This window comes from Dromaius novaehollandiae, chromosome 4, assembly GCF_036370855.1.
Source record: "Dromaius novaehollandiae isolate bDroNov1 chromosome 4, bDroNov1.hap1, whole genome shotgun sequence".
In the NCBI taxonomy this organism is placed as follows: Eukaryota; Metazoa; Chordata; class Aves; order Casuariiformes; family Dromaiidae; genus Dromaius; species Dromaius novaehollandiae.
Genome location: NC_088101.1, coordinates 18,673,127 through 18,961,484, shown reverse-complemented (window position 1 = coordinate 18,961,484; position 288,358 = coordinate 18,673,127). Strand labels below are relative to the sequence as shown.

At 39.5% G+C, this 288,358-nt stretch overlaps 1 protein-coding gene across 8 annotated transcripts; it reads left to right on the top strand.

Moving 5' to 3' along the window:
• The first annotated feature begins 72,099 nt into the window (after nt 1-72,099).
• On the top strand, nt 72,100-279,505 carry PPP3CA (protein phosphatase 3 catalytic subunit alpha). 8 transcript variants are annotated; one of them, XM_064510521.1, is made up of 15 exons: nt 72,101-72,798; nt 74,306-74,342; nt 75,253-75,275; nt 159,597-159,797; nt 218,354-218,478; nt 227,810-227,921; nt 228,974-229,119; nt 231,325-231,464; nt 245,063-245,140; nt 247,623-247,717; nt 257,187-257,312; nt 259,697-259,771; nt 268,600-268,684; nt 271,679-271,776; nt 277,757-279,505. In XM_064510521.1, the coding sequence occupies exons 4-15, from the start codon at nt 159,689-159,691 to the stop codon at nt 277,948-277,950; spliced, it is 1,383 nt and encodes a 460-aa protein (XP_064366591.1). In that variant the 5' UTR covers nt 72,101-72,798; nt 74,306-74,342; nt 75,253-75,275; nt 159,597-159,688; the 3' UTR covers nt 277,951-279,505. The 8 variants fall into 8 exon arrangements, with proteins under 8 accessions (XP_064366590.1, XP_064366591.1, XP_064366594.1 ...); XM_064510524.1 differs by lacking the exon at nt 75,253-75,275; XM_064510520.1 differs by lacking the exons at nt 74,306-74,342; nt 75,253-75,275; nt 277,757-279,505 and adding an exon at nt 274,520-274,689 and having other exon boundaries at nt 72,100-72,798.
• The last annotated feature ends 8,853 nt before the right edge of the window (nt 279,506-288,358 follow it).

Here is a 288,358-nt window from a genome sequence, read left to right as displayed (position 1 = left end):
CACTCCTGTACTAAATTAAGCTTGACTAGTTAGCTGTTTACTATCCCCTCTTGTATATGATAACTGCAATTTTTTTCAATGTCTTCATTCACTTTGCCTTTGCATATTTTACTATCTTCTCCAGACTGAAGCAGTAAACTAACATGACAGTAAGCCAGGTTTCTATGTAAAAAGTTCCTGTAAAATCTGATAAAGACTTCGCTTGTTATCTTTAGTCCCTATATAAATGCCTAACCGTTTTTTCCTTTGTCAATCTTACAGTCTTTCTGCAATTTCTGAAGCTGTGCAGGCTCCCTCTGGTGGCTAGCTATCACTGGCAAATCTCCAGTTTTCACTAAAAGAGAGGTAGAGCATAGGAGTTTGAAAGAGAGATTAGTTCATATATGCTGCCTTTTATTTGTCATTAGCAATATAAATTTACTTATCATCAACAATATAAATTACTATAAACATAGAAATATAGTAAGATGTTACATGTCAATATGCATAAATATAAAAATATAAAATAAATGTTGTGGTGATATTCTAACATTCTCCTAAATGAAGACTCCTATTTCATTTAGAAATATTTTAATATCTTAGTTGTTAACCTGCAAGCCAAGCACAGTTTCTTCCTTTCTAAGATTGCAAGGCCAAGAAAGTTCATTTTAATGGTCTTAATCAGTAGACACTGATATGAGGGCTAAAAGGAAACAACCATCTCACCATTGTTCTTTGTTTCTATCTTTCCAGATGTTGTTGTCACCTCTTTTCCATTTCCTACTATGCCTTGCAAAGTTGGAAAGTTTTGTTAGTTTAGCCATTTAGACTTCATATCAGCAGATTTGGGCCCTTGTCTTTTCTGCTGCACAGCAGCCCTGTGGACTACATGCGAGCCTTTTCAGCCCAACCCCTCGGTGTGGGCTGAGAGTGGGAACCAGGGTGACCCCTCGCTTGTTTACAAGTACAGTTTACTGTACAGATAAGACGTCCTTTTTAAAACAGAGCATGGCAGTGCTGACCATTTACCAGGATAAAGATATCAGACTTTGTTTATTAAATAAAGGGCATCATGAATGCTTTCATTTCCACAAGGCATTTTCTAATATTTTGTTATTCCTGTCTTGTGTTTTGTATGTTTTAACAGCGTGGTGCAAAGACTGAATGTGAACTATGAATCATTTCTTATGTTATGTTTTCAGGCTAATCCAGTGCCTGCTAAAATCAATGGAAGCCTTTTCACTGACTTCATCAGAGGTATATCATGCCCTTAGTTTACTTATATTAAGAAAAGAAAAGAAAAGAAAAGATCACTTCCTTTCATGTTTTTACAATTGCAGAATAGGTTCTTACTTTTTCTTACCTTAATTTACTTTCACTCTTTATATGTAGTGGAATGAATGCCAATAATATTTCAGGCCCTGCACCGTATTGGATTGTATCAATGGATACCTTCATAGTAACTATAAATGCTGTGTTGGCAATTGTAACAGAAAGGAAATTCAGTCTTAACAGCAAAAGATACATACTAACAACTCATCTAAAACCACCAGGAGTCCAAGAAAAGCAATTTAATCTGGTGGAAGACATTTTGGAGGTTTTTTTTTTTTTTTTAATTTCTGTAAAACTGATGGTGCTACCCCAGTGTCCTACCAAGCACATGCTTTTGTTTCCCTTGCTGTCGGCAGCGCGGCCTGTGGAAGGAGGTGTGCTGCGGCCCACAGCTAGGAAGGGGCGCTCAGCCTGCCAGGGGAGGTCCAGGAGGGAACTGACTTAAGACACCATGCAGACACTAGCGGAAAACTGCACTCTGGTGCTGACTGGCCTCAGCTCTTTCACACCAGCACAAGCTTTATGATTTTTTGTCCCTGGGGAAAGAACATGCCCATATTCAATGGAAAGCACCCCACCCGTTATCTGCCACCCGGGATCAGCAGCCCGAAGCCTGCCAGGTGGCTGTGTGCATATGCTTCTGCCTTTGGAGGTGCCAGGGGAGCTCACAGTGCTCAGCCACCTTTGCCATTACAGCTGGCCCTCCCCTCTCTCCTGCCCTGCCACATGTGCAGGGAATGGCACAGGGAAGGATGAGTAACAGCTGCTTGCTGACAGCAAAAGTATTTCTTCTGCAGCAGCTTGCCCTTGCCTTGCCCCCTCCCTCTGACCTCTTTCCCACTATGAGGAACAGTTCAGAATACATTTTGGGGTAACTGCATATATTTTTTCCGGAAAGGAAGGAAAAAGGGAAAAATGAAGTTGACTTGGAGGGGCTAAACTATGCATCTGCAGCTCTGCCTGATCCCAGCAACTCGTCCTGCGTTTCCCACTGAAAGCCATGTCTGCTTCTGCCAGTTGGCCCTCCTTCCCTCTGTCTCTCAACCCAGCCCCTGTAGAGACTTGGGCCAGGGATAAATGAGTTATTTTACAGCAAGAAGTTGAATTAACTATAGCAGTAGCAGGAAGGTAGGGCTGTATTGGTTACATGAGAAAGCAAGACTGAATTAATCGTTTAACAAGCCTGAGCAGGGAAAGTGAACCTCAAAACAGACCTTCCTGCACAAATGATGTGGTTGATGGGCCCCCATGTGACATAGTAACAGCTGTGGCTAAGCCATGGAGCTAGGTGTGCAGGGACTGGGTGAAGAGAACAAGGCCAGCCACATGCCTTCTCCACAACATCCCAGGTTCAAAGCAAGAGCTGTGTTATTCACCTCACTTTCCTGTTTGCAGCATGTTGCAAAGCCAGCTTATGTCTTCAGCAGCAGGCCATACAGTCAAAAACACTGCAGCCACAGCTGCAAGCTTGTGGTGCCAAACAGGTCGCACACACTCCGGCCATTTGCTGTGGATTTTGGTGGCACGTGTCTGCCACTGGTGAGCGTATGGCGGAGCAGGGCTGTGACACCTCACTTCGTTCTGCAGTAGCCCAAGGGGAGAACAGTCAGAGCCATCCACCACTGTCTGAGACCACCGTTACAAGGAAATAGTGGGTCCTGTGCAGACTCCCAGTATGCTGGGAGCCAGCTGGGGTCAAGCGCTAAGAATCATTGCAACACCTCAGCAACTGGGCCATCATTTACATGTGTGATCAGGGACTTAGGGCTTAGAAGCACCAAGGTAGAAAGATTTCTTCCATGCTACATCCCTTTCACATAAATATACTTGGCAGACAAGGACATCTGAAGTACCTCTCTGTGGATTTGGCACAGCTTGGCCTTACAGCCAGAAGAGAAATTGTCTTTTGCACTGTAGAGGATAGCAGCACACTGTTTGGGAAGGGAAATCCTGCTGACTTTACACATAATCCCACTGGTTTGACAGCTGTGTCCCTTAGGCAGGAGATAAGAATGAAGGAGACACTACATCTCTCATCCAGAAAAGCAAAAAGCAAAAAAAACCAATTGCCTCTTTTGTCTATTATGTAGAAGACTGAAAATAACTCTTAATTTGTTACATTGTATCATGTGAGTGATCTGAAAGCACATTCTGCCTTGGTGTGCACTGATAAAACTTCCGTAAGTCCATTGGTGAAGCTAGGCCAAAATTCTGGTTCTGATTAATCAAATCAAGGTAAGAACCAGCCATAGACCAGATCGAGCGATCCTGAAGTTTTCTGAAACATTCATGAAAAGAAATCCTAGAAAAAATACCTGATAAAGTATATGTTACATTTTCCTTGAGTCTTTTGGTGTCTATGCCTAGATATGTTTTATGAGAATTCTAATTAGTTCCTGAACTCTGTTTTGAATTAAACAGAATTAAACAAGTAGATGTAGAAGCGTACTCTTTTTAAAACTCTGATTCATGTTTAAGCATGGGAAATTACTCTTGGGTTTACAAGGATGAGACACAAATGTTGCTAATGATTTTAGAGTGTATGGGCAGAGAAATTTCTGTTTCTGAGCAAGTTAAAAGACCTCTGGTCATTTCCCTGACTACTTTGGAAAAGGATGATTCTCTGAAGCCAGTAAGGCTCCAGCCTATCCAGCTATGTCCAAAATAAAGGAAAAACATTCAAACTCCTTCATTCCTTTAGATTAAGGAGGCAACAATTGTGTGTGGCAAAGGATTATTTTTGGTGACATTCATCGACATGTTCCAACTCCCATGTGAAGTCCAATCTACATGTCAGTAAAATCATTCAGACTTCTGCCAGTTTCAGTAGTTCTGGATGGATGCTCAGCTTTCTGAGTGAGATTTACATTTTCACACCAACAGATCCACAGACATTTAAAAGTCTGTTGGGAGGTAAAATCTCACATACTTACTTCACTTTTCAAGAGGTTTGAAGAAACAGGCTGTGAACTCTTTGAAACTGTTTAACTAGGGACCACCTGTGGTTCTGTTTGTAGCTTCTAGGTCCACAAAGCTTCAGCCCATAGGAAAATGAGCTGGTTCACCACAGCAAAACTATAGGAATCTGAATACAGTCCACAGATCTTAATCAGTTCAAAAGTGAACATTTCCAGTAAACTTTAAAATCTCTTCTCTTGCCAGCAGGAAAAAAGGATTACTGTGAAGGATTGTATCCAATTCATACTGTTCATGAGAGTGAGTGCTATCAGCTGCAGCTCAGCTAGGCACAGTAACTTATTTTACTGCAATTGTGACTAAAATCAAATTCAAACCAGAGTCCAGGTAGGCTGGGCATGTCTTCTTTGATAATCTAACATACAAGTAATCTCAATGGAGATTAAAAAACCCATATACAATTTATACAGAAGGAAAACTCTTATCTAGACTATGTAACCCCCCCTTTTTATGGAAACCCTGTGTGTGGCCACAGCTATTCCCTCTGAGAACAGAGATGTAGAAAGAAGAAAGCAGAGGAATTCACATCAAAAGCATCAGGAACAGCAGGAGAACTGAGACAGTTTTGAAACTAGTTTCATACACTCATTTATTTTTTAATTGCTTTGATCTTTTGAAAGAGGAGTGCTCTATCTTGGAAGATAGAGCACTCACATTACTGCGTTTAGCAGCTGCACTTGGAGATGGAATACATAAACACATTTCTTTGTGTAGACTTTATTAGCAGAAGAGCAAGAAACAGTGAATTTTAATCTATTTTCATTAAAACATTGGGCTTTGCATTTTATGCTGCCTCATAGAAGATGGTTTTCCTGACCCTAGCCTTCTCATGAGTTAGGAATATGGGCTGTTTGGAGATGTAAGAGCAGGGATGAGAAGGGGCTATAAATGCTATGCTGGGCTGGTCCACTAGTACTTAGTGTAACATAACAGCATCAGCTGATCACAGTAACTGGCATGGGGAGACGCACTCCTGAGTGCTGCATGGCATCTGGAGTGGCATAGGAGAACACCTGATTGAGCAGCATGGTTGAAGGTATTTCTGTGGAGGGACTGAGCTGGTGTGTGGAAACTCCAGAGTTACATCACTTACCAAAAATAACTGCTATCAGAGTGTTTTATTGCTTGTTTGCTCTGCCCTCTGCTCTGTCCAGAACTTTATCCTTCCCTGAATGAGCATTGTATGATAGGAAGGAAAAGGTGCCACCTAGTAGGTAGGGCACTGTTTATTATAGGGAAAGGAGAGGCAGACTGGGGCTCTAGTCCGTATACCCAGAACTCTGTATTATCTAGTAACTGTTTTCTGGAAAACTGCAGAATCAGTCCTTCAAGCAGGGACTGAGACCTGCAACTGCTGCAGGATCGTGTTTGTTCTGTGTTCTCCTTCTCTCCCTGATATTTTGGGGATGTGGCATCACGCAGAAAGCATTGAACAGCACAAGTGCCAGATGCCTAAGCTGCCAATAGCATGGTGGTCAGAGCACTCCCAGGAGAGGGGGGAATCTGACGAGCCTTTTAGGCATGTTCTGATAATGCTTATGTTAGAAAACATAGGTGGGAATCACTTAATTTCTGAATCACAATGAGACAAAGACAGGAGAGAAGGCTGAACAAGTATGTAGCTGTCAGTAATGAAGGACCTCAGCATATTCATAAAATAGAGCTTTTGGCACTGACAGCACTGAAGGGTCACAAGCCATGGAGTTTGGTGACAGACAGCTAGGTTTCAGGACTACAGTTTTGGTCTCATGCTCCTAAATTCTGCTTACATTCATCTGAGACAACCAAATCTTGCTCTTTTTTTTGTATATATAACCCTTATATAACCCTTATAACCCTTATTTGTTTTGTCTTTCAGCTTCCTGTCATATCTTCCCCTCTCCCTCCATCCTGAAAGAGATGCTTTGAGGATGTGAGTGCTCACTGCTTGGAAAGCACTCAGACATGACAGCAAGGACAGTAAGTATCCTGATAGTTGTAAAGTAAGGTAAAATTAAAGCTCTCTGATTATGACAGCTCTATGCACGCAGTAGGCAGTTTAATTTTTTAAGTGATGTGCCCAGGAGTGTATTGTTTTAAGCAACGGGCTTGCAGTGATGTCAATAAAAGCCTAGAATTTTGAGCAGAAGTATCAGGCAGACAGTATTTTGTCAGAACTCATCATCATACACGTACAGTGCAGTTCTTACAGAAATTAATAATCATTATTGAAAATCTTTACCTCACTCAACTGATGCAAGACATTTCTGCATGAGCTGAAAAACTCTTGTTTTCAAATGCTAAGCACCAACTGAAAGAATACAAACATTCAAAAATTTTCAGGCTGTTGTAGGGACCAGTAAATCACAGCTGACACGTCATGTGGATTTCTTACTACAATCGCAACCTTTTCACTTCATAAAATTCCTCCAACTACATGGTTCCTGGCCAAGACCATAGAAAGCGTGTAAGCCAGGCTTAACAAGCAGAAGTTATAAAGAATCTTGTTTCTTTTTTAGGAAATAAATGAATAAGCCAAGAAGACAACTCAGCAGGTCACAGGAGAGCACATCCTGCAAGGGGGGATATCACCTGTCTACAGATGTTGTGGCTCCCAGTGTAGCTTATGTGCAAGATCAACATTGGTAAGCTAGTCTGAAGACTCTATCATTTTCCATCAGCAATTAAATCACCTGATTAGCATAATTAATTTAACAAGAGTACTTAAAGGGATTAAGAAAACTGTTAGAGGAGCCTTGGATTAGGAGAAAAAAAAAGCAAAGCAAGAAGGTGATTTTATGTGGCTTATGAATGAAATACTAAAAGCATGTTAGCCTGCAAGGGGCAGGCTAGAGGTACACTCACCCTGCAGGCCAAACAAGTTGTGTAAAGGGAACAGTCCCACAGGAAGCAGATGCTTTCCTCCAGAGGACTAATGAGAAGGTAAGGACAAAACAAGGTTGCTAAAGTGATGTAATATAGCTTTCTTATGAAGTAATAGAACCAAACATCTAACTAAGACATCTTGGGTTGATGTATAAATCTATAAAGCTTCCCACAGATCATATAAGAGGCAGTAGCATGAGCTACAAAAGGAAAAGAAGCTTTTTCTATGAAAAGGATACTTCCTGGGGTATGTGCAACCTCTTTAAACTGGCAGCCATAAGTGGTGTTACTGATAACACCACTGCCTCCTGCATGTGAGGAAGAGGTTTGTAGGGCTGGTTATCTCAGTATTGCTTTGTTAAGGCATCCTTTTCTTTTTCATGTTTGACTGGTGTGGGATTGACTACAGGACCTTCTCCTTGGGCTTGTGCTAGCAATGTTTTAGAGCAGGGAATAAGCTGTCTTCGTTAGCTCAAGCTTTGGGAGGGCTTTACTATTTTGTTGGTGCTTTGGGGCCCCTTTTCTCTCCCCCAAATATGCCAGGCCCTGGCAAAGGTGCTTAGGTCAAACTGTATTGAGTTTCATTCAAAGATGTGTTGTGTGGAGGGTTGTGTAGACAGGCCATTTCTCCCCTAGATGGGGGGGTGGGAGAAGACCCCCTTCTGCCTCAAGGAGGTGGAGAACTGGAGTTTGGGCTCCTGATGTCCGGCACAGAGGTGCTCCTACCTTTTCCTGAGCATGTGTATGAAGAGCAGCTTCTGGGACATAGAGAAAGGTTGTGGAAGGTACAGATTATAGAGGGATAACATATGTATGTTAAGGTTATTCATTCAGGATAACTTTTTGCTGAGAACACTAGCAGTTACGTTTCCACGTTTGCCAAGTTAATTAAAACTGCAGCCAAGCTAGGCCTCTGTCCCCTTGTCTTCTAGCTCTGCTTGGCACAATGAGATCTGTAATGCTAACTTTTTCCAAACATGCCAAATGTGCTTTGCTTCTTATACAACTGGGCACTTCCTGAATGGCTGAAGGTACTGCGCCTTCAACTTCCTTGCAGCAGTAATGTATGAGATGTTCAGTGATAACTGGGTAACAGGTAGCCTGTTAGGGCTCACTGCTATATATTTTCCATGCACTGCAGTAATTTGCTAAAATATATGAAGTCTTGCATTGCTTTACGTAGACTAGATGTAATTCACATCTCCAACCTGGAATGGACAGAAAAGAATAGTTCCTTAAATACAACTTTAAATATTTTGGTTAATATCTCACAAAAAGAGGAAAGATACGAGGCAAGACTAAATTAAATTGTGGAGAACTTTGTCCTATTCCCTTAATAAAATGGAAAAATTAAAAAGCATACCTTCTATGAACTGGCAAAATTATATGGTAATTTACCATTCATCATTAGCCTGCAAAACAACTTGTATTATAATAAACTTCATAAAGTAGTCCTACTGGAATTCTGCTACTGTTTTAATTAACAAACTCATCATACATTTTGGTCATTTATGTCTGTTTTATGTATCAGGAAAAATGGTTTTCATATCAAGTTGCATAACTGATGGTGGCTGTGTGTAATGATTTGTAGTTTAAAAAAAAAAGTAGCAAGTAGCTGCAGTCTGTTATTACTGTAAATCAAATTATTTCATCCTGCATACTTATGGGTTTGATCTTGATGTCTGTATTTGGGCTGAGTTCCTTTGTTCAAAATAAAATCCAAGCCTTAAAAACAAACACCCCTGCACACAAAACAAAACCACACCTCAAACAAAAAAACCCCATCTGCTTACACTTACAAACTATTGTCATTAAACCTAAAGGAGAAATTTAAGTTAAGCACTAACTGCAGTTTGCAAAATCAGGACAAGAATTCTTAAGCATATTCAAAAAATGCCTGATTCAATACTTTGAATTCATAAATATATCCTGCTCCAAGGTTGTGATATTTGCTGACAGAGGTTACCCAAAATCTGCAATGTTAGGACTATTTTTGGTTTGTGTTCTGCAAGTACCTGTTAGCAGTAGGCATTGTAAATAACCCCAGTAGTGCTTATGTAATAGTAAAGAATAAAAAAAATCACTTACTCTAGCTCTATTATAACATGCAGATAAAATTTAGACTCATATGAAGAGGCAATTATGCACATGAAGAAACAAGATGCAAAGCAGAGCCCTGATCTTGCAAAGGATTTGGTCATGCTAAACAGCTGGTGTGGAGAAAATGCTGACATAAGCAGATGGACCTCTGAGTGTGATAGTTTCTTGCAGGCTTGAACCTGACTCATTGCAATCTCACAGCATAAAACTGAGACTAGCTGATGCTAGTGGAAGGTTAGAGTTTTTTAAATGACAGTGTTTCCAGAACTGGTGAAACTTGCAGTAAAAAGCAGACTTCCAAGAGTGGTGGTCTGGGTGCATAAGGTTTCTTAGGAAGGCCATTTCCCTTTTTACCTTACAAGTTTCTTCTACCTCCCTCAATGCATTGGCTCTTACACAGGCCTTTTTGATTGGAATGGCTAAGAAGCCAGAGCACAGCTAACCCTTCCTGAATCAGGCTAGCATGAGTGTGCTGACACAAGGAATTAGACTGTATGTATTTGTTGTATGTCTGTGTTCAAAAATAAGTGTGGTGATGCAATGACAGATAGAAAACAGGTATATCTACTAGCACAGCCTTTAAGGAAAGGCAGTATCTCTGGAAGTGTGAGACAAAATTGCACTGTTATTCAGAGTCCTAGGCAAATTGACTTGATCATGATATATATTTTTTTTCTTTAATTGCAGCTAAAGGGGTATTGAAATACTGAATATGAAGAGAAGATGGTTTCCCCAGCAACTGTGCCTCTGGAGAAAGGTTTCAGCTCTTTCCCCTGCTAGAGATTTTTTTACTGCATGTAACAAAATGATATCACTGGCAGGAAACAGATACCTAGCCCAGTGATCTACAGTGTCAGTCCTGCTGGCGTTAGCAGCTGTGGGAGTTCAGAAGGCAAAGCCAAAAGCTCTGGTGGAAGTTCTGATGCCAGCTCAGCTGAGGTTGGTGCAAAATGACTGCATGAGCCAAGGAGCGTGATCCACTAAAGACTGATCTTCCATTTCCTTCAGACCCCAGAGAACACTGTCCTCGACACTCACAAGCGCCTAGCATTGCCCACCAAGAACAACAGTCAGAGTTGAAGGTGAAGAAAATAAAAGCTCTAATGCTTTTTCTTCCTTTTTCTTTCCTTTTTTTCTTTCCTTTTTTCCCTCCTCCTCTCCCATTGGCCATGGAAGTCATCAGTCTTAGTATTTTGTTTTAAATTAAGGAAACTTTTCTTGTACTAGCACTGTGACACAATCTAGGAGATGGAAACCCTAAAGCATTTTGGTTTTGAGTTAAATACTTGGGGCAAACGTGAGCATGCACTGAAATATTGAATGTCTATTAAGCCAAAGAGAATGAACTGAGGTTTATTTAAATAATACTTAGTTGTATTGATCTAGATTACTGAGTTAACAGCCCGGGTAGAATTCTGACTTTGAAGGTTTGGTGTATTTCTAGATTAAAGTGTTAAATTAGGATGAAAGAAACCATGCACTCTGTAACTGCAAATTGACTAAGGGCAAGCTATTGCAAACAAATTGCAGGTTATGTCACTCTTCCCAACTACTCAGGTGAGGAGCTTTATCTTCAAAGGATGTACTGTGACTCTGCATACACAGAGTTAGTAAGGACCTGTCAGTAGTTGTAAATAAAAACACTTTCTTCAATCTCTTAAACTAGTTCTTTCAAACACAGTTTTAATAAATATTTTTAGCACTTAGGCTAGGGCACTGGTTTCTAGTCATATGACTACACTATCCTAGGAATAAAGCTTTCAGAACTTAAAAAGTCATGCCATATCTGGAAGATTATTTATTACCAGGCATGTTGATTTGGGGTTCTGATTTTCAGCTTAACTGCAGACAATGAAATTTAAGATCTTATTATTAATCTTTTTACCTGCTGTGTCCAGGGTGTCTCACATTGCCTCTAGCCCTGACATCAGAAAGGACAGAATTCACTGGTAAAGTGAAATAGGGGTGTTTTGAGGGAGGAAGAGGGTTTCTGCAAAAGACATGATAGAATCCTGTACAGCCTTCAGGAAAAATGTTTGGACTCTAACAACAATCTCCTTAAAAATGAGCTGTAATGAAGAGGAAAGGTAGAGGAAAAATATAGTTTTGGGGAAAATGTTCCAAGTGCAGCCACCTATTTGTTACTAAAAAGGGGAGGAGTCCCTATGTAGTGCAGCTGATCTGATCAGAATTCTAACAGGTCCAGTCTGCCACCACAGGAAACCACTTCAAATACCTGAAAGTTCAGGTAATGTGTATTTTCAGATACATAAACCAAGGCATCCTCTGCAGTTTTATACATTCTGGGTATTCAAGACACCTGTGCAAGATGACAAATATGATACAAATCCCACAAGGGCTTTGAACCTTTCTGAAGGTTCATTTATTCAGTACTAAAAAAGAGAAAGCTTCACTGAATTAACCAACTAGGTGAACATAGAATTTCTTGTTACTTGTTTTGGATAATGTTTTTCTGGTGCTTCCCCCCCTTCCCCCCCCCCCCCCCTTTTTTTAGGTTAGCTGTGCCAAATTGCATTTGCAGAGCTGCCAGGGAAAAATGGCTGTTTGGAAAAGCTGATGGCCTTTCCTTGGCTCATTGTTAGAATGAAAGGTGGCAAGGTCTTTCATCTCAGAGATAGTTTAACACTCTGCAGATAATCATTTCTGAACCTCTTGCCACTTAATGTATATACACCAAAAGTACATGGGAAAGACAGGGCCACTATGAGAAATATGTTCTGCTTTGCTTCCTTGAGAAAATATTTCCACCATTCCCTTTCCTGTGCTTAATCGAGAAGAGAGCAGGGCAGAAGTGAATGGTGGGATTGAGCTCACCAGTCTCCATTGCTATGAAATCTATTCTCTCAGAAAAATCAGAGTTCTCCTCTCAAGTTTTAATTTCATCAAGGTGCAGTTAACTACTCTCAGGTGGTTATCCTCATCCTTATTCCTCCTGCAGGTCCAAGCAAATGAAAGCCTTTTTCAAGGCAGAGATCTAATTTCAAGGGGTAATTCTGTACTAAGGAGGAAAATATCTGGTAAAATTAACATCTGTTAAATTGTCGGATGTTCAGGGCTCTGATTATGTAAAATTCAAGTTGCTTAATTGCCACTTGATTTGTATGGAATAGACAGCTTGGTCTCTGGAAACCTTTAGAGTATAGACTAAAGTGTAGTAAAGGGTGTTGTGTATGCTCTCTTTTCCTTTCAGTTAAGCATACGTTACGAGTGTCATCCTTTGCATTTACTGTTTTTGTTGGTCATAGACTTAACACAATTATTGACACTTTTAGGGCTCTGAATCAGAATCCAAAGGCATAGCCTTTGCTCATTGTGTAGTCCAGTTAACATCTATTGGTCATTTTTTCTGTTCTATTCTTGAAACTTTAACAGAGTTAATCATGTATGTCTGACTGAATCCATCTCATTTCAGGTTAAATGCAACTAATATCACATGACGGAACCGATTAATGTCTATAGTGGAAGAAAAAGATGAGAAATTCAGCTCTTTAACAGAATTACTCTCTAATATACTGAAATTCAAGTTACATTTGAACAGATCTTTTTCTCTGTATCTGTAGGTGAGTTTCTTATAAGAACTGCACGTTTATTTATCCTGTTTTAAAAAAAAAAAACCTAATTTTAACAAGGCAGGCATTTATACTTCACTGGCCTACTAAGTGCTATTGTCTTGCAGTTCAGTGACTTTCAGATGTACATTACTCTAGGACACTTAATAGTAGGTTTTTGTTCAATGAACTGACACAGCCCTTTATAAAACTTGCATAGAAGTCCTGATAACTGCCTTACATCACACACATCAAGGAAAGTTGGAACAGTGTTGCCTGAAATGTGTATCACATACACCTGTGGTGTTCTGCAAGAATGGCCATGAGTAATTACCATGTCTGTAATTATTACTCAAGTGTCTGTGGCCAGACACATAAAATGGCTATCCCGTCATATTTGTTTTGACACTCTAATCTTTCTACGTGCTCTGCTAGCTGCTTGTGCCTGTAGTCTGAAGATGGCCTTAAAGTGCATGCTGGTGTGTATGCCCTGTATAGGCTATGTCTATATTTAGCATTCCTGAGACTGCTCTCTGGCACAGAGGCCAGGTCATGCAGGACAGATTGGAGTAAAACTCTCTTTTTGCTAATAGAGGTGGAAGCATCTAAATTTCTCACTGGGAATGGCTCTGGGCCTGTGTTAAGACCTCAAGCATCCCTGGAAGTACTTAGGAGAGCACTAGTTGGCACAGGCTAAATTCATGCCAGGGACAGCTTTAGCAACTTAGCTGTACAAATGAGTGCCATGCCTGGAAACATACCCTGGCACTGCTTAGTTTATTGATATAGACCTAATCTGTGACTTTCTCATTGGTCTGGCAGGAGGATTATGGAATCATTCTAACACCCTCCCACCCCTGCAAAAAAAAAATTCGGCCTTGTCTACCAGCTTATGGCTGGATTCAGAGCATGGAGGGGAATGTGTCCCGATCTATTCCTCATTCTTCTTTATCTTTTTTTATTTCATTTGATTGACTTACTGAATGAACTGTTTGTGTATGTGTTACACATGGAATGAAGTAACTAGTTAATATGAAAAGGTAAGGTTCAACAACACCTGCAAGAGTTAGTGATATCTTCTACTATTCAAGGCATGAGTCAGAGCTTATTTTTTCCAAATAGGCCAAGCCATGCAGAGAACTTAGTACATTTATGCTTGAGGAGGTCCTGGAAAGAACCAAAATGCTAGGTATTGGGGGGGTTTGGAATGGTCCCTTGGAATTTCTGCAAAGAAAGGAAAACTACTTCTGCCCTGTAGGATATTCATGTTTAAGCATAACCTGCTCTTCCTCTTAACCTTTTTAATAAGTTACTGTGCAGAGTTGACATAACAAGCCCATAACTTTTAGCTAAGTTATTAAAACTTTTTATCAACAATCTGGATAATTCATATCCAGATAATGTCATTTGTGTTATAATGTCTTTTCTATTTTCATTGCCATCTTTCTGTGAATCAGAAGGTATTACTATATTTCTTTTCCTTCGCATTCTGAATTGATTTTTGCTATCTTAGTAAAGATAGACAATCTAACAGAGAAACAGAAATGGAAGACAAAGCTTCTTGAGCTATTTCTAAAAGTTATTAGTACACAGCTGTAAGAAAGTAAAGCAGCTAGTTAAATACAGTTTCACTTATTTATCAGATGTTTAAAGAGTTCATAAAACTTTGGAGTAGTTAAGGATTTGATGCTTAAATATATTAAGTAACAAATACAACTACTAGTAGTCTATTTATTTGCAAAGTGCATACCAAGTAGCTTGCCCTAACACTTTAGGGGGAAAATAAATAAAAATGTTATAATTCTCACTGAACAAACTCACAAGAGTCTAATAGTAGTAGCTTAACCATTTGCCTACTAGGGCTCTATTAAAAATTCTGGTCAATTTCTCCCTGAAGTAATATCATTAAAATGTTTTTTGTCTATTATAGTTCCCTCATTATCTCTGTTCCTAGTGTTCCCTCGACCATACTCTTTCTTTTTTTCCTTACAACAGAAGCTACACTTTTATTGATGTACCGAAAGTAGATCTAAAACCTGTCCCTGATATAAATACTAATTGCGTTATTTTTTGTTGTTGATTGTTTCCTTTGTCTTCAGTTGTGTACAATATTTTCCATGCTTCTTCCCGTAACAGGATGTTTGACTTGATCACCAGAAGCCTGGGATTTCTCTCCTTTCTCATTTCCAAGCAATGTAGAGAAAGGAGTAATGAAGCAAATCTAAGGTTTGCAGCTCACATGGGAAAGCTGGGCAATAACATAAGCTTGCTTCCTTGTAACAGGTAGCAGGTCTGAAGGGTTACAGTGCATTTATCCAGTACAGACAGATGGATAGTGCCAGGCTCTTTCGGGGATTCTTCATTCGCTACACTATAGAGCCATGTATCTGTCTTATTCCCCTCTCTGCTCTCTGTTCTCTCCCTTCCAGAGTTATTTGCCCTTTGCTCATAGATCTGAGGTTGAAAGCTGAAGTGTTACAGTACCAACTGTGGTGTTAGATTTTCACAAGGATGTGAAACAGATGTAGGGATCTTTGCTTCAGACCTCTACTGGTTTTCAGAGACAAAAGCAGCCCAGAAAACAGAAACTTCTCTACAACGTGGAGTTGATCTCACATAACTTCTGCACCCCAGGGAGTGAAATACAGTGGGAGGTCCACAGTTGTGCTGCATGAACTGTATAAATGACCCCATGCAGGTTACAAAACAATTGTGAAAAATACAAGCTGTACTCTGCACATACACTTCATCCATCACATGGTATTTAAACAGTAACTAAAGGAGAGGTACATGAAAGCCCCTGGAAGAATCCAGTCTCCTGGTAGTTCCAGTTCTGTTTTATAGTCTTTCAGATAAAGTTATGATAAGCATCCATGCAGTTGGCTCCTGTGACAAAGAATGAAAAGAAGTATTTTGCAATGCCATTGATTGTAGTTCTCCTATAATTACCACTCTTTCTAAATTTTTCTGTAACTTACGTCTGGGTCAGGATCGTTTTGTGCTTTACTTACAGGATGAGTAAAGAAGGCTTTTTATTCCAAACCTTCTAAAATGTATTTAAATCACATTTTTATGTCTTTAGCTGGTTAGCAAACTGCAAGAATCTGAGAATCTCAGAAATGGCAAGACTATGAAGGATGACATTGTATCCTGTTAGCCAAGGGTTACCCAGATACATTGACAATGACTGAAAATGGGTTCCTAAAGCAAAGGTTGAAATCCAGCCACCTTTACCTATATAGTTCCAACACAGCTGGGCCATTTATGTGAAGAGAAACTACTCATTTGAGGAAGGCTGACAAAATCTGGCCTGTGATGATTATATTCAAAATTACAACCAGCTCATCAAAGGCAGGTTGCATCCTGATCCCACCACACTTCTCAAAGATGTGCTCAACTTGGGGAACTGCATGCAGGCCTTGGAATCTGGCCCAGAGGAATTCTTAATTTGTGTGATAAAAGGAAAAGTTGTTAATAATATCTGAGAAAGGTGCCATGTTTGGGAAGTTTAACTTTTTTTTTCAGGAGGTAAAACTTTTTTTCATCTAAGCTTTACCTAGAATTCAGCACCTGTTTAATCAAATCATAGGATTTCATATGACCTTTAGGTTTTCTTATCCACAGACCAACTTGGAAAACAATCCAGTTAAGAGAGCAGCTAGCCTCTTGAAGTAGTCCAGTCATATCCAGAAATCCCTTCTTGGGAATTTAAGCTGAGAGATGCTCTCTATTCTGATTCTTTGGCCACATTTTAACATAATCTGTAAAATGCCTGAATTTCCAACTTAAGAGTTACTGGAATAGATGGCTCATAGCTGAGGTAACTTATTTCTTAAGATCTTCAGGTGGAAAATCTAAAGCGTAAATTAATTGTATTGCCAGTAGAGCTAGTCCTTGTCAGTGAGCACAGCCTTTCAGTTTCTCTTTGCCTCTAAACCACTAATGAACCCTTTCTAGCTAGAGAAAAAGAACAAACATTGTGGTCCCTTGTTCATACTTTTGGCAGTTCCTAATATATCAGTGTCAGCACTGTCAGATCCTGCTTCAGATCAGATGGCCACAGGTCTGGCACTGAGACAAGTATGTTTAAATCTCGCACAGCCCAAAGAAGTGGGGAAGTCTCTCCAGGTTTGGGTATGAATGCAACCCTTTCTTCAGCTGGGTGTTTTGGAATTAGATTTCCCTAAAATTACTGGCATCATTCCTGCTGCAAATAGTCTCCAGTTCCTCTCTGTACCGGTAAGGTGCTGCTCCCAGTGTATAAACAAATGGTGATTCATTAGCACAATGACATAGAACAACAGATGACCTTGCATATTATGAATGGGTTATTCTTCTACTTCAGTTGTGGTAATGAATCATTTCCCTCTTGTGCTCCTCCCTTCGCTTGTGCTTGAATACATTTCTTACTGTTCAGAATTTTCTTCTGGAAAGAACAGTTGTCCTTAGAGGCAGAGGGGGGAAGGACCCTTACTTGTGGAAAACATGGAGGATTGCTACTCTACTGAGTTAACAGGCAGCCTTTGGGTTACCAGTGGCTTTATTTACTGTTTTACATTGGGCCATACTTACCTGTTAATGCTTTGTGTATCCTTCAGACATGCTTGTACATGTAAACCACACCTAGTAAGCTGTATGTGAAAATTATTATTCCTTGCGTAGAGTTCTTGTTGAAGTTGGGAGGCTGGGTAGATGCTTGGTAAAAACTTCAAGATTGTTCATTGGGAAATCCATTACAATAAATCTCTTTTGTCAATATTTAGAAAGCAGTAAACATGCTTCAATTTTTTTTTTTTTTTTTTTTTTTCCCCCTCCAACCTCCTTGAATACAAAGAAGCCTTGTTCTGGACTTGCTATCCTTACAAGTTCTTGGTGTTTCTTAAAAGCCTTCAATATGCGAATTTCCTGAAAGGCTTCCACAAACTGGCACTTAGTCTCTGGATGTTATTTCTGCAACTTTCTTGCAGGTTGTAGGTAAATCTCATAACCTCAGTCTCACATTTAAATAGTCCTTTTGGGACTATGCCATGTGTCCCAGCTGCATATCAGCGGTAAACAGCTGAGTTGGCAGACTTCTAAATTCAAAAATATTGTATTCTAGCTGGAGCTGTTAGTGAAAAGACTGCAGAAAAGACTGTTGGTGGAAGTTGGCAATTGCAACAGTCCTGTTCCTAGAAGTACAATGTCTGAGATTAACAATGGCTTTATAGTCTGAACACTCCCTTTGGCAAAGCGTGCTGTGTACTACCCAGCTGAGTCACTTCTGAAACATGGGTTTACACACCTAAACTGTTTACATACTGTTTAAACTTGAAAAGAGTGAGGGGAGACTCACTGATGCTTTTCTAATATTTAATGACTTGCTGCAAAGGAAAGAGACTATTTCTGTGTCCATGGTGGATAAGAGAAAAGTAACAGGCTTAAATTGTAGTAAAGGAGGTTTAAGCTAGGAGGAAAAAAAAAAATACTTCCTAATGATAAGGATGAATTAAACACAGAAACAGGCTGCCTAGAGGTTTTAGAGTCCCAGTCACTGAATGCTTTTAAGAGCAGTTAGACAAACCTTGGCAGAAACACAGCTGATCCTGCCTCAGGGCAGATAGATGGACTTAATGACCTTGTGAGCTCTATGCTCTGCGATTCCACTGTTGCTCCAAGTCACACCAGAACTGTGTGGCAAAACAGCAAACTGCACCTGGTGCACTAGCTCCTAGTACCATTGCAACTAGTCATCCTTGCTCTCTCAGGAACAGCTTGGAAAGCCTGAATGTATTTATTCACTTCGATCAAGATACTATGTTATTGCTTGCTCTCCTTGTGCTTGTATTTCACCTGGGCTGAAAGTGACTTTTTTAGTGCAAAAGGCCAGCATAATGTGTTGCTTATATGCTGCATAGCGCCTTTGCAGCAGGAGTCGTAAATAGTGCATCTGCATGAGTAAAGGTTGGCAAAGTTGATGGCCAGAATATGCCAGAGCTATGAGCTGCAATGGCAATAGGCAGAGAAAATCATGATCTGTGCTTCTGCAGATACAGCAGCCCTAATACCTCATAGAAGTGGGGAACATAGTCAGTTGTCTGTTCCGCAGAAGAAATAATGGCCAGGTGGCCATGCAGGTCAGCACCTTATTCTATGCTGGCAGTATGGATTTGGTCACTGTATCTCTTATATAGGCTTCCCAATCAGTGAGGACATGTGAATTGTCATCAAGCCAACTTAAAAATCTTTAGACTCTAACAAGTAAGTCAATATAACTTATAATACATAAATATCATAATATTAGCTAGTTGACTCTTTTCTCTATAATCTCATGAGAGTAGCTTAAAAAAAGAATTTTTAAAAATAATGAAGCACAGAAGCACATAATAACATGGAGGTACAAAACGAGTTCTGTAAGATTTGACTGTGCTGCAGCCATGCACAGGCTTCTCTGACACAGGATCCAGCCAAGAGTTTGCTCTGAGTTATTCACTCATTCCCATTTATACTTTTACTTTTCTATTTACTTCATATTGATTTTATGATACTGCAACTGCAAGTATGTAGCCTCTGAGAAGCATGAAGTGCATCTGAAATGAAATACACTGCTGCTTTATTTTAATTGCTGATAATAAAAATTATAATGATTTGTTGTAACTGTGGGTGAGTATCTGTCTATAAAAGATCATAATTGCCAAATATAATGCAAAAATGAGAAGAAAAAAGTAGTTTGTCTTTACTACATTTCATAAGCCTAAAGTAAAGGTTATGGATTTATGTTGTACATATTGAAAACATTATTCCAGAGTACCATGATAGCACTCTAAGCAGTATAAACATGTGGCTGTATAAATCTATGAAATTCTTCAGAGAGGAGGTTTGAAAAATAAAAAGTTCTTTCTTATAATCTCATGTACCTATGATCTTCCAAGCAAAAGAATCAGTTTAAATCAAGGGGACTTCTCACGTTACAAGATTGCCCCGGAGAGAGGTGTTTTAAAAACCTGAGCAGAACAGACTAAGCGAAGATTACTTCTATTGGCAGGATAAGATCCAAATTCATGTTGTAATGGTTTTGTCATCATTTAAAGGTTTCTATGATCGTATGAAGAGCCTCTAGGCAGCTGCCAAACTTGAGATGTGTGACAAAGATTTGGACAAATGGGTGGCTCAGTCAGAAGAGTCTTTTTCTGATATTATGCATAGTTTCCCAAAATATCTGCATCACAGTATAGAGTCAACAAAACTGTAAGAGAGAAATCCTTATGCATTCAGTTAAACAGAATAAAGCAGATGATTTGTCCTAATGACATCTCAGAATGATCAGTAAAATGCAGCCTCTCACCCTGCCATTCATTTGTTCTTTTTTTTTTTCAAGAAGAGGAATTGAAGAAGAAAGTTACAGATAGGACTGAAAGTATTGACACCACCATTATTTTCTGCAAAGTCATATCCACAGATATCTGAAGGAAGAGGAGAATGAATAGAAAAATGAATATGAGAGAAGTGCTGTAGATGACGTGACTGGATAATATAACACAAAAGTATGAAAAGAACACAGAGATCTCAAATTCTGCTTTTACTTGTACCGTGAAAAGCAAATTGATTTAGTTGACCATGAGTGGCAGGTTTGCCCTTAGAAATAAAATTTATTTTAGCACAGAAAAATACATTTAAAATACTATGTAAGCATTCAAGAAAAAATAGGAAGGGTTTTTTTTTTAAATCTTCCCTTTGGTGCTCTATAGCATAAGGGTTCTTTCAGAACAGGAATGTGGTCTAACAAGCATGGAATCAATTTAAAAATGAACTTGAGTCATAGCTTCAGTTTTAATGGAGTTCTCATTTAAAATCATTTGACACTTGCTGTGTTTTCAGATGAAATATAAATCTAAAATATTATGAGATGCAAAAGAAGGTTGGCCATAGGTGCCTCAACCTGATCTGCCACATTTTGGAGGTTTCACAGTGCTTGCCCAGCTCTTGGTTGCCATTAACTAGCACTTACAACATGCATTCCTTAAAGTAACTTGTTCAAAATTCGAATTCCCCTTTTGGTTTTCAAAAGCTCTGTATTCAGACTTCCTCCAACTTCTAGGATCTACTCCAGCAATTCCCAAGCCTGTGTTTTCATCTCTTTTGTACTTGCACTTTCATCAGTTGCTTTTGTGGATCAGCTGTTCACCTCTCTCTTGTCACATGAGGAGTCCACTACTGCTAGGATCAGTAGAGGATGGCCAACTCCAAATGCTGAACATGGTTCAAGGAAATTGAAAAGCCTCAGGAAGTACCCATGACTTTGAGTAGGTGACAACTGGAGAGGATGCTGGTTAGGAAAATATCATGGCAGAGCAATGGCCAGCAGATCCACCCTCTTTCATTTCTCCCATGCAGGAATACGAGAACTTAAATTTCAGAAGAGGTTCTGGTCATATAGAATATTTTAGGTGCTACCAAACTTCTAGGAACATAATCCCTGATGATCATACGACCAGTGCTTTGCAGACCAAGCATTAATGTAGGAAAGTGAAATGCATGAAGAAGAGTTCATTAGTGTGACAAAATAATTGGAAAAATTGAAAGTAGATAAATATAGACTCAGTGCTGCAATGGAATAATAGGTGTCATTCTAGGATGATGAACAGCTACTCAGGGTGCTGCTTAAGATCAGAAAAAATAGAAGAATCTTGGGTTGTGTTTGTCATATCCAAGAAGATATCAAAGTGTATGCTTGGCTGTGATCCAATCAGCAATAAAATGATTACATTTCTCTTTCAAGCAAAGCCAGTCAGTATGTCGATCATACATATTAACACTCCTACGACAGCAGATGACAAAGATGCAATTGATGAGTTCTATCAACAGCTTGAAGAGACACTCATTAAAGAATCAAGAAAAGCTATCACCCTTTCAACCGGGAACCTAACTGTGAAAGTTTGGAAGTAGGATGTATAAGCTCTCCAAAATAAGTAATGGGAAATAACTACTCGTCTTCGTTTACTGAATGGAAGAGGCATTCGGTTGAACTTTGTTGCTTTAATGTTCATTCATTCTTTGTTTAACATCTAAATTTAATGTCTGAGATCTTTATACAAACAGGTATGACATCACAACTAAGAGCCAGGCAATATGGAAGGGTGAGCATTCAGCGAGCAAAGATCACCCTGAGTCGAAGATCAATAATTGGCTCTTAGGACTTAAAAAGATAGATATTCAGTACTCCATTGCTTCTTGTCCAGATGTCTATCCAGAACAGGTTTGTGGTATTGGCATGGAGAAATAGGAAGTTAACCCAAATGGGCTATGGAATGAAACTGCAAAGTGCAAGCTAACAACAAACACATCCTGGTAAGTCAGCGTTGGGCTGTGAACAGCTGTGAACAGCAGCAAGCAACTGTCAGTAGTTTTTTTCATTAGACAGCATGTGAAACAGGAACATATGTTGCCCAGAATTTTGCAACATATATGGAGAATTTACTATGAGACAAGCTCTGAAAGGACGTGCAAACTAAAAAGGAATGGTGTGTCCCCACTGGGGAACAAATCAGATGTGCTAATGAAATAACAGGGCACACTGCAATCATAGATAATAGGCAGCAAATGCTGGAGTTAGTGAAAACCATGAGCAGAGACTAAGGACCCTACTGTGGGAGCGAATGAAATGCCTTTACAGTGACTGACTTACTGAAGAAAGGATGCAAGCAAACATTGCCTAGTGATCAACTGCAACAGATAAATTCAGTTATCTAGAAACCTTTATATCTAACCTCACAGTTATTCTAAGGGAAGTGGACACAGAATTCTCATTCAGCTATATCTTCTCCCAGAGAAAAACACGAGAAATTCTAGAAAAATTCAGAAACGTACAAAGGTTCTACCGGTGAAAAGCTTAATTTTTTACGTACTGGCCTGTAGAAGCAAATTATAGGAAATTAAGTCTGATTACAGAAAGAGAGTTGAGATATGAGAAGTAGGCCTTATGCATACTGTAGATAGAAAAGAATAGAAATGCTTATTTTAGAATTATTAAAAGATAGAAGTGGTCCCTTGTAAGAAATCAGCAGGAGCAAACTTGGGTATCTTGGTGCTTAAGACATGAAGAAGAGAGTTTGAGAGATTTACAAAGGAAGGAATGACTGTACTTTGCAGCAGATGGGGAAAAGCAGGATGATATGGAAAGATGGGATGTGCTGTACTGTATTCTGCACTTAAAAAATGCAGTCTCTCAAGAAGGCTTCTAAAAATTCTGTTAGAAATGTTCCCAACCAAATTCATTGTTTTTTCCTTAACTGTCTGATCAGACTTGACCAGTCTGAAATTCTCTTGCGTTTCTTGTGAGCCCCTGAGTGGCTTACTTTAAATGCCACCTTAAAAACTGCTGTTTATGTATGGCTTTTCTTTGAAGGAGACACTTCGTAAAATAGACCATATTGTATTTTGTAAGCCAATGAATTTAAGAAAAGCAACTTTTTACAACTTCAGTTTGTTGGAACTATGAAAGGTTAGTGATTGCTCTATTTAAGAATTTTTTCAACACATTTTAAAAATCTAAGTTAATAAAGATAAAGACAAACAGAAAAAGGCTTATTCTTTACTCTTTCCTTTGTATGTGGATCAATGCTTTGTAATCTTAGCCTGTGTTCCAGACATATCTTCTACAATCAGCAAAAGTACTGCCACCAGCAATATCTGCACATAATTTATGTAGATCTCATTCCAAATTGCTTCGGCTGGAACTAGAAGGAAGTATTAATATTATCAGTGTGCAATATCCACCTTTTGGCAACTGTCCTCCCTAAGAAGATCAGTTTTGTTATATGCTACATGACTCTAATGAAGTAGTGCTGAGAGTCAAACAGTAGTTAGCCTTAATATGGATGAACCTTCTGTAATTTTAGCCCTTTGAAATCCAGTTATTCTGTACTTTTTAGCTCACTGCTTTCACAGCCTTTCTATATTGCTCACTTGTATTTTTCTGTGAGTCATGACTACAGTAACTGAAAACTAGTTTTGCCTATTTGATGGCAAATCTAGGCAGATTGAAACAGAGCACATTGCGTCTCTGTTGCTCTTATGTCCAGACTTTGAACAACAGCCATGCAGTTTATCATGCTCATTACTTTTTATTATATCTACTGCCATGCAGTTCTTTTCTTCAAAACTACTGCTTTAGAAAAAAGTAGAGGTTTCCTAACAGTTTCCTGGATCATTTGCAAATACTAGTTTGCAAAATACCACATATAAATGCAAGGAACCAGAGAGATCTCTGCACTGAGAACAACCGATTCCATAGGTTACCTGGATTTTTTAGCAATTTCCAATCCTTTTTTTTTTTAAATAACCCCCCTGAGCCACCTGTCTTTCTTCTGGCTCCTGCAGTATCTCCCTTTCTCTTTTTTGTATATTTAATTGTACTGTTTCCCCCCTTTTGCTGCACAGAAGGATCAAATTAAATTGGTCAGTATGGAATCAAGATAGTGTTGGATTCTGTTCCATATGTTTCAGGTACTGTTGACCTCAAATGCATTGCCTATCATCAGATTTAGATTATTACAGTTTTTTTTCTTTAATACAAACCTTGTTTTCATGCTGAGAGGAAGAAATCTGGAGATCTGTATTCTCCATTCCAATCCCTGTTTTCTACATTCTAAATTTCAGGTTTTGTGCTGGTATGACATCAATGGTCAGAAAATGGTCAGAGAAGGCTTAATGGTTCTAGGACCCAAAGCAGAAGAGTCGTCCTCTGCACTTGCTTCTCCCGCATGCAATTTTTGTATTCTGTGAAATGCAGTGCTGCTTTGCTGTCATGATGATGCTATTCACCCTCCCCTCTTGTATGTTTTCTGGAAAAAAAAAGTTTTCTGGATTTATTTGTGAACAGTCAAGAACAGAGTAAGACCAGACAAGGGAAAAATGATTGTGTTTGACGAGCAGACCAAATGCACAAAACGGTAATTCAGGGTTTATCCAAAGGACTTTTTCTTTCACCCAGACATGCCTTTTTCTCCTTGTTGCTGTCATGATTGATTAGTGAAGCACCAAACAATCCATGTAATTATTCATCAACTGCAGACCATCTGGAGTTAGGAATTTGCAGTCTTTCTAGAAATGTATCTTCACTGGGTTTGCTGTATGCTTATGAGCCTAGTACTTAATCACCACATGTGGGAGGTGTTAACTAGGGAATTGCCTTTCCAGTCTAACTACATTATCATTTATGTTGTGCTGTAAATGTCTATAGCATTTAAGATGCTTTACAAAGGGTTAGAAGTGCAACACACAAAACAGCTCCTACCCCAAAGAGCATGGAGTTGAAGTATGCAAGTGGGCACAATAAAATAAAAGGCAAATGCTGAGGGGAGAGTGGCTGCTAGGAACAGATGTCAGAAATTTCTTGGAGGAGGAGGTGAGTGAGGAGGAGGGAAGCTGTTCCCATGTGAAAGATGATCTAAAATGGGGAGTGGGCGAAGGAAACAATTTGGAGTTTCTTACAAGTATGTCTGCTGTCCTATCAAGAAGCGTTTGCGCTTTTGAAAGCAAAGCTGAATTTGACAGGAAAAATATAACCTTTAAAGCATACTAGTGTAAAAAGAAACTTAAAAACCCTGCCCATTGCATGTTCTAGACATAGTATGCATTACAAATTAACTCTGTCCCCAAAGTAATGCAAGGACTTACAATCGGTATTTCTCCAAAGACTTGTAATTCCAACATAAACCACATCTCTCCTCCAAAGACCAGGCAAAATGACTCAGTGTGGAGAAGGACCTAAAGGTCAGCAACTTTGACTTGAAGGTCAACAGCCTGGCTTTGGAGACATGAGGCAGGAATGCAGGAGGTTTTTTCCTTAGCTGGGGATAAAACAGTGAAAGTGCCAGATTTCTGGTCATCTTGTGGTTAAATCAGGGGCTGTTCATGTCCATGTTTTTTGCCGTGGTACTTCACATTTACCTAGTGATGACTGGGCCTGACACACCTTAGTGATTCTGTCTTTTTGGTTGAGACTTTAGAAATGTATTGTTTCAAGATCCAGCAAAGACAGCTCTGTCATTACTGTTGAAGCTACAAATAATTGCTCGTAAGGAATCATTAAGTGAAAAGACATCTGAGTCTGGGATAATGTCTTCTGGCTGGGGGAACATCCACACTGCTTCATGTACTAGTCGGTTTCTGCAGAGATGGTTTCTACAGCTCTCGTGAAACCTATAATGGCACTGTAGTCTGTATAGTCTGAAGTAACAAACCCCAAATCGTTTGTCATTATTTCTGTATGGTACCTGGTCTTCTTCCAGGACACAACCACAACTTTTCTTTATTTTAAAAAGAGGGGAAATTAATAGATTGTTTCATATGCAATTCTCTTCCAAAAAGGTGCAACCCACAAACATACGGGCTGCATCTCTCTATACTAATAAAATTTATAATGCCAGGACCTGTTCTCTTACAGCGGCATGGCAGAGCTCGTACCTATATGACTAAGGACTTTCCCATACTGTAATCTCTCTTTGCTACTTACAGAAAATGCCCCTTGTGCTACCCCTGAGCCATGCTGTGGCAATTAAACAATACCTATGGTTATGATGTAGTGCTTAAGCCCATGCCCTCTTTGGACATACAGTACACTTGTGCAGACATGGCAATAGCATTTTGCTAATTAAGAAGCATTTTTAGAGAGCAGATAATGACTAGGAAGCCTCCCTAACACACCTGACTCTCTCTATTCTGAGTGGGTTTCTCATAAACTGTACCTGATGTGCCACCGAGCAGGCTGCCATGCTCCAGGACCCGTATTTGGATGTCAGCTACTACCCAGATCCTTCCCTACTGATTCCATCTAGTTTTCCCCCTTTCTTTCAGATTGTGATGCAGTTTAATCTTATCCCTAAATCATTTGTTATCCCTTCCCAGCTTATAACATCTTGAGTTTGCTCAGCACAATTTCCATCCTATGGCAAATTAATTAAAATTAGTTGTTAATATTAATCTCAGAACAGGTCTCTGTGGAATCACTCGTGATGTTGGGCCACAGATAGTTGCTCAGAGAGTTGATTTTTGTAACCAGTTGCGTATGGTGAATGAAGGGGCAGGAAAATTAGGTGAGGGATGATTCTCTCAACTGATTCTGTAATTAAGAAAAGGTGAGAAGCAGTAAATATCACCAAAGTTGTCATATAGACTTAGCAATGTTTTACATTCTATCACACTTATTCCCATTCTGTCTCTCTGAGCAGGCAGCTGCTAGACTTATCTACAGTAAGATAATGTCAGAAAACAGAAGCAAAATATTTTGATCTGGGGACTGCAGAGCTGTGGGTGGTGTAAACCATGGCCTGCTTGTAGATCAGAGACAAACCAGGAAGAACTTCTAGAAGAGTGAAAAACTAAACTATGCTGTTAGCAAATTAACGTACTGTCCTTATTTAAGTTAACGGATGCTTTATCATAGATGCCAGTGGAGCTAGAATTTCCCTCTTAGTACTTAAAATTCTACCTGGTTAACAGAAAAAGACTCAGAAAATCACTTGCTGTACATTTTTGGAGACTACATATCTATAGGTTATGTATTCCAGGTAGTCACATCCCAGCTGCGTATTGGGATAAGACTCAAGCATTCATTAGCTCCTCCACTCCTTGGTGCCTTGATTTTTACTAAGAGGGCTTGCAGGGTGGATGGAAGTCCTGATCTGCTCTGAGCTTCTCTCTAGTCTGGATGATCACAGGACACCTGAGTACATCATGGTACATAGCCACACATCACATTAGATGCAGGCCAAGAAAATCTCTGTCCTCAAGATGAAAGAGGTAGATACTAGTACAAGAAATCGTCCACATACTATCACTCCCAGTAACAGCCAGTCTTTTTAGCTGGAGAAACTGCTGTTCCATAAATAGGCTAATATATATTCATTGTCTTAGAAGTCAGAGGAAGATATTCAGCACACTAGGAATGTGACTTAACCAGGCTGAAGTGTGAACAGTAGGATGAAGGGCAATAGGAAAGTAGTGGGAACTATCTGGTAATACCTTGTCTGATTCAGGCTATTCTTCCTTTGTAATTCATACTATTTTTCCATTCAATTAACACAGGTCCAGAGCAAAAAGGAAAGAGAAGGGGTAAAGGAAGGAGAAGAAGGTCTGTTGCCTTGGTGTGCCAGGTAAGAGGAGTCACACCTCCATCACTGTCTTCAGGATGTACCTTTCCTATAGCATTTACAAGTCACATATTCCAGGGAAACAGACCTCTGTTGGTGCCTTGTGTTATGTGTCTGCCAAGTTGTGAGAAAACGAATTTTATAACTGGCCCTATGGAATACTTCTTTTAGAGGAGGCTGAGATAAACCTCCCTCACAAGCAAATGAGGTAATGATAGGGAAATGCCCTCAGGTTTTCCAGAAACAATCAGCGCAGTCCTTAAAGCAGGTCCGATAGCTTGATCTGACTCAAATTCATAAAGGAGAACTTTCCTTCCCAGGACACAGTTGTATCCCTGGGAAGAAAGAAGAGTTCATAAACTGACCTTGAGTCAGTCATCTAGGCTGCCCATTTTGTCCACCTAGTGAGCTATAAGGTCACCCTTGGCAGAACATGAAGCTTTAGAACCACTGAGGTTTTGTCTGTGCAGTCTCTATGGAAGTCTGTAATTTTCTCTGTCCTGCTGGTCCAGACACATCTGAGATTATGTCAAGAATGAAGAGGCAAGGAAAGTAAGAGGGTTTTTAAATTGGGACATTTTCCTGCTACAGACTGGACCAAGAGCAGTTATCAAATTAATTCATAAACCCCACCAGCCACTGACAGTTCTTTGCTCCTTCCAGATTAAACAGAATTCAGACAAGTGATCAAGAGGCAAAGGGTCTCTCGCTCATTAACAAGCCCCTGAGCCATCAAGTTCCCAAGAGCACCAAGTTTTATAGGAATCTCAGGAAACAGGCAATAGTCGTGGTATGGAGTATGCTTAAAAAGTTAATGACCTTTCTAGCTTAAATGTCTTTGAGCTACTGTAATTAGACAGCAGAAGAGTTTTTAAAGATGCTTTCCTGGAGCAACTTATGCACTGTTTCCATTACACGTCATTCATCAAAGACAGCATCTAAAGTACATATCAGCAGTGTAGCATCTAAGCACTGTTTAGCTTACCCCAGACTTCAGTGTAGCAACCTTCCCTGAATTTAATAAGGCTGCATTAGAATGAGTAGTGCCCAGGGTAACCTGAGTCAATAAAAAGCAATTTAATTTAGTTTATGGAAGAGGCACATTGTGTCTCTCCCTTTTCCCACCCCAAATGTAGATTAAATGAAGATCTTTCATACATATTGAATGAATGCTTTCTAGGGTTGTGTATCATACTGTGATCTGTAAAAAATCCTGTGTAAATTCATATATTTGGGTCAGTGTGTATTTGGTCTGAGATACAAAGATGAGCTGAACAGAAATGAATACACTTCTCTAAACATACATAAAGATAACTAATTCACTAAGATCAAAAAATAGGATCAAACTAGCTGAAGCACAACTAGTACAAGAAGGGTGGCTATGCTAATCTATGTGTATATGCATTACTTGCTTTTATTCTTCAGAGTTCAGTAGCACCTCCAATGCCATGTATACAGGGCACACACTGGAAAATCCACTCACTACTCCGCAGTGTTTGGTTCTTTGGTGACATGGCCCAGTGAAATACATCAGGGCTGGTGTCCAAAAATACAAAAGGGATAAGCCCTGTGCAATGTGCTAGTTTGAATCTCACACTGATGCCAAGGGCCAGTGTTTGTGATAAGTTATGTTGGTAATGTAGAAAATGACAACATCCCAGAGATACCCTCATCTCTCAAGCCAAAGAGTGACCTCATTAGGCCACAGAGAAAATCTTTGAAAATATACCTGCGACCAGGATCAGAGTCAGGATAGGTGCATGACACATTATGTCTGTGGAGGAGTCTCTTTCCACTGATCATAGAAGGAGTCTTGGGGGGGGGGAGAGAGAGAGAGAGAGAGAGAGAGAGAGAGAGAGAGAGAGAGAGAGAGAGAGAGAGAGAGAGAGAGAAATTATATGCTGAAGGAGTTAAGTGCCTGATGTTAGCCAGTGTCAATATCTCTCAGTGCACCTCAATAAGCTCCCCAGATATAAAAATGGCAGAATGCGCCTTGACCACGGTAATTTTGTTTCTTGTTTTGTTTCAGTCCAAAATAATGTGGCCATAGGGAGGACAGGTTGATATATACTGCAGGTATCAGTTATACCTTATGATTGCCTGCAGTGTGCTTTTCTTTGTACTTTAGCATAACAGTAAATGCTGCCCTTTCAATACTCTGCATTAATCAAGACAACCAAGCGTGGGATTGTGTAGCAGCATACAAGCATCTGGTACAGCAGAGATTAGTGTTCACAGCAGAGGTCACAAAAGAAACTACCAGAAGCTGTGTGTTTTAATGTCTTTTGAACTATAAATATTCAGAAATAACACCATGATGCATGTTGCACTTTTATTTCATGTTTGTATTTGATTTCATCTTTCATGTTTATTTCATATATTCTGTTTTTCATTTTAAGGCTTCTACTAGCAGTTTGAATCTTTTTGAGGCATAGATGTTAAAATTAAATGCCTCATTGGGGAGGTCAGCATTCATTATTGTCCACTTTGAAATGTGTGTGTTAACATCTAGAAGCAGAACTTAAGTGTTCAGGATGCTGCAATATTAAGAGTTTTAGTTTTTCTGGCCTAGAGGGCATCTGTACTTCATTTTTTGCTACCAAGGCAACAGTTTAGCTTCAGGCAACAACTCATAAAGTAACTGTATATGCTAATAAGAGATCAAGATTCTTCAGAACATAAAAATATGTCACCCTTTGATTAGTTGTATAAATGAATTAATACCAGAACTGCAAAGCTAAACATAATCTCTGTAACACCAAATTTACTTTTATCTCTAATAAACCGAAGTCTAGGTTTGAGAGACAAATTAAAAGTGAACAAGCTTAACTTCTTTTGTAATGGAGAAAAGGTCAGGAAGAAAGTGAGATTTATTCAGACAGATGCCCACACTTTTCCTACAAGTAGACTTAGAGGGACAATATATCACTACTATATTCAAAGTTTGCTCATCAGAAATTATCTCCCAATTAAGAAAACATAATTCCAGATGTTTTTAACATCTGCACATCCTATAAACGTCGAGTGTATAGTTTAACAATACCTTCTGCTATTCTGAATTGTTATGACTTGAATTTGATCAGCCATTTTGGAGGGCATATAAGTTTCATGCATCAGATATATCCAGTATGATTCTCCGTTCTTCTGTGAAATTCACAGATAGAAAATAGGAAAATACTGTATAATGTGCTGGGAAAAGGTAAGTAAGTTAAATAAGAAATAGTGGGCTGGCATACTGCACCGTGTCTATGCATGAAAAAGATAACAGTACTTATCTGGGGAAACAAATCCCAGTAAATGCAGCCTGATGAAATTGGTTTGTGACTCAGTCAGAGCTGTTATTGTTAGCATGCCATACAGCCACAATGCTCATGCATCTCCATTTTTTTTTTCATTTTGCTGGCAAAGATGACCTTCCAAACCAGTCCTGCGTGTCCTGTACAGCTGGTGAGCAGTGTTGGAGAGTTGCTGTGGGCAGCACTCAGGGCAGCCTGAGGAGCAGTGGGCAGTGCAGCAGTGGGGCGTTCAGTGGCGGTACGAGGCTGCTCGATGTGGGACGTGGAAGGATCCTGGTGCAGCGACAGAGCCCCAGGCAGCATGGTAGTGGGGAGTATGAGCTGGTGCTCTGCTCCGGGCGGATCCTGGGGAGAGGATCCTGGATGGCCAGGGCACAGCATGGCTGTGAGCCGTGCAGGATCCTGGTGTAATATGGGGAGCTGTAGGGAGCACTGGGAGACTGGATTACAGGCAGTGGGGAAATAAGACTGAGCTGTAGCTTCATGGTTGGTCTGAAGAAAGGTACTTGAAAATCCTGTTTGGTCCCCAGTAAGGAAAATGTTCCCCAACCGTGCTTTAATGAGTGAATTTCCATGATTAGACAGAAGCATTATGAAGAGTTTGCAGATTTCCAAAGCCTAGTTATGTCACTTTAATAGCCACCAAGGGTTATATTAGCACTTATTTTGTGTGAAGAAGCAATTCTGAGTAAAAGATGGCCATAGTACAAAACAAGCACGTATCCACCCCAGATTATACATGAGCAGAGCAGTGATGTCCTCTTAGCATTAACAAGTACCTCAAAGGTGGAAAATATCTTGGGAGTGTAGGTTTGGTAGAGCTTCCTATAAAAATGGCCTTTAACGACTGCTAAGTGTGATGGTACAGTCATTTTCTAAGTCAATGACTCTCTGATTTCTTTCACACAAATGACAGTGCTGCTGCCTTCTCCTTGCTTACCCCAGTTGCTGCTTCCTTATTCTTGCCCACTTTCAGCCTGCTTTTTCCATGGAAGAAGGTCTTTGTGACTTTTATTTTTCAGATGCTTTTCCGGTTAAAGCTAATGCAAAGACAGCAGACATAAAATGAAATAACATTGCTGTATATACGTATGTACATACATAAAAAATTGTTTTCTTTTTAGAACCTCTGTGTCAGGTTACAGTAGTCTAGAGCTAATCTTTAGTTCAACTGCTGCCTCCTCTCTTACCTTTGCACCACATCTCCTGTGATGAAAAAGTATATTCTTCCAGAGACAAGCAGTATTCCCATCAATAAAACAATTGGGACCACTCTTCAGTATCCCCAATTCTTATTCTGGTTTGCTGACCAGTAGAAAAAAAAAAAAACATAAAGACAGTTCTGGGTCATTCTCTTTGGAGCTCATTTTCCATCCTGTTTTATCTGGGAAACCTGAATAGAACTTTGTACAAGAAGGTAGACAAATATAATAAAACTCAATAGCGCAGGTACAACAGGGAGAGATGATGCAGAGTGTGGGCTGATTGTTCATGCTCTCTTTCTTCTTTGCAGGAAAATCTTCTGCAGTCACCAAATAGTAGAAAAGTACTAAGGAAGTTCAACAACAAAAGAGAGAAAGCCAACTTTGCAAAATATGCTTGAAATTTGGAATTATATTTAACTAGCATCTCAGGATACATACTCATCCGGGGAGCCCTATCAGAGTACTTTCTGAGTAATCACCCATCTCAGCTTGACCTTTACTGAAGGATCCAGAACCCTTCCCTCTGCATTAGAATCTGTGCTGATGTTTTCAGCATGATGCTTATATAAGAACAGCTGTATAGAAAAGCCACGGCTCTCATCAGCTGTGATTTCCCATGCAGAAGCTTCTTTATCCAATTCAACTTACAAAGATATTTTCCAACTCTGTATCAGAAGCCTATCCTAATTTGATGAGATTTATGTTTCCTTCTGGTCAAAAAACAGTCCTGGGAGAGTAAAGGCTCCTTGACAGCAAATACTGTCTCCATTCCATCAGACACAAATCTGTGGACTATAACATATATCCATAAGAGTTTTTCATTCAGCTGTTCTTCTGATCTTTCCTTCTTTTGCAAGCAGGTTTGATATCAGAGTTTAAGGACACCATTCATAAGTACTCCATGGAGTACCAGATGCTCTCAGTGTTCTAATGTACACAGTAAGTACTCCACTCTTTAGTCCTGGAATTGAATGCAGCATCACCTCAGACAGCGTTTTACCTGATTTACCAGGCCAAAAAAAGATGTGAAGGGTCTTCTGCTTCATGGACTTTCATCACTTCTGGAAGTACTATTTCCTGTGAAAACATAAAGTGGATTTCAGCTAAATATGCAAGGAATCCAGGCCCACTCTAAAAGTGCTTTCACTGCAAGTGCTCATTCTGTGCACAACAAGGAGGAAAAAAAAGAAGAAAAAAAGCTAGGAAGCTGTTTCTTCTAATTTATTTCTACCATTTTCTGCAATCCTGTTTTTAGCCTTTATTAAAATATATTATTTTAGGTACTAGCTTGTGATTCCCTTTTAGAAAAGGCAGTTTTACGATTTTTAAGGCCTGGAAAATCATACATAATTGACAGCACTGGTTGATCTATGCATTGTAGATAATTTCTTAAAAATTAAAGCACTATTTAGAGAGGCAAATCATTTCCAAGTTAACTCTGATTATTCCTTGAGTGTTTGTCTGTGGTATTCAGGCAGCTTAAGTGAATAATTTTCAGCACAGGTTTATGACACATTTGTTTTGGTCATTTCTTATGCTTTGTATAACTGACAGCTGGTACCAAAACCTGGATGCTTAGATAGTTCAACTCAAATCTTTGTCACATAGGAGCAAATGATAAGAGGCTTTCATGAATCTTAGAGTTCATTCTTCTAAAAATTCTCATAATCCCATTATCATCCTGTGTTCTACAAAAAATTTTAACAGGAAGTATGTGACTAGTACAATTTGTGCTGCCCTTTAGTCATGGAACCACAGAATAGCTGGGGTTGTAAGGCATCTCTGGGGATCATCTAGCCCAACCCTTCTGCTCAAGCAAGGCCAGCTAGAGCTGGTTGCCCAGGACTGTGTCCAGTCGGGTTTTGAGTATCTCCAAGGATGGAGACTCCACAGCCTCATCTAGCTTGTACTTCACCTGGTTGTCTGTGAGGATGTTATGGGAGACCATGTCAGAGGCCTTACTATAGTCAAGGAAACAACATCCAGTGCTCTGCCCCCATCTACCAAACTAGTCATCTTGTCTTAGAAGGCTATCAGGTTGGCTAAGCACAGTTTCCCCATTTTCCCCTTCGTAAATCCATGGTGACTACTCCCAGTCACCTTGCTGTTCTTCCTATGTCTGGAAATAGCATCCAGGATTAGTTGCTCCATCACCTTCCCAGGGATCAACGTGAGGCTGCCCAGCCTGTAGTTCCCTGAATCTTCCTTCCTGCCCTTCTTAAGGATAGAGGTGATATTTGCTTTCTTCCAGCCCTCAGGAACCTCTCCCAATTGCCATGATCTTCCAAAGGCTTGGGATTCCTGAAGGCCGGTCTTACCAGTAAAGACTGAGACAACAAAGACATTCAGTACTTCTGCCTTTTCTGTAGCTTTTGTCACCAGGGCCCTTGGTGTCATTGTCAAAAAAAGGGACTACAGTGGAGACAACATCAAAACATTTGCCCATGTACTTTCTACCGTTTTACCCCAAAGTAACTAGATTAAGGGAATTTGTCATTCTTGTTAGATCCATCTCTACAGCCCAATCAGTTATTCCAGATGGAACCACTCTGAGGATCATAAGCAATGATTCAATCAACCTTCCTTTGAAAAGTTTGTTGGTAGCATTAGAGATTAATCTATAACAGCTAAATTAGCATTTCTCTTCATCCTGTTCCAGTTTTGACTTCTAATGGGTCAGAAGTGGCTCTCCTAAAATAAACCTATGGATTCTGGATGAAGAAAATAGCAAAAGTATTTATTTTTCCTCCTTTGGGGAAATATATATTTCATCCACTTCTGACTGCAAACCCTTTGCAAAAGAAAATCATGTTTTCTCTTCAGTAGGAGGAAGAAGATACTTCAAAGAGGGGGACATAAGGTGAATGCCAGAACAAAGCTACTAAAAGATTAAAAAAAGAAAAGGTTCTCATTCAGAAGCCAAGGTTTGTTTTAATAGGTTCTATTGAGTAGGCTTGGCTTGGGGTTTTTTTGGCTGTTTTTTCTGTCTTGATCCAAAGACTCTGAGCAATGTGTTTATGATCTTCCTCATTTGATTCTTTATGTTTATATTGCTCTTAATATATGACCTTTTGTGACGTATATCTCACATCCCTATTTTTGTTCTTTTCAAGCATTTAAATTTCCCTTGATGTTAAACAAGTGTATTGGTCTTTTCTGCTCATCATCTGGTTCAGAATGGGATGGACAATGAGATGCCTTGTTTAGAGCTGAGAAGAGTATTGGATTTGGGGCATGAGGATTTAGTAATCTCACTTGTTACTGTTTTACATGCAGAGATGAGATTACTAGAAAAATGAAGACTTGACATTCATAACCTCATATAAACAGAATGATTTATCTTCTAAATCAAAGTAACCTACTTTGGTTACTTTAAAGTCTCTTGTCAGTTTCTTCAGCATCTGATTGAGATTTTTTTTTTCTGGCAAAGACATTTTAAGTTCAATAAGGTCAAATTTGCCCAGTCTTCACTTTAGAAACTGAAATTTCTGCCTGGAAAGTGATATTTTTGAAAATAAGGTTGACTGCCAGTAGAAAGCATGGGTAAATCTGAACAGGTGGCAGTACATGGTGCAAATTTATGAAATTCCTGCCCTTGACTGTACATACAGCATATTCTGCATAGTTGGTGGGATCTGTGCAATTTAGTATGAATATGTATTCTATGAGATTAGTTCTGCCTAAATGGAAGACCTTGTGTGGCCTGACATGGTGATGCAAATGAAGGTTTTCTTACATGTGTCTGAACCTTGGATAAAATTCCATTAAGCATGATATTCAATACAAGCGGTGTAAGTATACAATTCTTCCTGACATGGCCCTAGAGATAGGGGCTGACATATCTCTGAGATGATTCATGTACACATGTACATGATCTGAGCCTGTTGCAAAGGTCATTTATGCTGAGATCTATATACAGATGGACAGAAGCATCTGTGGAAAATTTGGTCAACAAGAGAGCAAGCAAAGACCAGGGGATAATTTGGTACTGAGTTATCTGCCCTTTTTAAAGAATGTGACTTGTTCCGTACTGCTAGGATTCTGCAATGTTCTGTGTCCCCAGCGAGAGGTTGGGAGAGTGTAAGATTAGTTTATGTGACTCCTGAAAAGATTCTTTTGCAACATCTCCGCTACCTGCTTCATTGGCAAGTTCCTGCTCTACAGGTATTGTGGCCATAGACCAGAACGACTGTGTTTCACTCTCTTTTGTTCCTTGGGAATGATTCCTGGCTGGCTGTGGAGAGATTTGGGTCTGATTTGCCAGGCTGAAAAATAATCCATCCTGAACTCCAGAGAAATCATGGGTGGATTTTCAGAATATTCCCAATTCAACAGAGCCAAGTGTGGCAAACTTTTTTGCTTAGTGAAATATAAGCAAGCACTGAATGTAGAAAAAACAGATGTAAGTTGAAAATGGCATGAAAATTCTTACGTGTACAGGGGACAAAAGGCTTCAAGCGTTTAAGTAACACCCTACACACACACACACACACACACACACGCACACACACACACAATAGTTGCTGACTAGCATAAAAAAGTTAATTACAGCTTGCTCTCCTGTAAGTAAGAGCTTTTTAATACCTGTGGGTGTCCAGTAGATTCATTTGTATCAGCTAGCCACAAGGGGTAACATGATCTTCTACCATGTCATTTTGTGTGGAATTATACATAGTTTGTTAGGTAGTAGAGAGGATGAATGGTTAGATCTATATTGAAAAGTAAATGAACTTGGAACTGAAATCACTTTCAACTTTTCGGAAGTTCAAACTGGGCTCTGTCAGGGCTCTAATCTGCCTTTGAACCCAAACTGAAACTTTCAATCTGAACCACTTTGTATGTTTGGATTGTTTCTTTTCAGCTGAGTTTCAGCCTCATCCTCTCAGAAATCCCCATGCCCCATTGCTGTCTGCCTGGCAAGGTCAGGCACCAGATCCTTACTGCCAGATAAAGCAATCAACCTTTTCCTGGCAGCACTCAGTAAAAGCTGGCTACCAGCTGTTTCCTATGACTGAACGAAACCAGTGCTTGCTGCTGCTTTCTTTTTGGCTTTAATGCCTTTTATCAAGAGTTTTCTTTTTATTAAAAAGACTATTATAGCAGCACACATAAAAAATTCAGAAAGCTTTCAGTAAGGAAGAGACTTCAAATGTTCAGTGTCTCAGTGTCGTAATGAGGACAACAACAGCCAATGCACTCAAAGGCTACTCTGAGGTAATGCTATTGGTGGTCTGCTTATGCGCCCATTAAATCATTTGCAGGGCACTGCATTCCCTCTGCTGTATCCTCACTTACGCTTTTGGAGAAAGGAGGGGTTGGTTGAAAGAGGCCCTCCTCCCACTCAGTTAAACTTTTTACGCTCGGATACCTCTGAACTACTTTTCTCTTGTAGACATTTCTGACCACAGGAAACTATTCCTGGATCTTCAGATCTCAAATGTTCTAGAAAATGGGTTAATAGCACCAATTAAAATGCTACCAACACACTTTGTTTCAAATATATATTCAAATATAGCATTGTTAAATTGGACTATAAGACTCAGTTTGAGAGTTTTCTATCAGCAAATGGCTTGATGTAGAAATCATGGACCTAAAAGCTACAGAAAGTAATTTTATCAATCATTAAGCACTTTTAGGAAGTGGTCAGATGATAGAAAATCTTAGTAATGCTAGGATTGCCATCCTACATAACAGTGTGGAAAAATATTAGATTTCTTCCTTATTAAAAGCACAAACTGAATGCCAGAAGGAGAGGTGCTTTTTACCTTGTGGGTCTGAAATCCCTTCTGTATTGATTTTTGGACTTCTGTTATTTTGAAAAGACAGCTGGGGTTTCTCCATGATGTATATGCTGAAATACAGATGCTTGCAGAAGCACTTCTTAAAATATAACATCTTATTTAATTAATAAGCCAGACTGATTTACACCTGACCAATGCTCTACATATACATATAGCCATTGTGAAATGCTTCAATAAAAATGGCATCAGTGCTCGAAACCCCAAGTACATTCTCTGTATTGACCTAAATAGCTGCCATGAAAAATTTCTAGAGAAGTCTTTATTTCCCATCTAGACCAGTCCATCTGCACCTTTTAGCCAGTTACACTCTTGTCTGCTAATACAAAGGGCTTTTTATTATTCATGTTAGTACTCAGAGAGAGGGATCAAATTGCTTCTTATCCTTTTCCACAGTAAGCAAAATAGACTAAACTTTTATAGTCTCTTACTGGTACAGGACTTGTTGCAATCCTTATGCATTCTCATGGGTCTTCTCTACATTTTTTTTCACCGTTTTCATCATCCTCCTTAAATTGTCAACAACAGAATTGAAGATAATTGTCCCATAACAGCAGCAGGAATGCCAAATGAGGGAGTGATGTGAGCTTTCCATTCCTACTAGGTTCTCCTTTTTATGCATCCATTATTTTACTTCTGGTGGTGCCTTAGGACAGAAGGAGATTAGAGTTAGGAAGCTCCATATTTCTGTTTTTCAGCCATACTGAAAGCTCTCAAGGTGCCTGAGCCACTATTGCATACATTGCACTGTTACTTTGCTCATAAAAAGAGACAGAAAGTCACAGAGGCTTTTGCAGGTGGAAGCTACCAACACAGGAGGACCTAGTTCTGGCATGTGATAAATAAGCAGTTTTTTTAAGGACTGATGATTCATCTTTTTCTTTTCCCCTTAAAAAGCCTGACAACAAATATCTATTAGGTGGATCTGATGGAGCTTTGATACACTTTCATAACAGACAATGCATTGGAATAATGTGAAAGGTTGAACTTGAAAGCAGAGAGTGAAGAGCAAACGCTGGAGCCGGCCTCGGTTCACCCCACTGTGCTGGGGGCAGCCGGCCAGGCATGCCAGACATGAACACCCCCGTGCCCACTGCGTAAGGAGCTGGCCGCTAGACGCGTCGTGGGGTCGGCGGGGGTTGCCTTTCAGCCCCAACCAGACATATGTCTTTGGAGATTAGAAGTCAAACATGGATTCCTAAACATGCATCTCACGTGCACAAGCTTGCAGGCCAGTAATGCTAATGAAAAGTCAACAGCTGTTAGCTAAACAGATAAACCTCACACATTTAGAAACAAGGGTAACAAATCTATGCTGTGCACTGCTATGTTATAGTAATTAGTCTTGGAGATGGGCTATGCTATTATCCTGGAACAGCATATATCCCGGTCCGTTTCAAATTGTGCTGATGCTCTGTGAATTTGGAGCTTTTGGAAACATCCATGAAGCTGGAGCAGAGCCTGTGGTTTGAAAGGAAGCAGTGGGAAACTAAACAAAATACGGAATAAAGAAGTAGACTTCTTTGGTTCAGTTGGCTGGTTTATTTATTTTTGTTTGTTCGTTGGTTCAGCCTTTTTTCTCCAGGCTTTTTGCCTTAGTTACTTTTTTATACCTCCTACAGTGTGAATCTTCATAAACATAAGAGAAATTGTTACATATAAATAATTTTTGCTGATTACACAGAAATATTACACGACAGCATAGATATCAGATGAGACATAGGAATTAAAAACTACAGTTTCTTTTACTCTTCTCTTTTCTGCTGTTTAGCATTACATCTGTCTGACATGCACCGTGCTAACTTCTCATTTTGCAGCACATATGTGCATGTCTGCAAACAAGGGATACGCATATATACACACATATAAATATATATATAATGTGTATGTATATATATGTGTGTGTAAATATATATATGGTTTTAAACAAGTTCCACAGCCTTACTTTTAACTTGTCTTTTATCATTTTCTGTAGGAGCATGATTGATTTAACAATTTTTGGAAAATGTTAGCATGTGGTATTTGGGAAGAAGCCATGAAAATAAGCTGATACATCTAGAGCACAAATAGGAAGTCCAGGACTTCTCTGAAGCTAAACTGGGGTGACGTGAGGTTCAGAGAAAAAGAGTTAAAAAAAATTGAGATATAATAGGACATCTAATCCTACAGTAAAAGTGAATAACATTAAGTTTGGGGAATAAGGCTGAAATAAAAATCAGAAGGTAGATTCAGTCTGCTAGGAGGATAGTACTCAGGAGTCAAAATTAATTCAAATAAACTGATCAGGTGGGAATTAATTAAAAAGAAGCAGAGATATAGATCATAATTAAAGAGGGTTATAGCTGTATAAGCAATTTAGAAGTTTTTATTTCTCTTTTTCTCTAGAGAGGGGATGGGTGAAACTGGCAAGAGAATTGCTAGAATGAAGCCATTTGGAAAGGGAAAGATACAAAAATCATTCTGCAGCCTTTATCACAGAAGTTGGCATAAAGTATGGGAAAGTGCATTGTTGTAAAAAACCTGAAAGCACCGAAGTAGATTGTTTTCCTTATGGGTTTATGGATTTCAGAATTTCCCTTCATCCTTTCTGTTCCTGGTCACCCCATAACCGTTCTGGTTTCTGGTTTCCCTATGATGACATTCTTACTGCAGCCTCGAAGTAGATTTTATTAATCTGTTTTCTCTTGAATTTTGTGAAGATTTTCTTTGAAGTGAGATTTTTTTTCCAAAAAAATGGCAATGTAGGTGTCTGACTGCAGAAAATGAAAGGAAGAATAATATGAGAGAGGCATATGCACACAGAGGAAGCATGTGGAGCAATCACCCTCCCCTTTGCCATTCCAATATTAATCAGCCTTTTAAGAAAGTTTTTGCTAAGAATAAATCTCATTCCCTTTTCCACATCCACAGCAAAAAAACTATGTGTTTATATTCGGCTCACTTGCACCTGTGTGTTTAATATGTCCAAATGAGCATTACTATACTACTGTGTAACTTTGGGGGCTCTGGCTGTAAATACAGGCCTTCACATTTTACATTTTAAAGACAACTGGGGTGTGAATTTAGGCGGAGGCAAGTTCTGTCCGCACAGAGCAGAGGCAGGCTCTGCAAAGGTGGCCATAGGGAAAGGCCAAAGCAGCTACTGCTGCTGCTGCAGAAATCTTGAGGTGATCCATGTGCATTGGATTCAAGCCATCCTGGAAGGGCTCCCAGTTCATCCTGCTCACTGGCTATGGAGGAGGGCTCCTTGGCCTCTCTTGCCAACGTGGAAATCCTACTGGACTTAGCATTGAGTACTCTGCTCTCAGCTTTAATTACAAAGTCCCTATGAAACAAAAATGCAGCCAGTGAAAGGCACAAAGCTCCCTAAATAACTCCATCATGTTAATTTTGTATTTTGTTCCAGTTCAAATAGCAGAAAAAAGCTGTTCACATTTTTTTCTTTAAAGCTGCTTGTTGGTTTTTGCAAAATGAGTTGACATCAGCAGAAAACTACCCACACCCATAAAACCCGGCAGCACAGCTATCTCCTGTAGGTGCCTTATTTGCAACCTCAGTGAACAGCAGAGTTGCTGTCTCAGTCTGACCATGGTTCTTCCACGGATGTTGTCTGAGCTGCTTGTGTTGTACCCGCTTGATGGACTGCATTCTCCGATACTTTCAAACTAACCTCTGCCAAAAGCAGTATGTCCTTGTCTAAAAATTACATGGAATTAAACACAATCAAATTCCAACACTGTACAAAATATACTCTCTCACAATCACAGCACAAACAGTTCCAGATGTATGTAAAGTTTGATTTTAATTGGCTATAACTTCAAGAAAGTCGATATGGTTTGGTTGGGTTTGTTATGTTATTTTAGAAAACAAATGTAAAATGTTTATTTAACTTTAAGTGGCTCTAGGACATACCTACTATAACCCATAATCCTCTGATATTTTTAGATAAATGCTTCTAGACAGACACTATGAATGCTGCAGACTCCACATAGCCTTCTGTGGTTTCTTAGCATAAAAATAATCTAGAAATAAACAAACATTTAAAAAAATCCAAAAGACAACTATTTCTACAGCATAAAGAATGGTGTCATGTCTTTAAAAAAAGTTGCTGCTTTCATTTTTATTCATCATATGAAACTCTTCCTAGCTAGGATCTTCTAACATAAGCAGAACTTATATGCCATCTTGCCTGTATGATTTAAAATACCCCTGGGTAGCTAAGTAATCTCTTTGCACAGCGATTCACATAAAAATAAATGGATACTTTATCCAACTTACTTTAAAAAGAGACTGGACTTGTTTCCTGGAATAGCAAGAATATCTAACAAAACCGGACAAAAACTTATGAAAACACTGTCACTGCCTATAATGCCAAGAGTCTGAAGAGTCCATCAATAACTCTGCCATCACTGATGGATTAATCAGCTATTCAGAATATTAAAAGATACCTTTTATAAATCTCTGGACATGAGTCTCCTGTGCGCTCTTATCTCTTCTTCCTTTCTTGAAGCTATTTGTTCTTTTTCCCCCTGGTTTGCAGCTCTCAGAAATCATCTGGTCACCATGACGTGCATCTTTTTTTTTCAAAAGACTGCAATTCTACCACAAGTGTCCTGGATCCGTGTATCCATATGATTAGCTGAAAGTCTCATCTTTCGTTTGGGAAAACAGAATACTTTTTCTGCTCATTATGGTTGCTAAAAACATCTTGAGAATATGAATCCTAAAGGCTATGATTCCAAAAAGAATATTAAAACAAAATCAAAAGTTACTTCAAGAATTGTAATGATTTTAAACAAATCTTGTGATGTTGGGCACCTTTTACGCATGTGTTTTGAATGTTGATACTTAGTAGTACTGCACTCAGCAAGTTAGAGTTTATCAGAGGAGCAGCACTGCGAATAGATGGTAAAAAATGCAATGCAGAGACATATGACTAGAGTCATATCTTCCCTGGGACCTGGAATAGGGTTTCATTTTTTCCACGGGTTTCTGTTTGGAAATCTCCATCTTCCAGGAAAAACAGGTGTAGAAACAGAAGGTAGTCTACTGAGAAAAAATTGCTTTCTAATCTAATACAGCTATTTATTTTCAGTGGATTTAAGTGCTACCAGAGATATGGATGAAGAAATACTACTCCGAAAGGAAATCCAATAAATGCATGCTCCAGAAGGGGTGGGGCTGGGGAGTGGAAAGCTTTCCTTTGAAAGCAGGAAGTATGAATGACTATATCAAATATATAGGCTGAGGGATTGTTTAATTAGTGTCCCATCACATCATGGCGGCATGGCTAATATGCATCTATAAATGACAACACCTATGTGATGTGTCCCTACTTATGTCAAAATTTCCCTGGAACAGCCACACAATTTCTTGTCTCTTCGACTTCACTGTCCAAATCATACATAATTTCATCTTTCAGTAACATTAACAGTAAACATACGTTTTGGGTATAAAATGGACCTAAAGTACCTCTTCCATGCATGGAAGCAGAATCCAATTACAGAGTTCAGATCTATCACAAGAAGTAGAGTGAAAATTTTTTATTTCAATTAAGGGATATGGGAATAGAATACCTAAAGCAATTGTCAATTAGGTATAAATGCAAATTAAAGGTATATGAGATATCTTATGTAGTCTGATCACACGGTAGCATGTTCCAATGTTTACATGAATATAAAATTTTCAAAGTGAAGATAGGAAAAACATGCAACGTACTAGCTGATTAACTTGCAAATGTTTTACATCAGTACAGTGTTATGCATCTCAAAGGACTGTAAGATACTTTACAAGCTACTAAGATAGAAAAACCCTGTGAAATACTCTCACCCTTGGCAAAACAGAAGGCAATGAATGGTCATACAGCACAGGCACAACAGCTGAAGGAAGCAAAATTTTGGCTAAGGTGGCAGGGGAATATATTCTTACACAGAAGCACTGGAGAGTCTTTCATTTTCTTAGAGTGATCAGAGTCTCCATTTCTAGGAACTTCTGTAAAAGATTCCAGAAGATGAATGGTTCGGCTGACTCTGCTGGGATTTGTTTATGTATTATGATGTGTTTATGCACAGGGTATTGTATATATCTTAGCAACACTGAGCCCCTTTAATGCACGTATCTGTAAGTTGAGGTACTTCTTGTGTAGCAGGGAATGATTGTTATCAATGACTGAATGAGGAGATTTAAAGAGCCATTATACTAAAGATGGTGTTGTAGAATTGCTGTGTGCGACCCATCAGAAATTTTAAATGGATTAAATTAAGAAATAATAGACAAGGAACCATAATAAACTAGTGCAAAGTTGAAGCTGGTGGACTATGCCTCGAGGGACTGGACTGTTTTTGTTCTAGGAAGGAGTCAAGCATTGTCGGAGTTGATGTTAATATAAAATTGGCCTATTTTAGTGGAGATGAGATGTGATGGCAAATAACTTCTGTAGTATAGACTGCATCTGACCCTGCAAGGGTGCAGTATTCAGAGAAATGACTTGGAAGAAACTTTCTGCCTTGTGCAAACTACATAAAGGCTCTGTGCTTTTGCAGGATGGAGACTTGCTCATTCTCTTGTTTTGGTTGCTGTCAGCTGCTGTCTCCACTTCCTTCACTCATCTTCCCTTACTGGCTGAACTTTAAAAGGCAATAATTCAATATCTCTCCTGACTCTGTGGAGCAATCTCGTCCTCATTAGAGGTCAAATTTTCTAAGGCGGCCAAATCTCATCACCACTTTTACATGACAAATATTGCATGGCTAGATTTTATCTCATTTCTTATTCCAGTGCTTACAATACTGTGCACAAAGGCAAATGGACTTGATTCTGATTTCCATGGCACAGTTATTTCTCCTCATAATTAACTTCGTTGGCTATTTAAAAGTTTAGCTTGATTTACTCTGGCACAGAACCAGGTGCAACACAGATTTGACTGAAAAAGTACTCCCTTGGTTACCCATCTGGATTACAACAGCGTAAAACGCCAGCTGAATATGGATCAATACCATACCCAAATCCATTCTGAGCCCCAGCCTGACGACATGATGTATTGATTGAACAGAAAACATAGTCAAAATAAAGCAATTCATCAGTTTATCTTGGGATAAAATTCCCAATGTCTTTTCTCTCATCACTCTCAGCCAACTCACTTGAGCTTCTTGTCTGTGGTGTAGACTAGATTTTCCAAAGTGTTTAGGTGCTAAAGTCATCATGAAAAAAACCAGTGGGGCTCTGATCCCTCCCATGCTCAAACATTTACATGTATAATCTTAGACACCCAAATAAAGTATTTCTAATATTCATATTTGATTACCCCTACCTGAAAGTGTACCACTGTAAGTCTGATCTGCAGAACCAAAGTTCAGTTCTTGTCAGGTTAGCTTTTGATTTACTAATTATTTTTTCAGCAAAGTGTTCACATCAAGTTCTTAGAATGGTTTTAAGTAGTAGAAGAGCAACTGCAGTGTACTCTGGAAGACCAGTGAAGCACAGAATGTCGTTAATAATGCGGTTACACTGATGCAATGTATTATACTTAAATTCAAAAGATATATAAAAATTTGTAAGTTAGTCTATTTAATATGAAATCACTTGTTGAGAAAGCATCTGATCATATCATTTCTTAACCTAGTTTTTTCTTCACTGATCATGGGATTTACAGTCTTTGAGTTTGAAATGGCACACAAAATTGTCCCAAAGTATTTAATGCAGCTTCTAAGACTGGGAAAAGAAAAAACTAGATACTTCACATAACACTATTGTTATGTGCTTGTTTTTAATACTTGTGTGTCTTCTAAGAAACAGGGAAAAATATAATCACAATTTGGAGAGGGTGTGTAGGCAGTATCCAGCGCCATTATCTCTTAAGATTTGACCCAACATTTCTAGTTCTACTAGTGCTACTTGTCTTTGGCTGTTTTGGGTTCAAAGAGCAGGCTAGCTCCAAGACATGTCCCACAGTCCTGCCTCCATCCCCAAGCTCCCTTTGCAGCTCCCTTGGAGTTCCCTTTCCCCACTCCTTGCACCTAGATTTTCTCCACAGGTAGTCAGGGTGTGAGGGGCTGGGAGTATGGTGCAAGCCTGAGTATCATATTTGGTCCAATCATTATTTGGCCTTGCATGTGGAGGATTTTCTAGAGGAAAACGGACATGTGAGCAATCCAGCCCTAATGCTAATAGCAAGAGTGTGAAAGTAGGTTTTGCGGCCTACCGGTAAGGTTACTAGAGGGCATGCAATGTGGTGAGAAACTGTCCTTGGAACGAGAAAAACAACTCCCAGAAGTTCAGTGAGAAACTTACGGGCTTAGGGGAGTTTCTTTGCCTCCTCGGAGACAGTAAATGCTATCCAATCATATACTGTTTAGATGCACATGCTAAATGAACATGTGCCAATCACTGTATAGTTTGATTCACGGGATCACTGTTAAGGCATATAAAAGACGCTATTCAGGCTTAATAAAGTGTCAGCATTTAATCATATTGATTGGCGTGCTGTCCGTTTATCTCCCGCACTTGCAGACCTGGTAGCTGGGAAATACTCTGGGTCCAATAGTAGAGAGAGAGATTTTAGTCCATTCATGCAAAGGCTGGCCTTTGCATCACATTATGAAGGAGAGGGAGGCAGAGGTAGTAAGAATCAAGCAGTGAATGAATTACCAATAAACCATTAAGAAAGGATGGCAATTAAAACCATTAGATTTTCCTTTATTATGGAGAGATTATAATAGCCTAAAGACAAAGATGAAAAAAAAATGTTTGCAGACATCTTCTTATGGTATGATGGCTATTTCACTGCATAGATCTTACTGACTGTAGTAGGAGTCAGGCAGCTGTGGGCTGTGGAGCTCTTTGAAGCAGTATTTTACAATCCCTCTTGAAATAGGCATAAAGCCTATAAAGAAATCTTGTTATTTTTGCTATATCATTTCAGTGTTAAAATTTAGCAGTTACTCTTCTTCTGAATGCAATGCAACTGTTTGCTCTTTGATGCCTACACCCATCAGACACACCAGCGCACTCAGATGCATTGCATGAAGAATTTCTTGGCCACAGACACTTCTGAAATTACTGCCCTTTTCACCCTGCTGTAAAATGAGACTGTGCACACCTGTCTGACACGTGAACCATACACAATATTCTTTGACTTTTCTAAGCCCTGATGAAAGGCAGGCACATACTGCTACTGTTCCCATATCTAATGGAGTAATGAGGTTATTTAATAAGTGGTTATGATTGATTTGGAAAAGTAGCATAAAGACATCTCCTTATTTTGCATGAATCAGGGTAGGGCAGGAGTCTTGCTTGCATTTGTAGATAATATTTTTATTCAGTTAGGACTTTTCTTTCATTTGGAAATATACTGACATAATAAGAAGAAAAAGGAAAAATCTGATCTCATTAACAGCAGTAGTGTGGGGTTGCCTTCATTTTGAAAAGGAGATGACTAAGGGAGATATGACAGAGGTCTCTAAAACTATAGATGGTTCAGAGAAAGCAGGTAGGCAGTGATTACTCACTATTTATTACTGTACAAGACTTATGGCACACTCACACTACCAAGCAGGTTCAAAACAAACAAAAGGAAATAGTTTTTCAGATGATGCATAGTGAACTGGTGGAACTTGTTAATTCAGGGTGAGACGAAGAACTAAGAGTGTCAAAGAAAGGATTAGACATTCCTATGGAAGACAAGTCAATCAGTGGCTATTGAAAGTTATTTGAATCTTCAGCTCCAAAGTTCTTAAACAACTGATTAGGAAGGTGGGTGAGTATTTCAAGGAAAGGATCATTTCATAACTGTTCACCTTGTTGTATTTTTTCCCTAAATACCTGCTAATGGCCACTGGAAAAGACAGGTTATTAGAGTTAGAGGAATTTATAGTTTGGTCAAATGTAGCTGGTTTTATATCCTTTTTTCCTAACTTCGTGATTTTCCATAACATAAACTGCTCATAATACTGTAAAATTATTATTTTTCATTGTATTTTCTTGTCTTATACCAGCTAATATGATTCTCATTTTGCCCAGCATATGGGTTCTCATTTTGCCCAAGCAATGGCATTTGCAGGTCACTTCTAATCCAGGAAGGATTTCAAGACGCCTTCCTTTAAAAGTGAACCTCTAGTGACAGATACATTTTCTAGTGCTATAACTATGTTGCTAGAGTGGGTGGATTTTTTTCCCACTTCTAAGGACAGCTCCATTTGCAGCTTACAGAACCCTTTCAAAATGAACTGAATCACTTGGTAGTTAATAATAGCTTGGCATTAGGTAGCTTTTAGAATGAGCAATGGCAGAAAAAACTGAAGGGGAACTTGTTTTCACCTATAGGGCTTCTGCTCCATGCCTTTAGGTACAGTAAATTAAATGCTGGCTGGGGTAGGCAGGAACAGCCTATGAAAATGTAAGATACAAGCTAAATTTGGGTGCCAGCTGGACAGAAGTGTGTTAAGTGTCTACTTCCAGGAAAGTCAATTTTTAGAAAGTATGCATGCTTAAGTATAAGAGTTAATTCTTCCTCAATTTCATACACTTTAATGTGTGGCTGACCTTCCTCGTGTCTCCAAAAGCAGCTCTGCGTAGGTTTATCAGGTGTAACTTCCCCCGACTTCAGGGTTTAATGTGATCCCAGCAAATGATAAATCAGTGTAGTTAGATCAGTTTTGCATGGCTATTAACCATTAAATGGATAAAAGTGACTATAACTCATTTGCTACCCAATTTATACACCCTGTGTACAAAATCTTTTACTGCATTTATGTCACCACTGAATTTCTCCAGCTTGTGCTTGTATTTCACTGATTTCAACAAAACACCAATAGAGCACAGCAGAGTGGAATTCTATTTGGTACCATGCCTGAAAGAGTCTGAAGACAGTGTATGTTAGAAAGCCGTGGAAGAAAATCAATGCTATGATCAGTAAACATATACTATAGATTAACTGAGGCCAGAGGCAAGGGATTAACACAGCACAGTCCTTTATGCAGTTTAGAGATTCTGACTGCAAGCGCAGTTGTAAGCAGACTTCCCTAAGAATGCTTGAAGTTGAAGGTCATAGTGTATGGCATTGGCAAGGCTTTTTTCCCCAGATTTTCAGATAGGACTCTGACTTCCTTAGCAGTCTCTGTATATAACAAGGTACTTCAGGAGACTGGGGCCGTGTGAATGAAGCCTTTAACACTCCCTGTGTTGCTGTGACATGGAGTGCCATATATAATTTGTTTGGTCATTTTCTCCACATTGGCAATAGCATTTTAGATTTTTTTCCCAGATTTATATCATGACAAATCATTGTTATCAATGCACAGTTTCCTTATGAAGGAACCTTTACCAGCTGCAATATGTTCTACATTATTACTTGTGTATGTGACTTTCCACGATAATCAGAGGAATAGTTCTAATTAAGTAGTACCAAAAATGACAGAGGCATAGATTTGATTCTGCCTTGGACTGTAATCAACATTATCTTTCCTTTTACATCCTACATGGAATCTCCTACTCCCATCTTGTTGCTCAGATGTGGCAAAACTACCTGCAGTGTTATAGTTCAAAAGTCGGTAATATTTTTAGCTAACCTAGCAAACTTAGGTGAGAAGTTTTTTTTCTTTTTCATAAAAAAGACAGGTGAAGACTCTTCTCCTCACAACTTCTTGCCAGAAAGAGTCCCTTCGAAGCAATGCTCAGTTGGGAGAGCAGCCATCACTAGATTAAGAAAAAACATATACGGTGAGAACCTGATCCAATGAATGAAAATTCTGATAGAGCAAGTAAAATCCCAGCCTCAAGCACATGGCAAAACCTTCAATTACTGACCCAAACATCTTCATTGCATGGAAGACACCAACTGCTGCAAATCCAGTTGATGATGGTTATGGCAAATAAAGTGCATAACGGCATCTATTGTTATAATCCCAATTAGGATTAACTCCTCTGTGGTGGTGTATGTACATAACGTTACATTCAATGTCACACTGAAAATGATGCATCTCAAAGCAAATACAGTTCCTTACAGCTTGATATGTGGCTTTCCAGAAGTGTCTGCTTTGGTGAGGATTTTTGATGCTCTTGGAACCAAGACCTCTGATTTGCAGGACTTTCAACATCAGCACATCACTGTGCAACTTCAGCACATTGCTCATCCTCTATATAAAAGTAGAAGCACTTCTGTCTTTACACATCCCACATCTACTCTAACTTCAGAATGTCTCCCACCTCCAATTTGCAGAGTTTTGGTGGCGATTACTCTTTGCATGATTACTCTTTGTACAATGTTTCACAGGTCAAACTGTTCTTTTAAAATAATTAGTTAGCTGTATTTTGGTTAAACAATTATTCGTGACCTAGTCTCAGCTTCCGCTGATTTTTTTTCACTATTTGTAATACTTATCCAAATATCCCTGCTAAAAAACTATGTTTTTAAATTACTCATCTTAGCTATATGTTTTTATTTGTTATCATAGCTCATCACCTAAATCACATGGGATTATTTTTATTTCCTGATTATGTGGCTGACATTTTTTAAGCAAGGCTTTCATGAATGAGCTCTACTGTGAAAGATGGGGATATAATTATGTTTCTGTAAGTATGGGGAGGCTAATATTCACAAGCATTTAATTAGCATCCAGAAGTAGCTTGAATCCTTCAAAATAATAAGTAATTATTGCATAGATTACTCCAAACAGATTTCATTCTTTTGTTAAAACTGCATTAGCAAATCAGGATTAGATTTTTGCTCCTTGCAAAAAGGGTTGTCAGTCAGACCTGTGCCAGATACTGGTATCATAACATTACTGTGTTGTCCAGTGATGTCTGAGGACAACACAGAGAGTACAGAACAAAGTGTACCTGCAGCACAGAAGGTGCCAGAAACCTCTCTCAACATAGCTGAGTGCATAAAACCAGAAATTCTTGAATATACAGGAAAGGAGCAGCATAAATAAAATGTTATTTCCTCAGAGAGAAAGTGGATTGCATCAAACAGACCCAGAGCGAGAACAAAATAATCATACTGCAGGATCTCCTGGGAAAAGAAAGGGAATTTAGCTTCCCAAGATTGTTCCAGTATATAGTGTTGTTGAACTTTCATTATGGTTCATTGCTGCACCCAGTTCTGTTCACAAGTGAAGCCGCTCTCTAGCTTCTCAAGATCCAATTTGACTGATCCAGAAATTCCCGTCTCTCATGCTCTCTCTTTTTTAATTACACAGCCACTTGGCAGCAGGCACCTTTGTGTACAATAGCTCACTGGGGCTCAAGCACCATTCTCATCCCTCCATGATTTGATTCCTGGAGTTTGTGTCTGTCACTCAGGTTATGTAGATTTTCCTGGCACTTCTGCAGTTTTGTCAGGCTGCGACTCCAAGAGCTCACTCGCCTCTTAGCCCCTTTGCCTTTTGTATCTCTGCCTACTAAGAAGTCTCTGCACTTCACAATGAACTTGGCTGCACCCTTTTGAAAATAATTATTTTAGCAATCTTGTAATATTTTACCGAGTCTATTTACAGCTGACGTAGAAGGAGCCCTTTAGCCACTTGGTGATCATGTCCCTGAGAGCTTTTGTTGTTTTGTTTGTTTAAGTCTTGATTGTAAAGTCGTCATGTTGGGCTATGCAGATGGTGCAGGACAGCTCGGGGCAGTGCTGGGGCAGCAGCGTGCAGAGCCTGTGCTAGCCTGAGGCTGTGTGCCCTTTGCAGCCAGGGAGCACAGCCTTCTCCTGGGCCTGTCCCCAGCCCCGTAACCAGTGTGTGCCTGGTATCTCTGCATACGGCTTAAGGGGCATGTGCTCTTCCTAGCAGGGTACAGGGCCTTATTATGCTATGGAAAACAGATTTTGCAATATTAGGGACTTGTCAGAAATGTAAGAATGAGACCTGATGTGCCTGTTCACCTACATAAATGTACATACATTTTCTACTTGCATGTATAATAATGCATACAATAAAGTTAAAGCTATTTAATGGCTTCCTTTGGAAGGTACAATCTGCCTCAATGCACTATTTAACATTCAGGACTCTATTTATAAACAGAAAGAGGTGTAGACTTCAAAGCTGGATTTGCTCATCCCAGCAGTATGGCCACCTCACAAGCTATATATATATTTAACATGATACAAATCTACAGACCAAGCCCTGTATGCCTAAGTGAAGGAACAGAATGTGAACGTGAAGGATTAGACACCCTCCTCCCCAAGCTTAAACTAGAAGCAATCAGTGGGCGACAGTTCTACTTTCATTAAATAATCTCTAGCAAGTGAAAATATATTAGGGAAATAGAAATTGCATAACTGCTTTGCTATGATACAGATGTATTCATAAATAGATACTGCAAAAGACCTAGTATATTGATCTGACAGGTTTGCTTCAGTCTTGCCACTTAGAAGTGCTCTTTACTGGTCAATAAATAAAATTGTCTGTCCACGAAGTGTCTGCATATATGGTATTTGGATTTGATCCAATTTCTGCCTAAGGCAAGTAGCTGAAGTCAGGCATGTAAAGGCGTAAAGGAGCAGTCCAGAGAGGTTTGTGGCTATCTAGCTGAGCTATCCAAGAGAGCACAAGCTAGGCCTGTGGAGCAAAGCAAGCCAGGGTTTGACTGTTTTACTTTGGTGGCAAGAGCGAAAGCCTCTTGCGGTTAAAGCCAATACTTATCAGTTAAGTAGTTGTATTTTGGTATTATGTCTTTGTATTCAAATGATAAATTGTTCTGTGAAGCAAGGGCCTCTAAAGGACACAGTCCTTGTGTTTGCTCCCCTACCTTGGGAAACAGCCTGCAAGATTACAACGTGTTACAAAAGTAAAAGGCAGGTTAACATATCCACTGGAATCACTAGCAAATTCTTTCTTTTTTTTTCAGATAATAATAATGATTATGATTTCTCAGAATACTCATGTTTTTTTCTATGCTAGCTTTGAATTGGGAAACATCAACTACAAATTCATATTTCAAATATATTCCAAAGAAAAATGAGTAACTTTTAAGATTGGATTACAAGTGTTGAATCTTTCATAACCATGCTTTCATGGTTGCCAGGAGTAAGATCTCCATTCCTCTGCCTGCAGCATTGATTTCAACCATCTTTAGTCAGACACAACTCCTGGATCCATATGAAAGGTTTAAGTATTCTTTGTTATGAATTCAAATGGGTTGCAGATGTGAAAAAGACCTTTTTTATGCACTCCCGCAAATAAACTTCAGCTAAAATCTGAGTGCAAACAAATACAATACTTTCTGTGATAGAGAAAAGGAAAGCACAAGTACCCAAAGTGTAAATGGGTTTATTTTCAGAACTTACGTTTGACATTCTGGGCTGACAATGAAAAGTCATTTTGACATTTCACATTGAAAGGCTACATTCACTTCCTGCCATGGTTGGCTTGCACTGCCCTCAACGTGTACTGCATTTTCCCTCAGGAGGCAAGGTACAGTGCAGACCTTCTGCTCCAAACCTCCCTCTCATTAGACCCATGAACACCTTTATTTGGATTCTGGAAAGGAAATGACATAGAACTTCTTTCTTAAAATACTACATTTTGATGGGTGTTTCATCAAAAATGAATATCGCGTGGGTGTTTAATCAAATGTTTAAAAGGGGAGGGAGGAGAAGGCTATAAACTTACTCATGTGTGTGCTTGTTGTTTTGAATGTCATTGGATTGCAAACCAGAGTTGAACAGATCTGCATTTCTAGGAGTTCAGATATTGGGTATTTGACAGCATAATAAGGCAGAACTTCGTTAAGATGAGGTAGCCTCTCCACACTGCCTGTACTCTGTCTGTCCTGACTGAGCCGTGATATCTGACCACAAAAACATACTGTCATAAAAGTTAATTCTTTCAGCATGTAAGGTGTGTATCTTAAAGACAATTGTGACATCCTGATTAAATACTATAAAATTACTAATCGCAAAGCTAATTGCCACTAATCTACAAGATAGAAATAATTGTAACCTGAAACGCTTCAGAATTTACTTTCCATACATTTGATAGCATGGATTATTTATGTATCTCCTATTTTTTATGCCAGAATTGTGTATATGTGTATGAATATAGGTAGGTACTTACCTGTTTATGAGGCATAAGTTATTTATTGATGCTAAGATATATATAACTAAAGATGAGATTTCTGCTCAAGATGAGATCTCTGCTCAGTGGCTTTATCCTCCAAGGTTTTGAATGCATCTTGTTGCAAGAGATGCTGCATGTCTCAAAGTTCCTCCCATTGAATCACAGAGAAGAGATTTTTTCCTACCTAAGAATTTGCCCAGGATGTTGCAGACCCTAATGGCCAAACACATTAAGATCCATGCAGTTCCGCAGCTGTATTAAGCTTGTAGATACACTGGCTGCGGAATAAACATTTGCACAGGTAGTTTTTTGTTTGTCTGGTAGTAGATGTTAGTGAGACAAGGTGGGTGATTGACTGGATTATTGCCAATAATCTTTGAGGCAAACTTGAGTCTGGAAGAGACAACTGGATATAGAAATTGAGCTTGCTTTTTTGGAAGAACATCCTGCATAATGTACAAAATTTTGAGAAGGGGCATTCAAATGCTATTTTACTGAAAGAAATAAAAAGCAATGAAGAAAATGTTTGTATTCTGGCAAGACATTTGCACTGCCTTTTCCTTGCTATAATTAGAACTAGCAGAGAGGCAGAATATTTACACTTGAAACATTTACACTAGAGGGAAAACAGAGATATGGATATATAATTAAAAAAAAAAGACTTGTCTAGAGAATGCAGATAAAAAAACTTCAATTCACCTGGCCAGTGGGTGAGCAGGGTTCATTGTAACTGAACAATTGTAAATGCTAAACTGACGGAAAGACTGTTCTTTCCATATTAATATTTAGACTATTGGATTTAGTAGCCGAAGCTACATTTGGGGTGAGCTTCTTTATCTGGGTGCAAAAGAGAATCTAGTGACGTAAATAGAAAACAAACATATTCAGAGTTCTCATATTTAAATGCACAGGAAGTACATAGCAAACTCTCAAGCTTCAGAGAGCAAATGAATTTAAATAATTAGATTTTAGGAGGAAATTTTCTCTGGAGACATGTTGTCTCATAAATTGTCCACTGTATTCTCTTTGTCTGTATTCATGGCAAATGGACAACTGTATGTCTTGATTTTTATTGGCCGTATGTTTTAAAGTAGAAGGAACTATTAGTAATAGCTCTAATGTAGTTCTAATGTAGTTTTAATGTAGTTTTAATATTTTTAAGTACGTGGGAGCCTAAGACTCTAGTGAGATTTTCCAAAAGTGCCTGAGAGTCCACTTAAAACCCAAATTAACAAACAGCAGTGACTATGCTCTCACAAAGTGATTGTTTCCTGCAGGTCTTAACATTATGCCTCTGTCTGGAATACCTAAAACTGGACTGAGAGCTGATGTAAGTTACCTAAATGCTCTAATTTGTCCACGATTCCTGCTAGAGCTTATTTTGTCATGGTCTCATCATATCCAGACTTAGGCCAAAGGTATCCACATCCATACAAAAATCGTGTGCCATTTTACTTGATTCAGCCCTTTTCAAATGCTGCATGAAATCTTTTCCCTTTTCTGAAGCCCAGAGAAATCATCTGAAACCAGTAAACAAGGAATTTATCCAGTTGCTTAGTACAAGACTGGTAATGAATGTATGATTTCTATTAAAAAAAATACATAACCTTACCATGGAGGGCACTTCATTCATCTCACCTGTAAACTTAAACCACGCATTATCAGCTGAACTTCCTGGGCAGAAAGCTCAGTTTTCCTAGGGTAGAAGGAAGAAATTTTTGGTTACCCAGATAAAACTTTGAGCATTTAAATAATTAGTCTGTGCTTTAGGCACTGTGTTAATGCTGTGGTCTTCTCCAGTGTTGGAAGTGCCATATCCAGGGTGAGCTCCTGCTCTCCTCTAGCCTTAGACATGTGCGCACAGGCACAGGTATCACATGTAGGTAGAGATACATGCAAAAGCTTTTGTATGATTTGTTGATATATCTGGCCTTTTCTCTTTTAAGTAAATGCTGCGTGCTTGATCATGAAGCAGATGTTATAAAAAATTTATGGTTCTGAATAATGATGAGCCCATCTCAGTTCCACAGTGATTACACTTTTAGTGTCTATGTATACAAAGCATGTATAACTTCCACAATCACTTCTCCTTGCACCCACAGCCATCCTTTTTTCAGGTTGTGGAAGTTGGGTAGCATGACAGAACACCACCAACCTATTCTTACCCTTTACACAATAGTTTAAAATGAGGACTAACAAGGAATTCCATGTACAAAGAGAACTGGAGTAGAGATTTAGACCTGAAACACAATCAGAATAATGGATAAGTCTGGCCACCTATAATTTCTCATCCTGTAATGAAATTCACTTGTTAGTTCAGTTTGACATAATAGGCTCAATCTTGCCTTCCTTGTTTATCCCACAGATGTGGAATGTGACATCTGAGTAGGAATGCATAGAGAAAGGATCAAGTTCAAGGTGAGTTATGGTATAGTGTTTCAGTCCATCCTCATCTGAAGGAAATTGTCACGGACCCTCCATGGAATAACGTAGATTTATTATTATGCATACTCTGTGCTTGGATTTATAAACTTATTCATGTATTTGTGAACCATATGAACCATATTAATTAATAACCATACTGATGAACCATATTAATTGATAAAAACATTTCCTTAGGACTATATCGTTTACTGTAGCAAGTAATATGTTCAACTCTTGTCCATGGTTTCCTTGATCAGTTGGCAGTCACTAGCCTCAGACTATACTGGAACAGATGCACATTTAGTCCAGTTTTACAGCTGAATGCTCTTCGGTACACAATTGGTGAATCTCCATTAAAAACTCCTGATTGCTAAAGTTGTAATACCATCTGATCTTGACAATTATTTTTGCAAACACTGGCCCTTGAAGCCAGTCAGCCTCCTCTGTCCTCTCCTTTCTGGCTGCCAAGTCCCTGTTCTTTACAAAATTGTTGACAAAACACTGGAGCTACTGAGTGTCTATTTAATTTCTGACTGATTTTCCTCCTGCATGAGATCACTGGCAACTGCCAGAACACACTCTTGCGTTCCCAAACTTTGTGTTTATTTCCCTTAAGATCTTGCCATCTGCTGTGCTCAGCTGCCCAAATAAGTAAAATTTTCCATGTCTTACAATTTTTTTCCTGAAAACATTATCTGTTCCCTCCATCTTTCCAGCTTTCATCAGGTTCTCTATGATCAGTACATCTCTAAATAACATGTATCATAACGTGCCATGTTACCACGAAGAGAAGTATTGACTTTGGCAATAAAACTAAGGTTACTGAAACAACGTTCATTAAGTAGCATTCCAGATACCATTTAGAGGTCAGCCAGCGTGGACAACAGAATCATATATGATGCTCTTTGTGCAGTGTATTTTTTCTTGGCCTTAGCATTTACACCTCATTTGTTCCAGCTTGCTCACTGTTGCCAATTCCAAGTGTTCAAAATCATGAAATTGGCTTGAAAGTACTAATGCTTTAAGCAATAATACATGTAGAGGCTCTTATGATTTTTTAACCTGGAGTGCTTGCATTTTCAAACCTTTTTTCCTGTAGTAAGCAGGAAGCATGCTTTCTTGTGACAGCTGATATTCACACAAAATATTGTGACCTCCTCTGAGAAAAACATCAGATATTTCACTTGTGAGAACTCCTTTATACTGGCTGAATAGCTGAGTTGCTCTTGATTTAAACCAGCTTGAGTGAAAGTAATGACGGTGTGCAACAAAATCCATGCGTGTGTTCACCTGTTGGAACTTACACGATTGCTGCCCATCTCTACCACTTCCCTATTGTTTTTGTTTAAGAATCCGGGAAACAAAATCTCTTGGAGCTGGAAGGGCATGGTGTGCAATTAGAGAACTGAAGCAGTGAAGACATTCATGCTGCCAGACTGGTTAGTTTTCATGTTAATGTGCTTATGGCTGTATTTACCACTTTGCGATATCGCAAGATCAGTCTGAGCATAGCTTGGGTCATTCTGAGCCTTGCTAAAAGCGATTGCATTAACAAATAGCAACTGGACTTGATTGCGTGAAAGTACTCTCTTCCTTTGCCTTAGAATGTGTTCAAAAATAGAAATGTGGCAAGGCAAAAAAAACCCCCAAAGCTTGAATACCTCACAATCAGCTGCTTTAAAACTAGACCAGGGACACAGAGCACAGATGCCTCGTGAATTTTAACTCCAAACCCGTTGATCTATTGCTCTAGCAAGTGAGCTCTTCACGTTCTTATACCCCAGTCCTCATTTATTTTTCTCTCTTAGGTGATTTCTAGGGGGATGAGAGCGGGACGTTGAGGGAAAGCGCAGAATAAAGAGTGAGCGTTGCTTGCATGTGGATTCCTGGGGACTCCCATAAAATTTAAAAAAGCAGCAGTGGAGGAGGATGTGGCTGGCTGCTCAAATGCTCTGTGCGCTACATCCTGCCTGTGGCTAGGCCAGCACTTTCACACCCTTTTTTGTTTGTTTTTGTGAAATACGCAGGTGCTGGAGTTGAAATGTGCTAGGTCCACAAACAGCGCTTGCTGCAGTGGGGCAGGTATCTAACGTAAAAACTTCAGAGAGACAATGCCTTGGCACCACATACTTACTGTAGACATAGACACACAGTGCACACTTGGTCTGTTAATTAACTGCTTTATACAGATAGGAAGCTAATGTGAAACAGCATGATGTTACAAGGAAGGACACTCCCGTGGGAACCACGTTAGGGTTTTTGTCTCCAGCGCAATCTGAATTTTTGTCCCATAGTGCAATATTTTTCCCCAGCTATGTAAAACTTTTCTGAAATGTCTTTATCTCACTTCATGTAGTTCAGCAGAGTGTAAAATAACCTCTTGGCATTTGCTTTAGTTTTGTCATATTCTGTTTACAAATTCAAAAGGACCTAACATAAATAGCTGTCAACACTTACATATTACTGTGATTCACTGGCTTCACCACAAGAATTCTGGTGCAGCGGCAGAAAGAGCATCAGAATAAAAATCTTATCTCGAAAGCCATTGCAGTACTTCATCTCTTTTTCACCGAATCTAATTGTGCTACTTAAGATACAATTACAGTTGCCAGAAGAGGACATCAAAATGACACTTCTGTATTAGCTTGTGGTCCTGAACCAACTATAGGAAAGGGCTTTCTTTTTCTTTTACAGCTGCAATAGGTACTGCTTTGATCATCTAGATTTAAAAACTCATGTAGACAGAGGAAAAAAGGAAAAGGACAAAGTAAAAAAGAGAAGAAATCAGTAAAAGCAAAGAATGTATGTGTTCTGTAAATTTTGACCATACTTAGGTAAAAAAAATCCTAAAATTGTGGCGAGTTTTTGAGGGCAAGATGAATTTTGACAGAACCCTACTATGCAATTTCCAGGCCTAAGGAGTTCAGCTTTCAGGAAAGACTATTCGAGGTCTCTTTTGTGTTATAGCTATCTGATGTCTAGCCATATACTAGGAAAAACTTGCAGCACTGGTAGCTAGCTAACTAGCTGTGATTCTGTGGTCTATGGCATCTCAAACCTTTCATCTGAAGAGCCATTGACGCACAGCAAACATTGCAGACCAGGATTTAAATTATGGCTGTTGTGCCATGGGAAAGGAAAAGCAGGGAGACTTGTTGATCCACTCTTACATAACCATGGGGTGGACAAATAGGCTCCTGGCATGTATTACATTTTGAAAAGCACTGAGCTCTGGGCTTTGCTTCTTAATTCTGGAAATCCAAAGTTCAGGAACACTGAGGGAAAATTTGTGATTCAAAATGGCAAACAACTATCTCATTTGTTGCCATAGGAGGTCTGTGCAGGCAAGACTGTGATGTCCCCAGCTGGTTCAGCTTATTGTCTGGAAATGTACTCTGTAGGCTCCCAGGGGACCTCAGTCTGACATCTCATCCAAAAGGCCTGTTTTTTCTGGGACCACCACATTACCTCACTGTGGTGCTGGCTCAGGGGGCTCTGAATTGCACAATGAATATTCTGGGAATTAAAAAGATGCTAGGAGACATTTTTAGCTCTTGTGGAAGCTTGTGGAGCTTCACTGATATAAATGGACTAAATTGAGGAGTAAGGTAAAACCACAGGCTGAATGGACTCAGTCTTCTCCCTCCCCCCCCACCTTTTTTTTTTTTTCATAACGCTCCAAACAAGGTGTGTTTTAACTACCAGTTATGGCTAAAATGTTCCATGTGGCTAGATCAAATTCACCTGGCAGTCAAATGCACAACTGGCAAAAATTAAGCAAAGTAGCAATGGTCTATGAGCAATAACTTGGACTAGTATCACTAGAGAGATGTCCCATTGTGTCAGTGCCATGAAACAGTCAGGTAAAAGACTTTGTCTCCGACTTTCTATGAAAAGCAGTCCTGTGTTTTCATGCATGTCGTGTTTTGCTTGCCTGCAGGTACTACATGTGGAGTAGTTAGGAAAAAGATTCACGTAGTCAGCAGGCTGGATTGATAGATTTGCTGGCATCAAATGCCATAGAGAACTCTTTGAATTAGAGGTGGCAATTAAGATACAGGACATCCAGCGTTCAAATATACGATTCTCAGGAATGAGAAGCTGTTGTGGATTCCAGCTCTTTCTATATATACAAGCCAAAATCTTAAGCAAAGCAACATGGCATGAGCTGCAGAAAGTACTTCATTACTTTCTTGCTGCCTGTTTTGGGTGACCTGTGCTCCAAGGGAAAGTTTCATTAGGGGGACTGAAGTTTCCTTCTGGCAATGGTTGGTAAGAGCTGAGTGGCGTTTTTCTCCTTCACTCTCTCCTAAAAGATTTTGTTTTGGAGGGGGCTCTGTCTGACAGGACTGTAATTACACTCAGGTTTACTATGGCTCATACAAAGTAAATTGTGAAGACATCCAGATGTGTCAGAAGTAATCCAGGCAACAGTGTCGCAGGAGCCTCGGCAGCTCGTTCTTGGTCAATGCAAGAGCTAAGTGGTTTGACTTTGGTGAGCTGCTACCCTTTTGTTCTCTTGCTGTTGCCCTTCAGTATATTATTTTTACTGGAGTACAGTTCATCATCATTTTCAGGCTATTAAAGAGAACTGCTAAAATATGAATACATGAATAAAATGTGCAAACACGGCGTCCATGTTTTACGGGAATTTTGCTTTTGTTGCACTTGTAGCTCTGTTCCAATTGTACACATTCTGTTGTATGCGTCATATATTCCAGTCTGACTAGTGCAAATACCCACAGAAAGCTCATTTTAAGTTTGGTTGCTTAAAATATTCAGAAAAAGTGAATTCATAAATAGTGTACATTACCAGCATTTGTGCAAATTGTGTTTTACCCTTGAACATATTTCTATGTAGATTTCCTAGCCCCTAAAGTCTTCAGGATTATCTAGGCTAACATTCTGCATAACAAGGCCAGTGGTGCCCGTACTGAGTCCACTATCTTGCAATTGAAGTAGACAGCATCTTTTTATAGACATCCAGACTTGATTTAAAAGCACCAAGTGTCATGGCATATTCCGGGGCAAGCAATTCCAATGGCTAATTACGCACACTGTTAAAAATGTGTGTCTTGTCTCCAGTTTGAATTTTGCTGATTTCAGCTTCCAGGCACTGCATCTCTGAATATGAAATGTGAAACTCCCTTGTTGTTGATTACTTACGTAGCTAACCCGAGGAGGGAAAGGAAACCATTCTCTGCGGTTGGTGAGTAGGGGAGGCAGAAAGGTGTTAGTGTGCCTGCCTTTCTGCACGAGCAATTATGACGGATGCCAAGCAGTGCCTTTTAAAGCACTAAAGGGAAAAGCCCTACCAGCAAGTGGCAGGGACAATAGGAGAGGGCCTGATTTAAAATAAATATATACTTTCAGTCTAACATAAAGTAACTGAAAGGCTAGAAAGCATGTGTTTATTGCTAAATTCCAGGAAATTATAAACCTTCTCTCCTCTTCCTCTCTCATTTAGGAACTCAGGATAATCTTAGGAGAAAGTCCACATGATTTCTTAGCATAAATTCATATAATATGAGTTTCTCTATATGATCTTCATATAACATGAATATTATATATCAATTATATATATATAATATGAATATATTCGTATCATATAGATGAGTATGTCTCCTCTGGTGACCTACAAAATATGTAGAACTTCAGAATAAAAAGGCTGGTGCCTGCTCCTGGTGGGTCGGCAGCTTCTTCCTCTCATTTTTGTGCTAATATTTATTTTACTGGCCTGCCAGACTATCCCATGTTGCTGCTGTGTCTCCCCACCTATTTTTTGATTATTGCCAAGGCTTAGCAGTTATAGGAGTGATATTGTACAGCTTGTCTGGGAAATCTCAATGCAGATGGAAGCTGGCTGCTATGTGTGTTACTGTTGGCAGTGACTATATATTTAGAACAATATTATAAATTTCATTTTTTTAATCTGGGAAAAATAGATTTATTAAGCTTCACCTCTGTCATGAGCTACAGTCAGATTTTACCTGTGAATGTATTTAATTAGCTACTTCAAAGGCAGTGGCCAGACAAAGCTGAAAACATCCGAAGTGCCTATTCTGATGGGGAGAAATTAGAGATCACTTCCAATAATGGAGTTTAAGATTAAGAAATTCCAGAATACTTTGAAAAGTGCCTGTGGGCACTGTGAGCATATGTTCTGGGAACACTGTGAATGGCACCATCCTGGGAAAGAATCGCTGGGAAATGTCACATCAGGGCCTTCTCCACCCCTCTCTATTGCCACCTACCATGGGCTGTAACAGAGCTAAGGAAATGATGGGAAAGAGAAAGAGAGAAAGAGAAAGAAAAAGAGAAAGAAAGAAAGAAGGAGAAAGAGAAGGAGAAAGAGGAAGAGGAAGGCAAAGGCAATGGGAATGGGAACGGGAAAGGCAAAGGCAGGTACTACAAAAAAGATTCTTCCAGAAGAAAGGGAATGCATATGGTGCTGCAAGGTGCAGTCCACATTATTAAAAGGAAACATGCTGTTATATAACTTTTCTGAAATATTGTTCCGGGTACTTCAGAAATGAGGGAGAGGGAAATTAAAAAACCTGAATAAAAGGAGAGAAAGGAAGAAAGGAAGACAAAGGAGGAAAATTCTGAGGACACAAAAATAGAAGGACTTGGATCAGGGTAGGAAGAATCGTTCCCCACTGCATATTCTCCAGCTGAGAATGAATATGCAAGTGAATATCTGAGCAAACATTATTACTGACACAGATTCCCTTCCACAGCATATTTTTGTTGCCATGCATATGAATAATTGCACTAGTAAGGCAGTAAGTCTGGTTCCCGTATTTTACATGCATCTATATTTTATCTGTGGCCACACTTTGCACTCTAATTACATGGTGCTGGAAACATCCATTTGTCTTGTTTCTTTCCAGTACAAACAAGACCTTTTTTCCAGCTGACCCAACGCCTAAAAGAAATTGGAGCAAGAATAAAAGGCATCAAGCTAAGTCTGGACAGGACGGGACAAAAGGAAAATACTTTAGTGAACTGACCAAGGTCATGATCCATTGCTCAGCTCATCTGCCACATGGAAGGGTCTCAGGGTATTGACTGTACGGCAGCATTCACTTTCTTCTCTCTCATCTCTTGCCCTTTTCTCTGTGATGCAAGCCTGGCTAACTGAGCCGAAAATGGGTGGATACATAAACAAGATAACACAGCTACATCCTCTGGCGTCCTGCTTCCTGCCTGGGGAGGACAAGACATGAGCACGTGGTGCTAGCACTCTACGTGGCTCTCACATTCGGCACCAGCCACAGCATCAGCGCTGCTCCTGACTTGCAAGTCTCTAGGGACTGACTTACTGCAACAACATCCTTTCTCCAGCCCCCTTTCTAGGATAGTTGTGATCACCTCTCTGCCAGCTGAAATATTTAAGTGGAAAATTCTTGAGAATCTGGCCGAGTGTGTGTCTCCTGATCTCTTCTGGATTTTGGAAGTCTCACCTATCCCACTTTGAGGTCAGAATAAGCCCTTGCTCATTTTTTACTCAGGGCAAATGGATCTTTGCAGATGTTTTATAACAAGGATGAATTCACTACCGAGCAGAAGGCCAGCTCTCTGGTACTTAAACATCACTTAAGCCTTATCTCAAGACTTAAATGAGACTTATTTGGTATATGATCTTGGCCTGGCCTCGGCACAAGGGTGATTTTCACCCGAGATGAACTACTGAGGGGCTGACAACATCCTTTGGAAGTTAACCAGCAAGAAGTCATTACTCTTGGGATAGCTGTGAACTCCAGGAGAGTCAGAGAAATATTTCCTTCTTAGGCAGAAAGCAGTGTCATATAAAGCGACTAATACAAGTGCTAGGTTTATGGACAACGTTAAGATAGTGAGAATAACTGAAAGATATTTTGCTTACACTCAATAAGCAACATCTTCACAGTTTTGAATAATGTTAATGTCTGCTCCTTACTTATGGCTTAAATTATTTTCACAAACCATTAAAGTCAAAATGATGAAACTGCACCATCCTGTAGGGCACATCTATTTATAGAATGGATGTGCCCTCTACCAATAAGGATATTTTAAAAGGAAAATATATTATCTAAGTGTTTTTCGGCTGTGTTCTGCAGTCCTGTGCACTTGATCGTAATCATATACAGCTATACCAGCCTCTGGGTAACATTTTTTAGCAATATGGAAAAGATTTATGTGTGTGTTGCTGTGCTGAATGCCATTCTTTGAGTAAGCACAGAGCACTGAAACTTTCTTTTGAGGAGTGAGGGAGGGGGAGGAAAATGAGAGCAGCTCATGTGATTCTTATGTAAAACTTCAGAAACTGAAAAGCAATTTGATTAAAATTTGATTGAAAGGATGTTCTCTGGCATGCCTGAAGTTGATGTTTTAAAATGATATAGGTGCATGGAGGGGAGACGGGAGTTTGGTTGTTGTTTTTCTGTTGCTTTTTTAAGGATATTAATACCTGCTCCTGCAAGCTGCCCTGCAGGAAGCCTTCTGTGGCTGGCAGGGGACTGTTACAGTGAGGGAGTCCCTTTGCAGCTGTTTGTTGAGACTGCAGCCTTGAATTCGCAATGTTGGTTGAGAATGTTTCTAGTCATTTAGAGACCTGGTTCTTCCGTACATTAGGGCTGTTCTTCATCACCTTGGGAATATAAAATGGATTTCAAGTGAGCTTAAGTGTAACTTATGACCATTATAAAGCACCTTTGTATCCTACAGCAATTTAAAGCCTTGGGGTAAGTGAGAATCTGGATCCTCAATGTATAAATTATGGCCAATCTGACTGAAAATTAATTGAAGCTTTTTTTACTGTATAATGCTACCACTAAACCAACCTGAATAAGTTGGTTATGTTCAGTTCAATATAGCAATTATATTCATTAGAGCTCCTTAAACTCTATGGTAATCTCCAGGTTTCAATGTTTTGCTTTGTAAATATTTGAGCATTTTAGAGACACACTTTCAGAGATCAGGTTGTTCTGTCCATTTCACCATTACAAAGTTCCTGGGAAAAGACTTAGCACAGGAGATCAGCACAGAAAATACGTTCTAGTCCATTGTTCCGTTTCATATTCACTCTACTACTTTAAATAATACATCACAGGACACTTTATAGTCAGAGTTTTTGGCAATCAAATTAAACTTTTCAGTGTTTGTTCCTTAGGTATTAACTTATTTTGACTAATCATCTCACCCCTAATGCCAGTTATGGTCTGTTTGTTACCACTGAGCCCTCAGTTGGCACTGATGGCACTTGAATAAATCATTTCTTCCAGGCTGTGTTCCACGCATGTTATCTTTAAAGTAGCAGGGATTTAATCTATACTCCTTTCTGGCTATAAAGGCAGCAAAAATACATAATAATTCATGGCTTCTTTATGAAAACAAAAAAGGCTCCACTCTTGCAAAAACAATTGCATATGTTTCTCTTTCTTTGTTCTTGTGTCTCTGACAACAGCATTGCTCCTAAAAAAGGAGTCAGAAAAGCATTCTGGATATGAAACATATTGAGTATCCCATTTTACTTCAGAATCTCTTCAGCTGCTCCTATCACTAGTAGTTTTTAATACTACATCAGAGTTAATTTAGCCATATAGTAAATACTTACAATACAAAATCAACATGTAATTTCTTATTTTGCTATTCTTATTTCCTTCCAATATTGTTCCTTTCTCTCTGAACAGGCATCTGTGTGTCATAGTGATTGCTACTGAGAGAACATCTTAAAAGAGGAAAGTTTTTCTCCCGTTGCTTTCTTGATTTATATTTGCTGAAAGATTTTAATATTCACTGGGATAATATCGTAAAGCCCATTGTGAAATCCTGTATTCTGTAGTCTCCCATTAAGAGCAGTGTCTAATTAAGAACCAAAGCCTGCAGGATGAACTCTCTGGGAGCAAATGACTAATTCTTCATAGCAGGACTGTGGTTTTAAGCCACTGCCAGCATCTTGAGAACGGGTCGATGTTGGAAGCTGCTCCCAGGGGTCCTTCCGTGCTGTTTCACAGACTACAGGCATGGGCGAAGCAGAGTAGGCAGATGCTCCTAGTCACTGTGGCGGAGAGGCTTGCGGATGTGCAGGCCAGTAGGGGGAGATGAGGGGATGTCTTTCCACTTTTGAGAACCCTTGGCACTGCTGCCCGCCTTAAATACATCTATTCCTTCTGCACTAAGGCCTCTCGACTGCACAGACTTGCAGTGTTTAATTAAAGCTATCATTCTAAATGCTTTTAGGCAAACCAGTGCAGTGCTCTACCAGATACATAGGCTAAATTAAACCTGCAGCTTGCAGTTAATTTATAGGGACAAGCTACTCCTGCAGGTCCACTTTTAAACTGATACAAATCTGTCCACACTGCTGGCCTTTGCCTGGGCTGCTGGCCCTGCAGCTGGATGCAATAGGGCTCCTTGGCAACTGGGGTCGTGGCCCAGCTGTGCAGCAGCTAGGGCTTGGCTAATTTCCTCTAATAGCAGATGTGTCAGGCAACACCACCAGTTGCTCTTGGCAGCCTGCTTTGCCATTTGGCTGTAGTTTTGCTTCTCTCTCTTGCTTTTCATTCTTGTTTGCTTAGTCTTGATCTCTGGATCCTGTCTCCTTTGTGTTAGGTTCCTGTACCTCACCTCGTTCCAGCCCTGACTCACCTTATAAAGGGGGCTCTTTGGTTTGCAAACTTTTGCCTCCATGGCTTTCTGACTGTGCTTTTCAGTTTGATATGACTGTGCAGCTCTGGTGTCTTGACTTCTGTTGGCTTCAGTACTTGGCTTCAAACTTAATTCTAACCTGCCCGTCACCTTTAGGCCTAGTAGGGTAGTTAGTTTGGTGAAAGTACTTGTCTCTAAGGAGATCTGAAACTGCAGTGTGGGAAACCCACAGTGCCTGATTTCTCAGCAGTATTGGAAAGGGAGCAGGTGTGGAAGCCCCTTGCATGTTTGCTCGTGAGTCTGCATGCTCCTTGGGATTACAGACATGAGTCATGGATCAGTTTTGTACCAGTGTCTTAATCTGAATGCAGATATTCACGCGCAGCCTTAGGTGGCCACAGTTATGCTTCTTTTGTACTGAAACTTATTGTAAGCAGGCCAGTCTTTTTGCAGGGGGTATAATTTTTTCTAAGGTGCAAGGTTTTTTTCTTTCACTTGTGCACTTTTCAAGTACTATCTCTCTGTTGACTCTTTTTAAATGTTGGTCAAGCTCTGTATTATTGCGCATGGCACCATTTGTTACTGTTTCCATATTGAGTCAAGATCTGGGAATTTGGAGTTAAGCTGCATTTCCTCTCCGGCATTCCTGATGCCATTGCTTTCATTTTATTCTAACACAATCCATTTTGGTATCATCCTCCCCATGACTCTCTTCAGAATTATCTGTTTTTCTTTGTTTTCTAAACCGGGCACAGTATCATTAACAGTATATATAAATTCTGCTAAAAGCTTCAGGATCAAATCCAGAACCTATATAAATAGCTAAGCCAAATGCCAAACAGATGCGAACAAGTGGAAAACATGCAAAACTCTAGAGAGGCTGACCGTGCAACAGGTTAAGTACCTGCAGCAGATGCATGAAGACCTCATACGGGGAAGCGAGAGAACACATTTGGTGATGGATTATGTCGCTATATTTTCCCATTTGAACTTTCTATCCCATTGCAAGTGTAGGCAGAAAGTGCTCAAATGATGCAAGGAATTGTTATTTGCTACAGGCTCTTTATCTAGCTCCCTCTTGTGTACTGAGGTAGAATAAGTGCGGGAAACTTTTTGTCAGGAAAATCCTCAGATGATGCCCCTTGACCCTTTCAAGGGCAATTTAAATTGGTGTATGGTCCTTTGCATAGGCTCTCTACACTGGAGCAAATTTCCACTCTTAGGCTCTGGATATGATGGAGCCAAATGGCATGTGCAGAACTGATAAATTGTTTGGCTTTCCGATATTAGTATACAGCACTCTTGATGATTCAATGAGCTGTTCTCAATTCTGTTTGCCTTCACTTGCTATCAGATTTATTTTTGTCTCATGTAGATGAATTTAGATCTTCTGGAAGTTTCAGGTGCCTGTGGTCAGCACTGCAAATTTCAGTCTTGGGCTGTAATAGAGTATTTATTCTATTACTGAGCATCTCCTGAAGAAGCACTCTTGACACAGGATAATACATTTTAATCTTGTAGACAGTTTTAATCTTGTAGACAACTATGTTATAGACATTATGGCCTATGCAGTAGACTTAGATACACAGATGTTAAGAAACCCCTTTAACTTTTGTTTTGAAATGAAGTAAACTGAAACAATTACAAGTCTCTCTTTAAAGAAAAATTGGGGAAATAATCAGCTAAGACAGCACCAATATCCAGACTAACCTCGTTGCATGTATGCAGCCATCATAATACTCAAGAGCACTCTCAAACTCACCTTTACTTCCAAGATACTGTCAAGCTGACATTCATTTTATGTGAAGCCAGAACTTCCAGGGGCTGAAAGCACGCAGGACAGACTCCCTGTAGTTATAGCAATTTTTCCTCTAATAATAATGATTAAAAATTAAAATGCTATTTCTTATAATCAATACTTCTAAACAGTATTTAATTGGTTGAGCCAGTGTGCAAACATATGGTTACATTTCTAGAGAATAATCTTAATCTTGCTGCTGAAATGAAGTCCAGACAACTTGATCACTATTTTTTCATGGGACCTATGGTAAAGCTTGGAATCTGTTAGTCTGCACGTCTTTAGGAAGTTCTGGCTTAAAATGACTGTCTTCTCATTGTACGAGCATTTATTCTTCCTTCCATTTCAGCTGAATGCTCTTGCTTTCTGGAGTTGCTGTGTGCTTAAAAGAATTGTCATATTTTAGCTAAAATGGAAAACAGTCACTCATCTGAAGCAAAGAGGTAGGTAGGGAGTGACTGACTTCAGACTTGAAACAATTCTCTCACCTCCCCCTTAAGCCCCCATCTCTCATAGGCCCTGTCTCCAAAATCTGTGATGAGAAGTGACTGCTCTTCAGAAGATCAGAGCTTCCAATTTATCATGCAGGGCACATGTTCTACCAGGAGATGAAATGACTAATGATGCTACTAAGGGTTTGTGATTCAGGAAGTCAAACGTGTTAGAATTTTCCCAGAAATCCATAGACTGTGTTCTTTCCATTCAAAGACGTGATCTTCATGTTCTCCTCCTACTGTTCAGTGAGAAAAGGAATCTAACAGGACTCAGATCCCATGCAAAAGAAATCGCTCTATGGGAAAAGGAGGTTCCCCTCTATGGGAAAAAGTGAGAAAAAGCTGTTGGGCCACTTGTGCAGATGGGGGGAAAGGACAGATTTAAGTAATACGGAATAGTTATTACACAACCTTTACTACTAACATATATCTGAAATAAAGAATTTTTCTACTCTATCGTCATTACAAGAAACAAAGGAGGAGGAAGTCTACGATACTTCTCTTCATCCTTTCCCCTTCTTACAGCAAGGATAAGGAATTTGCAAATGCTTCTGAAACAAATCACAAGGTTAAGATTGCACCACACCATGTCAGAGCAGTCATGAGGTCTTATACCTGTGATCTGAATCTTGGCCATATCATATCTTGCCAAAGTGGGATGATATTTGGCATTTGTACTCACCTTTGTCTTAAGAAAAGATAATTTGAAAACTTTTAAAGAAAAAATTACCTGAAATGGGGATTCTACCTTGGAAAGGAAAACGAAATGCATAATCAAGGCCCCCCCTAGGAAAAAATGAAAGAACTACCTAACCTGGTTAGCGTTTATGATTAAAAATCTAGAAGCAAAGGAAGATGGTTTATAAAAATGTCCTAAGGGATAACTTTCAGAATTACTACAAACATGCTGCAGTTATGACACTGAATATCCTTATATAGCAGCAGCAATAATCATTCTTTCTTGCTAAAAAGTCAGAGCTAAAGTCTTGTCCTGTGACTAATGGGGGAGCAAGTGTAAGCTCGAGAGACCCAGAGTCTCTATTATTGCAGCCTATCAAGAATCCAAATGACTCATGCAAACAGCCTGCAGTCACAGAAGAACGGATCCAAACTGGTCCTCCGCGTCTCATGAAGCTGTGGCCCACAATGTGCTCGCAATACCTGAATTGACTGGCCATGCCGCATTCCTAACGTGCTGCTTTTCCTTCCCTGTCCGAGCACCAAGTGCCGCTAAACAGTGCTTCCCAGCAACAGCGATGAAGGGTATGTCTGTCCTGACTCTTCTGTGCACTTGCTGCTTCGGTTAACGATTCCTAACATATAGGGAGTCTTCTGCACACTTGTCCTGGGCTCCAGAATTTATTTGGGCATATGTAAAACACCTTGTTTGAGCACCAGCTTTCTTTTATATTTTTGTGTTGCCATCATGCGTAGGCATCTCAGTTAGGAAGTCAAGTTTGCTGCCCAGCTAGTTTATGCTCATGGGACAAAAGGATGGTCGCACCACGCTGCATGAGCTGGAAACTCGTGCTGTTGTACTGAATGGCAGTCTCATAAAATGTCTTCTCATGTTCAGGGACAATACCACAAGGACAGCCAACAAAAAGTCCCTTAAAAATGTCAGGCAAATCAAAGCAGGGAGCGTGTGTCATAACTGCCGTATTATTGTTTTACAAACCCATAAAGAAAATAATATCTGCACAACAAGGAATTCGTCCATCACCCTGGAGGGAAATGGGGAACCAGGCTAGGTGTCTTGATTCTTGGCTTGTCTACACAGAAATTATTCAACAGCAACTCTATAAACATCTCCCTTCCAGAATAGGTGTGCCCTATTCCTCCTTAATTAAACTCACAGAGTGTTAAACTAAACCGGAACAGCTCAGCCTTATTCTGGAAATTAGTCATGAAATTAGTCAGGAATAGCTCCTCCTGAACAACTGCATGTATAAACAAGCCCGAAACAATATTTACGCTGCCTGGGAGGACGGGGGGACACTGTCACGGATGTAATTTGCTTTCCCGTCCCCAAAGAGACACCACGCACAGCTCTCGCCTTGCAGCTGGGGGCACCGCGCGCTTCACCCCGCGCGCCTGACCACCGCGATGGTCCGCGCCGGGGGACAACGGCGGGCCGGGGGCTACGCCAGGCTGCGGCAGCCGGGCCGGGGGCTGCCCGTGTGCGTGTGCGTGTGCGTGTGCGTGTGCGTGTGTGTGTGTGCGTGTGCGCGCGCGTGTGCGTGTGTGCGCGCGCCCCCCCCCCCCCCACCGCGGCAGCTCGGCGCCGGGCGGGCCCCGCCGCCAGGGGAGCCCCGGGGGCGGCCCGCGGGGCCCCGCGGCGCACCTGGGCGGCGCTGGGGCGGGCGGGAGGCCGCTACCTGACAGTGATTGGCAGCTCGGCGCCAGCCAATGGCGTCGCGGGGGGGGAGCGGGGAGCCTGGAGGGCGGGGCTGGGCGGGGCTGGGCGGTGCGGAGCGGCGCGGCGGGGTGGGGGCTGCGCCGCGGAGCGTGTGCAGCGCGGCGGGGCCGGTGCCGGTGCCGGTGCGAGTGAGGGGAGAGACCCTGCGGGGGGAGGGGGGACGGAGACTAGGGCCAGCGCGGCGGCGGCCGGCGGCGGCAGCGGCAGGAGGAGCCGGAGCCGGAGCCGGAGCCGCCAGCGCTGCGCTGTGGAGGAAGGAAGCGCAGGGCTGCTGCGTTTGCAACCTGGTTGTTACTGCTTTTCGTTTTAATTTTGGGGGGTTTTTTTGCCGCCGCTTTTTGACAGTTGTTTGTCGCCGTTGTTATTGTTATTATTTTTTTTTATTGCGGGGGAAAAAACCGAGCAATCTGAAACAACCGCGAGGCGTGATTGAAAGCAAGAAATAATTAACTGGAGGAGGAAGAGGAGGAGGAGGAGGAGGACGGGGGTGGAGGAAGACGAAGGAGGAAAGCAGAGCGCGGCAGAGCGGCGCAGAGCAAGCGGCAGCGGGACGCGGTAACTTTGGCCACAGCGGAGGAGCCGGAGCCCCGGACTGCAGCAGCGGCCGCCGCCTCAGCCCCGTGCCTGCTCTGCGCGAGGGAGAGCCCTGCCGCCTCCCCGGCCGCCGGACATGTCGGAGCATAAGGCCATTGATCCCAAGTTATCGACGACGGACCGGGTGGTGAAAGGTGGGTGCCGTGCCGCGCTGGCCCCCGACCCCCGCGGCGCCGCGTCGTGCCGCCGCGTCCCGTGCGGTGCCCGCGTCCCCTTCCCCCGCCCCGGCAGGTACCGCCGGGCTGTGGGGTTCCCGGCGGCCGTTGGCGGCGGCTCGCGCCGCGGCGGTTGGAAGCGCGGGGCCGTTGGCGGCGGCTCGCGCCGCGGCGGTTGGAAGCGCGGGGCCGTTGGCGGCGGCTCGGCGCGGGGGCTTGCGCCGAAACCCCGGCGGGCGGTTTGCTCCTTCCCTCGCCGCCTTCCCTCCCTGCCCGGTGCTACATTGCAGCATTTCCCCCCCCCCCCCGCCGCCTCCCCCCTCTCCGCCTTCAAGGCGCTGCACAGGGCTCGCTTGAGAGAGAGGGGGAGCCCCAGCTTCCTCGCTCGCCCGAGTGCCTGAGGGAGAGGGGGGCAGGGCTCGGCCCCCTCCCCCAGCCTAGCTGCGCCTCCGGGCATCCCCCCTTCCTCCTCCTCCTCCGGACTGCGCTCCCCCGAGCCATCCCCCGCGCCCCCACACGCCCGCCCGCAGGCTGCGCCGCCGCTTGTCACTGCCTTCCGGCTCCCCGCATGCACCAGGATGCCTGGAAACCTCCCCGCGCCGCCAGCCGGGGCTCCCCTGCGCTGCGCTCCGCTGCCCCCGGCCCCGCCGCGCGGCGCTGCCCCAGCCGCCCGCGGTGCCCAGACGCGGCGGGGCTGCCGGGGCCGCGGCTGCGGAGCCGGGGGGCCGTGGCCGTGGGCAGGAGCCGGGCACGCGTGTGCCTGGCGCCGCGCGGCGTCCTGCGCGACCAGCGCTGAGCAAGGCGGCGAGCGCCGCTTCCTCCGCCCTCGCCGCCTTGTACTTGCGGTTTGGCCTGGTTGGATGTGAAGTTATCCGGCGGGCATGCTGTGTGCCTGCCGTGTGTGTGTGCGCGCAGATGTGCGGGGCTGGGGCGTGGGGGTGCTGGGCACAAAGCCGTATCATCTCCCTGATTTGGCTCTGTTTAAAAGGTATGTGTGTGTTGTGAGCTTCAGTCATGTAAACAAATTTTAGCTGAGATTAACAACACATTGTGCCCTGCGGTAGAGACCCAGGTCTTATTTATTTGGGTAATGTCTGATTTAAATTGTACGTGAATGTTTCTCAGTACATAGGAGGTATGTATATTTAGTGGGCTTTTTTCTTCTGTACTCGCCATACAGCCTGATACGCTTAGATACAAGGTATTTCATCGAGTTAGCTTGTAACCAGTATACAAATACAGATTTTTATGGTGGAAGACACACGTCCCAGATGCAGTATGTGTCCTTCCAGAATCCAGGAAACTGGAAATAAAAATGGCCTTGGAATATGTACGCTTTTGTGTCTACGTGAGCATATGCCAAAACTAAACACTCAATGTATATATTATTCAGAAAAGCCTATTATTTATATTTGTGTTTATATTTACATTTGCCTTCGTTTGCCTTCCCCCTTCTTTATTTTTTTCTTTCCGAATGAAATTGCAGATCTTCAGATGTTGTAAGAAATGCAGTTACAAGCCAAGTAAGTTTTTTTTTTTTTTTTTTTTTTTTAATGACTTAGGAATTTGCTTGTGTAACTTCTACTATCTGGAATATTTATTGCTCATTTAAGTAGTCAGCCTGTTACATCTCACTAAGAGTAGGCTTCAGAAGCCTGAACAGCTGAACAGCTGAGTTTAGATGATGCTTGTCTTCTGCAGGTATAAAAATGACCATTGTATTGAAAAGATTTTCTTGTGATCATGAGTTGGGTGACTTTCTTGGTCTGACCTCGTCCTAAAACATGACCAAATGGCCTGATCTTTGCTGTGGCAAAACTTCCTTTGATTTAGGTAGATGTTCTGCCTGACTAAGAACTGCTGCAGAAGTTGACCTATTATCTCTAGTTACAAAACCTTTGGTGGTTTCAGTGCATCTTAATGCACTTTATCAGTAATTGCTTGTGTGCTAATATATAATCTCGAAACACCATTTCTAAGAAATTTTAATGATATGTGTAGTTAGATGTTTTTATAATGTAATTAAAACAGAAATCAACTTTCTTAGACTGAGTTAAATTATTGAAGGAAAGAACAAGTCATGCCATACATGTTGCTTAGGTGTCTGTTTATTCAGCTCACCTAGTCACTGTTCACTCTTTTTATGAGTGCTTCACAGAAAACATGAAGATTTATTTAACCAGTTCATTGTTTTCTTCAATATTGAAATTCTGTTAAGGTCTTTAAAATAGCACCTGTAGAGAGTAATGCACAGTAAATTGATTCTTAATAGGACTATTTACTGTATTGTAGGCACTTTTACATTGCCTTCCCATATATGCTTTTTTACTGTTCAGAAACCCAACAAGAAAACAATTGGTAATAGTAACAGAGATAGAAAAGGTTGTGTTCTGAGTTCATTCATTAACCAGAACTGTTGTTTTTTCTCTGTAGGACATTATTCGTATCTTCTTGAGGTGAGCAACTGAAATAGACTTGCAATTTTAAAAATAAAATTTTAAAAAAGTCAACACTCTGTAAGCACTTATGGAAATAGCTGGTGAGCCTTGATATTTCAGAGAGGAAAACCAAAGGTTCTGAATTTGGGGAGCCGTAACCTGTGAAAATAACTTTTTATTTTTTAAGTTAAAATTTCATATGGAACTATATTTGGAGAGGAAATAATACTTTTAGCATATGGATGTAGGCTCTGGATTTAAATAATAATTATTTTACTGTTTGAGAGCTTTTTTTTTTTTTTTAACTGCAGAGCTAGTTGTATGTATCAGTCTAAACCAAACAAAAAAACCCTTAAACCCGGTCGGTTTGCTGGTGCATGACAGGAGATGTCTCCTTCTAACAACAACTGTGGGCTGGCTCTGAACATCCTTGCTAAGCACTGTTATGTAACTATTAGTGCAATGGGTTTGGGGAGGTTACAGTCCTAGCAGTTTCATGAAGATTGCTTATGACTCTAAGCAGCCTGTTAGGTGGGTTGTTGTGGGCTTTTTTTTTTTTTTTTTTTTAACGTTTGAAAGAATCAAATATACCACAAAGTGGGATATTTCTACAGATGAGAACTTTTCCTACTGCTTATTGAATCTTCTGAATTGTGCTCGAGTTGATTTGAATCAAAAGTAACACGTCCTTTTCAGAGGAGAAGAGAAAAATGTCTTGGGGGCCCCTTAATGCTTATAAGGTCTTGGCCTTCTCCCGCCTCTGTTATGTAACTCTTGCATATTTACATTCGGTAGCTTATTGAGTGAAATTTAAATCAGCTCTGAAATTGTCGTGCAATGAACGAGCAGCATAAAGAAGAAATTCAAGTCCGTGTGTAATGTCACTTCTTTAGAAGCTAATTAACTCCTGGTAAAGTTGACAACACTGTATTTTTTTTGGAGTTACAGGGAAAGAAGATCCTGTATGTGAATCCAAAGGATGCAGTTCCAGCTTGAGCAGTACCTTTCTGATTTGCTTTTGTTCTGTCCTTAAGGTAGTACGCATGTTATGATGCAAATTAGATGATTCACCTTTAGTCTGTGGATGTTGATCCTGTAGAGGGACAATGATGTGAATAGTTCTGTTGACTGAAAATAAGATAACCTGTATGTTTGAAGAGTTGCAGGATCAAGGCTCAGGTCAACCTAATGTTTCAGAAAATGCTGACTTAACAGATTTACATAATGAAATTTCCTTGCTCTGTTGTCAGTGGTATGATGCAGCCTTAACCTGGACAGGCACCTTCATTTTACTCTACTTATGAGGTCTTGTTGTCCTTCAAGATGGAGAAGGTTACTTCTTATTCACACTACTCTTAACTCCTGAGACTTGACAGCCACAGTGTGGGTTTGGTTGTTCTTGTGAAGGTGGGGATACCTGTCCAGGAAAAACTGGACTGAGAATACAGACAGCTGTTCTGTGACCTCTGAGGAATGAGCTTGATGTCAACACCTTTTGGTCACTACTGACATTAGCAAGATTTGAACCCCACTGACCTGGAGGGGAAAGCTCTGTATCATATTACTTGACCTCCTCAAAGTATTCAGTGTTGCATTACTGCCTTCTAGAAATACTGTTCTAAAGCACAGTAATCCTATATAAAAACTGCAGAAGTGAACTGTAGTAGTCATACAAAGAAGTAAAGGCAGTGTTTATTGGATATCTTACTGTTAGCTTGATACAATGATTATTTTGATCCTTTTATGCTGGTCAGATGGTTATGTACTTTTGAGGATTTTTTGCTCTTTTTCTTTTGGAGGAAAGTAGAGTTCTAATGGGAAACCCTATATCTCAGCTCTTTAGATGGGTTTCTGTCATGGCTTTTGATTCTTGGTGTTGGTAATTGCCTTTTGTGCATTGCATGTTTAGGTGTGCACAGTTGGATCAAGAGCTGACAACACCAAAAAACTAGACACCAGTCTAATACGTAATTCATATCTCTGAATTTCATGCTGTGTCGTCATTAATGATCTTTCAATGTGTAGTCTGTCAGTTGTTTGTAATATAATATGAATGTCAGTTTGCAATCAGTATGTTAGTGATCAGTATTGATTTCAGATTCCTGAAAGGTAAAACTGGTGTCTCTTGTTGTCCATAGTGGGAATAAGCAATGAAGTTCAGAGTTTTCATCTAGAGTCCAGGGAGATCTATATCCTCATGGGAGGCTTCTGCTTCAGACTGGAATCCAATGAGCCAGCATAAATGTGTTGCAGAAGCCTGCCTCTACCTTACAGTGAACCAAATGTTAATTCTTTTTGGCATAGATGTATCCTGCCTGTGCTAGGCTGGCTGTTTTTTGTGGTTTTCAGGTAGTTGTGTGATGACCTAAATGTTAGTAATGTTGGTGAATGTGGTATATATTTTGGTGTCGTTTTAAGAATTGGGAAATAAGGACCAATGTTGCTTGGATAGTTATAGCTGTGTAATGAGAGTAGATTAAACAGTTACATGCTTCTCTTCTGAGGATGCTGAGAATTCAGTATCTGATGCTCATAACAGTAAGGAAGGAGCTGCTTAGTAGCTGCTCCTGTTGTCATAGGAAAGCTGATGCTATTTATTTTTGTTTTAATTAATTAAATTTATCCTTATAATACTTAGGAATTTATTCACTTGCTCTGAGGAAGCTTGCCTCTGTGTTTTAAGGGATGTTAAAGTGATGTTAGCTGAAGGGAAGCCACCTTCTGCTATGTCAGGGAAGTAGCACCGGTACAGCTGCGGCTTATCTGCCCTTATCCACTTCTGACTTCATTTGGATGGATGGATGTTCCTCCACCTCAGCTTTGTAATGAAGAAATCAAAGATCCCCTGGTACGGTCACAAAGCAAGCCATGTAAAGCTGTAGCTCAGGGCAGAAAAAAAAAGCTTGAATGTACTGGGATAGTATTCATGTTGTTACTTAAGAAAAAATGAGGTTGGCTTGCTGTTTTCTTGTATGTAACTGCTTTGTTCTTGTATCTCATGGTCAAAGCCAAGTTAATACCTGTAAAAACCAATGGATTCTATCGGTTAGATGCTGCTTTGGTATCATAAGTAGTCTTTGTATGTTTCTTGCACTGTATGAATTTGTATATGTGTGACTCGCATACAGCATTTGTTGTGAATGAAGTAATGAGAAACTTGAACAAAACTACTGTACAGTGCTTGATAGTTATGCTTGTATAGTAAAGCTAGTGATTTATTTTGGTTTGTGAACTCACTGAACCTCTTACTCATGGAGATTGTTTTGTAAATAAGGCCTTGAGTCAAATAAATCTTTTGCTGTTTAGGCATAGGGGAAAAAAAACATGCGCAGTGAAGGATACCTTTCTTGTGTAATTAGTACTGCACTGTGTAGATGGGAGACTTTTCTCATGCTCTCTGTTATGGAGTGGCTTGCTGAATGTGCTGAGTCTCAGGATTGATAAAAGGTGAGGGAAGACACTGCCTTATCTGTGTATTTAAAGCCTTTTGTATATTTTGAATTCCACATTGACTAAAGCTGTCTTCTGTTACGTGCTCTTTTTGGCTCAGCCTAGCAAGAGAGCTTGCGCTTTTGATACCATTGGTGGTGGTGAGAAGCTTGAAAGAGGAGTTCATGCTGGATGTTATCAGCATTTAACTTAAGTGGAAAATGTGAGCCAGTTGAGGTTATTTTCCATAGGGGAATGTTGTACAGAGCAGTTGTTTCCAATCTTCTGTCCATTCCCAGATTGAATGGTATCTACTTCCATTGTCTTGTCCTACTCAGAGATGATAGATGCTGCATGGCTATGCTTACTTTTCTCTGAATGTCATGACAGGAAGATCAAATGCAACATGTACTTTCTCTTACTACATACTTTGATATTTTTAATAATTTTTGTAGTTCCTTGACTTCCCTAGTTCCTGGAATCCTTCCCTTTTGGCACTTCTAAAGGGAATTTTTGTCAAAAGTGATTTTGGGTAAGGTTAACAAATGAGTACCTGTAGCTTTTATATACTCCAGTCTTATTGTTTGTTTTTAGTTTCTTCTATTTTGCTGGGTGGCTCCTACTTAAAGTACAAAGCAGAACTGTAGTTTGGATTTGGTGCTCCATTTGTATTCAAATATTCTTCCAAGGCTTTCCAGCAATGTTCAAGCAGCATGTTGTGGGAGATGGTTCCTTCTTCACAGCTTTAAAGGATGTGAGTGAAAATTCTTCCGTAAGAGTATTTTAAGATGCAAATATACTGTTTTAGGCTTTTTTATTTTATCAAGTGTGTCATAGAAGAAGCCACAAGTTTCTGAAGTAAAAGCCACTTCAAATAATCTTCATGAAAAGGTGCCTTCTTATATTCTTTTATATGTGGTTTCATGAGTCAAGTGCACGTTGTAATTGCATATCGTTTCAGTTTTTCAGCTGAACACTAAAATCGTTTCCTGTTCCGATAATCAGTCTTCTACCTTGACTTTCCCCCCTAAGAGACCATTTTATGGCTTTTCAGTCAGTATTGGTGAAATTTATCATTCCTGTCCTGAAAAATACTTTGGCATATGTGCAGCCTAGTTCATGCAAGTGTGTGGCTCATTAAGTAATATGCCTTTCAGGTTGTTGATTCAGTTGTACTATGGCTGGAGATTGTACCTGATTTAGGTTCTTGGTTTTCTTATAATTATTGAATAGAGGAAAAGATGGAAGATCGTATGTGGAGAAACGTGGAGACAATAAATGCTATGATGGTAAATTTATCTTTAAAAGATAAAAATCTGAACTACTTATTTCTACCCGACTTACTCCTCCACCAGAAAGTTGATACCATTGAAATAACACCTCCAGAGTAGTAGCTCCTTGACAGTCATTTACATGTATTTTAAACTGACTATGATATCTATTTTTATAAGCAAGGTTAGGCATGTTAACGTTGGCATGGCAACACTGCTGTATGAGGAGAACATGACTATCTTATTTAAGATGTAATTAGAATGCCAACACAAGTTCCAAGTAGTTCCATTTATATGTGGAATTGAAGAGGGGAAGGAGTAGAGTAGAAAGGCACTAAAAATGAAAAATGAAGCCGATGTTTTATTTAGAAGTTAATTCCTGGGTGTTTGTGGATGAGGTGTGTGTGTTGCATGTGCTTAAGTCAAAAGGCATAGATGGCATTCTTTCCTTCTATACTGTATTACATGAAGTTTTTGAAAACATCTAGTTTGAGGATTATCTAACAGCTAAACCTCTTTCTACTCAGAAATAAATCTGTGTTATACTGGATTTCTGTAGCAGCCTCCTTTTGTTGTTAGTGAGTTTTTTAATATATTTTTCTCCTCTTATATATCAATATGCTCTATCTTTTGCTGTTGATGTTTCATTTCTACACTTTCCCACGTGTTTTGTGCCTTATTGTTAAGTATGTTGAGCAGCCCAAGGGCAGACTGGAAGTTGTGATCTGGATGTATGTACCCAAGAACACCAGAGGCTCATTGAACCCAATGTCTTTCCTTTGACAGTGGACCGCTTCAGGTGCCCAGGGAAGCATGTGAGAATAAAGGAAGTATATTTGTTATGACTCTTCCTGAGGCTTGTGTTATTATTCTGCAGCCAGCTGCTGACTCGGTAGCTTTCTTTTCAGTGAATAGCTCCGCTACTAGTGTGCTGCTCAAGTTCTTCCCAGCTTGTCACAGAAGGATGTCTCAATTCTGCTGTTCTGTTGCTGCTTGCAGGTTGCTTAGCAGTAATGCTGAAAACTCACAGCATGACTGTCAGTTTTGACTCATTTAGCCTGCAGAAAGCTCAGAAGACCCGGATAGATGGTGATGGTTTTTGGTTAACTTGAGAAGACAAACTTGAGAGGCAGTATAAACACTTGTGCTTCCGTGTCTTTGCAAACGGACACAGAAGTTAATTAGCAAGGGAAGACTACATTTAGTGAAGTTGATGATATTTGCTTGAAAAAAACTGAAGTTCACCACAGATGAGCAATTTTTAAAACCTCCACCTTAAACTTCTAAGGATAAAAAGTGAGGAACCTAGTCTGTGTAGAGATTACACAAATGCTTTGTGGCAAAGAATGCTAAAAATACAGTTGCATACATCTTAGCAATAGTAGTAGCTATTTTTCCATGATTCAAATAGGCATATATGGATTAATAAAATACTTAGTTTGATGCATTGTGGGGATTTCAGAAAGAGAAGTTCTGTACTGTGATAAATTGCTGATTAATGCAAACAGGTATAGGTGTAATAATGCTAGTATTTTACTTGTATTCTTTTTCTCCATCCCATCTTTTGGAGGCATGCAGCTCGGGCATTTTATTGCACCATAGCTGTGCTGGCCAAAATGCTTTTCTTAGTTGTACAATGTAAAGTGACTGAGTGGAGCAGAAAAGGCCATGGGTTTGCCTAGAAAATTAAGTTAAAAGCCTAAGGTAAAGTTAGCTGACTATGTTGGTTGAAATCTCATGGAAAAAATTGTACAACTAACCTGCAGTGGAGCAAATTCTGCTGTAATATTGGCCCTGATACTTGCTAATTATATATAAAAAAAAAAAAAATCAAGCCTGCACAGTGTTGCCACAAAAAAGGAAATGCCCTTTGAACTTCTGATTGGAATAGTGAAAATAGCATGTTAATAATGGGTTATACAGATGTGATGTTGCAGACAGTCTTTAACATTCACTCTGGGCCTTGTTCAGTAGACTTAATAGAATCCCAAGCTATGTTTTTTGGCCTAATGTAGTGTGTGACTAGGATTTAATCATTATTTTAAGCTTTTTGAGTGGTCTGGTGAAAGTAGGCTGTAAAACTATGTTTTACTTGGTGGTAGTGACAGTTAAGTAATTGTGTGGCCGGATATAATAAAGTTTCTGAATTGTTCATGTTTTGAAGTACCCATCACTTGGAAAGAAATCCTTTGTGGTCCAGATAAATGGCCCAAAATCATCTTCTGACATATTTAACATTGCTACATTTGGTTATAAGAACACATTTAATTATTTCTCCCTTGATTGGGGTAGGGATATGTTTTTCCCTTGTGTTGCAAACCAATGATGTGTCAGCTTATGGGACAGTTTTATTTTGTTTATTTAGTGCTTTTAGCTTCAGCATTCAAAGCTTTCGGAATACCTCTCTCTTTTTCAGGGCTGCATCTGATTTTGCTGTCCCTGGCTGTTTTCTTAGACCTCTGATACATATGGCTGCAATTCTGTTATAAAACCTTCTTGTTTTTTAGTTACAGCTTTTTGTCTACTTCTTGATTTTCTTGTTCTTTAGCCACAGTGAAAGAATGGTAAAAGGCTCTATTTGTTGCTTGTCATCAGTTCCCAGCTTGGCTCCTATGAAGATGGGTGCATGTTATGTATGACTGTGGTGGTCCTTCTGAGGTGTTTTGAATTCTTCAGAGAGTGTTACTTCTATGCTGAGGTGGAGAAACTGGTAAACTGTATGCTATTTTTTTAAAGAAGTTAGTGATTTTCTTAACTACTAAGAAAAATGGTACAGAAGCTCGTGACTTGTTTTTGGTCTATAGTTCTTTGTCTATAATTTTTGGAGGGGAGGAACACAGCTAAAGAAGAATACATACTAGTGTGTTTTCTTTAAAAATCAAACAAAATGGCTTGGAATAGTACATTCCAGATTTAGTGGAGATTTTCTGTGGGCATACTACTTTCCTGTCGTTTTTTCTCCAGCTGTCAAGGAATAAAGCTCTAGTAGAGAGAGTTGTATTTGAAAATTCTCTGTTTCTGTATATGTGGGTTTTTCTCACCTTCACCTTTTCTTTGCATTTGTATATTTGAATCTTTATGAAAAATCTGATTTAGTTCATGCAGAGTACCATTCAGAAAACAGTTAAAAGCTTCTATATGGGGAAAGCCATAAACTTGTCAACTTGGGGAAAAAGCTGTTTTATCATCCACATCTGACTTGAGATGTTGTTCTACTCAGAATACTTTTTTGAACAAATCTAGAGTTTCTTGGCCAACTTCTGCTTTTATTACTGTAAGGGCAATTTTAATAATTTAATACTTCTCATCTACCATCTTTTTTTAAGGAGTTGAGTATAATGGAGGGCTTGAATGTAGAACCATTGAAATAAAAATCTCTTCCTATCCCCCAACACAAAAAACAACCCACCAAAAGAACTAAAAAAAAAAAAAATCAAGCACGACAATTTAAATAAATTCTTAGTCTTTTTCTACAAAGGTTGCCAAGTTTCAGTTTGATGTGGATTACAATGGCCATACTGTGTCACATTTTCTGAAAAAGTGCAACTGGTCGTTAGCTACAGTGATGAACAGCTGTACTATTTTATGATAACAGCTGGGAAAAATCTAGTTTTCTTCAATATTTTTTATTTATTGTTTCTTTCATGCCATTTTAAAATGAGAAAGCAAGATTATTGTATTTGTTCTATATCTTACATTAGGGATTTCTTCACAGACAATGGTGGCAATTAGGTATCAAAATATTGCATTGCTGTTTGTGACTTGGACTGTTTCCCTTTTCAGGACCTTTTTTCATAACCCCCTGAATTCTGTGGGAGTTGGAATGTCTTCATCAGCTTGAATAAACTATGAATCAAGTATTCATCCTATGACTTATAGTTTGGCCTTCCTTTTCAACACATGATTTTGTGTGTGTTAAACCACTTTGTTATAGCTGATCTTAGTGGCTTAGGACAGTGGTATCTCTTATTTTTAATACTGAGCAAAGTGCACTTTGTTATGCTTTCATTTAACAAGTGAGAACCAACTAGTCTGTTTGTATGTGGCTGTTTTTTCCAAGAAATACTATGCTATTCTATTGCTGTGTCTTGAGCTATTTAGTCTAAAATGTTTTCCATACATGTATGTTTGTTTTCTAGCACTGAAAAAACAAGTAGCATCCTTTCTCTTCTATAAATATCTTTTTCCATGAGCTGCTCCCATATAAATGAATTTTCCTCAATAATGAACACAGCTGAGTTGCCTTAAATACAAGACACTGCTTTTGTTAACCTATCTTCTGGTGAAATGGAGAAAGTCTTCGTATTAAAATCACACCAGTTGTACTAAAGATGTATAGAGCATATCTCTATAAAAGTATATTTTATTCCTTGAGAAACTTGCTTTCTGTATACACTTGGTTAATGGAAAAGAGGGAAACAAGGTGGTGATGGCTGGTGGTAAACAGAGCTGTATGTCGGCCCTTACTAGAAGGGAGCTTAATGGCCAAACAAGGTATATTGGACAGAGAGGGAGATTGGAAGGAAGATATGAAGGGCATAATGGGCAAGGGTGTGCATTTTCAGTGTTACGTAGGGAATTTTATATCAAATTTAGAAATCAAAAGCACAGTAGCTGCATTTGGTGTACTTAGCCTGATGAGTTGTATTGGCTTCAGTGAATATCTTAGATTTTAGAGAGGTCTTTTGGTGAAATTAGCTACAAGGGAGCTTGACTTTTTCAACAAGTAGAGCACTGGCAAAGGCAGTTGGTGAAACTTTTAGTTGCTCATATACTTTGTGTGCAGAACACTAAATTGGGTTTTGATTGTCTATGTTCTTTTTTTAAAGAGAAGTTTCCTAAGATAAAATGCTTATAGTTTCTGTTAACTGTAACAACTTTTAAACTGTTTCTTTACATTCTCGAGAGTAAAGAGGAGAAAGGACTACAAGATGCTGTTTCGAGCATACTAGATGAGGTTTCTTTTGAAAGAGAAAAAGGAAGAGTAAACTAAAAACCCAAATATTTCTGCTACAAATGGGGATGAACCTGTTTTTGCTTCACTTGAGAGATTAACGTTAGCTTCTGGGTAGCTGACTACCTTAACCAGGTATGTTTTCTCTTTGTCGTTTAACCTTACTTCTCCCCGCTTCACTGGAGGAGTAACATATCCGTGATCTTTATGAATGATGTATCAAAGTACCCTTTTCAGTGACTATAAACTTAAAAAGTGATTGTGAGCTCTGCCAATGTAAACAGGAATAGATTATTTGACTTTTGTTTTTAATTTGAAGGCTTTCTTTGAATAGTCAAAACAGGCACAGTTTCTGTGTGAAATCTAAAGGTAAATGCAAAAGTTAATTTTTACATGTAAAGAGCTTGCACATTAGGGAATAGCACATCCCTATTCTCTTTAACAAGGTACTGCTACTTCCCTTGAGCCCTGCATCTCAGGTGGCACCTCTAATGTGTAAATAGTGTTTGCTGTTTACCACATAGAAGACAAAGGATATTGCTGTCATTAAAGTCTTAAGCGTATGTAACTTTTTGTGCAGTGTTAACTTCTTATCTTATATCGTACTTTCACAGACAATACTTTGCTGCAGGATATTGTTTGTTTAAGCTAGGCTAATCTTAGAAGTACTGCTAGTCAGAAAGCTACTCTATAGATACCTTTTTGGTTATAATCCAGTTGCCATGGTTTCTGAACGTGCATTAGAGTTCCCTATTTTTTTCCCCCTCCTGGCTTCGTGGGAGTTGAAGTAGAAAAGGTTTTTATAGGTGATCTTAGTGAATTCTGTGATCATCTTTTACTGAACTCTTGGAAATGCTGTTTATCAAGTTCAAAGGCCTTTCAACCGAATATGAAATACAGAAATCTTTCTCCCTTTAAAATTGAAGGGCTGTGTCTGCCAGTAAGGTGTTCCACAGGGAGAATGGTTTGTGTGATTATGAAGCTCCACCATGAAAATACTCATTCTGAAGTAGCACCAAGATTTGTTACAATGGGAAATTATTTTTTTAATTGATATACCCTTATGTAGATCATAGTATTGCTGGCAAAACATTTGCATGGATTCCTCTTGATGAGTGTCAGAACTTTGAGCCATGTGTAGCTCCAGAATTTGGTGCACCTTGATTGCAGGGAGAGAAAGTATGGCCATTTTACTTTGCTTTGGCCAACTGTAAAAACAGTGGAAATGGCTTTTGTATGCATCTTTGATAGACATTACCAGGGCTTCTGACATGACCATCAGAAAGGTCCAATTTCTAATTACTGGAAGGAAGTGGTTATTTTCTACTAGCCCTTGGTTCATCTGATCTTTTCATGAAGATTAAAACTCCGAGTGATGGTAATCAGTTAAAAAGCTTTGAAATTTGTAGTGATGACAATTGGCTTTGTCTTTCAGCTCTTAATGCTCTCTGGCATATTGTTTTCTCTGTCTGCTGCTTTCTCATGCTCTTTTTTATTTCCCTCTAAAGGTGCCCATTGCCGTGCAAGGTGGGCTGGAAAACACCTGAATGTTGCATATGTAAAAGCGAAATCAAATTGCAATGAGAGAATCTCTTGATATGGGTGATAGGGAATAAAAATAAGCATTTGTAAGAGTCTGAATGTGACACAAGTATGCTGATTGTTTCAGAAGAGTTAGTAGAACTACCAGTCTTGAGCAAGTTCTGTAGCTTGAGATCACCTTCATGGATAAATAATCTGGATAATTGAGATAAATTTTTGCAGTGAAAATGCAGCTTTCTGGGTTGCTTAGTTGACTAAGTACATTTGAGGAAAATGGTAGGCAGATACTGTAATTTGATGTGTGAATTGCCTAGTTGCTCATATAGATAATACTGTATAATAAGAGCTGGACAACCTGCATCCTATAAAAGAATATTAAATCCATTTACTGTCTTTGCAACATTCTGAAAAACAGCTGGGAGAATGACTTGCTAGTTCAGCTAAAATTTTTTGGCCTAACTATTTGTAATTAGAAAGGTGCATGTCAAAAGACCCCTTGTTACGGAGGACTTCTGGTTACAAAAAGACAAGTGGGCTGTTAGAGTTTCATTTAAAAATGCTTGCCCCCTTTCCCCCTTAAAAAAATAAAAACAAAAAAGACTCTGGTTCAACACAGGTACTACAACCTGAAAAGATGATCTTAGCAACAGAACATGTGAAAAGAGCTGGAGAGGTAGATGCTTCAGATAGTTGGGAATAAAGAGCAAGACAGAAAGCTCCTTAAACTGCAGGTTCTATTAATGACAGATTCATCTACTCAAAGCAAGGGTGGATATTCCAGGAACATCTCCTCTAGATATGCTGCATGGCATTTTCTACATAAATTGATTTGACGGCTATGTCATCATCTTTTGTTCAGGTGCAGGCCATGCGAAAGAGGCTTTTTAGTACAGTGGGCGCTAGTTGTGGTTAGTCGCAAGTCAGTCGCCAGAGGAAATTGTTTGTATGGATTATAATAGTGAAAAACTTCTTTAGAGTGACTATGGAGGAAACGTTATCATACAACTGCTAAATATGGCTTTATTTGTAAGGGAATATGTTTTTGATTTTTCATTTTTTTCAGCATTGATTTGGAAGATTCTTTTCTTGTTCTGATGTTATTGGGAAGCTACTGTACCCTGATACTCTCTGAGACACTGGGTGAGAGTAAAAGCTGACTTGAATTTATGATATGTTTTATCTGAAAGTATGATGCAAGACACTTCTAACAAATGATTTTATTAGCATACCTGAAAAAATAACGAAGATTTTGTGTGGCTTCTAAAATTTTTGGATGAAGTCTTACTGTAAAACTCTGCAAAATCAAACCCTTGTTCTATAATGATTCTGTGAAAATAAAGGGCTATGTGAGGGCAGAGGATTCTTCCTGTGCATGTCCTGATACAGGACTATAATTTTAATAGCCTCTGTAAAGGTTTAGCCAAAAGACTTTTGGCTTCAAAAACACAAATGTTATCCTTTTTTTTTTTTTTTTTTTTTCCTAAAAAAAAAAAAAAATTGATGGCATTAATAATGCTGCTTCCCCCTTCCCTTAATGTGCACAACAGCCAAGTCAACTTTTAGAGTCAGTGAGAGCAGATGGCCTGTCAAGCCAGACAAGGCTACAAAAAGCTATTGTGACTATGCTTTTAACTACTGTTAAATGCATGAATTACTTTAGCCTGCATTTATCTCAATCCAGTATGTTGCTTTACTTTGGTGAAGACCATTCCTTTTGAGATGTCCCCCTTTCCCTGTTCCCCACCACCACCTCTGCAATTGGTCTTCTGGAAAAGCTGCCTATTTTTAAAAACATATGTTCATAAACAGGAGTCTGTAAATATGAGAATAAGCTCATCTAGTGTAAGGATTGTAGCAGGCCCTTCTTTAAATCTGTCACTGAATAGTTTTTATGCTATCCCTTCAGGCAGCCATTATATTCTCAGAGTCATTATTGAAAGAAGTGCATTTTGCACCTTCTGGACGTGCACAATTGTCTCTGTGGATGAGCATCTGTCAAGATTTGTCAGACTTATTTGCAGTAAGATAAGTTTTCTGAAAGTTTCAGTATGGTAGGGATCTAGGGAAGGGCAGGCTGGATTAGTTCTGAAACTTTCTGTATTTTGGGATGCTAAGAAAGAACAGGCTGAACTGATTATTGCTGCAGTATGCAACAGTAGTCAGAAGGCGTGCTGCTCAGAGCTAGGGAGAAACACAAGTGGAGCGTGAACTACCTTTTTCTTAACCAGAATCTATATGAAGGTTATCATTATCCCTTCCATGTGTTTTGTTGCCACGCCAATAACAATGCAAATGTTTTCTACAAAACTAGGATACTTTTTTTTTTTTTTTTTTTTTTTAAAGTTACTCTTCTACAAGTCTGCCCTGGAACACTCTAGTTTGGAACTGCGTTATTTAGAGAAACTTTACCATTAAGTAATTCGAAGGAGAAATCTTTTCATTTGATATTAACCTTCACTAGCAAAGAGTGCTGAGCATGAGTGTCATAGACAAAAACAGGGTCACCGGGAAGATAAATGCACCAAAGAAGATAGTTATTTATTCATGTTTTTGTGTTCGTTTGCCTTGTAGAAGTCTCTGAGTGGCTGGGTTTTTTGAAAGATAACAAAGAAAAAAACAGATCAATATTGGTGATGTGCTTATACACAGAAATGCTGTAATAAAATATGAATTTGTTATTAATATAAACAGGTGCTTCAGACCTTTATTTGAGTGCTGGAAATAGGAACAGGTTGGATGTTCACTATTGAACTGTGAATACAGGCATGTTACTAGTTTGCTTCTGATAGAGCAGCATCCTCAGTGCACGTGCACTTCCATTTTATTGGTACTGTAACAAAGAGAGGCAGTGTTCTAACCAGAACCAAATCACTGTATGGCGGAAAGGTAACTGTTAAAAGCTTTCTACTCAAAGCCCCAACAAGTCCTTTTTCAGTCTTTAACTTCTGGTTTAGATGGGGAAATATGTCAGTAATCATGTGGCCAGGCAGGTCTTGCATTAGGCAATAGCATTAATATTTTGTGCTGTATACTGATTCAATTTTAACTTTAACCTTTTCCAAAACTCTTGCCGCCCCCCCCCCCCTCCAACCCCCCGAAAAGGCTCAGGTCTCAGATGGTGGCTAAATCTTTCTTGAAATAAATTAATTTGTTCCTGAGTTAAACCGAATGAATGCCCTTTGATTTCTTAAAAAAAAAAAAAAAAAAGAAAAGAAAAAGAAAAGAAAAAGAAAACCTTGTACACCTGTAATTTAATGGTTTTTTTTTTCTTCTTCATATGCAAACCTGAACTTTTCAAGAAAAGGAGGATGTTTTTCTGCCTTGGTGATCTGTCTCTTATAAAGCCTACATTAATGTGGCCTGTCTAATGTTATCCTCCTCTTCCGTACCAAGAAAACAGTGATGACTGGAATGCATGTCATCAACTTCTGTAATCATGGTACTTGAAATATTTAGTGTTGTGATTACTATAAAACTATAGTATTTTTATATAGTTTTGCCTTTCAAGTTTACTTCCTGTGTGTTCTCTCTGTCTCTCTTTTTTTCTTTTTCTTTTTTCCTTTCAACAACTTAACCTCTTGGCTGAAGTTTGCCATGCAGACACTTACAAAATACCTTGTTGAACTAGGCAGGAGGAAAGAACAACTATGCCAAGTTTGCTGAAGCTTTTTCACAGGCCCAAAAGTGTCTGCTGAAGCTGCCAAATTCTGCATCAGGGAGTTGTCAAGAGTCACAAACCTTTTCATTGATCCAGAGAATGGAATCAAGCAGCAAGGGAACAAATTCTATTTTGCTGAAAAGGACTCTGTGGAAGGCCTTCTCAATTGGCTGGGACCAACTTATCAATAACCACCAACCCGTAGCCCACCTGCATTACTTTCAGCAGGCTGGAGATGGGGAGTAATTTCAGTGCAAGGCTCGGCAGTCTGATATGTTTCCTTCCTCTTGCACGTAAGAACTGTGAACAGTTGGTGCCACGCTTGATTGAAAAAGCCAGCACTTCGTTTACAGAAGCGATGACTACTTCTTGCTGCAAACCCTGATAATCCAAGAAGAAATAAATAGGTGGCCCAAAAGTACTAGAGTTGTAATCTTTCTGGCCCGCAGGGCAAAGATCATAAACTTTCTAAACCCTGACTGCAGACTCATTTAACTGAATCTCATATTTTAGCTGGACAGGATTTGGTGGCACTGATAAATGATCTTCTCCTGTACCTGGATTGTGAGGCATCTGTTTTCTACCCAAGAGGAGGCAGTGTGAAAGAATGTGCACACCCAGTGACAGGCAAAAGGAACTTCACTCCTAGACTGCTCCATGCTGGGAATCCTTTAGAAGTTGCTGGAGCCTAGAGCTCAAAAATGAGGCTCCTTATGGGTGATTTTGCTCCTCTGGTGCAAAAGATACCTTTAGCAAGAGGAGATAAATCTTCCTTTTTTGATAGGCTGAAACTGAAATAAACTCCCTCTCTTCCACAGAAGTTAAGGATGGTCCTAGATTTTATGCCTTCTGTAACTCTGTATAAGAAACACTTTTCTTTGACCTCTTCTTCTGTGTAATCTAGCAATTGTCTGTTAAAGTCCAAGTGGATTGCTGTAAATCCTAGCAAAATGAAGAACTCTGTGGAAAGGCATAGACCTCATTTCAGAGATGCTAATTATGTTGTTTAATTCAGCTCAGGTTCTATGGCAAGATGACATATGAACAACAAGTGAAAAGATATATTTACAGAAACACATCATGCCTGCATGTGTGATGATCTGGCTTTTGACTTCCTTCAGAGTTCAGGGATTCTCTATGCTGCCTGGCTGGGAAGTCTTATCTTCTCTAATATCTCACCTCTGAGAGTTTTCCATTTTCCAGTCTTTTTAGGAGTCCACTGTCCTCCCCCCAAAGTTGTCTCTTGTATGTTGATGTATATAAACTACCTCAAGGTTTTCTTAAAAAGAATAGTGGAAGCAAGCCCACTAGTCCTCCCAAGAGGAAAACTCAGTGAGGTCAGTCGTATTCCTTTTGCTTCCCTTTTGGTTTTGTTCCTTGCTACGCCTTGCAAAACAGCCAGAAGGATTAGTCCTAAATAACTTTTAATTTCCTTTTTGTGCGGAATATGATCCAATATGGACTTCTATTTTTCTTACAGTAGATTTACCAGAAATTGTTTCAAGGGTTAAAACAAAACAACAAAAAAGGGTGTTACAAACATACATCTTGTTACTTCCCTTAGACCACCTCATTATCTGTCTCTTACTTTTTTGATCTCCATGTAGCTAACGCTTATTGACTTATGGGATGCATAACCGAGGCTCACCTTACATGTTTAGCTATTGCTTATTTTAACCAGTGTTTCTATTTGGGGGAAAAATATTTACATGATTGTTGTAAATATATTTCTTCATATCCCTCTGTGGATCGTTATTCAGGTTTTTAGATGTTTGAGGATTTTATTGAGTAGAGGGGCATGAGATTAGCAGAAGTCCTGCAGGGAGGGATAGACTTAAGGAAAGGAAGAAGAGTGGGAAGAAGGGACAATAGGATATTCTAGTCCCTGCTGATATATTGTTATTTCCTGTCAGGTTTCATTTTAACCTCTGCCAAGGAAGAAAAGGAATGTTACGTTTTTCTGTTTCTAGCTACTGTTGCGTGTTGGCATCCTCCTCCTGTTCTCAATGCAGGCTACCCAGAGGGAGGAATGGATCAGGTGGCCCTGGTGGAAGTTAACACATATACTGAGATCCGTTGTGAATTTTCTCTCTGAAAATGCACTGTAAATTCTTGGAGTTTGTTGTATGATGTTACATGTCAAAGTGAATGAGAAAAAGGTGGTATTTTGTTGTGCTGATACTCTTGCTAATATGCAAGTTGTGTTTTTTGTTCTTTGAGATAGAACTTAACTTCCCTTTCTGTGTCCACACATGCTCAGCAGCTTGCCCGTGGTCATGTAGGAAACAAGCAGCAGTCAGGAATAGCATTTTAGCCTCCTGATTTGCAGTCTTACAGTCCCAACCTGTTAAATCAGTCCTGCTCTCAAAATAGTGCCACCTGGTGCTACCTGTGTGATAAAACTGTTCAGTGTGACATACACAGCTGTGCTCTCATTGTACGGCTTTGCCTTTTGCTGAAGTTAAAGCATGTGTTGCATCCCCTAGGTATGTGATACGTCTCCCCACAACTGAGATTCCAGAACAGAAGCAAGGATTAATATTTAAATGAGAATATGAACAATTACCGTGAAGCCAGAGCTTTAGCTATATTCAGCTGTCTTTGTGTTTTCAGTAGCAAATCTCTTCTCTGTCTTCCCCATAGTGGTCATAGCTTCTGCTTTTCCTCTCATTTTTCTAAATGGAATATTTGCTGCCTTTTAATATCTTTACTTGAAATGTTATGACTGGAAAGTGGTCAAGCTGCTCACAGCACAATATTTAAACGTTTGAACTGTGTATTTGAACCTGTTACTTTTTGTCTCAGCAACTTTTGGTCTCAATTCTATTCTCTGTGTAAGTCAATTTCCTAACTTGGTCAAAATCCAGAGTCTCTGTAGCACAGGGAATTAGACATGAAAGGCTGAAATGTCTCATTTGTACAACACCTCAGGTGTACAGTCTAAAGTCCTTGCTGTATCTTAAAACAGTGTGTGCATCATTGTGGCATATCCTCAGACCTTGAGTATGTTCTCAGGCGCTCAGCCAAATGTAGAATATCACAACATTTGAAAACTGGTTGGATCCCAATATAGTATGCAGTCCTTTGTGGTTATTTTGTTTTTATATAGCAATGACTAATTATTCACAAGACAAATGCCCTTTGAAAAGCCTCTTAAAAATTCTGAGAGAAAAGGTGTGTTTTTTCTCAAATATATAATTTTTTTAAGACAAAGTGATAACTCTAAAATCTGAATCTCCTATATAGATTCCCGCCCCGTGTGCTTCTCCCTCCCCCCACCCCCCCCCCCAAAAAAAAAAAAAAACTACATGGAATGCATGGAAGAGCTGTGCCTGGAAAATGTATTGGTGTTTGCCTCTCTGAGGGAGAAAATACTGTTGTGAGTTGAAAGAGTAACAAATTTACAGCATTAGAGAAGACAACTAGTAAGCAAATTTTGATGTTTTACCTAGGGGGATGTAGCAACAATTAAGAAAGCAGTTTTGCAATTCAAGCAAAAGTTGGAATTGCTTTTCATAATGGTCTGTGACTTGTGCATCTAATGAAAAGAAGGACTAAGATGATTTGTCATGTCTGTTTGCAGAACAGATCATTCTGTGTGTTAGAGATTCTGCCTTACAGGAGGAGTTTCATTGCCCAGCAAAGAAACCCCCTCCTATTTTATCTATCCTTACACTTTCTCTCTTGCCTCTTTTTTAACTGAACTGTGGTGATTTGTGACCAAGACAATGAAAACGACGTGCATTGACAGGTTGGCATTGATTGAGGTCTGGTGCCAGAAAGCTTTTTGGAAATTCAAACGTACAAAAAGTCAGATCAAACCTTATGTGTGAGACTTCTTTCATAGAAATGAATTCTTTTCTTACATCAGAATTCTGACTGAGATGGACTGTTAGTAGTATTGTCCTTTTTTAACATTTGTCCACCAAAGTAAAAAAGTTAGACTGCGTAATCTTAGGATAGGGTTTTTTTTATGTAGTGCACTTAAAAAGCTGTGATTATTTCATATGTAAACTAACAATCATCTAAAAGTAAGCTGAAAGGGATATTTTTGGATATTTGTCTAAATCACTCCTAGTTCTGTAGAAGTTTTTCAGTATTTCATACAGGAAATATATTTCTAAGACTTAAGATATTGGATTGGCCATGAGGGGAGGTGGATTCATCTCTTCAGTCTTCTCTAATAACGTTAAAGCACTTGCTTTAGCTGTACAGAGATGGTGTTTTCCATTTAATTCAGCTAACGTAATAGCTGATGAAAGCTATCAGATGGATAGCCATGCAAAAAGAAATGGTCTGGTTGCTGAGCATGAACAGAATGGTGGTTGCTAGGTAAGGTGGCTTAACGCAGTCCCAGCAATTCACATATACTTGTTGCAGGAAAACCTCTTCACAGCAGGATGACAAGTTCACGGTTGAGCCTGCTCAATTCATGGCTTGTTATCAAGTCAGCTTATTTAAGAGATAGCTGCAGCCATTTTTCTGTTATTCACTAATGCTGATTTCCAGAACTGGCTAAAGAACCAGTTCCTTTAAACATGTACCAGTAGAGTTAGCTGTATTACTCCCTATATCAGCAGTCACTCCTCTCTTAATGTATCAGATAAGCATAACAGTTTATAGAGGGTTGAGGAAATTCACTTAAGGACTGGTAAATATTGTTTGCCTTATCTCTGTTAACCTAAACAATTTCTCTAAATGGCTCATGGTAAATGATCTTGAATAAGTTCTATGAAAATAAAGTATTTGATTAAATTAGTTTGAAGCCAGCCAGGGTTTACTTGGTGGTGATGGCAAGTTCTCAAATAAATTATGAAAACATGTATGATTATCTTGAGATGGGCTAATTAACTATGTTAGGAATCTTGAACTGAATTTAAAATAGCAGGACTTCTCTTTCTTTCTTTCTTTTTTTTTTTTTTTTTTTTTTTTTTTTTGTTCTTAAAAGGTTAGTTATCTTTCTGGAAGTATGTGATCTGGTGTCTCACAGAAGTTGTTATCAGAGATTGTGAGAGAGTTTCATCATCCCCTCAGGACGATTACAAGAAAAATGTAGGCCTAGTGCTTTTGCAAGCATCTGCAAGATGTTAAAGTTTATTGCATTGTCATGTAGAAGCAGGGATGGATCAAAAAGCTTTTTCTGGCTGACACCTCTTTTGTTGCTCTTTGGTCAGCTGAAAGGATAATGAGGTGGTTGGTGTCTGAGCTATGAGGGAGGTATAAACAGTTACATATTCTTGCAAAGGCTGGAAGATGACCTGTTTTTCAGGGTCTTGCCTAAAGCCAAGTACAAAGCTTGTACAGCAACTTCATGATACAATTTTGATAGTGTTGCCAAGCCTTGTTCAGCTCATGGCATCTTGCTGATTAGTATAAAACAGAGTTAAAGGTTTTTTATTTTTTGATCCTCTTGATTTACATTTGTGGTATGAAATATTAAGAGCGTCTCTAAAGTCTATTTTTTCTTCTTACTCTGCTTGACTTGTGAAATCCTTTTGCTATTATAATAATTTATTAAAAGTTTACAAGTATGTTTCCAACAAATTCTGCTGCCACCTGTCTTGGAGGGGATGGAGGATGGCTGTTCAGTGTTGCTGAATGACTAAATGCTAGTCACCTGTGTTTGCAGCTGGTCCAGTGAAGATGTCTTGGGTTGCTGTTGATGACTCCACGTGAAAGGAGGAGATATTGCTGGTGGCCTGCTCCCTTTGTGGTTGCCTGCCATTTGGAACAGCTTCAGCATTTCTGGTGCTGTTGCCACCATCTTTGTTACCTAATGTGAATTAGGTGAATTCTCATCTAACAGTGAGCATTGCTAGTAATCCTGTGTATTTATATATTTATTTCTATAATATTCTTGGAATATGTTGTGTCAGTAAAAAAACCTCTTTTCTAGAGCAAGAAGAAAAGAGAAGATGAGTCTTTTGATCCTGTTTTTGTTAAAAATTCAACTCACTCTTTTTGCTTGAGGTACTAAAGAATCCTTGTTTTCCTTCCTCCGTGAAAAAGATCATTAGCTGATTGTTACAACTTACAGCAGTTTCATCCATAATGCAAGGCAAAAATCACAATGACTAATAGTTTTGTTTCAGGCTGTCAAATATCTGTTCTAAAATGAAGAATTATAAGACCACTTTATGGAACATCTGAGATCACATCTGGTGGTGATAAAGTAGAGACTTTAGGCTGTGGATGTGTTACTTTTCTTGCTCCTTTTTAGTGCCTTTCTATATATTTAAAAATTGCAGTAACTTCATTTAAAAAAAAAAAAAAATTAGGTTCAACATATCAGCTTCTTAAATGACCAAACACAGTATAGGAACTATAGTACTCTCCAAAGATTGAGTATAAAAAAGGTTGTAAGCATTTTCTAAAACCAGTAAAGAAAAAGCAAACTTGTTATAACCTAGATTTGCCGTTCAAGTCTAATTTTCTATATATTTTTTTTGTATTCTTATGGAAATTTCTCTTGTGTTAGACTGTCCTGGAGTGACTGCTTATGGATGCAATGGTGAAGATGAGGGTTTGGAAATAAATCCAAATTGTGGGTGGTGGCGGCAATGGCAAGCCTGCCACTGTCAATGATCAGCTCAATTTCACCTGTTTGGAAATCCCAGTGCTGTTCTCTGTTTATGGCAGAGAAAGCTGATCCCCTGGCTAGACTGCTACCTTTTGAACTTTCACGGTAGTTTCCACCTTCCCACTGGAAGTCTTTCCTGCTTGTTAAGGGCTGAAGGATTTGGTCCCTTTGTTCATAGGCATCTTCTACAGTCCTGAAGACCCTGGTTTAGAAGTGAAGAGTAGAAGTTTCCTTTCTGCCTTAACTTACCTTCTCATCTGCTGTTTTGCTAGGGCAGAAAAAGAGAAAAAGGTTAAAACTTTTCATTTGGACATTAAAAATATAAATAAGTTTGGAAGTTTGATGTCAGAAGTTTGTATGTTTGACAAATGCAAGTTTTGTTCCTGAAGTTATCTTCCTGCAAATTGCAGGTGGAAAACGCAGCAGTGCTTAAGAATCTGGCCCTGTGAGGAGTCAGCAGAATGGGCAGGGACTAAAGCCAACCAGCCAGCCTCCTAGTAAAAAAACTGAAAAATCTGAAGAAAACATCCTCAACCAAAACAGTTTTTATCTGCATGTGAAGCAGTAGCATGTGCAGATTTTTAAATAAAGTTCTGCTATTTTTGTTTCAAGACTACAGACCTATGCTTCCAAGTTGAACTTTTTTGCTTCGAACACTCTTCTTTGGGACCTAGTTAGCTCACTGGCTGCACAAAAGTTACAGCAGATGTAATGGTTTGTGCCTCATTAGAATTAATCTTTTTATACAGGGGCATGTAACTTGTCTGTTGGAACTACATTGAGGGGCATTGTAGAACTCATGTGTGGAAGAAACAAAAATGAATATATTTAACTAGTCACAAAATACTTGACCAAAAATACTATTTTCTCCTGAAATTACACTACTGGGAAAACTTCACATATTCTTCATTCGTAGTCACTAACTTTACTTCCTCTGAAGTACAGAAATAATAATGATAGAACTTGTATATCTATAAATGCAGTATGAATACATGGTCTGTAATATTCTTAAATTTGCTACGTTTTCAGTAGTAACATGCCAAAGGGTTTTGTTTTGTTTTTTTTGACACTATTATACAAAACAAATCAACAGCTGATTGATAGAGCGAGCGAACCTGATGGATAAAATGCCTTATTCCTTTACCTATTTCTGTATCTAATTCTTTAATTCTTTGAGGTGTGATAACAGCAAAATAAAAACATATATATTTATCCCCCAGGCTAATGTTGTATTAGTTAAATATACAATATATTTCAATCTTTCAGAGCAGTACAAAAAAATGTTACTTCTGTTCATTTCAGCCTGCCTAGCAATAGTGTGCAAGGAAAAGAACATCCTGTAAAAGGGCTCGTTGCCTCCGTGGCTCCGACAGGGTAATTTGCACAGTAATTTTGGCAGTCAGATTGATGAGATTTTGTCATTCATCAGAGAGCAGGGATGCTGGGAGCAGCACTAGCAGTGTGGAGTGACCAGTCCGTGGCTCTTGAGTGCATGCTGCTCCGAAGTGATTTGAGGACAAGTGGCAGGCCTGAGGCTCTGGCGTGGGACACTCCCTCCCCGCCAGTCCTGCAGTGGCACAAGAGGCTTTTTTGGGGACAGTGGATTGGCTGTCTTGCACCACCAAGCTGCTCCCAGGAGTCTCCTGCCCTTCTCTGGAGGCTGGTGTGTAGCTGTGGCACTTAGCCAGATGTTTATTTGGGCTCATGAAGTCAGATCAGAAGGGTAGGGAGCAGTTTTTCCCACACCTGGGCGTGGATTATGCTTTTGATCAGTAGATTTCCTTGTTCATTTTTCTTTCAAATGTAGAGATGAAGTGAATTTGCCAAGGTCAGAGTTGAGGCTAAAACGTGTCTCTCAATACACAGCCCCATGTTTTCTCAAACTGTGACATGTTTCATACTGGTTTATGTTATAATATAGAAGCAATAATAAGGGAGGAGAGTTGGTGCCCAAATGCGGTATAAGGTAGCATACTGATCATCAGCTTTGCCAATAAGATACTTGCCTTCGGTATTTTTGGAGTGCTGCCAGGAGGCATAAAACTGAAGGTTGTACTCCCGTGGGGGAGGGACCAGAAGAATGAATGAACTCTTACTGTCATGTATAACTCTGCAGACAGCACAGTGTGAGGCTATTACTGCTGTTAAGGAGCTTTTTGGTTACCTGATCTGTTAAACACTTTGTCTTTCAGCCTCTCAGATTAATACAGATACTAACCTGTACTCTTAAACAGAACAGTTTGGGTTTTTATTGGTCTCATCTGCTTGATAAATATTGACTACATGTGTTTCACAATTGTGGTGTACAGATCAGGCCCTGACAGTGACATCCTGGGGGAGCATTTGCATGACGCATACAATGAATGAAAAACTGGGCTTGATCCAAAAGGTGGGGGTTGCATTTCTTTTGGAATCTCTTTTGTTGTTCAGTCTGCATAAATATCAGCTCTCACCTTTACTCTGCTCAGCAAAAACTGAATAATTCATGCGTTTCTAATCTGTGGTTGACAAGACAAAGAAGCTGTGCTCTCATAGTTGTTGTAATGGGTAAGGTGGTTACTTGCTAAGTATTAAAATGAAGTTCTTAAAAACCAAGACCAGAAGAATTTTCAACTGGAAGCATGCTGTTACTAGACTTTTTTGCAAGTAGACTTACAAATGTTGTTAAACAGAAGTGTACTGATAAGAAATAGAAACTATTGAAAAGGAAGACAGCATTCATGTGTTTCCTGTTTTATCATTATTTTATGTTTAACTTAGTTTGGCAGTGGCAAGATTCACATGACCTAAAACATCCTTTTGAAACAAATTTGCCAACTTAGGCTGTGTTTATCTTGCATTTTGAGGCGATCCTGAGTAAACTCATTAAAAGCAGCTTACTTTCATTATAAGGCAATATATTGTGATTGTATCAAATATTCTGTTGTTCTAGCTCATTGTATGGGAAATTAAGTATGGATAACCTTAAATTTCTTAGTAATAGGTATTCCTGGTACTTTTTAGTGTTTAACTCAAGAAAAACAAATGTATGAACTGAGTATAGGAAAAGTACATTTTTGTTTCTGTATGAAAAAAACAACAAGGTTGTAATTGCTGCCATGAGGTGTAGGATTTAGTTTAGAAAAGTACCACTCTTTTTAGAGTGTAACAGATTATTATTTTCCTCCTTCCCTCACTCTCACATGTAACAGGAAAAAATGTGCAAAGCTTTCCTTAAAACTATAAAACAGCTATATTGTGTAAAAGTTGTCAAAAGCACTGGTGTGACTTGTAAGCTTAGATTTTTTATGTTGAAAACAACGTTTTGAAAAGCCTTTAGTTTCTCAAAGATGCTTCGGTCTCAAACTGTGGAGAAGGTCTAGTGGTGAGGTAGAAGAAAGATGAATTGCACTGGGACTCTGCCCAAGCCATGGGACCCAAGCCAGCTTCCAGGTCCAGGTGCATGTCTCAGTTACACCACGACTGTCTCAGGATGAGACATGGTGCCTAGCACCCTTTGCCTTTCTGTTGCACTTTCCAGGGTGAAGAAACTTCTGTGTGTGGTGTTTGGTAGGATGCCTGGGTGGTGTGCAGCCTTGTCCTGGGGGTGCCATTGAATGAGAGGGGCCCAACTTGCATGCTGTGTGGCAGTGCAGGAAATGAAGGCTGTGAGGGGGTTTCCAGGTGACTTACTGAGCTGGCTTAAGGGGCATAGTTCATCTTGTTCTTGTTTTAAACCCAGAACCAAATCTGTAGGGCTGTAGAGGTAGGAAGTTGTAACAAAGCAGTCATTGAGAAGAAGAGCTGAGCGTTCATGTGCAGAATACAGCAGCAGGAAGATATGCTTAGCTTCTGAAAAGGCTGGCATTTGTCCTACTTAAGTGATCTGTATAATGTTACAGTAGACTGCTGACACTACAGAATTTTGATAGATTAAGCTACAGTTTGTTTATATAGATTTTTTTCCTCTAAAGTTCAGTAATTCTACTTGAAGGTGTAGGTCTTTAATTAAATAAAAACTTTCTACATCTCTGTTTACAAAGCTTGTGCGCTGTTTGGGCTGAAGATGGTTGCTATTTTGGGATTTAAACAGTAAGTTGTTTGGCAGATAACTTTGCAAATATGAAAAAGCTCCACAGTTGAGTGAAGAGTCTTCTAATCTAAATAGATGTGTTCCTGCTTTAGTTAAGGTACATGGATCATTGAACATAATTCTATTATCTGGGTCTTATATGTGCATGGGAAGAGCCCCCCCCCGGCCTCCTACTCTCAGAGAGCACATGGTTTCAGGAGAGTTAGCTTACATCTAAAACCTTGGCTAGGACTCTGCAACTCATAGTTAGTCCCATTCCTGAATAGTGACTTCTCCTCCAGAAGTCTTTTCTGGTTCCTGCTTAATTATTGACTTTTGGCAGTGAGAATGTTATTTAGGACAGTATATAGGTATATGGGTTTAAGAACAGGCCCTGTTCAAACTCTGACCACTGAAGTAAATGTTAGGTTAGGAGTCTGTGAACAAACTCGGTGAGGAAAGAGATGTTCCGAATCACTAGATGAAATTAGCTTGGTAAAGCACATGCTGAGGAAGTGATTTTTTTCCATTGCCTGGATGATGACAGGCACCACTGCAGTCCAGGGAGAAATCAGACTGAAATGTTGAGGTAGACTCGCTAGTATGCTATCAGACTATTAAGTCCTGAAGGAGGCTGGCTCAAGTTGTTTATTAGTCGCTGTTCTCATTATTTATCACCTGTTTGTTGCTGTCAAAGAGGATAATTTGAGTGGTTTTGGAAGACAAAGCTGGGAGGGATTACAAACAGTTAGAAGGACAGAATTAGAATTTAAAGTGATGAATTGGGAAAATGATCTGGAATCGATGAGATGAAATTTAATAAAGACAACTGTAAAGTGTTACACTTAGGAGAAATCAAATGCACAAATATAAATAGACTAGGCAGCATTCTGGCCAAGAAAGAACTGGGAATTGCAGCGGATCACAAAATGGCTTTGACAGGGATGGGGTGCGTAACAGTGAGATTTCATTAGGGCTGCATAGGTGGTGAAACATGTTAGACAAATAGCAGAGGAGATAATTATTCTACTCTGCTTAGCACTGTGTGTTTAGTCTCTGCTTTAGACAAGTTATTAAAGAAGGATGTGGTAGATATGGCATCAGCAAGGATATGAGTCTGCCTTTGGGGGAAAATCTGAAGGCTTTCAGCTTCTTAACCTAGAAAAGAGAGAAGGCTTGGGGAATGCCTTAATCTTCAGTGATGCAAAAAGCTAGTCAAAGGAAGATAGGGATGAATTATTCTTCATCTTCTGTTGAGGTGAAGACTAAAATAAGTTAATTTGCAGAGAACATTTAGATTACACAGAATGGAAATTTTCCAGCACTGAGCACATTTAAGGACTGAAAGAACGTCTTCAGAGACTTAACAGAGATAGATTAAGCATTGGCACTGCTGCAAAGATATCCATGTAACCGCTAGTCTGAGTAGGTAATGTTCCCTTTCTCTCCCCCCAGCCCCCACCCATGGTGCAGCATAGGAAAGGAGATCCTAGCTGGGCCCCAAAAGCAACAGAGTGGTGAGTTAACCCTGCTCCTAGCCTGGCACCTGAGCCTTAAGAGCTGCACTGATATAGCTGGGAACATCTGCTGCTGTTCATGTGGCTGCCTTGGATGCTTTTGCAGAGGGCCTTCTGTGTGTTACAGATGTGTCTTAAAGATGCCAAAGTCTGTCCTGGGGCCAGGGATTGGGTAGTCAGGGTTTCTCACCTTTTCCAGTCTGCATCCAGCTCTTCCTATTATGAATTCCTTGTCTTGCTATAATATGTGGCTCCTGGAATGGGGAGGGGTCTTAGTACTCGTTTGTTTTCTGTAATGTTTCAATGGTGAGATATACCTTGCAAGTCCGGAAGGACAGGCTTAGATCATCTCCAGAGGCCCTTTTTGTGCTCTGGGTTTCTGTCATTCTGTGTTAAAATGATCAACTGCGGTCTCTTCTTTATATAATTCAAGACTATTTACAGTTGACTGAGTTTCAAACCATATACCTATCTTCAATTTTTTGTCTCTGTACACTAACTTCTTTTAAAACAAAGTCTTTCAACCATTTAATATTAGCATCAGTAATAATACTTTTAAGATGTTATTAACATTTATTACAGTCTTGTATACAAAGATAATTATGTTCACTTTCACTCCAGTGCCCTTTGAACTGTGTTTGGTAAGCTAATGTGATACATACTTAGATAGCTCTCTGCTCCTTGAGGACAGTCTTGTTCTGAAGTTACTCAGGAAAAAATGTCCTTCAGAAATTTTGCTTTTTTTTTTTTTTTTCTTTGTAGTTATCTATATTCTTTTGGGATTTAAGTTGGTTGGGATTTGTGTCATCTTAGCTTTGGTAAAGCTCTGTACAGCTATTCAAAGAAATGAAGTTCTGTAATGAGTGGTAGTTTTATTGCTTCCCTTTTTATTTCTGAAAAGTACAGCATGTACTTCTGGATTTTGTGTATGTGTGAAAGCTTTAAGGATCATTTTCATGTTCTCTAAATAGTACTGAGTGATTATTTTTTGGATGTTTGTAGTTTTACCTAAAGGTGAATTTCAAAGTTAGGAAAATGAACATAGGAGTAGCTTGTGGCTTTAAAACAAGCCTTGAGTTCATGGGAAGCGTTTCATTTACTAGACTCAAGAGCAGGCAAAATAGCAGAGTAGGCTGTAGCGTATGCATCTGAGTCAACGCAGGGTTAGCTTCTCAGCCAGGTAAATTTGCTTTCATGAGACTCTGCTACAATGTCTAGATCATTTCTTGGACCTGACCTAGCATGCTTAGAATTGGCTTGGTGTCCCTACAGTGTTGACCTATCTGAGTCTCAGGCATGTTCCTAGGCCCCGTAGTCACGGTACAGAGAAAAGCAGTCTTTTGTTTGGTCTGCATTTGGCAGGATTACTTCTGATTTTTGAGCCAGCTTAACTCTGTTAGCTAGGATGTTTTGAGAGTTAGGTGGTAGCTGGAGTCAAAATGTTACTGTCCTCCTGCCCAGATCTATCCAGCTGCAAAATACTGGTCTCAAATAAACTGTTTACTCACTTTTTGTTGTGACTTGTACTAGGAGCTGCTTGTACTGATGAGTAAGAGGTGACTTTTTTTTTCTAAACAGGCCTTAAACAACGGAGCAACAGATTAAAAAAAGCATTTTGTTTCAACATCACAGAAAAATAAAATGCCTGATTACAGATCCAGATTATCTTTTTGCTTTTTAAATATGCTGGCCACTTTTGAAACTAGTGTCTTGACTCTTTTACAAAAGGGAGGATGACCTCTTTTCATGGAAGAGGGAATGAGCAGTTGTATAGAAGTTGCGTAACTCTAGTCTGACAGTGAAGGATATAGGTTTTAATTTTCGTTGTACCAGAGATGTACTTTAGATCTTAGTGAAGTCACTTTTCACTTAAGTGCCTTTTGCAAAATGAGAAAAATGCTTACTTTGGTAGGTGAAGGGAAGCTTATAATCTGAGCCTTCTGAAGTGATTTTATATCCTTGATGATAGAGGAAAGTGCATACAAGTGAAATGATGATACTCTTTAAACTCATTCAGACAACAGATTGCCTTTTTAACTCTGTGTAGTTTGCAGAGGTTAAGATTCTGACACTGGTATTCATGTAAATTTGTTGCTTTAAGGGTCTCATTTTGAAATGTTCCAAATATGAAATTTGGGGCTTTCTATGTTGTCTTTTCATGGCTGAGTGAAAGCAAGGATGTACAAAATCGAAACACTGACTTGCAGCATTGTGAGGCCATTTTTATCAGTCTGAGGAAAGTCAAGTTAAAATGTCACATACAGATATGATATGACATTTCAGATAATTAAGAGGAGATGATTATTGTAATTTAGCACAATGTCATTTCCAGGCTGCTGCCATTATTTCCCCATTTAGATGCTTTCTGAGGATTTGGGGTTTGGAAAATCTTGTTCTTTGAACAACCACATTGAGTGCTATTCAGGCTGCTGATTTATTAGCATCATGGTATGTGGGTTGGTTCTCATTGTCTCCACCTCTCTCCTACTCCTGTAGCACTTCTTTGCAACTAGAATTTGCCTAACCTCAAATTCAATTAGACCCTGGGCACAGAGGCCTTTCTATTCATGTGTTTCATTACTTGTCATTCATTATAGTTTGTTTACATGACTTCTGGCATGAGATGAAAAGTACTCTTAATCCCTGTATTTTCTCCTTATAGGGGTCTCTGTATTTCCATTGTGGATCTGGTACTCAGTGCTTGATGTGGTTACATCTTCAACTGATTTAAAGGTTATATTGGAAGGCCATCTTACTGCTGAGAGTAAAATTAATAGTGTTAAGATTTTCCCAGATAGTCTTTAGATCTGTTATTTGACAGTCATTGAGATGAAGATTAAATGAAAAAGTGACAGAAGCCTTCTAACAAGCTGTGTTGGTACTGTGAGGCTGGTTTTAATTGAACTGACTGTTTAGTTTAGCGACTTCTGTTAGTTTAATCTCTTTTAATTTCCTTTCCTTTCCTTTCCTGATAGAATACCTACAGAAATTTATCATGTGGTTTTCCTCAAGTGAAAATGGCTTTGTTAATTGGTTAACATCACCGTTAGGATTTCCTTTGGTTCTGGTCAGTTCTTTTCTCTTCGGTGTGTGAAAATATTAGCTTCACTGATCATGATAGTATATAAATATTTTTCAGAAAAACTCAAATATTTAGACAGCTGTTTCCTTTATTTGGTACAGCACTGAAGAGGATATTTTTACTACCCTGACACTGTGCTCTTAAACTAACTCATTCATTTGGCCTGTTGTTTTTCCTCCTCTCTGTGCTAAGACAATTGGTTTATGATGATCTAGCCTTTCATTTCCCTGCACTGCTTTCTGCTTTTGCTATATGAGACACAGCAGGTATTTTGTCAAAGGATTTGGTGTGTATAATATTGAATAGTGTTGGAAACAGGTCCTGACTTCCCCCGAAAAAGGAAGTACACATTTTCAGTGTTGTAAAGTCAGGCTTTGTAAATATTTCATATCTATCTGAAGTAATATCTGTTGCTAAAGATTAGCATTTTCTTACCAGAATAGACAAAAGTTCAGTGTGCATTTCTACTCCTAGGTACCTGACACTTCTGAGAATCCTTCCCAGAACACACTGAACACTTTGTTAAGTGAAAGGCGTTTGTTCTACCTCTTATCTTTTAAGATTTTATGTGCCAGCAGTACCTAATACTTTTGCAGGATGTAAATACACTACTTAAATATGCTACCTGCTTTAATATACCCACTTAAATATAATACTTACTTCAGACATGCTTTGTGCTTTCAGCCGATGCATCCTTGCACATCCCAGAGTCAGACAAATCTTAGGCACTCCTGGTGGAGTTGTGCTGAACTCCTTTGAGAGTGGCACTTACTGTCATTTCCACTTTGAACATCATGTACTTAATAGCAATTTGTACTCAACAAAGCAGTTGAGTAGGAGGCTTTTTTTAACCTGTAGTTCTATGTAGGCTAAGTAGTTCTCTGCATGTATTCTAAGTTTTCTGAATTACTAAAACCTTTCATATTTAGAAAGTTCCACATTTTTACAGTTCCATAGGGCTTTCAAAATGTTCCTCATGGAATGCAAGGCTAGAGTTTGAAATGGATGCAATGCTGGAAAAGTACAGTGACCCCAAACATAAGGCTTTGAAAGTCTAAAGGTTGCTGTGTTGCAAGGATGTGAAGCATGGAATAATGCTACTCAGCATGCAGTATCTGTATTTGCCAGAGAGTATTTCTCTCTCTCTTTTTTTTTTTAATAGCAGATTTGTGGGACAGAAGCACATTTATACAAATATAATTTTGTATATATTCATGTTTTTTCCCACTTCACAAATTATTTTAGGGACAGCAGCAAATTTGGCTGATGAGCTTTGCAGACTTACCACATGGCGGATGTGTTCTTCTGGCAGTTGTCTCTTATTCGTAAGAATCTTGATAAAACTTTTGATGTGCAGAGATGAGAAAATACTATCTTAGTACTACTGCAGGTCTCTTTGCAAACCTGTGTGAACCAATCTTTCTCCTTCCCTGTATTTTTCCCTGGTTTTAGAGGGATTTCTTGAAGTTATTATTTTTAGGTCTTCCTCATTTATTGTTTTCCTCAGAATTCCTTAACCATCCTTGTGTTCCCCAGCTAACTATTTATAGGTAATATCTGTGTTACTGGGAAGACTCAGCTGGCAGGGCTTGAGGGGGGATTCCTGATAGTGATATCATTTAGTCAGCAAATCAGTCTCCTGCTGTCATGACAAGGAGGGAAAAACCCTTTACTACAGATGAGCTAAGAGTGCTTGCAAAAGGCCTTTTGTAGGGAATATGTGCAAAGGTGTAACGCCTTATGTGTTCCTTTCTACCTGAAGAAATAATGTCTCAAAACTTCTATTGCAGATTTGGTCTCAAATTTTTAAACTATACACCTACTCTTTCCTTCCTGAAGATTCTCATATTTCTTTTCAGTTGGAACTTAAAAGCTTTTTGAAGCAAATTGAGGAGGGAATAGATTTTAATTTACTTGCCTCCCAAATGAGGGGATCATGAATTAGATAGAACTTGAGGAGTTTCATTCTGGCAATAGATGGGCACTCAGTGGCAGCTAGGCCTTAGGGAATGTGTGTGCTGTTGTCTGCTTGTCCTCTTGGATACTCAGCCTTCTCAAGCTAACCCCAGGCCCCCCCCCCCCCTTTTTTTTTTTTCATGCCATGGCTAGACAGTGTGATCAGGAGAAGTGAATGTACATATGAGGCACACATAGAGCTTACTTGTCACATATCTTTTCTTTTATGAGGAAGGAAAAGGCTTATGTGGGAAAAGGAGAAATAAACATTTTCTCCTATTCACAGTATGCACAAAGGGTAGGTTTGTTTGTTTGTTTTCCTTTTTTTTCTTTTCTTTTTTTTGGTGTCAAGGGATGTATATAGGCCTTGCCACCTGGGAAAGTCCAAGTACCTGAAGAAAAGTCATAAACCTTCTTTATACCATCTTGCAGATAAGGATTTGGAGTGCACATGGGCAAAACGGAAGGGAACCCAGCTTTCTGTGTTTGAGGTTGCCTTTGCTGGAGCTCCAAGCCCAGATTATTGAGCTAAGTAGAGAGACAGTGACCACATAGCAAAAGCAGCACTTGGGCTCCCCAGAATGGCTTTTGATTTGTAGCATAGCATGACTGGAGCAGCAGCTGATGAGCTGTTGAAACTTGAGCAACTGTATCCCCGCTTCTTCACTGACTTGAGTGCCAGAGCATTTGAACTTCAACTTGTTTCTCTGTTCCTTGTCTCCAGTGGTCCAGCAAACTCAAGCTTAAGGTAGTGCCTGCTCTAGAGATTTTCAGTTGTTGGGAGCTAGGTTGGGGATAAAACTGTAGCTAAAATGCAGACAAAACAAATCCTTTTAAACAATATACCTGCGGTGACCCGTGCATTTCAGAAATGTTTATATAAAAAGAAAGATGTTTGGAAGAGGTGAGAGGGGGGTTTTGTTTGTTTGTTTCAACCTGTGAATTGATATGATGGATTTTATGACATATATTACTTTCTGACAGGATCAGAAGAATGTAGGTTTTTATCATAAAGAGGCATTTAGGAACTTACCTCAAGTTGCAAGTATGACTCCCTGCTTCTCTTCCCCATTCAATTCTTTTTTGAGGCCTGAAGTGATACCTTTAGTAAGGTGAAAAAAGAAAAAATAGGGCTGTGTTCAGGATGAATTTGCAGACTTGAAAACGCTGGGTAGAGAGCAATTTAGTTCTTGTTTAGAAATACTGTCCGATTCTTGCATCTTAATTCCCTTGTAAGCCTCAAGAGAAGATAAAGCAGGGATGGGAGAGGTGCTCTCTGCAGTAGCTGCAGGCTTCTTTCTTCTCTTCTGTTTCCTTTACAAAACCAAGGAAAAGAAAATCCAGTTCCTTAGCGAAAAAATATACTGGGGTTTTCTAAAGGCAAAAAGATTCCAGTCTCAGCTGTCGAAAACTGATCCTGAGGATACCTCTGATAATATGTTCTTCTGTGAGCAGTTTGAACCCTGTCACAGGTGACAGCTGACCTACTTACTGAAGCCTTGTTACAGAGTACTGGTCTGCCTTGGGGGCCTGGCAGCACCCAGCCTGTGTGGCTGCCTGCATCCTGCTCTGGGGGCTGCCGGAGCTGGCTCCTGCTGCAGCGCTTTGCCACGTAGGACATCTCCTGGCTCTGGAGTGTAGTTAGTGGCAGTGTGGAAACCAGTGCACTGGCAATAGTTTGTGTTTAATATGAGTGTGTGTGTAGGGGTGGGCAGATTGAAGGGGCAAGTTTTGCTGTGCTTGCTTGGTTGAAGCTCATGTAAGAGGAGGGTGTCTGACAGCTGAGATCTTGTAGAAGAAAGGAGATCTTACTGTGTGGATGATACCACTTAACAGAGTGACTTGCAAATCCTTGGAAATACTTACTTTTTTATTTAATGTCAGAATAAAAAAATTGTACTTTTTTCCCCCACTCCTTTTAAAACTTTGTGAAACAAACTGAAGTTGTTTAATTGATTACGGTGAAATATGTGTTCAGACTCTTGTACTGCCAGTCTTTATTAATTGTCTTCATTTGCATTGCTAATTGCTTCAAAAAACATATTTATTCCTATTGGATGTTAGCAGCGACCTACCACTCTGGGAGCTTAATATGCTTGTTTTCAGAACTGGGGGGGTTGACCAAATACACATGGGTAGGAGTTTCATTATTGTTGTTTGTGTGTTGGTCAGTTGAGCCACTCAAGTAGAATTGTGGCATCCCTTGCACACTCTCTGATAGTAATCCTGAGGAAGGAAAACAATTAGTTCCTCTTCATATCACTGGGCCTCGATGTGTGCTTGGGGCTGAGGGCAAGTCAGAATGCTTTCTTCAGCTGGGGCCATTAGTCATGCTATGTAGTTCAGTAAATTTCTCTACGAAGAACTGATGTTTTTATGAACCTTAAAATAAAGGAAATAATGGCTGTGCACAGTGCAGTTTCTTAGAATTTTATCATGTAGGCTTTTATCCTATGTCTGTGAGAAGAGGTAGAGAAGCAAAGAGAGAGCAGACAAACAAAACTGCCCAAAGCATAGCTTTTCTTGGCGCTAAGGCCAGCATTCCCTAGCTGTGACTTGTGAACACGTGGGAACCATTTAAAATTGCTTTTAGGTTTAAAAAAAATACACTTTTTTTAAATAGAATCAAATATGTAAATGCTAATGGATCTCAAATCTTTCCTCTCTAAACAAGTCATGCTAGGGAACCTTTTGCACTTGACCTGCTTTTGACAAACATTGTTAACGTAAGGCAGAAGAGAAACGTGCTGGTCAATATAAAAGAAAGAAAGGGAGATAAATATTTTCAACACCCTATAAGGCAGCTCTTCACTGTCATTATGTGATGATAATGAAAACCTTATAAAGCAGCTCATACTGGTGCCTGAGTTGCATGCTGCTGGTCTGGACTCCTCAGAAGTCAGTCTGGCATGGAATATTAATTTCTGACTGCTCAAAGCATAGTTCCCAAGCTTGGAGACAGTATATAGGAGGATTTAGATTTCCCAGTTATTAAATAATGATGTGAGGTGGTTTTTTGTTTGCTTTTTTGTTTGTTTCTTGTGATGTTGGGGGGTTGAGTGATGATGGGGAAAAACAGAGGAAAACTGATGGTAACGGTTGGGCTTCTCGAGAATTAACAGATTGCTTTATGAATACTGAGTGTTTACCACTTGCTTGGCACTGTTAATAAGCTATGATTCTCGGCTTTCCAAAGATACGTTGCCATCTTATGCTGCTTGTTCCCCAGTTGCACTGATTCTCCATATAATAGCATTTTTAAAAGCAATTCAGGAGTAAATACTGTGACTAGAATGAGCTGGACTAGTGTATTGCTTTTCATTGCCACTTCAGTTTTAGTCCAAGCATTCATGTTTTTCTTTCATTTAAAAAAAAATAAATAAAAAAATAAAAGAGAGAACCTCTGCATGGTGTATCAGGACTGCAGGATCATATTTCAGTCAACAAGAAGTACATCACAGGCAGCAGCTTGGATGTTAGCCTTGTTTGGTAGTCAGTGCTTTTTTTATTTTGGTTGACTTTTCTGTTTAGCTGCCAGACTCTGACAGCATGGAAATGAACTGAGAAATGTTCGCGCCGTGGGTTAACTTAACGTTGGCAGTCCTCTGGTTCCTTGGGTTGCCATGACTCCAGCAAGGGCATTCAGCCTTCTGAATACTGAGATGCTCAAACGTCCACCCCAGTGTAGACAAAGCTGCTGTAGAATTTGATTTTTAAGCATAAAAAAGCCATCAGCTGCATAACAACTCTGCAGGATTTAATTGGCCTTCTTAAAGTACATGCAGTATAACTACTTTGGGAAGCCCGTTCCAGTGGGCTTTGGAAAAATAAGAGGCTGGATCTCCTTGTGGGAGTGGTCCTTTTCATACCATTCAGCTAGCCAAAAGCATCAGTGGTGTTGTGGTAGGTGCAACATGCAATATTCTGGTTCAAGATCAGCTAAAGACAATAAATTGGTTGGTATGGCTTAGATTTGTCTATCAAGCAGCTCAAAGTTGTCTCAGCTCTAAGAGCAGAATTCAGGAGCAGAAAGTCATTGAGCCTGTAAAATGTAAGAGGCTAAGAACAAAGTCCTCGTGGCGTACCTTACTCAGTCGCTCAGAAGCTGCCATTCTCAACTGCCACAGAGGAATGCCGTGTGTTGTAGCGCTTGCGCCTCTGGCGGGAGGGAATCCCGGGGTGACCCTGCCTGTCACACCTGCCTTGCTCACAGCTCTTGATTCCCTCTGCACTGACACTGGAGTGTGAAGTCTGCATGGCTCTGAATTCAGTGCGTATGACTGCTCAAAACTCTGTACACGGCATGGCATCAAAACCCATAAACTGCTAAATTGTTAAATTTTCACATTGTTTTTAATGCTCCTCCTTCATATCCTATCTCTTTGCAGAGTAAGGCCTGTTTTTTCAGCAGGCCTGTGGATTGTGATTATAAAATTATGTAATGTGGATGCAAACAGTTAACAGCACTAAACAAGGCTTTAAAAATTATTCCCAAGTGTTTAACACAATTGCAGAGTTGCAGTACAGTAGCTAACTTCTGACCATGACACATCTTTATAGAGACGGATTTTATTGTTTGTATATGTGAATTAAACCTCCTTTTAGTCAAATATTAACTATATTTGAAGTCCTGTAGTCATTATTAAAGCACTGGCTTCTGATTTTTTCCTGATTACTCTGTAATAATACATCAATCTTGTAATTTCTGCTGGGAGATGAAGAACCTACTAGAAATTTCTAGTAATTAGCAGCCCACATAATTTTGGGCAATTGGGATTAGTCTTTCCATCTTTTAACAAATATTTTACTGTGATTTTTGAGCATATTGCTAATCATTTACTAATCTATAAAGAATATTATTATAAATAATTGCAGCTAAGCTACCTTTATTTAGGAAGTTTAGTATAATTCTCTAACATGTTTTATGTCATTTGGTATGTGGCCAAATTCAATAACCAGCAATGGAGCGGAGCAGTGCACATTAAGTATTTTCTGTCTATTTAGTTGCACTTAATAAATTTGCGTATAGCCAGGTGAAGGTTGGGAGTGTCCCTGTAATAGTACTAGCGCTTCTGATACCAGATCTTGGGTATTTAGGACAGCTGTTTCATGAGCAGAGAAAACAACTATGTGAAGTGAAGTTGGAATTTTAGTGCAGCTACTTTGTGTTTGAGGATTTATAAATATGGTATTATACACCAACACTGTTCAAGGAAAAGTTGCTCTCTGGAACCTTTGGCAAGTACTAGGTTTTGTTCCCTGAGGATCAGGCGCGATTTCAGAGTGCACTGAGGTGGCAGAGAGCAGCACTGCTGCTGCTTGCAAACAGCATCCTTGAAAAACGTACACAGCTGAGCTCACAGCGGTTAAAATTTGATGGAGGTGGAGGGAGAGAGAATATCGCTTACCTTGACAAGGGAGCGAACATTGTCTAACAGTGCCACCCAGTGATGTCTGCCATAACAGCACCGAGAACAAGGTGCTCTCTGTGCCTGCGGGAAGGGAAATTGGCTCCCGGAGCCAAGCCCTGTGGACATAAAGCGCAATGTTGCTTGTATTTTAGTTGTGCTTAAGCTTTCTGTCTTCTATGAATTGCATATTTGAAATGAAGGAAATAAAGCTACCATACCTACTTCTTGACAAGATACATCGCCTGCCAACTTGAGGGGAATCTTATTTAAATATGCACATATGTAACGAAGCTTTGTAACGAGGTCTCGAGAGAGATGACTTTTGGAGTGTGTAAAATGCATTTAATTTAATATGCATCATTCATGCATAGTAATACTAAACTGACAGTGCAGTCCTGTCACTGTGAATGTAGTAAGTGCTCAGTCTAGCTCTTTCATGTGTTTGTAGTCTATATGTACTAAGAACACTAATTTTGAGGCTGGACTCAATGGACAAATATGATAGTAATTGAATATAACTGGGTTGTGGAATCAAATGTCCACTAAATACTTGTTACCGATCTAAACAATAGTTCAGTCTCTTTTGCAAACATATTATGTATTGTGTTTAAAAAAGTAGATTTTTGAAGTGATATGAAAAAGAAGAGAGACTGTATAATTCCATTTTGAACTGTGGTATCAGTCCTTCTCCATCTTCTACTTGCCTTCCTGAATGCTATGCTGGAGAACAGCAAAACCTAGGAATTCAGATTTCACCTTGCAAATCCATAGTCCAGAGTTGGAACTAAGACAAAACTGTAATCTTTAACCTCTGAAGGCCAACCAGAGAAAATACTCAAAACTGTAAGTGGAGATTATATGGAGTGCATGATTAATGTGCATTTAAAAAAAAGACTTAACAGTGCGGTTGTGTTCTGAAAACTAAAAAAGGCAGTTTCCTGTATTATTCAGCACTTTTCTTTAATTTGAAGCCAGATGTAGTCAGTAAAAGTCATTGCAAAGGTATGGAAAGATGCTGTCATCTTTTTATGGTTTCCAGTTCTGACTGAGTAATGTTTTATTACTGTTGGTAAGCAGGCAAGAAAGAATAGAGCTTGAATATCTGATTGCAGGTGATCTTTTCCCACTGATTTTAATTAGATTCTAAGCAGAAATGATTTTTGTAGAAATTGAGTTTCAATAACCACTGAAAATGGCATTGGGAGCTTCAAAAAACACAAATATGCATGCAGTATTGGTTTATTTACTGTCCTAAACTTTCTAATAGTATATGATTCTGAAGCATTGTTGAAAAAAATCGAAGAAAGCATTCCAAGTATTCATGGTGTTACTGGCTAAGTTTAAATAGCTCTATTAGTTTGCATACTCCTAACTGAAATTAATTTGTTAATACTTCAAACTGTAGAAATGTTAAAATGCATTTTAATATCAAAAATAGGAGATGAATGTTCCTGTATCATGCTTCCCAGAAATACTTTGTGAAAAGGAGGAATGAAGTAGATATTGACCCTTTTCCAGAGGTCAACAGTAAAGATGCCAAATAGAATGTGAACTAGCAGTTTTTTCAGCATTTGTATGTTTTTGGGGGTGTGTGTTGATAATAGTAAAACAGACGCTCTTGATAAAGGGAGTGATTTTGTTACCTCCCCCCCCCCCTTGATGGTATATATCTAGTTCTTTAACAAAATTCGATGGATGGATGCCTTTATGAAGAGGAGGCTTTTCTGTGGTGCATTCCACAAACATCATTGCTGGCACGTGATCTGTAAAAACTGCTTCTTTATAAGACAGTACTAAATCCTTGCTTTTGTGTTGCAAGGTATGCAGAGTGGAAATAAAAATTGCTTGGGGGCCTTTAAACTCTCCCACCTATTCCATTTCTGAAGACTGATCAAGACCTGAAGGGGTGTGTTTCATACTGTTGTCTTGGAAAATCTGCAGGTCTAAATTTAGTTTGACTTTTGTGCTGTCTACTGTGAATTAGCTGAATTTGTTGGTAATATTTTTAGACTTCTTTTAGAAAGACTTTCTTCTGCAGTTCACTCCATTTACTTTAGGTAGTCTTGTCTATGTAAATCTATGCTGTGGAGGTGGCAGAATGTGTTTAGGTATGCATTCACTTGCCAGTTATCATGACTTTAAACACCAAGAAGAAATCAGAAGCCCTTATGAGGGACTGATGGAACAAAGCCTTTAATTGATTAAGGATGTTAAAAGAAAGATACTAAAACGTATGTACAGTCTCTCTTGCCTGCTGTAGTGGAATGGTGTTGTTAAGGCCTTGTTCACTGAGTGCAAAGACTAGAATAGCTGGAGAGGGAAAAGGAGGGTTGTCTCGGGGTCCCTGCTTTGGTTTTGTTGTTCTCTACCTCTTGCTAATGGTGAGATACTCCAGATATATATTTTCCTGCCTTGGGAGTCATGGAGTTGAGGTGTGCATGTTTATGAGCTCCTTTTGTCTTCATGCGGAGCAGTGATACCAGAAAGAAAGCTCCCCACCAGAACAAGTTTAAAGTGCTGCCTCGAATTCACTGGATGCTGGGGTGCCTAGGCTACTGAAAGTGTGTGAGGAGACAGGCATCATCTTGCCTATAAAGAGTTTCTGTATAGCTTTATATAACTCAATAAGCAGAATGTACACTCAGTGTACTGATTCTGTTTGCATTTGTGTTAGGGTGGAAGAGAAGGAGGAATGTTAAGGGTCTACATTACTTTGAAATCCAAAGGGAATCCAAAGGGAAAATTGGGAATGGCTCTTGGATTTGGAACCTGGCTGTATTTTTCTTTATGAAATAAAATCTTGATCTAAATAAGTGTCAGTTGCATTCTTATCTAATCAGCCATTTTATTTGGGGATGAATTTAAGTGGAGTAGTTACTGCTTTAGATGTTTAAACCTTCAGATTGATTGTCCACTTTTTTTTTTTTTAAACTTGGGCAATGTAACTTGATGTAATTATTACTATTGCTGCTAACTTTCCCGTTTGACCTCATTTTGGTAGCAGCACTGTTTTTTAAGCCTTATTTAGCAGTGATTCCAAAAACTGTTTTTTGAGGGTCTTAATGAAGCTGATGAATAAGGATCATGAGTTTACCTTCAGTGAGCAACTTTCAACAAGCAACAAACAATACTGCTGAGCCTTTTGAGGATAGTGCGGTCTTTATACCATCACCAGTTGCCCTTGACTGAAACGTTTGTTTCTAACCCTAGGCTATGTTGAATCTTTTGTGTATGTGTTATAGCATAGTATTTTGCTGTAGTGAAATCTGAAAAACTTGCCATCTAGAGCAAATGGACCTGTTGCTTCTAAAGGAAGGTGTTTTGAGCCATCTGCATTCAGGGCTGCATTATAGCTTCTGTTGCTGTGTAATAATTCAGATCTAGTACTAAATTGTTCATGTGAGAGCTGTTACTGTGCATCTTTTCTGGAAGCCAGTGTTAATGCCCGCACAAACTTACAGAGTGCTTTCTGCAGCAAGGGCAGTCCTTATTGTGGTTCCCCTTCCCCCCAGAAGTATGCACAAAGGGGTACAAATCTCTAAATATTTTCTCTTCAGCTTGCACAGATGATAACTTTTGCTGCTGGGGAAAGAAGATACCAAGGTGATCTCTTGGTAATGTCATTTTTCAGAAGAGTTTTTCAGAGGATCACACATCTAGATTCATTAATCTCACTTTCTGAAATATAATCCTTAGCTTTATTTTGGCATTAATTCTAATATGTTCCATAACTAACCAACTTTTTTGCTGGTTGCTTAATGTCAGATTTACAGTAACATGCTGTGCATGTACCAGGACATGAGTGTAAGTAGGTGTTTTGGTCTGTGTTAGTTATTTATTCAGATAATTGTTAGCGCTATTTAAGTATTTGCTTTCATAGCTTGCATTTGCTTGTTCTTGCTGCATTTGACAAAAGTAGTCTGGTGCCATCTGTTAGTCTGACTGCTGTATACCTTGACCTTTGTAATCCTTGCAAGATGTAGCACAGTGCCACCTTTGGGAAGTATTTCACAAGGGAGTTTTTTTCTTTTTTTCCCATTTAAAAACCAAATCTGGATAATGATTTACTCTTGTAGGGGGAAGATTAACTATTATTGCATATTTTGAAAAGGATTTCTCTTCTCCCAAAAGAAGCTATCAGTGTATGGGCTCCAAAATAAGGTCTGCTTGGTGTTTTCTGCTGCATACAGGCCATCATTTTGTTCTGTCATTTGCGATATCAGAATACATAGAAAGCCTATTCTGCAGATTTTTTTTGTTGTTTTTTGTTTCGTTCTTTTCCCCCATTGGCAAAAAGCTAACCTCACAACCCTGAATACAAAACCTGGAAAAATGTGTATTAAGAAACTGTATGTCATCATCTTGCTAGGATGGGGGGGTTGGGAGGAGGAGAAGAAAGGAGGGGACACTAAATGAATGTATGTGACTTTGTATAAACATAAAAAGTTTTGAGCATATGGTTTTGTGTACTGTCGTCTTATTAATGGACTGATCTTAGGCTCATTGAAAGCTCCATGGAAATTTCAGTTGAGAGAGTGACTTCTCAGATCTGAAATCTGGTGCACATTGAAATATATGCTACCACTCAAAATTTTTAGTTAGGAATTAATTCTGATGTCAATGATGATACTACTGTTGCTAAGAAAAAAGCGAATAGAAGAAAAGTCAAGCAAAAGAATATGCCCACATTTTCAAATAAAAAGTGAGATTCTGCTTGGAAACCCAAAATGCAACATGAGGGGGAAAAAAAGCTGTCATCCATACTCTTTAAATATGTGTTGATAGTGCTGTTCCCTAAAGCAACGGTATTTGGCATGCTTCAAACTAATGCATCTTAGTGATAAGAAGACGAAGATTGTCTAAGCCATATTATTAACTAAGGACTATGCAGTTCAACTTTCAGCTTAGTGGAGTAAGAAATGAAGGTATGTAGCTGTGTAGTGTGGACTACATTGCTGCTGCCTGCAGTGGAGCATAGAGGTCCCAAAGTTGGCTTCTGTTTATGAGTTTTCTCCTTTGCGCAACCGTAATATTTTTGTAAAATCCCAAGACATCAGTGATGAGATTTGGTTGGAATAAACAAAATGAAGTTTACCGATACCCGTAACAATATAGTTAGGGTTTTTCTTTGTGGGGTCTAGAGCAGGTAGGCTTGAATTACAGGCTTTTAATATTTTCCTTCCTAAAAAATACCAAAACCAACCCTTTTTTCATCCTTCCCAAAAAACAGAAGCAGGGCTGTGTAAGTTCTGCACAATTTAAAGCTGTTTATCCTTTCTAGTTAAATAGTAAAGCTTTGGATTTATTTTGTGCTTATTAAGATCTTAAGCTCACATCTGTTAAAATGTTCTTTCTTTTTATAACTAAGTTGTTTCTTATTTCTTTTAAATATGTTTTAAATTATCACATTTCTTTCAGTAATTGAGCAGGGAATTAGCAAGGCACTCAGTTAATCATGCATTTCTAAGCAAATATGTAAGCCTCTAACTCGTACTTAGCTACTGCACCATTAGCATATTTTTGAGAAATTAGATTAAGTAAAAAGGTATGATAATTTTACTTCCTGAACTGCTTTTCAGAAATGTGTGTTAATCTGTGTGTTTGACAATTAATAGAATCATTGAGCAAATTAAATGAAGGAGTTAAATGCTACTTTAGAAATTCTTGTGCATCAAGCATTGATATCTTAATGAATTTGAAACGTGCTTGTATGCATTATGTTTCATATTGGTTTAAGGAATACCTCTAAATATGGGGATCAACTAAGGTGATGTTTGTTATTTGTAAATGTATACCACTCTGTGTATTGGTGGAAGTAGGGAGATGTTCCACATGTAGACTTAAATTCAGGTCGGAAGCAGTGTGATTTTGTAGAGGAATATTTGTACAAATATACTGGTGTTAAGATGCCAAATCCTCCTTGTGACTGCATGTTAAGTGGCAGAAACAATCTATCCGGTAAAATAACAACAACAACCATCTTCCCTTAAGAGGAAAGAATATTTTGAAGTTTAAGTGCCTAATACATAGGAAGATTTCATAATGGAAACAGTGGCAAGAATATCTCTGAAGATGATACATTGTCAATGGAACAAAAATGACAAAGATTAGAAAAATTATTAAACAGATTGAGAATTATTGGCTCAAAAATCATGAGCCTTACGTGACAAAATGGATCTGTTTACAAAAAGCATTGTAAAATAAATGCTGTAGGGAAGGTACACAGGGCATAATGTTCTTTAAACTCTCATTGTGCAGCTATTCATACCTTTATACCTAATTCTAGAAATTTTATATATCCTTACTTCAGTGAAGCTGTTTGAAGACTTCAGCCTTATGTTTTAGTAGAGAGCACTTTTCCTATATGGTTCCGAAGTGACTTCTGGAAAGGAATTCTGAGTTTTTTTTAATATATTTTACATATCTGACTGTTGTGTGTGTATATGCAACATTTATATATATTTAAATATATAAAATTATGCTGATACATGTTTATATAAATATATAATATTTATATATAAGTTTATCTATAAAATAAAACTATCTGAAATGATAAATATGTAGTAATGGTGCTTAGTTATGCCTTCAGTTTAAGGGAAGAGGTCTGTTGAAATAGAGAGTTTCACAAGATTTTTAGTTGATCTCTGTTAGTGAAATTGAAAGAGAAAGAGGAAATATTAGCGTTTTGAAGTTGACATAAATTCTTCTGATGTGTCAGAGCAGACCTTTACTCCTAGCCTTTTAATATTCTGAATGTCAGAAAATAAGGACATTATAAACTAATAAATCCAAAGAGGGTTGTATAAATATTTTGTATATTACTATATACAATATGGATTTTGTAGGGAAAAAGATGTAAATATAAATATAAAGAGTGAAAATGGTCACCGAGTAAGACCCCACTTTACTGGGGATATTGCTGAAAATCATACTGTAAATGCAAAAGTTGATCTTCAAAGAAAGTCACTGCCTCAGAGTCGGGAGCTGGTGTCCTGTGTGTGCTGCAACCAGGCTGCCTTATCTAGTCTCTGTGTCTGGGGGTATGGAAATCTTGGGTGATAATGAACTTGCGGTGGGTACTCAGGAAAATGGTGCCTTGTTTCTGCTCTGCGTAGGACAAAGCCTTGTGCACCCTGAGTGGCTTCCCCCGGGGTAGCTGTTTGTGAACTCTGTGGCTTTACTAAAAAAACAAAATAACATGTGCATGACAAAAGAGAGGAATTTTTGTAGAGTAGCGATGGCAACTGATGGAGAATCTGGAGAGCTAATTTTAAAATTGCAAAAGGAGGAACTAGAGGCTTCGGAAAGGCCTTTCCTGGAGTCTTGAATATGCTCTTTTCTCATCTCCAGTGTGCCTTTAATTTGTTCCATAAGTTGCTCAAATTCCCCTTAAACATTGCTGAGATTTGCTTCTCTGTCTGTGTTCAAAGGCTGTGGAAGACCTTCCTAGCACTGATGTCTGGAAATCTTACAATTCATGGCCAGTTTATACCCGCTTGTTCTCTGCTCAGTGTTGTCTGCCAGTCAAGCTACAGCCCATCTTTTCCCCTTTACTGCCCTGATGACGTATCTGCAGCAGGCAGCTGCCTGCCTTCCTTCCCCTCCCTTTCTCCCACTTTCACTTTGCTAAGCAGAAGAAGCCAAGCTCCTGCAGCTCCTCCTAAAATGCCTCGCGGTTGCTGGGATGGGCCTCATGGCCCTGCTCCGCACCTGGTAATGTAGGCATTTATTTCTTGAACGCAGGTGGCCAGAGCTGTGTATGGCACTCTCGGTGATCTCTGGCCACAGCCGTCGTAATTCCTGCTTGTCTAACTGGTCTGAGACATTCCAGGGTTGTACGTGTTAAACAGTTTGGGCTGTTTATTGTATTTCTTTTGTGTACTGTAAATGGATTTAGAAAAAACTGAAAATATGTAGCTTGCTTAGCAAGGAGTGACCTAAGGGGGAGGGTAGGCAACCAGCCCACATCTTGAAAGTACAAAGTTTTAAGAAATGAGCAAAATAAAAATATAAAACTTAGATGCACAGATTTCTGCCAGTGAACAGATATCAGTAACAGGAATAGTTTAAAAATTATTGCTTAATATTTTTCAAGCTGGACTATACAAAACATCCTAAATTTACTAATAGGAACAAAATCCTGCCTTGTCAGGAGAATGCCCTGGGTGATGCAATCAGCATTTCCTTTTCTAACCTCAGTGTTTCTGTAATACAAAGCTGATATTCACTTCAGAAAATCCTGTACAGAGGCAGTCGGAAATGACTAAAGATTGCAGTGGAAATATAGCATAAATATGTTCTTGGATGTAATGCATGAAGTCTAAGTGGAGTAACTAGGTTGAGGGGCATCATCAGCTGTTTTTTGTTTTTTCAAAAAGCACTGTATTGCAAATTCTGGTATTCGAGAACATAGTCCTGGAACCCTTGTGTGCTTGCATTCGATGCTGTGGGAATGCACCCCTCGACATTTGTCAAGCCTTTGTTTCTTTCCCCTTTATTTTCAGGGAAACACAGGCATAGTTTGAAAGCAAACGAAACTGCCCTATTCTTAACCATTGCTGTGGTCATGAGAGAACAGTCGTCTTTGAATTTTGTAGTATAGTGTAATTTAAAGTAATCATTACCTTTTGAATGCCTATCCCAGCAAAGACTGCAGAAGCGATGCAGAAAATGTTACCTCTGGACTCTGCATAACTGCTGTCACTGCAGTGCAATGCAGGATGAGATGCATTTAGTTTTACATCAAACAAGTTTCTTACCCTGTTTATCGCAAATATTTCATGCAGTTCCAGCTGTTCAAAATTCCTCTGTAATAATGGTAGATACAAGCATGGTTTCCCAAAATCTTTTGACCATGACGTGAACTCTTAGAGATGAGGGGGAAAAATTGAATAGCAAGGCAAATGTTTGTGAAATAAATCAACGCCCGTAGTTATGCAGGTAGCAGTCGGGGATTCCTAGCATGGAAATGGCTGAACCTCTGATCCTGAAGGTTTGGGGGCAGTGCATGTTGTTCACCGAATTGTGTTGTAGATGCAGGTGTAGGGGTGAAACTATAAAAACTACTTCAAGCTTCTTGTTCAGAAAAGTGGGTTTCTACTCAAATTTTATGAAATTCTCAGGTTGATTCTGTGCACTCTGTGTATGTTGGGAGATGTGGCACACAACTTAAAGGGCTGAGCTATTCTCTGCAGAGAGAAGGAAAAATGCATGAATATCTGCCTACTCGATTTGGGAAGGACTAGAACATTGCCTAACTTTTGTGTTCATCTAAATTATCACACACAGACCTTGTGATTTCAAGACAGAATTTACATTGGCAGGAATTCTAATTCATAAATGATGGTAAATCTTCTGTTAATTAATCTAGATATGCATCTCTGAGGGTAAAATAAGTAATTTATAGTTTCTCTAGCAGAAAGTTAGCCTGACAGTCCTAGTCTTTGTAGAATATTGTGTCCACAAATAATACTTCCTGTAAACCTTTCTTGTGCAACAGGCAAGTGTAATTTACAGGATCAATACAACTTATTGCATGTGTAAGTTCAGTTCTAGCTTGTAGTTCAGAGCTCTAAGTCTATAATTTGTTCATTGTCTGTTTTCAATGGGTAATGCTCTTCAGCTAAGAAACTGCTTTAAAAAAACCCAAGAGATTCTTACAGCTACCTCATGTACAGATTTTCATCATGAGTGAGTCATTCTGGTTGTGTGGTGTTCCTTCCCCAGTGAAAAATCTTGGTTTTAGTCTTAACCTGTCATGAAATGTGTCAAAACAACTTCCTTTCTTTTCGTCTTCATCTCTGAAACCCTGAGCTCAATACTTAATAGTGATTAGAACTGGGCAGAAATTTCAGTTGGTACTTGTGGCAGAAAATGTAATTTAGAAACATTAAAATATTTCTGGAATTGGTTTTGGTTTTGCATAATGGTTTATCTCTTGCAGTGAGCTGACATTTCAAAAGTTGAGGAAAACTTCACTTTGACATTTAAACGGAAACTTAAATATTTTGACATATAACTTCCATTGGTTCAAGTTTTCCTAATCTAAACAAAATATTATTTAACCCAAATCAGGCTTCATAAATTCTCAGTTTGCCTAGTTTCCTAGTCTCCTATGTAACACTCTCATAAGAGGCTTAACTTTTAATGAATTGCTAGTGAACCAGAGCTTGCCATAATGCTCTGACAGTGATGCAGTTGTGAAAACTTCTACTGCTGGGAAAAATGAGCAGGAGAAAGCAAGATGATTGACTTTTTTTTTTTTCCTTTGGACAGACTTTTTATGGGATTTAGTTTAAAAAAAAAAAAAAAAGAAAAAAAAACTGCTGATAATTTACAGGAGTAATCTGTTTCTAATATAATTACTCTTCTGCAATTACTCCTGTAGCCATCACCAGCTTTTGTTTGAAGGGGGAAAGAAGAATGTGCCATTTTTTGGCTCAGAGCCTTCTCTGCCCGTCTCTTCACAACTTCCCCCAAGCTGGCTTCTCATCCTCAAATAACTTCCCTACCTGCGCATCCCGTAGTGGTGTGGTCACGAGGGTTTTCCTGACAGTTCTCCGGCTGCCTGAGGAGCCCTGAGCAGCAGCCAGGGGCGGCTGGCACCTGGCCTCGCTGGGAGCCTGGCTCCACCGGTGCTGCTCTATTTGGCAGTTGGCCAAAGTGAGCTGCTGTGCAGCAGCACAGTGCAGCTTTTGGACTTGGCACGGCACCACTGCTGTCACAGGTAGCTGAGGAAGCAGAGCAGAGGTTTCAGATCAGTTATTAAGGAGAGAACTGGGGTTTCCGGTCTTCAGAGAAGAGCGGAAAGCCTTATGTTTCGGGTATCTGAATCAGCATCGTGGAAGGACTTGCACCCATTCCAGTTTTGCATTCCTTTGTTCCTCCTTCCCAGCCCTGACAAAACTGGCAAAGTAAACAGAGGTAACTGAACTAAGATTGCAGAGGAGAGGATCTGGGAGCCCAGAGGAGGGGAGTGTGGTATTCTAAAATGAGTTTCTTCTTCCAGAAGAGGCATAGGAGATGTGGACTGGAAGAGAAGGAAATAGCCTGCTATCAAGGTAGAAGTGAGGGAGAACTGTCAGAATCACCTCATTCTTCCTTCATGTTTGCTTAAGTGTTAAAATATATATGTTACAAAATGTGGAAAAGCATTTCAAGCTGACTAAATATGCTTTCTCTAGCTAGGATTTTCTGTAATTCCTTCTATAAGGGGTTTTCAGTTATGATTTCTCTTCTTTACAGTGGGAGATGTGCATCTCTTACACTTCCTCCAGACAATAGCTGTGGGTAGCCTGTTCTGATTGTGGCATTCTAATAAAGCTGATTGATTTAGTATCTAGTTAATTAAAATAGAAGACACACAGGTATACTATGAATGCAAGTTGCATTGCCCTTAGGATGCTGGTGATTTATGATTGTACTGGAGTGAGTGGGAACAAGCTACCAAAATTATTTATTTACAGTTGTAACAGGAAAGAAGATGGCTCTTTGCTTCAACAGCATCAGTCCCTGTCTTTAATCTTTAATTAACTCTCTGAATTTGACTAGATCTGCAAATAGCAGATGGTGAAGTGTTGCCAAATTGCAGCTCATCATCTGCTTCTCACATACATAATTTGTAGGAATATAAGTATAAAGAAAATATATCAAAAGTCCTCAGTACAGTATTCCCTGATAATAGGGAGTGTTTTTTTGGGTTTTTTGTTTTTTTTTTTTTGCAATTAAGTTTAACAGCGTGCAAGTGATTAAATAAAGCATACACAAAAAACACTTTCATAATAGATTTTGAGAGCAAGCAAATGTGAGCCTATTCCAAAACTTTGCATTATACTAACTGAATGAATGATTATCTTATAGCTGTTTAGTGTTCAAATGAAATGGATAGTGACCATATGGGGTCTTTCTGCAGTTGAAGTATTTTGCTTATTATTTCTGGTGCAAATAAATGATATCTTTTGTTCCTCACAGTGGTACCTCTGAACTATGACTGAATTTTTGTAGTTTAACACAAAAAGGGAAGATGGGTTCATTAAATGCAAGAGTTTCTATGGAAGGGAGACTGAGACTTAAATTTTACCCAGTAGAAATGCACAAAATTCCTTCCTTCAGCTTTGAGAAGAACTGGAATCATACACTGTTCTCTTGATATCCTCTATAAAAGCTCTTTTTGATTACTGAATATCCATTTTTACCTTAAAAAAAAAAATTGTAAACACAAAGCGTGGGGAAAAATTGCTCCTTAGCCAGTAACTCATCTCCCAGTTTAAAGTTATTTCATATGCAAGGCTGGTTTTGCTTTGTATTTTTCAAGGCATTAGTCTGTAGACAGTAGTACAATTCTCAGCCTTAATATCATACTTGCTGTAATTCAAATAGGATTGGAGCTGTGGGGTTACATTAGCAGGTCTTTTTAAGGTAGTGATTTGAAGCTTAACGGTGTGGGCTTGACCCTATTGCTTCAAAAGGTGGCCTCACCATCCTCTTAGGTAGGGCTCATTTAGAATCCTGCAACTGGTAGATGCACGTGTGCATATCTGCAAGGGGAGGAAATCAGTTTGTCCTTTAAGAATTTATTTGAATGTGGAAGCTTTTTATACCAGCAGAAGAAATTAGCCTAGACTTTTATCCCAGGAGCAGAGCCTTACAGCACTCCAACAGTCTAATGCATAAACAACCAAGCAAAACATGTCCATACAAGCAACACACTTTAGGGATAGGCTTGGGAGAAAGAAGGAGAAAATGAGTATTTTTTTTTTTTCTGTTGTTTGTTTTTTAACTCATTATCTGTACTCCTTTCTCAGTATTTTATTAATGATTTTCATATGGCTTCTTAACTTTTCAATTCCATTCCAATTAAGTTTGCATTTAGAGTGTACCCATCACCTCTAAACTTATCTTTGTCCTTTTGTCAGGGTTTTATACTTATTTTTGCTGTCTAGTAATAGACATGTGGAAAGCTACATCTTGAGTATATGGGTTGAAAATAAAGGCATTAATTTTGTCGTCTTCACAAATCAGTCTGTCATGTCACTTAATCTGTTTTAAAAAGAAATTGTTGCTCAGAGCGACTAGATAACATGCTGGTAGTAGTCAGGAAAAAGGAATTCCTGAAAGAGAAAAAAGTAAAATATGTTTTGCTGAGTGTGGTTCAGGAGGCTGGTTGACTCGAATCAGATTAAATCTGAGACCTCAGATGGTGTCAGTAGTCTGTGGAAGACTGGTGCAAGTTGACTGTTTCTCTTGCTGTAGGTGTTACACGTGCGGGTAGCGTGGCTGCCATCTCCTTTAAAAGAAATTCACAGAAAGAAACGCAGATGTATGATCTTCTTATAGCCTTACTGTCATGTAAGCATTTGAACCAAGTAGGCCGACAACCCCGTTTCTGTTTACAGAGAGATACATGTACGCCTACCACATTGTATAAAACCAGAGGATGGACCATGGCTGGTGAGCTTTTTTCTCTGCTGACTTAAACTTTTAAATGACTGTATTGGCTGAAGTTGTGTCAAGATAACAGCTAGAGGCCTAAGCTGAGAAGGAGAGGCCATTTTATGAGGTATGTACAGAGGCTTGGGGCTGGATTCATCTTGTCCTGTGTCCACATCTGAAGTAATCATCTCAGTTTTCTAGGCAATGGAGAGCAACATGCACATGGGGCATCCAATCATCCAATCTGTTAAGGTTCATACTTTAGAATGAGCTCAATCGCGTTGTCAAAATGCCTGTAAAGGGAGACTAGGGTGACTAGATGAGACATATCTATAGCTAAGTCACGCATTAGGGTTGAGTTTTGCCCAGGTGGCCTTGCAGTGGAAGCATGTGCTCCAGCAGCACGTTCTGCTTCAGGAAAGCCTGTCAGCATTTGTTATGCTGACGGCCAGTTCAAGGGAACTCAAAAGACTAGTTAATGCAGTTCTGTCTGGGATGGCCATTGTGGTGGTTTCATTTTCTGGGTTCTGGTTTGCCTGGTTTCTCAGGGAAAAAGGAGAGAAGGTGAGTAAAGAGCATGAAAAAGTGGCAAAACTTGCTTACAGTCCTGAAGCCAGGTACATGACAGAGCCCAGAAATCATTAGGGATCGTGAGACCCAGTCTTCTGGCCTGAACCGACTTTCAGGTTCATCTAACAAAGCATAAATAAATAGACTGATCTTGCTTTGTTATTCAGTATATCAGCTATATCTAGAAGCCTAAATATGAATTGACTATAATTTTAGAACTGGGTCAGACAGAGCTAGGGGAGTTGTTCTTTGATCCTGGTTTTGGTATACTGAATGTAGTGAGTGTTTCCGTAAAGTGAGCGAGCTCCAATATGGAGAAAACCCCCTGGCTGTATTCCCCTAATCTTTTTTTGTAAGCACAAGAACTCAGACCAAAACATGACTTCTTCAGTTCTGTAGCTGTTGGACTCTTCTGAGTGTTTCAGCTGCTTTCTTGTGTGCCCTATGAAAAGACAGATATGCTTCTTACACATTTAATCTATAGATTAGTATATAATACCCTATATTTTCTCTCCCAACAGAGAAAAGAGACAACACCTGTAACTGATAGACATAAACCCAAACTGGAAACACGCTTTTTGCAAGAGCATAATAAGAACAGCAACAAGCTAAATGGATTTACAGTGATGAAAGCATGTTAAAACCAATGTGCAACTGTAATTTTTAAAACCTGACATTTAATTTCTGCTTTGTAAATCCCTGTCCTTAATGGGGAGATAACGAGAGATTTAAGAGGTAGAAAGATTTCTTGGTTGCAGATTCAGGCATAGTTAGGTTTTGGGTTACAACCTCTTTTTCTCTTTGCCTGCCTTCTCACTTCCAAAAAACCTGATAAACGAGGAAAAAGAAAAGAGAGTACTTAGAATTTGTTCCTACTCCTATTTCCAATGACAGTAATGTCTATGATCAAAGGAGTGAAGTTTCTAATGCCTTCTTTCTTCAAACAGCTGTCCCTTCCATTCAAAGAGATGTTCATGGCATAGGGATAGCAATATTAAATATGAATAGGAAGGCCAGTTGTGGTGGCAACTGTTGAAAAGCAAGGACATCAGAGGGGCCAAGTATGTGAAGGCTAACTGTTCAAGTGGTAAAGTCCGTGTAAAAGTGAAAGGATTTGGAAGAGCACTTCCTATCCTCTTGATAACTCCCTGAAATAAGAATGTTAGGAAATTTAGGGCAGTAATGAATACAGTTCAGTGAAGTACAGTCTCATACATCTTTTTGGTCTTGCTGTAACTGATTGCAAAAGAAACGTTAAAACAGAGAATGAAAAATGCTGACTGGCCTTCTTATACTGGAGGCAGTAGTATTACACCTGAACCCTATTGTTAGCCAATTTTAATTTCCAGAACATAGTTGTATTTAATGAGGGATTTTTAATTTAAAAATAGAAACATTTTAAGAGTAATACTCCTTCCCCCCACCGTCTGTAGGTGCATTTAAATCAAAACTTGTTTCTTTTTACAAGAGCAAAGGCGGTTTATCATATCTGTAGGGAAACATACAAATGAATTTCTCCTTCTCCATCATATGCCAAACATAAGATATTGTACAAACTGATAACTAACTGGTCAACACGGCAAATGCACCCTGTTTATTTCGGCTGTTCATGCTATTCTGGGATTTGTTGTCCTCTTGGAATGACAGCATAGTAAGCTCAGCTCAAAATTTGCTGTTTTCTCTCGTGAATTATTGGAAGAATATTAGCACAGTAGCAACTGCAAGAGACTTGCATAAAGCAAGTACTGTTTCTTGTTAAGGTGGCAGTAGCCGTATGTTGCATTCTACTGGGATTTAAACAACACTATTGATAAAGTGGCACCATAAAAGAAATGCCCAACTCATTTGTGGTAGCATCAGACCTACGCTGCTGCTTTTGTGTAATTGCGCTATGTCATGCGACAGGTAATCTGTTTGGATGAATTTGTTCCAGTTATTAACGGATTAGTGTTTTTTTGCAACAGGTGTTGGTATTGCTTTTTCCCTAGTTCTTTTAAGGTTGTTCCCTGTGGCCTAGTACTTGGTGAGGATGAAACAATCTAGGTTTATTGTTAAGTTTTAAGAGACTCTCCAAAACAAACTTGCTCAGTTTGCAGGTAAAAATGCAATTTTCCTCAACTTGTAATCGTCAGGTCTTCAGCCTCAGCCTGGAGTATGAAAATGAAAACTTTTTTTTTTTTTTTTTAAAGTACATACATTATTCCTGTTACCTAAAGGTTCTTCAATTAAATTTAAAGAGCTCTCTTAATGACGCATGAGTCAGAAGAGAATCCAGCACTTAGACCCATAGGCTTCAGCTGCTTGTTCTGCATTGTTAGCAAGAATAGTAAGACACAGTCTTGTTGCAGAGGGAAGATAAAACCAGTACAAAATATTAGAGCTTACAAACCAAGTATTCCTAAAGTGTGAATGCCTGTTCAGCTACTATTTACATATGCATCATGGTACCGGTGTTGGGTGTGTGTCACAACAGGAGCCTGCCTGGAGATTCTTTTTAATCTGCCTTTCTTTCCCAGTTTCTTTTGGCCTTTATTATTTGCTTTTCGCAACTGGCTAGTTTGTGCTCTTTGAGTTTTTCATTTCTTTCTTGTGCTCCTTTGCCTCCCAGTTGTAGCTACTATGCCACTGTCATGGTTTTCTTAACTCTTTATTATGTTCCTATCTCTCTGCATTTGGTCAGGCTTCTTCCCCCCATCGGCAGACAGGTCATTTGAGGGCCCAGGAGAAACAAGTCATCCTATGCCCAAAGCTAACCTGTTCTAAGGTGCAGGGAGTAGCTGTTGAGAGGACGATGTCCTCAGTTTCTGTAGCTCTGGGAGGGAGCGTGCTCAGGCACAGACAGGGCTGGAGCATACATAGCACAGTGAGGAGCTGCAGCTGAGCGAGCTGACATGTGAACATTGTTTTTTTCCTGAGAATATAGACTCTGAACACTTGGAACCCTGGGTAGCCAAAATTGCCTGCTTTCTAATTGCGAAAGGAATCAACTTTGATCGACCTTCAAGATCCAATTTAAGATTATAGGGACTGTAGATCAAATGGTATTCCAGCAAGTCAATTCAGGAAATGAAGAATATGCATTTTTAATGTGTGCAGAAAAGTATTTTTCTGTGGTTCCATTCCCTTTGGCTTTGACAAAGCTATGACCAATGAAAATATGAATTTTACTAAGGAAAATGGTAAGCAGCTTCACTGGAAGTATTATCTGTAAAATAGAATTCCATGTGTTGAGTAAGAAGTATACTATTTTGCCTAGCTGACTTTCTTCTTGTTGCTACTCTTCTTTTTAGAAATGTTCTTCACTGCCAGATTTTCTTTGGCTAGCAGTTCTCAAATAATTGTCCTCTTTCTATATGTCAGCATACGAGTTGAGGTAGTCAGTTGAGTCAAAGTGCAAATGGATATCCTGGTCAGTCAAATTTAAATCCCTGCTTGTAACATACATTTTTTTAATGCTTTTTGTTGCTTTTTGACCAATTTTACTAACTTTCAAGTTAGAAAGCTTAGTTCATTTGTCATCCCAGTTTGTGAGAACATTGTTCCACTAGAATGATATTTAATTACTGTAAGTTGCTAGTACATCAGATCTCTGTATGTGCTGTAGGACAGTACATAAAATTCAGAAGTATGCTCATTATGGAACACTGATGCTTCTCCACCAGCATCTCTGTGTGTGTGTGGATACCTTGGCACAAGTAGGAAGTACAAAGTTGCAGGAACCCTGGTGCCATACCTCTGTGTGCCCTTCGTGTCTCTTTCATTTGCCTAATTGCTCTTTCTGTTCAGACTCCTACTCATGAGTGTTTCAGAGGCCTTCCTAAAACATTTGGCTGCTGAAATATTTAAATGACTTCTTAAGCCATTAAAATATGTTCATCATGGTTTCATCAATAATCTCTTCAAGTATATCACTCTTACAATTTTTCTGTGGTAGCGTATTCTCTGAGGTAGCAAATTTTCAGCACTTTGATATTGGGAGGAGGGGAGAAAAGATTTATTTTCTTTAGTCCTAAATGTTAATTTAACTTGCCTTGATTCCATAATCTGACATAGGAGAAAGAAAGGGAGAACAGAACACTTGCAGCAAATGCAATGCAGAGTCAGTTATGGAGATGAAGAGAATATCTTAGTCTGGGGTACACATGCAAGATACCGCGTGGTGAGACATGAACTAGCCCTGTGTTGTGAAAGCTGCATAACTATGTGTGGATGGTGCTTGCTCTTACGTTCTGCTTTTTAAGAGGATTTTGTGTTTCAGCTCAGGGTGTTGCTTTGTGTGCATGGGCCAATCTTGCTCGTATTTCCCTTAATATATCATGTAGGTATCTTGTAACAGCAAAAGAAAGTTCATCTGTGATGCCTGTCTCTTGAGGTTTCCATTAGTTCCTCAGGCGCATCCTGAATGAGAGTGGTTCTAAGAACTATAAGAATTTGGCATAAAGGATGTTAGTGTTATTGGTTATCTGGACTTTGGCTTGTCTGAGGTGCAGTGCATACACAGCTCTCTCTTTGTTCATGCTTAAAGTATGTGCCTTCTGACAGTCATTCTGCTAACGTTGCTTAGACTGCATAGGGGTTGTGACAAGTGTTACAACAGGATTATGTTGATTTGGTCCAGTGGCAAGGAGAAGATCAGCAAAGGGAATCTGCTGTGGAGGATGGAAAGAGGTCAGAAACAGAGGAGGACAGACAAAAGAAGAAAAGATGACAGCCTATACTCCAGAGCCTCCTTTCAGCCCAAGTAATGGGATTGCAGGAAAAAACAGAGCAATGGCACAAACTGGAAAGTGTGACTAAAAGAAAAAATTTTTGATACCATTTTTAATCTTTGTCCCTTACCATTTTCATTAATGCTGCATTGCCTTCCATTTGAATCTAAGTTCTCACAGAAGGGAGAAGTGTTGAAGTTGAGGACCATGTCCAGTTGGGTTTTGAATATCTCCAAGGACGGAGGCTCCAAAACCTCTCTTGGCGACCAGTGTTTGACCACCCTCATAAAAGGAATTTTTTTCCTTATGTTTAAAAGGAATTCCCTGTATTCAGTTTGTGCCCATTGCACAATGGCAATTCCCCTTTTACTGGGCACCACTGAGAAGAGTCTGGCTCCCCTCCACCAGGTATTTACACATGGAGATCCCCCCTGCCCCGAGGTTAAACAGTCCCAGCTCTCTAAGCCTTTCCTTGTATGTCAAGTGCTCCAGTCCCGTAACCGTTTTTGTGACCCTTTGCTGAACCTGCCCCAGTATGTCCCTGTCTCTCTTGTACTGGGGAGCCCAGAACTGGAGGACCCAGCACTCCAGGTGTGGTCTCACCAGTGCTGAGTAGGGGAGAAGGATCACCCCCCTTGATTTCTCTGTGTGCCTAATAATCTTAGGTACATCCAGACTCATGCAGACCCTTAGCAAGGTATTTACTCATGTGCCCCGAATTTGCTTTCTCTGCATCTTTCACTTCCTTTGCTTGTAGCTTAGTTGATATAGCACCTAATAAGCAACTTTTGATTGTGTACTTCAGGAAGACCTCTCACTGTTATGTGGACTGTCATTTCATGTGATATTTTGGTCATTAGACCCAGCTTTTTGTTTGTAGCTGTTTTTATTACATAAAAAGTATCAGTTGTTGAAATTGATGGGCACAGAGAAAAATCCATTATCATCTTTTACTGTAACTATATATTGCATATAACCAAGGTATGTTGAATGGTAGGTTCATTACTGACTTCTGTGGCTGTTGATTTTGTCCTCTATCTGTTAAGACTTGGACATTAATCTAAGCTTTAGCCGTGTACTTCAAGTTTATGAGAAATTCTGTCTTTATCAATCTTCAGTAACTTGGTTGCAAGTCCTACACCTTCTCCTTGTTACGCATAAGATGCTAAGTTTGATTTCCTTTCAAGTGTCAGCATTCAACTGTTCACCTGCCTGCTTTTCCTTTCTCCTCTTGCCTACTACCTTGTTCAGACTTGTAAAGTCTCACCAAGTCTGCCAACCTATGTTGTGTTAACTGTTTTCAAAATAAATGCCTGTGCCCTAGAGGTAATCAGTACGGGGCAGGAGGCCTACTTGATCATTAGTTGACCTCGCAGTGAAAATTGAGTAGCCAGTAGACTTGAGATCTTATGAAATGGGATCGGTGGTCTGTTAGCAAAAGTCAAAATGTGTATTGTTAGGTTGGAAAAAGCTTTTTCTTGTGTTGAAATGACATTTGAACAATCTTACTCTAGTTTTCCAAGTAGCATGGCTCAGTACTCATCATGAAGTTAGTTCCTTATTTTGCATTCCCTTTGCGCCAAGTCCCCGATAATAGATCAAACTGTCATTCTTAATGGAGTCGAGCAATAAAATAAGGACAAAGTGCAGTATGTTGTAACAGTGTGAAACTGGAATCAGGTCTGTTACTGTGAGAGACATAATGGCATATAGCTCATTCCTGCATGCAGACTGCATCATCTCAGGATAATGATCTTCGTGATGAGACAAAGTGTTTCTGAGAGAGACTGCCAAAAATGAAGAGTATGAGTAAGATGGGTTTTTTTGTTTTGTTTTTTTTCCTTTTCCCTCCAGAAAAGCACTGTGTTCCATAGCCCTAAATGTCAAATTAAACAGGGCAACTTCCAAGTATAAATACACTTTGTAATAGGCAGTATCAACTGTGCTTTGGGAGGCTGGAAACCTCGTGATACACGTTTGAGAAATGAAATGTGATTTCTGCTTACTGTATTGTTAGCCGTATAAATGATCTTGAAGAGCAGGTGAACAGTGAGGTCGGGAAGTACTAATTTATTCAGGGTAATTAAGGGCTAGCTCTAAAGAATCGTGCAACTACCTTGCAGTGCTGCTCAACTAAGCTATAAAATTGTAAATGAAATTCAGCATAGAGAAAGGTAAGCATGCACAGAAGGGATGGGAGGCAACATGAGAAAATTGCAATGGTACAAAGATAGGCTCCAACCTGGCTCTTAACACTTGGTTATTGCTCCAGGATCTACTTCCCATAGGCAGTTCTAGGAAAGCATGAGCTTAATGCTCAGTAATGTTAAGTAGTGCAGGGCAAACTGAGTGCTAGGTGTTTCTAGGGGAATGATGGAGAACATAGAAGACATCATAATACAGTGGTGTGCCTGCAGCTTAAATACTCAGAGCAGTTCTGGCCTCTTCTCTCAGAGTGGGTAGGGCAGAAGGTGGAGTACAGTGACAGGATGGATCATGTGGGATAACTAAACAGTTGTGGCTCCCTAGCCTGGGAAAAGACAACTGAAGACAGATATGTTAATGGTCTGTATAATCATGAGAAGCATGGACAGGATGAACAGTGATGGGTTATGTGCTTTCAAATGAAAGGAAGTGGTTCTCTGCACCGCACAGTTAAGCTATAGTACTACATACTGCAGCTTGTTCTGAATGCTGAGGTAAACTGTGATCGACGTTTGCAGGAATTCAGAAAGTTAGTTAAAAATTTGAGGAGATCAAATCCATTGAGATCAAGTCCAAATGACATATCTGGCTCAAAGTTCTTCAGCTGCAGCTTGTTAGAAAGTGAGAGAGTACTTGAGGGAGGTATCATATATTGTCCCATTCCTATGTGGACATCTTATACTGGTCACTCTTCTGTCTCCCTGTCTGCCCCTAACAAAACCGAAGAGTTTTTCCTTGCAGGAGGGTGAGAAGCAGTGGCTAAAGAACAAGAAAAATGAATGAATGAAGGGAACAAGAGGTGGTTTTATTATTTTATATATATAATATATATATATTTATATATATATATTTTTTAATTAAGGAACTTGTGAAAGCCAAAATACAAAAATAGGGCATGGAGAGGGAATACTGAGCAGGGTACCTGTGGCTGGGTGCACTGCTCCTGGAAATGCCCCAGGAGCTGATGGACGCGATCCAGTGATGCTCTGCCTAGAGATGTGATGGGGCAAGGGAAAAGAAACAGGTTTCCAGAGTGTTTAAGTTTCCCTCTGTCAAGCTGCCTGGTGCTGTGGGTGGCTTGCTTGAAGAAAGGCCATGGGGCTAGATGGACTGCTTGCTGTGATAGCTCTTCTTAGGCAGCTTATTTTTGTTTTGTGTTTTATTTTAATTTTTTTGAGTTCCTGTTCCATGGTGGACTGGAGAAGGAAGGAGGCTAATACTTCATTTTCTTTGGGTTGTGGTGTGCAGATGGACATGTATGTACAGGCATATATGTGGTTTATTTCCTTGACTTTGGGTTTTCTTTTTCTTTGTACCAAAGATTCTCTCTACCATTCTCTCTGTCTAAGTTCAAATGCAGAACTGACCTGTAAAGACAGGTTCTTGTCAAAACCTTACGTGGTTTCTGTGTTCTCAAGGCTGGTTATAGACCTGATTCTTTTTAGAGTTTTTTTTTTTTCCCTTTGACATAAAGGGGAGAGGAAGAAGAGAACTATTTCGAACTATACCTTTTTGTCAAAAAGGTTTACTTCTTTTCCTTAACAGCAAATGGTTAATTTTTTGTTCTAGACAAAGACAAAATAGCATAGAATATGGATTACAAACAGGTTTCTCTTGAAAGCACTGGGAAGGAAACAAATCTTAGAAATAAAAGCTTGGTGAGACGGAGGGGAATATTTGAAAAGTTTTGCAACAAAACATTTAAAATGTAAAATTAATCACTCAATTGTACTGTGCATGTTTAGGTGAAGGACAAAATTTCTGTTTTCTCCAACTCACTTGTGCGCATTCTCTTGCTTGCGCTCTCTCTCATGCAAATGCACCCCTGCTTCCTGTTTCTTGGTGAAACTGGTAATTTTAGCTTTCCGATTTCAAATGCCCATCTGACAGTGAACCAGGAGATCTCATGAGATTTACATAGTGAAGTTTGGAAAAGAGAATTTGGAAGAGATCCAGTCTCAGTGGGTCTGCTTACGTGTTTCCATTTCTCTGTTTTTAAAAGTGAGAGTTAACCCTAGTCTAATAAAAAGCTCATTTGTCCAGGTATTTTGATGCTGCTGCTAGTTTATATAAACACAGGAGATTTGTGTTAGTACAAAAAGTACCCCAAACCAAAAATCCCCACATGTACCCATACCATTACACCTATAAAGCCTTGCAAACTGATGCAAAATGTTACAAATATGTATTTCTAAGAGGAAAAGAAGTATTCAGATTGGAAATCCTTATAATGGGGGGGGGGAAATGTTACTGTTAGGAATTTTCTTGGAGGAGTCTCTGAGAGTGTATGTTGCCTCACTTTTGCAGCAAACCTTGGAGTGCTGAGGTGGTGCAAGCTACTGGATGTTCAGGGAGTATTTTGAATTCTGGAAAAGATTAAGCCTTTTCTTGGGCCTAAGGCTGTGTGAAAAGGAAGTAGATGGAGAAAAAACCATCAATAGCATACAGACAAAGGTATACAATACACGCTGCTGTTGAAAAGGACTCAAATATGCATTATATATGAACTTATCTTTAAAGAGGTGTTCAGTATTTACACCAAAATAACTCTTTGGAAATAGCGTGTTGCTTGTTACTGCTGCGGGAGAGGTTATTTGTTGTTTCTGGAAGTGGTTTTATAGGGTCATTTTGTATTTTGAATTAACTGTATCGGCCTATTACTTGGTGAAATTTGTATGCCTGTCTTCCTTCTTTGCCTCACAGATGCACATTTCCACTGTGCTTTCTGATCAGGAAGCTTTGTGGTTTGCCATTAGGGCTTTCCTGATATATTTTTCTGAACTCTGAAAGAGGAGGGAGAGAATATGTTTTGAGCATTGTGTTTGAAATGTTAATTCTCTGGTAATCAGAGCTAAATGTCATTGTGATGGCAGACTGCATTCCTGAGGACTGGGGAAAAAAAACCAGTGTGATTGCATTAGTCTTCCCCGCCCTTAACATATGTATATAGTAAGTTTGTACGTATGTGTGTAATAAGTATGTGTTTGTTTTGCTTTTGATAATTCTTTTTCCCTGTGGCAAATTTTTTTGCAGTGAATGCATCTTCAGCATGCTTCTACACTGTGGTTTTGCTGGGAACTGTATAAACTTAGTTCAACTGAATAAACTGTTAATGTTTTGCATGATACAGGCCTCCCATACATTATGAAAATAATGTGTTACTACTTTATACACCTGGTACATTGGAAAGCAGGCCTTTTGCACTTGTGCTGAAGTGCCTGTCTATAACAAATCAATTAAATCTAGCTTGTTTTGAAGGTGGGATATGTGAGTATTGCTGGTGTTGTGATTTCAGTATGTTCCTCTGGTCAGTGGGCAATCCCACATGTACGCATGTGGGGATCAATGGGGAATCCCACAAATTTGAACACAGTCTGTTAATGTGCATCCCAAATAATTCAGGGTGAAGTTTGAAGAGAGAGACTGCTGTACAAACTGATTCAATTATGTTTTGCAGGACCTCTGCCAAGAACCTTAATTTGTTGAGGAAGGCATAATATGTTTTATCCACACTTTGGTATTATGAAATAAAGCATAGTTTCTCCAGTGGAAAGGATGGATATGCTATGTTGCCTTGTATTTTCTTTCCATTCTCTGTGTGGAACAACATTTTCTTCTTGCCTGCTGTATTAGTCCAAACATTTTTTTCTCCTTTCCTGAAAACAGAGCTTAATACACAGCTTCCAGCCAGGATTCCGTTTGGAAGGTTTTAAGCCTGGCGAGCGGGGGGAGACAAAAACAACTTAACTTGCTTGACATCTGCTGCTGAAGTTGATGTGTGTAAATGTGTCTCATAATTTTGGCTGCCTGTAGAATAGGGAAATACTAAAACCATAAATTTAGTAATGTTTTGTTTGTCTTGTCAGCTGAGGTTGCAGATTCAAGTGATAACTACTGGTTAAGAATCTATGATTGAATCTGAACAATATCCCTGAGTATCCATCCCTGATTATAAACAGGGTAAATTCTGACAACGATGGTACCAAAACATCAAAGGGTAGGAAAATCACATTTCCTTTACAAATTCTATATATCAAGGGAACAGCGTTGTTTGAAAGGCCTGCAAATGCTGGATGTGGGTGAATACAAGTGTAGGACTTGGGTAATTTAGAAATAGCGGGTTGGTTTGTTTTTTTGTAAGAATGAGAATTTAATAAGTAGGGTTTTTTCCAAAGAAGTTAAATCGGAAGTAATATGGATTTTAAGATTTTTTCAGATACTGAAAAAAGAATGGATATCCATGTACTGTGATTCCTGAATGCGTCGCATGGGGCACAGCCATAAAACAGGCCTGAATTTGAACTGAAAGTCTTTCAAAAATCTGAAAACTATCCTAACGCCATTGATTCTCTTGGTTTTTGGTTGGGATGGTCAGGTTGTTTATGGCCATGAAAGGTAGTATCAGGGCAGGGGCCTGAAGGAGCCTGCTGGGGAATGAGGGTTTTGCCTAAGTGCATGGTGTGACAGTGCCTCAGGTGAAAAATGGCAGCACTGCAAGGGTCAAAAGCTAATGTTACTAAAAGTTAAGGTTGTTTAGCGTATAAGGTTTACTGCCAACGCATACTGAATTTGCATGAGGAAAGATTGAAACTGTAATGTTGTCCTTTGCATCTGGGGGAGCAGGGCAGCCTTCGGCAACGCTTCCTTAGAACCACGTTATTGCCTTTTGGTGATGGTACAGGCAGGCCAGTCATCTCTGAGATTTTTGTTGGTCTGAGATCATTGTTGGTCTGATGCTTAAACAAAGAAGAATCTGAAAGTTATGCTGGAGAGACAACAGGGTTAACAATGATAAAACTTGAAAAATTTGTGTTTGCTGACTTACCCGAATCTGGATAAGCGATGGATTCCCCACTACTTTGGGGAATTCCCAAAGGAGGCCTTGGACTTTGTTCATACACGTTCAAGAAATTAAGCATAACAGTTTCTGTTTCTTGTGGGGTAAATCCTACTTAGTAAACATTAATATCTTGATGTTCTTAATACTAAGATAATATTAATCTTAGAAAAAGCTTTGTGTCATACAGATGTAAAATAAAGTTTGTACTTCCCTTTCACTGAAATGACAGAAGGGCAAGATTTTTCTACTCTTTATCAAGTTGCCAAGCAATTTGAGACTGCTGCTTTTTGCAGAAAATGATTCAGTTGAAATGCACTTAATTTAATCTCCTCTGTTTCACTGAGTATTTGATAAAAGATAATTGAAAATGCCTCAACTTGTGCTTCAGAAAGTTGTAGTTAAACCAGGGTTTGGTTTGCTCTTTTTTTTTTCCTGCTATCTTAAAGGTCAGTGGATCTTATTTGTAATGTGAACTCTGCTGGAAAAGTAAGCCATTTATGGACTCAGTCCAGAGCTGATGAAGCAGCTTGTTAACTGTGCTTCTGAAACATATTTGTTACATTATTCTCTGTATCATAGTGTGAATGTTGAATTAGTAATCCAAGCAAATTATTGCTGGCCTTGAAGAGGCCAAGTAATTGATTCATTATCTGATGATTACTAGATTTCTCTAGCAAGCATCTTCTTGCCCATTTATGAAAGTATCTGAGAAAGGATGTGTGAGGGAACAAATAGGGAATTGGGATTGTTTTTCTCTGTATTTTACAGATAGTAGTTTCCTGGAGGGGCTGATTGGGGTGGTGGGTCTGTCATACGAGTCTGGGGCATTACTGTGGTCTTGTCTCTTTCCTCTGGTCAGTATCAACTCTGCCGCTCCCTTGCGTGCCCCCAGTGTTTCTTTCTAAATAGAGTGAAAATCAATTTTGCTTATCTTTTCTCCTTTTTTTTAATTCAGTGTTAGGGTGTTAGGATTTTTGTGTGTGTGTTTTCTTTGTTTTTTGTGTTTTTACTTTTTTTAATAATACTGATTCTCTAATTATGCATAGGATGTTTTGCGTTTCTTCCCTGGAAGACCATACTGGAAATTCTACCCCATCTTGAATAGGGCAAATTTCCTGCCTGTCTTGCATTACGCTTTCTGTTAGAAAATGGATTTGTAGCCACATTACCCAACAAAATAGTTGTTGTTAAAGAATGTTCTTTGAAGCTACTATGTAAAGAAAATGTCTGTGAAAAAGAAAAGTCAGATATGGTTTATGAGCACAACAGAAAGTGATTAACAAAGCTTGAAGGAGGTAGGTGGGGGAAGGAACACTTTTAAGCACATAGTGACTGTAATTAGATTACTATTTTGCAGTTTAAATCTAAAAGAACATTGGCAGTTGTGAGTTAAAATGTCTTCTGTCCACAATCCTGGTGCAGTATTGCTGTTGCTGCGCATTACTTCTGGGGCATTAACTAAGAAAGGAATATAATAAGTAATTGTGGGTTTTTACTTCATGCCTTTAAAAAGACAGAGGGAAGTCCACAGTTGCATGGCACAGGCCCCTGTTAATTCATCAGGCTTTTTCTAGGATTTGGGGGGATGTCTTTCCATTTTGCAGTAAATTAAAAAAAAAGAAAAAAAGAAAAAAAAAAAAAAAAAGAAAAGAAACCTGCAAATGTTTCCATTGTAAAAGGAGAATGAATGGAGGTTAAAAGATTTTTATAATGCCTGGAAACTGTTGCATAGAAGAAGCCATTTACAGTATACAGTGGGCAAGGTGGCTAATAGTCCTGCAAGCATGAAGAACGCTGCATGATTTTTGGTGTCATCTGCTGGCACCTCACTTGATTTATTTCCTGTGTAGCTTTCAATAAAACCATTCGGAAAATGGCTGAAGAAGCTCAAGCCTGCTGTTTCTGGTCAGAAACTTGAGAGAGAGTGCCCTGACGAGCTTCTGCGCTGAGGAGTTTCCCTGTGTTGCGTTAGGTCTTTGGGTTCAGCAGAGAAAAACAAGTGAAGGTTGTGTGGCAAAGTACTGTAATGGTGGGTTCCCTTAACTTGATGCACCAAGCCAAGAGATGAAGTAGCTTAACCGGTGTACTTCAAGAGAGTGGTGGGGCAAGCAGGCTGTGAAAAGAACGTGTGCAGTTGTGTTGGAGGAAAACTGCTGGACAAGCCTTTGCCACTATTTGTAGTACCAGAATATCTTCTCTTTGGCATAGCAGCCTTTTTTAGCAGGGATATAAACACAGATTCTGCATGTGGCGTGAGGCCTGTATATTTAAATGGGCTACTCTCAGCTGAAATATACTGTGTCGTGAATTGTTTGCTTTGACAGAAACCTTCTTATTGGCCCTTCAGCCAGTGGTAGAAGGAAATCAGCTGTAGTAAAATGATGAGCAAAACCCCACACTCTCTGGGACTTAAATACCCGTTGAAGAGCTGAATTGCAATACTCTCGTATTCAGAGATGGATTAATTCTTGGATATACTCCTCTAAAAACAAAACCTATACAAAAGCTTTTTGCATAGATACCAAAGGATTAACTGGCTACTGTAAATTGTTTTTCTTCAGTGGTCGTTGGCCAAGAATGCCTAGAACTACTTAAACTTGGAGTGGTAGCTAGATTTCTGTGAGTAAAAGCTCCCTCCCCCCCCCCCAATATATTTTATTGCATTGTAATAAAAAGACATAAATTAGACTTTAGTGTTCAGAAGTTATACAGTGACATGTTTTCAAAACAAAATTAGTTGCAAATCACTTAAGCCTTTGCAGCTCCTTTTGAGATTTTGCACATGCTGGATGACAGGAATTGGTTCTGTTTAGTAAGTTTTATGCAATGCAGTGTAAGTGTCTTGGAAAAAATACAGCTTTCTTTTATAGTAAAATGTAATTGACATAATCATATTTGTAGTATGTTTTAAGTGTATGAGATAGGGGAGAAAAAGCAGAGTAAAAGGGTGAGATTCTAAAGTCTTTAGACATGTGCTCCTAGAAGCCATCCTGAAATGTGAAGTGAATCTTGGAAGACGTGCTTTCCTCCATGTCAGACCTGGGACACGATCAGTGAAACAGGAGCCTTTGGTCCTGAACTGCTCCTTCTCTTTGCTCTGACTTCTATTCCATAGTATCCAAGGAAATGACTTTAACAGTTATATGAAAAGCACTTTTGTATCTCCAATCATAATATGCTTTAGGGGAAAAACAAAGTAATTCCTAATGCAAAGGTGGTTATTAATTTTTATTTATAGTCTTACCTATAAACTTTTTTTTCCTTAACGTGCACACTATGTATCTTTAACAACGATGACCTTCAGTTTTATCTGATCATATCAGATATTCAGAGCAGCTGCATTTACAAGGAAAATGGCCTACGGTTACAGAAAACTGCAGTTTTGTCATGAAAAGCAGACATTCTAGTGTACTTACTGTCGTACTTACAGTTTTTTTGTTTTTGTTTTTGTTTTTTAACAAATGTGAAAAGACCATAAAGTGTGAAAGCAAATTTAAATATCGTTTGCAGCTCTCCAGTGGCGTTCCAGAGGAACAATTAGCAAAATGGAATGACTGGGAACTGCTGTCATCTTTGTACTTCTGTGTTGGAAAAATTATTTTAATAATAGGATCATATTTTCTAAATTAGAAACAAAGGTATTCAGTACCTTTTTAATTGCATTTTAGAGACCTTCATGACAGGGCAAGAGTTCTATTTGTGAACAAAAATTCTTTCTTAAGATGGGAAGGAGACAAGAATGTGCCCCTCAGTCGAGCACTTACCTACAGTTTCTGACAGTTTAGTTTGTTTGTACAGACTTTTTTTGTGAAATGGGGGGCCTTTGAAAGGCTCACCTTCTCCTGAGTGTTGTCTGGTGATGAAAGAGGGTACTTCAAACCTGGAGCTACCCACTGGCTGCCCACAGAACATGAGAAACTCCTTAGTGTTCTAAGTAATATTGCTCACGGAGATGATGGCTTTGCTTAAGATGCTCTTTGAACAGAGACAAGGCTGTTCTACGGATCTGGGTCAAAACGAAGGTAGTCTGTACTGAGGAGTTTCTTTCACTATGTGCTTTGGGTATAATGCACATTTTAGTGCATTTTAGAATGCACTATTTTATTTTAGAAGGATCTGAAGGACCCTGAAGGATTAAAATTGCCCAGGGTACTCAAGCCCCAAGATGCAGTTCTTTATACCTCTTCCCTCAAACTTGTTCAAATGGTGGTAATATGCTCTTGGGGGTTTGTGCTTGAATTTGTATTGATTGAGAGTTAGTATAGCTTAGAAGCTATTCAGGATGTTTGCTAGATCCTTGAGGCTCCTGGGAACATTAGTCTCCATTACCCTTTGAATTCAACTGGAATATCTCATTTGGAGGTAGTGTGACTTTAAGATGTATACTTTCTCTGGATTTTTATGAAGTTGGTTAAATTTCTTATGGCATCACTTCCAGTAGCGACCAATTATTTACACTTGCACAGTATAATGTTATCTGTCAGCATACCACTTTTAATTTCTCAGCTGTGTGGGGTTTTTTTGTTTTGTTTTTTGTGGGTATGAGAAAAGGAAAGAGAAGCTGGTATAGCCCTTGGTACTTTCTCTAGTTCTGTATAGGTTTAGTAGATAAAATCTGCAATCTGTATAGGCTTTACTTGCATGCATGTGCGCGCACACACACACGTGTATATTCACTCTATACAACTTCTCTAATCATAATTCTCCCTTATGACTGGACATAAGTGAGAGTGCATAAAAAGGACGTCAGCAGTACGTCTTGATACCACTACGGTGTCTGTTTTTTTTCTCAATAAATTGTATATTAAATGCAGAACATGTCAGATGGAATGTTTTGTTTAAAATAATTATGTACAGATATGTATTTTAAATATTTGATGTCTAGGTGCAATCTCTGTCCACCTTCATTGCAGATGATGGTGCAGGGTAACAAATTAAAAGCAGAAGAGTTTTCAAGAGGCATGATCACTGTAATTTTTGTAAATTTTGTAAGAAGCATTTGAGGTTGAGAAGGGGGGAAAAAAGTGGGGGACAAATCACTTGGAAAGAGTGAAGCAAAGCTTTACAGATTTGTTTTGGTGGACAGCTGCTGCTGGAATAGAATGTGAGGGGTTTTTTTTAATTGTGCAAAGCCATGGGTATTTAAAAAAAAAAAAAAAACTTGCAATTTTGAAATTGTGTAGGGCAAATTGTTCAGTGTAGGATAGCTCCATAATCTTTAAAGGTGCTTCCTTTTGCTACACCATTCACCTTAGTAACTCTTACCTTGGTCATAAGTGCAGCCAGAGAAGTGGTTATGAGCTGTAGGCTATGTAATTCTCCATATCCCTTCCAAGTCAGTAAGGCATATATTTGGACTCTGTCTTGTAGTTAATGTTGCATACCCTTTTTGATTGTCATTCTTGTGTATGGTCAAACCTAGGGGAGAGGTTTGCTCTTTCTCTGGACACCCTTGGAAAGGTCTTTGACTTCTTTCCTAGGAGGGAACTGTAGCAAGCCTTTGACAGAGATCTTTCGAAGTGTCTGTGTTGTGAGTAAATACCAGACATCTGTAGGATCCACAGTGTAGGCTCAGCTGAAAGATGTGGTAAATACTTTGCTCCTTATGTGCTGTTTTCACTTAGTCTAGTTGGGGTTGCATCAGGGGTTACTCAGAAAGCAGCCTGGTCTCGGAGGCTTTGCCGCATGTATCATCAAATCACAGATCTATCTTAGAATGCAGTGTTGACCGTACCAAGGGTTTTGAATGTGTAGTAGTATGTCAGAAGTTTCATGAAGTGAAAGAAGGGACAATTCTGAAAGCTAAGCTTCCTAAATTTTGGAGGTCTTGTAAAAGTACCAACAGACATGCTTGTAATTCCCTCTATTTGATTTTAGAGACTAGCTATACACCAGGGGTCTTGGAGTGTTTTGTTTAGGAGAAAGAAAATGGATGAGGGATGTTTTTTGTTGATTATTTTTCCCTAAAGCTTTATTAAAAATGCACAAGTATGTACAAAGGCAGCAGAGCTGATTTAAGCAGGAGAAAGTCGTCTGTGTGTAGTTCTTATGCCTGCTTGGGTGCTCTGTACTACCTGGAACACTTTCTCCCAGCTTTTTTACAGCTTATTTTCCTGATGCTTCTTCAGCCTGTGAAGGCGGATTTCCCCCCCCCCCCCCAGCTTCTCTGACCTTCCTGCTGCCTCTCTTGCACAGGTGTGGAAATCTGCATAAAAAATAAGCCGTGAATCCTCTAGTTTCATGCTTGCCTTGTGGTGTGCTTTTGTTTGAGCTGTGAATTGTGCCTTTTATTTGTAGGTCTTTATTATACATTTTGTTAATACAAAACCATTTTTCAGTGTTAGAGATAACTGCAGTCTTGAAAAGACGTTTCTTACTCTTATGAGTAGCAGGAACTAGCCCCTTGATATTTGAATAAAAGCACTAACAACGCCATGTTCTACTTAAGTCAAAGTCGTTTTCCTTGAGTCAAGATGATATGCAGAGATGAAGTAATATATCTAATGAAACAGAACAGCATAGCACTATTTCTCAAAGAAAAACTAAATAGTGGATTCATGAATTATGTGTGTTGAAGCTCTTCTCAGTGCTTGACTTGTGATTGTGGCTTGCTTCTTTAGATCCTGCCTTGCCTTATGTTGCTTTGCCTCATTATGGTAGTAACATATTAGCCCAGATGTATTATTTAGATCAGTAACGTCAGTATAATGATATTTTAGATGCATAAATTTGTTTCCTGCTAAGGTTATTTATTCAAAAAAATCTGATGAACCTTGCAAATAAGCTCATCTGTTGGTGAAAGGACGAATGAATGGTGTTGAGACACTAAGAGCCGGAGAAATGTGTATGCTAGTTGTATCATTTACAATCCCTTGGTGAATGGATCTCTCTTTATATTTCTATGACAGATACCATCTGTGGCTTCTCCTCTGGCTAATGATGATAACTTTCATATATAAGCAGAAATCTTAAAAAGAAAAAATTCCGACTTGAAGTATTTTCTAGAACACTTGAGTCCCATTTGGGTTGGTCGTCCGTCCCCCCTCCCCCCCCCCCTCGCCTTTTAGCTGTTCCTTTTTGTGGAAAAAAATGCAGTTTTATATTTATATAAGCTGCCATGCTACATCAATAAATTGCACAGTTACTCCCCCTTCTCACCCATCTAAGCCCCCAAATTAATCCTGCAGCCATACCTGCATCTCAAGATAAATACAAGTCTTCAGTTCCAGGAGGAGCAAAACTTCTCACCTCCCAGGAAGGTATGCTGACACTCTCCTCTCTTCCTAGAGGGAAAGACAATTTCCTCAGCTTCTCTTGAAGACTTACCACTAGTAAAAAAAAAAAAAAAAAAAGCAGTTCCTTGGGACCACAGAAAAGTCACTGCCCTACGAGAGGCATGCTGCTATCCAACCCTTCCTCACCCTAGACCAGATTAGGCTGTTTGCTGTTTTTTTCCTGGTGACCTCTTCTCCTGTACGAAAGGATTTGAGGCTCCAACTTGGGACTGGGGCTGTAAGGGCCTCCCTCTGCCTCACTCTTACACAGGAGAGAGTCCTCTCTTCTCTGTATCTCTCTGGGTTTTTTTGCTAGTTTGATAGGTTTTTTTGACAAGTGTATTAGAAATCCTGTTCTGCTGTGCCAAACTCTATTTGGGCATCCTTCATAGAGCCTCAGTGCTTAACACAGGCCTATGAACTACAGACCTGGCCATCACAAGGCACTAAGGACTCTCTGTGGATATAGTCATCAGCAAGTAGCTGCAGATTAATTTGCTTGTACATGACAGAACTGGGAATAAAGCACTGGTCTCTGATTCTCTCATAGTCTAATAAGGTTGCTTTTTTTTAAACTCAAATGCTCTGCTTAAGAACAGGATGTTTCAGAAAATATCAGCAAAATGATAAGTTTAGGCAGATTTCTTTTTATCCAATATGTTTGTTGTATAGCAATTGAGATTTGAAGGAAGATAGAGTTCACAAAAATATAAAAGCATCTTTATGACAAAATAAAAGAAGGATTTGGATTAAATATCCTTTTAAATACAGGACTAAAAGCTTATATTGAGGGCTTTGACACTGTCTCCATTGCTGCCACGTATGCCCAGATAAAACTCAGCTTAACAGCTATAAAAAGGCCTATAGTGCACACTGGTCCAATCAACAGAATCTTACTTTCTGTGTATTCTGGGCTGCTCATGCTCTCCTAGAAAGCTCAGTGGGAACTGAACTAGACAGCCTGGCTTGTGTAGTTAGCTGATACTTTCTGAGCCTTTCTTAACTGTGAATGTCAAAGTTCTAGCTTTGAACAAAGATTTCATGGTGCTGGAAATGCCACAAGTCAGAGATAGTGTCTTTTTGGAGCAAAGAAAATGTGTGTACAACACTTGTATTAAACTCCAGGTGGTGGCTGTAGTATGGCTTGAGTGTCAGGACTTCATGGATGCTCTTTTCAATGTCTGTCTAGCAAGCAGCAAAAGATTGGGACTTCGAAGAAGGTAATACGGATTGTTTGAGGGCACTTCAGTGTGCTGAAGACTTCATTTTCCTTCAAGTTATTGTGTTTAAGCCTTAAAGTTGCAGATGTATGAAGAGGTTTTGGCAATTGCTTGCTTGAGAGAGGAGAAGAAGCCAAGGGGGAAAAAAATAAAAGGGGGAACATGTATCTTGGTATAAGGACAGATAGAATTTTTTTTCCTTATATCCTACATATGTTTTCATAAAGATTTTTACAATAAAAACAACTTTTACAGCAGTCCAGGTTAGTTGGTGGTAATAAATATGAACACAGAGAGGTGCTACTTTGGAGATTATGCCAAACAGAATTTCCATGTTGACACTTAGCAGTATGACTGCCAGTAGAGGTGAGCCATAAAAGCAGAACAAAAATATCAGGTCTGATTCACAGCCATATTACTTCAGATTAATGCTAGTGTAACTCGATTTGTTTTGGTAAGTTTTATTTAGATAGCTAGAGCAGGCTGAACACTCTTTGAAAGCTCATGCAGTATGATCCGTTAATGCTGGATTAGAAAGAATGTTTGGTTAATGGAATTACAGTGGCATAACACAGTGATGAATGCAGTCCATAATCTTTAGCACTCATCTATGTGAAGTGCAATAACATCACAAGACTAGTTCTTGAGGATCTTGGAAGAACAACAAGTAGTTGCGGGGAGTTGGTTCGTACAACATGCCGTAATAGCTTCAATTCTTTTTATCAGGAGTGAAAGATGCTATTGCCCAGAGGCCCAAAAGAGGGCTTATGTACCGTTTACGTTTTGCTTGCACCCTTTCTGAAAATGAAGTGGCAAAAATTTCACTCTTAAAGGTTCTCAAAGGTCATGTATATAAAAGAATCTAAAGCAGTGGTATTAGTTTTGCACTAGCAAGCAGTATCTCAGCTATAAGGCAAGACAAAACAAAGCGTATTTAGCATGTGCTGAGTTGGTTAAAGTTCAGTTTCGGAGGACATAAAGTCATTTAAACTGTATTTGAGTATTTACTGAAAAGACTAGTTTTTTAAGAATACAACTTTGTGTAATGTGACATATACATCCCTAAATCCTAATCTAGACAAAGCAAACCATTTCATGAAGACTGTTAGTGTCTAGCTGCTAAATTGCAGAGAAAAACAATTAGGAAAGACTAACACCTTTTTATGGTAATGCTTTTCCAGGTACATGACCTGGCCCCTAAACAGAAAAGAGCAGCTATGAGATCAGTAAGAAGTGCAACCTGGCACAAATCAGTTTTCTTATAAATCAAGTGCATTTGGACTTTTATGCCCAAACTATGGTTACTGTCTGTTGGTTATGGCTGAACAAGAGTTCAGTTGCAGTCCAATTCCAAAAATGCTGTTTTGCACACTAACCTGTAGAGAGCCTGGAGGCCAGTTCATCGTATGGCATAAACACTGTGAGTCAGTGTGGATTCATTTATGCAGAAATATGCTGATTTAAAGCTTCTGTCATGGGTGAAAAGGCTACTAAAAAAGCAAAGCCATTTGGGAGTAGACTTGAAAAATTTGCACAAGCTGCTGTTTCCCAGATACTTTTGAAAGTTAGTTTGGCTTCTGCTGCACTCAGTCTGTGCACATATTTGTATTTGTAAGGCTTTACTCTTTAATTTATACAGCTTTGGCCCTATCTGACTAATTCAGGAAATATTGGTGAAAATTTGGTACTGTCTGCATTTCTCATGAGTAGCAAAGTAATTAAGCACGTTAACATTTACAGATCACCATGATTTTTTGATGTAGTACACAGGGGATAGTTCAGGCATTAAGAATACTTTTTAAAATTTTCTTCATGCCCTTGAATTTATTGGCTTAGCTAAGTGGTGGTTGTTGTTGTTCTTTAATAAACATGCTACTTGTAAAGTATGCTGAAGCATGCTACTTGTAAGTCTTTTGGTCAGCACTGGTAGCTTAGAGCCTGGAACAAGCAGACAGCAGGATACTGGGATCTGTTAGTTTTCCCATCCCCTATCCCCTTGTCTTGATGCTGCAAGCTCTTTGGGCAAGATGTTGACTGCTAGATGCCAAAACATCCTAATTTTGAAATATTACAACTTTATGCTATTTTTTCAAAGGATTATTTTGTAATTCTGGCAGTAACTTTCATTTCCTTTAAGCAGTAAACAGCCTCTGGACTTCCTTGTAAGAGCAATAGGTGAGCTAATGCTGCTTGTTGCAGGAATCTAACATTTCTGTAATGTAACACTTCAGCAAAATAACTTCTGTAATGTAACATCTTAAGCTTAAGCATTCTAAAACAGACTATCTGTGATTAAAGGCTGCTTTACCTGCACTTCCTTACCTTTCCTTTTGGGACTGAGTTCAGCACGGTCATGTGACCAAAATAAGACCATGCGCAGTGCTCAGTGTTTGCATGCTGAACCTTCGTTGTATTTGAATCTTGTCCTGATGGAGCAACTTTGGAAAGAAAATGATGTTTGCCTTTCTGCCTTTTCCCAAACCATTGGAGTCTTTGACCTCTTAACTGAGCTGATGTTCTGGCCAAACTTGGTAATGGTATGTGGCTGTGCTAAAAAGGTGTGAGAGGGTCTCAACTAAGATCTCAGTTTCTAAGCGAGCCATTTTCTGAATTCTGCCCTTTATGTAGCTCGACGGATAAGAGACCGGCACTTGACAGTGTCTACCAGCTGAAATAGAGCTTGAACCAGAAAGTCGGAACAAAATGGTTCCATAATCTGCATTGACACCTGTAGGTCATTCTGGTCCTAACATCTATTTGTGTGTTGTTCCCCCCCCCTCCCCCAGCAGATTTAAATAATTCTGTTGTTACCCACATGCAATCACTTCTTAATTGTTTCCAATTAGGAACAATTGTCAAGTCTTGCAACAGAAGAGAAATTATCCATTGCTAAAATATTTTGGGGGATGGAGGAGCGTGCATGAATTCCTTATCTAAGCCTCATAAGCCTCATAAGATCTTTGGTATTTTCCATTGTTACAATTCTTTTTTTCCCCTGACTTTGTTTTCTCCAAATGAATTGTTCCTATAAAGGAATTTAAACTGTGGATAATTATTGTTCTCTGTTCCAAAAGCTAATAAAAACAGAGCTCAACAGTATGATGTTGGAGGCCTATGGAAAAACTTGGGTGTAACACGCAAAGTAGAAAAACAAACTTTGCTGATGAGGCCAGGAAGCTACAATCACTTTTTCCACTCTTAACCATATGTGTTGGTCCTAACTGGTAACGGTTCCTGTTAAACTTAATTTTTCCCCTCTACTTCACTTTATAGTTGTTTTTTTTACCCCTAAACTATACAAAAGTGATAATAAATGTCAAAAATACTCATGTGTTATCTCAAATATGGGTAAAGGATATATTTTTCCTAATATTTTTAGAGAGACACATTGCTTTGTGCTCCATAAGACTGATAATATGTGTATGTTTGTAGCTGGCCAAAAATACTTTGGGAAAGCTGTTGGAAAATAACCACAATACAATTGTATATTTCAAACGAACCCACTTCTTTATATTATGAGGGTTTTTTAGGGCAGTTCTTCGAAAATGTTCTTCTCCTTTTCAACCTTTAACTTCTCCTAGTATTCTCAAAGTATTTTTTATCTTATGTGTATGTTGCCTATTAATGTGTTTCTGTAAAAGTGTGGGGTTTTTTTGAGAGAGAGAGTACAAAGCACTTTTATTGCTGATTGTCAACTGGGGAGGCAAGATTAGGGATAGATTTGGCTGGTTATGGTTTCTAGTCTAAAATTTTATGTTTCTACTAATCGTAATCCAAATTTATATTTGTTATTGATATCAAGGCTTTAAATTACTATAGAAGTGTGCAGAGCAGTTGGGATGGATACACACGTATCACTTTGCCAGACTGAAATTAAACAACAAAGTGAATCTTCTCTGTTTATCCAGCTCTTTGTGTTTTATTACTCTTCTTTTGAACTCGGAGTGAGAGTAATGTATCACCATCTTCACCCTTCTGAAGAACTCCTATCTGAATTGTTCTTTAGAGTTTGTTTCCTATGGTGAATATAAAGAACTTGCAATCCTATATTGGTGTTTTTCCTTTTTCTTTATATTGATATTTGTTTGTGATGATTTGCATTGAGATAGCTATTTATGGTCCTTTTCAAGTATAATTTGATCTGAGTTTATGAAGAGATTGGTTACATTTGCTAAACTGTTTTAAAGAGCTGAAGAAAAGTGTTTTACAGGGGACACCATGCATTCAATACTTTACATACTAATACCGCTAGTTTTTTATTAACCAGTCAGTTGCACTTGGCATTTAAACGGCAGCGTTCAAATGAATTTTGACAGTGTGGCTGACAGTCATGTGGGCAATTGGATTGGTATAAACCTGTCTTCTAGAAATATTAAGGTGTGCGGAGCGTTTTCATCGTGGCTGTCTTGAAATTACACATTCATATTGTTACCTTGAGCTGCTTCTGATAACCTAAAGGTGCTTCCCTTGTGATATAAAGAAATAGTAGAGGAATATGAAGACCAACAGACTAGGTTTTGCAGAGATCTTCACCTTTACCTCATGTATTACTTTTGTTTGTTTAGATTATTTCAAAGTACAAACAAACTGTAGTCACTGAAATATACAGATGACTGAACTTCTTGTCTTAAGGTCCTTGTGAGTTTGCATCCTACTGCTTAGAACCAGCCTGTTTTTAAACAAGTATCTTGATACAGATCACTGCTTTCATTATGAATATATGTGTATATTTTAGTTTACAGCTACCTTTAGCTAGAAGACGATTGTGAAACCCTGAAAGGAAAAATGGCATGTGATAAATGTTCTTAAATACAGGAAGCAGTCTGGTATTTTTGCATGCAGACTCACAATTGAGTGGCTTACTGCCTCAACGAAAAGGATGTGTGTAATGAAAATGGAAAGCTAAAGAGAGACTAGAGTAAAACGCAGTCTGAGCTAGGGAGCGCCAGTGCTTTTACCAGAGGAGTGTTAATGAGTTCTAGTAGCAGCAAAAAAAGGAAAAACAACGCGCTATACTCAGCTTATTGTTTGGGGACTGCACGTTCTGGAGAAGGTCAGTAGTTCAATGAAAAGACCATACCGATTCCTGAAATGGCCGGAAGGAGTAGCACTGTACTGGTGACTTCTGGTCACTTTGTCCGTTACTTCTGAGACTGGGCAACTTTGGTGCAAAGACAGTGTTAGGAATATGGATTTTGAAGATGCTAAAAATACTCCCTTACCTCAGCCAGCTAATTCAAAAGAAATGACAGAATTTCAGCCCCATTCTGTGGGTTCCCAAGTTAATGGTGACTTTTGTTGCCCTCCCTGTCTGCTGTGTCACTAATCTGTTTGCAAAAAGGCCCCTGTGCTCACTGAAATGACAGAGGTAGGTGAGATGAGATTATCCTGTCAAAAATATAGCCACATCATTGAGAGGTAACAAAATAGCTGCTGGCACAAGGTACAGTCCCTGCTCTGCAAGAACAAATTCAGTGGGTCGCCTGCAACTTTCTCCTGTAGAGTAGAAGGTGTTACGGGGGCAAGAGTTGGTCTTTCCTTTGCAAGTCTGAGGCTCAAATCCTGCAGAAGTGTTTTGTGGAAAGAATTTTCTTTTCATAAGTACCACAGAATTACGCCGCGTTGGGGCGGCTTGCTGTGTGTCAGACTGAGCGGCTCAGGTTGGGCATTTCAGCTGAGGAGCCACGCGCACTGACTGGAGCTGGATGGGGGAGCTGGCATCACCCGTGTCCACATGGCCAGTGATTCCAGTTCATCCTGTTCACATGCCATACCACGTGGCTTTCTGCCCCTGAATTTACCCATGTTTTTTAACTGCAGAAGGTGAAATAGCCTCCAAAGTGGTGGCAGCTGAAGTAACTGTCAGCTATTTGTTCACAGATCAATTTTCTGCATGTTAAAGTGAAATGATTTCAAAAGGAAATTGATAATTTAATAAGCAGTCAGGAAAGCATTTAGGAAGAGTAGATGACTTGATATTTAAATTAGATGGCCACATCAGGTGCCTGAGCATCTGGAAACAGCTGCCACTAACTATGCTGGGGATACTACATGATTGACATAGCCTTTCCTTTTACAAACCACGTTCTTAACATAGCTGTTCTCCAGAGTTAGAGCTTATCTGAGGCCCTTCCATCCTGGCTGTTTGCTGGTTATGACTGAAATGTCAGAAGATATTAAAAATAGTGATCTATCTCTTCAGAGCTGAAGTATTTTACAGTTTCTTTGTGTTTTTTAATATATTTTTATATATATATTTGTGTGTATGTAGGTGTATATATACGTGTGTGTGTATATATATGTGTATATATATGTATGTGTGTGTGTATATATATATATACACATATAATTTTTTTGAGCCTGCGTGTGTCTGACTGGCCTTTTCAAGAAGCGGTGATCTCAGTCTTTCATAAAGCAGCTTCCCTGCCAACCTGTAACGCCTCTTGGTGACAATATCAAGGACTGAAATTGGTTAACCTCTTCAGTAGCAATCAAACAGCTTTACTGTGTTGGTTTTTATGGCTCTTAACTGCTGTCTGAGAAATCTGCCTCCCACCCCTCTGCCCCAATCCGTTACATGGTGAAGAATCTGTGATCTCAGGTAAGTGGTGACCACCAATTCTATGCATAATGGTTATTTTCGACTCATAGCTGTTATCACCTATTCTCAGGTGGCCTGGCTTCCATGCTGCCAATTTAGGTAGCTGTTTAATATATCTGTCAAAGGAATTCTTTAAATTCTTTCTATTCTATCTGTAAATTAGGTACGTGTGGGCTTTATAGGGGAATAGCACTCTTGTCTGTTTTTGGATTTGGTTTGCAGATGTTGTTGCCCTAAGACAACTTCATGTAACAGCACCTTCTTTTTGATGGCCTGTTCCTTTATGTATTATTGACTAACTTGGAATTCCAACAGTTAGCTTTCTGTGAAGTAATGTACCTTGTTTTTGATTGAAATTCATTTAATTGCATCTTTGAACAAATGATTCAGTTTCAGTACTTTCAATTATACTGCAAGAACTTCTTGGCCATGGGAAAATTTATTTTGAGTTGGTGTAGGTAATCTGTAATTCTCATAATTTTTTAAATATTTTATGCTTTATTTTCTGGATTTTAACTTCTGACACTTTCTCCATATCAGCAATTATTGAGTTTTCTCAAATTGTTCTGTGAAAATCTGGTGAATATATTTAGTAAAAATGAGTGTTCAAGTGTATAGGGTCTTAAAATGGCACACTCAAGTTTACTTTAGTAGAGAGGTTGCTAGTTGCAGTGGCAGTTCAGAATCAGTAATACTTTCCAAGGAGGATTTGCTTGGAGTGTGCCTGCTCTAATCAAAGGAGCCAGTGAAAAATTCAACCTGCTGTTTTCAGAAAATATCAGCATGTGAGCTCCACTTGTAGTTCCACCGAGAAAATTTTGCTTTGAGTCTTTCACTATCATGTAAATAGCCTTTGGGAGGGTGGGTATTTTTTGTTTGTTTGTTTGTTTTTACACTGGATAGTGACATATTTTGCTGCCTGAAAATGAGATTTAATATGAAATGAAAAGGTTCATTTAAATGAACCTAATAAAAACTTGCATGTCTTCTGAATGCTATCGTGTGAATTTGTTTATTGAAAATGCACTTTATCTTTTAAATAACTCTTGTGTATTTTACTCCTAAAAAAATACCTGCGAGGAAAATAGTCCAGATTGAAGAGGAAAAAAAAAAGGCGCTATGGTAGTAGCTTGGATAGTGGACGTGTGGCTAGATAACTTGTGCATGAGCACATGTATATGGGCATGAAAACATCACCTATATGTTGCCTGAGGGAATCTATGGAAAGAAATGTTTGTCCATATGTTGCAGTGCTATGGCAGGTTTTGGCAGTCCTATTTCCCTGCATCACAGTTCTAGGGATCTCTGCACGGTCTGTGAAGTTTCACTGTGTGCCTCTCGGGGGCTCCTGATGGTGGTGACTCATTTTCTAGTTCCTGTGTGTCAACCTGAAGCACATAGCGTTCTTGAAATAAGATATGGTAGTAACCATCTAGGAATTTTAGTCATGGTTGTCCAGGAACAGGTGCATCCAGAATTATACAATGTTAATATTTTAACATTAGGTCAAAAAGTTTATCTTTGCTTCTTTATATACTGGCTTGTACCTATGGTTATGCACAGCACTGTACAGAAATACAGTGCTCTCTTATTAAATAGTAAATACTCAGTTTCTGATGTTAATATTATAGTTTAGCAGGAACACCCAGGAATGTGCCTGGTGTTCAACCAAGTTGTAAAATGGGCCTAACTTTGCAGAAGTCATCCCGCAAAAGCCATTTAGTTAACTATTGAAATATGTTATTCCCATCTGAAAAAGACACATTTGCTGGAGTTTCTGAGGTGGTAGAGAAAAATTTTATGTATCCTGAGTGTGAATATTATGAATAAATAGATGTAAAAAATAGAGCTACAGAACAACCTGGCTTTTTTACACATAGAGCAAAAGTTTCAACCTTTTTTAAGAAGTTGAGGTCTAGCTGTTGCTATAGTGTGAATGTTTCTTGAAACGCAGATTTGCAAATTACCATTGGACAAATGCAATACATTGTAATACTGAAATGATAATTATTGGTGCATTTTTCCTACAAATGATGAGAAAAGCCTTTTTACTTTCAATAAAAGTATGTTGTACTGTCTGTTATGAAATTACCTGACAAGTATTGTTCTGGGAGGTAGTTGTTAAGGGAGGTGGAGTGCAAGGAACTTGAATATTGATGAAAGATAGCTTTTTCTTATGGGCAGCTTCCTCTGAGAGTATTAACATAGTATACAGCTTAGTTTTTAAATGCATAATATATAAACAAAATAATACTTTTTGTCGCATGCTTGTATTTTATTTATACACACACACAAACACGTTCAATTCTAATTAAGCACACACAGCTCTTCATGGTTTATTTGTTCTAGAGAGGCTGCTTAATGTTTGAGAGAAACTGTAACAGTGTGTCTGACCTTTACAGTGGCTGTGTTATCAGTAAGATGGATTTTGCAAGAGTCTGCAAGAACTGTAAAATAGCAGGTTGATCTTTTTCTCCATTTGCTGGAACATGCTCAAGAGACCCGAAAGCACAAGAGAAAAACAGTAGGTGGTTAAAGCGCTAGAGTGTTTTCTTGTGGTTTTGGATCTCAGGAGGATGCTACTGACAGGATAAGGTAAAGGGTTAAAATCTTTCACTGCTTTTTGTTGTGGTCTGTTTGTCTTTTATTACCAAAAAATGATCATAGTATTTCACATCGTGAGTGGTTTTCTTTTTTAATGCCAAGACAAAGAAAAAAATTGTTTACCTCTAAAAGGTTTTAAACAGTTGTAAATTGAGGTAGAGACCAGTTTTTAGGTTTTACAGAGAGCGGATAGCGTGTGATGTTCTTGTATAGTGTTCTTGTATTCGTGGCATTTGTCACTAAACTTCTTGAAAATGTTTTAAGTATTTACATGCCAATTATATCACCTCTCCCTTTCTTTCCGTCCCAGGCTATATTCCAAGGTGCGCCCCTATGACCTTTGTTTACTACAGATTCCCACTTCTTTTTACAAAAAATGTCCACAGAGTCTGCTCCTGGGGAGAGGGGAGAGGTGCTAACAGCTTCAGCCAACTCTTCCTCCCTCCTGCTGCTGCCTCTTGAGCTGTTCTCCTTTCCCTTCCGGCAAAGCCGGCATCCGGAGGTGCGGGCCCCAACGCTATGTGCTTTTCCTTGTCGTGCATGTTGTGTGTGGAGTTGCTGTCGCTAGGCTCTCAGTTTTATTTTTGATAAAAACAAAACCCCTGGAAAGAAGTAATTATTTGTTGCAAGTGCTAATAGCATAGGTTTTAGAGGAAAAAAAAAGGGGGGGGCAGAAAAAGAAAGCAGGTGTGGAGAAGATGAAAGATGCCTGTGTATTCAGATGGAGATGTTGCCATATAAAGCAATGGGGAAATTAAATGTTCATTATATTTATAACAGGATTTTGATTGATTCTGGCATTTGTTGGTGATTCTAGTAATGAACTATGTTTAAAGGACTTCTACATGACCACTTCTTCTGTTGCTCTTCTGTGAAAGCTTTGTGTATGTGTATATACAAAATTAATATTCTCATAATGGAAGATGCAATTTGTGCTCTATTCAACTGCTCATGTTTTTGCTAATTAATCATTAATCATCTGCTATTGGAACAGTATCTTTTTTCTTTAATTAGCTACTGGTACATGTTTGTTAGAAATCTGCCTGCAGTGCTGCAGTGTGTGCTGTACTTTTCTGTTAACCACTAGGTAACATCTTACAGCTTTTTTGGTTTGTTTGCTCGCTTGCTTGCTCGTTTTTGCTCTCCGTCTTTATAAATGTGAAAACTCCCTTTCAGCACATGCTTGTATGTTGTTGTTACCTCAAGGTTAGCGATATGCTGCATAGTGGGTTTTGTTTTGTTTTGTTTTTTAATGTAATACTTAGGGGAAGAGTAAAGGCTGAAGGAATGCAAGCTAATGGTACATGCTTCTAATGGTACATGCTTCTTTCTGCCAAACTGATTGGAGACAAGTAGAACTTTCCCTCTTCTTCCTTCATGCAAGAAATCCAGGATCCTTAGGACTAGCCGGGCCTTTGGGGTTTTGTTTGGGGTTTTTTTTGTGTGTGTGCGCCCCGCCTCCCAGCCCTGGCAGAAGGAGGATAAAGGTTTGGGGAACTTCTCTAACTGATTTTTCTTTTCTGTGTGGTATAATGAATTGTTTATAGCTCATGTATGTAGTTGTCCTGCTTTTGAGGAAGTGAGGCCTGCTGTGGATATATTTGAAAGATTCATAATGCGAACAATGGTCTGATTTTTATGTGTCGTGGGGCAGGCTTAGCTGCAGCAGCTGTGAAAAGCAAAATCAGCTTTTGATTTTTAAGTCTAACTCTTCTTGTAGAAGTACCATTTAAAACAAACTAATGTAAAAACAATGTAGGAGTTCTTGCAGCTTGAATGGGAAACTCAGTACAGATCTGCAGAAGGACTCTCCAAAACTGTGGGGTTTTTTTGTTTTGTGTGTTTTTGGGGGACGGGATGGGACTGTTTGCTTTTTACTTTATTGTTTGTTATGGATGTCATTCCTCCAGAATAATCCTTCCGGAGGAAACCTATCCTGGTGGGATGCCAGGGACTTGATAAACTTTCTCCCTGTCCCTCTTTTGTTCCATTTTTAAATATGAAAGCCAGTTTAGTTTTCAGTGTATTCCATATTCCTTAATCCACACCAGACTGTTTTGATGAATGGACTGTTGAAGCTAGGACATCATAAAGGAAAAAAATTATACATGCACACAGCACACACAACGCATTTTCTGAAACAGTTTGTGTTTAAAACATGTGTGGAAAGTAGTGTAAAATGAAATTGCTTATCTGCTTGGCTACCTACTGGTAATGGAAGCAAAGAGTTCTTGGGCTGGGTTTTAGATCATGAGTGTGATTTATGGGTTGTTTTAAAGTACATGGACTGTTAAATGTAAAGAAAACGGAAAATAACAGGCATATTGATCTGCTGTACGAGGATTTAATTTCTCGCAAGGTAGCAGAGCTCCTGGTAAAACACTTACCAGGAGGCAGAGGCTTTGGCAGGGCCTGGGCTGGGTGGTGGATGTGGCCAGCAGGGATCAGCCTTGCAGCCTGCCCCTCTCCCGGGCCAGAGCTCATGTGTAATCTGACCCTGCTGCAGCTGTGGCAGGGATCAGTACAATTACCCTGCGGCTGGCAAGGCAGGCAGTGCCTAATGCCACTCCAACTGAACTGCGAGGGAAAAGGGGTTAAGCTGGGATAAGGCTGCAGCCTCAGCCTGGGAGCTGACAGCATCACCTCTGAGGCTTCTCGCTCCAGCTGGCTTCAGGAGATCCAAAGCCTGAGCATCTTAAGTTTGCTGCAAGCCTGAGACCCTGTGTGACGGCAATACATAGATCGCTAGTTACCGGCGTGTTGCTAGGGCAACCCTCTGATTTATTAATTTATTTTAAACCTCAGTCTGATGCATCCTCTACTGTGCTCTTGCTCAATGTGGTCTTTTTTGCACTCAGGCGTGCTTGGATGATGTTCAAATGTCTCTTGTGTAAATAACTGTGTTTTAACACAAAAAGACATCCTCTACCCCTCTTCAAGTCATTAGAGATGCCAATCTTGGAGTTTAGCATTTTAATTGGAATATTTCTGTGCCTGTCCATGCACAGAAATTAAATGTTGCACTTGTCCTGGGTGCATTTTATGGCCTTAATGGAGGGAACATTGTATTGAGATTTTGTAATGCTACTAGAGCAGTTTAAGCTCTATTCCCTTCTCTCCCTGATGCTGCCACATCCTTTTCACTGTTTGTTTGAGTGTTTCTACCTGTAAACATGGCCTAAATCTTCTTTTCAATTTTTTAAAAACATGAAATTGCAGTTCTCATTTGCATGAATAACTTAACCTGAGGAATGTGTGCTTTAATGGTATCTTTGATCTTCTTTGTGCAATATAAGCCACAAGTTTATAACAGTGTATAGAAAATCCATGCTAATACTATTTGGCAGCAGAGATGACTTTTGAAATGCGTCATTATCAGTAATAGAGATTTTATTGTAAAAAGTGATCAGATATTTTTGTTTTTCTCCACTCAGCTGTCCCATTTCCTCCAAGTCACCGGCTCACAGCTAAGGAAGTGTTTGATAATGATGGAAAGCCCCGTGTGGATATCTTAAAGGCACATCTTATGAAAGAAGGGAGGCTGGAAGAGAGTGTTGCTTTGAGAATAATAACAGAGGGAGCTTCAATTCTACGCCAGGAAAAAAATTTGCTGGACATAGATGCACCAGTCACAGGTTAGTATGGAGTTATGATGGTGGAGGTGATGGTTGCTGGTTTGGGACATTAAGTAATGCCATTAGTGTGTGTGGCTTCCTAAGGAGCTGAAAGGAAGCTTCACAATCTTTTGACCTCCTCAATACTTGATTCTTTCTTTGTCTGCTGCCACTAGGATAACGGAGGCCGCCAAGCAGCTTGTAAATTAGAGGAAAGGATCATTTCTGCTGGATGTTTTTGTTTCTAAGCTAGATAGCCATTTTAGTCTATAGTGGAAGAGTAGGAGAATTTTCTTAAACTTGAAAAAGTGTCTAGCTTCTTGTACTAGATATTAATTCCATAAGTTTATAGATGTCCTTTACCACAGTAGCACAATTCAGATGTACAGTCACAGTTTGGCTCTGCAGGAACAATGGCGTTACAGTAAACAGAAATTTTAATTGAATGTTAAGGAAAATAACAAGTAGAGCAAAAAAGAAAAAAAATTAGCAGAATCTCAGTTTGTGTTGCCTGGGGGATTAATGAATTGTGCTGGTTGCAGAACCCATTCTGTCCTTGACTATCAAACATTACCACCCACTCATTAATTCTCAGGAAATGCCTTATGCTTTGTACTTCCTTCTCTAATTGTCTCCTGCCTCACGCTGTATTCTGAACGTATGAATGCATTTGCTTGCTCTAATGTGACCCCCCCCCTCCTTTTTTGTTGCTGTTATCAAAGACGAATGTATTTTTGGCAAGAAGCCATCTGTAGCATAGGAAGTTAGTTGTGGGGCAAAAGATTGCTAATTCCAGACAGCCTAGATGATGAATCCTAACCATAAAGCTTGTTTTAAGACGACAAGTCCTCTTGTCACTTTTGTTTCTGGGAAGCCCTGACAAGAGTCAAGGAAATAGGTTCTTCTGTTCCAGAAGAAGGGTTACCAGTCTGTATGGTCAGTACTGGCAGCATTCACCAAAAACTATAAAGAAGTAGTGATGCTTCATTTTCAGGAAACCCTCTCCAAAACTTAAGAGCGTAGTGTCTGGACTAGAATGATTTAAAAGTTGTTAAAGCTTGTAATTCTTTAAGTAACATCCAAATAGGGGATTCTAGGCTGACCTGAGGAGGGAATGGGTATCCTTTTATGTAGTAATAGCTTGTCATGCTGCCTTATCATTGTGATGGAAAAGGTGTCAATCATGTTGCAGCTCATGGATGAATAAAGGAAATAGGATGAAAAGGTTCCTCTGAATAGACTGAGAATAGAATAGAATCCTACAGCCTTTTCCTTAAAAGGAGGAAAACAGACTCTTCAGGACATTAAATGGAAGAAGTTCTAGAGATGCAACATTGGGGTCCATAACTGAGAGAGAAAACATGCAGAAATTCTCCCTTCCTGTTTTTTATTTATTTATTTTTATCCAATGAGACATACAGATTGTCAGAGGACAGGCCTGCTCTGTCCCAGCTGCTTTCCATAAGTCCATCTTTGACATTTCCACCCCCCCCCCCCGCCTTTTCTTTTCTTAAATGCTTTTGAAGGTGCCTGAATTGTTCTGAATTGAGTTTTGGTGATTAATCTCCTGAGGTTTACCCCCACTGTAGATCACTGGTATAATTTAAGTCTTTGATTCTTTTTTCAGTGGAGCCTACATCTTGCTTTGTTCCTGCTTTTAGAATTATTCTCATGCAGTGATTGTGATATTGCAGTATTCTTCAGGGTGGCTGATAGTTATTCTCTTTTAAGCTAATGTAGGAAAGGTGGACTCCTAATGCTTGTTAGTGGGGTAGCTGAGAAGTGCTAATGTTCTGTGTGAAGAAACATGAAAGCTGGAGTCATGAAAGTGATCATCAAAAGAAGAAAAAAATGTGAAAGGAGGCTGGAAAAGCTTGTGAGGCGTGTTGTTGTGGGCCTTGCAATTTGCTCTATATTAGTAGTAGGCCGGCAGATGGCTGGATAAAGAGAGTATCAATTGTCTGATGATCTGGTGAAAGTGTAAGGAATACAGGCAGTCAAGAAATAACTGGAGTGGAGCAAATGCTTTTTCAAACATACAGAAGAACAAACAAATATACTGATACAATGGAGAGGAAAATAGGTTTTAAATAGGGCAAACAGACCTCTTGAAGAGTGACAGTCATTAATGATTAATATGGGATTGTTTGCAGCAGATGCATTCATCTTTCAGAAACATGTGCCTGTAGCTGGGTGATGAGAAGATGATCATCAAAGGGAAGAGAGAGAAGACCATAACTGTTAAAGTAAGAGCACTGTGGATTAGTCCAGGAACTCGTGGTATCTGTCATGTTCTTCATAAATGTTAGAGAACATGAAAAGCTTTTCTTAAAGCCTTGGGTAACAGGGACTGCTGAACAGACAACAGGGAAGTGGATGAGACTGGACACTTGACTCAGCTAAGAGTATATGTTGGAGGTGGAAAGCGTGGAGACAAGGAAATGGCCAAGAGTGAGTCGGAGGGTGATAGAGAGTGGCTGGGCAGGCAAAGCGGGAAAATAAGCAGAAGTTACCAGTATAGAGCTGTGTCTTGTGACTGGCAGCAGCAAGGTGCTGGCACAGGGTTGTAGGCCCATCCAAGTCCCTGGCTGGGGGAAGAAGCAAGCCAGGGGTGCTGGGCTTATGGGGTGCTTTCTGGCTGTCTGCAATGTTGTGGGAATACCCACACCAGCTCCACCCCCAAAGGAGCAGGCACATAGCTGGGGAATGGGATGCTGCTACCTTCCATGGGGGGATTCTGCCCTGACTTTTTCCTCTACACCCTCTTTTCTTAGAGGCCTGTGGTCTTTGTTTCAAGGACATGGGTTTAATGAGGTTGATTTACCATTAGGCTACAGCTGTTCAGCATTCAGATGAAAGATGTTGGTATGACAGCTTTAGGATTTCCTGACCTATTTTATGTACATAGCAGTATAATGACACATGGACAGATTGGCTCACTTTTAATTGTTTTTTTTAAAGGCTGAGGAAGTGTGGCTCTGAACCTCCCTGACTGCAATATTTACTGAAGTAACACTTCCAAGCACTGTCAGAAATGCCAGGATTAGGATTGCCAGGCTAACTTAATGTGGCCTTATTATATAGGCTCATTCTTAAACAGAATGAGTGTGGGCAAGTGACTTACACTATCCTTTGCATAATGGCTAGCAAGTTACCTGCTTGTTTTCATGGGGGCTTCACTTGCAGGTCTAAAATCTGCCAGGTACTGAACACTCTTAACTGCATGCCAAGCATGTGTCCCTTTGACCTTAATGCACAGATATTTTTTTTTTTTTGTGCATGGGTATGTGTTTATATACTTTCTTATATTATAGAATTATCTGTACAATTATAAGTTCTTTAGGTTCTGAATATGTTACGTCAGAAAAAACAAATTTAGGTGAAGCCTTTGACATGAATGTTGCCTTGCTTGGCTCCCAGTCTGTAAAATGGACATTTTGGTTCACGTGTGTTGGGAAGGCACTAATTCACGTCTCTTGGAACGATGAGATACTGTTATGCTGAGTGTTGCTGAAGGTATGCAAGCAAGCTGATCATGCTGTCTTCAGAGTAAGATTTCTAAAACTTTTGTAACTAAAGCATATTTCATACAGGTGAGCAGAACACAACTTGAATAGTTGCTCACTGCATGAGTGTGGTTCATTCTGTGTGGTGTTTGGAAAAGAGCAGAAAGTGACTATATAATTAAGGAACATATAGCATAATGCATATTTTAAAAAGTTGCACTTGAAACCTTAGTTCTGTCGCATCTTAAATGTGGAGCTCTCTTTTGCCAACACTTATGTTAACTTTAATGACTAGGTATGTGATTTATTGACATTAAATGGGCCACAGTTTACTGGCCCTTTTCAAAGCAACCAAAATTGCACTTTTGGAACATGCTGCATTAATGTTCTCCTACATCTACAGAAATCGCCACCAGCTGCAAAGGGTTAAATAGTTTTATTAATCTGGAAGGGATGGGATAAAATACAAGAGGCCAAAGGTCACATTACTGAAGTTGATTTCAACAACAAAGTAACTGATGACAACAGCCAATTCCAGCTTTGAAGCTGTATGTAATTTTGAATTTGGCCCTGTTTTGAGCGGAGTGGATTGTACTAGATGACCTTTCAACCTTAATTATTCTGTGATTCTAACTTACACCTTCTTAAACTACATACTCAACTACAGAGTAAGTGATATGTTTGAAACTGAAACTAAGTGCTGTGTTTGTCAAATATCTGTTGTTACCTGTCTTTACCTATACCTTTTGGACTATATTTCTTGAGGATAACATTAGTTGTAAAGAGGCTGAATGAAAATAACATGGTGTATCTTGCATATTTGATTGCACACGTGAATAAACTTGTAAGAGATGTGTTGGAGTTTTTAAGGTAAGTCCTTTTTTTTTCTGCTGATATCTATTTTAAAAATTATTAACGTGTGCTTTGTGTCTACCTGTAATGTGTGACGTCTCTCATTTTATGTACTCAGTGTACACTCACTTTAGTTAGCCTCTGCCCATCATTATTAAGAGTTTCCTCTAGTAAACCAAGAACACAGAAATCTAAGCCATATTCCTTTTTATAAAACTCTGCTTTTTTGCATATGGTATTTATGTGCAATGCATGGACATTACACAGGCAGCTGCACAGGACAGATGTTCTCAATTCTGCTTGCATGAGTACCATCGCCAGCAGTAGCAGTGACGAGGATTTCTGGCTTGGTGACAACAGGCAGGCCATGTGCAGGCACAGGGGTGGCATCTATCAGTCCCCCATTTAAGAAAACTGGAAATTAGGTAAAACAAATACATCTTCTTGATCTAAAACTTTGGATGCTTTCTGGAGAAAGCCTTAACTGAGTGCTGCCCTGTGTTCAAAGCTTTTTGGAATGCCACATGCCTGCAGCTTAGTATGTGAAGACAGGTGAGCACCAGATGAAGGCAGAATAAAAGCCTAATGTGACTGTGTAGAAAGTTTTATAAAAGGGAAATGATTGTCTCAGCCTCTGCAGGTCTGTTCCTTGGCCATATTGGTTTTCTCTGATAGACCTAGTATTGCTGCTCCTATGTTTACAGATGTTGTAGGTGCAAAGAAAACTGTTGCTTGCAGAGCCTTTCTCTCTGTTCTCTTCATGTTGCATAACTTAAGGTAGGGCACATGTGTATTTCCTGTAGGAATATAAGTACTGATCCTGTTCATGTTGAGGGGTGGTATACCTAGTTTCAGTTTAACTGTATTTTATTTTGGGAAGAAAAATGCATTGGCTTAGTTGAACATCACAGTGGTATGGATATATAACTTTAATACTTCCTTTGCTTGTAATGTTTGTATTGTAGAGAGGACACTGAGAGCTTGCAAATGGACTCTAAATTGATGGGGTAGGGAGTGGGAGGGGTGTCCTAGCCATAGGAGTGTAGCCTGGGTGGGGACAACTGTAGGCAACTCTGATGGCCTTCAGAAGCCTTTTGTGCATTATAGGCCCATAAAAAGACTGTAGAGGGAAAGCCCTTTCCTGCCAGTACGTGGTGATTCTCCACTGTTTTGTCTATTCTAGCCTTTAAGGTCTTTGAGGCTTCCAAATGCTTCCCGGGGAAATTATTCCATGGGATAAGAGGGCCTCTTGGGTCTGAATGTTTAATCATGTTCCACATACGTTTTTCCTTTACCCAGTTTCTTCCACATGGTAGCCTAAAATAATGTCAGTAGGCTGCCAGTGCTGCATGAGTTAAAACTTTGTAGGCATCAAGAAATTCTAGCTAAAGTGATCAATGCTAAGGCAAGGTAATAAAAGTGCTCGTGTTACAGTAAAAAAGCAGTAACATTTAAAATTACATCCAACTGTAGCACACACTTAAATGGTCTGATGCAATTGGAGAGCCAAACTAAATTTTTTTTTCTGGTTTTTACATTTGAAGCTGCTCAAGATAGAATTCCAGTGTGGAAAATAAACAAGACTGCTTGTTAGGGGCCTACAAGTAATGCAGATCTATCTGTATTAGCAGAGCATCAAGTTTTGTCTGAAATTAACATTTCAGTAAAAGCAATTTTAGTTAAAACTTCTCTATTTCACACTTCAGTAATTTAATTTATACTCTAAACCTAATGTACCATCATCACTGTTGAGGAGACTATTGAATTTCCAAGCTACTGTTAGAACTACAATGTTTAGTTTTGCGTATCAGAGAAAGCATTTACATGATCAAATTCCAAAACTTCATGGTGAGTAGTTCATGTCTGCTGGTTACAGTATGACACTATTTGTTCTGTATCTCAGCCACGTAGTGGTATCTTTCAGCTGTGAGATGCAGTAACAACAGTTTTAACTGTATTGCTAGTCACTGTCAGAACATGCTAATATTTTGTTCATTCGGGCCATAAAGTGACTGAGATTTCCATGTTCCTGGTATACCTGCATCATTATACTGGTATACATTCCCAGTGTGGACTGGTGAGACAACCAATTTTCAGCAATATTCAATTCAGCAAATTTCAGCAAATGCTTCCAGAAAAAATTGCCTGTAAATAATTCCTCTCCCTCATAGGAAAATTAGCTTTGGCTGCAGTGAGGTGAATGGTAGGTTGAAACTTCTACTTGTTTCTACCTTAAACATCAATTCTGGATCTTATGTGCATAAATCATATGACTTCAACACTACAGGTAATTACAAACTGTGGAAGAAGAGGAAAAGGAAAGTATCAATTGCACTTTCTGTTCTTGCATTCTTCTTGAAAGCAAACGGATAGTCCATTGCTTTCACGTGCCTGTGTAAAGCAGGTGTGTTCTCTGACTTAATGCATGGAATAGACTATATGAAAAAAATATTTGCTATCTCTTCTTATGGTGGGGGAGGTATACTCTTTTCTCAATGTATGCATGTCTACAACAATTTTGAGTGCAGTTTGCTGTTGTAATAATTCTTTGCCTTAACCTATTCAACAGTGATATGCTATTAAAATACAGAGAACCTGCACATTAAAGTACTGGTAAAAATAATTTATGATCTAAACATGCTGCCTAACAGCTGAAGTGAACTAGATTGGATCTTTTAATGGGATTGCTGATTGAAACTGCCACTGCTGCAGCTCCTTTGCATTCTTTATTGGGAACTCACAATATACCAAGTCACTTGTGGCTTAAAAACTGGGACTTCCAAAAGAGGGTGAGGATGTAAGGCTGCATGTACTGATTTTTTTGATCTATTCCTTCCCTAAATGCTTCTGTCGGTTCCAGACAGAGATTGAAACATGCCTGCCTGGATCCCTGGTAGAACAAAGTGATTGCATCTTGTAGCTTAATTGAGCTGCTTCAGACATTAGCATCTGATGTTTTGGCAGAGCTGATGTTTTCTAGTAGCAGCTGCTTAAATCCATCCTTATTGCCAAGACAGTGGATACTACAGCCTGTATTCTTTACAACTACCTCACTTGTTACTCCATATAAATAATCCATTTGTAGTTAATTTGTTTTGGTGCAAAAATCATATAGTCAAATAAGTTGAAGTGAAATGATTGAATCTCAGATTCCCTTCAGAAATGGAGCTTAATTTGATGCTGTGGAATGGAGGAGCAAATACGTATTACGCATCAATTCAGCACAGAAGCTGCATTGATTAAAAAATAATCACCCGCAAAAATACAAAAACAAATGCTTGCAATTCTATAAATTTTTTCAGGGCTTTGTTCTGACCATCTCACTTTTATCTTATTTAGTGTGTGAATACTTCTTCCGTATATAAATATTTATAGCACAATACAGCTTGTTAGCATTTCTTCTAGGGCTACTCCACAAAGACATGTGCTGTCATAGCAGTGGTATTTCTTTTAGCTTCTCAAAGATTTTTTTTGGAAAGAAATGAAACTTGTGAAGAAGGTTTTATCTTTGCTTTGTAATTATGTAATCAGGGGCACAACTTGAGTTAGAATTTGATAGTTCTAAATCCTTGACTCTTGGTTTCTTTTTCTAAAATAACTATGATGTTTGCACTGTATAATAATACTCTTAAGAACAAAGCACCTCTTTATTTCTAACCTTTTGTGTTCTCTTTGCTTTGCCTAATTATTTCTCCTTTTGATTCTGGCCTCAGGTTAATTTAACCCAATCTCAAGTTGTCACTTGTTTTGGGGAAGAGGTGTGGGAAGCCAGTGCTGCAATCACAGCCACCCACATTCCCCGCTCCTCCACTTTGGATGGAGCAGCTACTGACATGAGTAAGACCCAGAAAGGGGAAGAGGGGAATTCCAGCATATTGTCTCACTTTTTATTCCACCCCCCCCAGCAAAATAAAAATCTGATAGTTTTGCACAAATTCAAGTTCCCTTCATTTTTTTCTTCTGTGTGTGTAAGATAAGAGAGGATAAAGATTTTTGTGTATGGAGGGAAGGGGGATTCTATACTATTCATACCATACCTGCAGCAATTGTAGAGCAGCTATAGTATAGAAATCAAGCTGGGAACAGTTATGAAAGAGAAAAAAAGGAACTGGAGGAGTGTGAGGGGGTGGACTAATAGCAAGCCAGAGACAAACAGCGTTTTTTCGTTAGCTGATAATTGCCACTTGGAGACTGTATCCTGATGCGATAAACCACTGTGTTTATCTGATTTGGGAATTGCTGTACAGATGTGTGCTCTTACTGTTCAGGGTCCAGTTGCACTTTTGGAAATAACACCAGCTGCTTCTTGCCTTCCTCTGTGCCTTACAGGTGTGCGTCTAGCCTTCCGGCACGAAAGCCTTCCTGTGACACCCAGGCAAGTGCACAGGAGATGCCTAGCACAGTCTTTCCTAAGAGAGGTTACAGAAATTACCAGTCATAACTTAGAGCATGACTCAGGTAGCATTAGAAGTTGGGCATGAAGCTTGTCCAGGGAAAGATTGGTATTCTGGGATGGGTTCTTTTCCTACTTCTTCCTGCCTTTCACATACCTTTTCACTGGCGTTTTAATTATTCTAAGAAGTACTCGTAGAACTGAGGCAAATATTGTCTCTATACAATTTTCTGCATTTTATCTGGATAAGAATTTGTACAATGATTTTCAAGTGTACACGATAATTTCTGTGAAGAATTTTACCTTTCTAAATGGAAAATATACTATAGTTCAAAACATTTTAGTCAGATTTTAAAAATCTGATACTTTAGAATTGTCTTTGAGCTCTGTAAAAACCATGCTCTCTAAATATGTTCACTGATTGTAAAGATTCATTGTGCTGAGCAGGAGCGTATTTTCAGTTTCCAGTTAGTTTCAGAGAGTCTTGGTCAATGTGACTCCCAGGGGAGTGTGGGGATAGCGTGCATTATTTGTACTGGTAGGATGTCAAGCCACAAAATGTTGTCCTGACCCATAGGGTCATTATGTCCCTTTTTAGGGCTTCAAACCATTAAATGGGGACTGAGTTTCAAATTGGTCCATGGTGCTTTTTCCAGAGTGGCCGTGTTGGCCTCTGCTTCTCTTTTCCTTGGGACTGGGCATCTAAATCTAGTTGAAATGGTATTAATACCACTCAAGATGTTAATTACTTCCTGAGAAAGTATTTTTGAGAAGAGAGGAGGATCTTGCTTCTCATCCTCTGGAGAAGGTTTGGCAAGAATTAAAATTTGAAGAGGAATCTAAGTCCTATGCCTTCCTTTATTGCATGAATGATAATAATAATAATAATAATAAACACTTTGCATAAATGATCCATTGAGTTCAGCAGTGGTCTTGAAGCACTTTTTAAATTGAGTGTGGTTGCTTTCTGTGGGTTTTCTTGTTTTGTTTTGGATCCAGCTATGTCATCAGTATCTTTAAAACAGGCAACCCAAGGACACAAGGGAGTGGATTAAGCCCCAGTTCTACAGCCTGTGGCCAAGAATCAAAAGCAGTCTTTGCTCAGTGCAAGAGAAGTGCTGCAGAGAATCCTTTGGGCTCATTAGGTGCCTCAGCATCATTGCTTTCAGAAGGTGCTTTTGAAAGCTGCTGTGTTGAATATTTGACTCACTTTTATTCCCTTCTTCCTCCACGCCCCCCATCTACCTCTGCAAAAAAATTCTACCTCTACAAGTGGAAAATACCACAAGAGGATTGTTTTAATCAAAATAGATTGAAGTCGGAAATCAAAATGAACTGCTTATGAGGGTTTACTACAGGATTTTATCCAGCCAGACAAAAGATAACTGTTCCTGAATAATCAAGGAGATTAATTTGAGTGGACTGTGTCAGACTTACTATTTATTAATCTGTATTAATAAAGAAGACTTAATCATTTTAAATCTGTAAACTTAAAACAAAAACAAGCACGCTGCAGCTTATCTTTCCTGCGTGTTGTCTGCTGTGTTCAGTGCTCTCTCTCTATTCAGTCTGAGAACTGCCGAGTGGCAGCGTGGGTTGGAGGCATTGCTCGTGGTCACAGAAATCAATCCTGTGACTTCATCCTTCAGTGAAGTGGCAGTGCATGAGCACTTCATTTTCTTTCTGCTTGGCTTACTTTCTGTCACAGGCAATAGTCCTTATAAGAGACCAGAGTTGTCTGAAACAATAAATTATGAAGGCTAATGTTGCTGCTTTGTTCCACTTCATTTCCTTTGTGGTGTTTTTTTTTTTTTTTTTCTTTAATCAGACTGGAAGTAAAAGGGAGAAAGCTAGCCTCAGTGCAGGTACATAATTAAAAGTAAAGAGAAACAGTCTTAAGAGCTGTTGGTGAGATTAGTCAACATACTTAAAACTAGGTTATACTTTTTTCCCAAACAAGCTCAAAAACTGTGGTTGAAAAGTTAAAGCTCCTTTGAGGGAAAGCTCATCTTCAGATGAGAAAAAGCTAGAAAATGTATGTCTAAAATCTGCAATTAATTATTATACCAATGTCAGGTGATAGTCATTTAATCAAAATATAACTTGAAATGAGATTAGCATTGTAACCCAGTGCTGAAGTGAGATGGGCTTGCTCTTCAAAACCAATAAAATAATCATGATAGCGATTTGAGGGGGGGGGTTGTATGCGTTACACTTGTTATTTTAATGATTGATCGCAGCAGATTAAAAATAGGTTTGTAGTCTACTGGTACTGTTAGAATCACATGGCTTTTCTAGTAAGGTATCTGCTACTGGAAATAGATGTGCTAATTATAGTGTGAAAACTTTATTTTCAAACACACATAAAGGTTACTTATGGTCAAAAGTGCTGCTTAATTTAGAGGGCCAGAATCTTATGTAATTAGATCCTGTGTAGATGAGCAGTCCCTCTGTGGCAAGCAATGGCATTGCACCTAGTATGAGCTTCTTGATAGTAGAATCAGAAAATTGGCATTTTTAAAAAATTAATAAAATAGAATTTTCTTCCTAGTCAGAAAGCAATGCAAAAGAATGTCAAAGAAGGTAAGTTTTGTTTGACTCCGTGGACACGGTGTGTTTGGATTTTGTTGTAATATTAGAGAAGAGGTATTAAGGAGAAGTGCAGGGAGAGGTCACTCGCAAAGCAAGATGCAGAATATTTCTGTGGTTTCCTGGCTTCTTGGGAAGGGAGCAAGTGCGTTCTCAGGAGGCTGGCCATTTTAGCAATGCAAAAGCATCTTTCAGGTCATGGCTACCAATCTGGGGGTGCAAAAATGGCTTCCGCTTTTTGTGATACAGAGGCCACAGAAAACGAAGACTTTATCCAATGCACAACCTACTTCTGAAGCCATTAGCTGTTTAAAATGTAACTGGTTGAAGATGCCATCTGGTGGTGCGCCCCTGATAATGTCTGGTGTGTTGTCTTGCTGCTGCCATCAAGGCCATGAGGCTTTCCTGTGCAAGAGCATGGCAAACCACTGCGGGAAGACCAGAACGCAACAGTGTCCAGCTGTTGCTACAGTCATAGGCCTAAATATGTATGTATGTATATGTACACACGCAAACGTGTGTATATGCATGTGAGAAGAGAAGCATAAGTGCATAATGCGAATCAACCTTTTATTCAACGTCTGAATGTCTCTTTCTAAATAAGCATTTGGGAGAAATTGCAAGTTATCTCATTGGGGGAGGCAGTGAAAAAGGAACTGGATTTGTATTGGATTGAGGTGGAAATGAAATGAAATGATGAAAATCTGCTGCCTTTGCTTTGTGCAAATTTTTATAGCAGAAGGAAATGTTTCAATTGCATAAGCAGAAATTTGAAGTTTTGACGTTAATCAGATCTTGTTCCGTGTGTGTTCTAGAACTGTAAGTGCTGGATTTCTTTAATCTGTAAGAGTATCAGGAGTATGATATCAGCTTTCCTAGCTCTTATGTAAAGCTCTATGGAGAAGGTTTTCAGGTCTAATATTAATTGACTGGGTAAGGGTTAAAACTTTGTATCAATAACAGTTATTTTCTGTGCTATTGAAGCTAAATTACTCGCTTAAGCTAGTTTAAACAAACTCAAAGCATTAGTCTGCCAAAAGAAATCTATCTTCTCTCACATTTGCAGGTTCTTTTACTCTCATTTCATCAAACGCTATCTCCAGTCATCAGTGACTTATTCTCCAAAATAGAGCTTTTGTTCAGCATGGGATTTCTTTCTGTAATAAAGATAATGCTGTTGTTTTTATATTCTTTCCGCATAAGCCCTTTCCTTAAAATCATAGTGAAATTTAGGTTGGCAGGTACCTTTTAAAAGTCACCCGGTCCAGTCCCCTGCTCAAAGCAGGGCCAGCTTCAAAGTTAGATCAGGGCTAAATTCTGTTACTTCTTTGCTCATCTTCCAACTTGCACACGTTCTTTCTTCCCTCTTAACACCATTTTTCTGAACAGACATCCTACTGTTTCAACAGTGTAATGAGGGAAGGAGATTAACTCTTTGCAGAAGCAATCATATTCTTCAAGCATCAGGACTATTCCCCTTAATAGCTGCCCCTATTTTATCAATTATCCACATTGTTTTGCTCCAAGAACCCCAGTGACTCACTCTGAGCTCAGACCTTCTCACGCTAAGCCTATGAAACGATTCTTTGACTCTTCATAGAAGGACCATGTGCAGTTCCTTTTCCTGTGTGTTTTTTTTCTTACTCATTTTTTTCCCCCTTGTGACTTTATTTTTGAAAAATCTAGCCTTGGTAGAGTGATTCTCTAAGCACTGGGTTGTTCTTCACCCAAGACCAAATTCTTTCACATGTCCTTCCTGTGGCAGGCAGTATTGACAATGGAGCCGTTGTTAATAGCTATTACTCTGCAGCGTTTGACTGAAGATTTTTCACTGTTAAGCTTAGAGGAGCATGTGGAGGGGAGCATAATATTCATAAATGTTGCTTTGAGTGCCTGTAGCTGTCTAATCTATGCTTTCCTTGGCAAGCTACTTTCCCTGTCTGCCTTTGGACTCACAAATTACTGCTTATGCAAGACTTTGAAGAAAGAAAAGTAACAGAGACTGCTTGATGGGTCATTGTTGCAACTGAAACCTTGGACTCAGTGATGGGTAATATTTAAAATACGATTTTTGTGTAATCATGAGTAAAAATAAATCTTTATGTGTACGGGTTGTGTCTTCATGATATAATCTGACTTGCAACAAATTCTTTTTTTACCTTTATTCCATTTCAAGATTTGGGCCCAAATACCTTTAAACTTGAGAGTGAGCTGTTTGGTTCAGCTCTTGCCAGTATTTTGGGGTATGGGGATATAAGAAAGCATTTCACCAAAGCATCTGTCTATAGCAGGAGAATGGGGAAAAGTTAGACGGGTATGCTTTTATTTGGGAGAAAAGAATTTATATTGCCAAGAATTCTGTGGAAAATATGAATGCTAGTGGTTAGAATTTTTGCTCCAGTATCTCCTCTGGTATACTCTCCTCTTTTTTTTTTTTTTTTTTTTTTCTGGAGAACTGGAAATCTGTTTGTAATGTATAAATAAGTATTTCCACCTAGATGGTGTAATGTCTGTGATCTCAAAGCACAATTGCTATAGCTGATAAATGATACTGTGTGGGTGCTCTATCAGTTGTGAGGCTCTGGCGTATTTGCATGCATACAGGGAATCGTGTAATTAAGCACATTAAACTGAATAACACACAGCCTCCCCATTGTTCCTCTTTATGGGTGTAATTAGATGCTGAGAGAACTATAGCAGGAAATAGGAACAGTTTCCTCCTGCCACCCCTCAAACAAGTTTTCAGTTCCAATTAAAATAAATTACACTTTCTACCAGAAAAGATTACTCACATGACGTATGTCATTTAGAAACATGCACAGAAAGCCTGATGTAGAGGTAAATAGTAGAAAAGGGAAAGGGGAGAAGAACAAGCTAGAAACCATGACCAATAGGAAGCCAAAAGCTGGTTCTTTGAAGTCAGTTACTTTCTAATGAGAAATTTCTGCTAGATAGATGTTGAATAATTGTAAAAACGCCTCCTCATAAGGTACGTTATATAAGTATTTCAGGTACTAGAGATCCACTTCATTAAACTATGTGTAAAGTTTTTATAGGTTAGTATGTTTAAAACAAACAAACAAACAAACTTATCAGACTACTTAAAGTAATATAGCCCATTTTATGCCCAACACCTTCCTGTTTTGATCCCTCAGTTGTTCCAAGGATGTACTGTTTCCTCTGTTACTATTGCAAGATGACTTGTAAGACGAACAGAAGAAACTCCTAAATTATGATGCTGTTAGATAGAATATGATACTGATTTTTTTTGAAACATCATATAAATATCATGTCACAAATAAAACTAATGTTAGTTTTCAAAAGTACCAATAAGAAATGAGAAGAAAAACTTCATAACGAAAATCATGTTAAAACAAAAAGCCTGACCTCTGGACTATAATGCAGTTTTAAGATTATTTGCTATTTACATTCTTAATAAATCATGTAAGGGAAAACTGCTATCTACTACTGTCCAGTGTAGGTCATTTTTTTCCTTCCCATAGGATAAAAGGATAGCTAGGGTGATGGGCGAAAGTAGATTTGAGAGAGGAGAAATTCATAGTTCTGTGACATCTTCATACGTTTTCGGCAGCTTTTAAACCTCTTAGAAGTTACGGCAAATAATGGCAGTCTCCTTAGCTTAATTATGCAGAAAAGGGTAGACTAAATTGCAGGAAAAAATATTGTCTTCTGTTCTTTTCTGAAGTATTATGGCTGTTTAAGATGATGTAAATGTAGTCACAAAGCAGCGTATATAATAGATATGTTAATATCACTGATTTCCATGCGTGGAAAATCTTAATTTCAGTGGTTTTCTAATTTGGATCTGCACAGTACTTGCTACATACTTCACTTTAATGAATATGGGCTAATCGCACTCTGTGGTGGTTAAGGTCTGGGGAAGAACGTTGGACCCACCTGACGGGAGCAGGTGTATTTTTAAAATACAGCACTGCTGTATATGTTCCAGCACTTTCTTATTCTTAAGATGCAGTCAACCTGTGCTTCTGCCTGGTGGAGAAGGCTTCTTACGATGCCAACGCCTGAACAATTATCTATGCGTGCACCTTCTACTTCTCCATTACATAAATATGCTTTTAAAAACTGTTCATACAACACATCTTAAGGTACAAATTCAGCAATATTTGATGCTTCTTGCAGGCGTAGGAATTCGATCCTTAAAAAAAACCCCACATGATCTGTAGGTTGGTTAGAATGCAGAGTAGTAGAATCTTTTGGAGGTTATGATTGACTTACTGAGTATCTTGATATAAGACACAAGAATGCAAAAAATTTCAAGGCTGGCTAGTTTTATTCTTGGATAGAAGAAGTGGAGATTTGGAGAAACTGACTGGTCAAGCCATGCTCGTTACCTTTGGGTTAGGAACAACCTCACCTCGTTTCCATGGGAGTTCTGTTAAGTGTAGCTTAAAGGTAATAATGTGGATCTGGACTGAGAATTTGAACCGTGTTTGCAAGATTTGGTAGCAGTTCATATCTCTGCAATTGTGTGGTAAATTTTGAAGTAAAAGCATTGATAATTGAATTGGAAAATTAACTAAGCAATATGGAAGGTAGTTCACTTTCCTCCTACTTCTTCCCCATCCTTTCATCTACAAAAATAGTATAATTCCTGGCAATCTTCATATTTTCTCTGCAATTTTCCAGTGTCCTTGATGATATTGGAAAAAGTACAAGACTTAATTGCTTCCATTTTTAAGATATATGAAGAGATTGTTCTTCATGTTTTTTTAAATATGTGCTGTTACTTTTTTGGGTTTGAAGTTAAAATGCTGAAGCAGTTTTGTAAAATTGGCTGTAATAGTAAATGCTGCTCATTACATAAGGAATTTAGAGCATGTTCTTGTGCAATCTCTACTGCTAGTTTGCCAGCCGTATAACTATAAATATCTTTGTAGGCCTGATGAAATCACTGTAGTGTAATAACTTTATATATGTTGTTGGTGGAAGAGAGTGACACAGGTCCTTCAGAAGGTGTTCTCTCAGGTTAGCAGAACTGGACGTCAAAGTTCTCCATTTTCCTTTCATCTCCTGCAATGTCGTGCTGCTGGAAGTGGTGCTTGCTACAGCGTGGCCGTGACATCCGGACCTGCATTTGCTGCCGATGTGGCTTTGTGGGTGCTGTTCTGTGGCAGCAGCGGGTGGTCCACCCCCTACAATGTTCCCCTTGGCCCTGGAGCTCCTCTGAACCCATGTTCTGCTGTTTCAGCATGCGAAGCCCACTGAAATCTAACTTGGCAAAAAAAATTAAGTAACTAAATGTGTGATTGACTTTTTGCCAATTTAGTATGCTGAAATGGTTCATTTTGCTCAAGGGTGGCTGCGATCAGGAGCCAGAGCAAGGGGGATGGCACCAGCCAGGAGGCTGATTAGCTGAGACTACCAAGAGGCCTCAGGCTGCAATTACCTTTACTTATCCGGAAAGCTACTCTGTCACGTCTTTGAAATAAGGTGTTTTTCTGAAGACTCAGGAAAGAATAAATGCCAGTGCCTAGGACACTTAACAAATTCACATGTATAATCTGGGTTTGTTTAGTGTGCATAGTGAAATTATGTAATGCTTTTCTCATTTTTCTTATGCTATATTTAAATAATATGGGAAATGTAGCACTGCTTGAACAGTAATTTGCTATGGTCCCATGCTGCTAAAGTATTGCTACTGTTATGGAAAATTTGCTGATATTTTTCTGAACCCAGACTCAATATTTGAGTCATCCTGTGTCAAATGAGCTGTGATTCTTGTGTCATCAAGAAATCGGTACAGCGTGACACTTCTTCAGGATGATTTCTAGCTGGTAAACGCACCTAAACTATACTCATGAAATCTGCTGAAAAGATGAAAAGATTTTATTTGGTTTTACTGAAATAATTCTCTGTGGAACCAATGTAATGGAATTCAACGGTTGGCTTCTAGGATTAAAAAGAACCTGAAATCAGTATGTGTGTATGAACCTACCAGCTACAAAGTTTGTTTATTTTGAGTTTGGGTTCATGCAGTTGCGTGCACACATGCGTGTGTGTCTATGCGCACATATCTGTACTCCATGCCTGTGAAACATTGGACATTAAAAAAAGTATGTAAACCAGTACATAAAGATGTGCGAGGTGCTAGAGTAAATAAACTAGCATTCTTCTTGGAGAGCGGTAGTATCACTTGTGCCAATATTTGAGATCATGGTTGAGTCTGCAATTGTTTGTTGTATATGTCATTAATACTAACTGATGGGGATACTTATTAATTTGCTGCTCTGTGGAAGTTAACAAAAAAGGCGTTTTTTTTTAATCTGGAACTGCACCTCTGGTGTATCTTTTGACGAGGGAAGCCCATACCCTGTTTTGCTCTAGTCTTTCCAGGATTTTGAATTCTACCCTTGCAAGTTTCATTTTGTCACACCCAAGGAATATGAGCTGTAACATTCATTTGCTATTTTTTCTCCTTTTCAATCATAAAGGTTGTTTTAAAGGATTTCCTGTCTCTGATGAAAGATGATCTCTTCTAGTTGCTCTTGGCTGTTTCTCCGTAATGGCTTCATTAAAGAAACCAGCTAACCTCGTATAGGACTAAGAAAGTCAATATGTATTTACCTTTGCATTTAGTTCTCATGGGAAAGCTTGTAGCTGTGTTCCTCATCTAGGCTGTGATGACCTGAATTGGTGATTTTTGGTATTGTCTCCACCTCCGTCTGTGTTTTCCTGCTGCAGAATCTATGTGGTTGCTCTGGTGCTCCTGCCCTCCTGTGGGTAAGCACCCAGCAGAACATGTAAACCTTTTCCTATTTCATGTTCGGAGGGAGACTGCTTCAATACTGGGGCTGAGAACTGCTTTAAAAAATATATTTTTTATCCCATTTTGTTAAAGTAGAACTAACTGCTGAAAGAAGAACAAACAAAGAAGTTACACTTCTCATGCTGGGGAGAACTGATTGCATGCTGTCACGTGTCCACTTCTTAGATTAGACAACATGGTCACTCTCAAATAAAAAAAATGTAAATCATCCAGAAATTTCTTTTCCTGAAAGCATTTTGCAGTATTTTGTGGAACAGTTTGTCTTGTGCTAAGTCTTGTCACACTGAAACCACAGCAACAGCTTTGCTTTCTCAAAAGCCCTGTCGAAGTTCTCCCCGGTCGTCATCTTCCCTTCTCTCCTGCTTTGGGTCTCAGAGCTATCTGTGACCTTCTGTTTGCTTCTCTATCTGCTTTCTCAGCACATCTCGTCTTGGCTCTTCCCATTGTTTCCTTTTGCTATCTGAAGCTCACTTCCTCCCTTAGTCACTTCCTTTCCTCAGGAACACATGGAGTTGGTGCAAGTTTTCACTTTATTTTGGCTCTCTGTTAAATGCCCTGACTAAAGGCGGATGTATGGATACTATAGAACTCCCTCTGAAAGCCTCGGGGAAACCAAGCTGCAGGTTTTTAGTACCAGCGCGTCAGTTCTTTATCATTGTCTGTTGTTGTTCGTATGTGAGATTTAAGACTTCAGGGTCTCTGTGCAGAAGAAGGGTGAGATTTTTACCTAGAGGGTCAGTTCAGACGCCTAAAGTCAAGAACAAGGCATTGACTGCTGAGCAGCCCCAGAAAGTCGGATTTGCCCCTTAGTTTCCCTTTTGAAGTCTGATGACTGTCTTAGGGGCAGGGTGGAGGCTGAGTGGCCAGAAGACCTTTGCTCTAGGTGGGAGCAGGCGCCCTGCGAAGCCTGCAAGGTGTATGTCACCTCTCCGCCTGCTGAAGAAAAGTTCCTGTCACCATCTCTGGCCTGTCCCTTCTTTGCAATGCAGTTAGCTATACCTGCAGATAAGCTAGTTTAATTTTTTTGCAAACCCCTGTTGTAAGAGAGTTGAAAGGATTTGTATTTTAAAAACAAAGAAGAAAACCCATTTTAGTTTTGTCTTTAATTCTGATCGCTTCAGTAATATCACTTTCAGAGAACTCCACCAAATCGCCTCAGCACTTGTTGAATATCCATCCATATGAAGCAAACATAAAGTTTTGGTATGATGCAGTTTGAAAACAAGCTGTTTAACTTGATTCCTGCATTATGAAGAAATGGGAAGATGTGTTACTTAGTGTCAGGTATGTTTGTTAAAAGATTTAAATAAGTTCTGGAGAAAAATGCAATGCTGTTTATTTAAAAAAAAAAAAAAAAAAAAAGGAGGGGGGGAAGTCTTAATGTAGAGGAAATTGTCTCTGTCTCTTGCTCCCATCTTCCTCGAGTAAAATGGCATCTGCTGTAGCTGTCTCTGAGATCAGGATGATTGTGCTTAAAAACCAACAACAAAAACTCATGTTTTCATATCTTTATTTTATTGAAAATACTTCTGTTTGCAAAGGAGTTGTTTAAATTTATTATTCTCCCTCTAGACTTTTTTGGTGAGACACATGTAGCTATGGAATTGGAACAGGTGAAATACATTAGCCCCTGGATAGACTTCAGGCTTTTAGGCCTTTCTTTCTTTTTGCTTCTTGTATCCCAAAAGATGAAGTGTATTTTCTCTGCGTTTGGGAATGCTAGTACTAATACTTCAGCTAGGCCTGGAATACTGCTGTGCAGTGATTTTAGACATTGCGTCTGGGAATACTGCAGTGTTTGAATGTGATGCTACTAACATACCTAGTTTAACATCCCATTTAAAAGATTATGTAGAAGTTTTTTTTCATCTGGAATTGTGGGCATGTGTGTTCTCTGCTCGCAACTTAGAAAGAATTAACCTCCAATTCAGTTACTGCAAACTGCTTTTGAAATAAGAATTGCAGCATGAGCTTGCTTGCTTACTGCCATTCTCAACGGAAGTGTAAAGCTTGGCTCTCCGTGTAATGGATGCCTGCTGTTAGTCTGGGGTGATGAATCTCAGTGTAGTTAATATTTCATAACCTGGCAAAATGTTTGCTGAAGCTAGTTTTAATACAGTGGGCCTGGACTTGGGAATAGCTTAAGGGCTCTGTACCCATGTGTGCTCTGACAGAGCGGAGCACAGTTTTTCTCTCTGTGTTATGGCTCACATTTGCAGAGCTTTCAGCTGTTGTCTTTATCATTAAAAATTTTATTCCAAATATTTCCTCTTGCAAGCAGCTTTAGGTGTTTCCTAATTTTGTAGTACCGTACCTGCACGTGAGGCTGAAGCAGGCATTCTGTAGGCTGTTTATTGTCACAAGGCATCATACACCCTCCCTGTTTTGGTGTTTCTAGAAGTTAGAGAAAATTGCATTGAAATCTCTCCAATCTCTTATTCCCTGAGATAGGTAAGACAGTATGTAGCAGTAAATATCACAGAGACCTACGTGTTAATACTAACGTGTTAGTAGTGTTTTTTTCTAGAATCTAATGTGCCTTCTCCCTTTCTTATTTTGTTTGTTAGCTTATTATATGCTGCTTGGGCAGACTGATTTCTCGTGGCGGCTGGTTGTTGTCCTCAGCATAGGCAGCTCGCAGGCAGCTGCTTTGGCGGCTTTGCAACAGTGCCTGCGCGAGTGGCCGCTCCAAGTGGTCGCTAGCAGGAGTGAGGATGGCTGTAGCTCTGCCGAGTAGCTTGCTTGTAGCAATGTGCTTGTCATTGGATTTTCTCCAGGAGAAGAAACTAGTCAATTTGTGAGAGGCTGAGTTAACTCCTTACTGGCTGGATCCAGTTGTAAGCCATTAGCATCAGAGGTTTTGGGTGGTAGGATGTCTGTCCACTGCCCTGATTTTGCCAGTGACAATGCATCTTCAAACAGCAGCTTCAGGAAGAGCGGGGCTCGTGGGGGTCCTGCTACAGAGGAATCGTTTGGTAACTTACTTGACTGGTGTATAAACTGTTTGGAAATTCTCAAAGGGAAGCTACTTCTGAAGAGCAAAGTATTTTCTTTAACTGACCTGGGAAGGAGACAAACTTTGTTGCAAAGTAACTTTGTTACTTCGTAAGTGTAAACATGTCCCCAAATTATTTCTCCTTTGAGTATTGCTATTACCCTTCGGTAGCATTTGAGTCAAGCAATCAGAGAATGCAAATACTATTTTACAATGTTTGGTGCCATCGTTTCAGGACTGCCAGTGGTATTTAACCGCTGTATTCTGATCATGTTTCTTGTACTCTATATGCATCTGTATATATTTTTCTTTAGTTCTGTTCATTCGGACTGTTGTTCCTCACCTGCAGAGATGAGGAACTGCTGAAGAATGATCTGGTTCAGATGCTGAGATGGAAATAAATTTGAAAGAGAAACACTTCTGGGAGCGGCAAAACACATTTGCTGGATAGAGTGACTAAATACGCTACTCTAATCTTTTGCCAAAGACTTAGGTATATTTTTAAAAACTTGAAAGTAATGTGGTATGGTCTTTTGTATTCTGTTGAAGCATGCGGAGATTTGCTGCTTTATGCTTTGGAAGGGCATATTAATTTGCGCAACAGAAAGGTTTTGTCAATAACTGGCTCACATAGAGTAGTCCGTAAAGGAGTAAGGGGAACAGGACATGGAGGATATGTATATTTTGATTAGCTGCTCAGAGGAGCACAGCATCAAACAGTATGAAGAATAATGATAATGTCCTTGAAAATAGAGCATTTCAGGGGTTAAAAAGGTAAATTTCAAGGGTTTATGAACTCCCAGGCAACAACACCCAAGCAAATACTAGGATTTGAAGGCCAAGTTAATTTTCTTGCACCTTTTTTTCCTGAGGATTTGTGTGTAACGATGTATGCCACGTTCTATCTGTAGCCAAAGGCTTTTGGAAAGTCCTCTGCCTAGGTCTTTGTTTCATTCCACTGAAATGGAAAGGGATTTCTAAGGGGGAGAATCAGGCAGATGTTAAAATGTTTCAGAAAGCTCCCTGTTTGTACAGGCCGACTGGATTAACCGGGCACTTCCCAACTCTGAGCATAACTTTTATGTATGGTTTATCTTTTTCTGCAGTAAATAAAAAAAGGTTGACTTTTTCTATTCCTCCTCTTTGTATCATAACTCTTCCAGTTAGCTGTTCAAACTTCGTATTGACTACTACTTCTGTCTTTTAAAGGAATTCAGGACCTTCATATATGTTTTCTAGGTAACTGCTCCATCAAGAAATCTCTCATACTGATGTGAAAAAATCCATCAAATTTTTGCAGAAGTTTATGATGCTACTGAAAAGTACACTAAACTGAAACAAAATAACAAAGCAAAATATATTGTAGTAACTGGAAAGTGTATATATGATGTATTTTAAAAAATGCAGAGAATGTATGCATATAGAGGTACATTACATATAGATAGATGTATATTACAGGTATACATTATAGATGTACATCCTGGATAAGTGGAACTATTGCGTGGATTTTTTTTAATGAAGTTGCCTCGGCCCAGGTGATCAGCACCTAAAACCTGTGGGGCAGATGGTTCTCACCAGGAAAGTGAAATGCACAGTGCAGTCTAATAGTGCCAGCCTGTGCAGAACAATCTGCTGCCTGAACTTGCCTTACAAGCAGAACGGAAACAACACAGAAGTTATAGACAAAAAAATAGTTGCAGGCCAAAGGGTGGCAGAACCTAAATTGCTGGAATACTTCTAGGGGGCAAAAGGAAATACTAGAAGAGCAGCAGGAGAGAATGGATTTTAAATACATAATTACATTTGAGATGAATTCCCTTCTCTCCCTTATCGAGTTGCTAAATGGTACGGTAAGGAAAGGGCTGCATTTAAGGGCTGTGACTCCTGTCCAATGATAAACCCATAAATACGTGTTTTGCTGAACCCCTTGCATGAGAATACATGTAGAGGACATTCTTTCATTCTTGTCCTTACGGTAAGTCCTGTAGATTTTGTGTTCTCCACCCTCTTGCCTTCTCTTGGAGCAACAACCAGATGTTTTGTGGTCATACATCTGTTTACTTAAGTAATTTCTTTTGCTCTGTGATGTTATGCTCTTACAGTTGCAGAATTTTCTGTAGATAATATGCCTGTACCTTTTCTCAAAATAGTGGTGGTTTGCTTTTCACTGTGGAGGCATCTCTTTCCTTTGACCTTCCAGGAAATTTCCCATCTCTTTAGCAGGCACGCAAGCATGGTTTGAAAGGCCTTGACATAAGCAATTTGGGCTTGCTGCATGAGCTTCTTATATCATCTCCTTCAGCACAGCTGCATCATGCTTGTCCTTGGGAGGTTCATGATGCTCCCTCTGAGAGGAGGGACAGGTTTGAATTGAATCTCAGAGAGCAGACTGTCGAGGCAGGTAAGTGTTAATTCATTATCTCTGTAGCAATTGGGTAGTTTGGATGCAGGTCTGGCAGCAGACGGAAACACAACTAGGAATGAAAGTGAGCAGGAGTGTATACTGCAGCATCACTGGCTGGAGAGGATTCTTCAAATGAGTTATTACACCACATCCTCAAATGACTCATGTCCATTCTTGCATCCTAAAATTTAAAATGAGAATTAGGTGGGTCTTGTGATTTAATTCTGTTTCCAGCAATAAAAGTTCTGACATGTAAAGGTGCTTTGATCTGTGCAGTTGTCCTTTTCAAGCAGCCAGTGGTTGAGGGACTGTAATTAACTTACAAGCATTTGTTGCCTCCTACTTGTGCATTTTTTCATATTTTGCTTTTATGCTTCCTTTTGCTTACATACATGTGAGATTGTCAAAAAGAAATTGCCACTTTCGTTGTCTTGTTTAGAATTAAACACTTCTCCCTTGCCCCTGTGCCGAAAGGTCCAAAGGAGAGCAGGTGCCAATTTACGGTCTTCCAGGGGGTGAAGCTGGGGGCCTCTGCACTGCTGGGTGCTCTTCTGTGGGTCTCTTGTCACAGCTGTGCTGATGGTGTCCTGTTGATCTGACACTGGATGACTCCACTGCGTCCAAGGCAGATGACTGTTGGGTTAAACACAATACCTGTTATTTGCCTTCTCCTTGGGGGCCTTTTGCATGTGCACTGACCCTACCAGTTTCTCCTTTAGCTTTTGCATGGGAGTGGGGCTCTGCATTGGCCAGGCTCTGGCTGTGTCAGTCCAGTGTCCAGGAAGGAAGCAGCCATGTGTGTGAAGGAGAAGAGGAGGGACTGGGCAGCCGTGTGTGTTCCAGGTTAGCTCTGTGCCGCTGGAGAGGGAAGTTGCTGCTAGGTGTTTGAATGCATGGGTACTTTGGTGAGGTTGCTGAAAGGGACGGACAGAGGTCAGTGTCCCTGCTGTGATACGCACATGCCATTCACATGCAGCAGTTAATTTGGAGAAGGAGAGTCTTGACTATCAATTAACATATAAGCTTGAGTCTCTCTTAAGGATCAAATCTGGTTGTGTGTTTAACACCACCTGATTTTACTGTAATATTGAATTATTTTAATCTCTATCATCTGAGGGTTCATTACTGTGAATTATTATTTAATAAAAGTAGTAGTGAGCCACACTAATCAGATTGCAGTACCATTATACCCAGCTCTCTGCAGTCATGTAGTAAAAGGCAGTTTCTGCTACAGAGATGGGTCTCTATCCCACTCATCCTTGTCCCCTCTCCGTTGTTTTTGTTATGTGTAATAACTGCTGCAATGCAATCAATGCAAGAACTTGAGCAGAACCCCACCTGGGGCAAACTGCTTTTTGTACTATGTTACCCGTCATATTTTTTGCACAGGTGCACTGGATGATAGGAAGTGACAGTGCGTGTTCCAGTTTTTCATTACTGGCTGAGAGTGAAGTTTTTTTTAATCCAATGTTTTAAAGGATTTTATAATCCTTTCTTTAGAAGGCATTTTAAGGCTTCTCTTTTGTTTTGTGTTACTCTTGGACCTTTCTACATGTGTTTTTTAAGTGACTTTGGCCTTTGCTTTGAATTTATTATTGTGTTGGCACTGGGGAAGCAGTGCTGCATGGACTGGCTGTGCTCATTCCAAAGGAGACTAAGAACGTTTGTCATTTCATATGGCTTGATGTCTGTCTTCAGTGTAGAAAGAGAGGACGAGAGGAATATGGGAAGAATTAGCCTAAAGCAGGGCTAGCTGATACAAGGTTTGTCAGCATTTCTAGAGAAACAGCAGAGATTGTGCTTTCAGAGTTAGGAAGGACAAGAAAAGTGGGTTCATGGTCTTGTTTTTAGGTTGCTTGCGTTTCCAGTAAATAATTGTTGTTCGTGATGCTGCATTTATGTAACCAAATAAAGTCCATGTGTGAATAAGTCCTATCTCAGGAAGACCCTTGATGGTGTCTTCCATCCCTCTGAAAGGACAGCACTCATGTCTGAGCCAAGTGCTGCAAACTCGGTGTTCCTACCTGATTTGGGATGCTGACACCCAGACATTCAGATAGAGCAGTGAAGTGCTGCTTCATTCAGCTGCGTGAAATTGGAAATTAAAAAAAAAAAGCGTGTGTGGGGGAGAATTCCATCAGCTCTTGGACTATGTGTTATTAAAACTGTATTGGACAAGCTCTACCTTCTGCTTTCTCTGCCCCTCTTCCATGATGCCCCTTGCTCGGATTAGTGGCTGGCATAGCTCTTAAGCAGGTAGCTCAGCTGTCTCTTCCACGCTCTCAGCCTTGAGAGCCCTATTCTGTTGCATTTTTGAAGAATGTTAAAACTTTTAAATAATGTCTTTCTGCATCAGAAGTCATAGACATATAGGCCTATTGACTCATAGCCCGTATCATATTCTGTGGTAAATGAATAAATTAATTTTTTGCTATTATGCTAGATTTGCCCATACATGCCCCAGATCCACTGTGAGTTTGACAGTGCCATCACCGTGAGAAAAATATAATCAAAATTTTTAAAGGCTAGCAGATAGTGTTGCTCTTTGGAATACATAAAGTTAGCGATCTTCATTTTCAGGAGGGTTGCATTTTTTTCTTAGCTACTTGAGATGAATTTTTATATTGTGCTAAATCCGTTTCTAGAGCTTTACTGAACTTACGCAATTCTTTTTCCTGTTCAGCCATGAGACTGTAGCAATGGATGGTAGCTGTTGTGCTGACCGTGTCATAGACAAAGAAACTCTGCTTTTAGATAATTACATGAAAGAGAAGGATAAATATGTAGCACTATGGAGCCAGGGATTGAATGAATACTTAGGATATGTGGGACAAATTGATTTCATGTTTTCTATAAAAACTTAGTTTTCACTTAAAAAAACAGTATTGCTGTGACTTTTGCAGCTGTTTTGACTTACAAATGTTTCCATTCTCTCAGTCGGATTTTAGATCCAGAGGTTGAATATGGATTGAATGAGGAAGATGATGTGATGATTATGGTATGGTCCTTGTGCCTGTTTTGGTTCTAAGAATATACTTGAGGCAGGTTAGGCTGGGACAGCCGGCCAAAGATGTAAAAAGTGGGAGAATTGCAAAGGCAGACCAAGTTAGAGAACCATTTCTGTGGATTATAGAAATTTTAGAAGTGGAATTAAAGGAGAAATTAGTTCCAGCTCTTCATCCCCAGACACACCATAGTAGGAAGCTAGTGGAACTACTGACAGTACATAATTGAACCTTCCAGTTCCAATGTGCATCTTCAAGCAAACATCCTTTTTCTTACTATTTTACTAGTGAAGATGGTGATTTTTACTTGCATCCAGATAGATTTAGATTTCTGTAGGGAAATCCAGCAGCTGCCAGCTAGGTTGAGAGAAACAAAAGAAGAACAGAGCAAGTTTAGTTTTACTTTTTATATCAAATGTAATGCAAAAATAAGTATATGTGAGGAAAAAAGGATGAGGACTTGTTTGTTTGTTTAAATTCAGGTTTTTATGATCTAAAATATCATTCTGGGCATAAATTCAGAGTGTTCTTTTAAAATTTCTTCAGAAAGACAAGGAGGGGTGGGGAGGCTAACCACGGTGTATCTCAACAAAATGCATGTATTTAAAATGCACTTGATGGATTTCTGAATTTGATGGAAAAATAGGGATGCTCTTAGAGTATTGGTTGACATCATTTTCTTATCCTAAGTGCTACAGCATGTTGCATTATTTTTTTAGGATATTTATACCAAATGTTTGTGGCTAGTCTCTTGAGACTGAAACAATAAAACATGCTGGTGTTGGAAAACTATCTAAGGAGCATGCAAATGGTGGACTGGCTGTTGCTAATGTGCTTTGAGGAGTATGTTTGAGATGCTGGGTATCTAGGTGACGGATTGCAGGTGTGCCCCAGAGTATCAGTAGCTTGTTTCTAGGGCAGGATGCCCCTGTACCTGGTACAGCTCTAGGTGAGTTCTCTTCTGGTAACAGGCCTGATGTGTACAGAAAACAGTAGCTTAAATGCAAGCAGAAATTTTCCACTACTTCAGCCTGGGCCTGTATGACCAATTGCATATTCCTTAGCAGTGTATTTTCAAGTCTAACTAAACAACAGTGTTTAAATAGCTTTGTGTTAGCTACAGAAAGTTTTTTGACATTGATTTCTGAATAGAGATGTAAATTACAGAGGCAATGTTGTGTACGTGTTTGTGTTCCTGCAGACAGGGTGTATCCGGAGTATGCCCTCGTTCGGGCAGAGGTGGTTGTCACCAGGGCATCTCTGGGACAGCAGCGGGGTTATACCGTTCTCCTTAGAAACAAATACGGAAACAGTTCAGCGTAAATGTTAAAAATCATCAAGTCTTAAAGGGCTAGCAGAGCCATGCAATGTGCTAATGTGATTTACAGCGTAGGGAGGAATTTTGTAAATTCTTTGTTCTAAATGGTATGAAGCAGGCACCTCCCCTAAGTTCTTTATTTCAGTGAGTTACGTTTCTAGAACGGTTAAAAGTCTTTTAAAGTAGGAGCTCAGTGCTGTGGGTGGATGGCCCACGCTGCTAACCGCTGCTGATAGATGGTGTGCGTTGTGGGGTGGTTCTCCTATGGGAGATAGAGTGCGTAGTGGAGGTGAACAGAAGTCCCTGCAATTGCATGCCTAGGTGCTGATGTCAAGAAAAACCAACCAACCCATAATTCTTCTCCTGAATCCCCTACAGATGTCTGACTCATGTCGTGTAGCTGGTGCTATTGTCAAATAGGTGACAGATTGTTCCTGGCTAATGGTGCTCTCCCTTGCCATGCTAATAGTGGGAAGCGTGCAGCTGTTTGGGCAGACGTTTGCCGGCTCCTGCGTGATGGTTTTGTTGTGCCAGCCAGCCCTGAGCCACTAGGGAACCGGAGCTGCAACACTGACAGCAACATCTGCCACAGCGACTGTGTCTGAAGCTGCACTAAAAGGAAATAAGGATAAAAGGAACAACCAGTCGTAGTCAGCTTCCTTGGCAAAGACTCTCCTCCGAAATAAGTGCTGATTGGTGGGACCAATGTATGCTTCAAACCTGCGATGATGATCTGAAGCTCTTGGGTTGCAAACCTTCAGGATGGTAGGGACTGTTCTCTGGAGCCATTACAGGAGCCTGCCCCAAACCACTGCAGCAGCATGCAAATAGGAGACCACCTGATGTGCTTGGAAGTACGTGACTTTTGCCATCTGTCAGCTAGGCTTTGGCCATCCTCACTTAGCTGATGGGTTGCTAGTAACCAGTTTGATGCAGGGACGTTGAGGCTTTGTGTAGGAGCTTTGCCCTACTTCTAAGAGGGTGCTTTCAGTGTGTTTTTTGACCTTGCCAATTTTCAAGATACAATCTGTCGTTCTGCATGTGCTTTCTATTAGAAAAACTGAGGGAAAGCAGGCTCTTAGTATACTCCTTCTAGGATCATGGTTACATATAATTTATGCCAGGCATGTATGTAGAAAGAGAAACGTCTCTGTTGTGCTTCAGTGTAGCATTAATTATTATGGGTCACCAGCACTAATACCTGCTGCTAACATTTTCCTGAGGCTTGTTCAAGTTTTTTTTTCCCCTGAATCTAGTGATAATACAATTAATCTCTAGTGTCATAGCTGGTGCAGCTTTTTGGTGGGCATTTAAACTGTATGAAAGAACAGTTCCACTACTGCTGAAGCTGTGCGGGATGACAGTGGCGTGCCATTTTGGGAGGCAAAGGGAACTGATGGTCAGTGACTAGAAGGCTTGTGGCTGCCAGGCATGCAATCTTCAGATGTTATAGCTGTACGATGTTTTAAGAGCAAACCGGAGTAGACCTTTTCTGAGGTCTTGAGAGGCAAAATCTTAGGGACTTTTAAGATGTTTTGAGCATTCTGAGAGAATGCTGTGTGCAAAGTTTTGTAGAAATAAATATCATGCTTCACTTAAGTATACAGGCACTGATTCACTGCATAAAAATATGCAGAAGAAAAATGGGGAAGAATGGAAATACCAATAAAGAATTCTTCTCCATCTTACTCCAAAGCTATTCATTTTTGTTTCAGTTCAGGAAAATCTCATAATTACGTGTCTGCCCCAGCCTTCTGGGAAGCTTGGAAGCTGGAATGCCAGGGTGTTAGCGCCATGTTTGAGTTGCAAGGATCAAAGAAATTCAGCTCTGGTGAAAATCAGACTTTCCCATCAAGACTGGGAGGAGCTGTACTGAAGGCTTCTGTTCCAGGAAGTCATGTCTCCTAGTAGGGGGGAAGTCTCCAAAGTTTGTAAAACTCTGACTCAGAAAGCTTGGTGCCAACACAGCAGAATGCCAGCGGCAGGAGTTAGAAGCTGAGCACTGTCTTCATGGAGGAAGCAATAATGCTTTTGGTTCATCATGTCCATTTTCTCTTCTTCCTATGCATTTCTCTGTCCTTGGCTTCAGCTTATGCTAATGTTCTGCATTGTGTAATGAGAAGCAGGAGGACAGGGAAACTATGTGGCTTCCTAGGAGTCACACAAAGATACCAAATAATACTTACTTTTGGGGTTTTTTCCTCTGCACTCATATTTTTGAAGGCATTGGGCACACTTAAGAGAAGCTGAAAGCAATTATTATTCAATATTAAGGTTCAGTGACAAAAATATATTTCCTCATCTTTGTCCCAGTTTTTTATAACATCATCCACAGTGCTTCTTCCAAAGCATGGGCAATGCTGAAAGCACTAAGTCCTCTTTCTGTTTGCTGTGCTTTGTGAGTGATCGAAACCTCTACCATTTTAGGAACTCTTTATTAGTGGTTATAATTTGTGTTATGATGTGTAGTTCTTTTTGGTTATATTCACGTTTGTGGATCTAAGGCCGCAATTCAGAGCACAATACTTGCTTAATAAATGCATTTGCAGTGCTGCAGACAGTGCTAATACTGACTCCTGCATTCCTGACTGGCGTGACCAAACAGCATGTATGGAAGAAAGCTAAATGAAGCCAAGTTATGCATTGCCACTATTTATGGGCACGGTCTCCTCTGTTGTATTATGTGACTGGGAAGGCTTTGGCAAAGAGAGAAGGCAAACTTGTCTTGCAGTGTCCTGCAAAAGCAATTTAGGCATCTGAAATTCCATCTTATTTTCCTGATAGTATGATTAAAGCTTGCTGCGTATAAATTTTTTTTGTGGTGAGGTTAGGTCCTGGGGGTTAACCACACTTGTGGCTTGTAAATAGCCATGTGAATTACAGGTTTCTTACCTCGAGTTTCAGAATTGATGCAATGCTACTTATTACAGTTTTTATCCTGATGATAAGTCTTTGTTAAGCCGTATACTGAGGGGAAGATAACCTAGCCATTTTGCACTGACTGCTTGAATGTATTGTCTGCTTTCAGTGAGCTCATATCTACGCTATTTTTCTTATGTTGTTTGGGCACAGTTGGCATTTCAACCCATGGCAGGATGCTGAGGGCAATGCTGGTCACAGATTGCAGTGCCAAGGAGGAAAGGCATATAAGTAGGAGTCTGGCTGCCAGGCTGGTGCCTTACAAAGTTGGCTACAGCATTCCTGCGAAGTGCAGCATGGTTGCAGTTTGGATATGTAGCAGGGGAAGGCAAGGAGGTTGGTCAGAAAGAAGAGGAAGGGGGCCAGGAAGGACAAATGAGCAGGTCTTGCATATTGCAAGGTTACCTGCTCCCTTCTCTCCAGGCAGAGGTGTGCTGCCATTCGGAGTGGGCAGATGTTGGAGATGAGAATTCCGCATAGCGGAGGGGGAACAGAAAGAAAAAAGGCTGTTAGCTCATGTCCTTCCAAGCTGGAATTTAGCACTGGGAATAAAAATTAATTCCAGGTGACTGTCATTGGGTACCATAACTTAGGGTAAAGATACTCTGGTTGTAGCATCGCAGTCCGTTTGTTCTAGGGCTGACTGGCCACGTGACAGTTTGGGTGTAGAGTCTGCATCTAGGTCACTGCCAGTAACATTTGGAGAGGGTCCTGTGTCAAAGGACTCTTGACCATCAGAGACTTCTCTATGGGCTGTGCTGCCCTCAGAAACCAGTGTGCTTTCAGATGAACTGCAGGTTGATGCTTGTGACTCTGACCAAAACTCCGTCAGCCTTGTGATGATAAGACAAGGTGGCTTGAGCCCTTCGAAAGGTCTCGTTTTCATCATTTTAAATTTACATAAGCCATCTTCATATCTTTAGGTTTTGTTTGCCGCTATAAGGTACTTTGATTGTGAACCTGCTCCTCCACTCCCCTTGGAGTACTCATAAAGAAGTTTGTTTTGATATTGGAGACTCCATGGCTTCATGTGCCATAGCCCCTTTCCAGAAGGCTTGGGAGTTGATCTGGAGACAGATTTTATATAATATTTTCATTAATTATCTTGGCATAAGAAATTAGGCATGTGCTAATAAAACTTGCTGGGGCACTCTGTGGGAGGCATTGTCAAACAGAGAAGGATTGGAAATGAGGGAAGAGCTGGAATGTAGTAAAGGTTACAGTAACAGAAATGGGATAAAATTCCTAAGCTTAGTAGTGTAAAGCGAAGAGTTTCTATTGAAAGGTAGTTGCTCAGCAGTTTGAGGAGGAGAATGCAGAGTGGCTGTAACTGTTTAAAAAAAAAAAAACAAAAAAAAATCACTCAGTCCTCCTCAGAATATATGCAGGAAGCGTTAAGCTGATTTTCATCAGCATGTTGGTCAAAGCACTGCTGAAACCTTATCTGGAATGACACGTGCAGTTCTGATTGCCTGCGTTTAAGATGAAATCAAACAAAAGCAGGTAGAGAGAAAAAGCTATGATGAGGGTGAAGGGTAGAGAACCAACAGAATGACTGACTGGAAACAGAAGTTAGAGGGGAAGATGACCTGTTTTACTTGAAAGATAATGTTAGTACAAGAATGAATAGTCACCTATTAATAAAAATAAGAACTCAGCTGAGACTTAGAAGAAGCGTTCATCATGTTCAGAGCAAAAATATTCTGGAATGATTCCACTAGAATTAGTAAGGACAAAAATTAGTTTAAAATTGAACTTGGTTAGCTTTTTCTTTAAGGATTCATGAACAGAGTTATCAGAATAGGAGAGTTGTGGGCTTTGATCCCTTTGGATCCTATGTTTCAGTGCCTCTGTGAAAATTGTGAATGAATGTTTATGCATGTGTGTTTAACATGATGTCTTGGCTGAATAAGCTTTTTTGTTTGTTTTTAAATGTTTTATCTATATATCTGTTTGTGACCTAAACTGATACTTCTGCAGGAAGCTGAATTCTGGTGTGAGGCATGTATCAGCTGAATTGTTCTCTGTGCACGGACAAATTCTCCCTGCGGTGTGATATCTTGGGAAGGTCTTCAGTTTTTTTTTCCTGCTTTCAGGGCTTCAGAAAGCAATTTTAGGGCAGAAGTAGCCACATGCTTTTTTAATTATTGTTATTAACGCAGGAGACAAAGTTGCCGTTGGTAATTTCTGTTAAGATTTGCTATTGCAGTTTATTAAAAAAAAAAAAAAAAAAAAGGAAATTTATGCAGGTTATGAAAAATAAATTCAAAACCCAAACTCCCTTTAAAGTAGCTTTAGAGTAGGGTGACAAAAGGACTTGTGGAAGCCGAGCAACACATAATCTTGAAAGCAGTGTTTGCTTCAGTATCTTGAAAATTTAGAAGCCCAAGTCTATCCTTGTAAACACTTCCAGTCGTAGCTGCTGGTGGGAATACTTCTGACTGATTTACAAGGGTTCATTGGACTGGACTGAAATGGTAGCTCTGTTAAGCTGGGGGGGGGGGGGTTAAAACAAATTAATGCAGGCAGTGCTGATATTTTCAGTTCTGTAAAGCAGAAAACATGCACTGAAAACTCCTTGTTCTTAAATGAACTCTGGAATCTTTCTGGGCAGGTCATGCAAAGATACTGCTCTTTTACTCATTGCTGTGCTGCTTTGCAACGCTTATTTTATCAATACATTAGTATATAAAAAAAAAATCCCTTCAGGGAAGCATGATTGTGCTGTCTGCCCTCTTGTCTTGAGCGATTAAGGATATTTATGGCATTTGTCTTGCTCTTTATGACAGAGTTGTTTCAGCATAGCAGATAGCTGGTAGAGATTTACTCATGCCTCCTCTCTCTGCCCTCTCCACGAATTTCTTATGAATTCCTTCAAAATATTATCCACTCTTTGTATGTACAACAGTTGTTGTTTCCAGGGAATTTCAGTGTTCTTCAAGGTCCCCTGTAAGAAATGAACTGTGGCAACTGCCACTAATACTGTTAAAATTACAGTGTAGACAAGGTACATGTCCATGGCTAGGCTTGTAACTATAAGAACTGTGACTTAGTCAAGTGGCCTGAGAGCGGGACACAAGCACACAAACCAGTCACGACAAGGCAAGTGTGAAGGTAGGAATTTATAGTGCCTCTGCTTTTCCCGGCACTGCCTGTCTGTGCAGACCTCTCCCGCTGCCAGAGCCGAGCAGTCTGCCTGTCGGCGCAAACCAGGCGCTTACAGCTCGCTCTTCATTAGGTTTCAACTCTTTTTATGGGCTCCCAAGTTGAAACTCTGGGGTATGATTTTGCTGAATTGCTTATTACTGTTTTCTTTTTTCTTTTTCTTTCCCCCTTCCTTGAGGGTTTCAGTTAGCTTTGGGTATCTCAAATAGATATCCAGAATTTATAGGTTTTAACAGGAATCAGCTTCTGTGAAATGCTGACTGTAAGGTCTCATCTCCTCACATGAATGCTGTGAAAATACGTATGTGTTTGAAGCACCCCTGGGTATGGCGGCGACTTCCAGGGTAGAATCCATAAGGAAAAGACTTGGTTCTGTCTTTGAATCCTGGTGTGAGATAGTCAGGGATACAGCATGGATCCAGATTTTGAAGTAGGAGAAAAACAGAGCATTGTTCTTCTAAATCAGTACAGTCCGTGCTTTGCACTGCATATGGCAAGATTCCTGGGAAGGTGGGAGGGGAAAGGCAATATTCTGGTCTTTTGTAGTTGAAGATGGTAACACATATGCAAAGAAAGTTGAATTCTGGTCCTGAATACTTGAATTTGCAACCTGAAAATGTTCTTTTAGGTCTTTTCCTGTGTGTATTCTAGTCTCTGTTAAAGTAGGCAAGGATAGATTTTTTTTTTTTAATGATTTTTAAAAAATTCATGGAGTTCCGTACTTTTATTTCAAATTGAGGGAGAAAAGCAAATATTAAATGAAGAGGTCAGTTGCAGTGATAGGCTAAAATGAGTCTCATGTTCTGTGATAACTTGTTCTGTGGACTAATATTATAGAAACCTCTTTGATTTGAAATTTTTAAACCCAGGAGTTGATACTGACTTTCAGAATTTTCTGTGCAAGTGTGAAGGTGTTGGGAGCAGAAGGAGGAAACATGGAATTCTTAAAGCTGAAATAGCCACCCCCGAAAAGGCTTGTGGAGTCAGAAGCAACATGCAAAGGAGGAAAAAAATGCAGATAGTGATAGTGCCACAACTCGTTTATCTAAAAAGCAAGATAATTTTTTAGTGTCTGGCATTTATACTGAGGGACTTTGTATACATACACTGCTCTGATTTGTGAGATCAGCTCCATTTCTAGCCTTCCCTATTCATTTCATTAGTGTGGTACCTTACTAAAGGTGTGGGAGACTACGTACAAGGTTGCCATGCTGTACATGTATCTAAAGCACTTTTAAAGCACAATATCCCATGCAACAGAAAAGTGGTACCATCCTCATCTGAAGCAGGGAGCAGCGGCAGAGAGGCTAAGGCCCAAGACACATTAAACTTGTAAAGAGGAAATTTCCTGTTTGATTTTTGGAAAGAGTGAAATGCTCAAGTGTGGATGCGGCCCTAAGTGGTTTGTCGGCGCTCATACAGAAATCTATACCAGAGTAGGTAAATGCATCCCTAGCCCAGTGCCTTACACTTAAGATCATCCTGTGATTGAGTCATAGCTTTGTAAAGGAGTCGGCATTATGCACTTAACTACGTTTAAAGCAACTCACTGAGGACACTAGATAATAGCCTGTTTGCTCATTTTTCTCGTCCTCCTGTTGTGTTTGGTCTCGTTTGTATTATTTTTCTATCTTTTGACAATGTGTATCCAATGACTGAATACTAGTGCCTTGTCAAGTGGAAATTTTAAAGGAAAACAGCCTAAACATACGAAGTCACCAATATTTGGCACCTGTGACATGGCCGAACACGCCCGATAACTTGCGTGGGCCCTGTGCAAAGGCAGCACGTGGGCATAGCGCTGGCAGCCAAGCCTCTGTCACATCACTTAAGAATAGCAAGTCTGTTTGGAGGAGGCGGCCGGGGCGGGAGGACAGGAGACTCTGCTGGGAATGTCCATCTGTTCTCCCTGCTGCTGAGGTTGCCTGCCTGTGATTCCTTGGCTGGAGAAACCTGCGCAAATAAAAAATAGCTTCCATGACTAATAGCGACAACTTGTGCTAGAAGAGGATGCTATCAATTGGGGAGCTTAAAAAAAGAAAAAAAGTGACTTCTCTTAGGATCATTCAACTCCAATGTGAAACTTGATTTTGCCTTTTCCCATTAGATCTTTTACCACTTTTGTACCTTATTCAACCAATATATAATTGCATGTTTTGGATCTTCTAATGCACTTGCTTTTATAGCTGCTTATTCCATGTGACAAATGCAGTGCTATTAGTATAACTTCCTGCTGAGGATATAAACCTTGCTCTTAAATGTTGGAGGACTGACTTGCAGGGATTTGACTTTAAGGAGGTATGGCTTCATTTCTTCAAAACTGTGCTGTGCTCTTATTTTATATAGCAAAATTTCTGTCATGAGCCAGAAAACTGCAAAGCTTTCATAGCTAGAAAGGTAGTCAGCTCTCTGCGACTCAAGTAGTATTATGTAAGGAGTAAAGTGCTGGTGGCTAATTTGGTGAGTTTAGCAGAATGGAGAGCAGAGGACAAATTCCATTATAAGAGTATTTATTTTTAATCACTCTTCAGCATAGTAAGAAGAGAGACACTGATACTTCTTAAGCATTTTTATTAGTTTTATAAGGTTTCCAAAATCATTGCACGTTTCTGGGGTCTATATGAAAGTTAATGAAAAACAGTTTCTAATTATTCTCTCCTTTTGTGATTGTTAGCATGATGAGGTGGCAGGGACTCTTTTACATTAATATTTGGAAAGCAGAAATGTTTCTTTTGGTACTTATATTTTTCTTGTTGCTTATAGGGGGCTGTCTGGTCATCTGTTTGGAGTCCTGCAGCAACAAATCCTGTTTTGTGACCTTTTGAATCTTTTAGCTTTTGTTTTGGAAGGCCAGCATAGCCTACCCCCTCCTCTTGACAAACCCATCTAGAAATGATTTGTTGCATGAAGACCAGGATTAAGTCTTAGAAGTTAACAAGGACTGGGTAGGAATTGCTACTTCTGAAATTCTTTACAGTTCTGGGGATATGTAATTAGGGAATATCATCAGGTTAGCTCTTTTTTCTTTTTTTAATTTACAGCTCTTTTTTCTTTAACATAGAATTTAGAAATCTAGGTTAATAATAATTTGTATTGTGTGAATATCTGTGTGTTTTGGCATGTTCTGTTGATGCAGAAATGTCAGTATCTAATGCATCTGGTGACTCTCTCCTTTTCTTCCCTGAAAGTGTACATAAGGAGTACTCTTGAAGAGTAAACTGTGCTGCAACATGCCATATAAGTTATTCTACTTATATTTAAGTGTAAAGAAATACATGCCTCCAGAAACATGTGAAGGCATTTAATTATCAGAACCATTTGTTGTTATTATTTCCTGTGCTGTTAAGGAAAATAGCAAGAAAAAAACCCAAGCCCCCCTGGGAAACCAGAAGCTTTTTAGATGTGTTTTGTGGTTGATGTTTCATGCTTGTTAACTCCAGGATTTGGTTTCAAAACCTTTTTAATAGAGGTGCTAATGGGATTCTTCTCCATGTTACAGAATGTGTGACAAGAGATTTTGTGTGACAGCAAGGTGAACTGCGAAGGGCAATATACCAGCCAGTAGCATTGCCCAGGTTTCCATACAGCTGCTGTTACTGGGATAGTATCGCAGAGGATGAGGGAGGGAGTCTTCCCCAGGCATTGCTTATATGCTTATTTGGTGTCTGTCAATTTGCTGGCAGTCTGTTCTGGACTGTGTGTTTAAACTTGCATTTGTTCCTGAGACAACGAAATGCCAGTAGGAATGAAACCCAAGTGTGGCCCATCACCAAATGCCGCAGACAGGTGTCTTCCTCAGCATGGCCCCCAGCTGCCCTTCGCCTGCTGGGTGACAGCGAGCACCCGCAAAGCTGTTTCTGCCCACAGGCACTTGCAGTGGCCTGCTGTAGCTAAACTGGAGGTCATTTGCTGAGCAGATTAGCGTGGCCACCTGCATTAGTCTGTTTGCACAGCATGGAGTTTCACGTGGGTTAATTTACCATGTTTTTCAGAGGGATTCTGCAACAGGCTCTGAGCTTCTTATTGCTGAAAGTTGGCTGCGCTTAATCTCTAATATATCTTGTATGTCCACCCATGGAGCAGAGAGACTGAGGCACAGCAGGAGCAGCTTGGCCGGACAAAGGACCTTTGGGGTGGAGAAGGTTACTTCCTATGAACTGTTTAGTTACGCAGTCCCATGGGCCCTCTTCTGCCTACACCAGCTCATCCTGGCTCGTACTTCCCTACATGGATTGTGCCATTGATGTTGTTATGACTTGACTTGCCATATTTGAAAAGACAGTCTTTCTTCTTGGGTCTTTCATTTCCTTTATTTCAAATCCAGAAATATTGCTACTTGCAGTGTCTAAGGTCCTTGTTGGGGGTTTAGACGTCCTCAGTGTAAGTTACTATACCAAGCAAAATGAGACCACTCTTCTATGGTTAGTTGATTATGCTACATAGTAGATTTTATTTTGAGCTGTAGACTCCTGCTATTTAAACACAAGTTCACTTAAGTGTCTGTAGGGTTGGATCTGGTGCTTTTTTTTCCCTCTTCATTTTATTCTCTATGCTGTCACTCTGCCAAAGTTAAACCCTTGAGATGAATAGGTGAGATGAAGGATAAAGATCTAATGACACTTGTTGAAAATTAGTTGTAAAAATAAGTTGTACCCTGGATGTCTGTCTTAATTCTTGTTCATGCCAAGGCAGCTTACAAACAGGTTTTGTTTAGATTTGGTGATTTCTGGTTTATGGTGTTTCTTTTCAACTGGGAATGCTATAAATCCTTTTCAAATAATGCATCTGACTATCAAACATGTTCCCATGCCTGTAGTATTAACATCAGGCCATGCCCTTTGTACACTTAATAAAGCAGGAGCTGTTTCCCCTGAAGGTGCAGAGACCGGAATTACGTTTGAATGGAAAAATCAAATAAAACAGAATTGAAAAGGAGAGAGAAAGAAATAGCATGCATTTCTGAGGTGAAGGTTGAGTGTATCATATTGTAGACTGTAAAACTGCTTAATCTAGTGACTAATGCAACTGTGGCTACTCAGCATAGCATGGTGCCTGCCCCTGCACTCTATTGACACTGTCCTTTACAGTTAAAATGAATTCAAAATGCTGCCAACAGATATTACCTCACTGCACTGTAGAGTATCCACCTAATGTTTGACAGCTGTTCCTCACTCTGAATACAACTAACCCCACAAAATCTTTCTAAAGAAGTACTCTCTATTTTTATTTGTAATGTTTTTAAAGCAAAATGAAGGAAGAGGCAGATAACTCCTGGGAAGGACCCCCACCCGCTGCAAGCCCTCAACCTCTCTTTCTGTGGTACCTGAACCTAGCTGCCGTAGGTCCGCTCTGGTCCTTCCTCAGCACAAGGCCAGGTGGTCTGACTCCACACCCTATGGTGCAGGGCCAGCATTACTTCATTGCCTGTGATGCTAACTTTGCCGAAGTAGGCTGCAGCGTAAGTCTAGGTGAAAGCGGGGATGATGCCCTAATGCTGAGGAGACCTTCTTGCTGACTTTCACATAAGAGGTCTGACTAATATGAAATCAGAATCTGAGCTGATGCAGCTCTTCTTGATGGGTAAACATACAAAAAAGGAGGATCCCAGCAGAGTTTAAAGGCCTAAAGAGCTGATAAAACTTTAATGATGTTTTGCAGTTTCATATGCATTTTCGTATTGTGAAGCTTCTATTTTCCACTTTGGTTTTGTGATGGTCTTCAAGGGAAGCAATGGAATGCCTGTCTCTTGTTTTTGGCTGAAATAAGCTTCTCCCGAATAATAAGAAGAAAGCCATGAGGGAGAACTGGTTTTCTCTGGGATGCAAAATCTATGTATGAATCATGCAAAAGGGTAGCATTAGACTGTTGATTGCAGAGGATGTATTTCCTAAAAAATACATTAAACTAGGCCTGAAACTTAACTGTAACTTTGAATATATGCTTGCTTTGTTTACTCAGTTCCTTTCAGAATGGAACTTGGGGTTTTTTTTCTGGCTTGCGATGTTTAAAAAATAATGGTGGAGCGTAGTAGCAGACTCTTAGATGATGGTTGTTGTCTCAGAACTCTTTAGAAAATTTTTTCACATCTGCACGTCACTTATTCTTGGTCTGACACCTGAGCATGGACCTGTTGCTGTCCTGAGACTATTAGAATTGCTTCCGACTGTCCCTGACTTTGATGCATGCCAAGGTCTGGTGCAAACAAGTCTCTTGAAAGCAGTGCTCCCTGCCTTCCCTCTCCTTTTCGCTAGCTCTTCCATCTTTGTCCTGACATTTTGAAAAATTGGGCTAAACAAAACAGAGGAAAGAACAAAACAAAATAGGAAGTAAGGCCATCGTAAGTAGGAATTAAGGCCTTTGTAAAACAGTGTATTTGGATCCATGTATACAGTGTTCTTGTAGTTTGTTTCAGATGTGTATTGATACTTCTGCATGTTCATAGTTGTTTAATGTTGCTCATTCAGTAATTTCTGCTACTGCTATATTAAGCCATTTGCTATCTGCATTAGTGGATAGTCAGTCCAACAAGAGAAAACTAAACTGTGTGATTAAACCGGTGTTTTTTTTCTTCATTTGTGTTTAACAGCCTTTCTCCTCCTCTAATGATTATCTAAGTAACAGAAGGAAACCTTTCCCTTACATTATTGTTGTGTGTATTCCACCCAGACTGCGCTTGGACTTGAGGGAAGAATACTGTCTTTTCTTTCTGAGATGCAGAAAACGAGCATGCCACGTTCTGTTCCTCTGCCTTATTTAATCTTCCAAGTGGCAATGGCACAATACGAAAATCATGTGTGTAATTGGTTGTGTAGTGCCTTTAATACTTCTGGATTATGTAATTATGAGGCACCTAATTCTCCGACTGTGTGAACAAAGCCACGCTTTAACGTTTCAAGATCGTATTGCTCAGTAATTTAATAAGGAAGAGCTGCTCCGTGCACCTCCCTTGTTCATGACTGTGGTTTTCTTGATGGCAGGCTGGTGTGTTTAAATGGCTCTGGAATCAGACAATGATTTTACTCAAGTCACCTTTCCTTAAAGGCAGTAAGTCAGAAAGAGACCTGTCTGTCCATTGGCATATGACAATCAGCTCTCATGGTGAATCCAGTAATCTGGCATACGCTTCGTCCACGGATTTCACCTTCTTTAAGCACCATTATCTATTTTAGCTTCTTACATGCTAACTTTTCAGACACAGTGGTTTCTGAACTGAGGGTTTGGGGCGGGTTGTTTGTTTGTTTTTTACAAAAACAAGCAGAAAGAAGCACTTCAGAACCTGCATCTCTGGTGACAGTTAGTGATATGAATTATATGTGGAATCGGCGATAAGAAAATGATTATTTATAGGAAAAATCCATATGGCTTGTGCTGATTTGGCATTCCGCAGCTCTCTGAAAAGCCTCTGTGTTGCCTGGGTTGGGGAACCTGAGCAGCATCAAATCGGGCTGAGTAAAAAGATCCCTGTGGGACTGGTGAGTGCCAGCCGCTCACGGCCTGAGCAGGGCGATTCCATGGGGCCGGAAGAGTTTGGGGCGTAAGGTGGGGCAGGAGGCAGCTTTCTTCTCTCTCCCCATCTCGTAAGTGCTTCTCTTGCACCTGGTACTTTTCTCCCTTCTCCCACCAGTTGTGCTGTTTCTCTATTTTGATTAATATATCTTTTAGCAATTCCAAAAGATGAATTTTCAGTTTCTTGTGGTTTATTGAATTAAGATACAGTTTAAAGTAACATTCTGATGTGTACAAAGACTAACACAATGACTTCATGCTGGTTAGTCCCACAGAAACTTAGCAGCGTCACTCAATAATGAAAATTATAGTACTGTACATAACTGATTTTTAAAAAATAGTGTTGCTATTGGGAGTAAAGTATTGATCTCTGAAATGGAAATTGCTTTTTAAGTTAACCAATCATTTAAGTTAACCAATCTTTTACTATTGCATTTTACTATGTAGAAATATTTCCTGATTTGCCAACAAACTGAAATGGAAAAAATAATACAGACCATGTTGCTGACTCTGCTAGTAAATCCCTAGTTCAAAGGGAGAAAAGTAGGATTTTGTAGCTTACTGTATACTTGCATTGTCATGAATTGAATTTTCAATGTTGCAGTCTATTTCCTGTTGTAATAATGATTTATGTTTTCCTAGTTAAGGAGCCTAGTTCTTTAGAGCAGCATCCACATTTAAGAGTGGTCTTGAAAAGAGCAGCAGTGCTACAGTCCATTCAAAAGATCGCTTGAAAAGTTTCCAGAAAGACTGTTACTGCAAGTGGCAAATAAAAACCTTTGACAGAGAGAACCTCAGTTTGAAGAACTTGTCAAGTATTAAGTATTCCCACAAATCAAAAATATGAGCGGCCTACTGAAAGAAGACAAGATTAGTCCAATTGTTAATGACTGTAACTTGTAATGCCGGCTCAGGAGTGTGAGTCTCACTAGTTAAATTTCCCAATGGCATTTTTATGCCTGAAAGGACACGACAATTAAAGACAAGTAAGATGATCGTATTTTTAACTGAGTACCAGAAAAAACAGAAAACAAGCAGTAAGTGTTTATTATGATTTTTTTTCCTCTTTAAAGTAACTCTGGAGTGCTTTTTTTTCTTCCCAAAGAGATGGTAGTTTCTAAATGAAGCCCCTGTGTGACCCAAGAGTTTTGTAAGTGGGTAAAGATTTTCTTTTGAAGGAAGTGCTGAACCCTAGTAAGTAGCTTGTGTGTAAGCTGCCCACCAAAGTTTTAAAATGGCAAAAATTATGTTCTTCAGCAGAGAGAATTTTGTTAGGACAACTATTTGTATTCAGTTATGATACAACAAGGCAGCCAAGGAACTATCTTGAGACAAGCAGTTTAATGAATATTACGAATATACGAATCTTTGATCCAAATGAAATTGCACTTTTTCCTTGCTGTTTATGAAGGTTAGATGATTGCTTAGATGATTGCTCACCACGAATGTGCAATTTAACCAATTTGGTTTTAGTGTACCATAGATGGCACTAACTCTGTAACCTAACGGAAGTTCATTGTCCTTTAACATTTGTTACAGGAAAAAAATGAAAACCACTTTTCTGTTTTTTGCGAGGTTTCTTTTTATGCATGGTACCGAAACCTCGCTAGACTGCAGAAGTCACGTGGAAGGCTGCTGCAGCTTTGTTCCTTCTTTTGCCTCACCACTGCCATAGCTTGTCTGCACAGGTAGGTCAACAAGGGGAACCAAAAGAAAGGTGCTCTGAAGGTTCGGGTGCTCCTTGTCTGGCTTGGGAGGGACAAGTGCAAGTGTCCTTACCCTGGAGGAGGAAGGTGTCTTCTAGACCCTGTTGGGATCCCAGCGTCCCTGTCCCTTTGGTTTCTCAGTCCTTGATGGAATAGATGGTAGCAGTGTCGTCTGCAACAGGTTTCTAGTCCTCTTTATCTTCTCAGAGGAATCGTCAGAATGGCTCTGGCCTTTTTGTTCCGTCTTCTGTGTGGTCCAGTTGCAGAGAGTATTTAAAATAAGGTTTTAATCCAAGCTGAAGTGGTGTTTCAAATGAACCAAGGAGAATTTTCACCTAATTAGCTTTTAAAATAGTCTTTGAAACTTAAATGTTAGGCCTTCATGTAAGAATTATTTATCAAAGGTGACATTGTCTCTTCTTCTTAGCAGTAGCTGTAGAGGTTTGTTTTCTCTTTTGTAGTCTTGATAAGATGCTCTTCCAGAGAACTAGTAGTTATCTTCCACATCAGCATTTTCATACTTAACTGTTTTTTTCCTTTTTTTGGTGGAAAAACTCAAATATTTCCTAACTCTACATGCTTTTATTTGCGTTAAGAGAATGAATGTTTGGATTGTATTATAAAATTCTTAACTGTATTGTTGTAGGCTGCAGGAAAAAGGAGAAAAATAGGTTGAAAGCCCATTCTTTTTGACTTTCATAGCAGATTCATCAACACTACTTCCTGTGGTTTCATAGATAGCCTTAGACCATGAGAAGAAAGATACAGAATTACTTTCTTTTGTGGATGATCTTTTGAAACCTGGTTGTCTGTCTTGTATGTTTTCTGAAGATAAGATCCTGTCTATACTGACTCATATTTTTAGACGCCATGATGTGTCCTGCCTCTTTTGTATAAGAAGCTTCTGCTGTTGATTTGCCTTTTTTTTTTTCCTGTGTGCTTTTCAGCTTTCCAGCAGGCTATTTACAGGAGGTATACTATTCTCAGTCTAAGCTCTCTAATGAATTTTCTGTACAAAGTTAAGTATTTCAAATTGAAATATATATACAAGAAAATCATATAAATTTTGCAATTACAATATTAGTTATACAAGTTTTAGAGTCTATGAAAACTTTTGGGTGTAACAAATACGGGTTTATGATGGAGGTGGGTTTTTATTACTTGGTCTGTTTCTTCAATAGGCTGGAAAAGAAACTGCCAAGCAGTTCTTAAAGCTTCAGTTAAGCACTGGCGAGCCTTAACACACACATGACTACATTATAGGTGTATTATTTTTATGGGTCTGTAAGGTTTATCCCCTGCAATCACTTCAAAAGCCATGCTATTGCAGTCCAGAGGGAGTAGCAAGCAGCCGAAAAGTCACTGAAGTGCAAATAGAGCTTTTTTTTTTTTTTCTTCGCATGTGTTTTTCACTTGACAATAATGAATCCATGAGAAAACAGTTTCCTTTGAATTACTGGGCTGGCGGTGGCCAAATTTGACCAGTCAGTTGTACTGACCACTGCAAAGAAGCAGCAGCAGAAGAAACCTGTGCTTCATAGAGGAATGTGTAAGAAGGCAAAAGATTTTGCTCTGGGAAATCGAGATGACATGTTCTTGGGAGTAAGACCTCTTGCTTGTTTGCTGTATCGAAGACTGTAGTAGCCTGAAATGCATGTAAAAGAAAATCATATAAAATTTTCATTGTGAAAATGTGTCATTAATGGAAAAGGAAGCAATTCAGCTATTTTTCTCCTGTAAAGAAGCCAATTAATTAAGCTACCTAGCTACCTACACATTATAGTAAATAAACGGAAGTAGACATAAAATAAACAGAGAAATGAACGCGCAAATGAGTGGATAAGGAATAAATAAATTAAAAATGGGGTAGACTTATTTTCTGTAGTGAAAGTCTTTTGAAGGCCTGTGTGAGAACTTTGGCCTTCTGACTTCTCACCAGCTGCTGGGGCCTGAACTTTCTGGCTTATGCCTTGCAAACAGCATGCAAGTGCCTGTCTTAAAGCTCTCACAGACAAGTAACAACCAGTTTTGGCTTTCTTGAAAACTTCTCTTTTGATGTTTTTAGCTACAATCATAAAAGCTAAGCATCTGAAAGCATCGATCAACCCATAAAGCCTTATAAACTGGAGGCAGATGCAGACAAAAACATGATTACTTAAAAAATAGTGTTGTTTGTTGGCTGTTTTCCTTAACATTGTCAGCACACTTTTATTGCACGAAAATTTAAGCAAAGATGCTGGGCTTAGTATATTTGTCCTGAATGTGCAAGAAAGTAGGCTTTGTCATTTGACATTAGATTTTTTTTTTGTACTACTTTTTGTGGGGAGGATTTGTTTTGTTTTGTTTTTGTGATAAATCACTGATAATTCATTATCTTGGTCAATGATTTCATTGCTCTAATGAGCGCTTATGGTCAGAGTGACACCCATGGCTGTGCGCTTTCTTGTTGCCTTGATAGGGGCTCATGGTTTTGTGTGCTTGCTCATGGTTTTGCTGGGTATTGACCGGAGGTGGCACAGCTTAGTTCAGCTGAAACGTGTGCTGTAGAGGCCAGGCTGTAACCGGCCAGCCTGGGATGGAATCGCCCAGCCCGTAAGAGATGGTAGAAAGTGTTACTGCTGGCATTTCCATGTGCAGTTCAGTGTTAATGAAGATTTGCAAACACCCACAGGCTCATGACACTCTAAATGGAGACCTTCAAGTAAAAGGAACGTTCTGTAGCTATGAGCTTTTCCAAGTATTTCCTTTTGCTAGATAATCTTTTAATCATGGATATTTTTGTGATCCTTGTAGCTGTGTGCTGACTGCATAGCCATAGCTTGCTAGATGGAGAGATGAGAAAAGTAGAGAAAAACATTTTAATGTTGTAAAAAGGTTTTTTATGTAGGACAAAAGTAAAGCGAGTTACAGTTAGGTTTGCAGTTAGTATTGTAGTAGTTGGGAAGAATGTTTTCTGGAGTGAATTAAACTGATACTCTGTTTTATCTGAGCCAAAAGTAGGCAGTGTTCTTTTCTGAAAAATGAGTCATTCTACAGAGCAAGGAAGAAAGAAGAAAGTACAGTTTAATGCACAGGGCTTAACTTCTTCAATCACTGCATTAATGAAGTGCTGTGTTAAAAAATGTCACTGGGACCTAACTTGCACAGAATAGAAGCAGGAAAATGATTACCTCTTTTTGCCCCATTAAAACATTATTCTGCTCTATGCTTTGATAGAGTAGTGTTAGCTATGGTATTCAAAGGACTTTATGCATTGTGTTTTAAAATGCTGGTTACAGAGTATGTTTAGCTCTAGTTTCTCTGATGTGTTGTGGAAATTCAGCCAGTATTAGCTCAGCAAGGCTGTGAACAAAATGTATCACCTGCTAAAATACAGATTTGCGTATATCGGTGCACTGGAAGTAATAGTTGTTCAGCAGCACTATACTCCTCAAATGCATAATAATGTCTTACAGAACTGTAATATTACGCTTGTAGCTAGTAGTAGTTCACATGTTAACCTCCCAAGAAGAGCCAGCCCAACGGACGTTACATCAGAAGTTGCTTCAGTTAGTCAAAGAAAAAGAAAAAAGCATTTTTTCTTCTCTGTCATATTGTAATTTTTCTGAAACTTAAGTGTTAAAACCAGCAGATGTAAGAGTGAGGACTTTCCCCCGAGCTGTGGGGACTAGAATTGAAGTTTTGCTTGTTTATACCGTCACAAAGCTGAGAGGAGCCTGTGACCCACGTCGGCAGTGTTGATGGTAAATCTGGAGAAAGGAAGCTCAGGAGGAAATTCCCAAACTTGCAGGAACATCCAAGAAATTTTACAGGCAACCAATATGACTTAAGAATGGTAAAATACTGAGTTATGTGTAAAATAGTTTTTTGTTGATCAGTGTGACTTTACAAAATGCAAATTTAGGCAGTAACGTACTTATCTACTTCATAGCAGTTTGGAAATCCCTGTAACAAAAGTCAGGACCGTGCAAACTGAGTGGAGCAGAATGCAAGTTGGGCTGCTGCTGACTTGAAATCGATGGCGCTAGTTAAACGTGAAGCTGTGTATGTTCAAGATCTTTAAGTCTCAGACCTACGTAAGTAGGAAGACATTGAAATTGTGTAACAGTAAGGCGACCCAAACACGTTCTGCTTGGTGAGTATTACAGCAGTCAGCAGAGCAGTGGTATGTAAAGCTAGGCACTTTAGCTTTAAAAGCACATCACATATAAAGGTTTAGTTCGTACTGGTACAGCAGTCTTTTGCTATAGCTATATGGGTATGGCTGCTCTCCCATAAGGAATGCACAGCTACAATTGCAGTATCGTATTTTGCAAAAATCTATATTTCAGTTTTTTAATGTGACTTCCCTAATCTTGCATTAAAGGATGGTAATTCTTTCTTCTGACGTACTGTACAATTACTTTCTGCTGATCAGATTTGCTTCTTTCTCATTTAATGTTGGAATTGCTCTATTGGAAAAGATCTGGTGTTTGAGCAGCTCGCCTCACCTCTTCTTGTATTTTTCTGGTTAAAGCATCTGATAAGTTACTTGAATGTTGTTGCTTTCAGAAGAAATGCATTGGATTTACAGATACTTCCTTTATTATACATGCTGCATTTAAACATATATATATATGTTACGTTTTAAAACAATTTCTGAAGGGTCACATAAACACTGTGTTTCATATTTACATTATGTACATGTTCAGGATAAAATTAAATCTAGAAATTCTCTAAATAGCTTTAAAAGTCCAAAAACTTCACCGCACTCCGAAGTGGTGGAGATTCTGTGTTCCTTGTCCAAATGTGCTTTCAAGTAGACCTGTGCAAGATAAATCATGTGAATCATAGAGTCAAGAGATTTTTCTTTTTTCCCCTTAAAGTTAAAAGTTGACTGAAAATCTCTATCTTGGATGTATGTGCCTTCTTGACATTGACTTTCACATACTCATCACCGTACTGTGGTTAATAATTCATTCCATATTCTTTGAAAACAGATAGTCTGGGAAGTGCTCTGGAAGAAATAATCACATAGCTCCCTTCAAAATTAATAAACCTCTCTGTAGCTAGATCCCCTGAATGTCCTGAAAATCTTGTTCTTGCAAATACAAAATGCTACAAAAGCTGACTCAGGGATTTATTTATGGATGTGATCTCTGGTGTACATATAGTTTTTATTAAAATCCCAAGTCTGTGTGATGATTTGTCACATATGGAACTGTATTTAGGGGTGTTTTCACGTTGTGTATTTTATGATTGCCATTCGCACATTCATATCGGCTCAACTGAGGCTGGCCAAGTCATGGAGGCCTTTATCCCGCAGCTGCAAAGAGCGAGGTTGTGGAGAGCCTTGGACATAGATACTTAATTCGTGTATCAAATTCAGCCTGATCAAATGCCAATTAAATCCTCTTTGGCTAATTGGTAAGATGTTTAAACATTTATTAACCTCCTGTTGGAATTCTTGGTCTCTAACTATGAAAAAATCTTATAACTGGGCATCAGAAACCTGGCAGGGTGTCATATTTGAGATTACTGAGAGATTAAAGACCATAAGATTACCATAAAGACCAACTCTGTAAAATAATATATTTTTCCCACCTGTTATTTCGTCTTTCACCTGATGTTCTCCTTGCAAGCTATTTTTTCTTGGTGACCTCTTCTTACGTCTGTCTCTGCATAGCAATGTGCTGCTCCTGCCCAGAGCAGCTTACTGTGTGGGATGTAGGGTGGTCAGCTGGAGAGCCAGGTTAAAATAGGAGGAGGACCCGGACAGTTTGTGTCCCCCTAATATAACTTGAAGCACAGTGATTTGGTTTAACGTTGGTGTTAGGAGCTAGCGCAAATCTGCCTGCTGCGTTAGGGGTCGTCACTCCCCAACCACGACCCAGAGTCCTGTCTAATTTGCATCCACTCTTCTGATGCCTAATAGCAAAGGTTATTTAAAGAAACATAATCGAGGCTGTTCTGTAACCTGTGTAACTGGGGGTTTTGTGTTCATTTTCATAATTGCCTCTAAGTGATGGGAGGTTTTTTTTCTGCACTAATTTTCTTCAGTTCTGTATTTAAACAAAACATTTGCCAAGTCATTTTTTTCTAAAGATCATTTTCAGGAAGCTGTATCAAAGATTTACACAGTTGCTGTATAACTCTATTCTTCACCAGTTTCAAATGTATTTGAAATGAAGATGGACAAAATAATGCAGTCTCCCATAAAATGTGACATCCCTTCTTCCTGAGTAGTGGTAGCTTCGGAAAACACAGCAGCTTCTTAACACAGTCATGTTGATTTAGAATCAGCATCTGAATTTAACCACCTACTCAAGATCATATTTAGGCATATGCTCTCAGCAGGAGGAAATTAATGTGGTCATCTTTTCCTTGCACTGGCTTCCCTAACTAATTGAAATATGAGCTCTTACCAGGACAGAAATTACTATGGAGAGCTTTCTCTCAAAAGCATTTTCCTCAAAGGTTAATTGTTTCTCACTGAGCGCAGTGTAACTCCAGTACATCCTGATGGTGTCATTAGGAAATAACCTTTAAAGAGAGTTTAATTTTACTTGGCTCTCTATAGAAGAATTTGGTTATGGGCTTTAGATTCCCTAACTTAAAGAAGTCGTCCTATGTGGTTTGAGTTAGCGTGTGGAAACCTGCAAGTATTGGCTTTGCTTCCCCCGCCCATACAGTCACTGTCTTAGATGTAGCCTCGTAGCACATCAACACCTCTATCACAGAAAGGTCAGGTTAAAATAGTAGCTTGAGCCTGTTCAAGGCATGGGTGCAAAAGCTGAGATTAATCCTCAGTGTGTCTTCACTCCTGGTTCTTTTTCTCCATGGCTCTGAATACAGACCATTAAACCCAAATGCAGAATTTTTGATGCCAGTTGTGCTTGCTTTTCCAGTCAGGTTGCGTGCAAGTATCCATGTCAGTGCTGGCAATTGCTTATTAAGACCTCAAGAGCATGAGAAACAGTATTTTTATTTTCCTTTAATGTCTGTTTCTGGGAAATATGAGCAGAGGGCTGTAGATCCACAGGTAATAAAACAAATGCATTGGTTCATGTCGAGTAAATGTTTGTCTCCCATTGATAAGAAAAATTGTTCTGCTGAAGGAAGAAGGCTGCTTTTTATCTAATAGTTCTGATTCTTAATAAAATGGCAAGTGGGGGTGGGAAGGAGCATAAAGCAATTCTGCAGTGGCACAGTATGAGGAAACTGTGACAAACAAATGTTATCCTCAGGAAAAAGAGAAAAAAATTATTACGAGCCAGTATCAGGTTTTTGCAGTTGGGTTTTTGGATGCCAGGCATTCATACATTGAAGCTTAACCTGCTAATGTTGTTACCCATGCAGTCCTGTAAATTGTCGGGTGCTTGGAAAGTAATTAGACTGCAGTATGTTAGTAAAATAGTGCTCTCAAATGCTACAGTGAGAAGAGCAAACAAGAATGCCGTCCCTGCGGGGCCCTTGGAGGCACCAGAGGCTGCTGCTGACCTGCAGGGGAGAGATGCAGAATTCGCTGAGGGACTTGATGTGACTATTGCTGTATCTGTGAAATACAGGTGGCTCTTGTTTAAACGTTACTGAGGTTGGGGTTTGTGCTGCTGAGAGAAACATTAACTGTAAAAACCTCATCTGAGTTAAATGGTCCCCCAAAAAGGATTACCACATTAAATTGCAAAGGGCAAGCTACAAATTACTTTTTAATGGCAAATTGCTGACTCTAGAAAAATATTATCCAGCAATATACTTACTAATAGATGTCTCCTCATTCGGATTAGTGAGAAAGATATAACACTGAATAATTCTAATAGCAAACCCATACTTTATATGATGGACAATATTATAATCCAAGCTATGCAAATAGAAGATATTCCCAGAATCAAACACAGCATTGGATTTCACCCTTTTTTTTCCCTCAAAGATTTTTAGAGTGGTGCATTCTGTATAGAGCTCGAGTATATTTGAGCTTCTCTTCAAAAGCCATTTTTCCTGTTTCACCCTGTTTCATCTTACCCACATTTCATTTCAAGCATTGTGTCTAAAGGCTGCCTGTACTTCCTTCCTGTGCAGGACCTGGCTGCCTTATTGGAAGCACTCTTGTTTTCTGGTGGGTTGAGCTGGGTGAAGGAATATAAGGACTTGTTCCTCTCCCTTTATGGCTATCCCTGCCCTTCCACTGACTGAACTTGCGAGTTTATAAATTATTAAACTTTGCCAGGCTTTTGTTTTTTTACATCTGTGAAACTGAGGATAAGACCATTTCCCTACTGCTATAAATAACCTTGATCTAAGGATACAAGCTGGAAATCCTGACCCAGGCACCAATGGAGTGCTTTCCTCACGAGTAATTCTTTTGATGGGGTTATTTGTGGAATAAGCATTGCTCACTGATACTGAGGGTGCATTACCAAGAGACAGTAACCATGTGTTTGCTTTTCCGCTTGCTGTGGGAGATACTCAGGGCAGTGCTGACCTTGGGAGGTGGCAGGGGAAGAGCTCGTTGTGGTTCTTTGATGTGTGGCAGGGAACGCTGTTTACTGCCATCCCATTGCACATCTCTCCCTGAGACCCGATTCGGCATCTTCTGGTATGTGGGTGACAAGGCCTTTCCCCACTGATTTTGCAAAAACTCTGTTTTTAAAAAAAAAAAGAAAGAAAGAAAAAAAGAAAATCACTGCTTTCCCATTCTTCTACTACTATGCTACATTGCTTCAACCTGGAATTGAAAGTTTCCATTTGCCACCTCACTGCTGCGATACCCATTTATTGAGCCGGGATAGGACTGCAGGGGAAGGGAGGGTGTTTTTATCTGCCCTTGTAGGTTTTACAGGCATTGGTAGAGGCTGTTAAGATCATGTTCTTTCCGATGATCTCTTATGTATATAAAGCAGCTGCTCTGCTTGCCAGGTTTAGGTACCTGTTTTTTGTTTTGTTTGGAGACACTGCAAATAATTTAATGAAACAATTGGTTAAGTAATTTTGAGGAGATATTTTTAAAAACTTTCTGGTGAAGACATTTTTGTAGCCTCAAACCTGAAGGGTTTGCTGCTGCAATTTTTTGCTTCCTCCTTCACCAGAGTATAAATGACTGTTGTCCTGAAGGTCTTTTCTGATGTGCTGTTTTCCCTTCCCCGCTTTTGCTCATTCTGCATTGTCAAATCAAGTGTCATTAATTTGTTCCAGCCTTCGGAGGTGGTGGGAGAAAACTCCCATTGCAGAGAGCCAGCTTGGGTTGATCTTTACAGACATTTTAATTGTTCACAGAGCAAAATACAGTCTAGTGCTCTCCTGTCTTGCAGGGAAAGCAGTGCTGCACAGGCACACTCGTACGTGCCTAGCGCAGCGAAGGAAGGGGGGCCACCCCACAGTATTGCCGTGTGCGAAGCTGGCGGCCGCTTTGGGGGGGGTTCCCTGCTGCACCTGTAGGTTTCCTGGCTTCTGTTTCATCTTTGGTGAAGCAAGCCTCTTCACAAACATTTCTTTTTCTTCCATGAAATAGTTCTCTTGATGCAAATATGTGATTGCAGTTTTCTGTTAATACTGATTTAACTGTGGTAAAGTCATCAATTTTGCATTCAGCGATTGAAAGAAAAAGATAGATGAAAGCCCACTATAATCATGTTACATAACCAGATATGAATATGAATGAGATCATGCTTCTTTTGGAAATACGGAGCTGTGATGTGCAGTACACTTAGTGTAACAAACATTCGTATGAAAGCCCATTATGTTAAGTCGAGTAGATGTTGCTTTAGATGATGTTACCTACTGAGCTGTCTTAAACGATTCTGACTTTAACTTGAGTAAGTAAGTAATGAAGTCTGCCAGTTCTTTAAGCATCTCTTATAAGCACAGACAGAATTATGTGACTATAAAGCAGTGTATGTAACTTAACCACTGGGTTTATGTCCTGAGAAGTGTTTTTGGGAACAGCCACAGATCAAAATTTTTAAAGTTTCTTCTTTCGCTTCCTATTTTTCCTTCCTTCTTGCTCTCCAAAAAGTAATGAAAAAAATTCTCAATCTTCGGAAATTAATTAAGAAAAAGTTGTGTGCCACAAAACCTGCAACATTTTAACAATTTCATACTGTTGTGGCAACATACGGTATTCCTCAAAAAAAAGTACACTTGGAAATAAAGCTCGCTTAAGCTTGAGGACTGAGATGCGTGATGCTTACCCATGACTTTTTCTTAAATCTTGGGAAAAAAATGAGAGCCTTCTGGTTGATAGCTAAACCCTACAGGAGCAATGCCATAGTTGTTCTTGCAGCACAGATTCTCTGAAAATTTCAAGTATACAGCTCTTTCAAGTGTTTTCCCTCCTATCGGTTGATTTGGCAAGCCCAGTCCACTCCCCCAGTGCAGAAGCCCGTCTAGTTGTTCCTTTTGTGTGTCCACCACCACTCCTTCCTCACTTGATTTCTTCATTCAGCCTTTGGTAACTTTTCACTACTGTAAATTAGTTCCCTGGAGAAATGGTTGGGGCATACTCTTTATTAGGGTGGGCACCCTCTTTGCTCTATTACCCAGTAGACCTGGAAAATGCAGTAGTTTTCAGACCATCCCTCCAGCCAGCTGAGACGTGTTGGTTTACATGATGTGCTCGTCCCCTTGGCAGTAAGGCTGTGTTAGTACTAGGTGTCTTTGGAAAACAGGGAAGCACGTGCTAGGTAGTGGAAACATAAGCAGCTACACTTTTGCTAAACACTGTGCAAAGAGCCCCCCTTTGCACTTCACAGTCTGCGATCTGAAGTGACGCTCCGTAGAGGGTTTTCTTTCCTCTAGGTTTTAAAAGATTTGCATGCTTCTTTGCTGAAGCACAATCTCTGAGCTATGTGCAGAGACATCCCTAGCTCAATGGAGGAAAAGAACAAGTTTTCGAACACTGGATAGTATTCCCTAGACAGTGTTAGTTTCTTGTTTAAAAGGTGTCTTTGGTTCATTTTTGAGTAAGAAGAAAATCCTGTTAACTTTTGTGACTGTGTAAGTTTGCAGGTGTGGTTTCTGGAGCTGATGACTGAGTGTTGCAGATGTGCTCCTAATCCCCGATTATATTTGAAGCCGGGAGCATAATCTCTTGACACTCCATTTATTTGAAATGTACAAATGGAATTTTCCTATCAGACTACAACATTTGGCCAATTAAGTATATATGTGATAAATGAGAAAATAAGTGCAGCATATGTAAATTGTTGCATATAGAAAATGCTTGAATTCTCTGTGTTTGATGTGCTATGCATATAACTTTTGTTCTTAATATGCAGCTGACGTGGAAACTGCACAGTTGGAAAAATCTATGGATTGGGCTGTACATAATGAAGAGAATTGAAGTGATCTGAAGAGCATTTTCAGACATTTTGTTTGTGGCAATAATCACTGCAGTCTAAATCACTGCTCTGCCGCTTTGTTTTCTATAAATAGGCTGGCAATACCACTGCTAAGCTTTGGGCTTCCTTCAGTCTTAGTAGAATTTTAACGTAGTAGTTTCCATTTCACTAGTGCTTTTTCCTTTGATGTAACTCAGAGGCAGATCCTCTCAGTGAAGCCATTTGAAACATAAGTTAATTTGCATTAGGATGGCAATTAAAAAAACCTCCCCTCCTGTCCCCAATTTCTGTTTTTGTAATAAAGCAGTATTTTATAGACAGTTACAGTGAGTTATACTTGGAAAGTTGTGGTCCTCTAGTGTACAACCCAATTGGTTTTAGTTGGAAGTAGCTAAAATCGAAGTCAGGATTGATTAAGGGACCCATCATAACAAGTAGGGAAAGACTGTTAAGAAACATGATTTCTCCAGTAGTTACATGGGAAGTCCTGTGAATTCAGACCTGCTGGAGGGGCCTGCGTTTTCACTAAAAACTTTGTTAGGAGTCTACAAGTAGAATGCTTCTTAAAACTTCTGGCTGCATGAATGAACTCAGTAGGAGGTCACTTTAAAACAGTTATAAAGGAATCCTTTGTATAGGGTGGAGCGAGCTTCTGGAGCGTGCTGCCGTGTGAGGTGGTGCAGGTAGACGGTATCAGCCAGTTCAAATAGGCAGATTCACAGGTGACAAGTCTGGTGCCTGAACTGATCCCTGGAAGTGGTAAGTCAGTGGAAACATTGCCTGAGAAATACTCCAGATTTGAGATGTGTGAGTTTAGGGTTGGAAAAGAAGGTAGATCTATAGCTTTAAAAGCAGTTAATTTCAAGCTGCAGATGGAGTTGCACTGCATACAGTCCTTAGGAAATTGCCCGTTATTTCTAAACAAGAACATCTGTCAAAATGAGTATGCAAACTGTACACTGAAGGGAAGTTTTGGGTGTATATACTAGAACCTGGGAAGTATAAGATCCTTAAGCTATTTCATGCAATTCTGGGCAAAATAGTGATTAGATTATCCGTATTTGACATTACGGTCTTTCAATAGGAATTCTGGGGTCTGACCATAATAAATTAAATCTGAATGTTAACTCTTAACTCCGAATGTTCTCTCTCCCAGTTTTATCTGCTGATTTTATGCTCTTCTTTTGGAACTACTTGAATAGCTTGGGAAGGTTGGACTTGAGGGCTTTCTAGCTTTTTTTTTTTTCCTTCTCTCTCACCTGTTTTTTCTTTTTCTGAATATGTTTCTGGGTATGATATCAAGTTTAAGAAGAATAGGGTACTGTGTGTAAAATACCTGGAATTCCCATCAGCTGTGGATTCTAAGGTCTGACTGAATTTTATAACTGGTGGTTTTCAGGGTTCTGCATTTTTTAATTTCTGCCCTCTTCACTGTTTTGCTTTCTGCTTTTCTGATTTGTGACAAATTTGTGGCCATATAGCTACCTGGAGAAAGCTTTTGTAGCTTCGATTTCTTTGTAACGGCCTCTGCACTTATACAAGCCCGTTCACACATGTCCTCACCAAAAAAGTTCACGTTGCTTTGTGCTTTTGTGAAAGCACAAAAGTTATATCCATTTAAAATCTTTCAGTCTTGTTCAACTTAACATTTTTATAGTTGGAGCAAATGGGGGCGGGCGATAATTGGTAGAACTGTACAGTTATATAACTAAAAGCTTTTCTGTTGGAAGTTAGGAGAGCAGATTGGTTTGGCCATCAATACGCGACACATGTTTTTCATCTTCCCACAGTGTCCATGCAGAGGAGTACAGTCAAGCGGTATCTGTTGGCTTGGTAGATTAATGGGCTCAAGTAAAATATGATCAAATTTTTTTCTGGAGGGTATAAATTTTTTTAGAGAAACAGGTGTTATATTACTTGAGGAGTTAAATAGTATTTATTTTTGCATAATTAATGGCAGTTATTATTCCTGACTAGAAATTACAACTATTGATGGCTTTCAACTTGAAGGCTCTCATCTAAAACTAATGGAAATTAAATTTGTATCGGCTAGGAATAGACGATTGTACAATGTAATACAGTGATGATATGAGTACTATATGCTATGTAAAGGGGAAGATACCCTGTTGCTGTTATAGAAGGTTGCTCAGCTAGCCAGTATTCATGAATCATGTCAGTAATTTCACATAAATATTCATGAAAGCAGTGACTGCAAGATGAATGTGTTTGCTATATTTTATTGATTTTAGTTTTTACGTGCTGTGGCAATATTGTAGTAATTCCATTGTTAACGTATACATTTGAAAAAAGTGATTTGACTTCCTGATTCCATAGAAGTAAATAATATAATGTGACACTCGACTGTGGTGAAAGACAATAAAATACGGGCACTGTTTGCCTTTTAAGTTTGTTAGATTTGGTGTTACAGCTGCTATATAGTACTTTCATATATGTGTAGAGATGTGGCTTCAGTTTCTCTGTGGCACGAAATAATTTTGAGGTTTGCTTATCCTTGGTAGAAAAAGGCCTTTGCCTCAATTTCCACCTAAAAGCTCAAGTGAGGGCACTACTTGAATGCAAAAGCTTGAACCATTACATCAAAGAGAGCACCCAGAATCTACTGAGTTTATCCTAGCTGTAAATAAGAGGTTGTGTTGCTGTTGCAGGATGAGGATAAGGATCTCTGGCCCTTGGTTTACTCAGTCTCTTCATAATTACCCTTCCAGTTTGCACATCAGGATCTGTGAGTCATTGAAGGGAGCGCCAGTGTAAAAGAGGGAGGGATGCGAGTCACGCAGCCCTCTGCGCAGAACACGGTCATCTAACAGGCCCAGAGAGAAGGAAGCCACTTTGCTTTAGGAGCCCATGAAAAGACCAGAAAATCTAGTGGTAAGAAAACAGGTTTGTTGAAGCACAGTATATAATTTTTAACCTTAGAAATAAAGCAGCCTTGGTGAAAAGGCACAGAACTGCCTAAGGTTGCTGTTTCTGTCCCATGTTCTCCAAATAAACTTGTCCATTATATCCCCATTCTCCTGGGCGACCAAGCCGCACTCTTTCTCTTGAGATCTCTTATCTCTTTTAGTTGGAGGCCTTAAGGCTTTTAATGTTTTCTTTCTTAAAGGTTGTTGCTGTGTGGAAAGGCCTTGGCTTGGCCCTAAGCTGGGTGTGGGGTTTTTTTTCCTCTCTCCTCCTCCCCCCCCCTTTGGGTAGAGGAAACAAAACAAAGCAAAACAAAACAGGTTTTGACACAGCATTGTTAGTTAAGCTTCCATGGGGGACTCCAAAGGCATTGCCTTCCTTCCTGCAGATGTTTAAAGTCACCCGCCACAGAGTGTGAAGTTTCGTGAGGCAGCCGAGCTAGTCTGTTGACTCTAGAACACAAAGAGGCGTCCCTCCTTCCCCTTGGCTGCACGTCGGCTTTGCTCTGCCTGTCGTGGTTGTACAGAGCTACGGTTTTTAGAGAAGTTGCTTGTTAGGTTGACATCATCGAGGTAAAATAGACCAGAATTGTGTGGGCTTAAATAGAGGGCTAAAGGTTAAAGCATGAAAAATCAGTATTCTCTTGTGTAAGACGTGCTTTGGGAAAGCAAGCAAGCCGCTTCTCTGTCCAGTTGCTTCCAGCTCTGAAGAAACTGGAAGTCTGAAATTTGTCAGTTTGTCCAGTGGCTGATATGGGACTGGCACACTTTACTTTCTGTGGAAGGCCTATTGGTGTTTGGGTTTGAGAATGGGACCGATTGAAGAAGTAAGGTTGCTTGGACATTTCTTTGTTTTGTCGTCTTACTATTGCCAATATTGTGTGTCCTGCAGGGCAGTGGGAGGAATGGATAGATATCTGTAAAAATAAACATAGGTCAAATTTGCCTACCATCTCTGCTTTTATTAGTTCGTAGCCTTTTGCACACAGGTATGGATGCACATCATAGAAAAACAGCTTCTGAGCAGCTGTCAGCTCTTACTGGTCATTTAACTAGAGGGTGATACACAAAAATTGTCATAATGCATTTCTTATAAAAGAGGGTGACTTCAGAATGCATGTGCCTAAGATGATCTTAGCATAGAGAAACTGAATATTGCTCTTTATTTCTTCTAGTTTGTGGAGACATCCATGGACAATTCTTTGACTTGATGAAACTGTTTGAAGTGGGAGGTTCTCCTGCCAACACGCGGTATCTCTTCCTGGGGGACTATGTGGACAGAGGGTACTTCAGCATTGAAGTAAGTTCCTTATTTCTGTTTTTGGCTGTGAAACTGCTTGCAGCCTATTGTGTATGTTTAACAGCATAGTTTAACCAGTTCAGGATTACTTAAGCTCTTTGTGGATACCACTGTGAACAAGAGAAGTCCATGTGAAATGTCACCGTTGGGGTTTTCATAAAGGTTGTTTGGTATCCAGCCAAATCCTACTGTGTGTCTGTGCTGGAGAGCTGCAGAGCTTAGTTCTACTAGCGACCATTCAAATATAGCACAGAAGGCAGCCTGCTCCGCAGCAGTACAAGCTAAAGAAAACGAAGAGACGTGAGCTATTAGAAAAGAGACAGGCAAAATGGACAACTCACAGGTTAGTTGGACTGTTAGTTTTATTTGATCCGAGTGTCCTGCGTGGGAAATCTTAAGAAAAATGGAAGGACTGGGGAGGAGAAGATGGGACAAAAAAAAAATAAAAAGCAGCAGAAAACATGCTGTGCTGGGGAGGATGAATGAATGTTGGTTAGTTATGACTTGCAGGAGTGGATGACCTCTGGCCCTGATGCAGCACTCGAATCCCCAAAGAAGAAGTGACGCACACAATGCCTGCTTGAGGGTGGCAAGACCTGGTGCAGGTCACCAGGATCGGGTTGTAGAAGGTGGAGGTCGAATGATGAGCATCCTGGGCTGGCTGGCTTGCGAGGGAAGGTCCATGAAGGAAAAGCGTGTCCTGTCTTGCCTGCCTGCCTTTGACTGGAACTGAGTCAAATGCAAAAAAACAAATCCATCGCTCCAGTGGTCGCAAAAGAAACTGGATTTTTTTGTTCCATTCTTCTTTGCAGCTTGACTTTGCAAACTAACAGCTGAGATCCATGATCATCAAAGAAAACCAGTTTTGTTCATCCAGGTTCGCAGCTGAGCTAGTCACTGAACAGTCTGTCAGAAACCTTTGCAGGAGCTTTTGAGTGACAGCTTGGCTTTTTTTCTCTGAGAAGTTCAGGCTTTTAACTCTCTTTGACTTCAGGGAAAATATCATTATCTGTTTGAAGCCATACAGGCCCTTCGATAGGAGGTTGTGCATCTGTGACTAGATACACTGGCAGCATAGAAGAACACATACTCCTGTTTCGTTTTTACATACAACACTGAAGGCAGATCATGGCGTCTTGGTACACTGTTCTCATACTGATATAAAAATATGTAGTCACAAACAGCTGAGCTATTTGTAGTATGTTTTTTGAAATGGATCATTGTATTGTCCTGCCAATTTTATATTTACAGTATAAAGAGAAGGTCCTTATTTTTAAGGTCCTATAAAACCACTTTTGATTTATTAGTTCATTTTAAAACTTATTTTAAACTGAACCTTCAGAAGTGGCACATTCTACAAGTAGAAATACACAGTTCAAATGCAAATGCTCTAAAAACTTGAGCATCGCAAGGTTATTCTGTCCACCTGCCATAAATCACGCTTTGACTGGTCTCAAAATTAATACAGTCAGGATTTAGTTCCACAACCCCTTGAGCCCCTCCAAGTCAACACTCTGTTCGTGCCTTTCCTTGAGCCATGTGTGTCTGCTCTCCCCCTTGTCTGATCCATGCTGAGCTGTGAGCTGTTTCGATATTGTCTTGGATTCACATGCTGGACTGGTGGGAGAAGGCTGGGAATGTGGAGTTTGGCTGTACAGGCTTCAAGTCCTGTGCAGTTGAATCTTGAAATACCATTTTCAGTTGTGATAGCCCACTTCATATCTCCTCCAGACTTGGATTGAGCCAGTGTTGTATTTGGAAGATGAGAGTTTTGTCTTCACTTCTATATATGTTTTTATATAAGAAATAGAACAAATGGTTTTGCTTCAACTTTAAAGTGTGTGTCTGAATTTGCCAAAATTTACCCCAGGGCTATTGCTGATAAAAGATGAGAACAGGTCATATAACACACAGTGAAATACCTTGTTTGTGGGAAAGGGGGGGACAGAAAAAATAAATTCCTTAAAGTTATTCATTTAATAATCTGCACATATATATTTAGTAAATTATATTCTGCATTTAGGTTTTCCATCCTTTTTCATTGAAGTGATGCTGGCATCTGTCAGCACAAAGGAAGTATCTGAATTGTTACTTATATTATCACTTTTTGTATTTAAGGCTCTCAAATTACTGCATCTTTGGTCACATAACTGATTGTCCCCATCTGTCACCTTGATTAAAGAATGCCTTTGGAAGAAGAGGCAGGTTTCTGTTTTATAAGTGTATTTGGAGTTAGAGCCATGCATTCAGGCACAAACTACTTATTCTGTGTGGCACAATAAGCAGTGACAGGGAAGGGAAAATGGGGAGGAATGCAATTTGGCAGGTTGCGGGGCTGCTCCTGGTGGGAGAAGGGGTCCTGACTATGTCCAGCAGGCCCCAGCTCTACCAGTATTTTGAGCTTGCTTAGAAGGCATGGCAGTAAACTGTCCTAGCCTGATCTCCATGCATATTTTCACTGCATCAGTCGCCCCGTGTACTTTGTTATCCATTTATCTGCTGCGCTCCCCTTTCTGCCAGTGTAGACACGAGACTATTGCAGCGTTGGGGTCTTTCCAAAAGAGCAGGTTAAGCAGGTGGTCCGAGGTACTAATCAGAAGTAACATAAGCTTTAAAAAATCCCTTCAATTGCTGTGTGATGCTATCTAGTGTAAAACTGACACCATTGAGCCTAGACCGAGCTGAATTCTGACAGTGGGCGAGATAATCCCTGTCTGTGGGCTGCAAAGCATTTGGGATTCTTCTGGATGAAAGGTACTATATAATGTAAGCTATTATCATTAAGAACAGAAGAAGAAGAAATTGCATAAGGTAGGTGGAAGGCATTTGATAATGCAGAGGGGAAAAGAGAGAAGTGTTTGTATAAGGCACTCAGTAGAAATGACAGTCCTTGCCCTGTAGAGCTTTGCATCTAAAGGTTCAATCGGTCTTTCACACGTGCTCCATTTTACCAATCAGAGTTAGTTGCATTGTTTGGAGAGAGGGTGTTTTATGCCCTTAAGGTTAGGTCTAAATAAGGTGTTGCAGGATCAGGGACTACTAAAGAAGGTTTAACAGGTAGATGGATCAAACAAAAATGCCAGAACGCTAGATGGAATGAGACAAAGCACAGTTTCTCGGCCTGGACCACATCTTTATCCCCCAGCTGTGCTCCCTTTTCCATTTGACCTTTTGGCAGAGCCTAGGCATTTTTTCTCTTAGAATAACAGTCTTCTGCAAGTTGCGATGTCTGATACGGTGCACTTGTTTCCTAGACTCTGTGACTGATAACATTTCCGTGCTGTGCTTGTTCCAGGGTTTTGACTCCAGAGTAGAAACCTCTCAGTTCTCACTTTCAAACAAATTAATGGTCATGGATAAAAGTAACCGAAATGATCAAAACAGAGGGCTTTTTAAAAAATCCAAGGAATAGTTTGAGCATAAGTGATTCTGCAGGAATGGATTGTAAGGAAGAATGATATATCTTTACCTGAGTCTGAAAACTCTCGAAAGCGAGACATAAATGCGATGTGGTGGAGAGCAGTATACATATAGATTGTTCTTCAGCAAGTTGTTTGAAAAGTGACAATCACAGTAAATATCAAGTGTAATACTATATAAGTGAACTGTTAGAATTTTTCTGCTCAGTCCCACCTAAAAACTTACAGGTTTAAATTTTAATCGCATATCACAAGGTATATTCTGATCATTTTTGACAGATCAAGCAGTTCAGATACTGCAAATTAAGCTGAAGTTCAAAACAAACAAAACTGGAGTTGTGTTTTGAGGTTCAAAGCATGCATACATCTTCATTTCCCAAAATGCAAATATTGAAATTCCAGATGAGAAAAACCGTTCTTGTGGTATTTTTCTAGCAAGAGCAAAGTGAGATGTTTGGGGAGAGTCCGAACATCAAGAATTTGGCTGTGAGACCTCACATCAATTAAAAAAGCATCTGGTGCTTTTCTGTGAACTCCATCAACTTCTGGAAATTATTAACTGGTCTCTCCCAAGAAAGCAATTGCATATGGTAAATTCTTGTTAGTAAAATGCAGGTGAAGTGAATGCTGGTTAAGTTGTGTGTGTGTGTATCCTTTCCCAAGTCCGTGTGCATTTTCTAGAACTTTACTGGAAGAATAAACACCTGCCAGTTTTCTCCATTGCTGTAGTGTGTTAATGTTTCCCAATGAACAGCTTAATTTAAAAAGCTTTTGGCTAGTGCAAAGAGTTTACTGGCAAAGTCAGTTGTTTTATTCTCTTCTTGCAGAGAATCTTAATATTTTAATTATCCTAAATTTGCTTGCCATTCTCTTCTATCTGGCAGTAGCAAATATATTTCCCTGTATCAACAATTTGCACATTGTGAGATCTTATTTCTGCTGGGGAATGCTTCTCAGAGCCCGAATATTCAATAGTTCAGCCATTCAGCTGCCCTTAAAGCATGCCAAAAACTCCTTTGGGATGCAGGGAGAGACCGTGGGCTAGTGCCATGGAGGTAACTTGCACCATTTTCCCCTCACTGTTTCTGTCTTGCTGTGTGAGACCCATTTCCACAGCTGGGGCCAGAGCACAAGGACCAGTGAGGAGAGCTAGGAGCTAGCACTTAGATATCAGTTTTAAAAGTGCTAATTAGGAAAAAAAAATTAAGAAAAAAATTACTTTCAAGTTTTGGGTTTAAATTGAGATCCTTCCAAGGGAGGAATGTGATCTGAGCACTAGAAAAGAAAATAAGGCAAGTAGCAATGTTTTCCATGTGATCATTTTAAACAAAGTCATCTGGGAGACTAGCTAGAAGAGGGTGTTTCAATAATTAAAGTCTAGAGTTGATAAAGTACTATGCAAGTGTCAAAACAAGATCCTAAAGCAGTTTGGGAATATTGAAGAGATGTTTAAAAAAAAAAGTGATTCTAGCGTAACATATTACAAACAGTTACTCCATGAGAAGTTGATTTCCACAGCAGTCGGCTTTTTGTTTTTAGATATGTAACCTCTACAAACATGGGCATTGATTTTTAAAACACACAGAACAGGTAAAATAGAAGCACAGTAGCAGAAAGTCCGCTGAACCCTAAGTTGTCATTGAAGAAACTCTGGTTGCTCAAAGTGCTGCCTTATCTCTGTTCTGCAGCAGAGCCTAAAGTGAAGAGATTTTTCTTCCTGCCCTGAAAGCTGGCAACCACAGAATGAACGCCTGGCTGCAGTGAAGGCGGCACGATTTGTTTTTCACCTAACTTTCAGTAGTGTCTGGAGTTTTCTTTCCTTGTGCTCAAGGGATGGTAGCTCAGGAATGGCAAGAATTTGCGTTGCTTGTAATTATTTTGGTTACAGATGCAATGTGTATCTATTTGTTCCTGAAATAAAAGGCATAATAAATATGCATACGAGAAGTGTGAATGCAGTTATATGTGTAAAGGTACATAGCTTCCGTTGGGATAGTTATTCCCCTTTAGAAAGCTGTATCCCTACTAGGTACTGTGATAGCGTAACTATTTGAGTGCAGCTAAAAGTAGTGCAGTTTTTGTATTTAGGCAAGGTCTGTGTTAGTGTGAATAAGCTCTGTTAATATACTATGCCCTGGTTTACAGAGCATCTGTAGCAGCATTATTAATGAGTGGCTCAAATTATCCTTCCCAGTATGAAGTACTATGTGTTTGTTCACAGTTAATTCACCTGTTGGGGAGTGCCCAGCCGGATCAGCCCTTTGGAGAGAAAGTTCCCCTCCTGTTACTCATACAAAGCCACATAGCAAACGGGGAGCTACGGCTTTTTCTTCCTGGCACAATCGGAAAAAGAGCATACAGAAGTTAGAGTACGGTGTTACAGGTGTTGCTGTGGATGTAGTCCTGCAGTGGTGGCCAGTGTTTTCAAGGTTACTTGTAACTTGAGATTCATGCAAGAGGGCTAGGGGTTCGGTTTTCCTTTTCAGAATGTGCTAAGGTTTCAAATTGTAAGAAGGCTCAAATACAGCCTGCAACTATTGAGTTAAATCCCTAGCCAGTCTTGACAATGTGTACCTTTGGCTTACGTGGGACTTAATTTCACAGAGCATTTTTCCTGATGGTGAGGGTGCCTGGAGCCGCAGCAGGAAAACAGCTTGCCTGTGGGAGCTGGGAGGTAGTTTACCTCTTTACTCGTAAACCTAACATATCTGCTCTTTCCATAATGGAAAGATACTAAACACGTAAGCTAGTGATGCAGTCTGAGGCCTGGCATTCAAGAGACCTATCCATTTTTTCGACACTATGAAGTAAGAAATGAGACGGGCCAAAAATACCTTAGGGATGCCCAGATTGTAAGGTCACTGCTGTGCATTTTTTTTGAAGGGTCAAAGCAAAGATGATGAATAATGATATTCTTGGTGGAAAAACTTGGAGGAAAATAAAAAGGAAATTTTTAAGTTTTGCTATTGGGAAGCAGCATTACTAAATAATTGGAGATTTTAAGACAAGATTTACAGCACAGATAAATGATCATAAGATTGTTGACTTTGGTTTGGGGGCAGGGGGAAATACAGTATGTAAAGCATAGTTAAAATATAGAGCCAGAATATCTGCTCGTGATGTTCTTTGGACTTATGTTTTTGTATGCAAATGACTGTATAAGCTGAAAAGCCATCAAAAATTGCCACACTCATATTTGTTGTTTAGTTCATGTGGAAAAAAAGCAGTGTTCTAATTAGTTCTTGTTCACTAATATGATATTACATCATTTGACTTATGAGCAAAAAAAGAGAAAAAAAACTAAAGAAGTTATCAGAACAAAGAAAGCCTTAAATATGATACCACGTAAACTACTTCGTTTGGACGAATGGCTTACAATACTTGCATAATGGACTCTGGACTGCCGTGATCCTGAGAACATCTTCCCTGTTACCTTGTCTCTGTCTTGTTCTCATGAATGCTTCAAAGGAAGCCTAGGGGGAAAAAAAAACACGATAAGCAAATGTAAGGTGATCTACCCATAAATGGGAACCTAACATCAAAATGATAAAACTTGCAGGCTTTCCTCGTTTTCCCTGCTTCCCCAATCTGAATGGTTTTATAAATGTCTAATGCTGCTTTCAACCTTGCCAAGGTTTTATACGTTTAAAAATGAAAGTAAAAAAGTTGTAAGGGAAATCTAAACCACTCCATTTTTTTTCTTAATAAAGCACTTCATCTAAGCACTCATCATTATGCTTTTTTAAAGTATAAGGTGATTTGGCAGGAGTAGAAGCCCTGGGGTAACTTAGATTCAACTTTGAAAGTTGGAACTTCTCTCGCGTGAATGGAGGTGTCACTTTAAACTCCTTGTCTCACAACATTTACATCAAGTTTTTGCATGAAGCAGTAGATTCAAGAAGCTGAAGGTTCCAAGAGTATTTGGGAGAGTGGTGGAGCCAAGAAGTCATCATCGAGCTCAGAGTCTCACTGCTGTCGCATTGAGAAGTTCAAGCCTCCTTCCCCGTTAAATACTCAAAGCAAAGCCCCCTCTCGGTACAAACCCCAGAAAACCTTCCCTCGGCACGCTCTTGGAGGTAGGCTTGGGCCACGGTAGATAATTCCTGTGACCTGGCGACGTAGTTTCATGCTGGATTATGTCAGTGCAGTTCCCCTGGCTCCTTGGCACCTCTCCTCCCTTCGCGCCGGGGCGGTAGTGCCCAGGAGGCTGTGGCGGGCTCGGAGGCTCGCCTGTGTCCCAGGCGAGAGGAGCAGCCTCCCAGGTGCTGCAGGCTGCCCTGCCCGGCCTGCCTGCGCTTTCTGTCTGCCGCCAAACCCTGCGCTAGAAGAACAGACATTGCAGAGTGCAGGCAGACCATCCAGATGTTTGCATGCAAAAAATTCAAGACAAACTGTAGTACTGTGAAACGCCTGCTGGCATGTAATTATCTACCGATAGTGTGAGTTTTAGCACAAGCATAACAATGTTGCGCTTTTTTTTTTTTTTTTTTTTTTAAGGATGAGGCTCCTTTAGTGAATGAAGAAGCAGAAACCAAACTGTTCAGAAGTGATTTAACATAATTCTTCTTTCTTCCTTTTAGCAAGAAGTTCTGAATTGTAGAAGGAAATTCATACTGTATATATTTAGAGGAATTAAATTTATTAAAATGACTTTGCTGTAAACAGAAATGCTATTATAAGTACATTCTGGGACTTCCAGCCATTGATTATTAAAATAAAGCAAATTTTGTCAATAAAATGAAGTGGGTCATTAGGAAGGTAGTTGCATATGTAAGTGTTAAAACTGGATATCTTTTTTTTTTTTTTTTTTTCCCCCCCCTCAGGTAACAGTTACGCAGTTCACATACATGTAAGAAGGAAAGGGGTCAGGGAGAAAATGTTCAGAACAGTTTTCTAGCTCACGTTTTCTGTCATACCATGGACCTTTCGTTATTGCATTAAAAGATGAGATGAGCTTATCAGCTTGGCAGCAATAGGAAGGTTGAGCATGCAAACAAGTCCACCATTCTCATGCGATATATGTGTCTTATTTCCATTGACTTCTGTGGAGACGTGAGTTTGTTAGCCGAGTAGCTGACTAGCATCATCTTGGATAAATGATAAATATTCTTTAAATTTTGCAAGTTTGCTCATTTGTCAAGAGTCTCATAATGCTTTGACGTCACTGCTGTATGAGTGCAGTTTTCAAAAGAACTATTTTAATCAGATGGTCTCAAGAGATCTGGGCAGAGGTTAGCCCCGCTAAGTCCTCTATTTTTATCTTTAAAAACCATATCTGGAAAGAAATGCCATCTCAGATAGAAATCTGCTGAAAAGACAAAAGGCTCTGTAGCAGCTTTGTAGTAACTTCATTTAATACAAGAGCATTGTGGAATTATTCTCAGTTGTTTGTACAGGACAATGTAAAATGAATAACAAACATGTTCATTGCAAGAATTCATGTAAAAAATTCTGTAATATTGGAAGCTAAGGTATTTCCTGAAGTATGAGTTAAATTGTTCTAGGGCAGCCTTTTCTTTAAGTCAGGAAATGCAGCTCTTCTGGTGAAATCGTTTCCAGAGTGCATTTCTGTCTAACCTGCCAGGTGTAGCCATGTAGTCATTTTATTTTAGAGATGCACAGCAATACTTAACAGCTGTGACAACTGAAGGTAATACATGGGTGAATATGGAAATACAGTTTGGCAAAAATGCAAAACTTCATTAAAATATTAAAATAATTAAAATATATTAATACTAGTTTCAGCCAGTCCAGGTTAAAGTGCAGAGAAATGCTTGCCTATAGTATATGAACAGTTAATTTTAGAAATAGTGATAAAATGTATCACATGCAACGGTTTTTCTTCTGCCTTTTTCTTTGACATAAGTGATTGAATTACATAACTGTTTCTCTTTTTTGTTTCTGATTTGCAGTGTGTGCTGTATTTGTGGGCCTTGAAAATCCTTTATCCCAAAACACTGTTTTTACTTCGTGGGAATCATGAATGTAGACATTTAACAGAGTATTTCACATTTAAGCAAGAATGTAAGTCTACCTTATGACCTTCTTTGTCCTAACTCCCTTTTCAACAACTTGAACCTGTTGTTTAGCGAGTATTTGATATTTTGATGTTTACTGTCAGGAATTTGTAACGTCCTGGCTGCTGTTCCCCGAGAGGGCAGTCACCTTGCCGGGGTGCGAGGCGTTGTTCCAGGGGCTGGCGAGTGGATAAGTGGTACAGAGCACGAGCTGCAGGCCATGACCCACCAGACACTTGCTGCTGTGGGCACTGAGCGCTCTAGAGAGGTGCTTTGCCACCAAGGGGAAGCCTGGGAAGCAGTGTGTGGCTACGGGAAGGCCACGGGAATATAGCATTTTCACATTTACTCTGGAAGTTGGCTTAAATTTTCCGGTATGCTCTTTCTATAGGAATTCCTTTCAATGTTGCAAGAAAGGATACGGTGACACAGAAAAGCTCATTAGATGTAAACTTTGGCTTGCACAATGAAAAAAAATTTCTGTGTTACTGTAAGCTGCAGCTAGTGCCATAAGTCTATGTTCCCTTTTTAGCATCAGGGATAAAGGAAATGTTAATTGGCTCAAAAGCTTCATGGTTTACTGAGTTTAATATGCGTATTGGTAAATTAACATTTCAGCTTTATTGTACCACCTCATTCATTTCATAATGGCATTTCTGTAGATAATTAATTATGAGGGAGTGGGTTAAAGTTCTGATTACTTTAAAGAGAGCTTTCTTCGAGCCGTAATGTAGTAGATGATAACCGTTCAACAGACTTTTTAAGGCTTGCTATATAAATTTCATAGCAGACTATAATGGTATATTAAATTATTTAAGGGTTTTTAGAAAAATACAATAAACCTTGCAGAAATTTTTGTTTTACTTCCATTAAAATCTGAAGTTTTTTTCCAGCAGTGAATAACAATAAAGAATTTTTTGGATGAAATGAGCTTTAGTACAGTCCTCAGTGCAAGAGAGAGCACTGAGAGCAGGATCAAAATTTTAAGCATCGTCTAATTATTTTTTTCTCCTCTTAAATGTTGGTGGCACTTTCTGATACCCTCTTAATCTTTGAAAGGTAAAATCAAGTATTCAGAACGAGTATATGATGCCTGCATGGATGCCTTCGACTGCCTTCCCTTGGCTGCTCTGATGAACCAACAATTCCTGTGTGTACACGGTGGCTTGTCTCCAGAGATCAACACCTTAGATGACATCAGAAAAGTAAGTCTGAGTAGTGCTCCAGTCTAAGTGAACAGTTAATTACCAACAACTAAATCCTGAATTCTGTCATTGGTTTTTTTTGTGTACGATGCGTTTTTGCCATTTTGACATTCACGTTGACATTATCACCTTTTAAAGGTCTTTCAGAATCAGAGAACGTAAAATGAAATGCTGCAATTAGTCATATTTTATTGAGGAGAGGAAATTACCAGCATCCAATAAAACACAGAATTATCACCTTTGTATGCTGGAAAAAAATGTGTTAGGTAAATGAGTATTTAGGAGCAAATGAGTGTATAGAGTTAATTTCTTTAACTAATATCTTCTAGCACATTGTGAGCATATTTTCTTGGAGGAAAAAAAACCTCTAGAAAACCTCACAATACTTGAACATATAGTAAAAAAGTGTAATGGGATTGTAACCAATACAGTCAAAGTAACATTACTATTTGAAAAAGAGTCAAGATCTTTCTTCTCAGTAGGTCCTGCCACATTTTTAATGGTACTACATTTGTGTGTCCAACAAATTGTTTAAGTGAGGCTTAGTAACTTTATACTTATATTTAACTCTTGTGTTCTGGGAAGAGTTTCTTATAAATCTCATAACAGTTCAGAGAACAGTGTCAAACAGTTTTTTCACATAATCCAGTGTTGCTGCGCATTATCATGTGTTAATTTTTTTCAGATGCTTTGGTAGAAAAGATCTCAGTTGATATTTCCAAAAAGAGGCATTTAAACCATTCATACTTAGTGTTTCTAGCAGTAAAGATTTTCATTTTTCTCACTTGCAGTTTGAGATTTGCAAATATGGATATGCATTTTTTTGAGCTTTAAAGTTACTGAAAAATAAATTATATTCTGAGATAATTTGTATCCTATTAAGAAATTAATATGGTCAAAAAAAAAATCGAACCAATAATGACATGTTTTGGTTTAAAAGCAATTAGAGGAAGATATTATCTGCACTTTTTTAAATTGCTGAATGTAAAGTTTTGTTTGCGAGGTGAAGGTTCACTGTTTCATTAAACTAAAATATTCTCTGCCTAAAAATTAGCTGGGTTTGCAACAATGTAATAGCAGCTTGAAATTTTTTAGCACTCAGATTCTAGATTAGGGTCATTAACGTCTTTGCTTTATTTTTTGTGTCTACTAGCAGGTTTATTCATCTTTGGCAATCATCAGGAAAATGTTTTGCATATTCATGAATTGTTATTTAATTGAGATGGATTATAGTTACAAAAGCATGAATTATTTAAAGGGCTGAAATAAGTTAGAAGTGTAGGTATGCTATGAATATTTTATGACAAAGATGCAAAGTTAAAATTGTAGAGGTCTCTTATTAAAACTTTTAAATTGATTGTTGAAAACATGCAAAATCATTTACTTCTGTTTGAATATTAGCTTAAAAAATGGTATGTTACTAAATCATTACTTGATCTTTCTGGTCGGAGCAGAGAACACAATAGACTGCCAACCTGATTCATATGCCCATCTTAACAGTGGGGTTTTATATATTAAAGGATTCTTGCAGAGAAATATTGATCTTTAATATTTTTCTATTTTTATTGTGCTTATTTGCAGTATAATTCTGTGTAATTTTTTAATATCAGTTGTCAGGCAAAAAGAGGAATTTTTAGCTGCTTAATTAAGGTTAAGGTTGCAGTTAATGAGAGCAACAAGATTTTCATGGCAAGATGCTACGATGCAGAGATGCTGTCTTGTTACTTAAATTTGGAAAAGTATAATTAAATCAAAATGAGAATTTGCTCTGAAATAAGTATTGCATTTTTTTCTTGAAATCCCTTGCTCCATAAATCGAATGCCACAATGCCTGAAAAATAATGAAATACAGAAATGCCCTCTTTTTCTCTCTTGTTCTTCACTCAGATGCTTGTAAAAGCAGTAAAAAGGAAAGAAAAAAAACAAGAAAAAAACCAACTTGCAGACAAAATTTACATAGAATAGGAATAGACTGTATCCCGCCACTTGCAGATATATCCCTTCCTGTCAGTGTTAGCAAGGAGTGTGTTACTGTTAGTTCAAACCCATTGCTTTAAAGCTGAGAGCAGCCCAGAGCTGGATTATAGAATGGTTTGGGTCTTGGTTTGGCAGCCCGTGGCAACAAAAGCAGTAGCTTTTGCTTCTGCGTTTCTGTGAGACGTAGTTGAAAGAAGTTAGTATTTCTTTGTCTCCTATTTTTCTTAGTTAGATCGATTCAAGGAACCACCTGCGTATGGACCCATGTGTGACATCCTGTGGTCAGATCCATTAGAGGACTTTGGAAATGAGAAGACTCAGGAACACTTTACTCACAACACAGTCAGGGGGTGCTCGTACTTCTACAGGTGAACACTGCTTCTTTGACTGAACGGTTTTCTGTGTGTGCCCGTGGTCTGATCAGGCGGGGTGAATGTGTGCCTGAAGGTCGTGGCGCTTCTCAGAGCGTTGCCTTGTGAAGAGGGCTGGGTCTTCTTTTCTCTGCAGGCTTGCTTTGTTTCCACGTGCCTTCGTGTCTGGCTGCTCGCCTCTTGCCTTCTCCCTGCAACCTGGAAACCCTAAATGACTTAATTTTATTCACCAAAGCCTGTGTATTTTGTTTATTTCTAATCTTGTAAGTTAGGGAGTAAGCGTGGCCCTTCTAAAAGGGGAATGTAACTAAATTTCTAGTTTGAGCATTTTAAGTTTAAAGAATTAAAGACTAGTATTGGAAAACTCTGTTTTTCTGCGGGATAGGTAAGAAATTTGAAACATGGTACTGAAAGCCATTTTTGCATCCAAGATATCTGATGTACTTGCGAGATTTGTGATGGATCTAAATTCACTGTGGCTGTTCTGAAAGATGTACATTTAATTTACTCAGGAAACTTCACAAGCAGGAAACAAATTGAAATGGAAGTGTGATTTCCCCACACATACGGGCTTAATTTTTTTTTCCCAGGTTTGTCAGTCTTTTGCTCACAACTGAGAATAGTTCTTCCCAAGAAATTCAGGATTTGAATGGTATTGGTTAAAAGGGACTTGGTAAGGGCTGAACTGGAGACAAGTGCCTATACATTCTTGCAGGCACATGTATGCACTTAAACGCAAAGACATCAAATGGTAATTCAATTCTGAAACATTTTCTTTACATTAATGTTTATGCTAGTGAAATGTAACTCTGAGAATATTCCTGAAGAACAAAAGTAACAGGGATACAGGAGCATCCAAAACAAATTTGTGTGTTAATTTATGACTATTTAAAGGGAGCAGGCTTTTCTGTTTTGCTTAGTGATAATTCTCCAACTCTGCATTTTGAGCATGGTTTTCAGTGTCTCTCTATCAGCGCGAAGAGCCAGAAGACTCTCTCCTTCTTCTTCCGTACATCGAAGGAGTGTATTTCCTTGGGCACTTGGGGTTGTGCCGTTGACCCCTTTTCTGTAGTGCAGAGGGAGCCCGAGGCAGGCAGTAATTGTCCCAGGTCTGCTGCCTGGACGTGTGCTGCTGCTTTTCTCCGTTCCCGGGGATCGGCCTTCTGCTCTGTAGGGTCTGGTGGCCCTCAAGCGGAAGGCAGTCCCTGCAGCCGTGCTTGAGCTGGTAACGAAGAACCTCTCGAGCGCTGCTTCTGTTCTCCCGGCATCACCTGAAGGGGTTGTTTACCTTATGGACAGCGTGGTGATTACATTGTACGCCTCTCCTCCCGCGGGGGATTTTTGGTTGGTTTGTTTTTCGTTGCAGCAGTTTAGAAGCAACCTACAGGGATGCCGGGCTAATGAGACTGGCGGGGGGGGAGCTTAAATGGCAGAATGAAAAATGTAGCCAGTTTAATATTAATTTAAAAAATTCATTTTTGTTCAGGAGAAATGTTAAGAGGTTATTGAAGTGTTAAGAGGTTATTGAACCTTTTGAAGGGAGCAGTTCTGCTTCAGCCCTTGCCAGCAATATGCAAGTCTTCTGTTGAGCTTGTTTGGAAAACTTAAGTGAGGGATCCACCTTTTTTAGTTATCTTAAAACAAAATCTCACCTTGAACATAGCTGAACCCAGCTGTTTAGTAACATGTAGAAAGTAAATCGATGGCTTCAGCCAGTAACCAGGAGATGCAGCCGCTAGCAGCAACCTCTGTGTTGGTAACATTAGCAGAAAGGTAGCAGATGGTTTGACTTTTAGAAATTAGTTTTCCCAGTCCTTTCTTTGAGCAGTAATTGCTGCAGCTCGGGAGGGAGGGAGAACAAAGGCGCTGGCACTGCAGCCCATGCTGGCAACGCTCACCTTTTGCGGGGAAGTAATGCTGCAGCCTTCAGATCAATGGAGGCAGGAATGTGCACAATAAACGTGTTTGGTCTCATTATGAAAGAAAGTGTCAAACTGTTGCAAACAATTGATCTGTGCAGAAATGGGCTTATGACTGTGAGGGCTAAAATCATTCCTTTTCCTTTGAGTAACACTGAACACCGCGCCTGGTGCATGCCCAGGACTCCCAGGCACTGGTCACTGCAAACAATGAGTAATAGCAGTTTCTGTCATGAACCTCTCTTAAAGTGAAAAACACTGGAGGCGTGCCTTGTGCTTAAATACAGGAATTGTTGCATACTGAAGCAACTTTTAGGTTTTAAGGTTTTTTCAGAGCCATGTTTCTCAAAAACACCACAAAACTTCCCTAAAATACATATCAAATTTTCCCCTAAAAATATGAGATAGTAGATCTGCTCTATGTGCTGAGTCCTATTCAGAGAAGCAGGTATTTTGGGAAAAGGTGAAAAGATGAAATAAATGTAAGATGTCTAATTGTCAGGTAATATACCGGGGAAATGAAAGTGCTTAACGCAGGTGACTGGCTTAGAGGCACTTTTATCTAAGATTGTGTAAGAGCAAGTATTACTCTTAAAGCAAGTATCTAATTGTTCTGGAAGTTCACTAATCTGCTTGCCTAATGATAATCCCTGGCAATAAATTACCCATGATAACTGTGTGCAGCATCTAATTTTGCCTGCCTTTTCTAGTTTCTTCCTGAGAAAAGGAGTGAAACTTCTTAAAATGGCAAGTTCAGCTTCTGAAGAAATAACTTAGATTATGCAGTCATTCTTCAGTACTGTCTGATGGAATGGACTTCATTTTTTTCTTCATTGAATAAGAGTTGTTAGTCGTTTCCAAAATGGAAAGTTAAAAGATAGCAGTAGGCATTTTATGGGAAGGTCAGGAAGATTTCAGACACACATGTGAGCTCAGGAAAATGATTTTGAGATGATTACGGTCTCTTAATTGCAGGAAATAATTGTAGTAAATAATTTCCATTTTATAGGACATGTTCATTTTAATGGCAAATTAAAGTGACATTCTGTGATACAAAGTTGGTTCCTATAACAAAATACTATGAGAAAAATTACTTTAACGATAATAGTGTTCTACGTACTTGCTACATGTTAACAGGAGTTTCCAGCTCGGTGTTATATTAAATTTTTCTATTCATCCAAAACTCATTTGTTTGTGAAATGTTGAGCCATTTATAAGTATGAGCTCAGTGTATTTCAGAAAGTATAAAGAGCTTTTCACTACATTTATTAGGTGATCACTCAGGTATGGCTTATTGAATTTCAAACTGATCAAGCTTTTATTCAAGAAATTTCTTTTGGTGTACGAGCTGTTGAAACTCTTACGGCTAGCACTGTAAAATGTCACTTCTTGAAATCAGAGGCCTGACTTGTCATTTGGAGAAGTAAAGAATAGGTAGCTTATTTTCAAAGGTGCTGAGAGTGAGCAATTAAGAAATGTCTTTCAAATCCAGTAACATTTCACAGTATGTATTTTCAGAATCCATAGACCCATGAAAATAGCAGTAACGCAATGCCAGAGTGAAAAATAGGTGTGAAATTTAAGTAATCGTTGGAAACTTTTAAAGTCCTCTGCACCTCAAAGTGAACAAACAGCAATAGTTGTGGGACTTTGTTTCTCCTTTCTGAAATTTAAGCTTATATGACCTTTACAGTCTTGGTCATGTTACCGTGGTGCAATCTCATGAAAGAGTAAAAATAATTGATGGACTGCTAGTTGTGTGAATTAGTTCTTCATTATGAGTTAAGTGAAATTTTTCTTTCATCCTTACCCACAGAAAATGAGGTTGTATTCAGGGAATGTTATGAACAAGAGGGAAATAATTAGTCCCTGAGTGTGTGTGTGGTGGGAGGTTTTTTTGGTTTCTTTTTGTTTGTTTGTCTTGTTTTGTTTTTTTCCCAGATTTTTCAGCTGTTCCAGCCAGTAAAGGAGTTTCCTCTTTATTTAGCAGATTGTCTAGTTTTGCCTTGAATTTATTTAGTATATATTTATTTGTGCTTAGGTGGTTGCACTGATCTTGTTAATGATCCGTTTCACTTCTTATTTCATGGACTAGTGGTGCAGTAACTCTCAGGCATTTCTGTGAGAAGCACATCTAACTTGGCAAGATGCGATGCTGCTCACCATCTTGAGAATGGCTTCTGTGGCTGAACAGAAAGCTTGGAGAAGTCAACTGGACTGTGTCAGAAATACCACTGACTTGAGGAGAGACAGCCAGTAAGTGGGTTTAGGCAGTTATTGAGGCAGAGGGGAAAATCTCTTCTCTCTCAGCCCCGCTGGGATTGAGAATGACATTGTTCCTGTATGATGTACCGGATGGGTGCAGAATTAAAGTGTTCCTTCATCACATTCAGACAAAGTTAGGATGAGCATTCATGGCCCTAACCATTAAAATTGCAATTGGCTCCATGCCCAGCTTGTTTAATTTTCTTTGTGTTAAAGCTCTGGTAAAGAATTTTTGGAGCTTGGTTACACTACTGAGTTAATTAGCAGTGTCTTATCCTACGTAAAATATATCAAGGGCTTCCTATCAGGAGTAAGCACATGTGCAAGCTTAACATTGGCTTTCTGCGGTCATTTGTGCATAGAAGACTCAGTTAATTAATGACTGTTAACAAGAGCACAAGAGGGTTGTGAGCCTTACCAAAGTCTTAGATGGCCATAGAACTTGAGCATTTTACTCAGGAATTGTTTGCAGACTTTAAGTTTTAGCTTCTTGGGTTTTGCCAGTGAGCTTAATATTGGTTCTTAAGGAATGCTGAGATTTGTAAAGCTGTTTGGCTTTTTAATGCATTTTTATATTCTTCAAAGGCAACAAAAAAAGACAGAAATGGTTAGCAGTGGCACAGAGCAGCTCACCTTGCAGACTCCTGTGCAAATGTTATTTTGTAGCCTTGGAGAAAAGGGAAAGGATTTGGCCTTACAGGTGCTCAGGGGTAGAAGAAGAATTTGGGCCCTGCCAGCACATCAGTTCAGTGGTTTGCTTGCACTCACAAACCAAACATATGTATACAATGACTAGATAACTATATGCTGAAAAGCTTTTCTGGGTTGTTGTGTGTTTCACTTTAGGGGATGAGGCATAGTTATATGAACATTTCTTGCAGCAGTTTAAGCAGACTCCTCTGCCCACCCTTCCATGCTCTCTTCCCCAAGCCCAGAAGCTCTTTGCTGCCCTCACATTTTCTGCTCAGTTGTGTTGGCAGAATTGCTCACGTGCTTCATCAGAACAGGGAACATATCCCACTTTAACAGGACGACTCTGCAAAAAGGTCTTTATTTGTTCAAATGCAGTAGAGCTCCCTGCTTGGTTTCTCAGTGCAGCACTAGGGACAGCACACTCAAGGGCAGGAAAAAAGCGCCGAGGAAAAGATGTGATGGGAGCTGCCTAGGAGAGTGGAGCAGCAAAAAATCCAGAGGTGACTTTGGCCTTTGGGGACTGAAGTGCGAGGTAAATGGGTTTTGCTGAAACCCCTTTTTAAGTGTGCATGTAATCTTAGAGAGGCTGTTGGGCTAAATTTTAATGTCGTCTTTCTAAAGAAAGTTTTGGTTCTTTTTCAGTGGTATGATGAAGGACATGAGAAAACTTGGATCAAATTTTTTTTGTAGTGGTTCACAGTGGAAGCTCAGGTCTACTTCCAAGCCATGTCTTCATTTTCTACATATTCATCTTTTCCTCTGCTCTTTCCAAGGTTTGCTGTATTTGACAAAGATTTAAGTACTTTCAGTTGTTATCCAGTAATGCTGTAAGAAAATGTAAATGGTGTTACAACTTCGTAATTAAGCTTGTAACTCTGTTAAAACTTAAACTATGTAGCTGGCCAATAATAAAAATCTGCTGGTAGTTTTCATGAATATAGAAACGAGAAACAGGATAATGATAATTAGGGTGGGGAAGTTTTGTCATCTTTCCTTTTAAAATTTTCTTTCTCTTTCATATATCAAAAAGAGCTGTTATTATTAATCTTTCCATCAAAAGAGCAATTTGTGGAAATTTTAGTGTAAACTATCAGGTTGAAGTTGTTCCTACTCACCTGTCCGAGTTGCATCTCTTCAGATAAACATAATGCAGTTAAAGGCAGGATTGATTAAAGATCAGAAACGTCTGCTGTTATGTGGGTATGACTGCTGCTACAGCTTCCAAAGAAGTCATCTGGGAAAAAAATAGCTGGTTGGTTTTGGTCACTTCTTACCTTTTAGGAAAGCGATGTGTAGATAACCTCCCCCCCCCCCTTTTTTTTTTAATTTGGTGATGTAAGCATTTCAAAATATATATACAATGTAGTTATCAAATGTATGAGACTTGTGTTTTCTGCCTTGTCCACGTCAGGGTGTTTGCTCAACGTTCACATTTCCCTTAATTGTGGAGCTAGCTGATGACTCTAGTTGTGCTTGGCTGAAAGCTTTAAATTAGACCTAATAGCTAACTGATCCATAGCCAGCCATGCCGGAGCTGGAGATCACGAGGCTCTTGGAGTGCAGGATCACACATCCTAAGCTGGCTGAGACAGAAGCTGTTATGTATTTTTGTAGTTTTGAAAGGGTTCAGGAAGCTAGGGCCTTCAAGGTGTATTGCATAAATGCAGAACGAAGGAAGACCCACGCTCACAAGGTGCCTGTGCTCATGCTGGGGTTGTCTTGAAGTGTAGATACACTTTTAGATGGAAAATAAACTTTGTTTAAAGAATATATTGTATAGAACAGTTAATTTTCAAAATAGTTTAGTTTTGTCACTGTTAGTCAATGCTTTTATTGAGATTTATTATTGAGAACTTATATTTGCCTACTCTCACATATGTGTGTTACATGCACACAAGCACGTGTTCCTGTGAGAAGGACTGGGTATTCCTTGGCAAAACTGAAAAGCCAGCAGCAGGCAGAAATTTATACAACTGAGTGTGTTTGCTGTGGGCTTCAGTTTTTCCAGTTATTGCTGGAAGACCAATTTTACTTATTTTTAGCAACGTATTGTTTTTCTCTTCAAAACTTAGTGATCATGCAAAATATAGCTCGGTATTCATAAAAATGTGTATGAGGAGAATTTCAATCAAAAAAGGGTGCTAAAGTAGGGAATATCATAATCTCATATTCCATGGAGAATAACATCTTTCTCGCTTCTCCGCGGGTATTTTGTTGTCTCTGTGAGTCACTGCTCTGCTGTGATTCAGCATGACACATGAAGTGCAGGCAGCAGGCTAGGCCGTTCTGGAACGGCCTGTTGCGTGGGGGCTTCTTGTTTGTTTGTTTTCCCTCCTGGCCAACTGTTTTATTTTTGGCCGAATTGCAATCTGGGCTTTGCAAAGCGAGGCAAGGAGGGGAATGCTTCTGGAAGGGAGCAATTATGAAAACTGGTTGGGAGTTTGCTGACAAGATGGTTACTTTGATTAGAAAGGACCAATTCATGCAAGCTGAAATTCTTTTGTGCAAAAATTGTTTTCCGATAACTTTTGCCAAGATCTTTGGTGTTTTGGCATCTTGTATGACTTCCTGTTGCTTTACCTGGAGGGCTTGGAGAGATCCTGCCCTCCCAAGGACCAGCGCTTTGGGATTTCTCTTTTTATACCTCTGGGTTTTCCTCTCCAGATTGTCATAGAATATTCAGAAAGAGAAGGGGAGCATGATTAGAGTTACCTGTCTAATGTGAAATTGCATCTGGAGAGGACCAAACTGACATATTGTCACAGTGGTACGGTATATGTGACAGTCATGTATTGCTGAAAACTTTGCTTCTCCCCAGCCCCTGCTCCCCAAGTAGCTAAAGCAAAAAATTGGAGTTATCTTGCCTTTTTGGAACTAAAATGTCTGGATAAAGCACTTACAGGGTAGTGGTCTGGGTAATATGAGTACTTGTTCATTACGGTTGCCAGTTTATTCACTTAGGGGGGAAAAAAGCATATTTTCTCAGAAAAGATGGCAGCCAGAGTTTTCGTAAATGCTTGGAACGCTATTTGACAACTTTGTCATTCTAAGTAACGGAGCCCACAGAATCTGAAAAAGAACCAAATTGTGCTCGTAGAAGTCTATTTTCTATGAATTTATGAAGAATAAGAAAGTTAACTCAAGGAATTATTAAAAAAACAAACAAACAAAAAAAATTTTTTGTACTTACCTTTCAAATGGAAAGAAGAACCTATCATGTCTATTTAGAAGCATTTTTACCACTTCATTATAACTGCTTTCAATGCAGTACTTAACACTGGATGAAAAGAATACTATGGAAAAAAATGTAATAGGCCAGACATTCTGAACAGCTGCACTGATAATGAACATAATCAACTGTCTATCAGATTTTTCATTATAAACCTCAGTTTTCAGAAGTTAATGTAAAAATTCCTAAACAAAATGTACCATAAGTCTACATTTAGTCACAATTAATTATGAAAAGAAATGTATGTAAATGAGTTCTCATTTGCCAGTGGTTTGAATGGCAGCCTGTCAGCATTTGAGATCACTGCAGTTGCTGAAGCCATCCCGCATGATTTGGGAGTTTAAGCTATTTTATAAAGGCAATCTTTTTAGACAATTGCAAACACCAAACCCAAGCCTGAGAGCGTACTATAGACTGGTTGTGCCTGAAACTGGCAACGTACTGTTCCACGGGGCTTGTAGCCTCTAGCTGCAAATGACTGTTCAGCTTCAAAATGTCCAGAAGTCTCAGAAGCAAGCAGTAACGTTGCCCTTGGGAAACTGAAGGAAGATGATGCATTAGGCTTTGTGCTAATTTTTTTCTGAATTTTTCATCTCTTTCATGCATAAAGTAACAAACTGATGGGGCTGTTAAGTGGTTGCAGGAGGACTTGGAATGTGGTCGGGGAAATCATGGCTGGGACAGCAGGTCTTTTGTGTAATGTTTGGTCGAGATTGTTTTTTTAATTTGGTCAGTATGTTTAGCAATAGTTTTTACTTGAGTAGTTTTCCTCTCTCTGTTACTACATGATTGTATCTTGTCCCTGAATACTGCAAAATAGTGTGTGCTCTTACCACGATCTTTGATGCAAGCCGTCCCATAACGTAATGCCTATATGTGAGTTATGCTTACAGATTCAGAGACTCTGCAAGTTTGTTCTTTGTGGGCATGCTGTGAGCGCGTCATGCTACAGAACTGGCACAGAAGCAATTATGGAGCCGCCTTTTTGCCTTCCCCATCACCTTATTGCTCCTTTGTTAAACCTTTTTGGTTGTTTCGTTATCTGAACTCTGGGAGAGGATGAATCAATAGTGGAAAATAACATGGTGAATGGATGTTAGTGTGGGGTCCGTTCTGCTTCTCCCTCTGCCATCAGGTGAATTTGCAGCGCTGCTGTGTGAAGTAGACATCATTTGTCACCAGTGCATTTTGGTTGTTACTCTCTAGTTGCCCAGCAATGAAAAGAGGGAATTGTAACATCTCTACGCAACATCCTGGGCTTCAAATCCAGGAAAGCAGTGATACCCGTGCCTGGGCTAGTGGTGCGGCACGCACTGCGACGGCCCATTTGGGAGGGCGGGAAGGCAGGAGAGCGGAGGGGGCGGCTGCGTGCCCCAGACTTGGGTGCTGTTAGCAATGGCCACGCTGCCTCCGAGCCGAGGGGCCGGTGTGCCCAGCGGGTACGGCACAGCCGTGGATCGTGGTGCCGGGCCGCGCTCAGCGTCAGTGCAGCTCTGCCCACGCCAAGTCAGCCTCTCCGTCGCCTCGGCCTCAAGCCTCCCTTCGCAGCGTTGCTTTCTGAGGTGCGTTGTGTTTGGTTGCTTTCCTTGAGAAGAGAGGGGTGCCAGGGCTGATGGTCAAATTCTCTTTTTGGTTTTTTTTTTCTTTTCATCTGGTAACTATTCTGAAAGTTCAGCGTTGGCAATTTCAATATGCTTCCTTTCTGCTGTGAAAAGTTCTGCAAGGCCCAAGAAGGAAAATCATCGATAGCTCAGTTTTCAGTAATAACTACCAGTGCAAGTAAAGATGTAACGTACTAGGAAAAATTATGTATATAAAATAAATTTGTAAATAGGTATATTTTATGTTATTAACTAAATATATATGTAAATATACATATAGTACAATATATACCCTAAAACACATAGGTGTTCTAGAGTACTCTTATGCATTGCAAACACTTGGGTTTACATTTTTTTTTGTCAAGACATAGATGCATAAAGAACAACCAAGTATCCAGTGACAGAGTCCTTGCATGGCCACTGATTGTGATAGGGATGAAACATAAATACTTAGCAGACTATGGCATTAATATGCCATCAAAAGCATTCAAATAGATTTAATGAGCACCTTAATAGAGTTTTCAATGTTTTTGCTAGCATTACTGAAAGATTTGAAATATACTATGGTACTAAAAAAATTATAATAATTAGTTTACTATAAATAGATTAATGCACAGCATTTTTTCTATTTTAAAAGTTAATACAATTCTTATTTATCAAAGTACCAGTTCTTGTTAGTGAAGGTGGTAGAATCTGCCTCCTACATTTTGTGTTCCAAGTGCTGTACAAATAAAATCCATCTTTAAAACAGTGTACTTAGTAGCTAAGCCAGGATGCAGTGGGCCTGAAAGGTCTGAAATAGTTAAGAGTTTTCTAGAAATTCTGAATTAGTTTGCAACCAATTCATGAAATAAGTAACAGTTTCACAAAATATCATTGGTACATTAGGAGTTTCTTTGCATCTTTTAAAGTTTATTTTCTCACAGAATGGTGTTACTTCTGAACTAAGACGTAGAGGCTGTCGGTAAAGACATATGCAGTTTTTGAGAATGTTACAACATGCTAAGATTTGTGGTGAAGAGAAGTTTCTTTTGCAAAAACAGAAGTGTGCAAAGAATTGCCTCCAAAAGCATGCTGAGTTGCTAGTGAATTTATTCCCTTTCTTTCTTTCTTGCCTGCCTGCCTGCTGAACGCTGAGAAAGAAATTAGACAAGTGCTACCAAAAACAGATTGAAATTTCATGAAGCAGTCCTGACAATTTGAAGATCAAATAATTAGCATATTGCTTCCTGGAGACTTGAATTTCTAGGTTGTCTGTCTGCTGGCTGGTTTTGATGAATGAGAGAGTATTTTGGAGTTTGTCTCCAACCAGTTTCAGCCTATTTCACATGATAAGCATACAGGGTGCATTTGCCATAAGTACAGAACCTAGCAAAAAATAGAGTAAAGATAATTGCAAAATGAAGATGACATGTATGTCAAAATTCTAAATAGCTCAACCAAGGTATCCTTCTACCGTTGTTATTAAAACAAACAAAAGTGTAAGCAGTAACTTCTGGAATGTATCTTTTCTACTTTAAGTGTGTCAACTTTTTTGTAAGAGTGTTTCTGGCTTCATAGCTTTGAAGCTTGAAGTCAGCTACAGTCAGACAGGGCAGCACAAGACAGTAATATTAAACTTCTCTTCTGTGCCCTGCCTGCTTGTTGTGCTACTGATTTGCAGGCAACTTCTGATACTGAAAGTAAATTCAGATGTTTGTTTAAATATGCCCTGAAGATTCACCGAAGATGCTAGTGTATGCTATAATCACCAAGTCTGAGAGAGAGAGAGACAGAGAGAGGAATAGTTTCAGTGAGATTGCCGTCGGCTGGGACAGCAAACTTGTTTCAACTCTGCCTTGCACCGGACAGTATTTATGATAATGGACAGATGAAGGAGTCTCTGGCCCTAATTCTGCAAATGGCTCCTCTGTTGGTGCCAGAGGAGTTTCACTGACGTCAGGGGAAGGCAGTAGCTTCCTGCTGCAGATGAAGTTGCAGATTTGAGCCTACCTGGCTTTGCAGATCTTCCGAACCATTTAGTTGATCTGTGGCCGACCTCAAGACTTTCTGTGTTAACCTTTTGCTGTACGTTGATGTATATGTCTGACAGCCTGATCATGGACATTCGTTTTACAATAGAAACAGTGCAGCTTGCAATGTCTGAATTGGAAAAGAAAAAAAAAAGGGGGGGGGGGAGGAAAAAAAAGTTTTTTTCCAAAATATTTATTGACTTACTATTATGGAATTCTACCTATGTTATTGAGTGAATTCAGCTGAAGCAATTGGCAGGAGGTGCTAGCACCTGGTTTCTGCTTGCGCATAGCATTTTAAATGCAACCTATCTAAGGTTCTGTGAGAATGGGACCAATATTGTGCTGCATCTTTGCCAATGAGGAATGTGAAATTCAGAAGTACCTTTAAAATGTAGGGTCACCAGGCTGTAGGGATTTGGAATAAGGCCATCTGCTACATCATAGGGGTGTCACCTTTTCTACCCTGATGAAAAATCATGAAATACAAACCCGTCAGTGTAAAGATTGATTGGTTTCAAGGGTGGGAAATAAATCTGTGTAGAACAAAACAAATCTACAAAATCATATAGAACTGACCTGAACAAGAGAGGGAAGAGCCTCTAGGTGTCATCTGTTCACACCCTTATACGTGTTTAAGGGGCCTGGTAAAGTTTTGTCGCATCCTTGAAGTCTTTTTGTTCCATTACCACTTCTCCTCTACCGTTTTATGTGCTCATTCTTAGTCCTGTTTTGCTCTTGCCGCAATTGGCTTTTGGAAGGGAGGCCAGGAATTTTTGGCTTTCTTCAGTTCTGTATTAAATTACCAATGATATGAGATGTTTTGCTTCCTGTCTTGAACTGATAGGTGGCCATCATGCTTTTTGTCATTTAATACAGACATGGAGAGTCATCGGTGGTTTAAAAGTAAGAAGAAAACAGTCATTAACGTTCTTCTCCTTCTCCTCCCTCTGCCCAGAAAACATTTTTTTTTCAAAAGCAGCAAAATGGGGTATTTTCAGTTCTGTAACCTGCATTTAGGTATCACTTCAAGTAATTTTTCTCTAAAAACTTAGTATTTCATGCTTTAAAATTGTGTTTTCAAAACTGCATACAGGTTATATTATGTTTTGTTTCTGTTACATGTGTTTTTTCGTACATGCTTAGTGTCTTTAACAACAAGAATGGGTTTCACAGGGCTGAGGTGGTAGCAATGGGCTCCATTCTCTTGGAAAGCAATCCTGGTCATGTGGAATAGGTGGAATTAAGGAACTTGTACCATTTTCCTTTAATATGTATTTTTTTCATTAGAGCAGTAGAACATACCATATAAAGGAGTATTCAGTGGGCACGTTTTTAGGGCTTCAGAAGTCATAGAATTCACTTTTGAAGCTGCCGAGAGGAAAGGTAATTCTTGTTTACCACAGAGCTGCAGTTCAGAAGATTAAACATCTTCGATGTGGAGACTGGTTCCCCTTTCTTCTTTCTGCCTTTCTCCATCTCTTTTCACACACCACTGTGTTATCTGGTCTCCATAAGCAGTGTATGCATACAATAGCCAGTGGGCAAGAAGGCTTTTGTTGCATCCAACCATTGTATTGCATTTTTCTTCTTATGAGCATGCTAAATCTTAAAGTATAATACAATAAATGACTTTCTGACGATCACTAAGGCGATTGTTGTTACATAATGAATTGCAAGCTTCAGTGTGCCTCTCCACCCTGTAACGGGGGTGGAGGGACCGTGCTGCTTTTAGTGCTGGCTCTGCTGATATCTGCCTGCAGATCAGGGCTGACTTCATGAATGATGCACGTTGATTGAAACATTTTTGAAAGCTGGAGTTAAATGTGGTGCTTCTGATAATGCCATAACAGGTGCTATTATTTTCTTTCAACAGTTACCCTGCTGTATGTGAATTCCTACAGCACAATAACTTGTTATCTATACTCCGAGCTCATGAAGCCCAGGATGCTGGGTAAGTGTGTGTGGCGAGGGAGAGGCGGCACTAATACTGAATAATTGTTCCTTGTTGTCAAGTAGAACAAGGAAAGAACAACCGAGTAAAAATGAATCAGGAAACTTAAAACTAAGTTGCAAGTTATCACTTTCTATTCGTGGTTTTAAAAATCATATGCTGGCATTAAAATGCAGTCTTTTACATGACTAGTACTAAGTTACAGGGCTCACCGAATCTCCGTATATCCCACTTATTTGGCGTTAGTGATTTATGTGGCATAAAATGACCAAAAGCGATTTGGATGCCAAACTGACGAGGGGAAGCAAATTCAGCCCAACAAAAGGAGTTTTACAAATGCCCCCGAGACTGAAGTCTGACACACTGATTGCCATGACTCTCGGGAAGTGATTTGGCTCACGAAGGCCAGAACTGTCATCTCTTCAAGTCTTTCACACCTAACTGAAACTCTGAGCATGCTGGTTTTGTGGTTTATCAAGACAACAAACTACTGGAATTCAAAATGGTCAGAAATGATTTTATGCTGGATTATCAGTAATGGATTTAAGGAGTCTGAGATTGTGCAAAGGTGATCCTGGTCAATCATCTGGTTTTGTTGATGGTTCAGTCATGTAACTCTTGCCAGAGAAAAGCTAGCATTTTTTATGCCACTTGAAAAAAAAAAGTATTTATTCGTTGAAATGCACCACACTTGTGAGATTTTAGTGAAGGACTGGTATCTGAACAAATAGCTTTGCATATCTTCTTAACGTGTTTACTTGGAGGCAGCAACTTTACCTACTCTGAATAGTAATAAAAGATAAAGTAACAAGATTGTAGGAATGAGATTGCTATTCAGTATAGATATAAAAAGCTATTTTGAATGTTTGAATTACTACATGCTTAAAAACCTCAATGCAATTAAAAGCAAGCTATTAGTCTGCCAAAAATAACTGGCATGAAATACCCAAGGGTAATGAAATTCCATTTTTATTGTATTGCTTTCCAAAAAAAGGGTGAAAAGTAAAATTCTGAAGAAGAGATTGCATTGAGACCGTACAATGGTTTCAGTACAAGTACTGTGGATGGTTGCCAAATTCTTCAGTTTCTGATAGCTGAAGGCTAAAGAGTAGAATTTGGTGTTACTTGTATCTTAGTAAGACAAAAATACTGTTTGGTTAGTTTGCTTCCAGTTACCTGCATATGTAATGCTTGATTGATTATGTTTTGCCCCGTTGGGCCAGGAGGCCTTTGATTTTTTCATAAGGCAGCAAGGTTAGGTAATGAAAATATGCAATTAGCTAGCTGGTTAATAAACTGGATTTGATTAGACATAGCACTGAAATACTTGAGCCTCTCTTTTCACCTCCCCTTCTCATACTTTCCTTTTCCCACAAGAAAGGAAAAAAGTAAATAATTTGTCTAAAGACTGGATGATTATATTTGTAGTTGGATGCATATAGAGTATTAAGATTTGCAGATTAACAGTGAATTAGGAGGACCACCTCATGGAAAATGTTAGTCTCCCATGATATTCTGAGAAACCTGAATTAATGTACTTCATTTACTTCCTAAGGAGATTGTTTTGCGGTTTGGGGGGGGGGGGGGGGGTTGTTTTTGTTTTTTATTATTTCTCCATAAACCTATCTGGAGAAGCAGCCTCCAGCCAAAGGACGGAGCGCAGAGTCTTGAGCCCTTAGAGTCAGTGGTTAATCAACTTTCAGAGAGGCCCCTGGAGCCTTGCTTTTCCCTGAAATGTGCACTATTCCTTTTCCTTCAGCTTCCTATGCTTAAGCCTCAGCAATCAGATTTGTGTAAGCAGAATATTTTTAGACTGAGTCTACGTTAGCAACTGGTGCAGCACAGAAGAAGGAAGGCCCAGGGTTTGATCAGGTGTGATTTGTTATGATGCTAGGACCATATGCCCACACTGTGTTTACCAGCAGTGAATCTTTTTGCTAGCTGCCAGTCCTAGGCATGCGTAACGCATCCGTGCATAAGGCAGCGAGAAGCAGATTGCTCCGCTACCATCTCCCATGGCCTTGCCATCACTTGCACGTGCAGAGAGCGCAAGCAGCTGGAGGGTCATGGCGGAGATGCGCTTCGCTTCTGAAGGGAGTACCCTGCGTCTCCATGGCACATGGGGTGCTTCAGATGGGGCGCTGGTGCTCGCCTTCCGCCTCGGTCCCACAGGGTCGCTGCCACCAGCCTCCAGGGATGGACACTGAGCAAATTTGTAGCAAAAAGAACCTGCGGCATGCTAAACTGCAAGTGGAGGTGCGCCTTTCGCCTATGGTGTGCACGCTTAGCTGTCCTAAGTGGAGCTGCAGGGTAAATCTACAGGAAATGTCTTTCTGTGACCTTAAAAAGTGAATGTGTGTGCTTTTCTGCCATGGTGTTTCTAAAAGCCAGTGAAGTAATTTACTAGGGTTTTTTGCCATATATTTGGTCAGGGACAAATGCGCATACAACACCAGACAATAACTACTTCTCTTTCCTCTAGGTATCGTATGTACAGAAAAAGCCAAACAACAGGCTTCCCTTCACTAATCACAATTTTTTCAGCACCAAACTATCTAGATGTATACAATAACAAAGGTAAGATTTAATTTAATTTCTGTTAATATATAGCAGACTGCATATCTCTTTACTCAAGTGCATTACATTGTTTTTCTTTTTCTCTCTCCTTTCTCTTACCCTATTTATTAGTTCATGCCCATTCAATTTATTACATAATACAAATCTAATCGAATTTATTAGAGGCAGATGTATGCCTCTGAATATAGCTGTAGATTCTAATGTGCCCTAGGATATTTCTGAGTTTTGACTGCAAGTTATTAAATATGGGAAGCAAAACTGAAAACAGCTCTATTAACTAAAAGAAGCATTTTATGAAATGTTGTTGAGAACTGTTCCTTTTAATTAATGATTTGTCCCTTTGCTCCTTTCCAATAAAATTAATGGGGCTTTCTATGGGCAAATGCTCTAGCCACCTACAGAACTTGCCAGATCATCAATGGATGTAGTATAGAATCCATATTGTCCGAGTTCCTTTGTATTTTGTTTATTAGTCATTTGAAAACTATGTAGAGAGTAAAATAGCATTAGCCAGAAAAAAAGGAAAGGTTACCTCACAAATGAACAGTAACTGGTCACTCTATAAAGACTCAACACAAGTGCGTGCAGCTTCTCTGGGTTTATTGCTGCATCCACTGAAATGCTCTCTAATGAACTGGGAAAAAAAATCATGGTTCTAAAAATAAAGCATTCTAATAAACCTGTCCTCCTAGATGTTGAAATGAGCAGTAATCTTTACTTTCTCCTACTCCCAGTAAAGCTAAAGTAATTTGTGAACAGCTGTGAGAAACAAGTATTTTTTCCCCAGTGATAGTATTGAAAGTAGCCTCACTGCAAAGTGATCAATCTTTCCTGAGTGGAGACATTTTTAATTTTGATACTTGCCTGCAGAGGAAGTAAGCGTTTTGTTGGAAAGTTGCAAAAGAAAGCTTCTTCAGGCATCATTTTATATTCTAAAACTTCTAATCTAAAAGCTGCTGTGCAGTAAACTGTGGGGGAAGGAAATAGTTCACAGTTAGATAACAGGTTCAGTACATGTTGGTGTTCTCAAAATGCATGTTAACTTGTGGAAAAATTAATAAAACTGTTCTGCAGAAAACATCCAAGCAGAGCTGTCAGTAGCTGTTTTTGTAAAAGTGAATAATACAGAGGCTGTGCTAGCAACCTAAAAAGAGCAGGATGAAACAAGGGATGTGTTAATTTTCTTGGCAGCATCATTGCTCTTGGTGGAAAAATGTGTTTAGTTTCCGAGTTAGCTGTTTTGGGTAGAGCATAGGCCAATGAAATGTCTGTACAAGTAACGTGACTTAAAGCAGCGTTTTAACATCTCTTAATACATTGCGGCAGTTTTATGCACGCAAAGCCAAAGGGTTAACAACACGGGTTTTTGTTATGAAGGCAAAGATTAGATACAAATCAATGCTGATTTATAAAATTCAAGATGTTCAATTTCAACCCACAAAGTTTAGGCTGCAGACAGAAATGCCTTTCTGTTATGGCTGTTTCAGAACAGAGAGTCATTTTACTTGTTTCATGATGCTCAGCTGTGACAAATAGGCCTTAAACCTGGGGGAGAGTCTTTTCTGCTGAAAGTCTCTGCACTGGCTGCTGGGAGGTACTGATTAGGTGCAGTGATGGTCGAAGTTTGGATGCGCCCCTGAGGATACCTGGTCCGAGAGAGCAAATAAGCAGTGGTGTGAGATCAGCATCACTGGGCTGCTCTCTTTTAAAATACGACTTTTTGAAAATTCAGAGCCTGACCTTTAGTGGCTTTGTGATGCACTTCTGTTCAGTTTAAGTGGCTCCTTTTCTCCTGTTAGTTTTGATGCCTTGTTTCATGAGACTGATAGCAGTGGCTCTTGGCATTTAAAGTATATCATGCATCGTCTTTCACGCTGCGTTGCTCGTGCATCTTCATCTCAGTAGTGATTGGCTGCTCGTTTCCCTGCTCAAGGAAGAAAAACACTATCTTCCTAAATCAGTCAAAAAATGGCTGCTTGTTGGCTTCCTTGATTTGCAGCAGATAAATTAGAGTGCAAAGCTTTGGACTGATTGATTTCAGGAGGTGAAGGAAAGCTTGTCCATACTGAGATGTTACAGGAGAGTTGTTCTAGCTGCCTCACTGTGTTGGCACACAATCTGATTGATTTTAAACCAAATCATTCAGGCTTTTTGGTTGCTCTAAGTCAGTCTTTGGAAAGAAAGTTACTCTTCTGCTAGTAAGTGTCTTCCATTTCTACTATACATTCTTAGTATGCTTCTGGTTGTCACTTAGCTAATAAAATCATACTGCATAAATTCATGAGAGGCTCCATCTCCTAGTGGGGGTAGTAGTGTTCCAAGGTCATTTTTAAATGTGTTGCTGTTGAAAAAGCAGAAAGAAGCTAGCAATGCTCATTTTCTGTACCAGGTAGATAAGTTTTCCTACCTGCTAAAGCAGTCATACTACTTTACTTCTGCACAGCGTTTCAGAAGGCCTGGGCTTGGTAGCCAGCTTTAGGAGGAGGGTTTATTCAGTCCCAGCTGGAGAGGAGTCACTGGAATCAGGTATTTACTCAAAGAGCAGGAGAGAGGGAACTTCTCTAGAGCAAAAAAGAGATTTGGCAGGAGTAGTTGAAGATAAAGGACCCAAACAAGCTCACATTCAGCATATCTGCTGCTAATAGTGCTGTTATGGACCCTTTGCGTATGCTGACACACAGTACTGCTCTGACAAGGAAATCTCTCTTGGCTGCACTCTGCTGCTTTCTGGCACCGAAGGCGGTTTTCTGTATCCTTTTGGTTACTGGCCATGGCGTCTTGGCGGCTCTGAGAGTAATTTGTCATGTGGCTCCTGGTCCTGCAGCAACCCCAGCCCCCACAGCCGTGCAACTTTGGGCGCCAAAGTCGGGTTTTTGGATTCGGAGGTTAGCGGCAGGGGTTCCCTTTTGTAGTTAGTGGAGACAGAGAGACTTTTTAAGGGGGCCATTCAAAGACTCAGCCACTGCCTAGATACTGGGAGCCTCGTGTCTGTCCTCTTCCCAAGGCTATCCTCCTCCGCTGCTGTTGCGAGTGCCCTCCGTATGCATCCTAGGGGAGGGCACTGGCGAAGCGGAGGGATTTATACGTGTGTTTCTGTCAGCTTGCGAGGTTCTCTTCAGTGGTTTTGTAGTGTTCTCAAACTTTGTGCTCTCATTTATATTATTAAAAGGTTTAAAGATAAAAATAGTTGAAGACTACTAAAACTTGTTGCAAGAAATACTGGTACATTCCTGCTTTTCCAAGGCTATTCCTGGAGAGGATCAAAAATCCTCATGCAAGAAAACAAATGTTGTTTTGACTGTGCCAGTTAATTGTGACTTTGAGGCCCGTGAGGAAGGAAGGCTGTACTGATCCAGAAATCCTGAGCGAGCTGCATAAGTAAGTGCACCTTTATCCGTGGGTTCTCGGGTGCCCGTCGGCATGAGAAATTCTCTACAGCAACAGAGTAAACAGGTGCCAAAAATTACTGTATTCTGCGATGTGTTGTCCTTGTACAATATTTAAACTTTCATTCCAATATTTCAAATTTTAGTATCTTTTAATGCCTTAATTAGGACATGCTGTAATACTGTTCAGGCCTCAACAAAAAAATAGAGCGAGAAATTTTACAGAAGTGCTGCAGCGGCAGGCAATTTCATTTGTGACTTATTGGCAATACTTAATATTTTAGTGTCTGGCTGTCACTTCAGTATGTTCATGCTTTGTGGCTGAGTGAACAATTTTAACTGCTTTCTAAAGACAGACTATCTTTTGAACACTTTTAAAAGATTAAGGTTCACAGTGGTGAGAGAACCACCGGAGAATCCGAAGCTATTGAACAAAATAATGTGATGTCTCCCCCAACATTCCTCAAAGGGCATGTGGTGGTGCTGAAAGGAAAAGCAGATGATGAAGGAAAAGACGCAAAGAAAATAGGCAAGGCGGTGTGCAATACTGGAACAACCGAAAGAAGCTGTACATTGGTACAGCTCATTAACACAGCAGATAAGTAATGTATCAATGGAGTGCTTAGAAAGTACAAGCATGTGGTATTCCATAGACACATGGTAACCGAAATACTTAATCCAAACAGACCTAATGGGACAATTATTTTCATGTTGGAAAAAGGCAAAGTAACATGCCTAGAAGGAAACTAGACCAAGTGCATATGTCTGGTACAGGGACGATCTTTGAGAAATAATAGCACTTTGGGGGAAAGAAAAGTGGTGTAACCTTCTGTTTACCCTCTCAGTTTTCTTTAACACTTTATCACTGCTTCTGCTGAGGCCTTCTCATGGAAACAAAAGGTTTTAAAGAGCAGCTGTTACCGTATCCAGGCCATCTCGTTGCCAACCCAGAGAGGTTTGCTAGAAGTGATTTTTGTAGTCTGTTGATAAAATCCGGAGCACTGTTCCGCTATTTCTTTTGAAGACACAATAGTACATCTAAAATAAACATGTTCAGAATTCTTTAAAGGGTGATTTTCCTACTATAATTGGCACTACTTTTGTATTCTCTTATTTACATCATTACCGTGTAGAGTAAGTCATTTTTTCCTTTGATAACATTTAAACTCCTTAAGCATTTTTACTAAGCCTTATCCCTGACCTGTCTCAGGCAAGAAAACACTGTGGTTACTTAGCAACTCTGTTAGAGGAGAGAGCACTGTTCCCAATTGCACAGTTAATGCTGAAGTTAATTTGGCATTAAATCAGAAATTGAAATTCTTCATTACATGTGAAGAATTTGAGACCTTTCTCTGAGTACAGCTTTTATTTTCTAAAATCAGGATGAGTTTTCTGAAAATTTACATGTAAATTAGTTAACTAGTTTGTTAAAAACTATTTTGAGGTTGTTTATCTGAAATATGCACATGCTGAGGCTAGTATTTGAACCCTGCTTATTAATTTTTTTATCTGATGGAAATACTATCGATTGATTTATACTGAAAAATTACACAGCAGTTCTTGAAACAAGTTATTTAATGTCTTTGTGTAATTCTGATCTAGAGGTAATGCAGTTTAATGTTGGTGACCTTGCTAAAGGGCTTAATTCATCTTCCAATAGGTGGGCTTTGGAAGTGCTGTTTGAGATGCCGGGGGGGGATCTGAGACCTCCGCTGAGCGCTGGCAGATGCAGCACAGGAGTGACGGGTGGCTGTGCCCCCCTGGAGCAGGAGGCCAAGGGGGCGGGATACCCCAGGGCAGCTCAGATGGCAGGAGGTGCTCACGTTTGGGCAACTGAACTGACCCCAGGAACGTTAGACCTTTCTCCAGCTGTAGCTGAAGGAAAGAGGTGGTTTCTGACTTGCATGTTTTTTACCACCCCATGTTTCCTGCCTTAGGTACCAATGTTAAATGCTTAAAGCTAAACAGTATGAATGCCCCTCGCCTGCTTCATTATAGTGTTTCTTTTCATTCTAATGTAATTTCAGCATCTGATAGCTCAGTTTACTAGCATTAGAAAGAAGTATAATGTCATTTGGGATATCTGCACATCTTCACTTTACAAAACATTGGCTTCTAAAACTCGTTTACAACAGCGAGTACCAAAATTAGGTTAAAATGTGTGCGGCTGTTAAGAATAATAAAATAAGATTCCTGCTCTGGTTGGTGATTATAGACTATAAAACTGTGACTGGTGGTTTGGTCTGCTAGCGTTTATCTGACTCTAGATTTGGAAAGGAAAGTATGGGGATTGCAGTCTGGAATAATAAGCAACTGGTCTTGGAAACATTTGAGAGATTCAGATTTTCTCGAGTTACTGGTTTCCTAATCAAAGGAACCTCTTCCACTTCTCCCTGTCCCCTCGGCGAGATGCCGTGTGGCCTGTGGCCATGTGGCCTTCCAAAGATTCCTGCTCTTCCAGGGCAGCTGAGGCATCAGATTAACGTGGACAAGGGAGGGAGGCAGAGGTGAAACCCCCAAACTTTCCTGAGCCAACAGAGAATAAAACGGCTATGACCAGAAGAAACCAAGGTGCCAGAAAAGCTCAGATAAACTACTGAAATATCAGAGAAGCATTTTCTTCTTGATCCAGGTGCATTTTTCTTCTTTTGCTCATCAAATAATGTGCTTTTAAGCAGTAGTCAGAACTGGGTAATAGTAACAAGCAGGTTTGCTTAATGTTAAATATCAACTTTATTAGTAACCCAATAAAAATATTTAGTGTACATTGTATTTGTAAATTAGGAAGATCTTAAATTACAAATTCAGGAAAGTATTTGTGACACTGGTAACTCCTATACCTTACTTTATTCTTTTAAGAGCAGGTTTATCTTTGAAGACTTTAGTCCTTGTTACTATACTGCTCTGTTGTGCAGTATTATTTTCTTTCAAGTGGCTCTTGGTCATCTGTGAGGCTGTACAGGCCTTTTACAGAGGAGAATAGTTCTTAAAATACTGTTGTTGGAAGCTGCTTTTGCAAGATATTCAGGTATGTAAATTAATAAAGTGTAAAATTTTTTTAGGATGATCTCAAAATAAATTACCTTGCCTTAAAAAAACTAAAGCCATTTATATTTAGTTTAATGTTTTCCAACTGTTCTGTTTAGAGTTCAGGCTTTTTTAGGGACCAGTTTTAAAAGTTGCTTGTAAAATGATTAATTGAGTTTTCACAAAATTTAAAAACAAACTTGACGGATGAACTGAAGAAACAATGGGAAGGGAAACTATCTCAACTCCCTAATGTGATGGAGCTGAAATACCTTATATACAGCTTCTTAGTCCTTCTAAATGAATCTTCATATCCATTAAGTAGTCCTTTTTATATTTTTACTATGCAACTGCAACTTTTTTGTTTTTGAATTGTGGCTCTGTATGGAAAGAGAATGAATCTTGATCTGCCTTGGGTAATTTCAGACAAACACTGATGGGAATACTAAGACCGTTGACACTAGGTTTCTCATTTTTGCTAATAGCAATATTTAGCCATTTTTTATTTTATTGAAAAGCAGACTGGCTGCCACCTGTGCAACTGGAATGGGCACAAGTCAACTGTGGTTTATTTAAAATGAAGGATGCCGGACTGGCAAAAGATCATGCAAATATTAGCTAGCCGTTTTCTGTGTGCGTCAGTGAGTTGGCTTCAGAAACTCCCAGGTCACCTCCAGACTGTTGTCTGGCACAAAATGGAAGAGACTTAGGAACCTCTTCAGTTTTTTTAGGAGGCAACAATCAAGCACATTAAAAGAACAGTTTCACTGATTGACACCCTTTGATCAATGGAAAGGGACAAGTAATTAGAAGAAATTGTTCATCTCCTCCAAGCAATGTTGTAAGACACTGAGTTCATACATTACTGTGACCTGATGCAGTCATGCGACTTCTTTGCCAGTGGTGACTGTTCAGGAATCACAAGCTCCCGCAACAAAGTTTCTCACTGGGGAGGCACGATGGGGACAGCGGGAGAAAAGGGGAAAACAAAGCATGACACATCTTCGGCTCGGTATGCTTTTGACATGGTATCTCTGACATACTTTTAATTCTTACTCTTTCATCATTTATGAAGGTATTATCATGTGTATTGCTGCTTTGATTCATTTTTATTTAACTAAAGCTGAGGATGATCATTCTGAAGGTCACAGGTTACTAGATTTCGTCAGGATGGTTATTCATGGCTTTAAAAAGGCAAATTGAAACTTTAAATAAGTAAGTTATATACATGTCTCCTAATATATGAAGTATATGATCTCCAGAGTAAAAATTATTTGATGACAGCTCATCTACAGCTACAGAACTAGAATTGCATATGCTACAATGTGCTATTAAAAGCAGAACATAGCGAAATAGTGCAGTCTTTATCACTGTCTGCATGAGACTAAGCATCTGAGCTGGGATTACATTCAGAGCTGTGTGTAAATGCTAATAGTGAGTTGACCAGTGAATGTCATCTGAAGTTCATTGAGCTGTCTTTTAAAGACTGAAAATCCACCCTTATTTTTTCCACTAGATTTTTTTTTAACGAAAACGTAAAGCACCAGTACTTTTTACAGTGGATGGAAACTTCAGCTCTGTTGGCTGTCTCAGTCCCATGTTGATCAAAGATCTTGTCTGCAGTCTCTACTAATTGCATTGTTAAAAACTTTTATGTCTTTGTGTTGGCGATAGTAATGAGAGTCTTTGGTTTTAGGTGATCATCTGAAAATTATCTTTTTCTCCATTTCTCCATTTGTTGGAAGTCCATATTATTGAAAGCTCTCCCTCGATGTATTTTTTTTTAAAGCCAACAAGTAGACCTGTGATACCAAAAGCTGCTGCACCCACTCCCATTCTCTTTTTTTCCCCAGACAGTCTGAAAGAACTGACTTGAAGGTTGAGTAATCTACAGCACCCTAATAATCACTTATTGCTATGGCAGTTTTTCAAAGTGCCTAGAAGTCTAGATTTGCTGTGGAATGCTGGGCAAACTTCATGCTTTAGAAAGTGAGTTTTGATAAAGGCAGTTTATCTAGGCTTTTTGTGGATGTTATTTTATGTCATCTGCTACATTTTCAACAAACATTATTTTCCAGTATTAGTATTTTTCCACCCTCAACCAAATAGATATTTGCTTTTTCTTTCCTGCCTTCGCTCTCACTCCTTTCAGTTATACCCAAACCACAGTCAGCCTTTCTCTCTTTCATCTTATTTCTGTTAACTGCGCTGGGCCTCAGTACAACAATGGTCTCTTCTAGCAACAAATTGCTGTTCCATATTGATATGCTTTATAATATTTTGATTTGTTTTGTTCTGTTAATTTTAAACTGTTTTTCCAATATTAATCAGATCCTATTTCAGATAAACACCAGAAGTTCATTAGTACAATTTAGCACTGAAGTTGCTCAGGTGCTTTAAAAAGCATGAATTTATTTATGGCATAAATATCTGTATTTCTCCCCTTTAGCAGATGTAGTCTTATTTTTGTTTATGTTGAAGACTGTGACAAGAATGATATGAATTTTAAATGGTGCAAGACGAATCCTATTATTATGCATTCATATCAAAGGGAGCATAGTCTAGTGTGCGTAGCATTGAATAATGCGACAGGCAAGTATCATCAGCTCTACATTACTATGAATGAATTATGTTGAAAACGTTCGTTGAAAGAGTAGCATTCAAACTTGAAGTGATAAACACTTTTCTTTGCTGTCTCTACCATGTGGTTGTGAGGCACTCAGATAAGTATGTGAAATGGATGGCTGTGGATAGCATGCCTTATTCCCTGCTGGCGGCGAGTGCCAGAGCCTATGCGGGTGTTCACTCGGACAGACAGTTACTAGTTCACTTATCGACGCATCTTCGTACCAGGGAAAGCTGGTGACACGGCCTTCAGACTGGAAGTGGCTTGCGACCTCCTTATTAGAACTCTCAGTCAAGTGCTCCTGCTGGGCCGGGTGGTTGAAGGCTGGTGTGTAGCACCGAAGCTGTGAACACTATGAATGTTACTGGTCTGGGAGTGAGTCACGTGTGTAGCTGACAGCTTTTTGTTTTCTTTCCTTCCTCTCTTTTAGCTGCAGTATTGAAATACGAGAACAATGTCATGAATATCAGACAGTTCAACTGTTCCCCTCATCCATACTGGCTTCCAAATTTCATGGATGTGTTTACCTGGTCTTTGCCATTCGTGGGTGAGAAAGGTATGTGAATTTGCTGTGCTCATAGAAGCTACGAGATGGTTTGTTAGTCACTGTACGTGGCCCAGTTTATTTGAAATGACAGGAATAATTTGAAGACAGATCACTTGCTTTTGAGGATAAATCTGAAGAAACAGGCCTTGGAGAGGCAAGCAATTACCAGTAGCTAATCACGCTTCCCATATCTTTTATGATTTCCCCTCTTTCGAGGATATGATACCGTTGTTTCTGCTGTAGAAATAGGTTTATGGCGTTGCCGGCCAGAGATGAAATTTACTGAATAAAATTCTTGTGATTTGTTCATTTATAAACTCTTCAGTATTCTCTTGGATTTTGTTTACTGCTTGAGGAATATCCCATCAGGCTTCATTACTTCAAGGTTATGTCCTTATCCAGCTGACCTATCTTGATTAGATGATGATGTGTTGCTTTTTCACTAGTAAATACAGATCTGGTGAGGCTAACACTCACTCTGGTTAGCTGTTACTAGGATTAGGGAGATGGCAGGAAGGAAGAAGCTGCTCTTCAGCCCCTTCTCTGCCCAGAGCGTATGGTGCTTCATCCCTAGTGAGGAGAAGCTAAAGAACATAACTAATGTCTTATTGCAACATGATGCTCTTGATGTTGCCTGAAAACAGCTCCATGCTATGAAAGGCAAGCACACGAAAGGCGTGAAAGCACTGTGGTCTAACATATTAAATGAACACATAATGGCAAGCTGTTTAAACCTGGAGTCGTCTTATTTAAGCCTTGAGATGAAACTTGCTTTGATCCATCCATTTATAGTATATTGCTGTAACAGCAATTATTGCTAGAAAACTATAACAAACTCTTAAAAGCTGCTTGAAATAACAGTTCTCTCTTAATAGGCAACTAAAAGTACAGCCAGCTGCCACTCTTACATGCAGTCATGACCAGCTTTGTTTTCAGTTACTCTTTCATACTAGGAAGAGGCCACTGGGAACAAAACAGGTAGACAATAAAATATGGATTAACAAAGAGTAGGCAGCTGTTTCCACTAATGGAGATGTTACGTAATCCATGCTGATGCATCTTGTAGACTTTAGTGAAGCAGATAATATGCTTTCATTTTCTTAGGCCTAGTTTTTTAGGATGGGCCTGTTCTCTAAGTATGTTGTGGTTCTGAGCAATAGGTTTCCCATCTTCTCAGGAGAGGCTGCAGACCACATAGTAGGATTTAGCGAGCTTCTGAGACCATGAACGTTTCCATTTTTTTCTCCTTTGTGACTTCCCAGTGGTCACCCTTGCCAATAGTTTGGAAATTTTGAAGCCCTGGAAGGGGGGAGAAGGAGGTGAAATCCATGTTTTCCCTTTCTCTGCAAAATAAAACTCATGAATATAAGAGTTGATGCTCTACACGGCTTTTTATTTATTTCTTTTTTTATAGATTTTTCCCCTCAAAGGCCAATCAAGGTAGGAAGTTGTTAGTTACACTGGTCATTGTTAGTGTGGAAAGTCTTTCCACTAATACTGTCAGAGGAAGATATTAAATCCTTCACTAATTTAGGAAAAACATAGTTTTGTCCCACCCTTCTAATTTGCCAAACCATCATATTTGTCACAGAAGAAGATTTTAATAACCACTTGATTTAAAAAATGTAAACTTTCAGCCTGTCTAGCTGCTGCAAGTTTAGACGTGCTTGGTAACCCTTTTAATGATGCTTATTACACGTAGATGTAGTGAAGTTTTTAATCTGTCTGCTAATGATTTCACATTTTACCTCATAACTTTGATTTTTGGATCTCTAAATTCTATTTCCTCGGTTGTGATTTTGGGTTTTTTGGCTGTTCTTGCGCTGTGTGCTCTCCAGTTAGTTTCTTACTGTTGCCTTTTCCAAAAATGGCAGTTCAGGTGCAGCCTGAGGTTGACCCTTCAGTGCACAAGTTGCAAAGTAAGCAAGCTGAACATATTGTGAACATACCAATAATGACATTTCTATCCATACTACTTGTCCTTCCTGGATTTCAAGGGATGCGGCCAATCTATAGTCCAGGTTAAGTGAAAGGCAAAAATTTGTTTAGGGGGAGAAAAGCGTTACCTAGTTGTCTGACAGTGGCAAAAAGAGAGATCATAAACACATGTTTTTTTGTTTTTTTGTTTTTTTTTAAAGGTTAGTTTGTTGTGGTGTTTGGTATTTTTGGATCAACTGTTTATTGAAACATATACAAACAGCCCTTTTATCAACTACACAAGATCCTCCGATTCAAGGTTGTATTACTACATGCATAAAATGAGGTCCACGTTGTTTAAAAACTGGTTGCCATCTGTATACTGAGTTTTCATTAACACTACTACACCTACAGTTTGCTCTCTGGCAGACCAGTGAAACTAAGTATCAACATCTTGCATTTGTTTCCCATTCCAGTGACAGAGATGCTGGTAAATGTGCTGAACATCTGCTCAGATGATGAACTGGGGACAGAGGAAGACGGTTTTGATGGTAAGAGCCTTCTGCCTTTGGTTGAGATTGCTTGCCTTGAAACTACTCTAGAAGTTTATTTACTAACCCTGGGATAATTCTCTGGATCCCATTTAAGTTCTGGGCTGCTCAAAGCAACTCTTGTGCTAGACTCCAGTGGATTTGCTTACTGCATGTTTTGGAAAGAATTAATGTAACTTTTGCCCCATTCTAACCCCAGCCAAAAGTACAAATCTTTTCCCGGTCCAGCTTTTTTGGTATTAAAGAAAATGTATTTCCTTCTATGTAATCTGGGTTGTGTTGTCTTGAAGGGGTCAGCTGTTGATTTAATGCACGATATCCTAGTGATTCCAATAGAAAGTTTCATTGAATCGATGAAATAATCTGATCTGGAGCAATTATCTTTCCTGCAGCAATACTTCCAAAATGTAGGTGCTACAACTTTGGAAAAATAGTACTTGAAATATTTTATTAATCAGAAAACACTTTTAGTACAATTGTGTATTTCCAAGTCTTTAAGAATCAATATAAGCATTAAAAAGTCAACGTATGCAAACACAAAGACTGTTGTTTCTGCTTAAAAAAAAGAGGAATGTCACTTGTGTTGTCACTTGGTCTGGAATCTATGGGATGATAAGTTACCTCGTACCTGTTGGTTCCATTGTACGGGTTATTTTATATCTGGGGTTTCTCAGAAGTACATTTATTCTGTCAGCCATTATTTTCTGTTACAACTGTATAAGAGTAAATGGCAGTTCTCCAGAATCTTCTTTGGAACAAATTCCATGCGTTCCTAATGTTCTTGCTATGAATGTTTTCTGCCTTAAAAAAAAAAAAAAAAAAAAAAAGAGAGAGAGAGAGAGAGAAAGAGCAGGAAATATTAAAATGCTAAAAAAGAATTTTGAAAAACATAGCTTCACAAAGCAACCAATGGAAATAATCTCAACATGTTTGTGGGTAAAATGAAAGAAAGGGACAATGAAGAACTTTTAAGACAGACAAATATTTAATGAAATTGTAATTAATAGTTAATAAGTAAAATTCTCAGAGTTTTTATAAAAGGATCTATATCACAGATTTTTCCTTTGTGATGGGAAGGAAGGGTATAGATTATAGCGCTTTGTATTTACTCTGAAAAGGCAAGCAGAAGTCCCCTGTTCTGCCACAGCTACGGAGTGTGGACATGAGCAATTATCTTGCAGGACTCAGGACAAAAACTGAATTTATTGAAACCAGTAATCAGTGCAGAGAAGAAAACACCTGTTTGAATACTGTGCCCAATTTTTTCTCATGAAATTTAAATAAGTAGCTACTGTGTAATTAAAGCAGTGTGTGAAACAGTATGGAAGCATACAATGAGTAAAAACTGTGTCAAATTAAATACAGTAGCAACAGACCTATGTGCTTAAAATCGCTGGCTCAGGAAAGCTCTTAAGCACAGGCTGAAATCTCACTGAATTCAAGGCCAAAGCAAAGGTTTTATGAGGAGGATTTTTAAGTGAATTCAGCCTTGGCCTAACATTTTCTTTTAAAGTTGCACTATAAACTTCCATTGACACTAAATAGAGCACGGATAGGCCAATGCCAAATCTTTTGGACCTCTTCTCAAATTTTACTGTGAGTGTCTGTGTTCCCACGTGGAAGTTACAGTCCAGCAGCATGTTTTCACGGTCACAAACAGAGAGACGTCAGGGGTCTTTCAGGACACGAGCTTCCTGTAGCCTACAATCCTGCAGCATCTAGAAAACAAACTCCCTCCAGCTATAAGAAGTCTGTATTGCCTGTGTTGCTTCCGGGCTGTGCGTTGCGAGGAGCGTGAACCAGCCGTCCCCCCCGGGGGCTTTCCCGAGGCACCCTGCCCGGCGCGGGCTTCGCAGCGCTACGGGTGCCAGAGCAGGAAGGCGAGCTGAAATCCTCTGGCCTCGCACGTGTCTGGACTGCCGAGTTTTATCCAGCAGCATTAAAATATCTACCTGAGGAGTAATTAAAGAATTCCTGGTACTGTAATATTTAATATTGTGGTCTAAATCAACTCAGAGACTTGTCTGGATGAACACTTTCTCTGTGTAAAACATTGTGGTAAGGAAGCTATTGGAAATTCACAGGAAGGTGTAGCTAGAAGCAGATTTGGCATGTGTTCGTGTCCGTGTCCCTGGATAGTCCACTGATAGCCGTCGAATGGAGACGATGGCCTTGATCCTGCAATGTGCTCGGGGGATGCCCTCCTACCTACCTTCCTCACTGGAAGCAGTAGGCCTGTGTGTGGATGGACTTGTGGAAGAGATTGAAGGATTCACGGATAAAAGTAGATTTGAGAGTTGATTCAAATTTAATGGAGGCTGATATTTAATGATTTCCTGGTGCCCTCTGGGTTATTATATGTATTACAAGGGCAAATCATCTTTTTCTCAGAGATAGCTGTTTCCTCTCTTTTTCCTTATTTTTTCTTCAATCCTTTCCTTTTTGGGGAGGGGAAGTACAAGATATGTTTCATTTGTGTTCTTGATGAAACAGACTGAAATGATTATCAGTTTATAACTGTTTCTGTAAGGGCTGCATATTGACAGCCTTGTAGTGGATCAACATTGCTACTATTTTTCTTTGATAATTTTTGTCTAGCTCCTTTGGAGAACTTCAGTGGCACAGTCCTTTTCGCCTGCTGACATTTTTCTTTAGCCTGATAGAAATGCCTGATATCTGCAACAGCAGATGCCTTTTGTTTGATGAAATGATTCCTTTAAACCATCACTTATTTTTGTATCATCTGTAGTTTTCAGGGCTTGCTGCTGATTTCCTTTCTCTCCTTGCAGTTTGAACATGCCCTGACCTGGGTTCCCACATGTAATGAGAATGATCCATCACTATGGTTTGCACTGATCATTCATTTGTTACCTTCTCTTACACTTTCTTGCCCTCTGTCTTCCCCTCTCACTTTTCCCTTCAAAACAAAACCCCATCAATATTGCCTGACCTCACTGCATGGTGTTCTTGTGAGCCATTTTTTGATCTGAGTCATGCATGTTGCATCTAGCCCTGAGCAGGATGTTAGACAGCATGTATTCATTTTTTTTTTCTCCCCCCTTAAGGAGATACCTCTGTGGTGATCTGATCAATTTACTGTAGGCAGTTTGTGCGTATACTTCAGTGGGAGAGAGGACCTCAATAGCAATCGTAGTGCCCTTTAGCTGTATCTCCCTGGTGGCCTGTATTGGCCTTTTGGTTTTGCTTGCTTTAAAAATGAGAGGATATGGTATCTCAAGTTTTCTTATCTCTGATAATTTCCTCTTGTACTTTTTCTTTCCTGTTTGCTATGGTGGTTGCAGTATAATCTGATCCAGCAAAAATGTCTTGGGTGCACATCAGCTAGTGTGCTGTATGGTTTGTGCATCAAATGTATTGCTTAGCAACAGGAGCTACAAATACTTCTATCTAGCCAGCATATAGTCAGAATCCTGTTGTATTTTAATTAGTAACATTTCTGGCCTCATGCATTTGATTGAAAAACTAAGCTGCTAATTAAAAGGGTGCAATAATACAATAGACAACTTGACACAAATGCTCTGCTTGCTCTGTATGCATCACTATCATGACTTGGCATAAAGATCCTTCTTAATTACCTGCATTAATTTTCCTACTGCCTTCAATGTTGTAGCTCACAGCCTTCTCATGGAAAAGCAACTGTCGTAGTGCTAGTTGCAGCCTTTCTTTCTCAGCTGGGATACAGCTTCCTCAGGAAAGTGCTGTACTCTGAGACTAAACCAAATTACCAAGTCAAATGTGTCTTGCTGATCAAAACCTGGGTGTACAGTGGACAGTAACTTAGGAAATTCGCCACAGCTCTTCAGCACAACAGACTATACCCAGGACGAGCTCTGCAGCAACTAGCATGCAGGCTGAATTAGCAATAGCAAAGGCCCCTTCCTCAGGTGCCAGTTACTCACCAACACCTCAGTAAGAGCATTCATGTTACTGGCTATGCAAGTGAGAGTCTCTTAGCTTTTAAATCAGTTAACTTCTAACTAGGAGAGGAATGGGGGTTATTTTTCATTGTTTTATGTTTGTTCTTACTCAAAACCAGCAAGGTTAGGCTACAGTGCCTACTTTGTGGTTTCATGACAGAGGGATGTTTTAACGTTGTGGTTTATCTCTCTTTTTGACAGGAATAGTTGTTTCTATGCCCGAAGTGTTTCTTGTGAGCACACAAGGAACCTTAGTGTGCTCTTCCTCTGAAACGTGAATGGGCAGCGTTCCTAAAATATGGGTCATGGTACAGCTGGGCCTGGCCTCTTGGGTGCTGCACTTTTGTTGCTCTGAAAAGTATTTGACTTTAAAATGAAATACCTTGCACTACAATCGTCACTTGCATTTGATGACTATAAACTGCTTGATCATTCTGTTAAATGCATGTGTGTGGTGTATAATGCTAGTTTTGGTAGCAGCAGCGCACATGTCTGTGATGGTGAGCTGTTCTGTCAGATATCTCACATAAATAAACCGGAGGAATTGGCTCCTGATATTTGTGAGGAAAAGGTGTTGGCAGTTAGGCATACCCCGAGAAAACCGTGGGGGTCTTTTAGTTTCTGTTGCTTTTTTAGAAGTGGTTCAGCCTCTTCAGAGCAGTTGCAATAATGTGGAAGAAAGTGTGCGCTGAAGGGATGGCAGGACCAAGGTGGTGCTTAGCTGCATGTTAGCTTCCTGCACAGTCTACTAACAAGGCTTTAAGTTGAAAATTTTTTCCCTTTTTTTTTCCCATAGTTCTCCATCTATTTCTTTCCTTTTGGATGTTCCCTACCTAATTTGTTTCTTTTCTGTTTTTCAGGCTTTACTTAAACATTGCGTTTCCATTGATGTTGTCAAATGTTCTTTATTATTTTTTGTTTTCATTCTACAACCATCACTGATCTTTTTCTTTCCCCCTCCCTTTTGGAACCCTTAAGAAGATCCCATTTATGCACAGAAGAAAGGTATTTAATAAGATAAAGGGCTTAAGTTTCATTAATTTGCTTTTGCATCACTTTCCTAATGCTTAATTATGTCATGTAATATATTAGGATACCATTGAGAAAGATTTTGCTTTGGTTTCTTTACTCAGTATCATTATCATTCCCTATTCATCCCTACATCTTGGAATATTTTCAGAGTTTATAGACATTTTTCACTGTTCTGCTTCTTAATCTGAAGGTCTAAATTACATTTTACATAAGAAATCCTACCAAAATCCTATCCAGCTTGCAAGATGTGTCTGGATGCTAAAAATCCAGAATCCAGAAAAAATGGTTAAATTACTGAAGAAGTAAGATTCAAAGCTTGTTTTTTTTCCTCCCATTCCTCCAAATAATTTTTCTCCTCCAATTTTAACTTCAGTTGTGTTTGTGATATTTTTAATTTTTTAAGTTCTCTTCATGCAAATATGGTTTAAGATATTGAAAGAAAAGTAAAATTTAAGGGGATATCAAACCATGTTTGCAAAGGCTAAATTTAACCATTTTATCCATAGTCATTTCTTTGGCTGTGACCCATTTTCTTTCATGTAAGTGTACGTTTAGGTCTAGCTGAAGTAATTCAATAAAGCTTCACAGTCATGGTGAATTTCACGGTACTGACTTGGAGTAGTCACAATGGAAGTGTGAGTCTAAGAATTATGTATATGTAATTATGGAATCCAAATAGTGTTATGTTAGGTGCTTTCAGTCAAAACTAACATAGCAATATTGCATTGTGAATATCAGATTTTTTTGGTGACATTTTGAGAAAATATTTAGCAAATAATTTTAAATAAAACCAAATAAGATAATCATTAGCATTGATTAGAGAACAGAAGATATTTTAAATCATTTAAGTCTTAGCATAACGTTAGTAGCTTTTTATGTGTAGTTGTCAGAAGGTAGTCACTGTGGGCCTATTGTGTTTCACGGTTAAGTACATTTTTTCATTCCTATTTTATATTTACAAGAAAGGCTATTGTATTTTACTTCAGTAATAAGTTATATTTCCAGTGGTTAGTTCTCAGCTCTTTCTTCTGAAATATTAAATAGTGGCTGAAAACGGTCAACTATACTTACAAGATCAGCTAGAGCAGTGCAGGTTTGTAAGAAACAAAGGAACGGGGATAGTGAGACCTGAATAAAGGTAGTTAGTGTTTAAGTGAGGAGTTTTGCTTCCAGAGAAGAAAAGGAGTGAAAACCATATCTGTCTTGAGAATATAGTTCAGTGAGATTGTAGTAGTTGAGGCAGGAATGTATTTCCTCTATTTCCTGAGGGCCTAACTGAATTGTTGCTGTTTAATTTCAATTTTTCATTAAGGTTTTACTAATACAGTAAATACAATCTAGTTACAGCTACCTTTTCTCTCACTCTTTATTGTCTAGAATTATGAATTTATGCCTAGGACTAGCTTTCTATTTGAAAGACATCCTTCTGAGCAGAGCTTTCGTTCTGAACGTCAAGATAGAGACTCCAGATCTCAGGACAGATCAGGGGGACAACTAGAAACGCCTGGAAATAATGCATTGCGTTTTAATAGCTGAAAAGGCAAAATCTGCATGCTTGATGATAAGAAATCTAGTTTCTGCTCCTCAAAATGTACAGAACCATAGCAGTAGATATGCACGCAGTTATCAACCTTTGCGCATGCAAGCCATGCTGCCCGTGGGTGCGTGCCGGGGAGCTCGTGGGCCCTGTTTGCGTGTGGCCAGCTGTGGTGCGCACAGCTTCACAACGCTGCTGCGGGGAGCTCCGCCGGCAGCTAGCAAGCTCACAGCTATGAAGCTATAAAGTTTATAAAACTTGTCCCTGGCACTGTTTGGGGTTAAACTTAATCTCCACCCCAATATTACATAATGCAGTGAAAATCATCCTTGGTTTTTATGTCATTATCTGCGATACTTGTTCTTTTGGTTACATAGCTTGCTTTTGAAGAGCTGTAGGATTTAGGAGTTGAGCTTAGGTTCAGTTTGGAAAGTTTTGAGAAGGAGGATTGTTTGTTTTGAAATGAAGCACAGAAAAAATTGGACATCCATTTCACCTCATCTAAAATCCTAGATACCAGCCAAGCCACCTAGTCACCTGGGAAATACCATTAAGTAATCTTGGTGTTTTCAGTAGTCGCCTCAAACTGTTACAAGTTTAATTGTAATTGAGAAATTTGCAGGAAAGCAGGTAACAGCGCTTGATAATAGAAGCATGGGGCTGCTCTCAGCAGAGGTGTTTGGAGAAAACGGGAAGCGTAAGAGTTATCTCCCAGTCGGTGCTCAGCGAATCTGCTGCGCAGCACGGTCGGAGCTCCCCGTTGTCTGCAGGAGGGCCGAAACTGCGCGGAGGAGGCTGCACGGGAGACACTGGTGCCGCTGCAGCAATCTGGCATTTGGCCTGTGAACTCAGCGGAGCTGGTACTTCACTCTGACTGCTTTCGGCCGAAGCCACTTTGTGCTCGAAATGTACTGAAGGAGGGTCTGCTTAGGGGGGCCCATAGGTGTCTCGCTCGCAGCTTTTCATCTCCTGCATCCCTCACCGGCAGCACCTCGCTTCTCTGTCCCGGTGCCGATGGCAGCTTAGCTCCTCCTCTTCCTCGCCTCCCCTCAGCACTGTCTTCACTGCCAGCATCAGTGCCACAGGTTTTGGCCTTTCCTGCCATTTGAGCCCCAGTGATGGATCCAACTTAATGAAATGGATGAATTTTTTAAGAATCGAAGACAGAAATTTTCATTTTGTCCTTGAATTCTGGGACAGCAAGAGTGAAGTGTTATTTTGATGTAGTATTTTTCTGGCTGCACTCTTGAACCACTGAGATAAAGTTGTCAGACAGCACCCATAGGAGCCACACTTACCTTTCCTTCTGCAGTCTGGGGAGAAATCCCTATGACCTCGGTGGTTATGACTTTGATTATTAACTGAAGCTGTTTTACTTGGTGTAATGTAGCATTTCTTGCAGAGCAGGATTTTTCCGTATTAAAAGAAATGGCTATTTCTGATCACTTATTAGTACAAATACTTGTTTTCCCAGTTCAGGTGGTTATTTCATTTTGACGTCTTTGGTAGTATCCAAGTAAGAATTGCATGTACAAAACTCACTGGCCTCCAGTCTCCGTTCCGTTTTTTAAGGCAGTTTATTTTGTGAGCTCATGAATTTCAAAGCAATCGGGAGCCCAAGGAGGCCGCAGCAGTGATGAGAAGAAAGTTGGATCTGTGGAAGCCTTTAACCACTACTGGCTAACGCAATGCCTACAATTTCATGCTGGTTTTCAAGACACTGTCTTTTTAGGTTTTATAACCAGTTAAATATGTTTGGGAGGGTATAGGGAAAACCCTATTAGGACCCTCTTGGACCCAAACTTCTAACCTAGTCACTTTTTTGAAAATAAAGTGAAATGTGTTTTTCCACTTAAAATGACAAGATTCTGCAATCAATTTTAACTCCATTGTTGCATCAAAAAGATTCTTTTGTAAAATGCGGATTTTTAATGCTTTAGACACGGTTCATGTTGAATATCTTTTTTGCATTTTGTCTAATTTAAAAAACTTGTTTTCAATAGACTATGGTCTCTGAAAATATTTTTGAAATGCAAAATTGGATTACATTGATGAAAATGCTGTTTTAATGTGTAGTGGAAAAAGGATCACATCTCTCAAGGCAGCAAAAACTAGAGTGTTCAAGAGTGATGAAACAGTCTTGAGCTATAAATAACAAATTAGTATTTTGGGTTTTGACTACAGATATGGCTAAGTTTGGCAAACTGTACTATCAATATGGTGTTTCTTATATATAGTTAAATCATTGTATTCAGACTTAGTGAACTTAGTGATTTATACTTTATAAGTCACTATAACTTTTTTTAATGTATTTTCCATAGGAGCAACAGCTGCAGCTCGAAAGGAGGTTATAAGGAACAAGATAAGAGCAATAGGAAAAATGGCTAGAGTTTTCTCAGTGCTAAGGTAAGGTTTTTGCTGTTTTGCATGGGCTTTTTATGTTAAAGGAAATCTTTTAATGATTGCTGGGAGCACTCTACTGTTAATCAAGCAGCAAACATTATTTGATATTTTAATATACCACTCAGTCATTTTTTCTAGAACCTTTTTAAAGGTCATTTTATCTATACAATACTGCTATTTATTATGGCTCTGAATAATCTTACTCAGTGCTTTCGCTGAACTTGAAACTGAAAACCAAACAAAAAAACATGAACAAAGAAACTTACTATTATCCTTTCTTTAAGAAAACCTTTTTCTCTCCAATGGTACGTATTAACTCTGTTAGCCACTGTGAGGCAAGAGTTAAATGTAGAGAAAGAGTATGTTCAACATAATATCGCATTAAAAAGGAAGCCAACTGTCCAGCTTTGTCACCCATAGTTGTTGCTGCAGCCACGAATAAAGATGATTAAAGATGAAAGCATTAGGTTCATTTAACTAAAAGTCCAGCAAATCAGTGCAAACAATAGCAGCTTGTTACCTTCATTTGCACCCCCCCAGACATATGAACCTGAGTAACTAATTGCTACCTAATGTTTAGAACTTCCCATTTGATGTCTCTGAGTAGACGAGAAAGCATCCTGCACTATGCTGTTGTGATGTCTAAATAGAGAAAATACAGTTTTTCCAGCCTTTCAACAGAAGGATTTTTTTCTCCAGAAAATTGTATGTTCCTCTGCTGTAGTCAGTTTATGGCTATTAGAGTTGGTCCAAAACATTTTCAAGGTTTTTTGGGGGTTGTTTTTTGAAATGTATTGGTAGTTACTCAAAGAACACATTTTTCTTATTTCAGCCAAACTCCCAAACTTGCTTGATGTGAGATTCTTCTGCAGTGTGCAGGCAGCGGGCAGGTTGTCAGTGGGGCTTTGCATGGACACAGCAGTTGGCTCACACAGTGCAGATTGCGGCAGCATAGTTTTAAATAGCGTACTGAGATGAAAGACTTCATATCTGGGTTTCCCCAAGTGTTACATGTGAATTGCTAGTGATGCATGTGCAAAGTGATACCTGCAAAAAATAAAAAAGTTGGTCTAATGCCTTTTCCCTAAACAAGATGGAGAAGCAATCAAATGTTTCCACCTGCTCCTCTGTGTTAAGTCTGGCACAGAGCCTGAAGCTGACATTGCCACTACCTTCATAAAAGAGCATGAATATTTTTCTCTAATGATAGTTGAGCAAACAAAGTTGGGAAGCCCTGGCTTTCTCCCATAGCCTTGAACTGTAGATTCTGGATCTACTGTATTTTGCTGCAGAGCATCGTTTGAAAAGTAGGAGGAATTGATAGAAATTTGGACTTAAAAGGTACAAAAGGGCTTGAAATTGAATGCTCAATTGATGTATTTGGCTTTTGATAACTTGCAAACAGTTCATATGACAAATGTGTCAAAGACTTTCAAAAGGAACTATGGGGCCAGGCTTTTCAACGCTTTCAGGGAGGAAACAAGGGTACATCATGATTTTGGTGTGTGCCCAATTTTAGGTGATATACATGAGCCTAATGCTTTAGGCTTTAGCACCATTTAAACATCGGAGCCCCCTTTAATTACTTCAGATACAGAAGTTTCCTGGGGATGCCTGTTTTAAAGAAATAAAAAGTACTGTGCATAAACATTTCCTACGAAGGCAAAGCCGTAAGTGCTATTGCAATTTAGTTCAAAAGAGATGAAATGGATTGAATTGAAAATGCAGATTATGCACTTGCAGAGGCAAATAATCAAGGGAAAGCAAAAACTTCAGTGCGTAATACTCTTTAATGGGGTGAAAATGCCATGTTAATTCTGGAAAAACTTGGCTGTTGCATTAGTTCTAATTGCTTCAAAAACTTGAAAGAAAAACAGACACAGAATCTGATTTTGACTTTTACACAAAGAAAAGTATGTGTACAGGAAGATTTATTATCAAACTAAAAATAACTTGAAGAGTATGCATAGTAGACAAACAAGAACTGTTTGAAATACATGAGTAATTCAGGGCATGTAGGCTTCAAGAAAGTTTTATGTACTGGAATTGTTGATAGATGATTTTGATAGACCGAACCACAGTATCATCAAGTGAATGCAGAACTAAATTCTGTCTTTGTGTTTGCTTCCTCCAGCTTAATGTCATTATATATTTCAAAGCAAAATGCTTCAAAAGAGGCTTCTCTTAAAGAACTGGGGTCAGTTTTGCTTCTGAGAAAGTATGTCATCAGAGACAGCATTGTAGTGCTCACAGAAAGCTGTGTTTAACTTCTTGTCTGGATAGAGCTGTGATATTCTTCTTGACATATATTAAAAACTATGTGTATTTGGAGACCTGCAAAACGTATTTAGGCTTCTTAAACTGTTTTCCTTGAAATCAGTATCAGTTTCAGCATACAGAGAAGATGTAGAAAAAAATGGTTAAAAAAAATTCAGAAAGAGTGCTAGTAACAGTAAAATTGCTTATTAATTTTAATGAGCTTTTTAGGTGCTTTTTTAGTGGCCGATGATCAATAATAAATAAGGCATCTGACTACTAGTGCAGACAAAACCAAAACAATTTAAGTGTATTTCTGACCACGTTGTATGAGACAGATTTGAATGTGTTGCTGGCAAGTACTGCTCCTTTGGTCTTCCTTCTTTCATGTTTGTGGTTTTAGCACTATAGGCAAATATATGTATTTGCATACATCATTTCGTAAATCCAGGGTCAGAGTATTAACTATAGATGGAGTCTGTGTGTTATATGGTGCAGTGGTGAACTATGTACGTAGAGGAGAAAGCCCAGACATTATGAGGAGGACTGCACTGGTGCAGGTGTAAAAGTAGATTGCCTCTTTCCTAGTAAAGACATTGGACATAACCTAATCATTGCAGGACAGATATAGCTTAAGTTGTCTAGAACCTTTTCCACGTTTTTTAAAAAAGAGTCCTAAAAAAAAAAAAAAGTTTTACTGTTTTGGGTTTGTTTGTTTTTTCCTCCTCCCTCCTCCTGCAGAGAAGAGAGTGAAAGTGTGCTGACGCTGAAAGGTTTGACTCCAACAGGAATGCTGCCCAGTGGTGTGCTCTCTGGAGGAAAACAAACACTGCAAAGCGGTAAGCATGTTTGCTTGTGTGTGACTGTGTTTAAAAAAAAAATTTTTTTTGACTTTCTAACTGCAGAACCCAAGAAAAATAACCGCAGTCTTCTCAGAGAAAACAAATAAAATAAAGCGCAGAATAAAACAGATGGTTTGTTGTACTTGAGCATTTGTGAGCAGTTCATGTAAGGCCACTTTTCAAGACTTATTACGTACCACTGATTTTTTCAAAGAAGAAGGAAAAATCCCTGAAAATCAACTGTTCAGAATGGTAGATCAGCATCACATGTGAGTGCACTCTTCCAACAGTTTACAGTGTCATCTTCTATTATTTGTTTTAAGATCACTGAGTACTGAAGATTCAGCTTAGATAATGACACTCAAACTCTTATTTTATCTGATTTTTTCTTCCTCTTCGAGACTCACCAATAAAAATAGTTCTAGGAGTAGATTTTATCTTCTAGCAATTCTATGTGACAGCATGAGAACAGTTTCACGTTCTGATTTAAGCCAAAGTGAAGGGAGGCTCTTACAAACGCTGTTTTTGCCTTGTACACAAACACAATACAGATTGTCAGTTCGGTTTTATACCAAGTGCTTTTTGTTACAGGAAATCTATAAGTCAATAATATCGCTGCCTTTGATAAAATATTCCTCTTGGAATAAGGAGCTGCAAAGTATTTAATTTACTACTGTAAGCTCTCCTTTTTTATGTGTATATTACTGTAGAATATATACCAAGCACACGAGAACGTCTCACACTTACTCTAGTTCTGTTGTCAGTACATATAAGAAATAGAAATACGTTTATATTCTTAACACAGTCTCAGCCTCTTATTTTCCTGTTTCCTTCCTGGAGTACTCTTTCTCTGTATTTTTCCCTTTACTCTCTCTTTTCTCTTACCTAGAAGATTCAGGTATTCTTTGGTAAACCTTCTTTTTCCATTTTTTCCTTCCCTTTTTTCTTTTTGATGACTTGCGTGTTATGTACCTAGTAACGTTCTGCTTTGAAAATGCTGCAATATGATTCCACAGGATGCCTCACTTAAAGTGGCTGGGGTCTTTATCTAGGCTCTGCTCAGTATCGTTCCCTTAGATTTGTCAGAAAATTTGGCACAAGGAAACTGCTATTGTTGCCCTGGCAAAATTTTAGGAAATGAGATGAATTTTTAGAACATTGGATAAAGTTCTTGTTAAAATGGTTAAAAGGAAAATCTCCTCATACTGCAGTATTCTGGCTCAGTAAAACATTACTATACACAGGCTTCCACATTAGTTGACACATAGTACACCATTCACCGTACAATCTGAAATTCACATAGTTTCTGTTAAGCACATGTTCATGCTGTTGTATGCATTAACAGAAAATATGACCAGTATGTTCTGTGGAAGTACACATCTTAGTCGTCATTTTTTTTCTAATGTGTCAGTGCTGGTTTGGATCTGATTATTCACGTTAATTTCCTCATCATAGTTACCGTGTTTCCTTTTATTTTAAGTACGCATTGGTTTAGTTCCTTAATTTTGCCATCTCTCTTGCTCTGTAGCTTGAGAGGCACAGGCTCAGCCTGGTGCATGCGGATTACCTCCTCTAATTTCCCCATGCAGCAAGACGATTGTATACATCTTCTACCATTGACTCAATCCATATTTAACATCCTAATTACAAAAAAAAAAAAATTGTTTGGGCTTTATGGAGGACAGAAAAGTTTCTACATAGGGGAAAATAAGACCAAAAAAAAGAGGTGAATTCCTAAAAGCTTTGCTGCTTGACCTATTCTCTAAACTAGTGGAGTTCTTGAAAATCAAAATTCCTTTTTAAATATTTGAGCTGTACCACTGCTATATTAGATTGCATTTGCTGATTGGCTTCAGCTTCTAAATGTTCAGCTGTAGAAATAAATTCAAGCCAAAACTGCTGGGTAGAATTCAAATGCAGATGATATTTTTAAGAACAATGAATGGTTTCAAGACAGTGGTAAAATAGACAGTGGTAAAATAGAGTGTACTCATAACACTGCAGCAACCTCCTGATTACCAACTTTTCTCTCTCTGACCGGGCTTTGCAATTTTGGGGGCCCAACAACTTTCAGTCTTGCATCTGCCCCTATTGATTAAAAATACAAAAGCCATTTAATTTTCAGAAATTGGGTTGTTGTAAAGGAAGTTTGCAGATGGAGCAGGCTGAGCAAGCCTGCGAGCCAAGGAAAAGTTGTCAGAGCAAATTCTCTCCTATGTTTCGGGGAGCTTTCTTTCAGTAAGGAGAGAGGAAAAAAATCCTTAAAGTTGTACGTGTGGTTCTTTTGCCACTGTAGTGGCAGCTAATATTTTTCAAGCTGACATCGTAAGTGGTATCAATTTTGTGTGATGGCTTTATGCCATTTTTTCATTTGCTTTTAACAGTGCAAATCAAATTGCTCTTATTAAATGCTGTGGGAATTATACAATAAACTTTGCAGGTCAGATGTGCAATATGGAAGACATTTTCACTTCGTAATTTTTTGAGTCGAAAGAAAAACATTCAAATACGTCTTTAAGAACTTTCTGATTTGTGAATCTTTCTGCTTCAGAACAAAGTATAGCTTAATTCAGTCTGCAAGTTATTGTTTTCGTGTAGCATTTATGTGTGTGTCTGTTTTGCCAAAATCCAGCACTTACAGTAACATTAGTGCTCCTTTGCTATTCACTGACTTGTTTTTAGAGTTAAAATCCTCTGCTCATTTTTCTCATTCGTTTTGCTACCCCTTTCTTCTCTTCAGCTACTGTTGAGGCTATTGAGGCTGATGAAGGTAAATTGGCCAGTCCCCTTTCTGTTGCTCCTACAACAGATAAGGGCTCTGCTGGGTGTATTCATTTTGCTGTAGCTTGTACAGATTGTGTGGGTGTTGGGCTAACAATTGTGGCTCGGTATTAACCGAAATGTAATTGCTTTAAAGGGGAAAGTGTTTTTGTTTTTGTTTCGTTTTTTGGTGGCGGTGGTGTCTTTTTTTCTTTCTGAAAGTTGCAATCAACGCTGGAATTTCAGTATGTCAAACCAAGCACTGAGCAATGCACAGTCGGAGGTCAGGAGGCTTTGCGTTTCAGGGGACACAACACGGCAGCAGCTAGTCAGCGCTCTTTGACACACAGCTCACGCTAAAGGCTGGGTCATTTCTCTGCCTCAAATCATTTTCAGCAATCTCTGGTCTTGAAAAACACACAGCTTTTATAAACTTTTTTTTTGTTGGTTGTTTTCTTTTTTCCTTTGGTTTGTTTTTTTTTTTTTCTTTTAGGACACTAGTAAAAAATTTTTATTGGTCTTTTGTTGCAGTTCAGCATGTTTCTGTTTCTCTTTAAAAGTAAAACAACATGAGACATTTGTCTGCAAGATGTCTGTTTCCTCTGGTAGTGGCAGTTTACACACTGGATATTTACATTAGAGCAACCATTAACATCAGCACCATTTAAGCTACAAATATAAAGTGACTGGCTGCCTCAGAAGATTTCTGAATGATTAGTGTTGAAAACTGGTGCTTTACTGATAGACCTCTAATTTAACCTTGAAGCAATTTTTAACTATACTGTTAAGAAGTGAGCAACAACATATTGCACTATAGTTGTACAATATTCATTCAATATTATAAAGTTTTGGAAGAAGAATTTTCAGAATTCCCCTTTAAAACAAAATTCTTCAGTTGTATTTTGTTCTTGCCCCTCTCAAATTTTCTGAGGGTATTTTTTAGTTAATTAAAAAAAAAAAAACCATGATTGCTGTCTGTTGGTAAGATGAGCCCTTTTGGCCAGTTGAATTTGTTTTTGATTTTTTTTGTAAAGCAGTGAATAAAATTATAGAACAAATAAGTAAGAGAAAATACAACTGCTTTCTAAATAGCAGTGAGTAAGCTGCTATTTATGTTGGAATTATCTATTCCTCTTGGCAATCTCTAATCTGCAGTGTGCATTCTTGTTGACAGTTTGGCTGTTTTCTGTGATTTTCTGTGACTCTGTGTTGTGTTTAGTAGACTCTCAATGTAAACTGCTAATACTCGTTGTCTGACCAGCAACTACAGCAGAGCACCTTCTTCAGTATTACAGATTATATATAACGTGTCTGCTCGAAATACAGTCGATTGAACTGAAGTGATCCCATTCCAGGAATATTCACTCTTCAAGTGAATCCTTGATTTGCCATCACCTCTAGTTAGGCACTGTAACCACAGTTGTAATGGCTGGTCCACGTAGACCAAGCTAATGATGGAGAAAATGTTGCTTCCTTTTCGAATTGCCGCCCTGCCGCTGGATGCAGGGCGCGCTGGCACCAGGTGCTCCGTACCTGTAACTCCCCCGGGGCTGGGCGACTTGCAGGCGGTTCAGCTTCAACACGGCCATCCATTAAACTGTTGCTTTAAGGGATTGGCCTGGGTGCTTGTTAGACATCTTCATTTTTGTGGTAGAACATAAAGAGGAAAAAACCCACAACTGGAAACACCTTACTGTAGGGCCTGTTCTGTTTTCACTGCTCCATCCCTGCTCACCTGACTAATCACCATTTTGTTGTTGTTGTTTTTCTAAGTTAAAGTAATATATGTTAAAAACCATGCACTTCAAAGTTCCAAGATAACATTTGTGAAACTGCTTAAGGAAATAAATCCTGGGGCAAACAGGATCTATCCGTTTTCACAGGAATGGTTGGCTAAAATATCAGCATGAAAATGTTTTTCTCGCTCCCCACAAAATGCAGAGAGTGGTAGATTGGTACCAGGGATGGGTTTTGGTTTCGATTTTGCTTTTTTTAACAGAAGCGTAAACTTGTCCGGAATCGGGTCTGTATGTTGGAAGGAGAGCAGGAGTACTTTGGGGTAGAGAGGAGAGAAGATAAAGGGAAGGAATATTGAATTTGAAACTCCCCTACTATTTTCTGCCCAGGGAGTTTGCAGTTTCCTGGTACTAACACACCATTTCTGCTCTGTGGCATGTTAAGATAGAGGCATAACAAAAGTGCAGCTAGTGTTCTGGAAGTACAGTAGGTTGATTTGGTGTGTAGGTAAGAGAAGAACACGCAGAAGCCCATTACAAATTGTCTTCAGAGCTGCGACCTGCTCTTTGCCTACAGTGCTTTTTTCTCTTTGGCTTTAAACCTAAATATCTTAAATCATTAAATTAAAAAAAAAAAAAAAAAAGGAAAAAAAAAAGGCACACTCTACAAATATGTTTCCACTCTACAAATATGCTTCTGAGCCTGGGGCTGCCTTCTGAGATCAGAGGGCCATTGCTAATGCTGTTGCTAAAAGGCAGTTCAAAACCCCTCAGATCCACTTGGAACTTTGGTCCATTGTCAATGTATTTTCAAAGTTTAAAGGTATAAATATGCCAAAATAATGCTATCCCTAGCCCATGTTGCACTGCATTACTGCTGTTTGACACAAACTGCTTTCCACAAGTCCAGGGAGGTAAGGGAGGGTGATTACCATGAGGGGATCAGCAAGCGGCTCACCTGAGATACGAACATCGTAGCATCATCCAAAGCCCCAGAGCTTTAACACGTATCACATAACTGGGCACATCATGGCTTCGCCATCTGTAACTGCCCTGTGCTTTTGGCTTTCACGTGGTCTTTCAAAATCAAATGGGAGTTTTGCCTAATTATGCAAGGCGCAATGTTTTTAAGGCTGCAAGTTATGGGAAGAGATGATAACCTGGTCACTATTGTGCCCTAAGCATTGTTCCTGATTACAAACTATATAGTTTCATGTCAGCTTCTTAGTATTTTAAGCTGAACCTCAGTGGACAGCAAAATATCAGAAGTTGATCTTGTTGAAAAAAAAATAGTTGGTTTGCAAGAGATGGTGGTGCTTAACCTCCAGCTCTTTCTGAATACGGTAAGGAGTCCGTCATGTTGTCAGATTCTGCATTGCCTTCTTTGCAAAGAAGGACTTTCTCGCTCATGGCTAAGTTGGGGGAAAGACTGCCGAGAGTTTTACGTTGCTAATTTTACTTTTTAATAATCCTTTATTTAGCTATCAAAGGATTTTCACCCCAACATAAGATCACTAGCTTCGAAGAGGCCAAAGGCTTAGATCGAATTAATGAGCGAATGCCTCCGCGCAGAGATGTGCCGTCTGATGCCAACCTTAACTCCATCAACAAGGCAATCTCCACAGAGACTAATGGCACTGACAGCAACGGCAGTAATAGCAGCAATATTCAGTGACCACTTCCAGGGGAGGGGGGTTGAGCTGCAGGGCGCGACGGGGTTGCTGCACGGCAGCAGTTGGATGTTCTTGCCTCTGATAATAGCTTACTTGCTCTGGGGGCCAGGTGTTGGATTCAGTTTACAAAATCATCTACGAAGAGATTGCAAACTTTATTTTGGTGGGAGGGGGGTGGGGGATCGACACCTCCTTTGGATATGCCTTTAAAATGCTTGTAGAAAAATGGAAGCTAATGCTGGTATATATTGCAAAGTTAGGGGAATGAACATGTTTTCCTACTGCATTGGGAACTTCTAGATATGTTACTGAAAGGCCTTTTATTATGTTACTGGACATGAAAACTTTGTTTAATTTCTTACTAACTAACTATTGTACGTTTACAGTTGCAGCACTAAACATGGACAACATCAAAACATTTTTAACAAAATGTACAAACTAAATAAGGACTATTTATTGATAATGTTTTGCTACTCTTGTCAGACAATGGCTATGAAATAAATTAGGCAGTCTTTAAAAATATAGAAAAAAAGAAAAAAGAAAAAAAAGAATGTTGGAAATTTGTTTAAAATGCCAAAAAAAGAGAGAGAGAGAGCGAGAGCGAGAGAGAGACAGTTTAATTTTGTACAGATTATGCTTACCTCAGGTTTCTTTAGTGTGCTTCAATGCCCTTCTTTAAATATAACACTTATCTTACTAATTTGGCAGCGATTATCCTTTTCTTTGTTTAAACAAAAACTGGAATAATGATAACATTTATCTTTTTTTGCTGTTTATATTTAGGGGGGTTTGGTTTGGGGGGTTTTCTGGGTTTTTTTGGTAAATCAAGTCTTGGTTGTGGCTTGCTGAATTTAAATATTTATGAGTGGTGCATTTTTAAGTATAGTGAACAAGACACCATATTAAGTGCAGTGAAAAGCATCTATATTCTGTAAAAATCTGCCTATGCATGTTTTTTAAGAAAAAAATGGCTGTATAGGCCTGTATGGGACTGTAATGCGCTTAGTGGTCTGACTTATACTGGAAATGTATGTATACTGGCGTACTTTATATTCTCTAAAAAAAAAAATGCTTAATGCCTTTGAAATTTTGTAATCAAAAAAAAGCTTTGAAAAATCTAAGGGGAGAGTATTCTTAAAGTTTTTAACATAAGCTTGTCAGTGCACACATAGATGGGTAGCATGTTTAGCAAACCTTGTGAAATTTAAATAAGTTTGTAGTTACATGTGGAATTCTAAATGCATGATAACTGTTAATGTCATAATGGTTTAGTCATTTTGTTATGTTCTGTCATGTGCCACAAAATGTGTAATTTTTTCACTTTTTTCCCTTTGTATATCAGTTACGGGTTTCAACTGGTTCATTCTAAAAAAGAAAAAGAAACAAAACAGTCCATTGATATTTTTTAACAATTGTTTAAGTGCCCAAGTAATTCACTACAGCCTACAGCCTTGCCTTTGTAATTTGACTTCGAAATGTTGGCAATCAAAGCATGCACTTGTAACAATGAAAGAAGCATTTTATATTACTACTCAATAAAAATGTGCATGAACTTAAGCGCTCTTCCCTTTCTTGCTGACTCTGTTACAGAAGCACTTGCACACCCACACACGCGCGCACACCACACATACATTTGTTACTGTTTTTTGTTTTGGAGAAGAGGATCATCCAAGTAAGAGAAGAACGACACACGTTTCACAGTTCCAGGTCAGTTCTTTACTAAGGAAAAATGTATTTGTTGCCAAACTGTTCTAGATTACTGAATACCGCATCTGCAAACTTCTCAGATTTCTGTTTTTCCCCTCAAGTTCTGGTTAGAGTTGCTTTTTTCCTGAAATGAGTAGTGTGTAACCCACAAATACAGTGCACATGAAAGCATGTCCCCTCTGTGTGCTGTTCTCCCTCATCAGGAGTGCCCTCTGCTTGTAAAGTGCCTTTATCCCCCCTAATGTTGTTGCACGTTCAGCATAGACTAAGAGATGGTATATTTGAGCACAGTAATTAAAGCAGGCTGTTAAAATCTTCTGTTGTGTTAAACCAGTCATGCTGTGTACAAATCAAGATAATAGACTTTTTTTTTGAAACAAGATTTTTAAGTAGAAATCTAAATTTACAGAAAGTATATAGACTTGATAGAAAGAGACTCCTCTGACTGAAAAACAAAACTCCAGGGCAGGAATGGGTTTGCCCTCTTCCACTGGGACTTGTGAATTATGAAGATGTAATTACTGTATGTGACAAGCATCCCATCCTCATTGGGAGCAAGTAAATGGCATGGACAGACCTCAGAAATGTTCTTTGCCAGCTCTTCTCTGTGTTTGAAAAGGTAGATTAGCATCATTAGCAAAGTTACTTGAAGAAAAAGGAAATCAATGCTTTTCAGCATCAGATTTCAAGTGCCTTTATTAGTCAAAGATGAGAAATGTAAAAGCTCTGCATTTTTCTCATTTTCTCCCTAATTGTCCTCAGCATCCTTCCAGTCCAGCCTCCTGTGAAGAACTGATGAAAAATGCCAAATGTCGCAACGTTGTGGGTATTGCTTTAGTCTGCCTTTGAGGTAGCATTATTAACTGTTGGCTTGGTGCCTCTTTTTGTTATGTGTTTTTCCCCTTTTAGCTCAGTGTCTGTTAATTTTGGCAGAATATGAGTGGTGGCAAAAATACAGTGAATTCATAATATCTAGGCCTAGAAAGCTAGATCAATTTTAGATTTAGATTTTTATTTTTAATCATATAGAAATATAACACATGAAGGGGAGAGACATGCAGAGTCTAACTGTTCATCTGATGATTGAAAACGGTCTCTGCAAAAAGTAATGGTAAAAGTTTAAGTGAACATTTTATTTGCTAGGTCCGTCCACGCACTTGCTACCTGAGGACCTGTAGATTACCGCAGGTAAGTTGTTCTGCAGAGGTGTCTGAGCTAGCGCTCAGAGGGCAGTTTAGGGTCCTCAGAGCGATACAGTTTTGTCAGTACAATGTGTCGTCTGGATTCATTTAATGTGGACCCTGGCATATCCTAAAACCAAGTTAAGAGCAACAAGGAGCTTTTTTTCTCAGCCGTGCCTGTGTTGTGAGAGACCTCTCCATCTGTAAACTTAGCCCAAAAGATTAATGCTAAAATTCAGTGGTGGGTTTGCAGATGTCTGCTGTAATTACTGAAGAACTCGCCAGTGAGCAAGGTAGCCCAACCCGAGCAGTGCGTTAGGAAATGCACTGTCTGTTTTATCAGTGAGGAGGCACTTCAGCTTTTTAGGATCTCCTAGAGGACGAGGAAATGTCATGAGCATGAGGAGCAGGGGTGTTCCCTGTGTCCCAGGGAGACGGCCCAGCTCCTTGCTGAACTGAGTGCCGCTATACTAACATGGAGCAGGGCCAAGGGCTAATACTGACAGAGGCACTAGGCTGTATTTGAATGTTCCTAAAAGGACAAAAATGTTTTTTGAGGGTTATCTTGTTCCAGAGTATCCCATCTCTTCCAGCCGTCCTTCTTTTTTCCTGCTGCAGAAGGAGCTATAGATGAATTTGAAGAAAAACGTCAGTGCCCCTGAAGGCTGGGTTTTGGATTTCATGGCCTAACTCAGTGAAATGCCACACACACTGAAGTACGCCTCAGAGAACAGGTTTTTTCTTTGTTATTAAATGCTACTTTATTGCCAGAAATATAATTGGTGCCTACACCAGGATTTACTGTACTTTAACCACTGTATTCCCACTATGGGAGATAGTATATTGGATATATGTACTGTTTTCTGCATATACTAATTTTCCTTTTCAACAGCTATTGAACATTGAGAATGTTGGGTTTTACTACATACACTCTAAAGAAGACCACATTCAAATCTTATCCAGAGTTTCCACCAAATTATGCTAAATTTAGCCCTGCCTAAGTTTTGTGTCAGAATTGCTAACTGTCACAGGCAAATACAAATTCTTTAGGCATTTTCTTTGACACTCATTTTTACTGCCAGTGGGCAATTGTCTGAAACCACCAGAGGTGCTTGGATATTATTTGGATTTCTCCTGAGAACCTGACCAGCTAAATTGAGGTCAGAAAGCAGTGTTAAAAGCAACCACAGAAAAATGTTGCTTTTTAGCACATCTCCATCTTCAGTTTAGAGGGGGTTTTTTAGTGAAGAAATAGAGTTCAGAGTGTAAAATCTTTCTATTTTGATTTTTAGGAATAAATTCTAGGCTCAAAATGAATTTTTAATTTTAGTTCTTAGGAATGTTTCCCTTCTTTTTCAAGGTACTGTTGCTCAGATTAGTCAGATCCATGAATCTTCCCACTTCTCTCACAAATAGAGGAATGTGAGAATCTGCTATTTCAAATGTTAAAAAATCACAAACACAAAAACAGGCATTTTTAAGATAGTTTGCAGATCCCTCTTAGTTGCTTTTGGGAAGATAGCTGATTTCAGTGAAAATGTACATTTTTTGCACTTGGCTTTTTGGTTGCTCAGATGCATCTTGAGTTTGTATGTATTTAACATAAAGATACAGAGGGCTCCAGCCACCTCCATGGAGGAGACAAGGTAGGATGATTTGATGAGGCTAGAGGTAGGAGAGTGTTTGGGGGGGGGGTTGGGTTTTTTGGGTTTTTTTTTGGTTTTGTCTTGCTGAAATGGCTTTGCAGTACGAAGGCTGCTATGTTACAAAATGGGTATTTTAAAGGACTCTCTTTTTTAACTTGGGGGCAGTTTCAGTTTTAGTTGAGACAACACACTTTATTGAGCTCTGTGCTCTGGGCAGTACTCTGCCCCAGCAGGAGATTGCAAAGGGAGGGAAGGGCTGGCTTGACTCTCGTCCTCATCAAAAGCTTGTTTTGGTGGACCATCTTGGCGAAGACTGTGCTGAAGGAGTGCTCTACGCACCTGTGGGAGCTCTGCAGGCATGGAGGCAAACACCACAGCCTTCCCAGCTTTGCCACCACCTGTCACTAGTTGCTTTGGGATTTGCAGATGTCCCTCATCTCGGCGAGAGCCTTTGCATGGTTGCTTACTGCAGGCTTGTGTCTGTGTGCCCGATAGGGTTACTGCTACAGTGAGTAAAACCTGAGCAACAGAGGGTTGTTTTGTACTTCAGCTGTGACGTATTGATGCCATGTTGATGCAGACATCCCTTGTGCTATCAAGCAGGCCCATTTTTCTCAACATTTGGATATTTTAATCATGGTTTTTTCTTTAAATAAGCAGTTAAAACACTATGACCTGGATGAATTTCACACAGTTTTAGGCCAGAAGAGCCTGTCAGATTACAGAATCACAGAATAGCGGGGGTTGGAAGGCAGCTCCAGAGACCACCTGGTCCAACCGCCCTGCTCAAGCATGGCCAGCTAAGCTGGTTGCCCAGGATCATGTCTGGTCAGGTTTTGAATATCTCCAAGAATGGAGACTCCACAAGCTCTCCGGGCCACTGTTCCAATATCCAACCACCTTCACAGTTTAAAAAAAGAAAAGAAAAAAAAAAAAAAAAGAAAGAAAAAAAAAAAGAAAGAAAAAAAAAAAAGAAAGAAAAAAAAAAAAGGTTTTTCTTACGTTTAAATGGAGTTCTCTGTGTTTCAGTTTGTGCCCATTGCCTCTTGTCCTCTTGTTGGGCACCACTGAGGAGAGTCTGGCTCAGTCTTCTTTACAGGTATTCAAATTTATTGCAGAATTGCAGGTGTTATTAGGATATCAAATAAACGAGGGATCTTGTGCCTCCTTGGGGAAGGAGAAGTAACCTTTATTGCCTGAGGAGCAGGTAATTTGTTTATCTGCTGCTTGGTGGTTTATTGGTTTCTGTATGTATTTAATAGACTTTGTGCTTGGACTGCAGCATTTTAAAATGAGAAGAAAGTGCATGCTGAAGAGGATGCCAGGCTGACACTGCAGCTGAGCTTTTAAACAAGGCTGCAGAGCCAGTATTTAGGCAAAAGACTGAAGAAGTCCTGCAGCTGTGAACCAGGAAGCCAGAGACACAAATGAGGAGTGGAGCTGGCAGGAGAGTTTGGGGTATTTATTTCATTTCTTTCTGAAGGTAGATGGGAGAAGAGGTCACTGTGGCAGTTCTGGAGGAGACCTGAGCACTTGCATTGTAAGATTGAGATGAGGAGATGCAGAAGCTGTGAGGTACCTTGTCTTTGAGTGAGCAATGACAGAAACTGTTTAGCCTGATACAATTCATAGCAGAGTAGAGATGTGCTTGGAGAAGATGGTTGAGGTCAGGCAGTGACCTGAGGACAGGCATGCATAAAAGGAAATTGGGGAGCAGTGTGGGAAATTAAAGTTTTGAAGGGCAGACCCTTGATGAGGAGGGCCCTGAGGCTCACAGCCCTGGCAAAGGCAGAGGAAGAAACTGTGTAAGAGCTGGATAATGAACATGAGGAATAATTTCACTCTTTTAGAGACAAAAGAAAGGAAACGAACAGAATTAGAAGCAACAAGAGAAGCAAAGCTAGCTGCCCAGGAGGCAAGGAGAGAAGAACAAGTGCAGTTTATAAAGCTGGGTCAGCAATACATATTGGTGTAATGGGCTGTAGACGGATGAGATAGCTCAGTTCTACCTGTGCTTGCTTTGGTCTCAATTGCCTTGGGAGAGAGCGGTAAGAGAAAGTCAACCTGGCAAGCACTGCGTGTTAGATTTAAATATGGCATATAGTGATGCTATATGGTCAGAAGTTCAATCGCTCTGAAAGACTAATTTCTTACATAAGAATTGATGGGTAAGTATTGATTAGTAAGACTTCGATGCTGTTAATCTCAGATGAAACAGCAGATGAATGTCTTCAGTATATAGTCATTGAAACAAAAAAGGTGGTGCTATTTTATATTTGGAGTAAGGATGTAAACTACAACAGTGTAGAAGCACAGATGACAGGATTTTATGCTATATTGTATGCTGAAGACTTGAATCAGTTTAGTTTAAATGCAAGAATGCCTGCAACTAAGGGCTAAGCTAAGGGACTTCACATAAATTCAGCTGAGATGAGCAGCCAAAGCCTGGACTTTCTATAGGATGAAAGTGTAGGAGTTACAAGGGCCTTGAATCTCAACTAAACTTGTTGAGCAGGTTGTGTAATCTGACTAAGTAATGGCCACCTCAAACAAATAAACAAAAATTAGGTAACAAGGAATGGAAAAATGACTTGTCAGCCAAGTAAGTTGGGCTTTGTCAGTTAAGTGTAGGAATAAAGTGAAAATCAGCAGGAGCCCAGCTAAATTGTTCTATGAAATAGCCCTTTGTATGGTCTCAAAGGTCCCTATGCCTCATTTCCCCGAGCTGCTGTCATTTTCTCCACCCTGAATGTAGGAGTGTCGCCAGCAGGTGATGAGGTTGAGCTTTTTGCTTTTATTAATAGAGCTTGGGCTTTTCCTTTAGGATAGATGGTGTTAGGAAAATACTGACGTTTTAAGGGGAGGGTGAATTGACAGCATGTTTTTTGTTTTGTTTTGTTTTCAGGAGATGAGGAAATAATATTGGTAGCAAAAGTTTTTACATGCCTAGTGAGAAGTGTAGACGTTGTCCCAGAAGTAAGTTGTCATTAATAAATCATAATACTAATCGTTTCTGAGGAGGTGAGGGGGAAAAGGAAAAGAGGGATCAACTCCGAGTGGAGGAGAAGCAGGGGCTTGTCATGATCTTTTCTGCCTCTATGTGGCTTTTTGGTTGCAGTGGAGAAAAATAAGCTCCTTTTCCTTATCTCCTAGCAAGCAGGTTCTCTTGCCCCTTTCACCTCTGCAGCTTCTTCTTACAAGGGGTGATTCACACATGTGCCTTCATATGGAAACAGATGTGCAACACTGGCCAAACAATGCACATCTTGGGAGCACGGCCAGGTACTGACATGGCAGTATATCCTTTCCTTCCAGAAAGTTAAATCCAGAAGTAAGCTCCTGTCTCTAAGAGCTCTGGCTCACAAATGCTCCGGGGAGGGTACAGGGATTCCCATCCCAGAAAGCCCCGCGGCAGGGGGACACAGCTGCTTGTACAGTGATGCTGAGCTGTCAGAGCCTGCGTGGGAAATGCAGTCCTGCTTGTGATCAAAGAAACAGCTTCAGTGGAGGCCGGGAGTTCAAGGAGACTGGCAACTTGCTGGTGAACTCTTTGGAAGATGTGTCTTGATTCAGCCAAGGACAGCTAGTGTGCCATTAGCAGTAGGACACTGGCAACACAAAAGTTGTTGCCACGCGCTGCTAGACCCCTCTGGAGAATGACTGTCCTGTTTTTACAGTAATTTAATAGACACAAGGAGGCCACTCTTGCATTCAGTGTAATTCCTGACCTGGACACAGTGCTTTTGAAACAATGCAGTGTCTGAACATGTAGGAAGGTTTCAATGACTCATTTGGCATTTCTTGACGTTGCCTTCTCAGGATCTGTGGCAGCTAAATTGGATCTGAAGACAGAGTCTGAAACAAGACATGCAGGACTGCCAATACTGATGGCTAAACATAAGGAAAGAGCAAGGTTGTCAGCTTGCACACTCCTGTGCATTTCTTAGCACATCCTGTTTTTTTCCTTAAACCTTAGACCAGACCTAGGTTAGTAAACAACTCTCATCTTTCAGTTCTGAGGTATATTTCTGGCCTTTCCCAGTCACAAAGGCAAATATAAAGCTGTGAACCTTAAAGATGAGAAAGCCAGAAGACAGAGAATTGCAGAGGTTCATTTACAACTCTTAATGATTTTGAATGCTTGAGCTTAGAGACATGAGTCACCTAGGGCTGTCAGGTTATGCCCAGGTCAGACTTGCACCACGGCCACCACAGCATTGGTATCAATTGATTGTGGAAGAAATGGCAGGAAAAAAGACCCTTTGCTACACAACAGCATAGTGAACATGGGGCATTTGATCTCCGCAATCAGATCATTGCTCCAAATCCCCTATTGGCTGACATTAGCAAAAAAGCACACCCGTTGGGCTGGGAACCTTGTTCCAGGGGTGAAGTGACACCTTTTGTGAACAGAAACAGGGCAACAATGTGCCCACCATGCTGAGGAGTGCGACTGCCTTCCCCGTCCTCCTGCACGCTGGCTTGGGGTTGTGCGGCCCATGAGATCGTCTTGCAGATGTGTGAGTCCAAGGTGTGTGGATAATATTATTTGCAGTAGCAGGAAGGTCTAACAGCAGACCCTGGATAGGAGTAGATTCTCAATTATACAGACTCATCCAGCTGTAGGGAGCCCTGACTATGGTAAGAGCCTTATCTGACCAATTAAAACTACTTCTTCAAGGTTGAAAGCACAGCGAAAGCAAAGGGCTTTCCAATTGGAGTGATCTGATAATTAACATGAGCAGTCACTTCTTCCGCGGGCTCATTTCTTCTCAGACAGTTTTTGTATTTTCCTGTCAGTGCCAAAGACATTTGCATGCCAAAGAGCTACAGAGCTACTCAGACACCTGTATTGATGAGATGTAGGGGGAGCAAATAATTAACCTTGTAGAGCAATGTGGGTTTCTTCCTCTCCTGATCGCTCCACTGGAATAAGACCCCAGTGTTCAGCCGCCCGTGCCTTCCTCAGAAGTAGCCGCCTTTTACTTTAAGGTTTTTGGACTTGAGCAGTTTCACTTAAGCAAAATTAAGTGTCACTCCTGTGTCATGCCACATTTTGGAGACTCTCCTTGTGGCCTCAGAAGTAGGGGACTCAGTTTCTTCACAGAGGCGCTTAGACAAATTGAGAGGAACTGGAGAGAGAGATTTCTTCTTTTTCCCTGGTTGCTTGGTTTCTTTCAGGGGTTTAAGAGCCAGTCTTCTTGGTGGGGACTGCGCAGTCGGAGTTGCCTTGCTTTCTGCTGCCCCATAACAGGATCCAAAGCAAGAAAAGGTACAAGTTTATTGGCTTTGCCCTTGCATTTTATAGCTGTCTCACCCCTTTCTCCCCCAACACTGGATGCAAATGTCCTAGGTGCTGACAGCGCAGAATTTGCATGCAAGGAACAAGGGGGAATGCTTGGGGAAGGATGGAGACAAGTCTGTGACACTGCAGGCCATCACGGCATTGGTATCAACTGATTGTGGAGGAAATGATAGGAAAAAAGACCCTTTGGTACAACAGCGTAGTGAACGTGGGGCATTTGATCTCTGCAATCCTGCACTGGCCTAGGCTGAGGACTGCTAAATGCTGTGGTCAGCTCGGTGACCATACCTTTGGCTTTTCTGGACTGTTAATGAATACAAATGTTGTTGTTGGCTGATATAAGAAGGAATTTTTTGGTCTGGAGTTTATTTTTCCAGTTCTTCCAGCAGACTACAAAAGCTAGAGTTATATAAACTCATACAGAAACTTATCAGCTTCCTGTTGTTTTTCAAATTGAGAATTTATTAGAGAATAAGATACTCAGGACCCTGTTCTATAGGATACTTTACCAAAATTGTTGGGAAGCTGTCTTCTGTTAAATTATGTAAGTCATGCAGTAGTTTCTCCAAAA

Excerpts from the sequence above, each read along its gene's own strand:
- PPP3CA (XM_064510519.1), top strand. The coding sequence starts at position 72,741 with ATGTCGGAGCATAAGGCCATTGATCCCAAGTTATCGACGACGGACCGG. Across the intron at positions 218,479-227,809 it reads GAGGGTACTTCAGCATTGAA|TGTGTGCTGTATTTGTGGGC; the intron begins GTAAGTTCCTTA and ends TCTGATTTGCAG. Across the intron at positions 229,120-231,324 it reads CCTTAGATGACATCAGAAAA|TTAGATCGATTCAAGGAACC; the intron begins GTAAGTCTGAGT and ends TATTTTTCTTAG.